General features: G+C 45.2%; 7 protein-coding genes, 3 long non-coding RNA genes and 1 pseudogene across 42 annotated transcripts; 7 read left to right on the top strand and 4 right to left on the bottom strand.

Moving 5' to 3' along the window:
- Positions 1-15530: 15530 nt before the first annotated feature.
- Positions 15531-19988, top strand: TMEM45B (transmembrane protein 45B). The gene is made up of 5 exons (XM_071449472.1): positions 15531-15732; positions 16230-16442; positions 17440-17624; positions 18577-18722; positions 19388-19988. Exons 1-5 carry the CDS (start codon positions 15549-15551, stop codon positions 19503-19505), a joined length of 846 nt encoding a protein of 281 aa, XP_071305573.1. The 5' UTR covers positions 15531-15548; the 3' UTR covers positions 19506-19988.
- A 3899-nt stretch (positions 19989-23887) lies between these two features.
- LOC139600963 (transmembrane protein 45B-like) lies at positions 23888-31129 on the top strand. Of its 2 annotated transcripts, XM_071449582.1 has the most exons (6): positions 23894-27318; positions 28067-28265; positions 28520-28732; positions 29365-29549; positions 30170-30315; positions 30570-31129. In XM_071449582.1, the coding sequence occupies exons 2-6, from the start codon at positions 28076-28078 to the stop codon at positions 30697-30699; spliced, it is 864 nt and encodes a 287-aa protein (XP_071305683.1). In that variant the 5' UTR covers positions 23894-27318; positions 28067-28075; the 3' UTR covers positions 30700-31129. The 2 variants fall into 2 exon arrangements, with proteins under 2 accessions (XP_071305682.1, XP_071305683.1); XM_071449581.1 differs by having other exon boundaries at positions 23888-27318; positions 30170-30708.
- Positions 31130-46103: 14974 nt separating this feature from the next.
- Positions 46104-95388, bottom strand: APLP2 (amyloid beta precursor like protein 2). Of its 7 annotated transcripts, none has more exons than XM_071449778.1 (18): positions 95231-95388; positions 73330-73503; positions 71950-72079; positions 67088-67200; positions 65414-65589; positions 64327-64544; positions 62564-62731; positions 60508-60623; positions 59849-59923; positions 58527-58685; positions 57947-58075; positions 54078-54177; positions 53356-53526; positions 52743-52778; positions 49952-50034; positions 49036-49110; positions 48401-48556; positions 46104-47644 (listed from the first exon to the last, which is right to left on the bottom strand). In XM_071449778.1, exons 1-18 carry the CDS (start codon positions 95309-95311, stop codon positions 47543-47545), a joined length of 2262 nt encoding a protein of 753 aa, XP_071305879.1. In that variant the 5' UTR covers positions 95312-95388; the 3' UTR covers positions 46104-47542. The 7 variants fall into 7 exon arrangements, with proteins under 7 accessions (XP_071305879.1, XP_071305880.1, XP_071305883.1 ...); XM_071449779.1 differs by having other exon boundaries at positions 49955-50034; XM_071449782.1 differs by lacking the exon at positions 49036-49110.
- A 485-nt stretch (positions 95389-95873) lies between these two features.
- Positions 95874-113123, bottom strand: LOC139600921 (uncharacterized). The gene is made up of 4 exons (XR_011682714.1): positions 112998-113123; positions 103274-103328; positions 97438-97567; positions 95874-95975 (listed from the first exon to the last, which is right to left on the bottom strand). It is a non-coding gene; the product is annotated as an uncharacterized lncRNA (long non-coding RNA).
- On the top strand, positions 112752-158725 carry PRDM10 (PR/SET domain 10). 14 transcript variants are annotated; one of them, XM_071449507.1, is made up of 25 exons: positions 113937-117043; positions 119095-119174; positions 121300-121380; positions 122468-122659; positions 124450-124617; positions 126180-126239; positions 128949-129068; positions 130029-130236; positions 130623-130864; positions 131902-132105; positions 134020-134092; positions 134704-134821; positions 135779-135908; positions 138062-138286; positions 143893-144240; positions 146001-146156; positions 146853-147032; positions 147917-148027; positions 149058-149258; positions 149812-149955; positions 151025-151195; positions 153025-153165; positions 153800-153968; positions 154569-154681; positions 155445-158725. In XM_071449507.1, the coding sequence occupies exons 4-25, from the start codon at positions 122567-122569 to the stop codon at positions 155679-155681; spliced, it is 3612 nt and encodes a 1203-aa protein (XP_071305608.1). In that variant the 5' UTR covers positions 113937-117043; positions 119095-119174; positions 121300-121380; positions 122468-122566; the 3' UTR covers positions 155682-158725. The 14 variants fall into 14 exon arrangements, with proteins under 14 accessions (XP_071305609.1, XP_071305617.1, XP_071305610.1 ...); XM_071449504.1 differs by having other exon boundaries at positions 113937-118362; XM_071449514.1 differs by lacking the exons at positions 113937-117043; positions 119095-119174; positions 121300-121380 and adding exons at positions 113139-113257; positions 123132-123196 and having other exon boundaries at positions 122468-122548.
- Positions 158726-158852: 127 nt separating this feature from the next.
- NFRKB (nuclear factor related to kappaB binding protein) lies at positions 158853-177909 on the top strand. Of its 5 annotated transcripts, XM_071449502.1 has the most exons (28): positions 158853-159814; positions 159922-160099; positions 160293-160342; positions 160430-160570; positions 160975-161176; positions 161267-161394; positions 162463-162637; positions 162800-162901; positions 163446-163519; positions 163933-164017; positions 164249-164429; positions 164623-164731; positions 165165-165291; positions 166305-166370; positions 167346-167425; positions 167506-167546; positions 167971-168031; positions 168862-169036; positions 169347-169453; positions 169905-170028; positions 170412-170488; positions 171122-171342; positions 171847-172123; positions 172787-173005; positions 173436-174212; positions 175066-175172; positions 175914-176049; positions 176789-177909. In XM_071449502.1, the coding sequence occupies exons 4-28, from the start codon at positions 160448-160450 to the stop codon at positions 176912-176914; spliced, it is 3900 nt and encodes a 1299-aa protein (XP_071305603.1). In that variant the 5' UTR covers positions 158853-159814; positions 159922-160099; positions 160293-160342; positions 160430-160447; the 3' UTR covers positions 176915-177909. The 5 variants fall into 5 exon arrangements, with proteins under 5 accessions (XP_071305603.1, XP_071305601.1, XP_071305602.1 ...); XM_071449500.1 differs by lacking the exon at positions 160293-160342; XM_071449501.1 differs by lacking the exons at positions 159922-160099; positions 160293-160342.
- A 4955-nt stretch (positions 177910-182864) lies between these two features.
- Positions 182865-204647, top strand: ST14 (ST14 transmembrane serine protease matriptase). Of its 7 annotated transcripts, none has more exons than XM_071449527.1 (19): positions 182865-183156; positions 193146-193305; positions 193528-193655; positions 194206-194276; positions 194691-194851; positions 195288-195323; positions 195599-195836; positions 195966-196105; positions 196500-196597; positions 197066-197175; positions 198518-198648; positions 198899-199003; positions 200023-200130; positions 200520-200633; positions 200817-200945; positions 201325-201511; positions 202158-202432; positions 202736-202872; positions 203403-204647. In XM_071449527.1, exons 1-19 carry the CDS (start codon positions 183070-183072, stop codon positions 203562-203564), a joined length of 2577 nt encoding a protein of 858 aa, XP_071305628.1. In that variant the 5' UTR covers positions 182865-183069; the 3' UTR covers positions 203565-204647. The 7 variants fall into 7 exon arrangements, with proteins under 7 accessions (XP_071305628.1, XP_071305626.1, XP_071305624.1 ...); XM_071449525.1 differs by lacking the exon at positions 182865-183156 and adding an exon at positions 183166-183507 and having other exon boundaries at positions 193146-193229; XM_071449523.1 differs by lacking the exon at positions 182865-183156 and adding an exon at positions 183166-183507.
- On the bottom strand, positions 203870-232521 carry LOC139600927 (uncharacterized). 3 transcript variants are annotated; one of them, XR_011682716.1, is made up of 3 exons: positions 232259-232521; positions 214291-214383; positions 203870-204115 (listed from the first exon to the last, which is right to left on the bottom strand). It is a non-coding gene; the product is annotated as an uncharacterized lncRNA (long non-coding RNA). The 3 variants fall into 3 exon arrangements; XR_011682717.1 differs by lacking the exons at positions 214291-214383; positions 232259-232521 and adding exons at positions 205846-205896; positions 209167-209260; XR_011682718.1 differs by lacking the exon at positions 203870-204115 and adding an exon at positions 210834-211259.
- Positions 232522-237557: 5036 nt separating this feature from the next.
- LOC139600978 (uncharacterized) lies at positions 237558-245302 on the top strand. The gene is made up of 4 exons (XR_011682740.1): positions 237558-237876; positions 239552-239629; positions 241505-241546; positions 242818-245302. It is a non-coding gene; the product is annotated as an uncharacterized lncRNA (long non-coding RNA).
- A 19383-nt stretch (positions 245303-264685) lies between these two features.
- On the top strand, positions 264686-265621 carry LOC139600889 (olfactory receptor 14J1-like). Its single transcript, XM_071449462.1, is given in 3 exon segments — positions 264686-264963; positions 264965-265107; positions 265110-265621. Coding segments are annotated over 3 exon segments (933 nt in total).
- Positions 265622-275733: 10112 nt separating this feature from the next.
- On the bottom strand, positions 275734-277241 carry LOC139600888 (olfactory receptor 14A16-like; annotated as a pseudogene).
- Between the last annotated feature and the right edge of the window lie 7782 nt (positions 277242-285023).

Genomic DNA, 285023 nt, shown 5'->3' with positions numbered 1-285023 from the left:
TAAATGAGGTTTCATCTCATTGCTGTTTGAAAATGAGTTCTTTAATCAAAACTGGTTGTCTTGACTGCAGCAAAGGGAGAGAGAGAGAGAGAGAGAGAGAGGTTAAGCCAGCAGCACATCCTGGGTCTGTGTGGCCATGGTGAGCTCATCCTTGGTGATGCTCTGTGGGTTTCACTCCCCTGGATGTCTGCTGGTGGATTGAGACAGGTTTGTAGTGGATCCAGATGTTTTGAGGTGGTCTTCAGGTGGATTGAGTGTAGGCACAAGGTGTGCTGGAGGCTTTCCCTGGGCAATTCCCAATTGTACAGTGACATCTCTGTCACTTGACCTCTGAGCAGTGCGAGACCTGGCTACTGAAGGCTTCTGACCTGGCAAACTGTGCCTGAAAAATCCATACTCCTGGTCCAAATCAGAACCAGAAGTCTTTCAGACAGGTTTAGGAGGGTCTGGTTCAGAGCCAATGAGGCCTCTGCCTTTGGAGAGGGTAATGTGAGGTACAGTTGGAATGATCTCTCCCAGACATGATCCTTCAGGTTGAGGTTGGAGCACTCCGTGGGACAGGACGTAGAAGCAGTTTCCATAGCTGAGCTGCAACCCACTCCCAACTCCCATTGTGCCTTATCTTCATCTCTCACTGTATCTATTCATATGCAATCAAAAGCAGAGGGGTTAGGGATTAAACCTGCTCTGACTTACCCTGGGGGAAGCAACAGCTGGGTGTAGAGTGTTTGTTTTGGATGTTTGTGCCATGGCAGAGAAAGAGAAGGCTTCAATGTGAAGTGGCTGTGAGGTAAAGCACAACCCAGCTTCATGTCAGGGTTCAGCTTTGTTTGACAAATCATCTCACTTTGCTGGTGGCTGCTATGAACACTGTAAGTGGAAATTCTGGGCAAAAATTATAATGCTACTGCCAGGCTTAAATCAAAATAAAATAGGAAAACCGCATTTAGGAATCAACTACCACTTGTTAATTCATCTCGTTGCCATGGACCCCATATTTCCTGCCTTGTGCTTCAACAACATAAATGTCCTGGTTTGCGGAATAGTTTGGGTAAAAGGGTGGTGGGATGAGGGAAGAAGTTAGTGTAAAAAGTAAGTCAAAGGCTCCAACATGTGTTCTTGGTTGGTTAAATTCAAGATGAGGGTTTTAGGCTTCCCATGGGACCTCTCTTTCACAGCTCCCCCCTAATCCTCTGGAAATCGCCTGTTACCTACAGCTGTTGGGTCACCAGATGAACTATTTGTTCAATTATTCTTGGTCGTGCTGGCCCAGGCTGCCTCAAAGCTGCCGGCTCCGGCCCTCGGCCCACTTCAATCGTGTCCGGAGGAGCCCCAGCCCGTTTGAAGCCCTCGGTCCCGCTCGCAGAGCGGCTCCGCTCCCGCCCCCGCGTCCCTTTTCATCTCGCCCCGCCAGCCCCGGGAGCGGCCGGCGCTGCTCCCGGCCTGCCGCGCTGCACGGGCGGCTCCGCTGTCGGAGCGCCGGAGTGAGAAAATAATTACGAATGAAAAAGAGAAGATTAGCAGAGGCTGTTGCGACAAATGCCGCCGAAATGATTTCTGGAGCGCCGGCGGTCCCTTCTAACAGGAGCGATCGGCGGCAGCTGCCGTCCCTACGGCGATGCGGAGAAACGAGGGTCCCGCTGGGATCCCGGAATGAAAGCCTAAAACCTGGCAAATCGCAGCTCACGGGGATGAGATGACGGACCGGGGCAGCTTCACGTCATACTAATGGACTGGTAATTAACACCATTTCCCCCCCACCTTTGTCTGCCTCCTCTGTCTCCTTCCCCCAGTCAGAAGTGTTCAAACCCACCTTATAAATGGATCACAGCTGCTGAAAGATGGCTCTTGACTGGCTCTGGGAATCCTCAGAGTTCGTATTGCAGAGGATCTGAGTCTTCAGCCTGTCTGAGATGTCATGAAGTTCCTAAGTGGTTTGTCCTGGCTTCAGGAAAAGCCCCATTTCAGTTTGCCAAACTTCTGCCTACTTAACCAGGACAGCTAATCACAGTTATCCAGAAATTCTGGATGTACAGGACATACAGAAAAAAATGGTCTTCAGATGAGACCTGAAATAGTTGATTATTAATAAAAGGACAGGAGATGGCTTTGGGAAGCCATTCCTGGTGGGTACAAGGCTGAAGGCATCCCACACCTTTTCCCCATGCATGGAGTATTTGGAGTTACAAGAAGCACATGGACAAGAAGAGCTGTTCTACATTAGGCTGTTCGACTCCTGGGGTGGCTGACTTGGAGGGTAAATTCACCACAATGGCCAAAGCAGTGGTACCACATAGTAAATAGGAAGGTCACTGGGATGGATATGCTGCTGATGATTTCTGCAAAGCTAAATGTGGGAACCATACAGGCAATGGGCTTTAGTGGCTTGCAGAGAAGTCATGGAAAATAGGGAGCTGGGTGATAGATCTGGAAGACTTGCCCCAGCTGAGCATCACCTTTTTAGCTGGCTGATGCCCCTGGAAGCACCCAAGTTTGGATATGGCCTTGAGCAACCCAGTCTAGTGGAAGGTGTCTCTGTCCAGGGTGGGGAGGGGAATTAGATGATCTTTAAGGCCCCTTCTGAACCAAACCATTCTCTGGTTCTGTGATTGAGGTCTCAGTGACCATCTGACCCTGGGAGGACAGTGCTGCTCACATGAAGGCAGAGCAGCAGAACAAGAAGAGGCCAAGGTGACAACAGAATCCTTGTCTTCACAGCCATAAAGCCCTTCACTAACCAGATGGAATGGCAGGTTGGGCCCTGATAATACTCTAACGATCAGCTCTTACATTTGAGGCAACATCAAAGTTTTATCTCTTCTCCTGGAGCTATGGGGAAGCTCTGCCTGGATGGCCATGGCATGGCTAAAGCTTGGTTGTCACATGGGACTGTGAGTTGTTAATGTTCCTCTCTTCTTCCAGACTCTGAGCTCTGCCCTGGTGAGCAGAGGTGTCACCTGTGTCACTGTCAGAAGTGGTACAGGACAAAAAGAAATATTTTGATGAGATGTGCTTCCCTTTGGGTTCTACAGTAGAATCCATAAAAAAGGAATAGTTTGGGTTGGAAGGGACCTTAGAGATCATGTTCCAACTGCCTCCCCTGGACAGTGACACCTTCCACCAGCAGGGACACCTGCATCCTTCCACCAGCATCCCAGGATGCTCCAAGCCCTGTCCAACCTGGCCTTGGATAATTCCAGGGATGGAGTAGCTCCTCTGGGCAAGCTGTGCCATGGCCTCACCACCCTCATAGGGAAAAATTTCTTCCTAATAGCCAATCTAACCTTCTCTCTTACAATTTGAAACCTGTATTTCTCTGTTTCCCCCATTTGGGACTTGCAGCACCAGAACTCAGGCAACACTCCCTGCTTTGCTTTTTCCCCACCCCAGTTTCTGAAGTCAAAAGAAATGTACAACCTCTCCACGTCTGCACCCCCCTACCCACTCCCCTCTTGCCTCCCCCACCTCCCACCCCTTCTCCCTCCATCATCCCCAGGTCTCTTCCAGCTGCTCCCCACATCTCCCGAACTCCAGCAATTGCTCTTGAAACATGTCAAAACACCATTAGCCAGTCCCGGGCCAGCTTGGCTCCTTTCCCCGGCCGGGTGGCCAGGACAGGCTGGCGCTGACACATCCCGCCTGGCACTTTGAAGTCCCCGCCCGCGCTCGGCGGGGACAGCTGGGCCGTGCCACAATCCCCTCGGCCCTTTGGGCTAAGCCGGGCGTTTTAAAATAGTCCCCCCTCCCCTGCCCGGCTGTGACAACTGCACAATTATTTCAGACGCTGTTTATGGACCCGCGGCGTAACCGGAACCCGCGGAGGAGGAACGGAGGTGAAGGGGGAGAAGGCGGCAGCCCTAAGTGGGTTTCACCCTAATTAACAGCGCCCTTGTTTCTCACCGTGCGCTTGAAAACTCATCTATGCACAGAAAATCTGCAGCTGCAAAGAGATCCGTGGTGAAAACTGGTACTTTGTCACAATCCTTAAATTTTAAAGGATGGTTTGAACCCTTTATGTTTGTTTCAGGGCTCCCCAAAAGGCAATTCTACCTCCCTTCTGGAAAAGAGATGCCGCCGGGTGGGTTGGGAATCGCCTTGGGTAATGCCTCTCCTTTTGCCTCAGTTTTCCCAATGGCAAACCAGGGATGTGATGTCGGGTATAACCCCGGGAAAGAGGGAGAAGGAACTGGGACAGAGCTGGTTTTCCTGAAACCAGGGCAGCTGTCCAGCTGCTGGCCAAGTGCCTTTGGAGAGGGAAGAATGTGACAAAGTGACACAAGGAGCTTCTCACACCTGTGCTCCCAGCCAACCCCCAAATGGGGCTGCAGCCCCTGCCCCCTCCCCCCCAGGCCTTCACCCTCGCACCCCGGAGCATCCGTCTGTGATAGAACGGGATCCTTTCCGTGAGCCCTCAGCTCCACCTAGTGTTCCCAAATATTCCCGGGGTTCCGTTCTGCACATCCGGGACATGTCTGGCCGCCGTGCGGTAGCCGGTCCCCGAGGCTGGGGAGGCATCCCACATCCCTACATCCCTCCATCCTCAAGGAACCCTTCCAGCCCCCAGTTCCCACCTCTCTTCAGCCGTTTAACAATACAAATCCCCAATCCAAGCTCTCGGGTGTGAAGGCTGCTCCCAAAAACTTCAGCAACTGCTTCCCAAAGCATCCTCCTCTATGGGGATGAATTTACAGGGAAGGCTAGATTGCTTTGACATCCAAAGTTGTTTCTGCAGAGAGTGGGGGAGATGCTGGTTTGCACCCTATCAGAGTTGTGTTTCCATTGCTTAAAGGTCAATAAATGCTGGGGTTTGAACTTGCTTTTCCTCCCTGACCCTAGGTATAGTTTTCCATGGTATCTTTTTATGGTAGTTCAACTTTTAAGATTGAAAATTAAATGAAATGTAGCAGAAATGATAAATGTTTACTTGGGAAATATAGTTGGAGCAGGAGTGCTGGAAAGAAGGATAAGAGGGGGAAGATTGTAAAGACGATGACTACAAGAAAGAAAAACAATGAAATATCAGTGTGAATGACACTTCCCAATTCTAATTTCAAAAGCAAAGGGCTCAGTGTTAACATGTCAAAATGATGAACTGATTTTCTCTCTTTTCAGATGAAATTACCTACCACATCTGAACCTTCTGGCTCCTCACAGCTTTATATCCCCAGTAATCTCACTGTCACTCAGAGACATTTCTTCCAGCTCCAGGTGTTGAAGATGAACGAATTCCTCTGCCCAAATTCCTCTTGCTTTATTAGGTGATCTGGCTACGAGTAGCAAGGCCGAGCCTGGCTGGGGAGGTGATATTCCTCCCTCTGCCACCGAGATGTGCCCTTGCTCCATCATTGCTGAATGGCAGCTGGATGGAGGGGGAAAATCCCCAAATCAAACCTCCCAGGATGTGAAGATTTTTGTCTGGCTCCCAGGGACAATGTTGATGGAACAGCCCTGAGGGTTGCCCAGCTCCCCTGCACCTCTCCTAGATGGGTCACTCTCCATCTGAGGTGTTTTAAGGGCACATTTCCTTGTGTTCCCATTTATTTTTTTTAACTGCTCATCAGCTGTGAGTTATTTTTTTATTCTGTTGAAATTTCCCACAGGTTGGCCACTTTGTGCTTCCTTTTAGGTGCCGTTGTTTTCATCTTTAACCTTCACCACCTCTCCCTGAACCTTCCTCACTGTTGCCTGTCACTGTTGTCTCATGCTCGGCCTTCTCTTTCTCATCCTCTTCTTTCAGCTGGCTACACAAATTTCCTTTTCTGTCCCTTATTAATGCTTTTGCCATGTCCAAGCATGCTTCAATTCTGGCATCCAGCTGGGACTGATGCAGTTAGAATCACATCAGGGCTGAGCCCTCTCTGCTTTTATTTCATTCTCACCTGTTCTTTCCTAGCTGGGCTCTCATCACAGGGCTGTAACAGAGTCATTTCTGGGAGTTGTCTTTGCTTACATCACCTTTCCTGCCCCATTCTGCCCCTTTTCCTCCTGGCTGTGCACGGATGCTGTTTGCTCTCCACAGCTGCAGTTGTGCCATATTGGATTTATTCACCTCCTCCTTTTGTCATCTGGAAAACTCCTTCCTCAACCTCCTTGCATGAGAACAGGGCATTTGCAAGAATTAGGTCACATTTTGGGGAGAGTCTGGTGGGTCCCTTGTCATCTCCCAGGGCACTTTACATTCCACATCTTTCTCTACATGTGGACTGAAGTGGCCCATGGAGAGGAATAAATTTAGGTGATGGTACTATGGAGCAGCTGCAGGTCTCTGCCCCTTCCCCTGCTCCAAGGTACTTCAGCACCACTGGAAATCTGGGTTGCACACGATGGGTGAGCACTCAGGTGACAAACAACACTGAGATGGGAGGGTGCTGTGAGGGATCATTCCCTGGGTACCAGGAAGGCTTAGGGAGGTGCCACAAGAGGTGGCTCACTTAGAAATGGGAGCATCTAAGTACAAAACCTTTTGCCTTCATTACACAGGCAAGCTTGGTGGGTGCAGGAGGAGGAGAAGGAAAACGAGACATCATCATTTTGATTGGAAAATACATTGCTGTTCCAGCAAGGGATCAGACAAATATCTGTGTGTGGCCAGCTTTAAGAGGCAGGAAAATGCTTTCCCATTTTCCTGCCTCTTAAAATTGCAGGCAGCCTATGCAGCTCCTCTCTCCGGATATGTGGCCACATGGCAAATGACTCTTTCACCCGACCCCTCTGCCAACACAGGAAAATGCAGTAACTAATTTCCTGGCTCTGACACTCCATCATTTCCCCCATTTCTCTGAGCTGTTAGTTCTGAGCTCTCTCTGAGCATCACTCACACGGCACGCACCAGCCTGAATCCCAAGCTGCATCCACGGAGACTGCAGGTATTGTCTAACGAGACAGCATACTGAGATGACTCCCAAAGAAGCAAACTCCTGTTTTCTTGGTCATTCCTAGCTTTGCATGTTGATGTGAAGAGATGTTCACATCAGGGTGAGCACCAGGGTGTTCTTAGCTGCCATATCTCCTGTGGATATGTTTAGGAGCTGCAGCTCTGTGTGAGATAAGCAGAGAGAAAACAGACATCAGAGGTGGAAAATTAGAGATCGGCAGGACACAGAAGAGCTTTTTTGAGGCCTCAAAAATTCCTAAAATAGGAATTCTGAAATTTTTTCAGGACTGATTTCATGGGAAGGCAAGATTGAGAAAAGTTGCTGATCAGGACTGGTTTTTTTAGGCTGGATGCGCTGTGCTGGCTAGGATGCCCACCTCCAGTGGTAGCCCAGCGCCTGTGGATAGAGAGCCTGAACTGGACACATGTCTGAAGAATTTACAGTGTTTACATGTGGTTTCAAGGCTGTCTAAGGAACTGGGAAGGTTTTAAGAGTGGCTGAGCTCTAGGAAGGAATAAGAATAAAGAATAAAGAATAAAGAATAAAGAATAAAGAATAAAGAATAAAGAATAAAGAATAAAGAATAAAGAATAAAGAATAAAGAATAAAGAATAAAGAATAAAGAATAAGGTGGAGATGACATCAGGTTTTGATGTGTCTTCTCAGGAAATGACTCTTCAGAACCACTTGGAAATGAGACATTCTGCATAACCCCAGATCAGGGAGGGTCTTTTCTACAATAAATGCTCCCAGAGAAGTTATTTGTTTCCTTAGAGTAAGATCCACCCCCCTACACACCCATGATTTTGTTCTGCAAATATTTGAAGGTGCAAATTTCCTGGTAGCCAAGAAACACCAACATGACTCAGCAGAGCTTTGGGTGGGAACAAGCTCCCATTTCAGAATCAAGTTTAACTAAAAGTTTTGTTTTTAGCTAAATTCAGTCTTATGTAACAGCACAGCAACTTCATCACTCATGACTAAGACTTTTCCATGGCATTTTTTTGGGTCTCATTGGCATTTTTGGACATCTCTTGGGGTTTTTTCATGAACTTGTAGCAACTTGAACCACTTGTAGCAATAATTTTTCATTTTTCCCAGGCCCTCCATCTCAACAGTTGTTTTCCTTCCTTTTATTCCTCAGCCTCAGTTTTGGGGGTAGTTTTCTGGGTAAATCTGGTAAATTTCTGGTAAATCCTTCTATGTGCCTGGAGCAGGGTGTAAGCCCCTCAATCAATTCTGATTTATTCCAGGGTTTGTGGGATGCAAAACATCATCAGGCTCCTGGGACATTTGTGAAACAATTTAATGAAGAGATAAAAAATACCTGCAGCTTGGCTTTTGCCTCTAAAAAATTTAAATTCTCCCACCTGAAAAACACAGAGGGTTTGGGCATCCAACCCCATCACTGATAAAGGAGAGGATGACTGTGGGATGCTTCCTCCCTTCCAGCAGCACTTAGCTCTCTGAGTGGTGAGAAAGATGTATTAATTGATAATTATTTATTATTTAAGAACTCATCTGTTTAAACAACACTGTGGGACAAGGAGAGGGAATAGATTTTATGTCAATGAATCAAAATAGTAATATAATAATAAAAGAAAAAGACAGGGTTGGCAGACAGCTCTTCTATACCTCAAGTAATTTATAAATCAGGGTGGATATATTTAAAAAATTAAAATCCAGCTTTCTTACTACAAATTCCCTGTGGCAGGTGTAGTTGCTCTCAGTGCTGTAAGTAGCTGCACTGCTCCCTAAAAGTGAGTAAAACCCAGGGCTGGAGCACAGAAGGCCCTGTCAGAGCTTCCTTTACAAATAGCCATAATAACACTTCTCTCCCTCCCAAGGGTGTCATGAGGGTTAATTATTTAACATTTGTAAAGCACTTGCAGGACTGGAGATGAAAGTGGAAAGTATTATTAAGGATAAACTCAGCTTTATAGGAGGCTTGGTCAGAAAATTGCATTTGGAGTTGAAAGATGGGTTAGGAGGGGGTATCCAGGAGGGGCATCTATCAAACCTGGGAAGCATGGAAAATGAAGTGCTTTGAAGGAGTTAATCCAGTTAATAATTAATGCAGTGTTTTAGGGATGAGGGGTGCAGGCACATGGGAGTGGGGGGGGGGGGGGGGGGGCGGGTAATGCCCCACACAGCTCCCCTGTATCCCATCCTGCATGAGGTGGGTAATGGGGAACTCTGACTGAAGGAAATTTCATCACTGTACAAAATCTGAGAAAATTAAGATCTGGAGAAGAAAGGCCTTGAGACAGCCAGAATTCAGCAAATCATGGATTACCTTTGTGGGAGAAAACTGCAAATTAAAGCACCTGGTGTGCCCAGGAGTGGGGGATCTCTGTGTCCAGGGTCACCTTTCCCTCCCAGCTGGGGTTTGGGAGGCAGGGAGGAGGCAGGTGAGGCGGGTGCCACAGGCAGGGGAGGAGCACAGATCACCTGGGAGCAGGTGCAGCACCAGGATCACCAGGGCAGGTAAGGCTCTGTTGGCAAGGGCTGGCACGGGCAGGGGGGAGGTCACCCCACACCGTGGGATGGGAAGGGATCCCCTGGATCCCCTGCCTGCCCTTTATGGACCCTTTAATTTGGCATCCAAACTCCATGGGGAGGGAAGAGAGGGGTCACGGTGGGTGAACCACTGCTTCCCTTAGGAAAGTAAATTTGGGAGGGATTGAAGTGTTCCCAGCCCACCGGGGAATTGCCCTGCCCTGAGGTCCCCGTGGAGGGGCTCAGAGGGGACTGGCTGCTGTCTCTGCTGGGCTGGGAGGCAATGGGACAGCCCAGCAAACCTGCAGCAACTTTTTCCAAGGAGGAAGTTGAAAAATAAACATGATATGTGAGGCCCCAAAGCAGGCAGAGGTGAGAGCAGGGCAGCCTGGGGCCAGCAGGGCCCCAAAACCCCCTCGCCACTCTGCAAGGAGCCCTTGCTGGCTCCCTGCTCCACTCCCAGCCAAATTAAATGCAAAGCCTCTGCCTCACAGCCAAACTGAAATTGCTGCTGTGTGCACTGAACCAAAAACTCCCTCCTCATTCCCTCCCCACCAAAAACTCCTCTACCCACAGCAATGCCCAGAAAAGTCACTTCCAGTGCCTAAAACCTCACACTTTGGATTTGTAGAGTTCCAGAATGGTTTGGGTTGGAAGGGGTCGTAAAGCTCATCTCATGCCATCTCCCTTGCTATGGGCAGGGCCACCTTTGCTGGAGGGAAAGTTTTTTTCCTTCCTTTTTCCATTCTTCCTACCAGCTTATCATTAAAAAATTACCAACCCTTCACCTTGGCAGGACAGGGTGTGACAGCCGAGGCTCAAGGTGCTTGTGGAGGGGGATGTTGGGGACCACAGCTCTGGGGTAGCCACAGACAAACTGTGGTACTTAGCAGGCTTAGGGTTATGTGTTTTATGGGTATTTTGGGTATTTATTGCAATGGAAATGGTTTTAATCCTTTGTTTTGGATATTTTTCCTTGAGGGATGTTGAAGACACACAATGCTTAACACAGTGCTTAAAAGTGTCACATTCTGGGGCAATTGGAACAATTTGAGGACAAATATTCATCTCCTCTTTGGAAAATGCCCAGAGAAGTTGTGGAGTCCTGCAAAATTGTGGTTCTCCCACCCCTGGCAGAGTTCAAGGCCAGGTTGGATGGAACTTGGAGCAACCTCGGCTAGTAGAAAGTCCCCCTGACCATGGCAGGGGATGGAACTGTATTATCTTGAAACTCCCCCCAACCTAAACTGTTCTGTGATTCTAGGATTCTATAAATACTGATTTTTTGTCGCACTTTTGATGGTGATAATGCTGGGTTTGAGCTTATTTTGGCTTGGTATCTGTGAGGGGTTATTGGAGTCAGGGCTGCCCCATCACACATCATGGAGCAAGGGAGGCAGTTCAGGGCACAGATGGCATCCACTCCTTTAGAAAGCATTTTAATATCTTTACTATCACGTAGAGGCAAAGAAAAATGGCTTTGGAGATGGTAAAGTGCATTTCCCCCAACAGGTAATTTTTAAAGTCAGACCTCACTGTCTTAAAATCACAAATAAACAAATGCAGGTCACAAAGGAATGACAGTGCCTGTTCTGAGCCTCTGTAATTAGGCCTTGACTAATTTATTTTATTTCTCAACTTTCTTTGCTGGGATGTAGCTTCTTTCTGCTTCCCTGATGATGGGGCTCAGAGCAAGGATAGGGGTGGAGAATCCAAACCAGGGGCTTATGAAACAGGAGACAAATGGAGGCAGCATAAGGAAGAGGAAGCAGAGAGCTGTATAACATCTCCATCATCAGTTTTTGTATCTCCCTCCCTCAGCGTCTCTTTCCAGGTGGATCCATTATGTCTAATAAATAGACCTCTAGTCTAACATCCTGAATTTAAAGCTTTCATCCCTGTTTGAACTTTCATGTTGAACTTTCTCATTTCAGGAGGATGGATTATCTCAGTTTGTGTTCTCTGTCTGCAGCCACTGCATAAGCCACTGCAGTACCTGATGGTCCTTCAGATACTTCCTGGCAATTGAGCCTAATAGTGTCCAATGATGATGATGATTTTTTAACCTAAGTCCAAACGCCTTAAGGATCCTTTAGAGGCAGAAATGTTGCTTTCCTGCTTTTCCAGCAGCAGCTGACCTTACCAGTATGAGGAAGATGATTGTTCAGTGTCACTGTTAACACTCCCTGGTGAGGACAGAGGCAGAGGGAAAAGAGAGCCTGACAATAATGAGATGAAATGGTTCAGAGAGGGGTTTTAGCCGGACATTAATGCATTAGAGATCCAGCTCCTGTGGGAGCTAATGGAAGTGCTGCTATGATTATAAGTGCCTCTGCAGACAAATCAGACAGTGCTTGTAATGAGTGAGGCAGCACAGGGTACAGGAGAGCTTATCACAGTCAGTGATGCCTCTCCTGATACCTTTCGGGTGTCTCCTGCCATCTCTCTGTCCTCAGAGGCAGAGATAGCTCACTCCTGAGTCAGAGATAGCTCGCTCACTGCCATCCCCATTAGGTTTGGGCAGTGGGTATGTTGTATTAGGGAGACACACAGAGGACATGCAGGATAGGGAAGGGTCTGACTGAGGATGGTTTTGTGAGCACAGCACCTCAGCTGCTGTCAGTCTGTAGGTCTGGATTTGATGCACTCCTGCAGCTGCAGATTCAACACAAGAGCCCCTCTGGAAGGCTGGAACTAGCTTTATTATTTCCAGATACACATCTCAGTGGCATTCCTCACCTCAGCCTGAGCTCAGCTTGGGTGGTTTTTCCACAAGTCAAGACATTTCTCCTCTTCCCTGAGTCAGCCTTTCCCTGGGGACCATCCCTGTCACCCACAGATGCTCTGACAGCCAAGCACAGGTACAGTGAGCAAACCAGCTCTGGTGTGTTCAAACTGCCTGATTCACACAGGTTGAAGGGCAAAGTTAATTGTAGGGGTGATGGCTGTCAGCTCTGCCCACTGGTGAACTTTAGACTGTGATTTCCTAGCTGGGGAAAATGGAAATGATGCCTTGACTGAGACATTATCAATGGACTAAAAAAAAATACCAAAAAACCAAACCAAACCAAAGCAAAAAAAATCCCTCAGGAAACCAAATGAGATATTTGGAATAGTAAAATGGGCCAGGTTGTGACTAAAAAGAGAGCTTGGGGCTACCAGAGTAGTGTGAGAAGAAGGAGGTGAAAGCCTAATTGGGTTCTCAGACTCCTTACCATCCACCAGATGCCTCTCCTGGTGGTTGGGTGCATTAGCTATAAACCAAGAAAAACCAGCTCCTCTGGGATGTGATAAGAGCAGATGAAACAGTAAATCATTAAGCAGACACAGTGCAGGGCACCATAATAAGCAGGGGGCAAAGAGCACGAATGACAAGCCAGCAAGGACACGGGGGTGTTGCAAAACATGGCTGGCTGATGAGGGAAGGGACAAAGTCACATTCAGCAGGGATGCCCTGGTATGGTGGCTGTGGCCACAAACACCAGCAACCACTGGACCTTCAGCTTGTTCTTTTCCCTGCTGATTGTAAGCATGTCTCACTTCCTTTGGAGATACAGGGATAAACAAGGGCTGTTTGCCTCAGGGTACAACATAACTGTGGTTGGTTTTTCCCCTGTGCTTACCCATTGCATGTTTTTCAGAGGAGGAAGAGAAGCAGGAGAAATAGTTTTGTGGGTCACGTGTCCCAGCTGAGCCATGTGCTCCCTGCTATAAGGCAGGAATGGAGACCAGCAACCACAAAAGAGTCCCCATGACCCCCTGAGCTCAGCCCAGATCACATAAGCACTGTAAGGTGGCTGTGCATACCCCACTTAGCTGATCTTTTAATTGTGATTGATCGGTGTATCCTTCAGGTCATCTCAGTTTGACTGCATTGATCTCAGCTGGAAAACCATCAGGCCCCACATTATATCAGCCTTTAATATGTAACTGCAAGAGCTACATCAGTTAAATATTTGAGTATATATTGCTATGGTCATGTTATAACTGTAGCATTAATACAGCAGGATATGGTAGCAATCCTTCTTGTTGTGGTATTCTGGGATGGGTTTGGTTCTGCTTCCAGGTATTACCCCGTTATTTCACCATCCCTCCTTGTTACTGATCTAAATTTCCCCTCTTTCATTTTAAAGCCATTACCCCCATTTCATGTATATGATGAGATTCTCTACTTACCCAGAAAATACAGATTTTTTCAGCCCTCTCCATGGCTTGGGAATGCTGCTCCCTTAATCACAGGGAAACAGTTGGATGCTCCCATTTCCCAATCGCCCCTTTCAAAGGACTGCAGAAATGATTGTATTAACCCACTGGACTGTGCTAGCCCTGCTGGTAAACAGCATCTTGGTTTGATATTCTGTTTAATTACCCAATGCACCCTTTGTCAATAAATCTTTCCTTTTAAGTAATGAAATAAGGAAGAACCCTGCAGTGCTAATAGTGACCTGCAAAGCTGCCAGCTCATACCATGCTCTTTCCATGCACAGCTTTTCCATTCTTGGATTAAATCCCCCCTAAATTCATCTTCATGAACCCACTGGGGTAGCTCAGAGGTGCTTGGTGAAGACAGGATGGAAACCAGCCTGGTGGCACTGCAGGAACATCAGCCCCATGTGCTGCCCTGTGTGGCTGCATCTACCAGGGTGATGTTTGCACATGGAGCTAATATTTGCTTTGCTCAACCTGTTGGATTAGCTGTTTGGTTAAACCAGCTTGGATCAGGCAAATTGGTTGCAGGGATTTAGGAGATTAGTTTTAACCCTGTGGATTTTCCTGCATGGGGACAGACTCCTCTGGGAGATGGTATCTGCACCAGGCATGGACTTCCAGAGATGAAACAAGGTGTCCCTGGGAGAAAGCAACCTGAAATCAGATAGTAATAAAGCCAAAGAAACAACTCCCTTTCTCCAAGGCTGACTGCAACAACTCATGTTTTACCCCCCACACAAATTATCCCTTGTGCAACAGCAGAATAAGAATATTTTTGGTTTATATTTTCAGCAAGTGGGGGCTGAAGCCCAAAATGCTGCTGGGGAAGGCAGTTTCAGGATAACCAGGATGTCTGGGATGGGGAGGTCAGATCTAGCTCCAAACCATGCAACATCTGCTATGTGGAGGAAGAGCATCCACTCCACAAGGGAGACAGTTTCTGCCCACGGTTAAGTGTGGATTGTTACAGAGAAGCTACTAAACAGAGAAGGAAGTCCTGGGCACCAGCAGCACAGCCTTGTTATCAATTAAAACATTCCTAATTGCCCAGTCTGACACTACCTCACACCAAGGCAGCCCTCAAACATGTGGTTGAGCCCACATGAAAGAGCTGATCATTTCTCAGCCTAATTGAGCAAAGCGCAAACAGGAGCTGGCTGGGTTTAATTGCTGTAATTCTCCCAGGAAATGGGTCCCCCAACATCCTGCAAACCATGTGTGTGCGCACTCTGGCACAGAGGCTCCAGCAGCTTGGTGCAAGTCCTGGTTTAGGGATGCTCAGGAGAGGGAAGAAGGAGTGTGAGAAGGTCAGGATGCAGGGAGCAACTTGATTTGTTTGCCCAAACCCACAATGTTTTGTTTCCAGCAGCTTTTGGGGTATTTTTGAAGGTATATTTATAACAAAGTGCTTCGGTTTGTGGAATAGATGCAGGATTTTTTCATCTCTTCCATGGCCTGAAACAATTCCAGAGATTTAAAAAATTTTGGACTTAGCACACCACTTCTGTGGCTGTTCATGAAGTTAAAGAAAAACTCTGCTGTTTACTCCTAGACATTCCTGTTTTCCCTATGTATTATCTCTCCTACCTGGTCCTGAAAAGCCCTGGTCAGCAGCAGATCCTTACGTTAATACTTTCAGAAGAGCAAGAAAAGCAGGACCTACTGCTGAGAGAGATCCTTGGAATTAAAGGTTCAGGCTGGGATGTGTCAGATATTGCAGAACATTTGGGGCTTTTTTGAAACAACTGTGGCTTTTTTTGACCTTTCCTAATCTTGGGGAAAGGACCTCAGAGAGGTCCCAGGGGTTCCCTGTGCTCCTTCTGATTCCCATGTGGTTAGTCAAGCCTACTCCAGTCCTCCCTGAAAGGGAAATCCTATTTTTTCCCAGTGTTACGCCAAATAACTTGTGTAAATTGAATAATTACATTGTTTTTCTTTGCCTTGTAGTCAGAAGAGGTTGACAGGATGGCAAATTTTAAGGGTCATGCGCTTCCAGGCAGCTTCTTCCTGCTCTTTGGACTCTGGTGGTCTGTGAAATACCCACTGCAGTATCTCAGCCAGAAGGTAAATAAAAAATCCCACAGGGCTTACTGTTTCCAGCGTGTGGATGCCATTGAAGGGGGAATCAAAATCTTCTTTTCTCTAACAGGTAAGGGTTATATTTCACTTGCTATGTCAGTGTTCACCTAGCCTGCACCGATGACTGTACAGGAGCCCTGACTCCATAGAAACTGGTCCAGATCTGGAAGGATCAGAGAGTTTTTAAGGCTGGAAAAGACTTCTTAGATCATTAAGTCCAGCCACTAACCACTGCCACATCCACTATTAAACCATGAACCTGAGCACCCTCTTCACATATTTTTGAATACTTTCAAGTATGGTGATTCCAGCACTCTCCTGGGCAGCCTGGATGCATCCTTGCCATCCATCTTGACGTGATCTCTGGTATAGTTTGATGTGGAAAAGCAATTCTCATACTGCTTCCCAAAGCTGAGCTGCCGTTAAACACAGGCCTGATTTTTCCATCCAGTCTTTTCTCCCTAATGCAAACTCACCAGTTCCTGCTTCAGAACCCCCAGCAGCAAGGAACAGTCTCGACCATTGCAAATGAACCCCCAGAAACTGCATGCTCTTGGTGTCCTGCAGGGATGCTGGCGGAGCAGTTTGTCCCCGATGGTCCCCACTTGTACCTGTACAGCGGGGAGAAGCACGACTGGGTGAAGCTGATGAACTGGCAGCACACCACCATGTACCTCTTCTACGGCCTCTCCGGGGTGGTAGATGTCTTCACCTTCATCTCCCAGGTGGTGCCGCAGGGTCTGGATCGCCTTATGTTGGCCATGGCTGTGTTCGTTGAAGGTTTGTAGAAGGTGGTGCTTAATTAGGGGAAGGATATTGGGCACCAAGTCAGAGAAGAGCTAAAATTTGCCTGACTGAGATATGGTTCCAGATGCCTCTGGAGATAGGACACATTGTAGGGGATATATTATGGCAGGCTGGGATGGAATGAGATGAGAAATACAGCCATGGATAGGTTCTGGTTTGGTATTTCTGAAGCTACTGCAGTGCAAAGCAGCAGAATGAGGTTCCTTGTTATGATAAATGACTGGTGAACTCTGCATTCCTCTGACATCCACAGGCTGTTCCCCTGCCCCATGTTCCCCTGAGAGCCATTAATTGCACTGCAGGCATCATTAGCCTCATCTCCTTACGTGGCACGTGGCAATTTGAACTGATTTATTTCAGCTTCAGCGCATCACAAATATCATTCTGTCCTCAGGCTGCCTTGCAAGTTGTCAGCTGTGATTCCAGACCCCTTTTGGATCATAGAATCATATAAAGACTTGGTTTGGAAGGAAGCTTAAGGATCATCTAGTTCCAACGCTCTCCTATGGGAAAAGAAGGTCTTGTTTATATAGAATCCTCCTTAATGAAGGCACAGCTCCTGTTAATTTTCCTTTCCTGATCACAGCAGTTTTTGAGGCAGCAGCAGCAGGGGCAGCTCCACATGCACAGTTTGGCATGTATGACCAGGAAATCTATCATTTACAGCTCCCAAAAAATGATGAAATTTAGCAATAAGAAGGAAAGACAGAGCAGAAGCCTCATCTGAAGAGGTGACATCTGTGGGAAGAAAACTACCCTGTCCTTGGTCATTGTATTGTTCAGATCCTCCTGCCCCTGGTTGCCCCCAGGATGCTGGGATGCCAGGAGGCCTAGGAGACGGTGCTATGTGGAGTCCCCTCTTTCCATGATGGCCTGTCTCAATTTGCCACCCAGGCAGGTGATTTACTCAGCTCGGTGGCCATGGCTGTTGTTGTTAATGCTGCTTCAAGCAGGGTTCCTGTTTTGGCAGGTTGTCTCTTCTATTACCACGTCCTTCATCGCCCCATGCTGGATCAGCACATCCACTCCCTGCTGCTCATCACCATCTTTGCTGGGGCTGGAAGCATCCTGCTGGAGGTTTTCCTGCGTGACAACATTGTCCTGGAGATGTTCCGAGCCCACATCACCATTGTTCAGGGAACGTGGTTCTGGCAGGTCTGTTCTGCCTTCCCAGAGCAATGAAGCAAAGAGAAAAGAGGGGAACAAGTTATACATCACATATCAATCACACATCTCCCAAGGATTATTTTGCCAGGCTCACTTCATAAATAGCTCATAACCCAGAATGAAAATTTACTTATCACAGGTCATCTCTGATGGCTGCTCCTGCTGCAAGAGCTGTTTGTTTTGGCTTACTGCTTCTCCAGGGGGAAGAGAAAAAGCAAGTGAGCAACATTTTACAGTACCTAACAACCAAGTACTAATTGCTTAATGTGTCTAATGCTCCCTACAGCCCTGCCTCTGGTTTAGTGAAAAGATACAAACCCTGCCAGCAATAAAACAGAGTTAAAATACAGCCAGCTGCTGACTTTGGTAGGAGTTGGAAAAGCAAAGAAATCAGTTGGAGATAATTGCTCTCAAAACTAAGCTATCAAAAAAAACCCCAAACAAATAAAAAAAGAAACAAAACCAAACCAACCAAAAATAAACAAACAAAAAACCAACCAAAATAACCACCCCAAAACCAAACCACTTTCCCTTCTCTTTTTCAAGGCTGTGCTTGCTCAAATCAGCCTTTGTTCAGAGGTAAGAAACTGGGCTGAGCTTGTAAAGTACAAAATCTGGAGTTTTTAAAGGATGGTTTGGAGTTTGGAATGTTGAGGGACAATTGTTCTGGATATTGAACAGAAAAAGAGATATCTTGGGCACAGACTTACTTTGTGTGGCCTCTCATTACAAGGATGAACTTCACTCTCAGCAAAAATGTCTATCCTGGTCAGGGCTCAAGTTCCTCGGTCACCACATGAATAAAGGTAACTCTATGAGGGTGATGAGGCTCTGGCACAGGTTATTTAAGGTCCCTTCCAACCCAAACAATTCTGGCATTCTGGGATTCTATAATTTTTTTCCCAATGTAGTTGTTCCACCCACTTCTTGTTCCACCCAGATCGGTGTTGTGCTGTTCCAGCCATGGGGAGGTCCTGTGTGGGATGAGAATGACCACAGCAACATCATGTTCCTCACGATGTGCTTCTTCTGGCACTGGGCAGCTGCTGTGGCCATCCTGGCTGTGAACTACAGCCTCACTTACTGGTACGGCTGGGACAGGGGCTGGGACAGGGGCTGGGACAGGGGCTGGGACAGGTCTGGGGTAGGCAGGCAGGGCGGCATGTCTGTAGTGAGACAGATGTAACCCAGCCCTTCCTGCAGTACAAAATCACAGCTGAACAAGCAGTCCCAGACTACTGCAGGTTTTAGGGCACGCTATTTGTTGAGTGTACAGAATGCAAAATAGTGTCAGCAAGAGGCATGGGCAGTAAATGGGAAGTCAAACAACTGAGTCCCTAGAGGTGCTCCTGAAAGTCACACTGCTTATTTTCCTCTGCAATGAGTGCTGAGGTTAAACTTTAGTTTGACAGAGGCATCAAAGCATTACCAGGACCCCCTGACACTTCATCCTCTGCCTTGCAAGGACTTCAAAGTGGTTGAAGGTCACTGAATTCTTAGAGGTACAAAAAGTAAGACATTACCAGCCCCCAGTTTGGCTTTTCCAAGGGGATGAGAAGATTATCCCACTTTAAGGGATGCTCTGAGGGATGCTGTGTAAGCTACAGAATGGATACTTCAGTCCATGCCATCAAATAGACTTTATTCAGAACAAAAACCACTCAATCCCCCATCAATAGCAATTTAGGTTCTGGTGAGTGGCATTAGGTTGGAGTTTTTTCTAATAATGATTTATTGCTCCTGTGCTGCAGCTGTCTCCAGAGGCTCCGGAGAGGCAGTGGAGAGCCCTACATCAGCCTGGGGGTCCGGCAGCACAAGTGTGACAGCAGCTCCCAGGCTGCCTTCTTGAATGGCTCCGATGAAGAGTGAAGAGGGTGCAAAACTCCTGCTCCAAATACATGAACAGTCCCTTTTTCAGAAGAAACAAATCAAATTAAATATTTTTGTTTTGGATGAGAGGTACCCCCATGGAGCTTCTGGGAGGAAAGCTGAGCACACAGGGGTGGCTGCCCTCCATCCATACCCAAATATCTCTGGCTCAGACATGGGCAGAGCTTGAAGTGATTTTTAGCAGCAAAACAAAGCATAGAAATTCAGCATGACAAGATTACTTCATCCTGTGGGCTTCCCTGTATGCTCCCATAGGGATGGAAGGCATCTTTTGGCCAGCTAACTTTTCCAAGAGCCTGAAGGCTTTGACCTGCTGTGATTGAAGTCAGGGGAATCTCCAGGCTGAGGTCATGCATCTCTGGAGCAAGGCATCACCCCAAGGAGGATGAGTAAGAGAGTGCTGAATGTGAGATTATGGCAATTTTTGCAACACCAGGGCTTGATTGCACACACTACGAATGTTATTACTGAAGCTTTGAACTAAAGAGGGATTTTGTTAATAATTTTCATGTTCACTTAAAGGCTAAGAGAGTAAATAAATGTGAAATAAAAATCCTCACTGAGCTGATATCCTTAAATTTAAGACTGATAAATTATAGAGTGTATAATAATAGCTTAGAAAAATCCATCTCTCAGACCTGCAAAGCCTAAAGGACTGTAAGATACATGGCCATGCAGCAGGGATTCATGAAATGTCCCAGTTTTCCACTGAAAATAAACCCCCTCAACTTGGAAAGCAAGATGATACAAGCACATGGTTTGTTTTAGGCTGCCTTTACTAGCTAATTTCTTGCAAAAAGTGACTGGAAATGTCATCTCCTAGACAGGAGGAAAATATGCTAGTACAGGGATTTTTAAAAAATTATATATATAAATTTATATATATAAATAAATAAAATAACCACCAGCACAAGGTAAATTACCATTTTTATGTCTCAAACCCCATGGCTGGAAGGATGCTCTGCACTGAGATCTTCTCCCTTCTGTGTAGTGGGGGTTTTGCAAGAGATTTTTGTGCTCATGTTCATGACTACACAGGTCCAAGGGAAGGCAAAGTTTGTCCTTTAACCCTTTTCCCCTTGTGCAAAGAGACTATCACAGACTATAGAGACTGCAGCCTGGATTGTATTGCTTATTAACTATGCCAAAAAGAGTAGCTTTCCTTGAATGCTAACGTTCCTGTATATCCACTTCTAAGCTGGTTTGTTTTGCAGGCCTGGATACTGGGAGGTGCAAATCGACTGGGCATGATGAGACTGAAGAAGCAGAGCTACATCTTCATAAATACATCTCATAAACTCATGAGTCGTAACCACTGAACATGAGGAGCATTTTGTAGATATCTTTTTTTCTGCCAAGGCAGAATATTTTTTCCAAACATCACAAATTCCTCTGGCTGCTATGAGGAGACACAAACCATTCTGCAGTTGCCACCTGCGAATGGCAGAGACCCCCTCACCCCCATGAGGACGGGGACAAACCAAGTTAATGGGAGTGCTGCAGGACAGGCACGTGTTCACTGAAGAGCAGAAAGGCCTGCTGTGATGCTCTGAATTATTTCTGGGTTTTTGTGAATCATTTTCTTTTAGGAAACAGCCCAAGCATTGCTATTCCCATTAAACAGCCAGGGGAGGGCAGCAGCTGCTGTTCGACTAGGAATGGATCCAAGCTGGATGCAGTCATGTTCCTCCTACCCACCCTCGAAAGCCACAGGTTTTTTCCATTCCAGAGCACAATGAAAGCACAGGGCACAAATGAAGGCTGGATTTGGTTTTAAAAGCACTCTTTGCTTTTGGAATTGGGATAGGGTTTATTTAATTCTTCACAGCTCTTAATCAAGTTGTTGTCTCCTTTCCCCCCTCCTTTCTTTGGCCCCTGTCACTGTATGGCAACAAAACACCTTTTTCCTCCACAGCCCCAGTGTCTGGAATAGTTTCTGTTTGCCTCATTAACTCCCTGCTCCCACAAACATCCCAGGACTGTCAGCAAAGCGCTCACTAATTTGTTTTCCAGCTCTGGAGCACATTCTTTTCCAAAGTATGAAGGTCAGGAAAGGAGGAGAGATCCAGCCTATGATTAAGGAAGGAAATACAGTTTGATTTCATTTCTGCATGAGAATTAATGATTTTCATTTCAACTAAAACCAGTTTGTAAATAGTTAAGGTACCCAAACAAAGTATGAAGGTGTCTGGATCAGAGGTACAGAGATGATTTATTATATAGAAGTGCAACCTTAAGCCATCCTCACAATTATTTCATGAGTGATGGATATTTTAGGACAGTTCTAGATGGAGACTTGCTTTTAATACAACATTAATATCAATCAGCTGTTCTGGATCATGTCTTTCAGCATATAATATTTGGACTTGATGATCTTGGGGCTTTTCTCCACCGAAACCGTTCTATGATTCTATAAATTGAGTTAAAGTTTCTCTGTACTGGACCCATTGGCCATACAGCTGGTGTGGGCTGGGAGTGTGCTTGGATCCATATCCACACTGATTTAAAAAAGAGTGGGATCCCGAGGTGGTATCTCAGGGATGTTTTTTTCTTACAATGTAACTGTAGTCTGGTGTTTGATTTTGTCACTCAGGTGTCCTGCTCATCCTTGGCCGGAATAAGCTGCTGATCCTGCCCTTCTCTTACAAAGGAGCCCAGACAACACTCCAACGCAGTCAAAGGTCCTGGCAGCTGTTCTTCCTACAGCTGGAAAGACAAACCCTTCATCAGGAGCCAGAACAGCCCATCCACGAGCCACTCATTCCTGGGGCAGAGATAGGATCTCTTGCTGCCACCCACACAGCCACTTTTATGTGAGGCTGAAATGAAGGTGTAGCAGCAGAACAAGCCCTCCCTCTGCTTTTACCACCTGCTTTACCTCCTGTTGCCTGTTTATGAAAGCTGGTGTTAGCATTCGTCATAATAACAATTATAATACCTTGCACTTCCCAAACAACCATCCATCTGCAGCACTTGAGCTGCTGGCAAACCTTTAATTAGATTGTGCCTCCCACCACCCCCAGGAAGGAGACAAACATTATCACATTTTTTCATTAGCACTGGGGCTGATGATGAACCTTCAGGGAGATGTTGCAGTTACAGCTGAGAGAAAAAGAACAAGAAAAAACCAAAAATACAAAATCAAATTCAATTCAGGGTTTAGCTTGAGGAGCTGGAGGGAGTTGCACACACTTCAGTCTTTTCCTAGGAGTAAGAAGGGGTATATTCCTAAAGAATTGAAATGGAATCACATCCATTTGTGCCCACAGTGATTTTAGCATGCATGGAGTTTCAGTGACCTGCTAGGGGATTTTGGGGGATTTGTTATCTTTTCTCCCAACTACCCGTCAGAGTTAAATCCTCGTTTTTCTCATGGGGATGGTTTAAAAGAAACCTCCTTTCCACAACTGTTTAAGGCACTGAAAACTTCCTTCACTGTCTGCAACTTAACTTGCCCTTTTCAAAGAGGCTTTCTCTTTGGTCTTTACTCTTTACTGGCCCTTTATGGAAAAAGGCACGTTGATCCTCTGTGTAGATACTTTCCAGCTGGGTCTTGTTCTTCCCATCACTCTCCAGCTGCTGAACTCCTACTTCATCTTTCCCCACTTTCTCCAAGGTCTTGACTCCTACTGCTTGGGAAGCAGGTTCTTGCTCTTTGTGGTAATGGTTTGTAAAGGTAGGTGGTTGCAGAAAGGAAAACTGAGCTGAAAGAGGTCCTCTTCAGCAGATGGTGCTGCTGCAAAAAGGTATGGTTCTCATCCTGCATTATTTTCAGAGGCAGGTCTGTAAGGAAGAACTCCCATGAGTGCTGTGTTTCTCCCTATGCTTGGATTTAATATTGTAACAAGTTCCTAAGCTTAGGCTTGGGTGAAACTGCCATTTGTGGAAGCCCCTTTGCTACTGTGAGCTTCCCAGGACCCTTTTGCAGGTGTACTCATCCCTGTTCCACCCATCCTGCTTCTCAGGCACCGCTGGAAGTGAGCAGTGATGGGTGTATGGCACAACCTCTTGTTTTCCTTCCTTCCTTCCTCCCTTCCTCCCTTCCTCCCTTCCTCCCTCTTGATATGAAGATAATGGGAATAAAAGGCTCCTGGCTATGGCTTGGTGGTTTTTCTGGCTGTGCTGGACCACAGCCCATCACCCTGGAGAGGCTGCTTTGCTTCTGTACTGCTCCAGCCTTGGGTTTCTGTGGGTCGCTGGCTCTGGTCAAGGCTGGTTCTGCAAGCTTGCTTGGGGTGGGTTTGGCAACACAAGTGAGAGAAATATACAACTTCCTAGGAGAACTGCTGGTTTGGGAATGTGGCTGTGCCAGGGTCGGGGGCTTGAGCAGGGCTCTGGGGTGATGCTGAATGTTTCTGCACCATCACCTCAATGTTTTGGAAGGACATGTGGCCTGAGGTATTTATTTGCCTGAAGCACTTGCGCTGCTCATCTCTGCAATCATCAGTGGGATGGGCAGCAGCTTCAAGGTGGCTTGTGCCCGTCGTTGCATGGTGAAGGGCAGCGTTATTGTATTAGAGAGGAAAAGGAGTGGAAACAGGCTGCTGTGTCCTGTCTGCCCATCTTTTGGGGGAGAGAGGGCCATGGCCCACATTTCTCAGCTGCTGTGGGCTGGGAGGTGAAGCTCACAAAGGCTCTGCTCTGGTTTGTGAGCTTCTGGCCCAAAATCTCCTGTCCTCAGGCAACTTTTATAAGATTGGACTCCCTAAAAGGTTATCATGTCCCTGGCAGCCCAGTTCACAGACTTCCAGCAGAGCCCTGTCAGACCTTACTGCTGCCTTCTCTCTGCTTGGCTCTTTCCCCGGTCATCCCCAGCCCCATCCTAACAACTGAATACACATGGTTGCCATGGGAACAGGAATTGGCTGCTTATTCTGATTTTTGTGGCAAACTCCAGGAGAGTTGTTGGCTGTTTTTTTAATAGCAGACAGGAGGTGGCCCAGGTTGTGAAAGGTGGTTGACTCAGGGTGCTTTGAACTGGCCCACGGAATGTTCAGCTCCAAACATCCTGTCTGAGGGGCACCTCCCCGTGGTGGCTTCTCCCTTTATCTGCCTCTTCTGAGTAATAACCTCCTTGTGACACATCTGGAGAGGGAGAAGGACAGGCAGGAGTCACAGGTAAACTCTCCCATCTGTACATTGGTGAGCAGCTGTGCCATGGCTGCTGGAACTTGAAAAGAAGGAACATGGGGAGAACATCCATGAGAGACAAGGGTTCATTGTGATGACAGCTGGGGGTGAGGCTGGTGGAAGTGGTGCTGATGGTGCCAGAAATCTCTGGCTTTAGCCATTTTTGGGGGGGATTATTGTGTTTTGGAGCTGCATGATAGCAGAGGATGGAAGTTTGTTCAGCCTGAAGAGGAGACAGCTCTGGGGAGCCCTTAGAGCCCCTTCCAGTGCCTAGAGGAGCCCCAAGAAGCTGGAGAGGGACTCCTGGAGTGTCAGGACAGGGGGAATGGCTTCCCACTGCCAGAGGGCAGGGATAGAGGGGATATTGGGAAGGAATTCTTCCTTGTGAGGAAGGTGAGGCCCTGGCACAGGCTGCCCAGGGAAGCTGTGGCTGCCCCTGGATCCCTGGAAATGTCCAAGGATGGAGGAGGAGTCGCAAAGAGAAGACCCTCCCAAATGTTTGTGGCCAGGTGCTGAGCTTGTCCTCTGCACACAAGCTGGCTGTCCTGAAATGCTGATGGGTGCTTGTAGGGAATGCTGGCGCATCCAGAGGGACAGCAGCAATCCCCTCCACTAGAGCAGGTGGGGTCAAAATCATGGATGGTGATGGATCTGGAGCTGCAATGGCTCCAGGGGAGAGCCTGGAAGCTGGGCAGGAATGCAGTCCTTCCCAAGCCAAGCCTGAGGAGGCTGTGAGCAGTCAGGCATGGCTCTGGAAGGACAGCAGGCAGTTCCCAGGGGCAATTGAGCAGGAGCATCACAGCCTGGAAGCTGTGGAGGAAGAAGGGCAGCTCAGGTAATAACTTCTATCTGCAGTCATATTTCAAGTGCTCTGACAGACAGAGCAGTTTCCAGGAGGAATAAATAACCTGGTGTCTCTGCTCTTTGCTGGCTGCCACTTCCTTGGAGCTAAATGAGCTTTTATGTGAGTGTGGGCTCCAAAGCTGGAGTGGGGAAAGCCACTGGGTCAGGGGTGTCAGGGGTTGGGCTTGTTGGGCTGGTGGAGGGGCTCTGTGAATGTGGGGGTTGTTTTTCTATGCTTCAAATATGTGAGCTGTGCAAGTGGACTGTTGCTTGGAAACGTCTGGTTTTGCTATAGAATAGTGGCTGTTTTATAAAAGGAGGTGGGATTTTTTTTTTTTTTTTTTTTTTTTGGTGAGTGAGTGAGCTACATGCAAACTTCTGCTTGTCTGATGGTGATTTGGGCCATCTCTGCTACAAGAGGGATGCCCCCAAGACATGACTGGATTCTTAGAAGTGTTAGAAGTGTTCAAGGCCAGGTTGGAAGGGGCTTGGAACAACCTGGTCTAGTAGGACATGTCCCTGCCCATGGCAGGGAGTTGTAAAGAGAGGATCTCTGGGATCTTTGGTGGCTGTTGAAGGGCTATTTCCAGTTGCTGGGAAGCAAAGGAGACTCGTGACAACTCCCCAAAGCCTTGCTGGATTGGGCTGCAGAGGGGTTGTGAAACAAGGGGGTCCCTGGTGCTGCAAGGAAGAGCGAGGCTGCTCTGCTGTGGAGAGGGATGGTCAGGGTAGGAGATTCCAGGGACATCTCCGAAACAGCAAGTTGGGTCTGCTGGTAACTCAGACCAAGGGGGACATGGCAGGTGGATGTGGGGTGACAGATGCCCAGGTTAATCCTGGATGCTGGCGTGGCTTGGAGCAGCCTCTGGGGCTGCAGGTGGGACACGTTTGTCATTTCTGGACTCTGGGATGTCTCTGCTCTCCTTCTCTCCTCCACTTCATCATGCCAAATTAATGTTCCTCACATGTCCCTCAATCAAGGTGTGCTCCAATTTCAGGCTGTTGCCCTTGCAGTCACAAGTAGGACAATGGTAAAATTTGGTTATGCATCATGCAGTTGTGCTATGCTTAAATGTGCTTTGTTGTTAGACACTTCAGATGTAGATGTCTGTGCAAGGATGAGAAGTGTCCTGGCTGGAGTGCCCAGGGTATAATCAAGAAAGATGTGGGTTCTCCTGGGGCATCAACCACCTCACCCTAATGCAAGCACCCCAAATAGAGCAGAGAGCCATCTGTGATTTCCAGCTCCTGGATGGGTCATTTCTCACCTACCTGAAAGGCTGTTTAATAATTTCCGCCCTGAAAGGAAACCTTAGCATAGATTTGAGCCTTTCCCAGATTGCCTGTGCCCCAGAGATGCAAAGGATGACGATGGTTTCTACATTCCAATCCTGTGTTTGCCACACAGAGCTGAGCCAGTCTGACCCATGCCAGCTTTGCAGCCATAACCTGACCTGGAACATCTTGCAGAGCTCTCCCTCACCTCAGGCACTTGCCATGCCACATCCTACCCTTGTTTTGCAGTGCCTAATTACTTTCTAGTGTGGGAGGACTCGGAGAACGTGCTGGAGTTGTTCATCCAGCCTTTGTGATTTGCTTTGGTATTTATAAACACAGTGAGGATGTGATCTGTGATGCAAGGGCAGGTCGGTGTGGAAGCATTGGAATGAGTAATGCCTTCCTCTGTGCACATCCGAGCTACAGAAAAGGACCGGAAAGCCCATGAGGAGGAGAAAAGTGAGTCCTCCTTAGGTGGTAGAAGCTTACAGAGAGCAAGGAGCTCGAGAGGTCTTTCTGGAGGGAACAAGACCATCCCCAGGTAAAACAATGCTAGAAACACTTTGATCATTATTTACTCCTTTCTATACTTGCTACACTGGGATTTTTCTAAGGAATCTTGTTATGGCTGAAATACTTTGCAGGATATATATTTGCTGTACCTTTGCTCCTCTCCATCCTACTTGGTTGGTACTCTGGCATTGGTCTGACTTAGTCAAGGCTTTCTTTATGCTTATTCCTATGGAGAGGAAATCTCTTCTGTCAAATCACCACTTGTGTGCCACACAAAGGTTGTGTGGAATATGCATAAGGCTCTTTTTCCAAATGTTAATGGTTCCCGGGTTGCTTCCTCCTGCACAGCCTGGAAAAGCCTTCACTGGCTGGAGCTCCTAATCCAGTACTGGATTCACACCCTGGTAATTGCCTAGTTTGGAGCAAGTTTATGGTCTAAGGAAATAATTGTCATGTTGTTTTTTATTGGTAAAAACTTTGTTGTGCTTCCTCTTCTAATTGCTGTTACGCTTCCTTGGGCACTACTGTATTGTTTTCTGGCATGAAGTTCTGTTGATTTTATATGCAGCCACATAAATACATACATACACACATATACACAGTGGTGCACAGTGGCAGTTTCCCTGTGCTGATATCCCATTTCTGGTATTCCCTGTTTGCACCTGCACCATGTGCACCTGCTCTGTCGTGATGTGGATCCCTGGGGATGCTGAGCAGCCCAACAACTCCCTTGGGGATGCTTTTGGTTGGTCCTCAGGCACTGTTTGTCCTTGCAGGTCCAGAGAATGAGCCCGATGCCAACAACTTTTTTGGGCAGTGCCCTCCGGGGCACTTTCTTCTTCGCCTTTGGCCTGTGGTGGTCGGTGAGGTACCCCCTGAAGTACCTCAGGAGGAAAGGGGGTGCTGAGGGCCAGCCGGGCCGTGGGCACACGGAGGTCTTCGAAGGCGCGGTCAAAGCTTTCTTTGCTCTAGTAGGTAAGAGAGGGTGATGATGAGTCTGTGCCCCAATATCTACTAGCACAGCATCTACTCTTCCACAACACTGGGCCTGTTTTAGTGGGACTTAGGGACATGCTTGTGGCACACCCTGGGACAAGGAGCTTGTTGTCATTCTCCTGGGCAAACACCAGCAAAGGAATTTTACAGCTCCACACCTGCAAAGAAACATTCCCTCAGGCTTGTAATTTCTCCATGTATAAGGAAAAGTGACCTTTTCTGTCTTTGTCCAGGGATACTGGTGGAGCAGTTTGTCCCCACTGGTCCCCACCTGCAGCTGTACAGCCCCAAGACACACAGCTGGACTGACCTCACCCACTGGCACTACTCCACCATCTACCTCTTCTTCCTCCTCTCCGGCATCACAGACGTGGTCTCTCACTCCCCACTCAAGCTACCCCCTGGCTTGGACCGGCTCTCGCTGTCCCTGGCTCTACTTGTGGAAGGTGAATTGTACCTGGTGCTAGGGGAAGACACAGAATAAGGAATTGCTGCAGTGCTCATGGGTCTGACAGCTCCTGGTCAGTCTGGGGCCAAAAAGGCAGACCTGGAGGGGGTGTGGATGGACGATGACACTGGCTTTGTGACAGTCACCCCCCCCTCCCTGCTCCTCCTACATGTGGATCCAATCATAGCTGGATGCCACAGGGGATGCTTGAGGGATCTGTGCTTCTCCTGGTGGCCAGCAGCTCTCTCACTCTGAAGTTACAAAAAGGTGTCATCCCCCCACCTTGTTTGGATGCAGAGGGACAGATACAAAGCTCCCCACCATCTTTTGAGCTCAAGGTGCCCATCCCTGTGCTCCTCCCGCAGCCCTGGCTGGGACATAGGGATCTCCCCAGGTAAAGGGGCTCAGAGACTTCCACAGATACAGGGGTTCCTCAGGAGCAGAACTGAGACAGTGCTGGGGCTGCCTGGTAATAGCAGAGGGAAGGTGGTGACAGCAGCTGGTGGCTCTCTGGTTCTTTTCCCCAAGGTAGATCACGGCAAGGCCTGAAGCCTAAGAGTGAGTTTTCAGATGATTTTTAAGAGAAAAACCCCAGAGTGTCCTTTGCTAAGACAGGGTGGATTTTGGCAGGTTTGCTCTTCTATTTCCGTGACTACAGTGATGCTGTGCTGGACCAGCACCTCCACTCCCTGCTGGCCATGGCTATCTTTGCTGGAGCCCTCTGTGCTCTCCTAGAGGTGTTCCACCGAGACCATATCATCCTGGAGACATTCAGGACCAGCTCCTTCCTTCTCCAGGGCTCTTGGCTTTGGCAGGTCAGTGTCTATCCAGCATTCTCCTCAGATCTTTGCACCCAGGAAGGTGCTTGGAGTGGGGTTGCCCCTGTAGGCACATCTGTTGGGGTTAAACTTCTAGGCTGTTCAAATAGCTTTGTAAATAAGAAGAGGAAATGAGGCTCAGTGCCAGAGCTGCCATCGTGAAGTGCATGTGTAATGTAGCAGCATGGACAGACCTGGAAATGAATGGAAATTGGAGCCCACAGGGGAAGGAAACCACAATCATGGATTTTTATTAATTTTATTAGGTCCATTTTCTTCCTCTGTTTGTTCCAAGTAACTGGAAACATCTGGAAATCTCTCATGCAATCTCCCATCTTTTGGTCCAGGGGGAAATGCACAGACTGGCAATGTCACTTTTTGGATGGCACCCTTTTCCTGGATGCTGGGCTTGCACTGCAAGCCCTAAGGATTATCTGCAGGGAATCCATCCCCTCCTGACACCCTTGTGTCAGTGGTTGGGGAAGCTAAGGGCAGTGTCTCAGGTGTTACTTGGGGTTACAGTGCTAGTCCACAGTCAGCTGCAGCAGGTAGGCTAAAATCAGGAGGAAAACAGGAGGGATGTGCTAAAGTCTGACTTCTCTTTCATCTGTGACCAGATTGGGTTTGTGTTGTCCCCTCCGTGGGGAGGACCAGGCTGGGACCAGAGAGACTCCAGCAACCTCTTGTTCCTCACCATGTGTTTCTGCTGGCACTACTTGGGTGCTCTCGCCATTGTGGCCGCCAACGCTGCTGCATCCCGCTGGTATGAGGGGTCCTGGCACAGTGCATGGGCTGGGTGGCCAAGAGCAGTACCCAGATCCAACAGTGGGCTGGGAAATCCATGCACCAGTGTGTCATGGGATAAGGAGTGTGGGTGTCTATATGTATACAAGCATGGCTTGGCTGGAAAGGGTGGGCTCTGTGCTACCACAGAGCAGCCTTCCCAAGCAGGGTAGGGTGAGCCAGTGGGTCTCACTACTCACAAGTCCTTGACCATTGTCACTGTCTCTCCTGCAGCTGCAATGAGTCCTGCCAGCTGAAATTTGGGGACATTGACGTGGAGTTGGACTGTGGCTTGTGCCTCCACAGAGGGAAGAAGAGCTCCGGTGGTGCCTTGCTGCCAGAGAGCAGCTTGGATGACAAATGAGGCAGTGGTGGGCATGGAAATTTCTTCCCTGATGGTTTAGAGCTCTTGAGATGAAATTTTTAATTAGTCTTGATAAATTACAGCAGCACTTGACAATGGAGCATCAGAAGTAGGAGGCAGGACCCTGAGGCAGAGCATGACAGGAGATGCCAAATCTTTCCTTGTGCATCCCTTTGGTAGCCATGAGTTCTTAACTCTCTGAGCTGCAGCTCAGGCTGCAGACTGCAGGACTAGTTTGCTGTTGGAGTCCAACTGGAGTGGCAAATCAGACTATTTTTCCTAACATTTCCCTTCTGCTTCCTCAGAAGGGAGCCAAGCCAGAATTCAAAGCTCCTGGTGGCTGTCTTTCACTCTGGTGTTAATGGAGAGGGTTTTGTACTAAGTTGAATGTACAGACTATCTGTGATCACCAATAAAGTGCTTTAACACATCTCCTCCATGGATCTCTTGAACACCTTGCTGCAGGCTAAGGCAATGTTGGCTTCAAAATGGTTTAGGCAGTGGAGGAAATATCTGAGGGGTGGGACTGTGTATGATTTAATGTGGATAAATCTGCCCAGGGAAGGAGGGGTGGCCAGTGGATGGAAAGGATGGAGGGTAGCTGCTCTCCTTCTTGTTTATCATCAGAAGCTGAGTTAGGCACATGAGCCAGGGGTTTGGTGTTCCTGGGAGATGGGATGTTTGCTGGGCAGGGGGCTCGGCTGAGAGACCCTTGAAGCAAAATGATGGTTTCAGCTGGCTGGGGGTGGGTGTATGGATGGTCTTGGGAAGTGTCTGAGAGCCCTGCAGTGATTTCAATTTTTCTCCAACACCTTTATTCCATCCTTGGAGCTAGTCACTTCCAAAGAAAATCTTCCAGTTAGGGGGTGTCTGCCTTGCTGTTGGAGTCTCCTTTTGTTTGCAGCAGAACAGTGTGGGGAGATCCTTCCTGAGGGGAGATGGAGAACAAAACTGAATGTAAAAGATATCATTAGGAGGATTAGTGAAAGAACATCACTAATCATCATCTAAAAGTTAATAATCAACATCTAAAATGTTTGTGCCATGGCTGAGGGCTGGGCTGGGTGAACAGGGGAGCACCAGCAGCATTGATTTTATTATCTTCCAACACCTTTACTGTATTCCCCTAAGAAATGCAAGAGCCAGTTTAGTCTGAACACATCCCTGATGTGCTGCACAGTCTGGGAGGAAAGAAAAATTCCTCCTGCCTCAGACCAGTTGCTATTGCCAGCCCCATGGGAACTCCCTGGAAGAGTGAGTACTGCCTATTTAATTTTTAATTTTGCATTTTATTTTTATTTTTGTATTTTATTTTTGGTTTTTTGTTTTGTTTTGGGGTTTTTGGGGTTTTTTTGTATTTTATTCTTATATTTTCTCCTTTTGGAGCAGGGCTGGAAGAAGACCAATGCTTTGTGTCCAGAAAAAAGCCTTGAGGAGCAGAGAAAACCAAGTAAGTGCAGTACTTTGGGCTCCCACGTTTGGCAACCACACACCGAGGATGAAGCAGGCTGCCCTCCTGAGCAATGGTCTCTCCAGAACCTGGTTGCCTTTAAGTTGGACTGGTGTGGATCTCCAGTACTGTAGTGAGAGCTTGCATTGTGCTCCATGGAGGTGATGTGCTCCCATTGTTAATAATCCTCCTGGGACTAGAAGTGGGGTCATTGTGTCAAGTTGTTATAGACTGGCTGCCACTAATGGGAAGCTCATTGCAGAGGTTGCAACCTGGTGTACTGAGCTTGGATTGAAAAGAAGGGGATAAACAATCTCTTTCCCCTTTGATCAACTGATGTTACTTTTTTCCTGGGGTTTTTTTCTGCCCAAATGTTATCTTTGCAGTGCTGAATCTCTTACTGAGTGTTTTGCTGCATAAAATGTTGGGGGTTTTTGGTGATGTTTCTTCTTTCTTTGAATAAATATAAGTAAGAGCAAATAGTAATCATCGTGCTGTCTGTTTTGACGGGTTCAGTGGGATCACACTCCAAGCCCAAGAAGATTTCTTTGAGCAGAGCAGCCAAAATTACCTGTTACCATGTTAGGTGATAGAGCTACCCCATATTTGATACGTGACTAATGTTCATTATGTCAGTAAAGTAGAAAGAAGACATGAGGTTGTTGAGGCTGTGGATGTGTTTGTTGTACAGTTCCCAGCTAGCCTGGGTATGGGATTGATATTTCCTGTAACATCTCTCCCAGTGAAGCCTGAAGGGAATAAAACTCATTGAATAGAGAGCCAGCCCATGGCAGGGGGCTGGAATGAGATGACCTTTCAACCCAAACCATTCTGGAATTCCATGACTAGACAAGATTCAAGTGATCAGTAAAGACCCCATTGTCCACCCAAAGTGTTGCTAGTCATGTGCTGCGGACACAGGCGACCCTGAAATAGGTGGGAGGTGGACACATGTTTCATTGCAGTCCCTGCCTCTCCAAGGCTGGTTAGGATGTGTGCCTATGGGAGTTTAATTACAGGGGATCTCATTATTTATCATACACAGACCTGGCAGATGCTGTTCCTGTTATTTTTCGTCAGAACATTCAATTCCTTGTGTAGCTCCTGGTCTGTCTGCACTGTTAGTCCCCAGGGAGATGTAGAGATGTGGATGATTTTCTTTTTCCATGGTCTGTGGGCTGTGATTTCCTGAAAAATACCTTGGCCAGAAAGCAATGCTGTGTGTCTTTGTTGTTTCACACATTGTTAAGCTTTAAATGATGCTACTCAAACCAGGATTTAAGGTAATTCTCACCTGCATTTTACCCTTTTTTTTGCCTATTGGCACACAGAAGCACCAAGACTGGTGGTTTTGATGACAAATATTCCCTGCTACATAGTTAAATTTGGATAATTTTTTGAGGTATCCAGAACACACATGCTGAAGTGTTTGGAAGGAACAGGGACCTTTGCACTTTCAGATTGAATTCACAAGTTTTCTCACAGCAAGGGTTGGGAGACTGTCATAGTAAGTTTTCCCATTTCCACAAATCCTCTGCTGCTGGTAAATGTCAGGAACAGGATTTTGCACCGGAGGAACTGGCCATAGAAGCCTTTGGGGGATGGCTGGGTGTAATTTGGGTATCCTCTTGCCTCAGCCAGAGAGAAGAGAAACTTCTTGAGACCGTATGGAAAAGTGCTGCTGGATGAGCTGAGGTGCTTTACAAACCCTCAGTACTCAGATCTGTATGCAAAACCTTTTATTGTTATTGCTGAGAGATTTGCTGGAGATTCATGGCTTTAGGAGGAGTTGAAATTAGCTCTTTAAGCGCCACTAAAATCTATTCTTCCAGCTTAATTATTACACTTAGCTTCCAAACTTAATGCAATTGCTGTTCAGAGAACAATCGGATTTTCTAGGTCGCTTATCTCTTCCAGAACTTAAAATTTTCCATTACTTTTGTCCTTTTTTATAAATCTTAATGTGTTTCTTGCCTATTAACTCAAGTGATTTAAGAAACAACAGTCAGCAGTACATGGTTATTTTCCTCTGAGGATGCACAACCTGGATCTCATCCAAGGTTGTGGTGAGGCTGCATCTTGAATAGTGATCAGGTTTGGGTCCCTCCCTACAAGGAAGACATCGTGGTGCTGGAGCTTGGAGAAGGGAACAGAACTGGAGAAGTGCTGCCAAGGAGGGGGAAGTGTTCCAGCTCTGGCTGGAGTAGTTTTCTTGGGAGGCTGGAGGTTCTTGAATGTGTCTGGGTGGTGATCATGAAGTGTTAGGTGGAGAGGAGGCTGCTCCTGCTTCAAGGATGCTCTGGGTTCCAGCAAGAGTTACACAGTGTTACAGGGGTGATAAACCCATTGTTAATTGTTAATGTGTTTCCACTGTACTTCATGAAACTTCAGACCAGCACACAGTTTGATGAATACATGTGTATAAAGAGATGCACAATATAATGAATCTTAAGTGTTAGAGTGGCCTTATTAAAAAATATACAGTTTTCCCCTGGGTGTAACATCTCTGGAGTCTCATAGTGCTCACATCACTCACCTCTTTCCTGACATGTCTATGAATTTCTGGGAGGTGGTTCTTTTCCCAGCACTGCTTTGAAGATAGATACCAGTGACTGTGTTTTGTGGCGGGAAACAAAATTTAAAAATCCAGGTGTACCAATGTGTTTCACCAAAAAAATTGCCCTGTTTATTAACCTTAATAATATTTATTTTCCCTGCAGGCTATGGGAAGGTTCATGAATTGTGTGAGTTCTGAGGCTGGTGGTAGGATGCCTCATTGTGCCCCATTTCTACTGGTTCTGTGAGGTGTTTGGAGTTCACTAGGAGCATCCTTTTCAGTACAGTGGATTCTGGTGAGATGGTTATTACACATCCTACTGATTTTCAGAAAGCAACATGGAAACACCTTTGAGGCAACTATTTAAATCTGGTGAACCTTTTGTCCTCAGGACACCTCAGCAAACCTGAGCTCTTCTCTGGGCTCTTCAACTGCAACAGCAGCCAGGCTTCTCTCTGCCTTCTTGCCTCAGTTAAAGTTTGATCTAAAGATAAAGAAAGGTTTTTCTAATGCTTAATATCATAACCCAATACTTTCCTTTGGTTTGATTGTGTGTGCTGGGTAGAGATACCCACATATGGTGATATTGTGGTGGGGGCGTGAGTAACCTGGATTAAAAGATTAATTACCTGGATTTGAACCATGAACTGCCAGAACTACTTGAAAACCTAGCTGAAGCTATCAGTAGTGCAGCAAAACCTAGAAAAGCTGCTCTCCAGAGCTGATGTTGGGATTCTGAAAGAACAGCAGTTGCCTCTTGGTCACCTTCCCATACTGATTAGTTCAATTGGCCCTTGTTTCTCAGGGTTATGCTGTTGGGAAATAAAGTATGTAGCTCTTGCACTGATGTGTGAGTGTAGTAGAGAGGTGTTATTTGAATCTATCAAATAACATAATTTTTATTTGATTTGCAGCATATTTGTGAATCATCTGTTCTGGTGACCTGATGTGTTTCCCTACAATGTGTTATGAGTGCTCCATCAGTTGCTCCATCACCTGCCGAGTGCTGCCACTGCCATGAAAGGGTGGAAAAAATGTCCTTTCTTGCTGGGTTTAGCTGGCTCTTTTTTTCCCCCTGTGGGCTGCTGGCATCTGATGAACATGGTGCAGCTCTTGTTTCCTCCTTTGTTTCTTCCTCACTAGGAGGCTCTATTGTCACAATGGACAAAACCTAACTAATTCTGCAATTTATCAGAATAAAAATTCTACCTGCTCAAGCTGTGGCACAGCTCCTGTGAGAGCTGGGTCTTAACTATACCTTGGGCCCCAGCAGTGTCACAGAAAGGAGAAATTTTTATTCTTAAACTATATCAGTTTCACATTTACTTATCCTGAAATTCAAAGTATTTGTTTCAGATTGTGTAATGTTCTACACAGGGTCAGGAGTTTGAGTTTGTCTGGCTTTAAAGAGAGTTTTAGTTGGGTTTAAAAGAGGAGATTTGGGGTTTAAAAGAGGGGGCTCGGGGTTTAAAAGAGAGAGTTTTTTAGGTTTAAGAAGTTTTTGTATTGTGCTGTAGTTCTGCTTTAACCTAATCTTGTATCAAACATTTTTGTTACCGAAGCCTTTGGAAGTTGGGACCAGAAAAGAGGAGTTGGCCCAAAATCCTTTTATTTCCTAGGGATCCAATAAAGAATGGAAAATGCTCAGCTGCTGGTTTTAATTACTGACTTAAGGAAAACTAAGTTACTGTGTACAATACTGTGTACAGTCTGAGTTTCCTGATGTTCTGTACCAAATTCCAGGTAAAATTTGGATTTAAATGGCAAAATAAGAACTGGAGATGCAGTTCCCAGCTTCACTCGTGAAGGCAAAGCTGTAGAGTTTAATTAACCAATTGGTTAATTAAATTATCAGTTCAGCACATGGATTACTTGACTGAGCTTCTGCAGAAACCAGTTTCATATTTTAGACCAGCTTTAACAGTAGAGCTGGAGCCGCAGAGCTCAGACAGCACTGGATGTGTAAACATGACTGTAAAGCTGTTTTGTGGGCAAAGAAATTCCTGTTCTTCTTTGGGTAGAGAATGTTTGTTCTGTGTTTTGTGTTTAAATAGAAGAGGAGAAGCTTCACAATAAAAGATGATTTAGACCAAGTGCATGGGATCTTTGTTCAAGCAAAACGCAACACCCTTAAAATAATTTAAAAATTAAATGTAAAACTAAAGTAATTTTTGATTTACTTTTAGTTTTTGTTTTAAGCTTTGCTTACTTTTGTTTTCACTTATTGTTATTGTCCTGGTTTGAAAAGGAAGTGAGTTTTTTGGGATGCCATGGTCAAACCAATAGGTGCTCAGATTCAAATATTGGCACCTGGTGTGGCCACTGAGGACATGGATACACCTCTGAGAACACAGGGGGTTAAAAGCAGAGAACTCCCAGAGGAAGCTCTCTTGGGTTCTGGAGGTGAAAGAGGTCAGAGCTGCCCTGCCCGGCTGCGGGCTGGCAGGGGAGGGGAAGCCATGCGGCCGGGTGAGGTAGGCCGGGCCTTGGACAGAGAGGGGAGGTGAAGGCCCCTGCAGGATCGAAGGGTGGAGGAGCCCTGAGAGGCATCGGGCAGTTCCCTGCCCCCTCCCCCCAGGAGAGACAGAGAGAGAGGGAGAGAGAATGAGAGAGAGAGAGAGTGCCAGTGCCTGTGCCTGTGCTTGTGCACCTTGAAATTTGATAGCACGGCTGGCCAAGAAGGAGAAGGGGTTGGGAGGGCGGGGCGGGGGGGGGGGTGCAGTGAGAAGGTGCCCGGCAGGGCAGCGTGGGAGTTCTGGACAGGCAGAGCCTGAGATTTTTAACCCTTTTCTTGGATGATGGAAACCTTTCAAATACTAATCCTCCTGGAGTTGAATGAGAATAGGGATAGAGATAAGAGGAAATGGGCCACGAGAGAAGTTGAGAAGGATCTTAGGTGGGAGGAGATGATGGAGTGGCCTTTGGCTGGACTTTTCTTGTATAGCCATGGACAGAACCATTTTTCCTGTGACACAGAGACTGCATTTAGGGGGAGGCAATGGCTTGGAGCCAAGAGAGTGCAGTGATGTTATGTGAAGGAGCAGCTTGAACAGAGATGATGGGTGAGGAGGGTGGTGGTGACCTCCGTCTTCAGAGAAGAAGAAGATCTCTGTTCTCGAGACCCGTCGGCTCCAGGGGGTGAATCTGGGGGGCACAGGTGTCCCAAAAGTGAGAGACTGTGCTTTTTTTGGAACTGGGCAAAGCATCCTTAAAATGGGAACTCTAGAAGCAGCCCTGGTCCATGCACAGTGGTGAGAGCAGTGGGCATGGAAGGAAGATGTCATGATGGCAAATGATCTCCGGGCAGTGCCACATGTGATACAGAAACACAACAGGTCTCAACTGTGTTTCCAGGGGGAAACCTATGGTACAAGAGGGACTCCTCTCTTCTTGATGAACTGAGAGTTGATTACCTAAAGGGTGGTGATGAACTGAGAGTCGGTGATCTGAGGGGTGGTAACTGGATTGAGAATCTAAGGTTCTATTTCGTGTGGTGCTGGAAATTGGGAGGAGGAGGAGGAATGTTTTTGGAAAGTTTTCATTCTGAGTTCTGTGTGTTTCTTTTATATATTGTAAGTTAATAAAGTTTTTTTTCCTTTATTTTTAAGTTGGAGCCTGCTTTGCCCTATTTCTGGTCACATCTCACAGCAGACACTAGGGAGAATATATTTTCATGGGGGCACTGGCATTGTGCCAGCGTCAAATCAAGACAGTTATTTACTTTAATTTTCACCTTTTTATTTCTGGGTTTTTTTCAGTTATTTTTGTATTCACTTCTACTTTTTATTTTTAAAATTTTTCATTTAAAAATATATTTAAATATTATTATATTTGTATAATAAATAATAATATATTTATATAATAAATAATAATATTATTATTTAATTAAATAATATTATTTTTATATAATAAATATAAAAATAATAATTATATAATAAATAATAAAAATCTATTTAAATATTAAAGAAAAAAATCCTAACACCACCAGGTCCCCCCCGACTTGTTTCACCCCAGCCAAAATCCAAAGCACTGAGAAAGATTCTGCCCTGGTGTTTACTACTGTAAAAATGAAAATTGCAGCTCCCCCATCCCCTAGAGTTTATACATTCAAAAAAAAGGTCCCCCCCCAGGAGAAGAAGTAACACACCAACTACCTGGAAGTGTGGTCCTCTAGTTTATTAGACATCCAAAAACACAGAATATCAAAAATTCTTTCAAATGAGCCAAAATCTGGGTCCTTAATTGTAGAGATCCTGGGGGGCATTCCCTTGGTTAGGGAGACACAAGAAGCTTCCCTCAAAAATCTGTTAAGACCCCATTGGCTCCTTCCCCTGTTCCTATGTCCCTGAGCCACTCCCTCCCTATTCCTTCATTGTTCCTTGGCTTTGTTCTGCCCCAATGCCGCTGTCCAGCCCCTGCCTCTGGGCAGAGAGAAAGCTGGAGAGCCCCCAGGAGAGTGCCTGGGACCCTGAACATCTTACCAGGTGGCTGAATTAAACATCTGTGGATACCGTGCAAAGGCCCTTTTTGCTTCCTTACCCTGGACTTTATTAGCAGCAATTCAGGCTGCAACACTTAATCAGAAAAAATCACCATGACTTCCATGCTGAAGCTCCTTTTTTCAGCAAGATATTCCAAATATACCAGTAAAGTGTTGTGGTGGATGTATATATATAAACTATATACATCTCAGGCTGTATATAGTTTATATATGTATATATACACATATATGTATAGTCTGTAAAAGTAAAGAACACTTGAACATCGTCAAATACCCAGTGTCTTGAAAAAATATGAACTGACAGCACAGGAATAAATGCACCTCCTAAACCCAGAGTGTAATTCAGAGCACAAACTGGGCTGTTGGAAATTCAAGTGTTCTCTGCTTTTTTAAAAATAAACTTGGGCAAATAGGCCTGGAATTATATTACAAGGGCTTTTCTCATCTGTTGCTTGTAGTTCTTAATGCATCATCCTGAAAAACAAAGGATGCTTCTACCCAAAAAGCTGGTTTTGGTGTTCGCTCTTCAAAGCAAGGAGAAAGCAATTAGCAAAAGGCAATACAGACAACATTCCCAGAACTACGAGCAGAGAAAGGCACTAAACACATGATCTGTACAAAAAGGATTATTAATGAAGTAACTGCAATAGCTGAAGGCTGGATCTGTGACCAAGCCTTGGCATAGTCCCAGTCTAGTTCTTGATTTTCAGTAGCTGGAGTGAGCTCCAGTAGTTTACTTGTGTCACCAGCAAGGGGTAAATCCAAAATTCAGCTCTTAAAAAACCTCAAACCACTGGGAATTCATCCCAGTAGAGAATGGCTGGATCATTACTTTACCTGCAGTTTATTTCTTTTCTAGTATCCAAATACTCACGTGGCCATAAGGAATGTTTCCTTCCTCGTGCCTGCTGAAAACTCATGTACATAATTGCATCTTCACAGGATAACACAAAATCTAAAACAGATGATCCTGTTGCATCCAAAAAAGTGATACCAAAAGGTGCACAGCAAGGGCTGAGCCCCAGATAAAGGTGTAAAGGTGTCATGGTTTGACACTGGCACAATGCCAGTGCCTCCATGAGAATACCCTCTCCCTGGTTTCTGCTGTGAGATGTGACCAGGAATAAGCAAAGCAGGCTCCCACTTAGGAAAAAAAAATATTAACTAAACTATAAGGAAAAGGGAGGAAAAAAAAGAAACACACAAGGAAAATGAAAACTTCACAAATACATCTCCTCCTCCTCCCCACCAAATTCCCAATACAATACATCCCCCAAATCATCGACTCTCGGTCCAGCACCACCCTTCAGAATACTCAATCCTCAGTTCATCAAGAGGACAAGGAGTCCTTCTTGTGCCAATGGTCACCTCTTCCTTTCACGTCCAGCGCTCTCACCACTAACAGGGACCAGAGCTGCTTCTAGGGTCGACTTTTAAGGATGCTTCATCCCACTCCAAAAAGGCACAGTCTCAACTTTGGGACATCTGTCCCCCCCATATTTTTCACCCCCTGGGGCCGAGGGGTACCCACACCGAACCCTCTTGGTCCTGAGGCATTGCCTCCCCCTAGAATGCAGTCTCTGTATCACAAGGAACATGGTTCTGTCCATGGCTGTACAAAGAGTCCAGCAAAAGCCACTCCATCATCTCTTCCCACTAAGATTCTTCTCTATTCTTCCAACATCTCTCACTTGCCCAGACCTCTCTCACACTTGCCCATTTCCTTCTTCATCTTCCAATCTATCTCTCTTCTAGGAAAGGTCAATGTTCTGTAAAGTTCTCATTCTCCGAAAAGGTGTTAGAAGCTCCTGAAGCTCCTACAAGCGGCCAGCTGCACCCCCCGCTTCTCCTTCTCAGCCATGCTGCCGGCACAGGCCCGTGTTTATCAAGTTTCAAGGTTACAGTCTCGGGCACTGGCTCTCTCTCTCTCTCTCTGTCTCCCGGGGGGGGGGAGCGCTTGCCCGATGGCTCCTGGTGTCTCTCTCTCTCTCTCTTCCACCCTTCCAGCCCCGGGCTCAGGCCTACCTCTCCCGGCCACATGGCTTTTCCCCTCCGCCCGCCCAGCCAGCAGCTGGGCCGGGGCAGAGACCCGAACTCTTTCCCGCCGGAAACCCAAGAGAACTTCCCCCGCGAGTGCTCTGCTTTTAACCCCTGTGTTCTCAGAGGCGGATCCAATGTCCCAGTGGCCACATTAGGTGCCAATATTAAAATCTGAGCACTAATTGGCCTGACCACAACATCCCAGAAAACATATTTCCTGTCAAACCAACACAAAAGGGCTGCACACAAATAAGTTTGCCTGGAGTAGGAAAAAAGGATGATATTTCTCTGTGACCTGCTCTCAATGTAAAGATCTCCCTTTAGATTTCCCTGGCCTCAGATAATCACATAGTTTTTCCTGCCCCAAAACCCATGGATACGGGCAGGAGAGCTGCCTCTGAAAAAGGCAGTGTTATATTTGACCACCCAGAGACCTGCTCTGACCCAAGCTGGGAATTCAGTGAGATACCCTCCAGAAGTTCCTTCCAGTTTTCATTTCTGCATGAGCCTGCTCCAGCTGCAGGATTATTCCCTGCTGGAGCACCACACGGAGAAAACAATTACTCCTCACTCTGCATTCGGTGAGGCAGTAGAGAACCAGCCCCACTCTGTTCTCCACTGCAGGAAGCAGAGGTTCTGGTGAGCCCACAGGAGAACGGTCCATCCTCCCCCTTTCACACATGCACCCTGCAAACCCAGGCAGCAACACCAAAAGCCCAATCTGTAGGACCTCTATAAGGTTGCTCTAAGAACAGGTCCTCTGCCAGATGTTTGCAAACACACCCTGGGAGCACCAAGCCCAGCTCCAGGATGGCAGTCCCCAAGTGCCCATTCTAGCAGCCACCCAGGGAGCAGCTGAGGGAGCCAGTCCCTCTGCTCAGAAGCCTTTACACCACTTTCTCCCTGCAGGTGTTTTCTCTGAAGTGCCTGTGCTTTCAGCTAAAAAAATAAATCCACCCTGGCACCATCCAAGAGACCAGAGTTTCCCTCTTTCTTGAGCTTGCCATAGACAGAGTCCTTCCTCTCAGAGACCTTGCAGGAGGATACACCAAACAGCTGCTATGATAGCATCCAGAAGGGATATTAAATCCCAATCAACCATCTGCATCTCCCTTACCCCTCACTGACAACTTTCTAGAGCACCAGAATGGAAGTACCCTCAGCCTCTTCAACATCAGAGCAATATGTTTTACAGGGAGAGTTTCTTCACAGCCACACACACATGGGATGGGATGAGCAGAAAGTTCAAAGCCAGGAGTGAATACATTCTCAGGGATTTCACTTCCTGCTGCACAGTCAGGCAGAGAAAAGCCCCTGGTGTGCAGGCAGGGACACAGAGGAGAGAATTGATGTTCTCCCTGACAGGGAATGTTCCCAGGGAGCAGGTGAGGAGGAGGAAGGAGATCCCTGCTCTCACATGGAACAGGTGAGACACTCCTGAGAAGTTCCTGCCTCCAGAGTGGCCTCCAGCCCAGGTCCAGAGGACCAATGTTGCTGTGGAGACTGTAAGGATATTGAGGATGTCAGGAGGATCATTCGCAGGTAAACTGACTCCCCTTGCTCTTTCTGCTCTCACATTCAGGGCTTATATGGGGGAATCTAAGGTATGGAAACAGAACTTTGGCTAAGGCTCCTACCTTTCCACAGCACAGCCAGGCTGTGGGACCCAGAGCTCCATGAAGCTTTAACATGGGAGGATGAGGGAGCATTCAGAAAACTGTGATATCCCCAAGCTGTTTCACAGCAGACACAGCAATTCATGTATTAAGTTCCACAGACTCTGTCCCATCACCTCGCCCCCTTAAGGGTCTTTACCTCCTCCCACTGACACACATCATGGCAAGGTTTTGGGGAGATGGGACCACTTCCCTCAGGCCCAGTCCCTCCCACCACCTTCAGCCCCACACTCCAAGCACCAGAGTCTGTTCAGATTCTGAACCTCCCTGATGCCATCCAGAGACTGATGGTATTAAACAACCAGCTTGTTCAGCCCACAGCCTGTTCTCAAATTGCTCTCAGGAACCCAGTGCTGCTGGAAATAAATTTTTTTATTAACTCATCCTGGCAGCACACACAGAAAGCCTCCGGTCCAGGGGTTAAGTGCTCCTGCTACAAAGCACAGTCTCCACACAGGTCACTGGTAAACATAGCAAAATGCTCCTGAGTTTAACCCACTCGCTCCTGCGGAACCACACACATATACACGAATTAAACCCTCACCTCTATGAGGTGCTGTGCTCAGCAGAATCTTCTCCCCACCTCTGCAGCAAAGCTACCAGTGCCTGCTGAGATCAAACTGTGAATTTATGGAGAGGCACCCAGAAGGTTAAGAATGCTCTGACTTCTGCACTGGAGAAACAGCTTTTGAGCCTGCTGCTTTCCAATTCCTTGAGACTTCCATCCCACAGTGCTGGTAAGGATCACAGCCAGGTGATCTGCATGTGGTCCCACTGAGACCTGAAAGCAGGAGCAGCTCACTCACCCTTGCTTTCCCTACCTTACTCTACTATGTCCTATAAAAACTGTCTTTTTCTGGCTCATCACTGTTGCCCCTCGCTGTGCATATCTGGCAGCCTTTTTCACCATAACAAAGCCACTGATGCCACTGACTTGAGTTGCACCTGCTCTGGAGACCACCCAAATTCCTGTGTGGTGGCACAACTTTAAGCACCACTCAGGCTGGACCAAAAGGACACCTCACCTTGAGACTTGCAGCTCTCAAACATCTACCTGACACACCCCAGGTCAAAGGATTAGGAGGGTTTATGTGCTCCATCAGATGAACGTCATCTTTTGATGGGGCAACAGGGAAAGGCTCCAGGCACTGCATCACCACCTGCTTGAGCTCATCGTGGGCACCTTTTAATCTCTTCTGTGGGCCAGGGCTGAATGATCAAAACCACACTTCACACAAGTGTTGCACTGCACATCAGAGACAAGTAAGGCTGATAAAATCAATCCACCCACGTTCCATCCACTTGTTCCTATGCACATCACAGTCCCAATGCACTGACGTTCATCACTCTACCCTTGCAGGAATGCTACAAACAGCTTCAGGAGAAGGGAGACAAACTGACCCAGCACTTCCTCTGCTCAGCATTCCCAAAGACCCTTCTCAAACATCCTGTTTCCTCACCAGAGAGTGAGGGGAAAAAAGTGCTTCCTCTTGAAGCACTTTTTCTTTAAAATCAGTTTTTCTATTGAAATGCAGCTCTCCAGATGCTACAAGTCTTCCCCCAGCCAACTGCTCCACTGTGGTCTGAATAATTTAAGCATCTCATTGCCATGAAACTGCTGATATTTTCCCAAACTACCTCATTGCCTCTTTGTTGGGATCAGCCCCTCTTCTTGCACAGCTTATACCAGGAACACTTGGGACATGCCTTAGCACCCATCTTCAAGCAGCTAAGTTTCAGCATGACTTTTCAGAAACTGTGGTCAAAATTCATCCTAAAGAATTGATCCCAAGTGCTTGGCAGTCTGTGCCAAAGCATGGAACTAACAGACTTTGATTCCAGCCTGATGTATTTATTTTGCAGGACTAATAGTATTTATCAAAGGAAAAATCTGATACCCAAATTCAATTCTGGAACTCAGTCTGCAGCCTCTGTAAATTGTTTCACTTGCAGGTCACCCTACCTGAGGGTGCAGTTCAAGAATGGCACTGGGCTGCAGATATGCTTTGGCATCATTTAAATTAAATTTAGTTTAAAATCAAAACTCTTTCCCAAGTAGTTGTGACAAGCCAACAGAAGGCATTTTCTAGGACAGCATCTGCTCTTTCCTCGGTGTCTGAATAATTTAACCAGAATATGGAAGTTTCAGTGGAACCAAGGAGCCCATGTTTAAGGAGAAACAAGACAAGCAAGTGCTTCCTGTTCAAAATCGTTAAAACTTCTTGTTTCCTCCTCTCCCTCTCTTCCTCCAGACCTATTGGCAACTGCATTGATCAATATGGAGGAAAATTAATTCTGTCTATTGACCTCTAAAATGACATTCAGGTGACAGTGACTCTTAGAACATTTCACTGAGATGAGAGAGTAAGAATATGTGCTTGAGGTCACACCTCAAAGGAGAATAGAGAGGAATGACACATGGGACCAGAAATAGCTTTGAGCTTTACAGGCTGTTAGATTTAGGTGTCCTGGAAGAGAGAATTAAATCAAACAGTTATTCCCCCTCATAAAACAGCAGCAGCAATTCAGTAAGTGCTAACCTTAATTAGCTGATTCCTGCCCTGGGCTCTATGACTTCAATTATTTCAGATCTGGCCATCCACCAGAAGCAACCACACAAACAGTGTCACTGTGAGGTCTTTATCCATGCCCTCATATCTAGGAATTCTAAGGTTTCCTGCTGTCCTTCTGCCCAGTCCCATACCTGAGGCCTATGGATGTCACAGGCTTTGAGCACACAGCCAGCACAGAGTCCCTGTGGCTCTCAAGGAAGTGCAGGGGGATGGCCAGGGACAGAACAGCTTGTCACCGCAGAGAGCCTTGGCTCTGCTTGCTCCCACAGAGTGTGCCAGCAGCCACCTGCATCCTGGGAATGGGGAGAACCATCCACAGGATCTTCCAAAAGCAGCCAGAGGAAGCCCCAGCCCAGCTCTCCCCAACCTGCACTCCAGCAGCTGCTTTAACGCTACTCAGGATCCAGCTGTTTGTTTAGCAGCCTGCCTCCTCCACTCCACAAAGGTTATCAGGATCTGGAAATACCACAAAAGACTCCAGGCATGGTTATACATCAGAATCTGTACAGTCTTTCTCCCCGTCAGGGAAAGGTTTTGTGAGTTTGGCAGGACAGGGTGGGAGGACGGGGAATTAGAGCGAGCCCATGAATAAAGAGAAGAAGCAATCTGGAAGTTAAAGTGTTTATTGATGTGTTTAAACTTTGTACATTCCCCACAGACCACACTAAGGAGTTTGCAGGTAAATCTGTGCATAGTGGGAAGAAACACGGGAAGGGGAAGAAAAAATAAAGTCACAGGAAAAATAGAAAAAATACACCACAGGTTACCAGAACCCCCAGATTAAAAAAAGCCGTGAGCATTAACATCAACTATACAAGCATTACAAAGACATGATGATGGTGAGTGGAACAATGCCCCTTTTGTTCTTCTTGGGACCTGTGTATCCTATTTCCCTTAAAGTAGGCAGCATCCCTTTCCCAACATGTCACTCTCTTCCATCCCCAGCTAAGAGACCTCTCTGTGTTTGTCAGCTCCCAAGGTCCCAGTTATTGCAGTGATTTGTCATTTCTGGCCCAACATCACCCAGGGAGATGCAAAGGCTCAAAAACCTGTGGCTCTTAACTACTTACCATGTTGGTGAGGCAGGAGAGCTGGGGAAATTAGAAAGTAGTAGCAAGAGGGGGCTGTTAATGCCAGGTGAGTACTGAAGGAAACTGGCTGAGAACAGAGATTTCAATTCAATACCAGAACTTCCAACTCTAGAGCAGAACTGAATCTCAAAGGAGAATGTGCAGACCCAAGTATGCACAAACCATGTTCTAACATTCTACTGGAATAACTATAAACAGAGATGCCAGAAGCGTTTTAACTCCTTGCCTCCATGGAGTCTTGATTCCTAGAGCCCAAGCTGCTAAGCAGCAGGGTGCACACCACTGGCATATGAAGATGGGGGTTTTTTCCTTTCTTTTTTTCTCTTTTTCTTTTTTTTGTCTCATTATAGGGAATTTTGTTAGTTACTGTTCCCAATTGCTTCTTTGCTTATGCTGTAATAGCTTCTATCCCTAAATTAATCTCTTTGCAAGTCCCAGTGAAATTCACTTAAAAAAAAAAAAGGAAAAGAATAATGCTTTATATACAAAAGCCAAAATGACCAAAGAGCCACAACTGTCTCCTTTTTTGAAGGTGGGCTGGTACAAACGACCCTCAATATACAGGTGGTCTATCAGAAATAAAAATCAACATTTCCCATTTTTATATATATAGAGCTTGTATCAGACAACAGTACAACAGAACTGGTATTTTTCAGATTATTAAAAAAAAAAAAAAGAAAACTACATCTCATTCAAATATCTGCAATAGATCAATTTTTCCCATTTAAGGAGATTTATATATCATATTGTTATATTATCATTTCTTCACCCATTTTAAAGAATGGAAATTGCAACTCTACAGTAGTAATTATAGTCTTAATGATCCAGGAGTTCTGAATGTAAGATGAAGTCCTCTTGAAGCAACTGTTGGTCAGTAGTTGATCCAAAACACTGGACCACTTTGGCCCTTCTCCCCGCACCTTTTCCCATCGGGGCTATTCCATCTTCATCTCTTTTATATCTGCATCTGCTCCAGGTATTTGTAAGTGGGATTCTCATAGCCATGGTTTTGCATCTTGCTCAGATGCCGCTCCTCAGGGGTGAGCATCGGGTCAACCTTTGAAAAAACACATGATACTGGTCAAGGAGACACTTCTAGGATTGATTCCACAAAACAAGAGGCAACAGACAAACACTGAGTGAATACCATGGTGAGCAGTAAATGGAAAAAAAGGTAAACTGCAAAAGGTAATTTGAATAGAATTGCTTGTTCAAGAGCTGACGCCTCCTGCCCACCCAATCCCCTGTGGGGATGTTCTCTCAAATCTGTCATTGCTCAGTCAACACTGCAAATCAGGGACCCACTTCTCTCATTGAAGAGGTTGTTACGATCTCCTGCATGGGTGGGGCAAAGGGAAAAGCAGCTTTCTCTGGGCTCCATTAAGTTGTCATAGAAATGTGCAAGGAAGAAGGAGCTGCTCTTCAACATTTCGCCAATCACAACATCTTAATTGTCAATTAGCCAGGAGGACAAATTGCTGTGGATTGACTGACTGACTACCCTGCTAAAGATATTGCCTGAAAAGCTCATTTACTGATAAATCCTACCCTGAGCCAGCCAGGAAAGCCTAAGTAAATCCTAGTGATAAGCAAATGCAACTCTGGAGTGGCAGGTGTCAGCACAGCATACCTGGGACTGGCACCTGCACACTGAGGAACGAGCAATGATGGTGTCAGCAGGGACAGAGTTAATTCCTACCCAGCCAGAAGCAGAACTCTCCATGGCTTGGCAGCTCCTGCCAATTCTCTACCCCCACACACATGTGATTCAACACTGACTATTTTCATCCTCAGTTATGGAGCTGTTTCTCACCTCCACAATTCCATGGCTGATGGTCCCATACTGCCTCTTCCTCAGCATCACCAAGCTGATGACTATAACAGTAGCTATGGCAACAGCAATCACCAACAGCCCAATAAGGGCACTGCTGCTGAAGCCAAAGTCATCACGGAGGGAGTTGTCATTATCCTGGAGGGAAGAAAACAGAGCAGATTGAGGAAGAGCAATAAGGGAGATGCACTGCTGAACACAAACCTAAACCATGGCCACTAGTAAGGTCTTTGACCATCTGTGGTATCGAGATATGACTGATTATACACTAGACAGTGTATATGTATCACCCCTAAGTATTCCACCCCTACATATTTCACCTCTAAATATTCCATCAAAAGGATAACCAATGCAAAATTCTTTCCCCACTTAGTAGCTCTGGACAGACACTGGCCCACATCACTTCCCTATTCCACAAAACACTTTTGCAGTAGGAGTCAAGTTAATATCTAATGTGTGTTCACTGTTTACGTCCTTATGCAGAAGGGGTGTACTGTGTTTCACTCTGCATGAGCCCCTAGGCATCCAGGCACCAAATCCTGAATTCAGTATAAATGGTCATCAAAATCCAGCATTAGGAATTTGCCAATCCCTGGATTCAGCAGCCACAAACATACCGGCTCATCCACCAGCCCTCCGACACGCTCTGCGTTGAAAATCATCTCCTTCACATCAAGGGTTTCATCAATTACCTAAAAACGGCCACAAAAGTGTTTTATGGAAGGATCCACACAAAACAAGGAGGAGAAGGAAGAGGAAGACAAACAAGAGACCTTTAATGAACACTAGCAAAGGCTCAGGACCACTTACCATCTCCCCTTTGCTCTCAACAGCATGGAATGTTCTCCAACTCTTATACAGCCACCAGAGACAGTATTGAGATAGTATTACAGCTAGTTAGCTCCAGACTATCTCAAACTAAAGCCCCAATGAAAAAAAAGCAACTTTTATTGTTTTTTTAACTTTGGACCTAGCATTTCTGTTATGTAAGATCTAACCTATGGCTTTAAAACAGTATTGAAAGGAAATTCAAAAAGGTGACTTTTAAATATTTTTAAACCCATGGAACTGAGGCAAAGGGCTGTCACTAGAACTTAGAGAATTCTTGACACTATAGAGACAACTCCTGCTGGGTTGCTCAGCTTCAGAGGAAGGTGAGGCCTCCCTTGCCATGAAAAAAAAATGGGAGACACAGATGGAACACACCAGCATTCAGTGTGTTCAGACAGTGAACCTAGTGAAAATAAAGGGACATCAAAAGGTCTCTGCTTGGGAAAAGCATTCCTAAATCAGAGAGTTCTCAGAATCAGACTGCCAAAGATCTGAAGCTCTCTCCTTCCCTTCCCCTCCCACCCTTCTGATACTAATCAGCATTAAGAGCCTACAATAGTCACCAAACTGACTCCCCTTCACCATATGGATAATGAACACACTGACATTCTGTGAGCTGGAACAAGACACTGAAACAAGCCACTGCTATTAATTAGTGTCCACAGCAGGTTTAGCTTCACAAAATAAAGGTGGAGAGCTCACCACGTTTTCATCCACCTTGTTCTTGCTATTAATCACTTTTTCTTCAGCACCAATCAGCCCATCCAGCTCAGTCATGCCAGAACCTGCAGCAAAAGAGCAAGGAGAGCCCATCAGCCCTTAGGAACATTTTGGAAGGGTCACCTACTCTGTATAGAGCTGCCTTGGATCGTGTGTTTAACTGCACAGACTGCTGAGTATTAACCTGTCCTCATGCTGCTGTGTCAGATGGCAGCTCACAAACTACAGTGACAAGTGATTAGGAGGGCTGTTAATGAGGGGAAATGAGGCGGCAATGAGAGGAGCAGACAGGACTCATCACCAAAATCAGGCTGAGGTGTCAATTCAGACAAACCGTACAGTTAAGTGCTTCTGTTAGATAGCTCCAGACAAGACATAACACACAGTAAGTGCACTAACTGCTGCAGGTGTCACCCCAGGTCACCAACATCCCTCTGTGACCCTGAACAGGAGTGGATACACATCCATCTGCCAAGAGCCAGCACACAGGGAATGCTTTCAGCATTGCCCATTCTGCTGGAATCAGGCACATCAGCAAGTGCCTCAGGAATGGGAATTTGAATTCCAAGGTCACCCAGCATGGCTCTGTAATGAGCTGCTGTCCCATACCTGGCACAAGCCCAAAAAAATTAAATCCCAGGACAAGGAAGGAGCAGAGAACTACACCAGCCTTTGTACCAGAACACTACTACCCCATTTCCAGGCTGGAACCAGCACTGGCTCAAGAGAAGAATATCAATTAACAGAAGGCTCTGCATAAACTGTTTTGATCCAAACCATTTATAAATAGATCAGATCAGTAAGAGAGTCTGATGCAAACTGCCCTGACATAACACAGCATGTTAGAACACCAGTGTTCCAGTCGTGGTGGGGACAATGTAATGACCTGTGACGCACTAGTGCAAGAGCAGGACAGTGAAGCCTCAAACCTGCAGTGGATCTTTCCAATGACATGGGGGAAATTCTACTACAGCACTTCAGGCTTTGTTGGTGGCTGCAAACCCCCCACTCTGCACAAATTGCTGAGCTTGCAAGGTGCCCAAGACATGTCAACTGGTGCTGGAATTGGCAACATTTTCTTTGATGAGATGCAAGGACAGGCTACTTGGCTTCAAGGCAAGTTTTTACAGTGACAAGTTTGTATTGCCTGAAAATGCCACAGAAATAACATTTCACTATGAAGTTTTAGTGCATCACGTTTTTCTTTAGAGGCAGTAATCAGATTCCAAGCACGGCCAAGACTGCCAGTCTGACTTCCCTCAACTGTCAAAGCAGGTTATGTTATTATGGAATCAATGATTGGGATTTTCAGGAGAAACCAGCCACAAATAGTTTGTACAGAACTACTGTATCAGCTTTTGGCCTATGCTTGCTTTATTCCAGTTTCAGGAGCCAACCCAGCACAGTCTCCAGGGCTGAGAGTTCAGCTGCTGCAATGAGCTCTGCAATTTGTCTCAGTGTGCAGTACCAAGTAACAGACCCAGTACTATGTAGCTCAAAGGCACAGTTTATATTATATACCTTACAGGGAAAAAAATCCGAAAACACACACCTGCACAAAATCCCCCCCCTACCCCACCAACCCAATACTCCCTCAAAGCCCTTGAGCAATTCAGTGAAAAGGGAAGGGAGAGGAGAAACAAGTGTAGGACTTTGCTGTCCCCAGGTCATCAGAGACTCTTATATTTACCCAGACAGGGAGAACTAGTACAAATTTATCATCCTCAAGGCAACACAGCAATTGTCCAAAAATTTAATAAATAAAATATCTAACTAAAGGCTGTTCCAATTCCTGCCAGAGCAGTCAGCACACTGTACACTGTTCCACACCAGGGATGAAGGTGACTTACATTTGCAGAGAAATGTCAATAATGAGAAGAATTTCAAGCTATTTGGTCTTCACTGAGTTACAAAACCACATGTGCTCACATGAAATGGTTATTAGCAAAATCTTTTGCTCTCCTTTGAGATCTACACAATATATTTGGAACCAAAGGCAGATTAAAACACCGGGTTTACTCCACACAGAGCTCATGCAGCACTACTCTGCAAGAGCCTCCCTTTTCTACTAATCCTTCCCTGACTCCATATCACTAATAGAGACATTATTTAATGCTAATATTTCTATGCTGCTCTTAAACTGCTTTTTAGCCAGGCACTGAGCTACTGCAGAATTAATCCTGAGTTAAGGGAGAAATGTAAAACCACACACAGTTTGCTCGTATGGAGAGATGCTACGTGTGGGAAGGTGATGCCAAGGAAAGCACAAACATGGAGGAGGAATCTCCTGATTTATCTGTCCCATACTAGCTGCACTCCCATAAGGACATTTAGATTGGAAACAGCCTGTGTCCTGAAATGTTTTGTGGTGTCATGGGGCATCAAGGACAGGTTCCACAGGAGGCAGAAGAGCCTCTGGACCTATTCCCCACCAGCACAGCAGGGTTTAATCTGAGAAGTGTCACAAATGGAGGGATGCAAAGCACCACTGCAGACACTGGCTAAGGCCACCTTCCCCAAGGGCTAAGAGCCACTCCAGGCATTCTGAGACCCTTGTGAGCCCATCAGGGAGGATCACACACACAATTGGATGTTCAGACTACTTGGCTTCTTTAACACTAGGCCTAAACAAGCAAAAGTGAACATGACTGATCTAAGTGAAAGCAAGGAAATGAAAATCAAGGTGAATATGGAACTAAAATGAAGCTATCAGACACATGGAGGAGGTAGGAGAGTGATCAAAAGCACTGTGAGGGAGCAGCTTAGAACCAACCTTTTTTCATTGGATGGTACAAATCCGGCTGAGGATCTAGCAGGAGGGAAAACAAAAACAAAAATAGCAGAGAAAGGAGATTAAGAGAGAAAGGAAAAAAGGTTTGTGCATGATTTCTGACTCAGACCCTGGGAAAAGCTTTTAGCCTACAGCTTGATGCTCAGGACTCTGTTCAAGCGTTTTTAAAATAAATACACGCACACACACCAGCTGTCAACATCCAATGATACAAAAAAATAGATATACATATTTAAAAAAAAGAATTCCTTCAGCCCTTCAACAGGTCACAGCACAAAGATTTAACATTACATGAGAACTCTTTTGTTAAAGACTGAAAATTAATTCCAGAGTCAAGTCAAAATGCACTGTAAAAACTTAACATTCACTGCAAAATGAAAAGAGAGGAGACAATTTTGCAAAGAGAAGAATAAGAAAATCATTAGAACAGCTCAGCAGACATGTCTCGCAGCATTGCTTCTCCAGTGAATGAGGGGTCCTGTCAGGGTGACTGCTTTACCCTACATCACCCAAAGAGGTTAGAGCTTTTTCTGTTCCAGCTGAGCCTACTGTCTAAGGAAAACCACCAGTAAACCCAGTGTTCAGTTCCACATACCTTCACTTTCAGGCAAGGCTGGGAAGGTTTTCACCTGGAATGGGTGGAAAGGTTTGCCATCCAGGGGAATTTCTTCACTCTCCTCAGAGCTCACTCTGACATCCACCTGGGACTCAGAAATGGAGGATGTGAACTGATCCATGTCTGCACGCTGCTCCTGAAGCAGCTCATCTGAAAGGAATAAAAGGAATTATTACACAGACTGCATGAAACCTGGCAGTGACAGAGAGAGGCAGATGGTTTGAAGCAGGCTGAGGCAGGACTGCAGGGGAACACTGCTCTCAGGGCTGCCAGGTTATTTTATCTTGTGCATTTCATCTGGAATTCTCAGTAAAGGCATTGGTTAGAAATGCATTCAAATAAGGGCCAAGAGGTTTGATGTGGCAAGAGGATTTGGCAAGATGAGACTAACTAACCTATAAGGGGAGAACGCATTTGGGTTTTTTTAATGGATCTTTTAAATCTCCCTTAGAGAGACAGCTTTGCTATTCTGAACATTGTTGACTTTTTCTTAAACGGACAGTGAAAATTCTTGGAACAAGCTATTCTGCCTGGCTATTTTGTAACATCCAGACAGTATCTTCCCTGAGCCTGAGCCCAGGCTCACCCTGGGCTCGCCCAGGGCACCCCCTCAAAGGAGAGAGCAATCTTTTGGGAGCTCATTGGATATAAAAACTTGGGAGTCTTAACACAGGAGCATAGAGGCTGGCATACACACTCACCAATCTCATCCTGGATTTCTTCAGCCACATATGGCACCTTGTAGAGCAGAGACAAGCTTTGATTCATCCGTTCCTCAATCACATGAAGATGTGTCATCACCTGCAGATGTAAAAGAATGCGTTGGAGTAAGCAAAAACTGTCAGTCACTTCACAGAACCAGTTCTTTCCTTGCTCAATAAAATATCTATTACTGGTGGATCTGCCATGGCAGGCAATAGGGGACACAGATCCATCCAGTCCAATTCTGTGACCAATGCTCTCACACTTCACTGGAACTGGCCATCTGCAGACAGTGCTCTCAGGAGTTTGGCAAATGCTGGGAGTAAGAGAGGATTCAGCTGACTCTCACTGTAACCAACTCTCCACTGCAAACACTAAAATGCCACCGAAGCTGGTATTTCTCATATGCCCAACATAGTCATAATTCATCTCCTGTAGCAGCTTTATTAAATGGATTATCATTCCTGACTGCTAGAAAAGATATAGGCAAAAGGAGCAGACAGGATATTTTATCAGCTCTTGTTTCAGAACAAAGGTGCCTTTCAAACCAACTGTGGCATTACATTTGTCCTACACCCACTCGTTGGCAGCAGTATTCTCCCTTCCTTTGAGCAATACATTCAAGCTCTGGGCAAGCTCAAATCACTCCTCCCAAGCACATTAAATCCAGTGGTGAGGTCAGGCCTGACCTGAAGAGGGTGCTGCATAATCGGGGATCAAGGAGAGCAAGGAAAACATTTATATAGATGGCCAAACATTGCAAAAAGCTAGAGTCAGATGGACCTGTTTCACAGTCTGATGTGTGCCTGACCTTTAAGAGCAAGGATGAAAATTTAATTTTGCATGTAGCAGCTTGTCAATCCAAGAAATCAACCAAGGAGCTTAAAAGTGCATGTGAAAAGTAAAGTGAATGGAAATTGAACTGTACCACCCACATCCCTCGCATGTCGATTTGTTGACACTGCAGCCTTCGGAATGAATTATGAACTGTTTAGGGTTTAGCTTAAGAACACAGTTCACACACTCTCTCCTGGGCTGTGGCGGCAGCAGCAGAATAAAGCGCTGGGCTGGGCTGTGCTTGACATGTCTGAAAATGTGACCATGAATTCCACATGGAGAGCCAAGCACAATCATAACCACCACAGTTGCCACCACTCCTCCTGGATGTGCAGCTTAAGAAGAATCCCATAGGCAGTGGAAGACCAGGAGACACAAGGTGAATGTGCACTGCCAACACCCAGAAAACAAGGTGGAATCCATGGAATCTGCCACCTCCCAGTGTGAGGTTTGCTTCTGGAAAATCATTCTGACACCACTCTGCCCCTCACCAGAAGTGGCAGCAACAAGCTCCAGACTTCCTCCTACCCATAACCCAGGATATTTCCACATCCTGGTTATACAGTTTTTTTTATGCATTTTTTCCTCAGTGCCTACTTCTTCCTCTTGGCAGCACTAAATGTGCTCCATTGTACTGTCTCCCTGCAGCTCTCCATTCTTTCTTCTTGTTTATCTTTTGTGCACTGCAGAATTCAAAGATACTCCAAAGCAGCATACCAGCCACAAACTGAGACTAGGAAAACATTCCTAAAGCTGCAAAAGGACAGTGAGTTCTCTCTGAACCTAAGAAAGGGCACATCCTTCCAAACAGATCTTTCAGGGGTAACAGACCATTCTCGATCTGAATTTTGAACTGGCCTTCCAGCACATCTTTCACTATTTTAAAACAAGTGAAAACAAGTATCAACATAATTCCAAAGACTTATAGAGTATCTGCAAGTATTCGTACAAATACAAAAGCCAGATTTGAAGTAACATATTCACATACACTACCCAGGAGAAGGAAAAGGATTTTCTGGTTGTTCAGAAGTAAAACACAGTGCAGTGGTGTAGTGGGTCTAGTGCAGGTCAAATGCCAGCACACCCACTAGAATTATTCATTTTCTGCTTTGAAAATAGGGATTAGGAGGAGAGCAAAGCAGGCTCAGAACTTTAAAAGAAACTTTATTAACAGAATTAAAAGAAAAAATAATAGAAAAATCAAAATAAACCTTCAGAACACTTCTCTGCCCCCACAACTTTTCTTTTCCCCACTGACAACATAAAGAGGTAAATTTGGTATTTTCAGTCAGTTTACCACTTTTAAAATCATCTTTCTTTAGTCTACTTAGGGAGAAGAGTCTCTCCTGCCATGCCATGGAGACTTTTCCACAAGAAACAGTTTTCTTGTGGTTTTAATTTTCACGATTAGCCCCTTCCCAGAAATCTGCAATCGTGAAGTCTCTACCACATTTTGGTAGTTTTCCCACAACTACCACCATGGGTCATTTCAGCTTGCTGGGGTGCAATTTTAGGCATGAGCTGTTCTAGTACAGAAACAAAAGTTCTCTTCTTTTATCTCTGGGAACAGAGGTTTTCTTCTTCCATCCCTGGGGCGAGGTTTTTCACCTCTCTCATTTCTCTCTGTTCAAGCTCCTCATTGGATCACAGCTACTTCAACATCTGCTTGCTTCAACACAGGTGCCTCTGCTCATAGTCGTGGTTAGAATGCTACCCAGAACGCCCCAGTGCATTCCATGAGTTACAGGGGGGAAAAAAAAACCAAAAAACCTCTGGTGTATCAATTATATCTTCACCATAGCCTTACAAGAGAATTTTAGCCCAAGACTAAGGCATCTCCTCATTCTCCTCCCATCTGGGATTTGACTCTTTCTTCACTGATCTTGGTGTCTCCATGTTGTTTCCTTTACGTGTCTTCACCCTTTCCTTTTCTCTCACTCAAGAGAGGATTGATGTCTGCAAGTTTCACCTGTGCACTAAAAAGAGTTAATATCTCGTCCGGGCCTGTGGATGGCCATGTGATCTCTGTGGGGCAGCGGCCGCTCTGGCTGCACACCTGGTTTCTGGCCCCTACGCGGTCAATTCCAGCCACGGGGCTGCTTTCTGTGCGGGGCTGCAGGGCCGCCTCTGCTCTCAGCCGTGAGATTTTCCGCAGTGCCAGCGGAACGGCTCGGCAGCCCACAGCCGGAGCCAAACGGAGCCAGCCTGGCCCGTCAGCCGTGGCTGAACTCAGCACGGCAGAATCTCAGCTGAGCCTCAGGCTGAGCCACCCAGGCTGCGCAGCAGAGCAAGCCCAGCTAGCGTCTAGTTACCTGTTCAAAAACCAGAAGCAAGAGTGTTTTTTCCAGGGTTTGTTCATTTTTAAGTGTGATTTCACAGAGGTGTGTTTAGTTTTAAACTAAACACAGGTGCCTATATTCAAAATTAGCCAGTTGATTGGTTCTGTTGGGTGTGGAGGAAGCTGTTAACTCCACACAGAGAATCACTTCAATAACTAATGGATTTCCTCTTACAAATGGTACAACATAAACCCATCAAAACCAGACTTTCTGATAAAGCTAACAACATTGATCGAATACTTGGAAAGGGTTATGATTTATGTGTTGGAAACCAGGCAATAATGCTGCAGAGGCATGAGAGAATTCCCACAAACCCTAAACACAGTGAAGATCAAGCCTAAGGAAAGAAACACAGACACTTGGAAGAAGTGAGGAAGCCTGTTCAAGAAAACCAAGTCCCCAGCAAATACATTTCAGGGGCGCTTGATAAAAGGAAATATAAAACTGATACTGACCTAGGTCTAAACCCCTCAACTTGCCACTGTGACCAACAATGTATAAAACAGAGCTTCAATTTTTAACACTATCAGGCACCAAGGAAAACCATGCAGCGAGCACATCTGGTGACAGGAAGTAAGCACAGGAGAGAGGGAGAGCTCCACAAGGATGAAGTTGCAACACACAGCTTCCAGAGCCTCCGACAGCCCCAGGGCTGGACAATAATGGCTCCCTTGACAGAAACCCTCTCATACCTGGGATTTCATCTGCGCAGCCTTCTCCGGATCCACTGCCAGGACATGCTGGTAGTGGCGGATGGTGTGCAGCCTATCCTTGTTCTCAGCACGGACGTAGCGCTTCAGGGCCTGCAGGATGCGGTGGGGCTGCAGGACAGGAGCAGGGAATAGGTCAAACCACTGGTGTCAACTCCAAACCCACAGCTGAAAACAGCACTTCATGTGTGAGCCTACTTTGGTGCTGGACAGACCTATCACCTGCACTCACCCCCCGGATTTTCTATTTTCATTTTAATTAAGCCGGTTTGATTCAGAACACTTAATTTTAAGTCAGTATGATTCAGAGCACCACATCTTATGAACTGTGCTTTATGGACACCAAACAAAGCAGAGGTTTTTCTCCCCAGGCAGGAAGGAGTGGGAGTCAATTACAGACCCACTGCTAAGTCTGCAGCACCAATTTCCACAATGAAGAAGCTTTCCTAGGAACCAATTCCCGGTTTCTGCAAGTCACAGGCAATCTTCTCACCAAGACATTCCCACCTGCCATCCTACCCAATGCTATCCTACTGGAAAAATATGTAGGGAAGAAACTCACACGTGGTGGGTCAGCCTGCAGGGCAGCCAGGTAGTTCTCCAGGGCGATGCGACGGCGATCGTTCAGCATGGCTTCCACACGAGCCAGGTGAGTCTCCACCAGCTGCTGCTTCTCACTCGCTGCTTCTTTCTCCAGAGATTTTACCATGGCCTGGAAGTGCTAGAACAAAGAAAATAATCTGTGTGAAATGCACTGTGTGATCAACACCATCTGAAACTCCTCAGAACTAACAAAGACAGTAAAACTCCACATCCAACCCATTTACAGTTAGGAGAGAAAGGCATGGAAAAATGCTGATGCAGATTTCATCTCTGCAAATACAGTAGTGATAATTTGCCTTCCAAACTTCCTTCACAAGCCATTTCAAAGGTCTGAAGAGTGAAAAGGACCTTGCACATAAAGATTATGCTGGGGATGGGAGATCCAGGCTGTGCTGAAGAACTGACACAATATTAATTCTTTCCCCCAACCCTGCAATACAAAAACAGGATTGATCCCTTCAGCCTGAAGCCATTAATTTGAATTTGCAAAAGTTTACAAAGGTATTGCATAGCAAATTTTCCATCAGCATGCCTTCAGATCAAATCTCTCTGTATTCTTTTAGAAAGGTCATAACCCTCATTTCCAAACCAACCAGAATAGTCCACTAAGTGTTACATTTCAACAGAGATAATGACAAACTTCTGCATTTGCGCATAGTTCCAAATAGTGACTTATATTAAAAATGCAGAGAGAAAACTGTGTTCCAAGATAAAATCCAAAGTGGGCTTAAAAGCTGGAGTCAACCACTTCATTGCATACTGGTTTGAGACAAATTCACGGAGTTGTCACTGCGAGAAGAGCCTTGCCCTAATGATCCCACACTGCAATCTCTCATTAACTTCACAGTCCAACGGAACTCTCCTCGTAAGGCACAAGATTAGCATTTTGGCAGCAAATCAGCTTCATCTGCTGTCTAAGGTGTTTTCACTAAGTCTGGCCGAGCAGGAAATGTGTGCCCAGAGAGCCAGAGCTGATTCTGAACCAGGCTCTGAGGCCAGTGTTAGTGCAAAACAGGCCAAAGGTCTGAAATTACAATTTGGCTCCACTGTTGCTACGCCTGAGGTGCGAGATCACTTTCTACTAGTGTATGTAGGAAGGGACTTGGCATAGTATCAGATCATCTCCAGTTTAACGAACAAAGCAAACAATTGAATCAAACCTCCTCTAAAAGGCAGCTGTTGATAGAGCAGGAAGGCTGTTCTTGCATCTCAGTTGTCTTTTAGCTCTGAATATTGCCCTCTCTCTCAGTAACTTTCCCCTTAGGATCCTTCCACTCTTACCTGGATCAGAGTCTGCCTTTCTGCTTTGGGGAGATTAACAGCCTGGTGCTCTGCTTCCTCCCATTCCTTTTTCACCTGGACAGGAAAAGGACAGAACACATGAACAAGACACAAATTTACATCTTATCTTTATGAGCTGCTTTGCCTTCACAGGCAGAGCTGGGTTTTGAAGGCACAAAAGAGCTGTTGTGGGGTTTAAGCCTAGCACTTAATCCCTCTGAGTAACAAGCCAAGCTTCACAGAATCCTGTGAGGGTTTAGGCTGGAAGGGACATCCAAGATGAGCTGGAAGGCTCATCTTGTTCCACCCCCTGCCATGGGCAGGGACATCTTCTACTAGACTGGATGGCTCCAAGCTCTGTCCAACCTGGCCTTAAACACTTCCAGGTATGGGGAATCCACAACCTCTCCAGGCAACCTGTGCCAGGGCTTCAGCACCATCTGAATAAAGAATTTCTTCCCAGCATCAATGTAATTTCTCTCTCTCTCAACACTGGAGAAATAAAAATCTGACTCCCATGGTGTGGTCATACTGAAAGAAACACACAGAAGGCTGGAAACTGGAAAGCAAGTCACTTCACCACCAATTCTTCCAGTAAAACGGGCAGCAGCCAACACACAAAAAGCCACACAGCACAAAGCCTGAAGGCTGACACTCACCCGGTCCATGCGGTTGTGATGCCTGACCTCCAGCTGCTCCTTGGCCTTCTGGAAGCGGGCATGCTCATTGTCATCAGCAGGGGTTTCAAAATAGACATCCACATCATCAGTTGGCACTGCATGAAGAGGGAAGGGTAAGCACGGTCAAAAACCCGCAATCCTGGATTGTGGAGTGCAAGGAAAGGACTCTCCATGCCTGCCTAATTAATAGTCTGGCAAGCTGAGCCTACTGAACCACCAACTTCCAGAGTCCGTTTTAGAATCTTTACGGTGCCAATTTTCTGTCCAACATCAGCTCAAATGGCAGTGATGACCACAGCTCCCAGCACTGCTTGGCCTGTGCAGTGCTGAGGTGAGCAGCACTCAGCTCCAGAAACACAGTGCCTGGCATGACAGGATAAAGAACTACTTTTCCCTTCACTTCCACATTGGCCTTGGATGGTTTAAGTGACATTCTGTGCATTAGCTGTTCATTGACAAGCTGGCTCCAGATGTCATTAACATGATTAGGGAGTTTGACAATATATCTGCACAAAAACAGTATTTTACACTTCAAACCTACCTTCCCCTACCAGATGCACCATGCAGGACTTACAGGCAACGATATTAGACAAGACAGCAACAGAAGGAGACTCAGTGTGACAAAGTGACTTGTCCAATATACTGGATGGTTTGTAACTTCAAGACATCCAAATTTGACAAGGGGAAAAACAAAGTTTCAGAACTGATAAACTTCAAGCATCTACAGAATCCACACCAGGGGTTCTGTATTTCTTATACTACAGTTCAGGAAGTGCTGAAAGTGCTCCTGTGCTATGGTTTTAGGAACTACACATCCCAGAGCCTTTCTGAAAGATCTATGGCAAACATGATGCACTCTGTTGTTACCCTTCACCTGAGGGAAGGCACAAAGGGACAGTTAAGGCAACCTGTCATCCATATTAGTTATCTGGGTGGAAAAACCTCCAACACGTCATTAAAGACAGCATGCTTCAGAAAAAAATTACCTGGCACTTCAGCATGAGCACTGAATAAGAGTTCAGCATGCACTGCACCCTTCCCTCTAACTAGGGGGAAATAATGACAACATACATCACAGGCACTATTGTTGCGTGCAAGGGACAATGTCATATCTGTCCCATATTCTGGCCCTGCTCCTGGCATTTCTGAACCAGGCTTGGACACAGAGAACTCTCTTCCCAGCCCCAAATCCTTCTGTAACAGGACAATCTTTTGTACAAAAAGCTCCTGACATCTGCATCTCTTCTTTCACTGCCTCAGTTAGATCAGCCCAATCTAAAGCACTTGCATGAAGCACATTTTGTAAACAGGATTATGGCTGTATAGTCAGGCTGCCAAGCCCCAGATAACACAAAAAGCCTTTCAAAAGCTTTAATGGTAGCTGAAGTGGAAGTGCTGGAGTTCAAGAATAAGATTAATAAAGAGGTTAAAATGTTTTTAGTAGTTTTATCATCTGACATAAAAGCCAGTTGAAACTGGTGCCAAAAACCTTAAGCACTCAAAAACACAGGCACTGAGATGTGATTTGTATTTCATACCAAGCTGAAAATGGGAATCTGAATTCTATACTACTGGTCTGATATTTTCCAAAATTAAAGTAGCAAGAAAATGCCTACTACCAGGAGAACAGTAGCCTGCCTTTCAGGACCTACTGTCAAACATATGCACGGTAACACAACTGGGGAAAGCAAGGGCTTCCTTACATATATTTTGATTAAAAAGCCAGTTAAGCAAGAGGTCAGATACAGCCCCTGGTCCCTGTTACAGATCTGGAAGAGGACAGCTGAGCCCTCAGCAAGAGCTGCAAGTCACCAGGGAGCACAGACAGCATATGGTGAGGGGCACTTTCCCGAGGAACAATCACCCTACAGACCTAGGGAAGCAGAGACAGGAGGAGACTGCTGCGAAGGGACAGACACCAGAACCAAAGGAATACGCTACAGACGGGTCCTCTATTGCCCAAGGGAAGGAGGAGACACCACACGCCAGACAGACAGTGGCCAGCTGCAAAAGGCCAGTGGGAGGCAGGACTTACTCATCTTTTTACACACAGCCATACAATACTCCTCTGACTCAAAATTGTTCCTGTTGCCTCCGCAGCCTCCATATATAAAGCGAATGCATTTTCTCTTGTTAGGATCGAAGTACCAACGAGGCATCACAGCCCGGCAGGGCCCTGTCATGGCCTCCTGGGAGCAGACAGCTGTGTGGAGATGGGTGAGAACATGAGCTAGCGAGGAGCACAAGCCTTGCCGAGCGATTTACATGATGCAGAGCTGGCTCTACTTCACCCCTTCCTCTGAGGCACTGGCCTCAACATTGCTGCTGCACCAACCCAAGGGCTTCTGTCAGTTTTGGGGGGCTTAACATTCCAATGGATCCATTACAAGGTGGTCAGGGAGATGCCTGCACGTGGTGCTTTGGAGATAGCCAAGCAGCTCACTCTGTCCCTAAATTGAGCTCTCATCTGTGAGAGATTTCTCCAGAGCCAGGGGCTGGGACAACAGGAATCTGTTCTGCTGATGCCACAGAATTATGCCCCAGCTACCCCAGTAGGAGACCCTCCACTCTATAAGACCAGAAGCATGAAAAGCCAGTCAATTAGGGCTGCTTTAAAGCATCAAAGGATGTTCAGTTCACTGCATTCTGCCGGACAGACACTCTACATCTTACAGGGCAAGTGTAGGAGTAAGTGAAAAAGCAGGCTAAACAAAGGGATTGATCTCCATACCAGCCTCAGACACTGAGGTTTTAAGGTTTGAAACATCTATGCACCAAATATTAAAACTCCATGTAGCCATGGCATGTGGAATGCTTCATGGTGAGCCAGCAATAGCAGCTGGGCTGTTTTGAGGCAAGAGAGCAGATATAGTGTATAAATTAGCAACTGTTCATAGTACTTCAGGGAAAAAAAGACTGCATACCCCCAAAACAGACACCCCAATCATATTCCTCCAAGCCTCTTACAAAACCTGCAGATAGATCTGCAACAGCCCTGTACACATATGAGCTAAGCCTTGTTTCAGCAAGGAAAATTATCTGCAGCATGCTGGCATTTTACCAAAAAGATGCGAGAACTGCTGGCAATGATTCAGTGATCTGTAGCTAATTGAATTTCTTTCCCTCTCCGCTCCTCCCTCCTCTGCAGACACTTCTACATGCAAAGTGTAAGACATCACATAATGCTAAGGCATCACACCATGAGCCCTCTGCAAAGGCACCTACCACTCAACAAAAGCTGCCACCAGCACAGTAGATTATACTATTGCAGAAAGTCTATCTTAACATATAATAAAGTTGGGGCAGTTGTGCTGGCTTTCTTTTGTGGAAGAGAAGTGTTTTGCAAAGGCAGCACCAAGGATGCTCCTCACCCTTAAATGACCAGATGGCACATCTGCAGAGTATGGCCCACAGCTTCCTCATTTTAAGCTGGTATAAACCACCAGATGTTAAATTTACAGTGTACCCCAAATGACCCTTTAAGATTTTCCAAAATTTGCAGATATGGCTTTTCTGACTCAACACTGCACCTTCACAAGGTGCTTGTTCAACATGCCACACACTGGGCTTTCCGCCAGCAGAACTGCTGTTTATCTGGAAACATATGGCCCACGCTCTAGAGAGTTAATTTCAACACTTGAAACAAGCATCATCAGCTTTCCTCTGTTTGCTAACTTATCTGGCAAATAAAACTTCCAAGTGGCACTTATCGACTTGATCAAAACCCCATCACTAACAGACAGCCAACAGGAATGATCTCAAGGGAGCAGGAGGCCTGTGGACTGGAATGTGTCTTACATTTCATGTCACTGCTCACTTCTTTTTCAGACATAGCCTTGTCACTGCTGGGCTCTGTAGCTGTCTCTTCATTGTAGTCATCAACCTTGTAGCTGTCATAGTAGTAATCACGGTCTTCCACCACATCGTCCTCCTCTTCCCCTTCATCATCCTCATCCTCATCTTCCTCCACAGCTGTTCCTGTGAAGTCTTCTACACCTGCCTCTGTAGGGAACTCACTGGAGGGACACAGATAAATTAGGGAGTAAGGTTAAGGCTAATCACTTGGAGGTACCTGAACAATGATTCTTTCCATCTGCTCTAGAAACACTGGAAATGGGAAAAATAAGTGTACTAACTATTAATTAGCCCATCACTCACAGCAAGGGGACATCCCTTATTACGGACACTCCTGCTGCTGCAAGCAGAGATTGTCCATGGCTCTGCCTTCATGTGGCCTCTTTCCATTTTTCAGTAAGTGAAAGTCTAACCTTTTTGAGTCAGGCTCCTACTATAGAATCCCAGAATGGTTTGGGTTGGGAAAGACGTTTAAGCCCATCTTGGTCCACCCTTTCCCCTGGGCAGGGACACCTTTCACTATCCCAGGTTGCTCCAAGACCCATCCAACCTGGCCTTGGACACCTCCAGGGATCCAGGGGCAGCCACAGCATCTCTAGGCAGCCTGTGCAAGGGCATCACCATCCTCACAGGGAAGAATTCCTTTCCAATATCCCATCTAACACTCCCTTCTGGCAGGGTGAACCCACGCCCCTGCAGGCCCTTGTCCAAAGACCCTCTCCAACTCTCTTGGAGATTGTTTAGGCATTGGAAGGGGCTCTAAGGTCTCCCTGGAGCCTTCTCTTCTCTTCTCGAGGCTGAATGACCCCAACTCTCTGCAGGTATGAAGGGAGAGGGGGTATTTAGCTCCTCCCATAAAAGGGGGACTGCAAAGTCATTTGTCCTCTTCAGGCTTAGGACACTTCTTTTGGAAACTCAGAAGCACAGAAATTTGCTCAATCCTCACTACAAGGGAGTTGCTGTGTGAAATATTCCCAAGCAGCAGCTTCATGTGCCAAGCTTTCAATATCTACATCAGTAAGAACTCTACCTCTTGTAGAGGTCATAGTCTTCATCCTCATCCTCATCCTCTTCCTCTTTGGACAGAGCCTCATCCACAACCTTAGTCTGAGGACAGCACACATATTCTGTTCCATGGAACTGGTCCACTCCGCAGGGCAGCAGCATCCCGTAGCTGTGCAGGATCATCCCTTCTGTCAGACAGGCCTGAAAGGAGAGCCCATTCACGTCAGTCCAGCATCATGCTCTTCCTTTGGATAAAGCTCAAGTTTGCCTATCAGAGATCTCAAGAATGGTTTAAGTTTTACAGCAAAAACAACAGCAACACGTGACCTAAATCTGAACATCAAAGGAGAGTGGAAACTTGTAGCGTTAAAAAAAAAAAAAACAACACAAATGTCCCAGATTCAGAAACACCCAGTACTTCCTGGTGCTAACATTTTACACCCTGGCCCCAACAACTGATGGTTTGTCAACCTGGCAAAGTTCAGGAAAAAAAACCTAAACATTTTGCACCAACTCAAGGGAGAACACTTGAAAGAGCCAGAAAGGGTGTTTTCTTTTCTGGGCTGGCCATTTCAGTAAACTTTATCAATTAAACTTTACATTGTAGCAAGTGAATAATTACTCAAATGGACTTTGTGTCAAGATATTTTTACCAACTGTAAGATTAAAATCAATCAGATAATTCAAGAAAAAGTCAACTGTAAAGTACACTTAGACATTATGTCTACATACTTGTCTTAAGCAAAGGAAATACTTGGCTTAGAGGTGCCCAGAAAAGAATGAAGGAAAACTTTATTATGCCCATTAGAACCCTTTTGTGCTTTGCTTTGTTACAACACTGATTTTAAATGTGCCAAGTATTGCTGGAAAAGTTCTCCAATCACATTTAAAGTAAATGATTTTTCAATTTTCTAGACATTAACAAGTTTACCCTCAATTAAAAGACATTTCCTCTAGTACAGCTTTATTTAGACAAATTTTTGCTCACATGATTTTAAAGAACAAGGAATTTTAAGTGGAGCATCCTTAACTGGTCTTTGTGTTGCTGTTTCTACAATTGCTGCTTCTACAAAATGGAAAACAAGCACATACTGTCATGATCTTGTTTTTATTATCCCAGCTTCAAATGGGAGTGCAGAGTTTTTACAACAGTTTAGCTAGCCAGATAGAAAAAACACAAACCCACCCCCCCTCCAAAACCATAGGCTAGATTTATTTTGAGAATATAATCCATCCCTTATGTAAAACCTCTACTAATCAGTCCCAACAAAACTCAGATTGCTCCCAGGCAAGCCCTCCCAACCAAATCCCCAGCAGCAGAAGGTACATTAAAGCAAAATGTTCAAGAAAAATATGAACTATCCTATGCTCACTGTATCTCCCTGGGAGAAAAAAATAAAACTAAAGAGGGATGAACCATTGGTTAAAGCAGTATTGCAGAGAGCTGATTTCAATTCCTACCTCTGTGATATGGATAAGCTATTTAGGAGAGTTTTTAATGAAGAATAACTCAATTGCTAGACAGGTTTTTTAAGTCACTTGAGTACTTTTAAATTTTTATTTCCTTGCTGTCAGCCTCAGTTCATTGACTAGAACACGGGAACAGCGATACAGAGAGAAACACTGCTATGCTCCAACACTGCCAACATCCAAGTGGACAGATCCAGAATAAACACTCCTGTCCCAGTGGCTCCATTACCTCCTTTGCCACAGTGTGCCAGTGCTGGTGGCTTTCGCAGACATCCATGCGCTCCTTGTGGAAGAACCGGCACTTCTCGGGCACCAACAGGACATCACTTACAAACTCACCCACTGAAAAACACAATGGTTACAGTTCACATGCGTCAGCAAATAAAGCCTCCCAGAACTCCCGCAAAGTGCACTCTGTGCATGTGTTAGCAGTTTCAGTTGAATCAGGCAGAAATACCAGTTTAAGTGAAGCCATTTTTGTTCGCCAAGCCGAGTTTCTTGGCCAATGCACCTTTTAATGGGGTCTAGTGCAGGTCAAATGCCAGCACACCCACTAGAATTATTCATTTTCTGCTTTGAAAATAGGGATTAGGAGGAGAGCAAAGCAGGCTCAGAACTTTAAAAGAAACTTTATTAACAGAATTAAAAGAAAAAATAATAGAAAAATCAAAATAAACCTTCAGAACACTTCTCTGCCCCCACAACTTTTCTTTTCCCCACTGACAACATAAAGAGGTAAATTTGGTATTTTCAGTCAGTTTACCACTTTTAAAATCATCTTTCTTTAGTCTACTTAGGGAGAAGAGTCTCTCCTGCCATGCCATGGAGACTTTTCCACAAGAAACAGTTTTCTTGTGGTTTTAATTTTCACGATTAGCCCCTTCCCAGAAATCTGCAATCGTGAAGTCTCTACCACATTTTGGTAGTTTTCCCACAACTACCACCATGGGTCATTTCAGCTTGCTGGGGTGCAATTTTAGGCATGAGCTGTTCTAGTACAGAAACAAAAGTTCTCTTCTTTTATCTCTGGGAACAGAGGTTTTCTTCTTCCATCCCTGGGGCGAGGTTTTTCACCTCTCTCATTTCTCTCTGTTCAAGCTCCTCATTGGATCACAGCTACTTCAACATCTGCTTGCTTCAACACAGGTGCCTCTGCTCATAGTCGTGGTTAGAATGCTACCCAGAACGCCCCAGTGCATTCCATGAGTTACAGGGGGGAAAAAAAAACCAAAAAACCTCTGGTGTATCAATTATATCTTCACCATAGCCTTACAAGAGAATTTTAGCCCAAGACTAAGGCATCTCCTCATTCTCCTCCCATCTGGGATTTGACTCTTTCTTCACTGATCTTGGTGTCTCCATGTTGTTTCCTTTACGTGTCTTCACCCTTTCCTTTTCTCTCACTCAAGAGAGGATTGATGTCTGCAAGTTTCACCTGTGCACTAAAAAGAGTTAATATCTCGTCCGGGCCTGTGGATGGCCATGTGATCTCTGTGGGGCAGCGGCCGCTCTGGCTGCACACCTGGTTTCTGGCCCCTACGCGGTCAATTCCAGCCACGGGGCTGCTTTCTGTGCGGGGCTGCAGGGCCGCCTCTGCTCTCAGCCGTGAGATTTTCCGCAGTGCCAGCGGAACGGCTCGGCAGCCCACAGCCGGAGCCAAACGGAGCCAGCCTGGCCCGTCAGCCGTGGCTGAACTCAGCACGGCAGAATCTCAGCTGAGCCTCAGGCTGAGCCACCCAGGCTGCGCAGCAGAGCAAGCCCAGCCAGCGCTGCAGCGGAGCAGGGTCAAGCCTGGCCCCACGGCGGGGCAGGACCTGGCCTGGTGCAGGTCCAGTTACCTGTTCAAAAGCCAGAAAAAAAGAGTTTTTCCCAGGGTTTTTTCATTTTTAAATGTGATTTCGCAGAGGCACGTTTAGCTCTCTTAAGTGGTTTGACAGGGTGTCAATATTCAAAACCAGCCAGCTGACTGGTTCCGTCAGGTCTGAAGGAAGCTGCCAAGGTCTTTACAGGGAATCACTTCCATAGGTCATGGATTTTTCCTTAACTACGTTAAACCACAACAGTGTGCCTTGAGGGTTTGGTATATTCTTAAAGGAGACAAGTCACACCAGCTGTAAAAATTATTTCTGAGAATTTAAAGAAAAATAAAGCCTCAGAGAATCCAATGTCAAACGATGAGCATGGGGTGATTCTGCTGACCCCGAAAGCTGAATGCAGAGTTTACAGTGCAACTTAATAAATAGTTGTTTTTCCATGAAAGGATTGACTGAAGAGATTTCACTCAAATCTTTGAGAAGACTGTGTCTGCACTAAGAAGTTTCAAACTACTGAATCACCTATTTTCAAATGAGCTGCATCATACCAAAGTTCCTTCATGCTGTCTGCTGCTGTAACAGCCTAGAAATTTTTATATGCTGAGAGTGTTATCTGTGTTTTCAGTATTTGAGCAAGTCTTGTTTGGTTTTCGTTTTTTTTTTCCAGATGGTTTAATTCAAGATCAACCGCAGCACATTCACTGCCCTAACCAAAACACAGAGAGCTGGAAAATAAAAACTATACTGCCTAAATATCAGAGTACAACCAGAGTCAGCAGATACACTGCATTCCAGTATCTAGATAACCTCAACCTCACTAGCACGAGGAAGCTTTGGTACAATCCTTGTGCCAAACCCAGAATTTTGCTTTTGGGGAAGATGGGAGAGAGAGAATCTCTCTGCTGTACAAACTCTACTTTTTGGACTTAAAAGCTATTTAGCCTAAATTTCTATCATTATTCAGCCTGGTACCAACACATATGAATTACGGATCAGAAGCAAATGAGGATCACGTCCAGTTCTTACCCAAGAAGTCCCGGCAAACACTGCCACTGGAATCCAAACATGAAATTTTCTCCAAGCTAAGGTTTTTCTTTCTTGCAGATTCAAATGCTGCGTTCATTAATTTTAAAATAAGGAGAGAGCTAGATACTCTGAGAAGAACAGGAAAAGATCTTCAGCTCAAGTGTTTTAAAGCAGCATTCCCTGCACACGTGACCAGTAGCATTAGGAGCAGCAGCGTTTGTTAAAATTGGAGAAAAGCTTTTAAGTCAAAGACTTTTGCTCACAGGAAAAGACTTTTGGAGAAGACTTTTCCACAAAGCAGAATTCTTTGTCAAACCAATCTTTCACACCATCTTTTCAAAATACATTTTAAATATTGTTTGCATGACCAATTTTTTTGCAGCTTCTTACTGTGGATACTAAATGATCAGGGATACATCTACAAAGTACAGAGAAGTTGAATAGTTTAGAGTTAGATTACCTGATAATTGAAGACAGTGAAATCAAATGACCTTCACCATCCCTTTGCAATTACTTACATTTTAAACTAAAAGAGAGATTGTATTTTCCCCATTTTCTCACCTCAAAACAGGCCAGTTAGATTTTTTTAGTTAATAATCTTTCATCTTACTCTATCAGGAAAAGTTGAATTGCTTCTGGTAAGAAAAGTAAAACTGAGCAAACTTTAAAACCAAGGGACTCTGGTTCTGGGTTCTTCTCTTCACTTTTCAAATACAAAGGAGTTTTCCTTTTTGGGGTAGGGGCAGGGAAGATTAAACAGGGTATGGTGACAGGATCCTACCTCAAGGTCCCCTGTGTATTAATGCATCAAGGAAAACACAACTAAAAGGGAACAAAATCCCACAGTTTGATTATAATTGCAGAGAAATGCATCATCCATTTACAAGAAGCAATTTGTGGAGTGCTGAAGACAGAGATTTTATAGACATATGGCCTCCAGACTTGCAACTCAGATCTGAAAACCAAGGCTGCCTCACAGGCTGGGGCCTGCAAATCATGAACACTGTGAAATATACTAATGAAAAACCTGAATAGTTTAATGCTAATCAAATTTTAGGGCAGTGTCAGTAAAATCAGCTTATTTTTTAGCTGGAGAATAGCCTAGGGGAATGATTATTTCTAAAAGAGATGACTCCTTATAAATCCAGGGATCTTGCTTTCATCCTTATTTCCATCAGAAATTATTCTCCTTATGATCAGGAGATGATCATAAGGAGATCCTCATGATCCAGTTGGGCTTGGTTGTTTCCCAAACCTGAATTTCCACATCTATAAAGGCAAGCACCTTTCTCCCAGGATGTGTCCACAATAAATTTTTTGTTTAATGAAGTGCTTTATGATTGTCTCATGGAAGGCATTACATAAAGGACGAAGCACACACATGGTTCTGCTGCTTTGCTGGTATTATCCCATGTCAAATCACATGGTAACCTGAGATACAGACACAAATGATGAAAACTGGTTCCTACTCAATGCTCCCAGCAATCAGTTGGGAGCATTCAGTAGGAGGTCTCTCCCAAGACCTCTTACAAGTCTTTTCCAGTGGATAACTGAGAAGAAAGCCAGCTGAGCTCACTCCTAAGAACACGCAGTGCAGTGGGGCAGTGCAGTGTCACCCACAACCCACAGGTCAAAAGTCACAAGTTAACCAGTTAAAGTATGCTGCCTGATTCCAGTGGGTGGGAACATTCTGGAAAGCACCATGAAATCCCTCACAGTTTATCTCATATTCTTTCACAGTTCAAAATGGGGAAAGGAGGTACAGCTGTAAGAAAAAGAGCCTCTTTGAAACAGCAAAGTTTAAATATAGCCATTGAAATAAAATAGAGATCTCTTGCCAAGACCAAGCAGGAAGCCTGAGCACACAGAGCATTTAAGTCTCCAAGGCAACAAAATATTAAAGCTTCACAAAAATAGGATCAAAGTATTAAATCCCAGTGTTTTTGTGGTACTCAGATACAACAGTCTTCAGGTTTTTATGGCATTTGCAGAGAGAATGGGGATTTGTTTCTCATGCCAGGCACCATTATTCTACCACAGCTGTTACCAAGCTGTCGATCTGCTCCAAAAAGGCAGAGTTCCATCTTGTGGAAAGAAAAACATGTCAAAGAAAAACAGTGAAAGTTGTCTTGTATCAGGTTGTCATTTCCACAAGTCTAACAAACTGAGCTGCTCTCTCTGTAAGAATCCAGGAGGCAACCCCTTGCTTCTCTCACAGGAACGCACAGCACACCCATAAGCACACACTCACCCAGGCACTTGTACGGCACAACGATGTGAGTATGGTCCTTGCACTGCTTCTTCCCACGCTTGCACCAGCTGTCAATGCTGACGGGCTGGTTGGCTTCTACCACGTTGGTGATCTGAAGGTCTGGGTACATCTGGGGAACAGCACAGACAGAGAGGTTTCTCTCCAGAAAGGACAGAGAATGTGCAGAGCAGCTCCTACCAGAGTAGTAAGGCTGATTCTCTACACAAGAACAACTCCAACTTAGGAACAAGTTGGAGTTTGCACGTGGACACACAACTCTGCTCTGGATCAAGCTCAGGACAGCTAGAGACATAAAAAAGCTCCAGCTGTCTGTCATACAGGGCTTCAGAAATAGATATGCCACTGCCTTGAGGCAGGAGAAAGCCAGGTCAGGGCAAGAGTCCTCACTGGCACTAAGCTGAGAAGTCTGGATTGGCACAGCAGTGGAGGAGGAGCATTTGGGTATTTGGGTTTGGAGGAGATGTAGCTGTTTAATTCTTTCTGGAGCAGTACAATACTCCCGGAACAGCAATCACCAACAAATAAGGTTTAGTACCATCTTCAGACTCTCTCATCACTTGTCAAAATATGCACCCACCTCCTCAGGTTTCCTCATGCCTGGTCCATTTATGATGTATTAATTTGATCCTTACGCCCTGGTCAAGTTCTCAAGTCCAGACACTGACTTATATATAGGCTTCTACCACATGAAAAAAAACGCAGCCCCAGTTATATCAGCCTTGTAAAACAGTTTTAAAAGTTTTCCAGTCCAGACACCATACAGTCTGTTGCTTTCCCATTAAAAAAAAATACATTCCTTGTGGTATTTTATGTGCCTGTCACCTCAGAGGAGCAATTAAAGACACTGGACAAGACCAATATGTTACAGTATATCTGGAACACACTAGATGATGATTACATCTTTTTCAATAAAGTCTAAAGAGCTTAAAAATACTGACAAAATTTGATTAAAATATTTTTCTAACATTCTGCCTGATCTGAGCACGTCACTAAGAACAGCATAGCCGCATTCTAACTAAAATAGGTGTCAGGTTCCATTTTATGCAACAGAGAGCAGATACTGGTTAACAAGCTCAGGGGAAGAACACTAGGGTAAAGCCCTGCAAACACATGAAGATACCTCTGACTGACAGACCAAGGACCTTCTGTGGCAGTAGAAGCTGATGTGAGGTAGCTTCTAAATCCCACTGCAGTGTCCTCCCTGCTCTTCCTGGACAACAACACAGCAGGACAGTGCAGAGAATTGGACTAGCCAAAAGCAAGCACATCTCCTGCAGGGTTAATTTGCTACTGAGCAGCTAAATTGGAATCCAATTCCTTCACAGCAGTGAAGACTCAGGATTATACAGAAAGTCTCACCTCCTGGCAGTATTGCAGGATCTCCTCCTTTCTTCCAAAGCAGCTCTTGGTCCCAGAAGTGTCAGGTTCCCATTTCCCAGTCTGGATGTTCACATGCATATTTAGCTTCCCACAGAACATGGCAATTTGAGGTTCTGCCACTGCAAACCCTGTCCCAGCATTGGCTGCAAGGGCCTGTGAAGACAAACCAAAACAGAACACCTTGATTGCATTATCTGATCAACAACTCAAAGAACCAGAAACCCTCTTGCATCTTCTTAGACAGTTCCTACTTGATCCAGAATATCAGTGGAGTCTTGCAAACTATTTTGTAACAACATTCCTTGAGATGGTGAGTCCATCACAAGTTTTCACAAGCAAAGCCTTTGTTTCCCCAAATCCTGTTTTTTATAATTGAAACAACAACTTACCAAAACAAAGAGTAATTTCCCCAAAAGCCTGCAGCCACATGGACTAAAACAGATGTCTGAAAAACTTACCAAATAACTAATACTAATAACTTCTGGCAGAAGGACCTCTGTGAAGTTACACACAAGCAGGTATTACTACCATTAATAAAATAACTGCGTCTCACTGCAAGAATCCTGCTTTTTTGATTTTTTGCTCAAACATACAAATAAAGATTTTTTCTGATTCAGTAGAAATTAACAGCTGTGACAACCAGCTTCTCAAAGCCTTGTATCCCATTCAGCGCACTTTTATGGGGAGCTGTTTCACATGTGTACTCTGTGCACTTCCCAGACTGCACCAACGGACATGAACCTTACAGTCCAGGCCCACATTTGGGTCAAACTGCAGACTGATAATGAAAACAAGGTCAGACCCCTTTCTCTGAAATCCTGCTGGCTGATTGAAAGAGGAGAAGAAGAGTAAATTAAATTGCAGACTTTTTTTTTTTTTTTCTGAGAAGACCAAGTGGATGCTGGGAGCTGAACATGCTCTCCTTAAATAACTACTAGCTGTTGTAAAACAGAAAGAGGCATAAGGCAAAAAAACAGATGGGAATGGAATCCATTTCAACTTCTCCAGATAGAAACAGCAATGCATAGTCTGCTGGCCTTAAGCTGCTTTTCCTGGCAGGTAACACAACCCCAGGCTACCAGTCCTGCCTTCATATTGAACTTCTTGTGAACAGAAAAATGTATGAATTACTGTGGGCACTGTTCACTCCCTACAGCCTGCAGACCTCCATCAACTCATTTTAATAGCTGTATGTTTAAAAGAAATAAAGGAGTAAAGAGTAGAATTCAACTGGACAACTTCTTTTTGAAGCTCTTAGTTACAGAATATTAGGAAAAAGAATAACTCTTTTTATAACTATTATATTTTTTCACCCTCCCCTTATCTCTCTGCCTAGAGATAAGACAACACTCAGAAAGTCAAGGATTGTTTAGTGCTGAACAGAAGATTAGTGCTTGGGGGAGAAAACCAATCTGAGGCACAAAAGCATAAATTCAAGTATTAACTGAAGAAAAATGACCCCCTGAGTTTTAAGTACTATTCACCCATGCCTCATCTAAGAGAAACAGTCTTATACAAGTGGTTTCTACTTACTCTGACCCTTCCAACCAACAGATGCTCATGACAGCACGTTTTAGCACAGACCACAAAGTAATAAAATACCAAACTACATGTAAGAGATAGCAGCATTGATGTCTCAGTATCAAAATGCTGCCAAATTCACATATATTTTCAAGTTTACTATGGGTACGTTTGTCATACTCTCTGTCCTAAAGAAAAAAGTCACATAGTCCTGTACCTCCAGGTACAGGAGGAACTCTGAGGAATAGACTGAGGTTGGGAATATGGTGCAGCAACTTGGTTCTTGCAGAAATCAAGTCTTTAATAAACATCTTACAAGTGCACACACCAGAACCTGCAACAGGTCTTGCACCATCCTCCTCCCTGATGTCTTTTCAGAAGAAAGAAGCAAATGTAGAACGATCTTTCAGAACTCCCTAAACACACACAAATATTTTAAGAGGCCATTTTTATCTCTCTCCAAATAAACAACACTTTGGTACCAACAATCATTTTCCAGAGACCACAGGACCTAACATGCAGGAAACAATCCCCAAAACAATTTTGTTTGATGGCAACATTGCAAGCACATCCAAGTTCCACCCCTGGAAAAAACTGAAAAGAAATGCAAGATCAAGAACCCAGGAAGCATTAACCCTTGTGAGAATACAGGGCATCAAAAGAGAATAAATGTATGTGCTGTGATGGCACTGCTGATGCCTGAAATCTGACTCCTTCAAAGCAAACTTAACAAGTCTGCAGCAATAAAGGAACTTTGTGAGCAGGAGAGGTGCAAGATCCATTGAGGCAGAAACAGTCCATAAGTAATCCACTCATCACACTTCTTGCATGAGCAAAACTCCTGTTCAAACACATACCAACCTCCTGAAATCGTGACCACCCGCTATTTACATACTGATTCGAGCCAGTGTTTGTTTTTGCTGCCTCTCCAGCTCGCTCCCTGCAAAGGTATCATTACTCCTCCTTGGATTGCTCACATAGCTTGCATATCAGTCGAGTGCTGTTGCCGTAGCTACCAGAACATGCTAAGCCCCAATTCACAGCTGACCAAACTACACTAATTACTTGCTTGATTTCATCACTTTTAATCAACTGGCAGAAATCTTCTCTTGAATTGTGCTGTTGGGTGAGGTAATGAAGTTTGAAATACATGAGTTGATTTTTTAACCCCAGGACTTGCAAGGCAAGATTTTTGAGCAATGGGCTTCAATTTTTCCTCCACTGGCAATCCACTCCAGGCCTCAATCATATAAGTTTTTTAATTTAGTACTTTAATCTCATTTTAGCTGTAATGACAGAATACAGCACCTCCAAGCTTCACGGAGGCCACACCTTTAACACTGACACTTAAATAGGGAAAAAGATCACCTTTTGGAACCAAATAACTTTCTGATGTTTCCCACAATTGCCTTCAGTGTATGAAAACTGGATGCGGATCCCTCAGGTTACACTCAAGCATCACTCTGTAAAAGGAAGGCTGCAAAACATGTAAACAGGCATGGAGCTTGGGATAAAGCCATGTCCTTAGTTAAGCTCTTTAGTACTTCAGAGAATTCACCCATTCCACATTGCAAAGGGATGAACAAACCGACAGCACATTTTTCTCTGGGAATTTCCCAGCCATAAATGGAAGCAGCTGCTTCTTTTAGTGCGGGGAAGCAACTATTCAGTCCCTTAAATAAGCAGCCTGACAGAGCAGGAGGGGCAACACACACATGATGGAAGAAAGTTCACCCGGTTGTATACGTCCTTGCTGAGCATTATTTTAGTAGGTATTATCATATTAATACATATACGTAACATGAGAGCAAGACAAATGTTACTTGGGAAAAGACTGTTCCATAAGCCATTACTTTCCTCACTGGAACTTGCATTTACAAGATGTTTTGGGAGAAATTGGGCTCTGCCTTTTGGCATAATTCTGTAATCCAGTTTGCTTTCCAAGACCAAATACGTTTTTCATTCCATAAACACATAAATCTCTGGCCAGTTAATGTCAGTTAAATTCCTCACCCTGCCAGCCAGTGCCCAATTTATGGCCCTGAAATACTGGAATTCAAGCCACTAAATCTTCCTTTTCTCTGATGGAAGCGTCTGTCTGAGTATCCTGGCTTTTAATTACTAGTGGCCTCTTCAGCTTGTGACAACAGTTTGATGCGTGAGCTTACCCACCTGGAGGCCTGGGCTCCAGGTGCTAAAAAGGGTCATATCTGCTCTTCCTGCAAGTATCCCCCATCCCAAAGGAGGGACACAAGGTTAGAGACTTTAGTAAGATAATTTTACATCTACCCCTGAAACACAAGCAGGACCTGGCAGTTCTGGTTTTTAAAGACAAACATGAAAACAACATCCATGTCCCTTGCCTTTTATTGCCAGGATCTGTTAAACATCATCACAACATAACTTATTTCCTATGCTGTCCATACAGCTGCCTATGGAATACTATTCTGGAAAACCTTCTGGCATGCTGATGGGGACTTGAGGATTGAAGGGTGATTGGAACTTTTCTCGTGTGAAGAGAAGCTGATAATTATAATTCACAGAAATGAGTTCTGGAGAGCTTTCCTGAACAGCACAAAGCTATCTGCAAAATGTCATATTTAACTGAATTCTGCATTTTCAGTGGGGTCAAACATGACCGGAACCTCGTCCATCTGATCAGATTAGCCAGAATGAACCTTTATTCCAACAAAACCACAGTGGATGGGAGATTGAGAAGCATGGAGAGCCTGTGAGGAGAACCCACACCACACATGCTTTCCATCAGGCTACCTCTGCAGCAACACAAGAGTAGCTCTCTGCGTAAAACTGTGCAAGATTAAGCTGTTTTAAGACTGAAATTCCAGCTGCTAGAACTTATGAGCTGCTGAAGAAAGCTCCAATAGAGAATTGCATTGACTTGGTGGGTAGAGAACAGATTACTGGCTGCTGAGGGCATACCCTGCCTTAACTGACAAGGCAGGCCCTTTGTAGGATTCTCTACAGGTCAGATCAGAATTCCTGCTCCTGAGAGTTACATGTATTCCACAACCAGTTGTTGCTACACTGACAAAAAAAAAAAAAAAGCAGGGCAGCACTTGGAAAGATTACTTGCGCTGTTTATTTTTAATTAAGCTAAGGCCCTCAAAAGCAACACTGGTTATTAAATCATGGTCCACATGAACCACAACCCGAGGGACTTTGGAACACGAACACGGTGCTCAGCACTGTCCTTATTCAGATAAATCACACTGCCCACCTTAAATTGAAGAAAGAGTTCTTTCTGTTGTTTTTTTTTAATTTACATTTCCTACGTTATCTGAGCAACTCTGCAAATCTCCCTATATCAGTGCAATACTCACAGATATTGAGTATCTAAATTGAACACTTTCAAGACCACTGAGGAATTCTAACGGTTCCTTTGACACAAAAATGAGCCCTGTTACCTTACCAGCCTTCCTGTGAACAAAACCCTCCACAGCTGCTGCTTTTGAATGTGTGATTCTAACGTTTTGCCTGACTGAAAAATTGGTGTGAATGTTTGTGCAGGGACTCAAACTGCTTCAATTGCTTCCCCCATATTAGTGTTGCCTCCAGCTGATGTCCATAGGCCTTTTACTTTCCACAAGAAGAGGCCAGCCCTTGAAAATGAATTAAGAAGAGCCACAGTCACAAACTGAAGCCACTGGAAGAACAGCTGGGCTGGCATTGTAAAGCCCAGCCCTCCTGGATTACAACGTGCCACAGAGCCCTTAAATCTAACATTCATTGCCATGAATCTCACCTGGGAATTAATGGTAAGTCAGTATTCAGGAAACCAACACTTCAACTAAAAAGCGAGGGAAGTTGGCAGAAGAACTTTACACACCAGAATTTCTGGACAGAATACTTAAAATTCCCCTGGTTTTGGATTCATAACTTGTAAATGCAAGCAGAGCTCTCAATTCATGCTTCAAATGGTGTTTCATGCATTGTTTTCCTCAGCTCCTCTTCCTGCTTTTATTCAGCAGATAGGTGGCTTGAACCCAGGAAAGCTAATGAATGCCTGACACAGCAGGCAGTAAATCTACAGACTAGCAGCTCATCCTAGCTTTATTGCTTTATTTTTTTTTAAATTGCTGATAATTACAATAATGCACATGGGCAGGGGTCCAAGACAGGAAGAATTACTGTCTGCAGGCAGATCTGGTGTGAGCTGATAATACCAGCCTGGGTTTGCTTTTGAATTTAAATGGCAGAAATCTCACTAAAGCAGTCTTTGGCTTGCTTTAACTTGCTGGAAAGGGTGGAGTTCTCATCTGCTTGTCCTTTATTGACACTTGGGGTGGAGGAGTCTGCACCAGCAGAGAACTGGGAGCCAAGGCAGGAGCTGCAGTGGTAGCTGGGGTGCAGTTTATATTTAGATGCCTGTGTTTAAGGCCGACATGAAGTTCAGTGACAATAATCCATGTACTTCCATGTGTGCCGACAGCAACTATAGGATTAAAAACCTACTGCAGCCTGAAGCATTCCTTACTGCTTTGCACATTTCACTGCCTTTCCACAAGGAAAATGGGAGATTTCCATGTACCTTTAACTCATGGGCAGCCATTTTGCCCTTGGAATTTGTGATTAGGAGGTATCAGGTTATTTCCCCCTCCCCCTCTGGTTTATCATGCTCCATAAGGGCCTATATGAGTCAAAGAGCACATAATCTGCATGTGAGACATTTGCACTGTGAACCACTGTATTCAATAGGGAGTGCCACACTGCAGGCAGTGCTAGCTGGGGAAGAGGTGACCAAATCCAGGAAAGCCACAACTCAGCACTGCCTCAGCTTCCTGAAGTTACTTGTGTAACACAGTTGCCTTTGGCATCCTCTTTTCTATCCCTGGAGAGACAAAGTTCATAACAACTGCACTGGAACATTTCCTGAACAAATGTTACTGTACCCAGAACTGTGTCCTTTGAAAAGGATCAATTTCAGGGCCTCAAGCTTGAAAAGTGCAGCTTGGGAGTAATGGCTGGGCCTAGAACAGTTTAACACAAAGCCTCCTTAAAAATAAGGGCAAGAGAACAGGAAAGCACAAACACTGATAATCCTCACACTGTTCACAGGTAGGTCCAAATAGGTTTAATCAGCCTAGGTCATCTTCCACGTGTCACAAGGATGTCAGGGACAATTTCCAAGCTGTGTCACACAGACACACTCATGGCCATTTCCCTCCCCTCACAGCAGAACACTGCCACAGCACTATTTTGAAGTCCCCTTTTTACAGCACCACCCCAAGTCCTATCCCAGCACAGAGAGCCAGGCCTATTTATCACTGGGCTAAACTGAGGCACAAAGTCAAGTGACTTGCCTAAGGTCACCCAGCAGCAGGCTCAGCTCGGTTTAATGCTGTCTCCTAGCTCCAATCTGTGTCATCACTCTGTTTTGCATGGCCCGACTAATTACTGCTTTCCCACATTAATTATTTGGGCATCTGAGGCACAGAGATTCAAGATGTCTTGTTTGTTAGTCAGTCAGCAAGCGAAAACTTGAGTGCAAGTTAATGTTTTCACATTCACTAATATTCTAGCAAAAAAATGGCCACAGGGCAGTTTTGCCTTCCTGGACTATCAGAACAGAGATCCAAACTGAAGCCTAAGGACAGCAGCTATGGCTTAATAGTGTTTGAAAAGTTTAACTCTCAGGTCTTTCATTTCTGAACTGATTATTAATATGAACCATACTGCTGATACCACAAAGGCATCACTGAGAGCAGCACATGTGGAGGAGTACTGAGAGATGCTTTTTTGTAACTTCTCCATGATTTGATAGGACAGTTTGAGCCATCTTAAGGCACTTGAACTACGCAAGAGTTAGGGAATATAATCACTGTAGTTACCAGGATACAGATTCCATAATACACACAAAAGTACATTCAGAAAATCTTTCATCACTTCAAAGCAATTTGTTCAAGGCAAAAGTAACTCCTGGACTAAAACTCATCATAAGTCACACACCCACATGAGTTCTCCACTAACTTCCCTAGCGGCCAAATCTGGCAGAAAGGAGACAGAATAATTTGTTAACATCAGGCAGAGAAAAACCCTTTATTACTGACTCAAAGTGATTTAGCATTCCAGGAGGGAACAAACCAAAATTCCTTCCTCAAAACAGCACAAACATTTGTTTTACAGATCTTGTGAAGCTCACTGGGAGTTGTGCAAAAGAGCCACTGCATGAACCTGTGGCTTCTCATTCCATCTACTTATCTAACCACTCGGCTGACTCCAGATAAAAAGGCTGCACAGATTGCATTTCTGTCTAAAACACAATGATCCAAAAGGCAAGCAGGAAACTGAAGGGTGTATTTTAACAGAGAATTTGAAGTGGCAAGGAAAAATTCCTGAGGGAAAAAAAAAAGCAAGATAAAAGAAGGAATGCAGTTTGCAGTGCAGTCTGAGTTTGGTTCAAGTATCCACCCCCTAACAGATGTTTTTCAGCATCACAGATTGATTATTTATGTGCACAGACTGCATGTGGTTTTGAACATGATAAAATACTTCGAATTTTCAAGTCCTGCAATTAGGCTACAAAGCAACTTCCCAACAGCACACAGGAATGATTCAACAGGCCCTGCTCTGACCGCGCTGGAGCTCCGCGGGTCATGCCTATTGCTTTCCACTTCTAAATTCACAATCTTCTGTTAAAAAAACCCAGAACTCAACACAATTAATTGGTAATTCTGTCCTCCAAACAATTCAGATGAAACTTCAAATCTGTAGAGGAAACCATGAGGTTTTTAAGTCTTGGCTTTCCAAACCATGCTAATGACCATCTTTCGAAAACTGGAAACCACTAAAATATACGGCTGCTTTTATCCTTGCTGCTGCTCCTTGAGCTCTGCCAAGCTTATGCTGATCCCGAACAAAATTAAGTTAGCAAAAAATTATGGAATACCCTTGTTGTTTCCAGAATAAAAACTTAGGATACTTTAAACTTTAAGTCCACCCAAAAGCACAGGTTACTTCTACAAATTTCAAGCCTATGAAAACAGTCAGTAGTAAGTATCTGTTACTGAGAACAGGTAGCAACTCTGGCTCTTAGTAAATCTATTTAAAAATATTGGAAATCGGAATTTTAAACCAAAACCATTTTCCCATACACCTCCTCCTATTATTTATTCAGAGTTGTTATGGAGCATCTTTCAGGCAGCAGCTTACATGACTGCTCACATACAAAACAAAATATTTTAAGAACCTTTAATGTCTAGGTATGCAGAAATCAGTGCTTTAAAGAGATTCCTATATTGGTTCTGTAAGTTTGTTCAGGTCTGGTAAACAACATCTTTTTCCTTAAAGAAAACTTCAATGTGAACACTGTGCCAAGAAAGTTTAGTTTACAGTTAGCTGCTGATTAGGAACAGTTCCTAACACTCCACTAAAAAATATTAAAAAAAAAAAAGGCAAGAGAATTAATTTAGCAAAACCATCTCAAATTGTCACCAAAAGAGTCTTTCATTTTCCTCACTGCAGCTATTTCTTATCCCAGCAATAAGAGTGGTGAAAGGCTGCCAGCTGCCTTCCACTACTGCCAGCAAACTGAAGGTGAGGGAGCAAGCCCTCAAGCAAGGCTAGAATGAAGAATGGCAAGCACCACCCTGGTTAAGTATGGAAGAGGCTGGAGTGCTGGAAGAAGGCTCAGAGCAACACTTCTTACTTCCAAGAGTCTGAGAGGAAAAGCTTTATTTGCTCATTTTTAAGCTTACACACACAGCCAACCAGTCCTCAAAAGATCCTGTGACTATCAGCAGAATTCAGGCTTGAATCTTCCAATTCACCTTCTTCCAAAGCAGAGGATGAAAAGTAGACTTCCATCCCTTCTCTAGAACTCAGACACCTGGATTGAGCAGTCTGACAGATGAGAAGTCAAATGACAAAAAGCTTTTTGAAGTACCCCCAAAATTTGTCAGGAGCAGGGTCACAGAAAGTAAAGGACCTCAGCAATGGCTTAATGTATTTCCATTTTTTCCACTCTTTAAAAGCAATCCTTAGTAATTTAGCAGCATTTTATTTCTAAAGCATTAATTCATCAGCCGGGGTTTAACAGTCACAGCACCACCCCACAGCTAACCTTGCACATAAGCTCTAATGGACATATTAACCAGCTCCTTCACAGGAAGCAGCAGAGCTCTACTTACAACAGCTGCCTAATGCTATTAGAAAATTAAGTGGTAATTTATAGAACAGACTCAAGCTGGCTGAAATGCCCATTACTGATTTTGCTGATCCAGAAAGTAAAACTAACTCCACAGAAGCAAGCCTAGAAGCTCTAATATTTCACGGCTATCACTGCAGAATATTTACCTGGCTTTGCATGTTGAACACCTGAATTTCTTATGCTGAATTTTATACCTCTTCACCCTATTGAGCTGTATCAGATTGTATAGCATTGCATGGAAATAAACAAAATGGGAAAGGTGATTTTTATCTTTGATAAAATGAGATTTTAACTTATTAATAATCTCTCCCAGGTTTCTGTGGGAAGCATGAACTCTCTGTACACTGATAATTATTTCCTTGACGTTTCTTTATTCATTTTTTGAAAAATTTCAAGGTAGGGAAGAGAACACTATTCTTTTCTGTCGGCTTAGCTGAAATACAATTGACCATAAGATTAGTCAAAGAATTCACATGCTGCAGCTGCACCCACCTGATGGGCAGGTTCTTGATGAGTTTTAAGTAATTTGACACTTCACTGAGGGCTTCTAAGCACAAAACAATCAGGTGCTCAAAGCTTTACTCCAAAGGTGAAAGCAAAAACTGCCTGTTCTGCAACAGCAAGGGAAATCACTCCCTGAAAAAGAGCAGGCAGAACAGTTTTAGACCATCTTGTTAAAGAGGCACTATCCACCGAGAATTTCCATTACTTCAACTGATATTCCTCTGCAGGGTCTCTGAATGTACTAGTATTTTCCCAGGCTGTCCATCCCAGCAGCTTTTTTTTTTTTTTTTGGTATAAAGACCAGCTGGAGGAACTGTAAAGAAAACTGTCAAGATATTTTATTTTGAACAGATGCATTCCAAACAATTCTTTATCTTCCTGCTTGGAAAAGGCTATTAGGCAGGGAAAGAAGTGACTATTGACTTAGAGATGCTTTTCTTTCCCCTGCTCAGATGCTCTTGGAAGACACGCTTGAATGAGAAAGAAATAAATGGTCAGCCTTCTAAACAAGTTTTGCTTTCCTTGACCCCACAAGCAGATAAGGACAGTGATGGAAATGTTGACTTAGCATGCAAATCTGATCACGGTGGTTGGAGGGTAGATTGATCTGCCTATTGATGCAATTGGCCACTCACCATTTTCCTAGCCATGGGCGGAGTCATTTCAATTGCACTTTCTCAAAGTCAAAGGATGAAAATGTTGCATACAGTTCTAACCCTGGGGAATGGTGGTTTTATGTTTCACTGGTAGACTTCAGACATGGCCCACTAAGGTGCTTTTTAAATTCAGAAACCCAACTATGCACACATCTCAGCTGCAAATATTAACTCTGCCAGAATCTGGCAAATCCCTGATGTTGATTAGCCCCACAGAATCTACTCAGATGTCTCAAATCGTAAGAGAGCAGCACACAAGAAAGCTATACTAAAATTATAGCCTGATATGCAATAGCATGAGACAGCCAGAAGCATACCTCATTCTAATATTATTACTTTGGATATCTTACCAAAAAAAAAAAATCATTGAGAGCCCAAATGAGTTCCATGCTTTAATTATCTTGGAGGCTGCCTCTCCCTGCACAATTCCCAGCCAGCCTGGACAGCAGTGGGACCAGTACTACATTGATTTGTGTTATGAGGCTGGGAACATTCTGAGAATATTGCACTGAGAACTTTTGTATGTCACTGTAGTACCTGTTAGAGGGGGAAAACAGGTTTGGTAACCAGCACAAAATGAATTTGTGGGTGCCAAGGCTGCATTGGAAACTCTACAGCCTGGACAACAAAGGCAAATAGATCAACTATTCAGTCACAGTCATACAATTGTGTTAGAGGCTGTCTGTATTTTCAAAGTTATACCTGTCAATTAAAGGCTCTGAATATTAACCCAGAGAGGTGGAAATAAATAAGAACAGTCCTCTGCTTTGGGTTGTTCCCAAAGTTAATTCACTGCAGGAAGCATCCTAACAATAGTGCCAAGCACACCATTTTAAGTGGCACTCAGGAGTCAAGGTGGGGCAGACAGGACCAACTATCCACTTAAACACAGCAGAGAAAAATGAGAGCAAGAAAGTGTCTCTACAGAGAGCACTAGGCCAAGAGTTTCCATATGCAAACTAAGCCCTGGTTTCATCTTTCTGTGATATAAGCATTTCAAGTCTGGCTCAAGTTAAAGATGTTCCCATCCTGATGCATTCCAACAGACTGTATCACTCCAGCATGTTCACTATCTTTATTTTGTACTTAACAGGACATTTGGTGTATTCAGCAGCTTAATGACTATTTTAATCCCCTTCACCAGTGAAGAGCATCATCCTGGACATGTTGTAGGTAGAGACTGAGATGGATGCTGCTCAGAGGCCTATCTGAAGAGCGACTTCAAGGCAGAGCAGTCATTCCAAGGCAAATACTATAAACCAAAAAGAAATCTCTGCTTTGCTTGATCTGGTGTATCTAAAGCTTGCTGTTATAAACAGCAAAAATCAGCCCTCTTTTATGAGCTGAGAAACAGCTTAGAGCAGGTCAGCAGCATCCTCTTAAAAAAAGACAAAGGACTTTCAGAGGCAATGCATCTCCAAGTCAACACCAGGGGAAGAGCTGCTGAAAGTTTAGCACATTAAACCTATCTTAGTTAATGTTGCTGCCAGCTGTGGCTAAATGTTTGTTATGCCCCCAGTTATAAGAAAAAAATAAATGTAAGAATCATAGCCTAATAAATAAAACAACAGAAGATTATGAGTAATGCTATCAGCCACTTAGATAATGAGGAATAATGATTCAGATTTTTTGCAAAAATCTTTAAAGACAATGGCAAAAAGTTCAAAAAGCCAAATTGAAATCAAGGACAGCAAAGCAAATGAAGTAAAATCATCTTTGCTTTTGCCTGGAGCAAAAAGCCATTTAGGGTCTTGGAAAACAGTGCTCCTCATGTCTCTGCTACACAGGAAGCATGCAGCCCAAAATTTTCCTGGGTGTCTCCATAATATTCTTCCTTGGAGTACCAGTTTTGCAGTTTGCACACACACCACTAAAAGTATGACAGTGGCCATTTTAGAACAGCACCGCTCCTGAAATCCATCAGCATCTATTACAAAAGGACTACAATGCTGCATTCTACTCAGGGCCCTGCAGTGAAAGAGGGAATTAACATGCTGTAGATGCTCTGTGGAAAGCCTCTCATAGTTATATTTTGAAAAATATTCTCCTCATCACACTAAGTCCCATGCAAAGCAAGTTGCAAAAGCTTGCTCAGTAGAATTGAGCGCAACAAATCTATCCAAACCCAGAAATTTCAGTCTCAACTGCAAAATCCCTTTTGTCTGTACTGTGGATTTTACATTTTAGCAAATTTGAAAAAAGATTTCCTGCCATTTAAAAGCCCTGCTATGTGAGGAATCCAGCTCTTCTAGTTCCTCTTCCTGGCAGCCAGGATGCAAAGGGAAGGACCTGTTGTGCAGGGAGAGATCAGCTGGTTTATGTTTATTTCTTGGTCTCCTAACCTGAGAAACAAAGATATACTCTGCAGCAAGACACAAGGATTTAAAATTAAGGATAATTTAAAAACACTACGCATAAAACATAGCACTATGGATTCAAACACAGGTAATAGGTTTCAGCTCTTGTGATTAGTGCAAGTTCTTATTCACAAACTCAAATGTGTATACCATGAAAAAAAGACAAAAAGTGCATAAGCACATAGGCAGGAGGAGAGGGACAGAACAGGTGACAAGCTGTGATCCAGCCCACAAAGACAAGGCGGGCATAAAGCAGTGCAAATCCTTCCACCCCATCTAGCCTTTGCTCTGGGAGGTCATCCATCTCTGCCTCAGCTATTGGAAAATTGCTTCCGAGAAAGTGGTTATACCCTTAACAGGACATCCACATACTGACTGGCTTTGTTGCAGGGCAAGTATTGATGCAATTTGAACAAGACAGCATTTATCAGGAGTGACAGGGGCAGGAACATGTTTTTGTCCCCCCTTCTTTCCCCAGTGTCTCTTGCAGTGACACAATGCTCTGTCTCAAGCCCAAACTTCACACACTCAAAGGAGCACCACAGCTTCATTTGTGACCCCCTCAAGAATTCCCTCAGCAACTCCTGGGATCTGGGTCTTGCCCAGATAAGCCACAGCATCATGTCCATCCATGCCCAAAGGCTGAGTTCTAATACATCAATACACTGCAAATGCAAAATCTCCATTTTTTTGGCAGGTTACCAAGGGAAAACCTTCTCCACTGCCTGACATTTCCAGCACTGAGGCTTTACTTAAAGCCTCTGGAAATGAAGTGGTTATTGAAACCCTGCAACTCAAACTACTCGGAGGCACTTAAATCTTATCCCAAGTCCAAATGGGAGTTGAGAGCATCCTGCTCCATTCAAGAGTAATAACTGGTTTCCACAATAACATGCACCCTCAACAATTTCTCAGTTTCCTTTTTTCCTGGCAGGCAGCACATTTCAGTTCATGCACAAGCACTGCTGTACCCTGCGTTTCAGAATTCATCTTTGACCAAGGCTGCTAAGGCAGGCTCCGTGCTCTGCTTGGATCCTGACACCATTTCATACTTCTTTAGCCTTTCTAAACATGTTTGTGATCTTGCAGCATAAAATAAAACACCTATCAAATTCAATTTCTTCAGTGAGGGCTTTGATAAATGATGCAGGGAAAGACACATGCAAATGCCAATACACTCTCGGGGAGCACTAACCACAGGTTTGAATCAACATTCTGCATTTAATCTTTGAGAAGAATACTTATGAGATTAAAGCAAATCTGCCCCTCTCTATTTCAGGCCACAAGTACTGTAAGATGACCACTGTAAGAAGTCAACCAATGCTTGGTATTAGTGAATTATCCTAATTCATGCAGATTCCTCTAGGACCATTTCTGGCAAGTTACTAGGCCTGATATGAATGACAGAAGATTAAACACTGATAAAAAAACCAACTAAACTTAGACCTGGCAATGTGTCATGTCAAATCCAAAACCATATAGAGAATTTGGTGATTAAAGGCTTTATGCTAGAGGGTACCATACATCTAAGCAGAGACCAGCTTCTCTTGTAAATATGCAGTCCAAATCCGCTTGGAATCAAATGGGACTGCATAATATTTACTGTAACAGATGGTATGGGTTAAGATTTTTCTTTTTGTTGCTGTCATTTCACACCATGCAATGACATCATAACTAGTGGGATTCATCAACACAAAATCTAAAATAAAAGGAACAAAGCTTTTGGCAGGAAGCTGGAGCTAAAAATAACATAAGAGCCTTTAAAGAAACCCCCAAAGATCAAAAATGCAAATGTTTGGCTTTTGATTTAAGCATCTCAGTACTGAAGTTAGCATAAGGCAACTCCTGGAAAATACCAAGTAGTTTGCTAAACCTCTGTTTCATCTCTGCAACATCATCACCAGATGAAGATTTTTGAGTTCACCTCACTGGCTCCATTTAGAGGTTTGTAGTGATGGGTTCAAGAACCCAAACACAACATCTTCATGAGAAAACACAAGCTCTACTATAGTAGAGCATGAATAAAATAATAAAATTCTCACTAATGCAAGAATTGAAAGAAGCCAACCCCCTGACCCTCACCTCAGAACAGCTCACACGTTTGAAAACATAACATAACCAGAAAACATTTGTTGGAGGAAAAGAGACCTAAATGAGAACAGGAACTTTCAACGTTAAGCACTGCATTTATTTAAACATGAAGTTATCCGTAAGGAGATGACAATTAGCTACTTTTAAATGGAAATTTCATTGAATATCAACCTGCTGTTATAGTCAAGTAAAGCATGGCCTCAGCCAGCTCGGTGTGCCTGTGAGTGTCTGCCTGTCCCCGTCCTTGACCTGGATCAAAATACACTTTGCACTGCTATAATTTTGTTAGAGAGAAGCTTACTGTATGAAATTACCTAAATGCATCCCTGTCACAGAGCCAGAGCCTGGGATCTGACTGTTGAGGCACGTTTATCATCTGCTGCACCTCGGCATGATACCACAGGTCAGTGACACTGCCAACAGCTGTAACACACCAATGACTCAGTGCCTTACCCCAAAGCTTCTCCAGCACAACTGGGAACCAAGGCACAGCTCCCACCTTCTGTGGATTTCGTTGGGGTTTTTTTCAGGCTGCATCTAAGTTATACTGACAATTTTAATACCCTTCGTACTTGATAGTTTGAAAAACTTGAGCTCAAAGACATCATTTGATAATGATCTTCCGTTAGTCTCAAAGCACAGTGAAGCCATCCAAGCCAAACAATTATTGACTTGTCTCTTCCATAAGCTTCTCTTCCATAAGCTTCACATACTGCATGGAAAAACTTCAGACCCTGCTTCATCAACTGAAGGCCTTGTCTAGCCACAGCATTCTACCCCACAGCTCACCTGTGCAGGAAATCCTAGCACTAGAAATAACTGGTGAGACTTTTGAAGGTCCAGAGGAGGAACCCCCCAAGAAAGCACCGGCAAAGAAGATTAGACTGAACTCTCTAAGCAGCCACTGATCTGCAGGTTGAGAACTAAGAATTCCCTCAAACCACTGCCAACAGATGTTACTGCACAGCCCAACAGAGTCATTTTGAGAAACAAATCATCAGGAAAAAACCAGCTCAAGCGGTTTCAAAACCACTATCCTTGCAGTAAACACTCCAACATCATGATAGTCTAGCTGCACCAGTCCTCACAGACTACTGGAGACTACTGGGCCAGTCTCGCCAAGAGAAACCTCTAAATCAGATGAAATGCACATGAACCAGGCTTGCCTATAGTCCAGAAAGCCTTTTGTTCTCTACTATGCCTCACCCAGCAGTGAATTTCCCTCAGGAAACAGAGTGCCAACATGTGATTTGACTTACCATTATCACCAGCGAAAATGGAAAGCGAAATAAATCACCAAATGCCACAGAGATCAGCAGCATTTGACTGTGCACACTAGTTAAGAGTGACTAGGAGGCTATTGAAAAAATAAACTAAAATGAAGATCTGCAATACATTCATTTGTACAAGAGCATTACCACAGCAGGCAAACACGACAACATGGAGTTAGAACTCAATTTAGTACATCTACAGGTTGATCTTTCAAGAATAAGGAGTACATCCTTTTCCCTGCTGGCTGTATACAAAACATCCCTGTAATACCTCCAAATGAAAAGCTGGTAAGCAGCTTAGCCACATGTGCTCCTGATCAGGTGGACACCTGATTACATAAAGCCAAGCAGGCTAGGTTTGGCTGCCAGGGAGATTAATTTAACATCATTTGCAGAACATTGGTGTTTTGATCATTCATCTTAGGTTGTAACTTAAAGCTCCTACAAATGCACATAAAGACAGAATTTTGCATTTTAAACATCAATCCTTCAGAGCAAGCATTAGAACCAATGGACACTTAAAAGCCAGGCTAAAAGGTGGATTGTACTTCTGTATTCTTTGGTACATAGGTTTTCCATGCCCTCCCATAAGATAGAATAGCTTAGAGAACACTCAATCACAAATATATATTTAACTCCAACTGAGAAACTGAGAAGACAGATGGAGGTGGAAGTAGTAAATCTAGTGCTGAACAAGTTAAAAAAAAAAAGACTGTCATTCACAAGCTAGATCTCCATGTGAAATGTGTGTGCATGCATGTATATATATCTCCCTGCTTACAGCTGCAGAAATTCATAAATTAAAAAAAGTCAAATCTCATGTTAAGAAACTAGTCTCAAAGAAAACCCCAGCCAAATTATGCGTCCCAAAATGCACTTTTCCCTGTGCACTGCCCCTCAGGAGCTAGAGCGCTGCTCCTACAGCACCAGCCACTTGCCCTATACAAGTAACAGTATTAACAGGCTAAAGTTACTTCTATCCTATTGTATCTGAGGAGGAGCCATCAACCCTTCCAAACCAGAAAAAACATGTCATTTTGGATAATTCACAATAAAAAGAACCTGACAATTTACTGACATCTTTCTTCTTACTACTTTGTAACTCACACTAGTAAGCACATAATAAGTATATATCTACATATGGAAAAATCGTAAATTTTTATGCACAATGTTGTCAACCCATTTCTCCCTATAAACCTGAGACTTATTGGCACCTATAGGAAAAATCCTTTTCCAAAAAAAGGAAAATATCCAAAAGCAAATGATAACATTAATATACTTAATGCATAGTCACAAAGCCCTAAATACTCCATTTAAGATACCCAGCAAGTAAAACCTGCAGTAGGAGATGCCATTTCACTGTGATAAACACACTCTAAGTAGAGAAAGCAGAACATGCCCATAATGGGTGCAGACAACAGTTTGGAGGGGAAAAAAAAAAAAAAGGGGGTCAATCTTGCAATTTCAAGTACAATTCTGAATTAAGAGCCTCACCAGAAGGGTTTCTAGGCCATTGTGAATATTGAAAGGCTTCCAATTAAGAGCAAGTATCATCTTAAATTAACACCGTGTTTCAGAGGTGCTGACTGCCTGAACTTAAAAACAATGACACCAAATTTTACTGCACAGAAGAAGCACAAGAGCAAGAGCCCGAGGGATTGCATCAATTTTGAAAGCCTGAGGAGTTAAAGAGCAGAGTGCAAAATGCCAAAGTGTAAAAAAAGAAAGGGAAAGGCTTTGCCTTCTAACAAGAAATAGATGGGGATGGTGTAATTCTCTTGAATTTTCAGCTGAAGAACAAGGCTTTGGTTTAAGTACATGTGTAGAAGCAGAGGCTGCAATCAAGTGGCTTATTCTTCCAAGATTGAGCCCATACACCTCCAAGACACACACAGGGAAAAGCAATGGCAGAAGTTTTACAAGGCACATCTAGAGAGAAGCACAACTGGAGCAGAGCACAGGGAACTGCACTAATCCTTCCCTGGACTCCCAGGAGCTGGAGGAGAAGCAGTGCGTAATTATAATACAGCTAAAGCCACCTACAGAACAGTTTTTGAGTTACCGGCAGGTGATGACACGACCACTTTAACAAAAAAGTCATTCAATCCCTGGTAGAGCTATTAATGCCTAAATAACATTTAATAGAGGTGATAATTATTTCACAGGTGAAACAAGGAGAGCTGAAGGCATCCTCCAAAAAGAAGCACTTATCATCATGTGCCATCCTACAATGCAGCAGAAAATCCAGAGCCTCCCCGCAGTATCAGATTTGCTTTATTTCCATATCTTTGTTTCAGAGGAGCTTTTACTGAAGCTTAGAAGAAGCATTGCATATTATCACCTTCATAGGAAGCTGTATTTCCTAACACCAGGAAGCAAAGTTTTAGGAACTGAGAGCAAACTAAAGGCCACAGGCTCAAGACTGGAATTTTCCTGAGCTGTTTCTGCTCAGAACTCAAACACCGAAGTGGAAATTTCCCTAGGTGGAGTTCTTTGTTCGATGCCGCAGGCAATTAGAAGTCCCCAAGGTCTGCAGAAATGGCACAAGGCTGATATTTTTGTCAGGGAGAATTTAAGCAATACGAGACAAAAATAATAGCATGAAATTCTGCTGCAAAACACACCCTTTTTTTCCCCTCTCCCCCAAATCCTGGTGACTTGAGCAGGCAGTAAGAGATGCGAGCATACAAGAGAGCTTTGGAAAAATATCAAACATTATTAAAAATAAAGCCGTATCAAGTCTGCATTGCCTTCAATTTGATTACACAAAAAGGTCAAGTAATAAAAAAAATCTTTGCACCTTCAAAGGTCTTGAGGGCACAGCAGAAGTAGTTTATCATTGGAATACAGATCTAATTAGCATAGATTTATTTTCTTTTTCCAGTTGGCATCAGTGTCCTGTTTGAATTTCTTGGGGACTTCACAATCAAAACAAGCAAAATTTAGACACATACGGCTATGGAAAGAAACACATTAATTGCTGGGATCCATGATTTCTCTAAACTCTTCTATTCATATTCATTTGGAAGAGAGACTGTCAGAGGTTATCAGCCATCCCCACACTGTGATCTGAAAGGGAGAACGACTGTCACCAGCACCAACCCTTGGGAACGCCCTAGTCAAGAGTTCAGATACAATAATTTAAGAGAAAAAAATAAACTGCCACTCCCCTTGCTCTGTCCTGCACAGAAAGAAAAACAGATTGTAGTTCATAAGAAGATTACTGGGTGTTCCAGGGACAGGGAATGGGAGCTAAGATAATCAAGAGACAGAAAATCCACCTAATGGGACCATGCCAATCTAGCTGAACTAATAACTGCAGACATTGTTACATGTTCTCCATAACTTTCAAATGACATCTTGATTATTTAAAAAAACCAATTGCTTGCATATTTTTCATCACATTAGCTGGTAAAATCCAGTAATGACCTCAGTGTAAACCCAGAACAAAACCATTTACTTCCTAAAGTAGGAAGTAAATCTCCACTCTCTCTGCATCAAGAGTGGTTCTTGAGCAAATCTGACAGCAATAAAGACTTGAGAGCTGCAGTCCCCCACCGACAAGACAATGGGAAAGAATGCAGCAAAAATAAGGATTAAAATGCCACAGTTGACATTTTATGCCAGCAGACGAAGGCGGCTATCATGCCTTCAGAGGAAGCAAATTGAATTGCAGGAAGATTTTCATTTTAATCCTTCTCTAAAAGGTCAGTGAGACCCCCTCTCTGGGGCCGCTGGCCCCTCCTGGCGTGTCAACACGTGACACAGCCACTCTCCCTCTCTGCCAGTCCTGGGACGGGCAAAACTTGGGATCTGTTTCATCACACAGACACCACCAGGCCTCGGAATAAAGTGACAGCTAGATTTGTTTTCCAAGCAGATTTTTCATGGCACATGTTCCTAAGCAGCAGATTCCAGAAGGGATATGCATAGCAGCCAAATTTGTCTCGGATGTAAGAGAGGAAGTGACCTACAGCTGGAGGAGTTGCCAAACAGGTGCAAGAGATTGGATGTAGCATCAGACAGTCCCCTGCCACCAAGGCAATGCCAAGGAACCTGATCTGGGCATTAGCTCCATGCCCTCAGAGCAGCTCCACCATCCTTCCTGCAAGATAACCTCCCCACGAGTTGTTCCACAAATAGTTATCAACCATGTCCCATTGATTTACAGAAATTTAACAGAAAGATTGGTACGAAGTATGTGGAATAGTATTCCTCAATAGCAACCAAACAAGCAGAAATCACGGACCAGACCAATTTCATACAACATATATTAAAAATATCCAAGTTCACTGCCAGTTAGGAATTGCCACCAGCTTAGAGCAATAGATTTTTGCATCACCCTAAGGTAGATATTCTGCTTAACCAAGCTTGCTAAAATTTACTGTAAACTCTCAAATCAAGCCATTAACAAACAGCCACCAGCCTTTTCTTTATCCAGCCCTAAATAACCCAGAACCTCCACAAGACTGATGCAGCTGTTTTGCATTTCCAAACAACATTCAGGCGTAGATTATTAAACTCTGTTTACGTGCCATTTCTCAAACTCAGCACATACTTAGATCCTTGTTTTGCTCCTTCCCTCTAATAAGACAAGTTATAGTAACAAGTTTTTAAACTCACAAGATTTTCTCCTACTCATCTTGTTGTCTGGAGAGCTAGATTACACTGAGCTTTTAGATTTAGGAAAAAGCTGGAATTTCCTCTGTCCAGTTATTTTCATATATGCAAATACAATACGCGTTTCGTACATACAAAAGTAATATATACTCGTTTATGTGTGCGCACGTGTGTATTTATGTATACACACACATACAAACACAGACTCCTATGGGCATCTAAGCCATTTCTATTTGAAATGCATAGCCTTTACACTTGGCTGAAGCATCTTCCCCGAATGCCGAGGTACCAGTTCCAACGCAAAGATTTATTTTGGATCCATCATCAACCAAATGGATTCGTTCAATCGAGATTCTTCTCTAGGGAATAGCCTTCTAACAGTCTTCAATGCTTCTGGACCCATCTGAAGCTGGCCGCTCCTGTTCCCGTGCCAAGAATGCCGAGGTCACGTCCCCAAAAAAACAGCCCCAAGCATCCCGGTGAGACGGAGCTTCCCGTCCAGATGAGCGGCCTGAGGGATACGGCTTTCGCGAAAACACCGGTATAATACGAACTCACCACCCCGGGAAGGTCTCAAAGACGCTGGACAATCTCCAGGCGGCTCCACACCAGCCGAGACACCCCGAATCCCGATTACCTCCCGCCTATGCGTCGGGTACCCCGGGGGAGCCCTCCCCCGCACCCCTCACACACCTCGATGTATCCGGCGAGCGCGGCCGCGGGCCCGAGAAGCGCCAGGAGGGGCAACATCGCGGAGCCCATCGCCGCCGCCATCACCCGCCGCCGCCCGAGCGCAACTGCGGCCGCAGCGCCCCTGCGGGGACCCGCCTCGCCAGGCCACGCCTCCGCCTAGAGTGACAGCCGCACGCGCCAATCGAGAGGCGGCAGCTAGCCTCACCTCCGCAACGCTAGCAGCCAATGGGACGAGGGGCACGGCGGGTGGAGCTGCCCCCCGGCGGAAAATGGCTGCCGGGGCTGACGGGAACCGTGGGGGGACAGTCAGGGTTGGGTGTGGCGTGGTCGGGCCTTGCTACATCAGGCTGCTACAGAAGCCAGGCCCGAGGAAAAACTCCGTATAGCGAGCACCGGAAAAGGCCGTGGCTTGTATGGCCATTTGTACGCTAAACGCTTCACCTCACCACTGCGGTGAGCAGGAACATTCTGGGGTAATAAAAGCCTAATGAGGCGTTTTCCTCATCTAAAAATAAAACAATGATGTTTCCCACTCAAAAAACCGTCTCTACATCTATCCCCAATTTCTCAAAGCTCTCGACCCATGTGCAAGCATCAAGTTCCCAGCCATTTGGGTTTCATAATAAAACTCAATACATAGGTCCTTCTTTATTTTTTTTTCTTAAAATACAGCTGTTGAACGATAAGAACGATAATCTTGATGGCTTCATCCTGCTGCCAACACCAGGTGCTCACCAGACACTACCTGGAAGACATCACATGTGTTGCTACACAAGCTGCTCAGTAAACACAGCACAGCTCTCCATAAACTTTAAATAACATGCATGTGTTTAAGTAAAAAACAGACACATCACCATCACCACCTTCAGTTTGTGTTTCTTTTGAATCAGAGCACAGCAGCAGTTTCTTCCAGTGCAGATGTTCTGCCACTGCTAGTGCTGCTATTTCAGGACATATTTCTGGCTTTAAAACCAGGTTTTTGTGCCAAATTGCATCAAGGGTATTTTAATTTCACCATGTTACTTTAAAAATGCAAATTTAAAATAATTAGAATTTTCAAATAAGCAAAACCTTCAGGAAAAAAGCAGATCTACCAAGTGTAGTTGCTGATACCACAGACCTTCCATATGTGTGCAGAGCATTTATTAGCCTCTTTTTAGTACTTTCCTTGGTTTTCCCAATGGAAATGTGGGTCAGTCAGCTCAGGGATGACAAATGACCACATTGAAGATGCAACCGCTAAAGATCCCACTTGTTTCAAGAACATGAGATCTTTAAAAATACCAATATATTTTAGACTTGATGGATTTTTTTTCACACTGATGTGCAGTCAACCCATTGGCATTAAGTTAGAAAAGCAGTATCATGGAATCACAGAATGGTTTGGGTTGGAAAAGCTCATCTCGTTCCTGGCCCCTGCCATGGGCAGGGACACCTTCCACTAGACGAGGATAGACTATCGTATAGATTCCATATATTTGCTTTCATTTTTGTGTGAAGATATGCAAGGTGCTTAAATGGGATGGAAAAAGATCTTCGCACAGAATGTCCCAGTTACAAAACATTTCCATTCTTAACTTCCATATTCTTTACTGGCTCTTACAAGTGCTGTTTTCTGAAATAGGAACATTGCTGAAATGTTGCAGATGGGGTAAATCTGTATGACAGATCAATAAGCAGTCCTGTTTTAATTAAAATTGCTGACTGTTCCACTGGTCACTTACTACAGTCTCTTTCTTACACTATTTGAAAACCCTTAAATCTCTTTTACTGCAGTCCTCTGGCATATATAATTTTCCTTTTAGTCTGGCCAAGTTCAGTTGAAAAACAGAGTAACAAGTTGCTTTTGAAAACTGATACATTTTATGTAAGTATTTTAATGTGCAATATGAATACAGAAGTAAATAACAAGACAATTCTGAGTTAGGCTTTTCCCTTTACTTAAAAAGGAGGGATGGTTTTTTTCCCCAGTCTAAAATGTACAAGTTCTTTATAAATCTTTGGGATGGGACTTTCATTCAAGGTTGAATTTATATAGTATTTAAAGTGCTATATAAAATTATTTACTTTTAATATTTACATAGTGCTTGGTGAGAATTTATGTTCACAGCACTGACTCCAACAGTGTGATCCTTGTTTTTCTGAAAAACTTTAAATCTGGTGACTCTTGGAGAAGTCTCTCTGATAAGTATGAGGTACAAACTTACCTGCATCCTCACCTGCTCCTAGTCCTGAACTGTAGATACACCAGGGTGTTAGAGCTGAAGTCCTGCGGTGAGGCTGCAACACAGGATATTCCTCTTCAAGAGCCAAGGCCATCAGTGCTCAGTTCACTGCCTAAAAAGCAAGTGAGAAATGAAAGTTTGAAGAATAACACATTTCCTTTCATACAGAGAGATCAGTCCTACCAGGACAAAAAGTCCCCAGAAAAAAAGGTTTTATCTCCAAGACCTTGGTCATTCCTTGGTGATGATCAGGAGCTCTACATGCAACTAAATTCATATGACTGCAGGATGGCAGGGAGAGAGATTGAGATAAGAGCCTCCAGCGAGATGCAAATGGAATTCCATCAGTTGGAAAAAACACAAAGGCTTTTAGCATGGAAAGGATTTGGAGATGGCTTTTTTCAGCCACCTGTCCACACAGGTCACTGCAGGCATAGTGACATGATGGCCGTGTTTAATTCAGTGCAGAGGTCTGTTTCACATGAGCACTGGTACTTGTCTGTTGCCTGTGACAACAGCACCAATTTGAATCAATGCTCCAAGGCTGCAGCATTCCCTAAGACACCTCTGCTGCTGTTAAACCTGTTAGGTAGGCGACAGCTTACATTTACTTCCAAGAATCCTGTTTTACCCAAGTTCTGGAGCTCTTAGTGCCTTTTCCAGGACATCTGGGCTAATGAAGCACTGAGAATCTCATCCTCACCTTTGGCTGCCAATGTTTATTCTGTAAGAAATGTTTCAAGTGATCATCTCTGCCCCTTTTCACTTGCAAGACCATGATTGTGTAAACAAAAAGAGCATATTTGTGATTGCAAAAATGTGCTCTGAAAGAGTAATGTTAAATTCATGATAAAAAGAGCAAACAGAAGTCATCAAGGAATGCACCTGGTACCATTAAATTCTCTCATTAAAGCAGCAACTTTACAAAACTTACGAATTGAGATCCTTTCAGTACCTGGAGAATGAGTTCAGGAGAAGTGAGGAAATCTTTGAAGATTCCCACCATTCTCTTGAATTCCTGAAATTAAAGTGTAATATTAGTCTAACCAGTGAATTGTAATCCTATACAGCTAAATTTGATTGAAGATTTAAAAGGGGGATCGCATCATTCGTACTAGTTCTGTGTGACAGGTATGTGCAAGGTAGAGCTTGCAGAGGTAGAATTGAGTCAATCTGCATTTTAGGAGGTAGAATGCAAACTGAAGTTAGAAACAACTTAAGAATGTGGTGGGATTAAGTAAAGAACTCCCTATTGCTTATTACTGGGGTATCATAATCATACTCCAATTGTACTACCGCTGAATACAATTCAGCAATATAAGAAATACTAAGCAGTGCTTCTAGGAAAAATATAGTGCACAAATGATGCCCACCTAACTGCCCCAACTCATCTGGAGCCATCCTGCCCTTCAGGCAAGACCTCTACCTATCATCAAGGCTGTGTAACGGGCAGAAAGCAATGCAAAACTGTTACTAGCCAACTCAAACTTGATCCAACATCCAGCTATTTAAGTGCCTGTGGGACATAAATTTTCTCCAGACTCAAAAATAACATTAGAAGGTTGCCAGCCTCGTCTGGGATTGGACATCTGTATTTGGCTACAGCACTTCTGTATGGAAGTCCAGGGTTCTTGCAGCCTTGCAGCTCAGCCTTCCATTTGTGACTCAAAATGACACAGTGGGGACAAGATGTAGGAAGTCCAGCAGCAGTGAGATGAAGGAAACTGCTGAAGAAACTGGGCTTAAGATATACAGTGAGAACAAAGATGCTCCATAGAAAGATGGTAACAAAAAATGCAGAAACATTGAGAGGCAGACAGGAGCTTAAAAACAAAAAGGTGATTTCTAGAGGAATACAGTGAGGTTTAGAAGAGTGAAAGGATGGAGAATAACTAAGAACAGATGCATAGCAAGTGGGGTCATACCATAAAAACAGGGATAAATGGAAAAACTGCAGACGTGAGAAAACCAGCACAGAAATCTGTGAAAAGAAGTTACACAGTAAATGGTGGTGGACAGTAAGCCTTTGTTTCTGCTCAGAGACTTCTTTAAAAGGGATTGGCAAGGAAGGGAGAAAATCTACCCTTCATTATACCAATAAACCCTTAACTCTTGCTAGCCATTTTCCCACTGCTCTGGTCCATGCCTGAAACAGTGTCATTCATCTGGCTTCCACTGACATATCTGAAGTGGGCAGATCTGCACAGCAGTGTGTGCTGTATTCACCTCAAACAGCACAGTCCTTGCCTACAGCATATAACAGACTGTTGAGGAAACAAGCCTGGCATTAATACTCCTGTAACTGAAAACTTCAAAATAACCCTTCTGTTAGGTTTGGAGATATTACAGCTTTGCTGAAGCACCAGCACAGAAAGGTTCAATTGCATTGGAAAATGAAAAATGCTGCCCTTAAGCATTAATCCAGGATGCTTAAGGGCAGCACAAGAGAGTGGCTGCTAAGGAAAGCTGCTGCTCCTTCAACACTCTGCATATGAATCTCAGCATCCAGAAAATGTGCTAAATCTATGATCTCCTGTCATTTCTAGATGGGGGGCAAAACCATTGGTGAACTTAATCGGACAATTTGTTTTTCTGAAAACTATCCAAGGCAAAAGCAACATCTGAGAGACAGGAGGAATCCGTTTTGGAATAGATTTGCACGTATGTAGGATTCACTTCCAGGAAAAGAAATTACTTCTGATATATAATTCAATAGAGTAATGAGCCCACATTCAGACTGAGGATCCCAAAAACAAAAATAGCAGACACTAGCCACCTTTTTAGCTAATATACAAACTGGGAATTTATGCTGCTCATTTTCTCTCTACAGATGGATCCGAGGCTTTGAGCACTGGCAGGATCTCAAGGCAGAGCAATGCCTGATGTTTCTCCAAGGAACTGAACCCAAACATTGAACGTGACACTTCAAGAGAGAACTCAAAAAATTGAGGTTCTAGAGGTCTACAAGTAAAGGCGCAGAGAAGACGCGGTGGGGAGAGAGGAAGGAGAGGCTGCTTTGCAGAAAATATTTAGTGAACTCTCATCCTCTTGCTTGATGAGACATATCATCCTGCAATGGCATCCTGTCTCCTTTATCTCTTCTAGTCCACCTGTGAAGACTGAAGCAATGTTTAACCTCTGAAGATGGCAGAGTCAGTCGTTCATGAATCAAAGCAACCAAACCATTCCAGCCTAAATAAGCTGAGTCCCACAGCTGTGGTAGAGAAGACGTCTGAAAGAGAAAAAGCCCACAATTAAAAAGAATCTATCAACAACTGATATTGGCTCATTACGGTGCTGAGATTTCTCCTGTTGTCCTTGGATGTTTCTTCCCTCGCCCCTCCTCTGCTTTCCTGTCTCAGTCATTTCAGCAGTGTGAAAGGTTGTTCATTTTACAGAGGTCTTTAATGAAAGATGAAAATTCAAATATGTTATAATTAGCTGCAGTTCCACATAAGTCAGTATTATTGCAGCTTTTATATTAGATCCTCATTTGTCCCACAAATGATTGTGTCAAATATTACAGTAGAATGATTAATGACATCAGACATAATGGAAGGATTAAGCATTGATACAGGAGACTTGCTTGAGAAGAATAATTTTAACTTCTTTTCACTCATAATTTATTTCTGTCCTCTACTGTAAAAGAAACCTGAAATTGAAAATAAAAATGGCTTGTGTTACTGGCAAGTAACAGAAGAGATCTGATTCATGATTTAATTCTTCATTCAGTATTCATTGGTAGATTAAAAGCCAAATCATCATAACAAATGGCACAGCAATGAACAACATGGAATATAAAAACCTCAGGACTTGTCCTGCTGAATAAATGTGGAATCATTTGCATCTTTGAAGATAAGTGTAATTCAACAGCAAAAAATTGATTCCTCCCTCTGCAATCAGGTCTGATTCAGCATCTGTTCCATCAGGCCTCATGGAATTGCCTGTGCTAACAAGCTGTTTCACGGCACACCAAAGTCACCTTTTATTTCACCCCCAATCACTTGTTTGAGCAGTTACTCAGTTTGCAAGAACAAGGTGTATGAGGAATTTATGACACAGGAACAGGCAATAAGGAATTTAAAATGTCTAGGAGACACATCATGTCTGATAATACAAATTACTGGGAACTGTAGTTTTCCATCAGCTGCATGGTACCTTTAAGTGTTTTTTTTTTTTCCCTGTTGCACTTAAAAGCAGAATAGCTTCAAAAATCCCCTCCTTACTTTAATTTGGTATCAGCACAGAAGGCTGCAGTTTGAATCATTCTATTTAAACAAATATTAAGACATTTCCTGTTACAATCATTGGGGCCTCACAGTTCTCAAACACCGAGTCATCCTTCTTATTTCAACACATGAATATTGATTTTAGGTGCTCGAAATGCACACCTGGAGACACAGGACCTGCAGCTTTGCCTCCAGCACTATTACCAGACCCGACATTGGGAAGGAGCTGTAGGGTCTTTTCTGAGCAGCAACCTGGTCTTCCACTGATAGTCGGAGGAAAATCAGTAGGATACAGGAATTCCCAGTCACAGGAATTCATATTTGCAGACCTTGCTCTACAAGTTCTTTATTTCAATGCTCCAAATACACCCAGGGCTCTATTGACTTACAAACTCATTCAAGAGAAATGCTTCATATTGGCTCCAGGGTTTTTATAACCTTTGAAACAGAGTTCTTTGGAGGGCCACAAGAAGTGAGATGCAGCAGTGCTTTGGCAGGTTTTAAACTCCCAAAGCAGCAAGAAGTTTGAATATAGGTTCTCTTGGTGATAAGAAATACAGAAATACATGTATTTGAAGTCAGTGTCAGTTGAATAAAGGCAAAGAGCAGGACACAGCTGAAAAGAACTAGGACATGTAAGTAGAAGTGAATCCCAGTGTCTCCAAGGGGGTGGAGAGGGCCGCCTACACCTTTCACCCCAAACACTTGGCCTGAGGGGGAAAACAGCCTCTTTCTGAATCACATTTTCACAGAAGTTGAGTCAGCTCCTGAGAGATCTTTAACTAAGTCTCTGTTCTGCAACTTTCCAATAGTCTTTTCCCATATCTTGCAAAAGGCTGAATTTGAACTTGCTCCTTTTATTTTACCATGACTTTCCCTCATAGGAAGAGAGAACAGCCTGCATCTTTCGCCACTCAAAGCTTGCCAGGGCTTGAAGATCCCTTTTCTCCCCCAAAATTAAAGACACTTTGCCCCACAATAATGAAAAACACCATTTTGAAGGAGAGCTTCACACTGATATCAGTGTATTCAGTGTTTTTGGAAGCAAATTACTAGGCTTCCTCCAACTCTAGGCATTCCTGCCTTGTCCCAGTCACTTGGTTGACTCCCCAAGATCTCCACCAAAATGTAGCTCATTGGCTAAGTTATAGAAAAGGAGTCTTAAGTAGAGCACTCTATTGAGGTTTGAGTTTTCACTTTAAAATGCAAACGGATGGTAGTTAATTCCCCTTTGGGATTTAAGAACTTAATTTAAAATGGGAAATGATGATACAAAAATATCTATCAGAAAGCATTGCAGTGTGAGAATGAATCCTTTGCCACATGAATGCAGATTCTTAGGGTCAGCAGATATCTTCATTTACCTGTATTTTAATAGTTTCCCTCAAAACTCCTTTTGGCTAAATTCTTCCTCAGTGTACTACTTGGTACAGTCTCAGTGGACAACAATAAAGGCAAACTTTGACCATGTTTTCTATTTTCTAAAATCTTATAGCTCAGCATATTTAAACACATCAATATTTTGCTGGGTATATAAATAACACCCTCATTTCTGTTAAGATGTCTAACAAGACCTTTTCCATACTTACTGAAAATACAGCTGGATGGCAAGCCCATTTGCCAATTCTTTGTCAACTGAGAAGGCTAAAAAGCAATCAAAAAAAAAAAGCTGCTTAGCAAAGATGTTAAATCAATGTTCACTAATCAATTGCACAAGTCTTCCATCTCCCTTTCTTTTTCACAGCTACTATTTTACTTCTAACAGGGGAGAAAATAAGTATATATAATTATGTCTTTAGATCAATTTATGCTTAAACACATATACACACAGATACACCTCTGCAACCTTACAGGGACCTGGTGATGCAAGTACTCTAATCTGTAGTTAAAATTCAGAGTGCTCCAATCCTTGCATGATCAGAACTTAAGTAACTCAACCAGATTCCTTCCATTTGTTCTGTCTTCTAGAACATATATCTGTACATAACCCTTCAAAAGAATCACTTGTATGCACACAGACACTGGCAAAAACACATCCACCAGTTTTCATAAACCTTATCCCAGCAAAGGATGGAAGTGCATCAGCATGAGATAAAAAATACAGATCACAGCAGGCAACTGCAAAGTTCCTTGTCTATATTTAGAAAGGTGTAAACCTGGGATCAGGGTGATAATTTGTAGAAATAGAATAGAAATAGAAATTAGAAATAGAAATAGACTAGAATAGAATAGAAAATAGAAATAGAATAGAAATTATTTGTATTTGGATACACTTCCTTTGGCACATGGGTGCAGAGCTCTGGCCAGGAAGCACATGTGAGGTGGTAAAATGGGAGCAGCCCCCAAGCCAGGTGTTCCCCTGGCCAGCACCATGTACTGATCCAGCATCAGCTGGATCATCTAGAAAAAGCACATGGGTAGATCTCTTGGCAGGGTCAGTAATTAAATATTTGTACCACCTCAAAACCTAAAAAACAATGACTTACACAAGACTTATTTCAAGCTTTCCCTCTGTCAGTACAAGAATGTATCAATGAGTCAAACTTTTTGGTTTTGCCCTTCTTTTTGTTTCCATGTTTTTCTTGCATATTGCAAACTGTCCAATTTCTCCAGGCTCTGTTCTCTCTTGTTGTTGTTGTTGTTGTTGTTGTTGTTGTTGTTGTTGTTGTTGTTAGACTGACTTCAGTCAAACCCTAGATCTGAAAGTCCCCAAACAATCAACAAAGAACATATTTCAGTGTGGTAAGTTTGAGAAGTCACAATAAGGACTGTGGTATGGTACTATGATATCACTCACAGAGGACTGTTACTTCATTGTGAATGGAAACAGCATCTGGCATGGGGCAGGAAATAATTTACCAAAGGAGAATCCAAGAAGTACAGCAATGAAAAATAAGATTCAAATGAGTTTATGGCTAGGTAAGTTGTTGTCTTTGTTGGGAAGATGTTTCTTTAAAGTCAGGGAAGGAAAAATATGGCACATTATGTCTTTTTGCCACCTTCAACTCCAATGTTTGTCAATAGCTTTTTAACAATTGCATGATTCACTATTGAGTGTTCCACGCCAAGAGAAGTCAGTATTCTGTACAGCAGAGGGCTCTTTCATTCCTTTTTATTTCATATTTCTGTTATCAACCAACATGTCAGCTGTGAAATAAAACCTGGAGAAAAACTTTGAAAGGAGATAAATTCCCAGCAGGTGTCACAAAAATATTGAATTGACATTTAGTCTTCATTACACCTTCTGTGTGGTTTTGCTATGTTACAGTTGCTCTATACTAAATTAAATAAGAGTTTTTAAATACTTTTTTCTACACTAAAAGAGGAAGTGAGCAGGTAAAAATAAAACTAGGTAAGTGATGGGAAAAAAAGAGAAACAGCATCACCAGCACAGTTCCTAAAAGTTCTGCAGGGAATTAATGAGGAAAGAGCAGAAAAGGGGAGCCAGGATGTGGAATTCAGTGCAAAGAAGAATACAGGAAATCACAGAATCCCAGAATGTTTTGGATTGAAAGGGGACCTCAAAGCCCATCTCATTCCACCCCTTCCATGGGCAGGGGAGACCTTCCACTAGACCAGGTTGCTCCAACATGGAGCATCCAACATGGCCATAAACACTTCCAGGGATGGGGCAGCCACAGCTTCTCTGTGCATTTACAACCTTTTGAGGTTGAGGAGAACCACTAAGATGTGAAGCAGCTCATTCAACTTTTAGGGTATTCTTGAGTGAAACAGAACTTGCCAGAGAGATTGATTCAGCCCATATTAAACTGATCCAAGTAGTGAAAAATGACCTTGTCATCTTAGGCCTATTCCTGTTCTTTGCCTTCCTGAATACCTCAGCAATTATAAGAATAACTTTCAAGATAATCTTACTACAGTGGCAACAACATTTCAGTGTAAAAATCAGCTTCTGAGGGACTGGGCCTGCAGCTGCCAAGTTTCTTGATTAAAAATACTCAACATTTGCCTTGAGAAGTGCCATTGCTATTACCATGCTCTATTATTCAGGCAAATGTACTAAGCAGCACATTTTGGAAATTAGGGATCAATGTCTGGGCTCTTTTGATAAACTTGAAGAGTCCAGATCCTGCCTGAGCTCCCAGTGGGGTATACTGGCTTTAGAGACAGTCTTCCCAAGTAAACAGATTTAAGAGCCCTGTGAAATACCAGTTGTATTCTAACAGCAAAACTCTGGAAACAAGTCTCCAGGGGGATCCCTGCAAAATGAAGGCAGAGCAGGCAGAGCAAACCCAACATGATGCAGGACACACCGCGCTATCAGCTGGAACTGCAGCAAATCTTCTATTGTGAACTGCAGCCTCATGCTCAGGCAAGCAAATCTGGAATTTTTCCACTATGTGCAGGCTGGAGTTACAGGAATTCAAAGCAACAGTTTAACAATTCCATAATAACAGAGAAATGCAAAGTCCTGTCCTAACTTAACCATGTAAATCTGCTGCTTTGAAAAAAAGCACTTTTGTTTTGGGTCAGGCTTGCCAGGTGCCTGGGCACACCTGGAATACATAACATTTGGGTGCACCTGGATAACATCACCTGAACTTTGACAATGAAGATTATTTCCTGAAAAAAGACTAGCTCAAAAGGTTATGTTCTGTTCACTAAAAGATTTTGGGGAAGCAAATTTGTTATTTCTTCCCAGGCTACGGTATCTGCATCCTTCCTCCAGTGTTTGACTGAAGCACAGCAGAAGCCCTGACAGCATTCCCTGCTCTGGGCAGGTCTGTGCTTTCCCCCTGAACAGCATAATCTTATGTTTTTCCTGTCTGTGTGACTACAGAAGTTTCTTATTTGTAGCCATCTTCACCGAGGCAGAGGCCGCAGCTTCAATCTTAATGGCTGTCTGGAATGATATCATTTGGTTTTTATCAGCTTCAGAGATAAGGCAGCCTTAACTCCCTGGCAAAATCCTGGCACTTGCTCCATTTGATTCCTCCTGTTCTCCTAAACCAGGTGTTTTCAAAGGTATTCATATACCTGTCTACAGTGTGGGTGGAATATACTTAACTTCCAACTCAGTTAAGTTGGAAAACATTCCCTCCTTTTAAGCTAATCACTCACTAAACAAACATTTCTCTTCTACCCAGACAACTACCCTCTTGAAGGACACATCCGACTGCAAAGAACCATGCTGCAAAAATACTTTGAATGTAGTCCAAAATGACACCAGTCCTAGGGTCTGCTCAGACAGCACCTGCTGCACGGTCAGAACTCACACAGGAAACCCCAGTCCCCAAGTGGTGACAACACAACCCCACCCACAGGCCGCCCATAAGGGGGGTTTCTTAAAATCTCAGAATGCTGTAAGATAATGTCAGCAGTGTTTTTCTTTCCAAAGACCTAATTTTTAAAATGTTATGATAAAAAATTAAAGAATAACCTAAGACCATGGTAAGTAAAGGCTTGAAATTAAGGGAAAAAAAATCCAACCACAACTGTATTTTCTTTTTTGTGCACCAGTCCTATAAGCTGTTAACAAATAGGGTAATAATACAAATATTAGATTTAAGACCGACTCGATTTATACCTTTATGAAAAAAAAGCCAAAACCAACTTCTCCAAGAACCCATGGCTAAATCAGGCCTAAGATCTACCTTTAACACCTGAGCAGCAGTACACCACTAAGTAAGACTTCAGAGGCCACTAATAAATCCTCCTGATCCTAAACAGCTTCACTTGGGACTATCCCCCCTGACCCAAGCCCAGGAGTCCTACTTAAGCCAAGTTTAGGGCCATTGCTTCTTGTCTGAGTAATTCTAGAGGAGTCTTGGGTTTTAGCTTAGTATCAACTGCAACTGGCTATGGATCTTGAATCTGTGCTATTGCTGTAGATTAGGTAAGTTACTAATGGATTTTGTCTTACTTTCATTACCAGCCTCCATCATGACATGCAAATTTGATTCTAATTTTGGACTCAGGTCTGCCTTGTCCTCTTGAACTTGCCTGCTGATCTGTATTTTTGAATGCTCTCTGGATGTCATCTCTAGATGAACCTTAGTTATCTTCTATAGGTGCTGAAGGATGGAATGGGAACTGGTGAGTATTTCCACAAGCTTGGACATCCAGACATTTAGATAAGAGCTGGAGCTATCCCAGGGGATGTTTTTTGCCCTTAAAAATCAATCACTTTCTAGAACTGCATCATCTGTAATGAAATCTTCTCTGTAAAAGCCCTGTTGCCCCACTAGAGCAGAAGGGCTCGGTAGACAGCTGGGAATGAGGAATGTGCTAGACAGCAGGAAACAAAAGAAACATGGTTTGTGTAGTCTGACAAAACAAACCTCAGTGAGGATGTGATTGCTGTCTATAAACACATCAGGAGAGTAAACACTGTGGGTAAGGATAAAGACCCTACTTAAAAGGCATGAAATAAGTAGAAATAGACTTTAGAAAAAAGAAGCAACTTGTCTTCAATGATGTTTTTAGTTTCTTGTTCAAAACTGCAAGAATAAACATCTCAGTTTCTCACCAGGGAAAGCCTGCCCAAGTTATGTACTGAGGTGTCTGTGACAGAGAGGATTTGGTAGCTTGGAAACCCTCTGCGAGCTCCTACATCCATCAGGTCAGACTTCTAATTTCTAACTTCTGCAGAAGGAGAAAGACTGACCATCTGACAGAAAAATATTTTTATCTTTATACATCCTGAAAAAGGATACAGAGTTTTCCCAGCTAGGAGACTTACTTTTAGCTCTTCTATAAAAAGCCAAGATAAACAAGAGTCTAGAGTTAGTACATGTACTAAATTAAATCTCAAAATACAATTTTTTAAAAGAAAATGTGGCTGTTGTCTAAACATCTACCATAAGTTATCACTGAATGTGGTTTTATGTTGCCCCTTTTATTCATCTACCAAATGTATGCAGAAGCAGGAGGAAGATCTCTGAAGGTCCCTTCTTTCCTGACAGAGGTGGAGGAAAGCTGACTGTCATCACCACATTTTGAAAAAGGCTGTCAAAAGCTGAATCAAATCCTTTCCCAGTGCTGGAGACAAATCTTCTGGAAAAATTAGAAATCTTGTATAATGCGCTATAATTTTAATAATTTTATAATTTTAAATAGAGTAATAATTTTAATAGAGACTATTAAACCTTTATTTAGCTTTCTAGTGAACTCATAAATATCAAAAAGCGTGGAGAGTTTCCTGAGTCATTCTGGCCTGATTAATGGAAAGGAAACCCAAACACCCTCTGTGTTTACTTTGCAGTTGATGCACAAATCATTTCCTACTAATGACAATGCTTCTACACAACCAGGGCTGGGTCATGGAGACATCTGAACTCCAGTGGGAAATCAGCCGGTAGTGTTGGGTGCTGGCAGTTTAGGGCTGTCAGGATCATGGTAGCTGAGATCCTTCCCAGAGAAGAAATGTGTGCACTAAATTAACAGTAATCCAGCTAAAGAAGTAGCTGACCTGGATTTGAAAGTGAACTACATCTGTCCAGCACAGATTTCTGGGAAATGCTCCAAGAATGAACAAGTCTGGCAATGCAGAGAAGAACTGGGTTGCACTGGAGTTACTGTTCTTGCCTAAACTGGACTGACTGGAACCACGACATGCTGCCTGAGGACAGGCTGGGGCTCCACAGGAGCAGCTGAGCACAAGAAGGAAAAATCCCTTTCTAACCCTGCAGAATCTTGCAAAGAGACAGTTTTCAGCAAAAGCTATGATATGCCAAGCTCCCAGTTGATTTGTCTCCTTAAAACCATGGGATGTCAAGGCATCATCAGGAGCAGCAGCTGCCTTTATAAATATTGTTCTAATGGAGTCAGGGAGATGTTGGTGTGTGAGGGGCAAAATATTTTCTCTGCAGGCATTTTGGCATCAGGACTTACTTTTCCTATCCCAACACCCCAGCAGAGCTTTGCTAAATAGATTTTCAGTGAACTGAAAAGCTGCCTTTTCCTAAAACTTGCTGTATCTTTTACCAAATGACCAGTGAATATTAGGGGGATTGGGGGGCGGGGTGATTATGCAAGTTGTTTCCTGACTTATTTTTGTGCCTCTTTGGAGGCACAATTTCTCATTGGAAGAGAAATGCCACTTGGTTGGGTACAAACCAGGCAAAAAGAGAGCCAATAGTGAATGCATGAGGTGAATGCTTCAGCTATGGTATGTTTTTCATTTAAAATAAAATTTAAATTTGTGAGTTGATGTAGATACTATTACAACACCCTCAAACTTGTTTTAGTCATTTTTTTTCTTGCAGTTAAAGGGGTTAATTCAGCATGTTTAAAAAAAACAGACTAATTTTTGGGGGGAGGAGTGATCCTGAGAACCAAAATAAAATAACTTTATTGTACTTGTATGTGTTTTACATGAGGCCATTTTAATTAAATTTATTGTGGCTTACTCTAAACTAGTGAATTTATATTTTGTATTCTCTGTGCGGGATGGAAAAGTAATTACATTTCAGTTGCATTATAATTTAGCAGGTTGTAACAGACACAGGGACAGAGCTAAAGTTCTTCCATCTTCTCAATTGGAGTTTTAAATCACAGCCAGCTGCTGACTTGCATGAGGGTGGGAAGTGGGCGCCACAAAGCACAGCCCAATTCCATGTGCAGTTTAATTTAGGAATCTAGACCTAAGTACCTACTTGTCATGCACAGAATGAGACTGGAAGGTCACCAGGACCAGGAAGGCAGTGGCTGCTTCTATAACTCAAATGAGTTTAGAGCACTTGAGCATTTTTCTTTGTCATATTTAATCTATATGTTCCTCAAAATGGGATTATGTCATGGAGAAAAACCCAATAACCCAAACAAAACCTGAAATGTCCATATGGATGGGAAAAACCAGAAAATCTGTCTAGGGGTCTGAGAGAGGCTTGGGGAGCAGCTTTAGGGAGTAGGGTCCAGGTATGGGAGGCTTCTTTTTATGGCAGAGACTTAGGAGTGGTTTTTCTGGGTGAAAGGAAGGGGTGAGGAGGTCCAAGGAAAAGAGGGCAGAAAGATATTCATGAGTAAATTAAATGGGGTGGAGTTCCAGTGTGCTTTTCTACCTGGAATCTGAAAAGGGGGGAGAAGCCAGTCAGTACACTTGCTTCCATCTGGGAACTAGTGGAGAAATTAACGTTCGAGTCACCAGAGGGAAGAGGCAGAACTGGTTTCTGTCAGATGAGAGAAATTGCTGCAGCAGCAGCATCCAAATGAGATGATGCAGGGATGGAGACATGGATCTGATGGCCTGGGAGCTGAGCAGGGAAAGGAGGATTTTCAGGAGGGTTACAGCACCTTCCAGACTGGAGGTGAAGAGGGGTATTTCATGCAGTACCCTTGAACTATGCAGATTAGAAATAAATAAATTAACCTCACGTGAAGGCCTCTCTCTCTGCCAGCACAAGGCTGTGGGGGAAACGAAGCCTGTGCTGGAACATCAGAAACAACACATCAAATGTGGGAATTACAATAGGCATTACATCAGATGCCGGATACTGCAGGGTATGAATCAGACCAGCATCTGGCAGCTTTGGTGCATCCACAGCAAACTTGCACTAATTTGACTACAAAGGGAAAAAAAATTACCTGTGGAATGACTTTCAATGTGAGCCCTGTTTCAGGAAAGGGCACTGTTCTGTATTCCACCATGGGGCTACAGCTCTTGTGGTAGAGCCACCAAGTCTTCAAAAATGTTAGGGAGACTTTTGGAAAACGTAAATAAAAATACACTTTGATTTTTTTAAAAAAAGTAACACATGCAGGTTTTAAAATTTATAAGAAATAAAGCAGTTTTGATTGCTTTTATGTGTTTCCTTGCTGTCCTGAAGTTTCAGTACAGTATAATGAAATTGAAGCTGGTTCTATGGGACAGAGAAATAAACTGGCTCCATGACTCCCACAATTTAAATTAAGATAACTGCCCAGAGATGTAAAGAAGTATAGTTAGGGGGAAAAAAATGAACAAACTTCTAAATTAAACTATTTCTGCTGACTTGAGGTTTAAAACCCATATCTAACATTTTAATATCAAGTTCATAAACACAATTTAGAAAATTTGTATCTCTGGGCTGTTTTTGAAATTTTGATTGCTCTTGGAAGGGGGTCATTACAACAGGGGATGATTTCAATTTACAACAGCAGCTCTTAATTTAAAAGACTAGTCCAGGTTTTAAAAAGACAGACCTAATGGAGAGTTACATTTAATGGCACCAAGATCTGACCCTCTCACTGGTCTCCCAGCACAGAGACTGAGCAAAACCAGTTCTGTAAAAGTAATGATTAATATTTAACCCAAATTTCCCCTATCTGTCCTCCTGGGCTTTGGTCAGTTGGCCACAATGGCCCATTGAGGGATCTGTAGCTGCCCACACTGCAGTGAACAGTGGTTTACACACAGTCCATGAAGCCATTTAGAATAAAACGAAAAGGCCCTAAACACAGGGATTGTCTGGCTTAAGTATCTACTGTGCTACTTGATTAAAGAGCTACCCGAGTGTGCGCTAATGGCAAATGAGTGATAAGAAAGGGATGTTTTTCCTTGCCACCATAATACAAATAGATAAATACTAAACACAAATATGGCAGTAACCACACTGGAATGACCAATTAGTTACATTTTTGAACAAGAGTATTATCCTTCTTTGAGCAGACATTTAGGACTCACACACATGTACCATGAAAAAAATTGTTAGAGCACTATTTAGGGACGTTTTAGGCAGAAGGAGCCCTTTAGTGGGCATTTTCTCATGGGTTGACCTTCAACAGATATTAATAGCTCACATTTCAGCTTTAAGTAAAATTCCAGTGGAATCCACTGGTTTTGACACAATTTTAGGTAACTATGCTCCAAGGGCCTGCCAGATAGCGCTGAAGGGGCTGCAGAGCATTGCGGATGGGATTTCACGAGAAGTTTGGGAGTCACCTCCTTATCCAGAAGGGAGCGGGGAATGGGCCCGGTCCTATCTGTCCGGGAAAATTCGGAGTGTGGGACGTCGCAGGTGTCGCCGCCCTGCCCCTTCCTGCCACCAGGGGGCGCGCGGCGCCCCCCTCCCCCCCCCCCCCCCCGCCACCCCACAGCAGGGGGCACTGCTGGCGGCGCCCACACCCTCAGTGCGGGGGCGGAGCGCCGCGATGAAAAGCGCGCTCTGATTGGCGAGGATATCCCTGGCGGGGATGAGAGAGGGGCTCTGATTGGCGGCCAGCAGCCGAAGGTGAGAGTAAAAACCTGGGCAGAAGACATTCCCCCCCCCCCCCCCCCCCCCGCTCCCCTCCCCTCCCCTCCCCTCCCCTCCTGCGGATCGGGGTGTGTGTCGTCCCAGCCCCCCCCTCCCCCCGGCGCCTCAGCCCCCTGACCTGGGCGCTCTAAGCCTTTCCTTGGGGAATTCTGTGCCCCACCGTGGCTGGCGGAGGAGTTTCAGCCAATCAGCACGCGACGCCGCGGCCTGTTGCCAGGCAGATTATGGTAATGAGGCCTGGGCCACCACCCACACCCCCCCCCCCCCCCTCCCGCTCTGCAGCTACCATTGTGAGGTGAGGACAGGTGGGGGGGTTCGAGGCCGCCGCAGGGCCGGCGGCAGCGGCCGGGGCTCGGCGCCCACACGGGACCCCCTCAGGTAACGCGATGGGACGGTCCGGGAGGGCAGCGCGGCCCGGGGACGCCGCGGGGACCCGCCGGGGGTTTTAGACTTGTTGTTTTAGTCGCATCCAAGATGGCGCCCAGAGCTGGCGGTGCAGGGCCGGGATAAACCGTTCGCTCCCGCCAGTGGGGGGGGGAAGAGGAAGTAGGGCGTACTCATTCCCTTCCCCCCACACCCCGCGGGAGAGGTACAGTCCGCTTTCCCCCCACCCTAGCCGGGATCCCCCACCCGCCCCGGACACGGGAAGAAGGGGGTGTCCCCACCCTTGTTCCCCCCTCCCTACGTAGTACGGTCCGGACCCCGGCACCTGAGCGGCGGGGGGGGGAGGGTGCCGGAGCCATGTTTTGCCTCCCCAGCACTGCCGGGGGGAGGGGGGTCTCATCTCTCCACCATAATTCTGGGCCGCTCGCACCGCGCTCTGCCCAGCTCCCCCTCCTTCGGCGACTGGCCCGGCCCGTCCCGTCCACTCAGCGACTGCCCTGGCGGCCCGCCCGTGTCCCTCGTCGGCGCTCAGTGGTTGGGACCGGCTGGCCGCCGGGCGCTCTCACACGAGGGGCTGATGGCACCGCTGCCCTTAGGCGGGGGAGGATGGGGGGGGCGCGGCGGCGGGAAGCGGGCGGTATGAGGGAGGGGGGGGCACTCACGCCTGCCGATTGGCCCCATGCCTCGCGCCCCTGCCTCCTATTGGCCTAGTTAGGGGAGGGGGCGTCTCACCCCGTCTTCGGATTGGGTGTTGGTGGCCGTGGCGACTGTATCAGAGGGTGTGGGTGCAGGTACTCCAGTGTACCCTGTAAGGCGCAGTGGTGCGCTGTGTTCTGCGCGTTCCACCCTCATAAGGGTCCCTTGCCCCAGGGGGCCTGTTGGGCATTTGTGTGGCCCCAATAGGGCAAGGCTCCTGGCTGGGTAGCCCTGAGGCTTGGTGGCCCTGAGGCTTCGTGTTGAGGGAAGTTAGGCCCTTCCCCACTGCCCTGAGGTAGTTTCATTCATGAAGGTCCTGGTGCGAATAGCAGCAGTTGCGGCAGGTGGAAGCTGTGGGGTTCAAGGGTCTCCTGACAGTGGTCTTGGTGCCAAAAACCCTGTTCCTGTGGTCTTGGTATGGTTGTAGCAAGTGGATGCTTGATCTCGAGGCTCTCTTGTTTTGTGGGTGTTGGTGTTGAGTTGTCCTGTTTCCCCTCCTGTGCGCCAGTTCCATTAAAAGTGAGTTTATGTGAGTTTGTTAAATAGTTGAGTTGGAATGGAAGAACGAGGTCCTGATGCTGTGCATTTCAGAATTACTCATCCTAAAGGGATAATTCACATTTTTTAGGGTTATTTCCCTGTACAAGAGCTATGTGTGGTCACCTTTTACCTCTCAGCTGGACATTGCAGAGCCTCAGGAGAGCTCTTACAGGATCCCTAAATTATAATTTAAACTTGCTTTAGGCTACTGACAGTAGTCATAATCCTGACAGTGAAATGAAGGGTCAGTATTTGTGATGCACTTTTTGGTACCTCAGCATCCTGTCTAGTGTATCGCTATATGGTTATATATTTATGGTTCTTACAGGCCTTTAAAGAATGATCAAGTGCAAAGCTGGGTATGTGAAATGCCTATCAATGTTTCCCCGTGAGTTTCAATGGGAATAGAGACTATACTGAACTTTTGCTTTCTTCTGTCAGATTTTTAATAATTTAGGTTTTTTTTTTCTTATAGTTCAGTTAGAAGATGAGATGCTAATGAATCACCAACTGATTTTACAAGAGGATTCTTTGATCTTTTGTGGACACAATAAAATAATTGGCAGTCTTGAGCCTTCTAATGCCTTCATGTATAGGAGAAGTGTGTATTGCTCTAGTCCGTCCTTAAATGGAAAACTTCTCTCTGAAATTGTGATGGCTTTTGACGTTTTGCTTCATGGATACTTCTCTTGTGCAAAAAGAGACAGCTTTATTATCTTTTTTATAAGATAAAATATCGGAGTAGTTGTTATTATTGTTATCTGATAGAATAATTGACAATTTGATTTTAGAGAGAAATGGGTCTGTAGTATTGTCTGCTTTCCTCTGGCACCCTTAGTCCTATCCTTTGCAGAAAATCTTTGGATGAGCACTCCTGGGGTGAATTGCTCTGCAGTGAGCAGCCGTTTCCAGTGTGTTCCTGGCCACCTGCAGCTGCTGGCAGCTGTGTACACTGAATTCTAATGGACTTCTAAGTGTATCTGATTAAGTGGGTTGGTTTTGTATGCTGAATTTTGTTTGAACCTGACTGTGAGATTGGGTCTGTTTGTCACTTTTATCTCCTGCTAGTAAAACATGCAGTTGTTGTATTGTAGCCCTGAAATGGCTCTATATGTCAGTGCTCACCTGTTTGAAGGTGCAGATAGTCCATAGGTTCTCTAGGGTAGTGCAGAGCAGCAGCTATTCTGAAGGAGCTATCTCAGGTATGTGTTTTTATGTACAGAAACAAGGTAGTTTTATTTTTTTGAATTTTATGACAGGTGATTTAAATTTAGAGGAGAGGTGCAGGGGGGCGGGAGAAGGAGAGAGGAAGCAGCACCCACTTGTAGGAAGGGAAAGAATCCCCTTCAACTGACAGCTCTTTTGGAAAGAGTTTACTGGAGGAGGAGAAGGGATGGGAGACAAAAAATTGTCAGGAAGAAGCTGGTAGGGAATGGTTTATTTTCTTTCAGTAACCCCTAATAGAGCCATCTTGAAGGTTGTGTGGGCAGAACTATAGAAGACACTGATACAGACATTTGTCTTCCTTTTGTGTCGTCCTATACTTTAAATGTATGTATTCCCTGTTTCCTTGCTTTATCAGACTTCTCTCTTTGTGATTTATAATCCAAATCCTTTAGGAAGGCACAGTCATTGTCTCGAGCAGTTGGAGCCCAAAAACTGTAGTATGTGATTCAACAGCCATGATATCACAGGGACCTCAGAGGATGAAACATTGGGAAGACAAGAACATGAGGAACATGGCCAGAGATTCAGGAAGCTGAGGGTGGGAGGAAGAAATCGGTTGCTGGAGTGGCTATGTAGATGTTGAGCAAGTGGGAAGAGAGGTGACTAAAGAAGAGATTTGCATATGTAGAAGGTAATGAAGTTGAGTCTTTGCCCACTGAGAGAGAGGACAGTGTGAGAAATACTTTATTATACAAAAATTAGGACTCAGGAGAGATGTCCTTGGAGCATCTCTGAGTAGGTTTCTAAACACAGCCTAGGTAGTTCCCAGGAGGATATTAACCTGTGCTCAGACTGGATTCTCTCCTGTATTCTCTGTTAGAAATGGATCTTCAGCTACTTACCTGATAAGTTGTGAGAGAATAGTTACATCAGGCTGTTGTGCTGTCACCTTCAATGCCTGGGCACTGTCCCTTTAGGAAAAGGACTGTAACGTGTGATGTCTAGCAGAGGACTGGCCTTGGTCTAAGAGATCTTTTCCAGCTCATTGTTGCTTTGATGATGGATGTGCCATAAGGAGATAGATTCATTATGTACAATGGCAGCAAAGAGTAAGTTGGTGTTTGGCTGAGCTCTTCTATTTATTATATGACAAAATAAATTTAAGCCAGTTTTCCCTTTGTGGAGATAAATAATTCTTGCCGTCCCGGCCCTAGTATGATTTCCATTTTTAACTCACCAGTAAAACATAAATAATGTAGTTTTACGTGACCTGATTGATACCATTTACACAAAATGCACCAGGACCAGAGCTCCTTGAAACAGTATGTGCCTGTGATGGATGGGAATGCAGAAGAGGTGACAGCAGTCCTCAATGAGGTTAGAAACCTTCTTGCAGCAGTGAAAGCATGTTCCTGCTAAAGAATCTCAGGAAATGCACTGGCTCTGCCTTCTAGGCAAACTAGGATAATTAAGTGTGGTAAAGCTTTTTGCTGGCAAATGTGATGTTCCTTTTTAGCATAATAAATCATTTTCATATTAAAAGCTGGAGGAAGACTCAGAATCCTAAAGCTCCTTTTGTACCGATCTTGGTGCCCTTGCATATGGCTGGGGTGAGCTCACAGTTGTCAGTGAGCTCAGTCATGGGAGGATTAAGGCAATAGTTCCTGCTGTTATTGCTGCAGGGAACCTCAGGCTATGGCAAGGCTCTTTTACACTGGGGAGTAAATCACATTGGCTGGTTTATGCACCATTATTGTAAAGTGGATTCTCATTTGAGATACTGAGTGGCTTTATTCCTCCCTGAGCAGGGAGGTGGTCTTTTCCCCTTGCTCTGCTTTAATATTCCCCCTTTCTCATCCCAGAGAAAGGCAAAAATGAGTGTTTGGCAGCCACTGGCTTGGATTTTTCAGTAGAATGCCCTTAGTGAACTTCACAGAGGTTGCTGCAGATGAAGTCCCCAGAAATTTTGTCTCTGTATATTCTTGTGTAGTCATAGCATTGAAAGAAATTGTCATTCTTTAATAGCAAGTTTCCCAAGAAAATACGGTTATTGTTGATTCTAATTTTTTTTTGTGGTGTTTTTTTCTGGCTTTCAGAGCTTACATTTGAAGCCCTAGATGAGTTCACTGAGCTTAACTTGTGTTTAAAACACTTGGATACCAAACACAAACCAGCAGTGACTTTGGTGTTAGTGGTTTTCTCTTACAGCACTATTCACTCTTGAGTGTTTGTAGGGGGATCGTGCATGCACCTGTAAGGGGACACGTGGGGCTGTGGTGGCTCAGGGTGTCTAATGCTGAGGCAGCAAAGCTAACAAAGACATTGCTGTTGGATAGGCAAATGAGGTGCTTTGCCCCTCTGAGCAATGCTTTCCCATCCTCTGGAACTGAATGCAGTTCACAGGGAAGCTGCTGATTTAATAATACAGTACCAGAGAAAACACCGTCCCACAGGAGCAGGGGGAGGAGTTGGAGAGTGTTGCCAAGGTCAAAAGGAGGTTTTAAGCATGATTTCCAAAAAAAATGAAGAACTGTCAGACAATGACACCAAGATGCTTTTGAGGCATCAGGAGCAGCAGAGGAGAAATTTTGTCATTAATGACATTTTCTGGATTGGATGTAAAGTGCAACACCTAAAGAGAGATGGCTGTAGGTCTGTGACAGCAACAGGTCCCAGAAGGTGTTGAGAAAAGAAAGGTAAATGTGAATGGTGTTCTGAGACAAACCTGTGTTGTCCTGAAGGGATGGTTAATTTACTTGAACACTCAGAATGAGCTAATGTTCCACTAGAGGAGATATTTCAAAGTCACAGGAGCTGTGCTGGTTCTTCAATTGTGTTGTGTCGTGATTCACACAATATATAGTGACACAGGACTGTCACTGCCTCACCACTGCCATACTGGAGTGGTACTGGACTATATTTGTACCCTTTAGTTATGCCTGTTACTGTTTCTGCTTGTGTCATCCCCTCGCACAGACAGGGTGAGGCATGCCTGTTATTTGGGGAGGAAAATGCTGCATCTGCAGTTACTGCAAACGCTTTAACAGCTCCCACTGGCATTGCTTCTTGCTCATGTTTGTGATGCTCACTGGATTGTATGAAAACATTGGGGTGCTGGTGGAATTTTGAGTGATTATTGGGTGATGTTTCATAATTGACTAATCTTTCTACTTCCAGAAAAGTAAGAACTTACAAAAAAAAATTGAATTGTATTTGAGCCAGGCCTCTTACAGTGGAGAGAATATAGTTGTGACATACATAACATGTAAATTTAACATGAATTTAAGCAAGCTGTTTGGATTACTGTTTTACTGAACTTCTATATGGATTTTAATTACAAAATGTAGCCTACTTTCTGAATACTGAGAAAAAACTGAGTTTATCCTATTACAATGCCTTTTATCTTTAATTATCTTTTTTTCTTTTAGGATTTCTGCAATTGAGTTTCAATTTCTGTTACACAGATTCTTATGGTTATCCCTTTGACGCAGCAGAGCTTCCCATTGAGGTGCATGTCTTGGTGTTTATTTAGCTTGTCCGAAAATGTCTGATGTGTGAAAAATCAACAATTGCAAAAGATAATCCATGGGCGAACAGTGTGGAGAGCAAGCAGAGAGCGCTCCCTGCATGCCAGTGATTTGGCAATGCTTATGTCCAAAGTTTCACATTTATTTCTGCTAAAAAACTACCAAAGCTGAGAGAAGACCACAGGGAAATGGTTAACATTTCAAGACACTGTGGGCTATCAGTGTCAGGGCTGTAATGGGTATTGAGGGAGTGTATCTAGGGTAGGAAATAAGATTGTGCAGGATTCATGAGGAGGAGCATCCTATGAAAGATCAGTGAGCAAAGTTAGTTTGGTCTCTTCTTGTCATCGGTGTCAGAAAACTTGCTCAGGTGTTGGTGTTTTGTGGCAGTTCTATTGTCAGTGACTTTGGGTAAGATTTTCCCAGCTCCTGGCCTTGACTGCAGGGCTTGTTTTGCAGCTGAATTTCAACACTTGCTCCTGCCCCTCTGGGTCCCTGTGACCTCTCTGGGACACAGCCTGTCTCTTCCTGCATTTTCTTCTTTCTCAGCACATCCATGTTTCCAGGGAAATGTGCTTTTCAGTGTGTTTTCATGATTACAGACATACTGAGGGAACGCATACCAGAGGTCAATCCTAGGATGTATTTGGAAGTACAGAAGTTGAAAGCATCAGCAAATCCTGCAGTTCCTACTATTGTTCTTTATTGCTGCACAATTGGCTGGGCTGAGCTGTTTATTATTTTCATTTCTGTCAAGAACAGCAATAACTGGACTGTTTATAGAATCTGCAGCACTGGGGCACTGAATTTGGTTCAGCCTTGCTTTATTTTCCCCCAAGATTATAAGTTAGTGCTAACTTTCAGAACCATGAAATGACTGTCTTCTGCTTTCCTTTGCAACTTTTTGGGTACTTCTTTCTTCAGAGATGATTCTTAATTCCCAGTTTTGTCTTTTAAAGACCCTGCCTGAGCCCTTCAGTCTCCTTTGTACTCAAGTTGTAAGTTATCTGTGCCAAAATGACTCTGCAGGAGTGAGTCAGCATCTTCCTTCAGACCTTCATTGTCTGCTGGTGGGGAAGGTCAGCCAAAAATTCTGCTACAGGTTGCACCATGTGGAATTAACCAGAACTGAGCCTTTCTCTTAATTCAATTAGTAGGTGATGCAATTGCTTTCTTTTTAACAGGATAATTATATTTGTTTTAAAAAGTCAAACTACTCCGAATTGAAACCTCTAATGTTTGTTTTTTATTTTTAGTTTTCTAAGCAGTTAGGTAATTGATTAAACTACCGACTACTGTTAGTGCAATTACCTGAATTGGCTCTTGATTAATATTGGCCGTCTAGGAAAAGAGCTGTTGTGGATAAACCAGCTGAAAAATATCAACAGCATAGGTGTTAAATTTTGCAAAGAAGTTGTTCACAGTGTGTTACTGACATAAATGCTGTCAGGTTTCGCATGGGTGGAGGCCATCATATACCTGATATATGTATATATTTATATATTCTGAATAAAGAACCTATACCTGATAAAATGAGTGAAGGAGATCAGTGAATGAGGTAGGATTAGACATGGGAAATTCCCAACTTTAATCCTTAATAACATAACAAGTAGCTAGGAGAAAGGTTCTGTGTAGGGATGGATGGTATTTATTTATAGATCAGAGCATGTGTGCACTTGGATATATAAATAAGTAATATTTATCTGTAAATTGCCCTGACCTGCCACACTTTGAAGACAAGGCTGGTCTTTATCACTCATGTTTGCTGCAGTTAATTGAATGCTGGTACGTAGATTTTATTTGAATTTTTCTCCTAAGTACTTTTTGGTGATGTTTTGTATCAAGCAATATTAATGGAGATGAAGTTTCTGTCCCTGTATTCCCATAACTGGAGATGTTCAGATATAAGAGAAAGTCAGAACATTTCCTCACTGTCTGCTTTTGTGGGGCTCACATGTGCTGGGTTGCTCAGCATGAGACAGCAAGTGTTAACTCCAGTCACCAGTAACAGCAAGACTTGGTGTCTAGCAGTGCCCAGAAATGTCTTTCCCACTGTTTTTCTTTGTGTATATGTAAGTAATATGATTTTTTTGCTCCACCGCACAGTTCAGTGACATTAGCCTGAGATTTCCCTGCCGTGATGATTTATCCATGCTGGCCAGGCCCAGTGGAACAGTCAGTGCTCAGGTCTGTACAGCTTAATCCTTGCTGGCAGAATTAGGAGGATTTATAAAGTGCCTGCTGCTTTTTTTACCTCTCCTTATCTATTTTTCAGTTTGTCAATGACAAGCCGAATGCTAGCATTTATGGGGATAAATTATGACTAAAATAATTTGCATTTAAAATGCAAATGAATGAAAGCATCAGCAAGGAGCCTTCTGCTTCCTTCCTGGTGCACAGATGGGTACTGGCGTTGGATCAGCCCAGCGAGGCACTGGATATAAAATAAAGTTAATTGGAGTAGCTGAGAAATGAAATGGGCTCAGCCTCATGCTAATTCCTGGCCTATGATTTAATACAACATTAGAGACGAAGGATTGGGAAGGTGCTGAACCACTGACTCAAACAATCACAAGAGCTGTAAACTACCCTTCTGGGATCACAATGGCAGATTGGAAGGCCCCAGTAAAATTGCAAGAAATGAATAAAACCAAGCTTGGAAGCAGTTTGTCGGGATCTTTGAGAGTTTAAGTTTCATTGTTCCCTTTTAGTAGTTGGCTATTGTAACACTCTGCTAACCTGGGACTGGGATTTTGTCCAAGGTCAAATCTGTCTGTACATGGAAAACCAGTTGGTGATCAAACAAAACCTCATTCAGGCAAACTGAGGAACTGGTGATGCATCTCTGAACATAGTGTTTTCTTGTTGGAAGCCTCAGGTCCATTTTTTGCGTTATTTATTGATTTCTAGGCCTGTAGGTGCCAGAAGGACAATGAGGAGAAGGTGGTGTGGATGGCCTGTGGCCAAGGAAAGAAATGAAGAAAGAATTCAGTGTAATCTTTCAGTGCAATTGGTGCAATGGTTGATTTGTTTCCTCCTTAATGGGATATGGAAAGCGGCAAACAGTAGGACTTGACCATGCTCAGTGAGATCAGATTTCTGTTCCTTTGTTCTCATAACTTAAGGTATTTGGGTCTTATAGGAGGTGTTTATAAAGCCAAAAATGCTTTACTCTGTGTTACTGAAGTGTGGTAGTGGATAATAATAAATCCCTCATAGCTCCATGCCTTGTGTCATGCTGGTTTTAATGTCTCTGTTCTCTGGTTTTTTACAGCCATGTTGCTGAAGATCACCCTGTCTTCTGGAAGCAGAAGCACAATGAACAGATGAATCCCTTCAGCCAGATATTACTCCAGTAGGTCTCCTTCTCCTCATGGAGCACACAGCCAGGGAGGAGATGGACTTGAAAGAGGAAAGTCCTCAGGTGTGGACTGAGTCTGTAGGACAGGAACAGAACACTGCTCAGGTGATTAGCCAGAGCTCCACCTCTGCTTGGGCTGGATTGGGATTAGTGGGGAGGGTTAGTTCCCATTCAGCCCTGATTTAGAGTCTAGAAGCTCAGCTTTCATTTGAGCAGAAATACAAACATTTCTGTGGTGATTTAGGGTTAAAGCTTCAGAAACTGAACTGTGTAAACCGCAGCAGTGAAGACACAGAGCTTTGAAATGAGCTGAACAGAACTAAGCAGTGGCTATAGAAGTTTGTGTCCAAATACATTTATTACCATGTGGGAGAGTAAAGGGTGTTCAGAGTAATGAGCAAAATCTATGGCAGCCGCTTTTGGTGGCATCATTTGAATCAGATGGAACTGTGGGTGGACCCTGGGGAAAGTAATATGAGTAATTTTTTCCAGACAGACATCTGGGTAGTGAGGAAGGGAGAAATATTAATTGTAAGTGACTAATGCAGTTTTAATTCTGCAGTTTTAATTTTTTCAGGTTCTGCGGTATACAGCTTGTCCCTCTGCCTCTGAGACAACACAGCTGGGAATTTCTAGAATTCTGTAAATTGATTTACTCTTTTAAGTATGGTAGGAAAAGGGTGCTGCATGGTATTTGACCCACAAGCTGAGAAATTTGGCCTCTCAGTAATTTCCAGCTTTGAAATTTGCAAAGAAAGGCAGTTTTCAATGGCCTGTGTTCCCTTCTCTCTGCAATGGGATAACCATGCTGCTGTTTGCACATGGCAGTTTTAAGGCTTAATGAGTATTTGCAGAGGGCTTTCCAAATGTGAAATTACAGTGTTTGTGAGAAGATCTATTGTACACAATCCGCACTGAGCATCCACGGAGGAGTACTAGGTGTCTTCTGAAGCATAAGCTAAAAACTGAAACAAAATAAAATATGTAACTGTGGTATCATTTTATGTGAAAGAATTTTATGTGACTATGAATACCTGTATTCAAACTAGATTTCCTGCTCACTGTCCTGTTTTTCCCATGCACTGAAAATGCTTTTCAGCATGTAAATGATGGCAAGAGCCTGTTTTCACTGGAATACAGTATTCTGGCTCATTTTATATATATATATATATATATATATATATATATATATAATTTTATATGATCATCAGTTAGGATCATAATGTTCTGGTAAAATTGACTTGTTTAGATTTAAAGTTCAGCCCCAGACATAACTTGTTCTAGTAGTCCTTGGAATCTGTGCTTAATGTTTTTAGGTATAGGTTTGTCTGTTTAAATAGTTGAATTTTCTACTGATGCTACACATACATACTACAGAGAAGCAGTTTAATATGCCCTACTGCTGACTCTGAGAACTGCAATACTATATCTTGAGGAGTATCAGAGTTAATAAATTCCGTTAGCCTCTCATCAGACAGCAAAAATTACCTCCAGCTACAGAACTAGCTGAATGAAATAATTATCATAAATCCTGAAAGGGATATGAGCATAAAGGGAAACAATAGCCCAATACATTTAATAGATACATCAGTTCAAATATGAACTAGTTTCCTTACAAATTTCTGAAGCATCATGCAAGAACTAAGTATGGGTGGGTGCCCTTTGTAGCAGTTATGTCTTGAGTTGCAATGTAAAGTAAAACTAGACACTGATGGGAGTTGTGTCCAGATTTCTACTGATAGAATAATTGAGTGAGATTTGAAATATGTGTTTTTCACTGCATTCAGATTAGTTGGGACACAAGTTCTCTCTGCTTTCCAAGGCACCCCGTGACTCTGGTGCTGTGTCCCAGCTGGCCTGTGTTGGTGCGAGTCCAGGATCTGTTTGTTCCCCAGGTGCACTTTGTCCCCGAGGGGGGGGCAGTGGCCCAGATCATGTACAGTGACGAGCAGGAGCGCGGCCCTGCACAGCAGGTGGTTTACACGGCTGATGGCACCTCCTACACCTCTGTGGACACCTCGGAGCACACCCTCGTTTACATCCACCCCGTGGAAGCTACGCAGGCACGTGTGGTTCTGAGCCCACCCTGGTTTTGGCACCTAGAAAACACAACAATCTTGTTTGGGATGAAGGCCAGTTACCAGCCAAGTGGTATGACTGGAAAATAGCAGGCAGTCACTCCCAGCAGTTTTCTCTGCCCACTGCTGAGCAGGGACTTCATGCTGTTCATTTGTCTGATGTGCAAATCTGCTTATCAAAGGATGGTGAGGCTATGAATAATGAAATGCTTCACTGAAGGTGGATGAGATTATAATTTACTCAAAGGTGTTTTCCAGAACAGAATCTCACCAGAAGTTCTGCCTCTTGTATCCAGTAAAAAGCTAAGAGCCATCTATATTCCTTCTGGAAGAGTCTTTGTTTTGTGTAGTACGGTTGTCATAATTGATAGTTACAATAACAGTCATGTCTTTTTGCAGAGCATCTCTGTTTATTCAACGTAATTTTGTGGTCTCTGCAGAGTTGCTGATTTTATAGACCTTTTATATTAATTTTCTTCTGCATAATCATATCAAATAGCCTTTATTCCTTGCAGCACATGTTTATATGGGGTCAATATGCTGTGCATCTCTGCCTCTGTATGGACAGATTAAAAAGGAACAGGCTCGCTTTGTCCAGAGTGTTTTATAATATCTTTGCTGACAGGGCAGATTAGCTGTGCTGCAAATGCATGTCCCTGGCACCCCTGTTGTGCTGGCAGGGCCTCATGTGGCACATTGTGTCTTGTGCACCTGTCAGCTGTCCCAGAAAACCAGCTTCTGTGTGAAGGGATGTCCTGAGAGGATATCTACCAGGAAGTTACTGGCCAACTAACTCCAAAACTCTAAATACAGCCATTGTCTCAAAAGATGTGTAGTATTCAGACACTCTTCTGCATCTATGATGAAATTATCACAATGCTAAAGGAATTTGTTTATTTTATTGCTGCTTTATTTTATTGTAGCCAGGCTGCTGCAAGCTCAGATATTTCAAGTTTTGGCTAAGTAAGGCTGGCCTCAGTCAATCCTTAGTCTTGCTTTTCCTGGGATTCTGTCAGGGCTGTTCTTGCAGAATACTGAAGTTGGCATGGCTTCTCTGAAATTAAACCTGGCCATATCAAATTCCTATATAGGATGTGCATGATAGTTCCTCAAAAGAAAGCATGCAGCAGTCTTGTAAATTTTCAGGAAGAAAAAGCTGACAGTTACCTTCTATCCTGCTTTTAAGTGTTACACATTAAGGGCATAGATAGAGCTATTGAATTTCATCCTACGGATTTTATCAAATCAACAACTGACAAAGTGATTTTGGTAAATAAAAAAAATAAAATCCGTGAAACACTTTAGCTGTACAGATGCAAAGTGCCACATAAATATATTAACTCTTTATGGAGCATTACCTAATTTTTAATTTCCATGTATATAGGTCTACTTGGATAAGTTGAAGTAGTTTGCGGTGGTAACAGGCAGGTTAGAAGCTGTTGACAAAGGCTCAAATGTGGGTTGTTTCATAAGGACAGGGTAACTTGTGTGAGTTGGGAGTAAAAACCCCCATGGCAGGTTTGATAAGCCTTTTTCACTCTGTCTAGACTCTGTTTACAGATCCGTCCCAAGTGGCTTACGTCCAACAGGATGCTACCACCCAGCAGGTAAGGAAGAGATATTATTCATTTTGGGCCTAAAATTGTGAGGGAACAGTTAGGGAAGGTAAAGGGACATTCATGTGATGCAGTAGGGTAATGAGCTGTTTTTGAAGTTGTCCAGTGACAATCTTAGTCTTGTGCTGTTATCCTAATCAAGGCCAATGACCACCTTGAGCATGAATGACAGTAAAAGTTAAGAATTATTTTGAGTTTTTTCTCTTTAATTCATATTCAGCAAAAATTCTAATTTACTGCCCCAGATAGCATGAAAAAATCTTTCAGCAGTGTCCCTGCAGCAGATGTGACTGATGTCATCTGAATGAGCCATTTTGGAAAGACGGGGTTTTCAGTTGTTCTCATACAGGTTCTGATCCAAATGCCTTGGAGTCCGCAGAAGGCTTTTGAGGGATAGAAAAATTAGATTAAATTCTAGATTTACTAGAAATGTCACAGGAAATTAAGTGTGAAACCTGAAGAAGTTCAGTGACTGGCTCCCCTATCAGGTGTGCTGGGCTTGCCAGTGTCAGGTGGGCTGAGAAAAAAATAAAACTGCAGCCTGTGTTTGTAAGGTTATGATGATTTTTCTTATTCTTTTTACATCCATCATGGATGAGGAAGTTGCTATTGACTCTTACTGGTATCTTTGGGGACTGTGCTGTGATAATCAGCTGTAGACAGGTGCTTTCAGATCTCTGGTTGGAATTCTCTGCTTGTCATAGACTTAAAATCATTACTGGTTGGTGGGTCTTTATTGACGTGTGTGAATGGATGTACTAGTTCTGAATCATCACCAAAGCCATCATTAAAATGTGTGTTTATTGACAGTCTTGGGGCAGAGTGAGGGATTGAATCTGTGCTGAAAACAAATTTTCTTGCTAAAAAACCTTCTAAATGGTTGAGGCACAGATGGGAAGCAATGACTAACACAATAAAGGTGTTGCCTGTCTTCTCATTCTTCTTATTCTCTGGAGTTTTGTTCTTGAATTTTTCACTCCATCAATTTCCCTGCATTAAAAAGCCAGAAGTTCTTATTTAATTGTCTTAAAGCTCATTTAACAAATATATGATTAATTAGAGATTATTCGTACACAGTGCAGATGGGAGTTCCAACAGAGGTGATCTGCTGTTACTATTCCAGAAGCACTTGCCTTGTCCTCAGCCTGTCCTCCATTCCAACACAGTCTGATAGCAGTCCTAACATAGATATTAATTTTTTGGTGTATGGTTAATCCCTCATTATATCACCTCCTGCCTGTGCAGCTGTTTTTACATCAGCATTTCATGTGGGACATCCCTGAACTGACAACTAATGATAAAGTAATAATTAAAGCTCCTCTTGTCTTTCAGAAGAAACTTTATTGTAGAAAGAAAGTGAGAGGTTTATAAAAATAATGCCCATAATCCATGCAGTGCCTGACATGGAAGTGCAAATAAGGGTATGTTTGGTGTGATTAGTAGTAGGCAATGCTAATAGGGGGTACAAATAGATCCAGATCTGTATGACCCTATCCTTGCTGGCACACTGGAGGAATAATGCCTCTTTGTTGCCACTTGGCTTCAGAAGTGTCAATACCAGACTGTCGTGGTGGTTTCGTCCTCACCATTGCACCATTCCCTGAAGTCTTTTTGCTGTTGTTTTTCAGGAGTTTTATAAATTACTCTTAATACCTCTTTAAACAAAGCAACTAGTTTGGAGTACTAGGACTGAGTGCTTACATTATGGATTTTGTTGTCTGCTCCCTTGCTACTGGCCCAATGCACTGTTCTCAGTTTTATCTGATATTTATTAAGCACTCTACAGAGAGCCAAGAGCTTGGATTTTAGCAAAAAAGCTGCTTAACAGTCAGAGACACAGACTAGAAGCCACATGATATCAGCTGTAGAGAAGGATGAAAAGTCACGTGAAATAATGGTGCAAATTCCTGTATAGATAAGCAGGAAACAAAAGGCAGGAAAAGTGATTCCTAGGGGTTCAGCAATAAAACAAAGCACAACTAAGGTGATTCCTTAGTTGTGCTTTGTTTTATTGCTGAATGGATGAGAACAATGTAATATGCATTAATTTGGTTGTTACAGCACCAAAAAAAAGTATGTAAACAAAAATATATAGTGTGACCAAATGTAAAGAAAAATAATTGTTGGGTACCTCTTTTTTGAGAGGTTGGTCTTCTCATGAGGTCAATACACCATCTTGGTTTTTATGGATCCTGGATCATAGAATCACCGAATGATTTGGATTGGAAGGGATCTTAAAGCTTATCTACTTCTAAACCCCTCAGCCATTAGCAAGGTTTGGTTGAGGAAAGAAAAAGTCAAAAAATGAGGAAATGTTTTTTAGTCCTTCTTTACCTTTTCCCTTGAAAATGAAAGTAAATTTGGGTATAGAGGAAAAGAGACCCCAAATCACTGGTTTTACCAAGAGCTAAAGAGCTCCTAACATCTGTTTTTAGTGCAGTTGAACCCAGGACCTTAAAAATATGTAATAGGTAATTCAGAATTTGCAAAGTCTATAGATTTTAAGTCTTTCCCTTTGTCCCAGGAGCTACAGGTTCTGTCCAAGCCCATTATCCCTATTTGAACCCCAAAAATCATGGGAATGCAGCAGTTTTTGAGTAGAGTGCAGGGCTCAAGGGAGCTGTGCATGCCGGGCCCTGCCCACATGTTAAGTGACTGATGGAAATGCTGCAGTGCTAAAATGAGTGCCTGTGATTTTAGGTAACGGTGCTCTTGCCTGCTGCTGCTCAGAGCATGAATCCCACCAACCTGTCTGTGCTCGGCAGCGTTGCTGACCCCCCCCAGCCAGTGGCTCTGGAGCAGGGGCCGCAAGCAGATAGAGTAAGTTGCCAGGCACCCTTTCCTTTTCATGTATGAGCGCACGGATTCCATTGCTCCATCATCTCTGGGGATGAAATGCGGCTAAGTGATATGGGAGGAGATTTGAGAAAGGTGTAGTACAGATTTTACTGTCTTCCCTAGTCTCACCATGGAATGCATGGGGGTTTAGGATATCATATATTTAATATACAGAGAAACCTGTTTCAATGATGGTTCTGTGAGCAGCCACTCTAAAAGTCTGTCAGTGCTGAAAAGTGAACTTAACAGAAGGTGTAGTGCTGACTGTCACAGTAACATCCACTGGGTTTCCTTGCCAGTGTTTTCAGGCAGCTCTGCTGCCTGTACTATTTCTTGTTCTCTACCTGAGAAGCCGGTGTGGGTGATGAAATATGCGCCAAACTTCAAATGTTGCAGTTCTTTTAAGGAAGGAAAGGGCTAAACTTGAAAATTAGTGGAAGTCTGCAATGGCCTCAACTGTTCTTCATGTCCTGTGCTTTATATCCAGTCTCCACATTACCTCACCCTTTCTTGACCTCTACCTTTGTACTCTGGAGATTGGTTTTGTTGGATTGTCAAGAGAAGATTGTGTGCCAAAGTGCAGGATTCTCTCACTTGTACAGAAGAAATTAAAATACAGCTTTAGGCTCTAGGTAATATCCACAGAGCCTGGACTTGGTTTTAAACTTTCTGCAAGGATCAAGAACTTCTCTGAGTTCTGTTTCTTCTGAGAACTGAGTCCTTGGCAGGGTATAGCCAGGGAGTAATACAGGTGTTTTCAGTGAGGCCATCAGCAGCAGCCAGCCATGCAAAACATCCCTTGGCAGTCATTTAGCACCTTCCCTTGTCCTCCTCTCCATTGCCATAGGCAGCAGGAAGGGTAGGCTAGCAAGGACCTTCATTACTTGTCCTTGTGGTTTGTTTATTGAATCAGCTTGAATTGTTTGTGAATTCTCTCCTCAGGCATCATTACCGGTGCATAACCAAGTGTTACCTCCTATGGAGGCTGTGGATGGTTCTGATTCTTTAGCACCTCTGCAGAATCAAATGGAAAGGATAGAAACAAAAGAGGAAGATGATGAGGATGAAGATGAGGATGAAGATGGGGAAGACACTGACATGGATGAGTGGGATCCAGATCCACCTCGACCCTTTGATCCCAATGATTTGTGTAAGCATGTGCAGTCATATGTAGTGTACTTCCTGCCCCCCCCCCCTTTTCTTCCCTCTCCATTAGACCTTTAGTAAAGAGAGGCAAAAACCATTCAGATTTTAGCGGTAATGAGTAAATGTGAGTCTTGATTCACAGAGAAATGTGAATTCAAATTGGGCTGCTTGACTGAAAAGGCCAAATTCTGTCTCTAGTCAAGTCTCTGAGCTGATCTGTTCCTATTTTGCTGGACACTGGCCTGTCTAATATTTTGAAATATAGACAGATTATTGGCATAAGTGTTCCCACAGCTGAGCCAAAGAAGTTTAGAGAGAGATAAGGCTGTCTCTGAGCTGGTATGTGAGTGTCTGCCTAAAAGTCATGTCCTCTCTGCCTTTGTGTTGCAGGGTGTGAAGAGTGTAATAACGCACATCCCTCAGTGTGTCCAAAACATGGACCTTTGCATCCCATCCCAAACCGGCCTGTGCTGACCAGGGCGAGGGCGAGCCTTCCCCTGGTGCTCTACATAGACAGGTTTTTGGGAGGTGTGTTCTCCAAAAGGCGCATCCCAAAGCGTACACAGTTTGGGCCTGTGGAAGGGCCTCTGGTCAGACAGACTGAGCTCAAAGACTGCTATATCCATTTGAAGGTAAGGGTGAGAAAAGGGGAAATCAATTTGTGCCTAAGCTTTGATTTTCATTAATTTGTCACTCTACTTTCATCAATTCACTACAGATATTTTTTACTTCCATCTCTGAATGTAACTAAGAAATACCCAGATTGTTTTGGTTTCAAAATTGCTCTGTTATTCAGGGTGACACACTAATCCCTGTGAATGTTCTGGCATTATGGTGATAGGCTATATATATGTGTATATAGGGTGCATAACATGGAAGGCTGTGAATCACTCTCACGTGAGCTGAAGCAGCATCTGGACATAAAAATAGCAGCCCCTTCTGAGGAAATTCTGCAGCCATTCTTTTATGTCATGTTGTAACCTCAGTTCAAAATATGTTTCTTACCTTTCTATTCATAAGATGTAGGGGTGAGGAGATATTTTTATGCCTTTCCTCTTGCCAAGTAATTGGTATGGGGTAAAATGTATTTGAGTGACTTTTATCCATTTATCCATACTGGTTTCACTAGGAAAAATTGGTCCTTTATTTGTTGGAGTTTAGATCCACAGTCTTAGGAGGGCTCTGATGGTCAGTGTCTGACAAGCATAGGCAGATTCAGCAACCAAGAGAAGTTGGTTGCTGAATCAGAAGTTCAGCTAAAAAAATGCTGTTTCCTGCTTGAGGCAGTGTCATGACTCAAGAAATGAAAGGAAAAGTGGGTGTGCCAGTTCGAAACTTCTGACTGATGTTTCTGGAGCCTACTAAAGCTACAGCTACCTGTGTGTCATTTGTTATAGTCACTTGTTCATACTATGCCTGACCCCTTTAATGAATGATTCTTGTCCCTGAAAACCTTGGAAGGATCCATTTTGCCTCCCTAGTTAATCTTTACCTGTTGCTAAGTATGTCTCTGCTTGTTTCTGGGTCTCTGTTGGTAAAGAGAAAATGAGCTATGTCTTCATTGCTCCCCTAATGTAACAGTTGCATGGGCGCTGTAGTTTTCTTAGTCAAATTCTTTTGAATGTGCTGCTAGGCAGTTACAGTCACATGTGATTGGATTTTGCTACAGGTTTCTCTTGATAAGGGTGACAGAAAAGACAGAGACTTGCAAGAGGACTTGTGGTTTGAGCTGTCCAGTGAGGCTTTGTGTAACTGGATGATGTTTGTGCGTCCAGCTCAAAATCACCTGGAGCAGAACCTAGTGGCCTATCAGTACGGCCACCACATTTATTACACCACCATTAAAAATGTGGAACCCAAGCAGGAACTCAAGGTATGGCATTGTTGTGTGTCAGGATTCTCTTTTTCTACTGGTTAAATAGTACTTTAAAAGTTGATGCCTATTAAGTGCCAAAAACTACTACTGATGTGAATAGTTTTAGAACTTTTTTCCTCTGAAAGAAGCCTGGCCTGAATTGAATATCACTGAAGTCAATAAGTAGTTAGTCACCAACATATGCATTTTAATGAGCTTTGGTTCATGAGGAAGTTTAAAATAAAAATAGGTAAATTATTTGTCTCTCCCTGTCATGCTTTACACAGCATATATTTTGCTGATACAATCTAATTTTTATTGCAGCAATTGTATTTTTTTAATTCTGGATGCCCTTTCAGTTAGCCCTGTGTGTTCCTGGCTTGTTTTCTGGTGCCTTAAGTGAATGTGGTCTCTCCTTCTACCTGGCTTTCCTGAAGTTTTTGAAACTTTGCATGTGAAAAATGATAAAGGATATTGTGATTTTCCAGTAGTTTGCTTTTTGTTCCCTCTGAAAATTTATTGATTATGTTGAGCTCAAAGTAGTGTAGCTGGCTGAGATGGCCTTAATTTTCAACATTTTTTGGGCACTGGGGGGGAGACCAAAAAAATTTGCTATCAGGAAATTTTGTTGTTCTTCAAATCTCTTCTTGAATGTAGAATTCAACAATTTGTGAAAAAACAATTGTTTAGTAAGTGCACTTAGTGAATCAGGGCAAACGCCTACTTATACCCTTTAAGAGCAGGACTATCTGAAATCAGTCCTTAATGTTTTAAGCTGAATTACTAGAAATCTTACAAATCCATTTTAGGTGTATTCAAATACCATTTTCTCAACAGTTTTTTAAAACAATTTGAAATAAGACTTTAAATCTGTACAGACCTCCATGTGGGAGCATCATTTTTCTTACTTTATGTGTTAGTAGTGTCTTTTGGGGTAAAATGGCTTGCTAACTGAAAGGCTTGGTGACCTGATTTCTTCCCCAAGTGGATGTAGGGCATTCATTCACATTTTGTTCAGAGATTAAAGTAGTTGAAGCTGGGAAGTTTTGATTTGCCTGCCAGGTGTGTAGTCCAGGAGCTCCAGGTTTTTGTCTTTGTCCAGCTAGTGAGATTCCTGCAGAGTGACGCACCTGCTGGAGAGTCCTTGAAATCCTACTCACCTCTGCCTGTGGCCCACTGCAAGTTCAAACTTGTTTGAGTTTTTCCTGATGAAAATCTGTTGATGCCTTCTTTGAGAAATCTTTTCTAAAATCCACTCTTTTTCATCAAACAAATGAAATGATGGAAGAATTCTCATCTAAATGTGAGCATCTGCTTTTAGGCTTTTGTAAACTTTATCTTCCTGCCTCTTGTGGTTGCCTTTGCTGAAGGCTGAAATTCCTTGTATGACAAAAGTGGGTCCATCATGCTAGCCTGGCAGATCTTTGTTTTGGGAAGCAGGACCATATTGTTCCAATCCTTCAGAAGCTCAGAAGCATTTTAAATGAGTCTATGTGGATGTTGCTGCCTATTGTCTAAGTAAGGAGAGCAGGAAAGAAATGGGAAATCCCCCAAGTTAATAATATTTCCATTCCTCTTGGTACAAGTATCAGTACTCTGATGACATCCATCCTTTACAGTCATATAGCTGGGTTTGAAGAGATATTAATCTTACTTCCTTAAGAACAACTGGAAGCCATGTGCGAGATAAACATTCGTGTTAGGAAGCTAGACCTTAAAATTAAATGGATGTACTTCCTGAGCAAAGCTCTAACATTCCTCAGTGGGGCCGCATTGATCTTACCAGACTTTATTATTGAGGGTGGAAGGAGAAAGAAGAGTTAGTGGTTGAGGCAAGTGAAGTAAATGTGTTGCTTAAAACCCATTTTAAAATAAATTTCCATTAGTTTTGGCTCCACTTCAGTGTCCTGTTACCTTGTGCTCCTGCTGCAGGTGTGGTATGCTGCCTCCTATGCCGAGTTTGTGAACCAGAAGATCCATGACATAACTCAGGAGGAAAGGAAGGGTAACTTGAGATCTTCTTCTGCTTTCAGTGTGGTGGTGGTTGAGAGTTGCACTCCTTACTTTCAAGTATATGGCCTGTATAGTGCTCCCAAATTTCTGCTAGGTTAGGAAAAGTTAAGCCAGATCTTGATTGTGTTTTGGGGCTTGTTTCCAATAACTATTCTCATGAGAATATTACTTTAATTTAAGCCTTTGCTTCAGTTTCTGGGAAGCTTTAGGTTACTTCCTCCGAGGAAGAGGTCTGTTTCTGTACTCCCTGTCTGCTGTGCAACTGCTTTAGATTTAGAAATTTCCCTTGATCTCCCTTAACTTACACCAGAGGCACAATCCTGTAGATGCTCTTCCACACAAGCATGAATTTCAGAATCCCGCTGAATATCTAACAGTGTTGATACGCCATGAGAATTGTCCCCAGTGATCTTTGTGTCTCTGTAATGAGCTATGGTCTTGGCACAGTGCAGAGGATATAAAAGCAAAGACCAGCAGAGCAGGGCTGGGTATTCTGCAGCCTGTCTAACCTTCAGGGGAGAAATCTGACCCACAGAGGATAGAGAGGCTGGGGGCAAAAAAATTAGGTGATGAGTGAAATGGTGTTACTGACATTTCTGACAGTGCTCAGGGAGCAGGAAAAGAACTGGCCATGTTACGAGTGCAATCGGCGTTTCGTGAGCTCGGAGCAGCTCCAGCAGCACCTCAATTCCCACGACGAGAAGCTGGACTTCTTCAGCAGGTACTGACAGCCTTAGCTTTGCTTGTGGATCACTGTGGTGCTTCCCCAAACATGCAGAAAGGAGGAGCTTTGTCCTGCAAAGCTTAGTGACCAACTCAGGAGAGATCAGCTCAGCACCAGAATGGAAAATCATGGCAGCAGGAGGCTGACTGGTCTAAGACTCGGTGAAACAAGTACCTTGAGAGAAATAAGCTACTGTTGAAATTAGTAAAGTTTTTTTGGTTTGTTTTTCTTTTGACAATGACTTTAAATATTTGTAATGTTTCATTATCACAGTATTGAAAAACTATGTTTCTCAGAGATACAGAAATAACAGAGCTTGGAAAACAAGGCTTCTGTAGTGTCTCATTGTGCCACTGGCAAGATAGTTTATCCTGACTTATTAAAAACTGAATCTACAAACACCTGTCACAGAGCAGAAGATATTGGTGCCTTCTTTCTCCTGAAATGTAGCAAGTGACTCTGTTTTGTTTAGTTTTTTTGACGCAAAATTGTTCCCTTCTGTTTAGTGCCTGACATCAACAGCTGAGTGCTTTTTGGGGAGGAATGTTATGGCTTCAGATTTTAAATGGGTGTCCTTGTGAACTTGTTCCAGCATGCTGAAAATGCTTCTCAGCACAACATAAACTGGGGTGTTAGAAGAAGTCTGCCATGGCAGAGGGCTGGATGGAAGCAAGTAGTCCTCTTGGTCCCATGATTCCTGATAGAAATTTTAATGTGTTCTGAACATTGGCTTCTCATAAAGCACAAAAGAAATAGATACCAGGCAGAAACCCATTGTTTTTGCTGCCAGAATTTATTCTGTTTTTATTATTTACTGTATTTTATTATTTACTGCATCATTGTTGCTGAGTTGAATGGGTGAGTAGGAATGCTGAAAAAGAAAGCATAAAATCAGTGGAGAATCCAAATTAGTCTTTTTTTGTATCTAACCTGGAGCACTCCTGTATTCTGCAGAACCAGAGGCCGAGGTCGTGGGCGAGGAAAGAGGAGATTCGGACCAGGCAGACGCCCTGGGCGCCCTCCCAAATTTATGCGCATAGAAGTAACCAGTGAAAATGGTGAAAAGTGTGAAGAAGGAACACAGGTATATTTTTGGAAATGGAGGGAAAAAAATAGACTAAATAGACTCTTGACTAAAAGAATTTGGGGCATCAGTGCAAACTGAAGGTGTGCTTTGGACTTACACATGAGTAATTCTTGGTTTCTAGCTGGAATTCTCTGCCAGGAGAGCCCACTACTTCCCTACTATAAAACCTGTAAAATCACTTGGATTTCTGCAGCAAGTTTCACTCCAAAGCACTCAGCAGTGAGGTTGGGTTATTGTGACAGTTTAGCAGCCTCGCAGAAGTAATTTAGACAGTAAAACTGTAATAGGAGTTTAGGCTCCTATTTGTCCTTTCTGGAATGTGAGATCAGCCTGCTCTTAAAACTGTTGCTGGTAGAATTAAATCAGTTTGAGATATGATTCTCCATGATGTTTTAATAATAACAGAAGGGCCTCCTGTAGGCAGGCTTATTGCAAAATGTTCTTTTGCTTGTAGCTGTTGGTTATATTCTGCAGAGATGTAATATGATGCATTTAAGTAAAAAACTAAATTCTCTGATGGTGACCATGCTTAGGTTACCACTAAGTCCTTTTATGAGCAGTGACAGAAGGGATCAGTGCTCTGGTTTATCACTTAGCTGAAAGCTGATATTTGGAGTGGTAATTTTCCTCTGGCTCCTCACTGGGTCACGGCTCTGTGCTGACTCAGATGGAGGAATGTATACTCTGCCTGTGAATTCTGCTGCAATGCCCTAAATGCTGCATTAGGTGAAGGCAGTTATGAGCTCACCCTCTCTACAGGCTGACATGACACATGCCAGCCTCATTTAGACAAATAAACCTAATGCTGGTTCCAAACCCTTCACTCTGGGGAGATGGCACTTGCTGGGCACAGTCCAGTGTGTGGGTGGCCTCTGGACTGGAGGTAGCTTGTGTCCTGCCAGCTTGGAGCATGGCGCAGAGCTGGCTCACACATGTCTGTGCAGTGGGATAGGATGATGCCCTAAGCCCTTGGAGGTCTGCTCACCTCGCTAAAGCTGGGCACGAGTTCTGCCTGGGAACTGGAGAGTCAGGATGCTGAGAACACAGCTGAGTGTCAGCAAGGTGGAAACTTGCCACCCAAGTTGGGCTGGACACTGAGATTGTGTATTGTTTACTAAGGGTCTCTTTCTGGTAAGCACTCACAGTCTTTAAGGGCCTCATTCCTTGGTTTTCTTCTCCCACACCCGCTTTTGTGTTTTGACAACACCAGCCTTCAACTGACAAAATTCAAAATTAATTCTGGTGTTCTGTTTCTTAGCTTGTGCTTTTAAGTTTCTTCAGTTGCATTATGTGGTGTCAAATAAGGATCTGTGTGGTTTTTTTTATGTAATAGAAGATAATTCCACTCCAGAAGAGTTATTGGAACTCACAGGGAAAGAATGTAGACTTTGGGCATGTGCTTCCTGCTCACAACACCTCCCTATTATGCTAATGCAAAAGGGGAGGAAAAACCGCTTTGTGTGATATATGGAAGTGATGCGTGCAGAGCTTGAAACTGGATAAAAAAAACACATAGTGCCCAGCGTGATCACCTTGTTTGTCACTCTCCAGTTTCGCACTCCAGATAGTTCTTTAGAAAGGAGAAGACAGTGCAAAATGACACACCGTGTTTCAAAGTGACAACAGTTTCCATGAGACAGAAATTCTTTCCTGGGTCTGCACTAGTCGCCTTGGTTAAAGCAGAAATAGTCCTGAGTGCAGAACAGCCTTGTTGGCTATTATCCGGCTAATCAGCCAGATAATGCTGATTGGTTTTGCTGCCAGAATTTATTCTGTTTTTATTATTTATTGCATTTTATTATTTACTGCATCATTGTTGCTGAGTTGAATGGGTGAGTAGGAATGCTGAGAAAGAAAGCATAGTGACCGTGGCTGGTCAGGGAGAGGGATGGCCCATGGAGAGTCACCCACCTGCAGCACTGCCTCCCTGGTGCTCTGGGTGACACTGCTGTAGGTGAAAGTGATTATGCCAAAAGCAGCAGTGGACACAGTAGGAGAACTGTAGGAGTTAGTGTAGACACTACACTATGCTGTTTTGTTTATAGTTTCTGATTAAATATGTACAAATCTTGTTGTCTGCTGAGTACTATCAAAAGTGTTTTTCAGTGGGTGGGGGGAATAATCACTGGTTGTATGATTTGCGATTTCAGGACTTGCTGCATTTTTCCAGCAAGGGACAGTTTGATGAGGCCGGACAAGCCCCACTGAATGGGCTGGAGCAGCAGGAACAGACTCCAGTGCCAACAGAGCCACAGGGAGCACTGGAGCAGCAGGAAAACCACGTGCTCCATGTACAGCCACAGCATGAGGGGAACACGGTGTCCACACAGAGCTCCGTGACAGCAGATGACATGAGGCGAGCAAAGCGCATCAGGGTAAGCACAGAGGATGAGGGATCATGTCCACTGTAACCCAGGGAATGCCAGGCCTGCCTGCCAGGGCCAGCTGGTCCTCCTTTCACTGTCAGATCCATTTCCAAATCCCAAATAAAGCATCTCATTCATAGCAGTTTTCTTTGCACTGAGAGGAAGACAAAATAAAGGACCAGTATCTCATAGGTGTTAATGAGAACTGGTCAGGAGCTGGAGCTGATTGAATTCTATCACAGTAATTCTTGCATGGAAACACAGTCCATCCAAACTGGCAGGCAGGGGTGCTTCAAACTGACAGAATCCTGGTGCTGTGGCACATACTAATGACTTGCTCACAGCACCATCTGTGTCTCTCAGAACTCTCTTGCAAATAGTTGCCGAAGAGGAACCACAACCTCAGTTTGGATCCACTTAGATGATGATGATACTTAGTGATAAACTCCTTTTTTGGGGTAGAAAACCCTGCCTTTGAGAGCAAAACCTGTGTTAAAAGCAAACACTTTGAGCCTGAGCTCTATGTCAACTGGCTGAGCTGGTTTTTCTCTACTCTGTGTGGGTGGGAAATGATTCAAGCACAAATTCAAATCCTTGAATATTTGTAACTAGGAGATCAGTTTATTTAGCTTAAAATCTTTTTCTTCCATGTGTTAGCTTTGGATTAAGGAAAGAAACAGCTGCAGTGGGGCAAGGGTTCATTTTTAGGGGATGAGGAAGGATTAGAAAAATGTTGAGTATTCTGTGTAGGAAGATGTTGAACCAAATTTTGCTTGCAGTTTACAGTAATACATATATATGCAAGACTGATGGTGGTGTTACCCCAAAAATGTTGTGGCATGTCTTGAAGGAAGAGTTCGGCTTGGGCACATTAAGACTGCACAGTCTTTAACCACACAAAATGCTTGCAGTCTCTGAATGACAAGTTTCTACCAGTGATTTCATTTTCATATGTTAAAATCTTGTGGGATTTTTTTATTGAATGTATTTTGAAGGGTGTATAATAGAGTACAGAGAGAGATGCTGAAGTTTTGACAGAGCATGGGGATGTACTCCTTATAGTGTGCTACAGCATCCTCAAGAAAGAAAAGAAAGCATTGCCCATTTCCCTGAACTTTTGAACCCAAGATGTGAACTTAGGATCCTCTCAAATAATTAATGTAGGAAGAAAAGGACAGAAATTCTGAAGTTACTTCTTTGTCTTGTGACTTTGCTTTTGTTCTCTGTAAATTCATCACAAATGGATGAAAGCTTAGAGGAGTGCAGTGGTGGTTCAGTGATATGTTTGTATCTCAAGTCTTCCGAACTTTCCCTTTATCTGGCAGCTCATGTTCAGCAGAGTCCTGGAGATGTTTCAAGCCAGTAGCACTGGCAGAATGGCAGATGGATGATTGCACAGATCTTTCCATATTGCATCAGACTGTGAGCAATGAGCACTTGAGATAAGACTAAACCAGCAAGTATAATAAAGCCTCGATCTTGGCCTTATCATCGAGCAATGCAAGGTAGTCTGGACAGCTCAATCCCTCTGGGGACAGAGTGCCCGAATACCCAGTCAGCTCGCAGCCGCTGCAGGCTACGCTAAGCAAGCTTGGTGATTGCCAGCTCTTTAGTGATTATCAGCTCTCTTAAGATTTCAGCTCTTTGCTTGCTCACTGGGGCACCTTTGGCTGAGGCAGAAGCAGACGCGAGAGCAGAGAAGGAGAGGTCCTGGTGTTCCACAGCGATGGTTTATTGGGGAGTCTGTGAAGGGTTCCAGCGACAGCTCTTCTTCTGTCGAATGGGCTAAAACAGCCCCTTTTTATAGGGCATAGGGGGATCCAAACTTGTCCAATAGTAAGGGTCAGGGAGAATGACCTATGAGGTTATAGAGATAAGGCTATGGGGCGGAGGGTCAGAGACAGGAGCTTATTTTGCTGTGTCATCATGACTCAGCAGCTCCTACTGTTAAGTCTCAATCCTCCGTGGAGCTCTTGCCAGCTGCATGGAGTCTGCTACAAGCAAGCATCATGTTTTAAAAAATCATCCTTTGAACATTCACACAGCACCTGCCTACAATAACATGCACTTCATAATAAAAGCAAGCAAACATTTGGTTTTTAGATATGTGGTACATTATTCACTTCCAAAGAACAAGTAAAAAGTCCTGACTTCTGATTATGATTCTGAAACCTGTGCATCTCTTATTCTTCCTTATTAATTAGATAGGATTTAGTTTTCAAAACCAGTCATTCTTTGTGAATTACTTCAGCTTTTCTAAGGCTTAAGACAGTGGTGCTCTGAGAGTGTTTTCATGCTAGGTGGAAGCACTGATTTGTCCTGCCCCAGGGTTCAAGTCCTGATAGGATCAGTTCACTTTTTAGCGTCTGCTTTAGAGTCTGTGGGGTTTCCTTGGAGATCAGACCTTAACTATGGCAGTTGGGGGGTTCCCTAGTATTGAAAAGAGATACACGCATCCTTGAAGAACTCTTGTAGAAAATTAGAAGAACACTGTAGTCCACAGTCAAAATGAATCTTTGTTTTTAGTTCAATTCTGGGCAGTATGTAGGGTGTCTGTGTGCTAATGCCAGAAACAGGAGGGATAGGAATACGATTTGGAAAGCACAGTCACTTCCTTCATGGTGAATGAAATGCAAGTAGTTGTGTAAAATGGAGCACAGCCAGTAAAATGAGGTTAGAAAAAGTCCCTTCTCCTTAACTTTTTTACTCTCCTTCTCCCTATCCTGTTGTCATCCTGACCTAATTATTCCCTTCTGCTGAAAGCATTCTGTTCTCACTATGGTTCTACAGTGCACATTGCATCCCTGTTATTGAGCCCTAGGAAAACAGGAAAGGTCACAAAACATCTTCAAGATTAACTGTGGTTTTTATCTTTGCCCTTTTAACTCCCCTTGAGCAGTTACTAACTACAGACTAAACCTGGAAGATCGGTTTAGTGTTCCCTGAGGCAAAAACCTCAAAGCAGTAAACTCTATTTGGAAGAGCCCTTGTAGTCACCTGCAGAAGTCAAGGCTTCTGTTTTCTCAAGTCCATTGCATAACATAAGTATTTTTTTCTCTCTCAATGCTGCCTGCTCAGCTGGAGCTGCAGGTAGGTTTGGGTTTTTGTTTCATTGGGTTTCTCCTGTATCTAATCCAATGGTACGTATCAGCACTGCCTTCCATGTTGTTTGGTCCAACTCCTGTTTAGTGTTTCCCTGATTGACCCTGCACCATAAATCGTCACATTCATTCTTCTTTAGGTAACCAGTGTCCAGAACTAAGTGTTACCTGAATAACAATTTGCATTTTTCCAGTTCTTTTCATGCCAGTTCTTTGTAGATTTAAGGTGGATTTTATAGGAGTAAATTACTTGGATGAAGAGCCATAATATCAGTGTTAAAGTTTTGGAAGATTTGTTTGCACAATTGTTTGTGCCAGATCAATACTACAAGTTAATGAGACAACACTTAGTTCTTTGGTTCTGTTTTAATAGTTGATAGATTATCTAGGCAAAAAGCAGTAAAACACTTCACATTCTGTAGCCCTTGAGATAACAACAGGGCTATGTTGAGTCTGGCCTGCTGTATTAGCAGTCAGCTCCCTGCTAAGGTACCAGTGATCAAAATTCAATAGTGCAATTCAGGACTTGAAATATACATCTTTTCACCTATGTTTTATTAGCATCTCCCTGTGGTTAAGGGGACAATTATATCTTTTGAACTCCAAGCAGCACATCAGATTTTGCACAGTGCATGGCTGTCTTTCCAATTCCCAGTATGACTTAGAGCAGATCCCCGTTTCCCATTGTCTCCACTTGTAAAATGGAGAATCGTGATGATGACAACTCCTGGGAAGCCCTATTTGGAGCTCCTGTATTAAAGTGTTAATATTTTTTTTGGTAGCAAAACATTTGCTCTCTTGTTCTTTTCTGGAATGAAAGTCTAGGTTTCCCTCTGCATTTCAGATGGTGAAAAAGGATCTTTGAGGTTCATAAATTTAATTCTTAGCACAGCATTCACAGTATTCCCAAGTTGTTCCCTCATTCCAGCAGAAGAGCTCATACCTTTACTTAATCAGTGTCAGCTGTTGGTGTGTACTTAAGAGACACAGCAAATGTCAGTTGTGTCACCTGCCACATTCCCACAAGCAAAGGAGACAGGAAACCAAGGAAATTTGTTTGCAGAAGTCATGAATGGGTCTCATGGAGAAGTGGGTCATATGGAACACCTGTGTGCAGAAGTGTCAGCAATATTCTAGTGGAATCTGAGTGGTTTGGGCTGGGAGGAACCTTAAAACTCATCCAGTCCCACCCCCCCTGCTATAGGCAGGGACACCTTCCACTATGACAGGTTGCTCCAAGCCCCATCCAATCTGGCCTTGTGTGCTTCCAGGGATGGGGCATCCACAGCTCCTCTGGGCAGCCAGTGAGAGGGCCTCGACACCCTCACAGCTGAAAATTTCTTCCTAATATGCAACTTAAACTTATGCTCTTCCACATTATTTCTCTAACTATCATGATGTAGATTCTGTGTTTAATGTGAAAAAAGACATCAATAAATAATGGTTTATAGAAGTATTTGAGAGAAGAGTGGATATTGCTTAGACTTCTTGCAGAGGAATGGAGCATTGCAGTATACTTGGAGTGCAGTATGGGTGACAATGTGCTGGGGGATTTCATAGGACTCAATTCCAGCTTTGCAACTATCCAACATGAAAGTTCTCATCCAATATTGAAATGCAGGTGCAGGACCTCCTTCCCTCTTTCTATAGGCAGTGCATCCAGCAGCATCTGTTCCTCCAGCAGAGAGTACTGGGTCAGGACTGGGATGGCTCTATAACATTTATCTGAAGGGTAAGGAGAGAAAACAGAGAACAATCATGAAATGTTACAGAAAAGGCAGAGTGAAGGCAAACACACACCAAAAAAATAGGGGCTGAGAAGAGACATTGTGCACAGTAGAAGCGGAGAATTGCTCACAAGGTCTTATGTGCTGCTGATAAGGCTGCCATTCTGCCTTTGTCATCATATTTTGAAACTCTGTTCTTCTTTGTGGCAATAGTAAAAAAGTTCAGACCAGCATTTCTTGAATGTATGTTCCACTGGAAGTTCTCCAGACAATGCTAAACCACTGCTGCACATCTCTGTGGTGATCTTTGATGCAAAAGGTGATCTTGTAATGGGCTGTGGAATTTCATAAGCCCTGCTTCTGAGGGAAACACACAGTGCTGGCTCACCATTCCTTTGTGTGGTGGCTGAACTTATGATGTGATGCCAAATAATCAGCTGGAATTGCAGCTTTTCTCAGGCTCGGGTCTGTGCTTCAGAGAGGACTTAGTTTTATTTTACAGAAAAATTGCATGCTTAAAGAAAGTCAGCTAAATCAGAAGAAATCAGGGATGTAGAGGAAACTCCTGTACTGTGTTCCACTAACTCAGGGTGTAGCTGCAGAGGTTTCCCCTGGCTTCTGCCTGTCACAGCCTCCCCTGCTGTAAATTGGAGGCCAAATATGATGGAAAATAATTTCTTGAAGTTTAGGTTCACTAATTATCTGGTATATTTAATCCTGAATATATATGGATGTGGAATCTATACATGGTAATGAAAGCTAATGGTCTCTTGGATGCTTCTTTCAGAATGCAGCTCTGCAACACCTGTTCATCCGGAAATCATTCCGCCCGTTCAAATGCCTGCAGTGTGGGAAGGCCTTCCGGGAGAAGGACAAGCTGGACCAGCACTTGCGGTTCCATGGGCGGGAAGGGAACTGCCCTTTGACCTGTGACATCTGCAACAAGGGCTTCATCAACAGCGGTGCCCTTGAGAGCCACATGAAGTTCCACATGGACCAGAAAACATACTCCTGCATTTTCTGCCCTGAGTCCTTTGACCGCTTGGATCTCCTTAAGGATCACGTGGCCATCCATGTCAATGATGGCTATTTCACCTGCCCCACCTGCAAGAAACGCTTCCCAGATTTTATCCAGGTGAGATGCTGTACTGATCTGAAGCACTACTTTGGGGGTCTCTCAGAAAGGCTGTGGGTTTCTCAGTGCTCTCCATGTGTAACTGCACAGCAGTTCATTCTCACAAGGTGCAGGGGTCCACCTCAGAAATTGAAAAGGAAGAGTGACACACCACTGCTAGACACTGTCTTATGACACTGAAGTGCTCTGTCCACTAAGTCATCAGATGTGACGCTTCAATCTGTCATTAGAAGGCACTGTACTGCAGAAGGGTGGGTGCCTTATTCCTAAGAAATTCCTGAAGCAGAGGTCCTGACTACTACATCTCCGTGGCACAAAAAGGAATTGTCTTTTGTTGTATTCAGCTTGTACTTGAACAGACCTTGCCCTTCTTCATTAAAACTCTGAACAAAAAATTGAGGGGTTTTACATCTTTAATGCCTTGCCTGCTTTCTGTCAGGATAATTCATTTGAACAGCTCGAAGAAAGGCCAGAACACATCAGGATACTCTGCTTCCTGACTTCCCCCCTGAGCTTCAGCTGGGCACTTTATTCTCCTTCCCTGCACACTGCACTGGAGCAGTGAGTAATGCAGCTACTCTGCACTATGCTGAGCACTTGGACAAGGTCATTAGTAGAATTTAAAGATTCTATTTCCATGTTCAGTAAGAAAAAACTGAGATGGACCGTGCACATATTCATTATCCTTCCTAGGGACAAAGAAATTGATGTGTCTTACTGAGCTGCCTGAGTGAAACTGAAATGTAGATATCCAGTTTAGATCAGGAATAAGAACAGATAGACTACCCACTAGACTAAAGAGGAAAGGATGGGGGAAAGTGATTTCACTAAAATAATTCCATCCTGGAAGAAGTCCTTTATCTTCTGTAAATCTTCAGCAAGGAAGAATGTCGATGATTCAGAAATGCTGTACTGCAACTTAATTCCCTGTAAACTTTCCCAATGCAAATGACTGAAAGTCCCATGGCTTTTTTTCCAGCTATTCGGTTGTATTTTTGACATTTAACAATAATTTTTTTCTCTTCTTGCTGTGTGGATAATTAAGACTAGTCAGCTGCTGCCTACTGAAATCCTTCTATGTGGAACAGGTAGAGATGCCAAGTTGTTCTGTGTATGATCAGTATTAGAAGATGATAAGGATTTAATTAATGATCCATTTCTTGAACAGTGCTTTCATTTCAGATGTCAAACTTCATTAGTTCCTTTATTGGGGGGAGGAAAAAAATACCCCTCTAGATGTCTGAAGAGGTGAAGGATAGTCCCAGAGTATGGAGAAGTAATTGCCATTCAGTAATGGTGTGCAAATGCTGTTCTGAATATTTTTTTTTTTCTTTGCCAATTATAATTACAAGCTCATTGTGTCTGATTGAAAGGAATTATTCCCTATGTTTTGGTTTCTTATAAATAAAAGGAAGATAATGAACCTCAGATGAATTTATTTACTCAAGGGCGATTCTGTGCAAATGGTACATTTTGGACTTTCACTGCCCATTAAGTTCAACTGTGCAATAGCTGATGCCTTCAAGATTCAGTCTTGAGGAAATCAAATCACTCACCCAGATGAGTAATAAAGATGTTACAGCTTCATAGAAACTATTGCTGAGATATCAACTGTTCTGATCAAATACTTTTTAAACCAAAGTATATTACATACCTTCAAAACCTTTTCCTTCTCTTTCATATTGCGAAGAGTTTCCTAGTGTGTTACAACTCGCTTCTCTCTTGAGTAAACTTCATTTTTCTGTGATCTGCCATTTTAGGTCAAGAAACATGTGCGCAGTTTCCATTCTGAGAAGATTTACCAGTGTACAGAGTGTGACAAGGCTTTCTGCCGCCCCGACAAGCTGCGACTCCACATGCTGCGGCACTCAGACCGCAAAGACTTCCTGTGCTCCACCTGTGGCAAGCAGTTTAAGGTGAGGTGGCTCTTGGCTGGATCATTACTAGTATAAAAAAAATTATTGCTTATCCTCCTTCAAGGGAATAAGTTCACGTTCTCAAAGGTGAAAGAAAATAGCACGTGTAAACACACTAGACTTGCCTGTGAGTTGCATGCGTTGCTTGGTGTCCTGTGTGAGCTATGACATCCATTTCTGAAGGTCAAGGGGCAAAGTCACCTCAGCATCTTATTTCAAACAGATCTTATTCCTAATAATTTAATAGCAAAGGAACTTTCTATCTGCTCATTAAGAACTGGGACATCATACATCTCCATTGACAGGTGTTTGGGTTACATTGTTTGTAACAGTTGAGTTAACTTGCTGGTGCCAGTGGATTAATAATGTTCCTGGCCAAGATGCCTGTGTCTATGGCATCCATCTTGTCAGCACATGTCATCCAGATGCCTTTTCAAATCCCATTGGAACAGATAGAGCAGACTGTGAGCCAGGTAAACTGTGGTGGCAGCAGCCTGCTTCCTGTCACTGAGTTTGTGATGGGACACTGAGAGGCTAGATACTTCTGGGTGAAGGAACACATTTTTCTGAGAGGAAAATTTTCCTCTCTGGAGAGAGATCCCTGAACAACTCAAACTGTGGCTCTTATGCATAACAGGTAGTATGGTAGTTTCTGTGATGTTGCTGACATTTTTCTCCTCAATTTCACCTTCCCAGAGGAAGGACAAGCTGCGAGAGCACATGCAGAGGATGCACAACCCAGAGAGGGAGGCCAAGAAGGCTGATCGGATCAGCCGCTCCAAAACCTTCAAGCCCCGGATCGCGTCCACTGACTATGAGAGCTTCATGTTCAAGTGCCGCCTCTGTATGATGGGCTTCCGCCGCAGGGGCATGTTGGTGAGTGCCTGGGTGCTGTTACAGCCTCTCTACTCTATTCTGATGAATAGGTAAGGAATAAAGATGGAATTCCAGTGTTGGAACACAAGAATCATAAAATGGTTTGGGCTGGAAGGGACCTTAAAGCTCATCTCATTCCACCTACTGGCCATGGGCACGGACACTTTCCACTAGACCAGGATGCTCCAAGCCCCGTCCAATCTGGTCTTATCCAGCCAGGATGCTATGAAACAAATTTTGGCAAATTTTGTAGCTGAGTTGAGGTGATCAATCTTTTTTTAAACCTGTGTGTTTTACCTCTTCAGCAAATTTGCACATGTTTACTGCCTGCAGTGTACATCAGGTTGTCAGTACCATATTTCAACACTAAGTAATGCTGTCTGATGTGTACTGTATTTAACAGGACATGAGCTGAAAATACTGCCTTGTTCAGCCTTACTGCCTCTGTTTTCCTGGCGGTCTTTCTCGTTTTTTGTTTCTCCCCCTTCTCCAGGTCCTCTTCTGGCCATGTCTTGGCACTGCCTCTGGATAAAGGCTGTTCTGCAGCAAGAGATTGTTTGCTAAGGTTTCATGAGGGTTCTGATTTGGGCAGAGGCCCTTCACACTAGCTCACTCTCAGATATCACCTACAAGACAGTTCTGGCAAACTATTTCACCCCTTCCTATTTAATTTTGGTTAGAGAAACTGTAAATGAGACCTAGCAAGACCGCATTTACCTTCAGCAGTTAAATATGAGTGCACAATAACCCTTGCAGCAGCAAATGCTTCCAGTGCTGCTGGCTTGCATTGTTCAGTTTTGGTTTGGCTGTTACCCATGTCTGGAAGAAGCACCAATCGTTTGGCTTTCAGCTGTAATATGTTCTTGTCCTCTGTTTCTCCTAAGGTGAATCATTTATCAAAGAGACATCCAGACATGAAAATAGAAGAGGTGCCAGAGCTCACGTTGCCCATCATAAAACCCAACAGAGATTACTTCTGTCAATACTGCGATAAGGTGTGTGGGAAGTCACCCGTCGGAGGATAGCTCAGTCCCAGTCCTGGATGCAACCAATTTGTCTCTGCGTAGAAATCTCTGGCGGGGTTTGTAGCTTTTCTGAGGTGCTTGCCAGCAACATTCCTGCAGTACTGTAAAAAGAAAAAGACAATAAAATGCACTTAGGTCAAGGCAGTGGAATGCTAATTGAAAGCTGTAGTTTTCCCCTTTCTGCTGTGCTTGGCATTGGAAAACTTGAGTACTGTTATCCAGTAGACAGTCACTGACTCTTAGGCTTGTGTTAGCACAGGACTAAGTATGCTTCTGCGTATAATTCCTGGCCAGTAAGTACTCTTGCATTTCTAAAAGTTAGTCTTTAGCATCTTTTATTGTAGCTGCTTACTAGGTCATGTTCCAGTGGTCAGTGGAGCCTGAAGCTGCTTCTGCAGTACCTTTGGGTTCTTGCTCTTATTCTCCTTTGCCTTTTATGCCTGGGGACCTTTATTTACTAGGGAGTGTATTTTTGACTGTCTTTATCCTCAGTATGTCTTTCTGTGATGCCTCTTTTCCTTTTGTTTGAGGGGAGAAAAAATAGTTTTAATTATCAGATAGTATTTGTTTGTTGATGTGCCTAAAAAGAACTAAATCAAAAAAAGAACTATATCAACTATGTTGATCACTAAACTAAAACAGTTTGATGCTCTGTGTCAAGTAGAGATATCAACTGTCATAACAAATTAACATTGGGCATATGATCTTCAAATATGGCAAGAAGAATTTTCTCTTACCTCCTTGTCCTGCTTTGGTGTTTGGTTATGGCATACAATACGTTCTCAAAAGGCTTCTCTGCTACACAAGGAGTCAGTTGCTTTTACAGGTTGGTGAAACACTGGAAGGTGTATGTTCATGCCTTTTTTTGTAATTGTTTGGGAATTTAACTAAATGCATTTTCTAAAGCAACATGCAGACCTTCCAGATCAAGATAACTGGGATCTGTTTCCTGTGCAGACACCAGGGTTGCACCATTTTAATCCAAATCTTTGCCCTGCAGGTGTACAAGAGTGCCAGCAAACGCAAAGCACACATCCTGAAAAACCATCCTGGTGCTGAGCTACCTCCAAGCATCCGGAAACTGCGTCCTGCAGGACCGGGAGAGCCAGATCCTATGCTAAGCACCCACACACAGCTGACAGGCACAATTGCCACCCCTCCAGTGTGCTGCCCTCACTGTTCCAAGCAATACAGCAGTAAGGTATGGGGGTTTCCGGCCTCAGACAGCCTCTCCCTGGGGATGCTGTTTCACCATGGTCTCCGTCACCTGTCTGTCCGCAAGCAGACCTCTCTTCTTCTCAGTCAAGGTGCTGTTTTGTCTGTGTGCTGACAGTGCAGGCACAGTCTGGTTGTTTTAGGGCCAAAAGATTCCATGAATAGAGGGTTTGTGCTGAAAAGCTACCAGAGCATGAGCATGAATGGAAAGGCTTGAAAACTGCTCTCTGATAGTTACAGGGGAGATGAGCAGGGAAACAAAACACAGAAAAGATGACCTTTGGAAAAAGTCATAAAACATTTGGCAATATTGGGGTAAAAACCTGCTGAGGACAATACTTCAGTGTCACCTCTAATCAGCAGTAGGTTTGTGTTCCTTGCTTTCAACTTTGTTGACCAGAGGATCTCATAGTATGAATCTTGAGGCTGTTTTGCTGAGAGAAACATAAAAGCTATGTTTGGCCAGGCTGTTGTATTTCACGTGGCCCTGAGCAGAGTTATTGACTGTCCTTCCAACGCTCCTTTGCTTCTCTCTGCAGACGAAGATGGTGCAGCACATCCGCAAGAAGCACCCAGAGTTTGCTCAGCTCCCAAACACGATCCATGCGCCACTGGCGACGGCTGTCATCAGTTCCACGCCAGCTGTTCTCACCGCTGACAACACAACTGGAGAAACTGTTGTGGTAAGGACTGGAGGCACACAAGGGCAGTGCAGGGAAACGCACAGAACAGGAGCCTTCTGGTATTAGTAACCCTGGTTTATTTGGCAGACACCACTTTTAAACCCGTATTAGGACATTATTTGAGATCACTTCTGGTTTTAAGCCTGTGTGGTCCAGTTTTGCACTGTCAGGAGCTGTTCATTTCATTCTGGAGCTTTAGGGATTTGTCTTTTATCCCCAAATCCATTTTCTTCTTTCATTCAGACTTACTAACTCCACATAATGAACTCAGGGATACACATCTCCTGGATTTTCACTGGGAATTTTCTCCTGAAGTGAGAGATGCAGTTCCTGGCATCAAGAGGACAAGCTTAACAGTGACTGAGGACTGGATCAAACTGTGTTCAGGGAGTCAGATCTTTTTGTAATCCTTTGGATAGCACAGCTCTGAGCACGATGAATCTCCAGTGGCTGATCTCTCCACTGTTAATACATCAGCTGCCACTGAAGTGAAGCTGAGACTAGAAAATGTGCCCTTCAGTGCTGTGGGATACTATGTAGTTTTAAAAGTCCTATTGATCACGGTTTAAAACTTCTTATCTAAAGACTGACTGGGTAAAAGACTGTTTTGCTTGAAAATTGAGAGATTTAATCAGGATGCTGTTGGCTTCATAAACCTGATTAAGTTATGTACTAAATTACTTTCACATTAGAAATACAGTTGTGACTCTGACAGGGGAGGAAGAAAGGTGGAATATATCAGCAAATTACTTTTTGACTTGGAAACCAAGTCGGCTCTTCACAAATACAGGACTTCCATTGTTTAACAGAACACTGGTATGTCACAAGATGAAAAGAATTATTTTTATTATGACATGTTAAGTTAGCCATTACTGGTCCGGAGTAGGATTTAGACAGAAGACAGCAATTCTAGTTGATGATCCCTGGTGACTACTTATGACCCCAACCTCTGGACATGAAGCTCTTGTGAAAAAATGACCAGATCTACCATAAGTGTAGATAAAAGAGCTACAGCCCTGAAGAAGTACATCAGTATGATGATGATCTGTATCTCTCTCTCCCTGCTCAGACAACAGATTTACTGACTCAAGCAATGACAGAGATATCGCAGACCCTCACTACGGATTACCGGACTCCCCAGGGAGATTACCAGCGCATCCAGTATATCCCTGTGTCTCAATCCACAACTGGCTTGCAGCAGCCTCAGCACATACAGCTGCAGGTTGTTCAAGTGGCCCAGGTGAGTAACCTGGTGGGGATCTTGCTGTGCTTTTGATCTCTTCTCTTTTGATCTCTTCCCAAGCCTGTGTGTTCCTGGGGCTCTAGCACACAAAAGTGTGGTAAGGAGTAGTTACAAAAAGTGCTGTAGCTACTTTTTACAGATAAATCCACTGATAAGGCATAGAGTTCCCTTCATAAGCACTTGCAATGGGCATAAATAGTCCTGCCAGCCTTGGTCAGCTTGCTGGAGACACATCAACACTGTCCAGACATAGTTCTACCTATCTGAGCAGCTTTGCTCAAGTCTGCTCTAGGAATGTTTTCCAGCTACTGGAAAGGTGGGTCAGTGGGTGACCCATTTTCTGCAGTTCAAGAGTGATTTGTACTTCCTTGTCCTCAGTGAGTCAGAGCCAAAATTTGGGAGTACAGAGAGTGGTTGCTTGTTCCCTTCATAGCATCTATTAGCATATTCATTCTGTTAATGCTCATCAACCTCCTAAAAATGAAACCAGAGTGTAACTAGAGTAACTGGTGTCCTGGTTTAGGGCAAATTTGGTAGAGAATCTCCAAACCCACATGGCCCCTCCCCCCAACCGGTTCGGGAAGGATTCCTCAGAGAGAAGTGGAAAGAACCTGTTTATTTAATAGGCACAGCACCACCCAGCACACAGAATGAACAACACCAGATGACACCACTCTGAAAAAGATGACAAATTCAGAAAGTCTCTCTCAGGGGTGGTCGTTCTGTTCTCAGTCCCTCCAGTGCTGGGGCAGCTGCTGCAGGCCACAAGGTGCAAACTCTCGGTGTTCCAAGGTCCCAGTCTGGAGCAGGTTCGAGTTGGTCGAAAAAAAGGAAAGGAGAAACAGTCCAGGAAGAAATTTGGACTGTTTAGCTAAACTAACTAATGAGCAGAAGCAAAAGCAAGCAGAAGCAAGAGCCAGAGAGCAAAGTGAAAAGCAAAAGCAAAAGCCGCACTAGCTATGCCCTGTCTCTGTGTCTTGCCAGGCTGATAAGAGAACCCAAACAAAACTTTCACTCTTCAGAGCCAGTCTTAAAGGCACAGAACATAATATCCAGCATAAACCGAACACATGAATGGGGATACAAGCATCATAACGTCACCTTAGGACAACTGGTCTGAGGAACATATCTCAGGCAGTTGTAAGAAATCTGTTACCCACTGGAGGAAGCTGAAACTACCATGTGTTTATATTTTAATCTGAAATTCCATATTATCAAATCAGATTATGAATTTGGTTAATAAAGGCCTAAACAATGGCCCCAGTTGATAGTGACTGTGGCTGTTGTAACAATACAAGAGCATGACCACTGATTCCTGCAGGTAATATTAGCAAGATCTTAATTTTATAAATATCCAAAATTTGTAATTCAATTACTGCAATTGGTATCATTAGCAAGTGTTGTTCAGAAAAACCTTTAAAAACCTCTGAGCACTTGTCTTGATGCAGAGCTGTGTCAAACTACAGAATTGGATATGCAAATCTCGAGTAGGTATACGTTGTACAGAGAGGTGATTACAGAGAAGGGGTTAATACTAATCCTGGCTTTTGAGCCCTTTGGTTTGGTCCAGCCACTGCCACAAACAGCTTGAATGATGTTAGGCAAGTCTTTTCCATTAGTATCACTGAGATAGAACATCTCTGTGCCATTACATCTATTAAATGTACCTTATCTCCCGGGGTGCAAAGAAACTCAACAAGGCTCAACAGGTGTGCTCCACTAAGGCTCCTACTTCATTATTCCAGACTTTGTGTCCCAGAAGAGGTTTACGTGGCTGCTTTTGTAAAGAATTTGAGGTAAAGAACTCTGCTTAATTTTTTCCCCAGGCTACCTCACCTCACCAGTCCCAGCACTCCACAGTGGATGTTGGGCAGCTCCATGACCCCCAGACATACACCCAACATGCCATCCAGGTGCAGCACATCCAGGTCACAGAGCCATCACCAGCAACTCAGTCATCATCACAGGTATTTCCCTCTTCTCATCAGAAAATGCTTTCCCTACCAGCCTACTCAGCTGGCATATTGCATGTGCTGATGCAGGGCATAGTGTTTTCTTTTTCATTTAAAGGACCACACATGAAATTACTCTTGCATTGAGATCATCAAGCAGTGCCCAGATGTCTCAAGGTGTATGGGGGTGTTTTGTTGTGGGTTTGTTTTGGTATTTGTTGTATGGGTTTTTTGGTGTGGGGTGTTTTTTCCTCTCAACAATATGTACAAAGGAGAGATAAATGATTGGAAACAGACATATTTGCAGCTAAATGAAGTTTGTCAGTTGGAAGATGTAAGTGGAAACTGGCATTCCTCAAAGATTTGAAGTGCAGCTCTTCATGCTCTTGGGTAGAATTTAGCCTCTAATCTCAGGTCTCTGCCACAGACTCACTTTGGCAAGCAACAATATCACTATTTCAGTTTCCTGGTCTGGGCTTATTTACCATAGAGTGAAGAAAGTTGGAGGAGAGAGAGTTCAGTTCTTGTGTTTGATATGCTCTGGAACCCATCCTGTGTTTTCCTTTAATGAGAAGGCCGTGTTTGTGACAGCATAGAGCTGTGCAATCCTCACTACAGCAAGAACACTTGCACTCCTTTTTCCCTGTAGGCTGGGGGTCAGCCTTTGAGTCCCTCCTCGCAACAACCTCAGCAGGAGCTCAGCCCCTCACAGATACAGACAACTACATCGACACCAAACCAAGCCCTCCAGCAGCAGCAAGGCTCCTCAGTCCAGCACACGTATCTTCCCAGCAACTGGAACTCATTTCGGAGCTACTGTAAGTGTCAGCAGTCGCTCTAACTACTTGTCTGGCAAGTGTGTCTGACTAACAAGTGCCCCATGTCTCCAGCTACCAAATGGGACAGTGTTTTCAGAGTTCATTCAGCTTTGTGGTTAATATTCATAGATATCAAGAAGATGATAACGCTTCAGACAAATGTAAATGGTTGTACCAGCTCTTCCACTATCATCCATACTGATCCAGTACATACTTTGGGCAGGCACACTGGGTTCCTTTATTCCAAGAAACTTGCATACAGCAAGAATCCATGTGTTGGATAGCTACTTGTTCAAATTTGGATGCATGCTTGAAAGAATTGTGTGGAAAAGGAGCGTGACATGAAGATGATTTCTCATGCTCATGCAGTTCTGGATGGTAATTCTGTGATGATTTGAGTAGTGAGAACAGGATGTGTTTTCTCTGCATGAATTGCCAAATCTCTATCTGGTATTAACTGGCAAAATTCTACTGAGGCCCATCACCTGAATTCTATTCAATACCCACAGACTTTAAATCTTTCTGACATAAGACATGATCTTTGAAGGTTGTCTTTGAGTTTGACTAAAGGTCTTGATTATCCAATTTGCAACTTTTTAGCATCAGAGATTCAGATGATGACCATCCCCCAAGGGCAGTATGTGATCACAGAGACTGCTGTGGGCACCCCAGTCACCACTGTCAACACAGGGCAAGTAAAAGCAGTTACTCAGGTAAGGAAAATCATCATGGCCTTTTTTTCATCCAGAATATTACCAAGCATAAAGCTCTTCAGCTTGAAGGTTTAAAGAATGCCAAAATCATGACTGGGACACAGAGTGGAGGTACCTAAAGAGATGCAGACTGCACAGTATAGTCTGCATTGTAACCATTTACAAGGCTCATGCTATCTGGTTCTTGTATGTGTGACTCCTTTCAGTTTAACATCTTTACTTAATCACATTTGCAGAACAAAATTATTTAGTGGTACTGCTTAGTCTTAAAATTATTTATGATTAAGCTGTATCCATTAAACCAAATTTGAGAACAGCTTCTGGAAACACTTCAGTAGCTTTCTGTTATATGTAAGATTAGAAAATAAGAAGAGTTCCTGCTATTCCTTGTAAGCAATCCAGCATAAGGAGACAGGTCATTGGCTTGTGTTGATCTTAGTCACTGGGAATGCAACCTCTGCTAGAACATGTGGAATACAGGAAAAAAACCTTTCAGAATAGTGCAATTGAAAATTGCTATTATATTCTATAGTGACTGTCTAATTGGTAATGAGTTTAACCATTTGTAAATTACCCAAAAGCCAAGTAAGTCCAATGTCCTTAGAATCAAAAGACAGGCGTTATGTTGCTGTCAAATACATTTAAATGAAATAGAGCTTATTAAGTAAGTTCCTTGCTCACACCAAAATGTCTGGCAGCAGACCATTAGAGAAGTTACAAAAGATACGGTGTTTATTAGTTATTTTCTGTATTCCCCATGCAGACTCACTACGTGATATCTGAAGGTCAGCCTGATCTGGATGGTAAACAAAGCTCTTCACTCTCCAGTGAGGTTCAGGTGGGCATTTCCCAGCCCACAGCCCATACAGATCCCTTGGAATCCCAGACGAGCAACCAGCAGCAAACCACCCAGTACATCATCACAACCACCACCAACGGGAGTGGCGGGAGTGAAGTGCACATCTCCAAACCCAGGACTTTCTCAGCAGAGCATGAGTGAAAGAGCCTCATGGTGCCATTTGCTTGTCCTTGTCACCTCCCTGACAGCCCAGATGCGGGGGTACCCTGGGGCTCTATATGTTTTAATGTATATGCTCACTTACCTTCTACTAAAACCTTGGAGCTCTTGTTAATGCTTTAAGAGGGTTTACTTCACAGTGACCACGAAATACCCTCAGAATCCTTCTGGGATGCTTTTGATGCAGCTTTTAAGAAAAAGGACAAGAGAAGTGAAACCTCTGCTGGCCCTGGACTTTATTTTTGGCATGTCTGCTGACCCTTATTTTTCCTTTTTGGAAGTGTGTCCAGCAAACAATATTATTTCAGCTGTATGGCAAAAAGCCTGCCTAACTGAAGGCTTCCTGGCAGATTGTTGTATGTATATTTTAACAGGAGCCATTAAACAGGAGAGCATCATGTAAGTTGTTAGAATATGGCAGAACTGCTTCCTGTGGCTTCTAGCAGCCAAGGTGATGGGGAATGTCCCTGGGCCACATGAGCAGACTGCCTGCAGAAAGGAGCAGCAGCAGCCAAGCAGTGGTTCGTGGTGTCCCTTTATGGGGACGGATTGAACAATGAAGCTGTGAAGATGTGCCGAAGCAGTCCATTAAATTATTATTTTTCCAGCCCTCCCAGAACTGTTCACGTGCTGTCTGCCCTGCCCTGTTTTACCCAGCAGTTTCAGAAAGCAAGAAAAGCACAGTCTTAAACCCATGTTGTTTGGAACAAACTGACTGAAGTCCTAGGAGCACCTAAGGGTAGTACAGAGCCACTGTTACTTCTTTTCCCTCCAGTGTTTGCAGGGAAAATTGCTTTTTTGCCTATAAACAAAACAAAACAAAAAAAGCAGCTCAGCTAAACCTGCACAGTAGCTTCTGCTGTGATCTAAGATAGTTGTACAAGGAGAAAATGAGGATACAGAGCACTCCTCTGAAGGCACAGGGTTGCTATCTCTGTGGCCACCTCAAAGTAAATATATTTCTCCTCTTCAAGACTGGATGGAGAGTTGGTTGTTTTTTTTTTTTTTTTTCCAAATAACCTTGTTAACAATGTACTGTAATTCCTTTCGACAGTTCCAGAATACAACCAACCATGGACTCGGGAAACATACAAGAAACATGCTAGTGGACCACTATTTATGGGACATGGAAAGCCATCCATGAGGGTTGCCAGATGTGATGCGCCTGGTCTTACATACAGAATTCATGTTGCATTTAGGGACCAGGAGAAAGGGAAAGAGGTTTATCTTTAAGGCCATGTAATGTGTTTTTCCTTACCTAGTTCTTCACAGGTTGTCTTGGTTGTTTAAGGCATTCTGGTGGTTGCAAAAACATGACTAGAACTCCATTGACTCCTGGTGGGATATGCTGTGTATGTCTGAATTTCCATTCAATGCTGGAAAACTCATCTGTGCATATCAGGATACATTTATTTATAAAACAGACACAAAGAAGGATGCTGTGTCTTAGAGGTCCTTGAGACAGAAGAACTTGAGAAGTTTTTTTGATTTGTTTTCTCTTGTACTGCACTGAGTGTGATTATGGGACTCTTCCATAGATATTCCCATGGATTCAGATGTGCATTACCCATGTCAGTAAGCACTACACATTGTGGTATCAGGTTTTATGGAGGTAAAGCTCTTTGACATGAGGGAACTCCACACTCAGGCTGCACAAGAGCAAATCTGGTTCCTTGTAGGCAAAGCCTTGTAGCAGGCATGGCTTTGGTAATTAATATATCTGTTAATGTGGCATGGAAATAGTATTGAGATAAATCAGTTGGCCAATACTGGCCAGCTGAGAAGTGTTCTGAGGTAACTCTGAAGTGACCAAAATGTGGATTACTTTTTTTCCTAGGATTTATCTTCTCTTGCTGTACCACCATACTGAGGCACTAATGAGCCGGGTAGAATTAACATGAACCAGAGCTCCCGTTTGGTCAAGTGCAGTGATGAGTGAGTGACCTTACGTTCTGTGGATTTGGCAGCCCAGCCACTGTGGCAATGTGGAGAAACAACCACAATGCCCAGTAACTTGAATTCGTGTTGCTGAGGACTTTGGAATTACAATGTTGAGCCTTGCAATGTTGTTTATGTGGGAAGAGAGTAGGGAGAATTTCAGGCTGCTGCTAAATTATTAACAAGCCAGAAATGCTACAAGTAGTAGGAAAATAGCAGACTTGGAAATGGAAGACTGGGATACTAGAGGATTGCAGGAGCAATTTTAAGAATCTTAAAAGTTTGACAATAGATGAACATCAGGTATGTTCCCATTATTGATCTTGCACATGTGGGGTTTAAAAACTACTTTGCTCTATTCACCTTTGTTGGAACGGTCCATGAATGAGGACAGTTTTACCAGTTATTTAAAAGTGAAAACTATTTAAAACAGAAAACCATTTTAAAACGGCCTTTTTGAACTCAAATCTTTCCTCATCAAAGTTTCTCTGCCCTGCAGCAGCAGCAGCACCCTCGGGCTATTGGCCTGACTCCAGGTGAAGTAATTCCTAGTGTCACGAGTTGAATGAATTGCCTGTGAAAGAAGCAAGTCTGAAAATGGAAGTACCACAGAATTTCCTTCCAAAATAAGGAACTGCAGTGATTGCACAGATGGCAAAGGTTGCACGGATTTTTTTCTCCATTTCTGCAGTGCAGAAGGAATGGGATGTATTATTATTGTTTGTAAACCAGAGCAACCCAAAGATCTCTCTAAGTTGTATCCCACAGAAGTGTAAATCCAGAGTCCTCTCAGTTGCCTGGAAGGTCTGTGTTTTGTTTGGAGATGCTGTCCCTTGGAGGCATTCTGGGTCAGATTCTATATTTTCCTGGAGGAAAAAGAAAACAATCCCAGCCTGCGCACCCTGATCTTGCACCTCTTGGACTGCTCAGGCCCCATCTCTTATTTAACTGTGTATGTTTATTGTACATTTGGTGACTGTTGTTGTGTTCAGAGTCTTGTGCAGCCTGGCAGGTGTAAAAAAAAAAAAAAAACCAAACCAACCTGAAAATAATAAATCTGTTTGTTTCTCTTTTTTTTTTTTTTTTAATTACTCACGATGGCTAATCTGTTCATTGGGCTAAGGTGTTCAGTGGAGGGTGAGTGAGGTGGAATGTGGATAGATGGGATGATAACAGTATAGCGGTTACAGGGAAAAATACATTTGCTGCTCTCTGGATGGATCACAGAATTTCTGACCTCCCACAACACAGTCCAAGGGAGGATAAGTGGAGAGTGGACTGGAGTGGAGCCCCTGTGTCTCCATTGAAACCCTTGCAAAGTATGGAATTTTAAAAACTATTTTTAAATTTAAAAGGTAAAGTTTAAAAGTTCTTTCTAGCTGATCAGCTGCATAGCCTTTGAAAACTGAGGGAGTTGAGAATGATGTCCATTGAATCAGCAAACCATGACAAAATCCCTCTAGGAGCAACTCCTGTCCCCATCCCAGGGTGATTTCAGGTACTATCCTGATATATCCACTCCAATCACTCACTAAGATGTGACTCGAGTCACTCAAGCTCCACCTAAATGTAAAGAAAGAACAAGTTAAAAACAGGGAGAAGTTAGGGAAGAGTCCATTGTAACTTCTGCACTGAATCTGTCTTTTGCTCATTGGGTAAGACCTGCACTCTGATTTCTCGTGTGCCAAGTTGTGGCACAGATTAGAGCTTGTCAGCACATTGCCTTACTGTCACGTGCAATCCTGCGCCTTAACCAGTCGAGATTTTATTAAATGAGTGTTATTCTGGAAACTGTTAATGTGCGTCCTTGGAGGGGGCTGGCAGTGGGTAAAGGCGCGGAGAGACAGGAAGAACCTCCGTTTGCTGTATGAAAATTGGCATTAAAATTCAAAATATTCAGCCTTTCAACACTTCATTGTAATATTACCACAGCATCTCAATGACTAATCCACTGCACAGGACTGCAGCCAAGCCGTATAACTCTGCCACTGATAGGTGGCTTCAGCATTCCACCGTATTTTTAGGGGAACTTACACATTTGTCCTCTTGTAGGCCACTGCACTATCGCCGCCTGTCGTGACTCCGGGGCCGCGCGCATGCGCACTTCGGCAGGGCGGGGCGTTTGCGCAGGCGCGGCAGCGCCGCCGCCTTCCGCCTTCAGCCGGGCCGCGTGAGGGGTATGAAATAAACCTGTTTTCCTGTTTTCTTCGCTGTCCCACCCGGTTTATTGCGTGTTTTTATTGCCCTTTTCTTTATTTCGCGTGTTTTATGCGTTTCTTCGCAGCTCAGAGCGGTCCGGCTGTGTCGCGCCGGAGGGGACGGGGCTCCTGGCCCTGTCACACCTTCAACCTGAGACAAACCCCACCTTAGACCTGACCTTCGCTTCTGCACCCTAAAACCGCCTTTTGGGTTTAAATGTAGTCTGTCCTGGTGTTTAACAGTGTTGAAAAGAGTTCCTGCAGGTGGGAAGGAAAGTGTGATGGGTCAGCTGTACTTCCCAACCTACCTGTCTAAAAGCACTTCTCCATTGGCATGGCCATGCTTCTCCATGTGTATTTTTTATATATATGTGTGTGTGTATGTATGGGTTTGATATGTATACATATATATGTGTGTGTATACATAATACACACACATATATATGTACACATACAGATATTGAAGGCCCACTCCATAGCTACCATTTAAACAACCACCCGTCAAAGGTGGGTCCTCCATCATTCCTCACATCAGGATGGATGTATCTGGGTTTGGGATTTTTGTTTTTTGAGGGTTTTGCTGTCGTTTTCCAGGAGCAGGAGGGCTTGAGGATGGATTCCCTGGATCACATGCTCACAGACCCCCTGGAGCTGGAGGGCAGTTGCACACGGATTATGGAGGACTGCATGCTGGGCACCACCCGGGTCAGTCTGCCTGAGGACCTCCTGGAGGATGTGAGTAGTGCTGAGACACTTCACCTTATCATAGTCTCTATATAAACAATGTGTTTAACTCCCTCTTTGGAGCTTACAGAGCAAACTGGAAAGGGAAGGTGTTTTTGACTGCCTTGGGAAAAGTGTCAAGTGTTTGATTAATCTCAGGACAATATCTTTTAAATCAATTCTGTTATGTTCTTATTATTTTAAAATTGCCTTTAAGAAGATTGTTGCAAGCTTTGAATTTGTTTTTTTCTTGTTAGTAGTATCAATTTCTTGACCTTTCATTTTTATGCTCTATTGTTTCCTGTGTCTTATAAAACAGTGTCTCATGACTGGTGTTACTTGAAAAGCATCAAGGGCTAGAAAATTGTCAAAAACACGGCTGCATTTTCTTCACTGTTGTTTCTTGCTTTCTTTAGCCTGAGATCTTCTTTGAGGTTGTCAGCTTGTCAACATGGCAGGAGGTCCTGACAGATGAGCAGCAAGAGCACCTAAAAAAATTCCTGCCTCACTTCCCTGAGAACAACCGAGAGCATCAGAACAAACTCATCTCAGCGCTGTTCAGTGGGGAGAACTTTCGGTTTGGGAATCCACTGCACATCGCCCAGAAACTCTTCCGGGGTCAGTCAGCCTCGTGAGCCTCCCTGCAGGTTTGGGGCAAGATCTCAGCTAGCAGTTGAAAACCCAGTTTGTGTTTTGTCTTTGTTACAGATGGACACTTCAATCCCGAGGTGGTGAAGTACCGGCAGCTCTGTTACAAGTCGCAGTACAAGCGCTACTTGAGTGCCCAGCAGCAGTACTTCTACAGGCTGCTCAAGCAGATCCTCGCTTCCCGCAATGTGAGTGTGTTCTGGGATGAATAACTTGTCTTTATTAAAAGTGTCTTGGTGCAGTCACAGTTCTCTGAGGCCTTTCCTCTGATGAACTGAATGAGTAATGCTCCTGGATTTTCTAGTGGGCCAGATAGACCCGTTGCTATATTTCAGGCTGTGTAACTCTCATAGCTCTCACTTGTGTGACCTGTCTTCTTTTCATGCCCACCTTGTTCCCACTTCCTGCATTTGCACCTTTGCAACTTATTATTTTCTTAGCAAGTCATTCTACCTTTGTTTGTTTACCATTTCTGAAGCAACTACAGTTAGAAAATATGTGGATCTAAACCTCTGATTCTCATTCCTCCAAATCCCTGGTAAAGTCTTCCTCTGTGGATACTTCTGTGAGCAAATTTTTACCAACTGAAATGTGTTTATTGCTCATTTATTTTCATTACACTTAGACATTGAAACATTTGGTATGTAGGGATGAAGAAGAAAATCTGTCTTTGTAAAATGGCCTACAATGTTGTGAGAAATAGAGAATCCCAGAATGATTTGGGTTGGAAGAAACCTTAAAGCTCATCTCATTCCTATCCCCTGCCATGGGCAAGGACACCTTTCATTAGACCAGGTTGCTCCTGGCCTTGAACACTTCCAGGGATGGGGCATCCACAACTTAATTGGGCAACAATATAGAATACATGGGAAGTTATTTCCTCTGTAGCCATGAGAAGTAAAATGTTTTTTTCAAAGGACACGTTACATATTTGTGTGGAAACAACACCTCACACCAATGATTTTAGTTCTTCTCAACAGTTCACATAAAATGGCACATAGTGTTACGTGTGGAGAAGAAGGTGCAGAAATTTCACCTGTTTTTTTCCTCCCCTTTAAACGATGGTCTAAAATGCTAGGTTTAAAATCCTGTGTGTGGCAGATACTGAGTCTTCCTAAGGTTCCCCTTGTACAGATCTGAGACGCTGATGGCACCTCATGGTAACCTTGCTGGAAGTTATCTGAGCTGGGCTTACCTGTCCTGGCTTACAGCACTGTAGCTGCCATAGCTAATGTCACATGAATCTCTCCTTTCAGCACTTGCTGGAATTAGCTAGGAAAGGAGGCCCTGACATGACCGTAAGGAGAAAGCACTTCCCACCAACATACGACTCAGAAGAACGAGACAGACGGACACATCGGCGCTACTTGAAGATCCTGAGGGAAGTGAAAGAAGAGTGTGGAGACACTGCCTTGTCTTCTGATGAAGAAGGTAATGCCCTGTGCTGAACTGAAGACTCCATGTGTGAATGGAAAAAGACACATTTTTGATTCTGGGCTCTACTTCCACTGGCTGGGATCTAATGAACACATGGTAATAGTTAAGCAGATTGGTGATGGGTCTTGCAGAAGTAAATCTATACCTCTGTTTTAGATCTAATCTCTTGGCCTCCACGTTCTCCAGCACGTTGTTCAAGTCCACCAGTTCCCCTGAGAGTGATCCCCACGTTGTCAACCTTGGACATGAAAACTGCAGGTGAGAACCAAACAAAGGGTCAGTATGGCTAGAGGGGGGAGAACTACCTTGAGACCTTGCAGGAAATCATCTGTAATATCTATTGCTTGATGGGAAATCATGTGATGCTTCATTTTTGCAGTCTTCAAAATAGTTGACTCTTTTCCCAGTTTAATCTTTTTCTTCTTGCAATGCCAGTATTTGAACACAAGAATCATAGTTCTGTAATATTACTGATTCCTCTGTTATATTTTAGTGGTTGAAGCATTAGCATAGTCCAGGTTCAAAATACTTGAGAATTCCTCCTATGGTGACTGTAATAAATTTTGCAAACTCTTTAAGCTGGTTCTGGCTTCTTTTCCATGCTTGCATCAGCAGTGAAGTCTGATGACTGAATGAAGCACTGAAATGAATGGATGAATGAATGAAGGAAATTCATATATGGAGAAATTTGTTACTGAAATTTGGAGATTGCTGGAAGTGTAAATGGATAGAAAATGGCATTCTAAGAAGTGTGGAAGGTAACAATAGAGGAAAAATCTGCAAATAATTATTTTCATTGCAGACAAGATAGAACTTGGAGAAAGTGATTTAAAGATGATGTTGAAGAAGCACCACGAGAAACGAAAACGTCAGCCTGTAAGATGTCAAAAAGTCTTGGGGGGTGGGATCACATTTTAACTTCCATGTTTTTATCTCTTAGCCATAAAGATCAGGGTACTTCTGTGTGACTAAATGATTGCTATTTTTTGTGTGCACTTACCCATTAGCTCATTATTGTAAGTTGGGTTCAATTGTCAGTGTATAGATGCAGCTTCTGGCCATGTTCATCTCGATAGAAGGATTTTATAATTTTAGTTATGTGTTTTGGAGGGACAAAATTTTGGCTTTCAGGGTTAGAAGACTTCCCAACTTTTATTGCAGTAAATAATTTAATAAGCTGATCCTGGCTGAGTTTGGTGCATTTTAGTACTTGGGTACTTCTTCACTTTGTGGCTGTCTTAAAACCTTGTCCTTTCTCAGTTTAATTTCTCTACTATTTTCCTGTGTAGGATCACCCAGATCTGGTCACGACAGACCTGACCCTTGAGGACATCATGACTCGAGTGAATGCTGGCAGGAAAGGTTCCTTAGCAAGTCAGTGGATCCTTTGCTTTTTTATTTCATATATGTTGATTTAAAAACTAGAGGTTTTCTGTTGAGGGGAAAAGTGAAGATTTATGACAGCAGCTGGGAAGGTGGAATGGTTGATGTGTGAACGAGTGCACACAACATACATTTCTAGATACAGACTTAAATAGTTTATGACTTTCATTAAGGTATAGTAAGAAGCTAAGTATTCTTTTTAACTTTTTATCATATCTGAAGCCTTATTTGACCTCGCAACCCTCAAGAAAAAGGTGAAGGACAAGGAAGATAAGAAAAAAAAGAAGCCAAAGATTATTAAATCTGAGGTGGAAGATTTGGCTGACTCTCTTGGCAATGCAGATGGACTCCCGTCAATGTCTCAGGATTTTTCCCCCCTCCCTCTGTCATCTGTCAAAGAGGAGTAAGTGTTCCAGAGGGCCCTGAACACCTAACATGGATGGAAAAAGCAACATGTTTCAGCTCACGTTTTTGTGGGACTGTTGCAGGCTGCGTTTTCATGCAGTTTGGGATGTGTGAAATACGTGATGTTCATCTTTGAATATGGAGGTGATATTTACTCAGTGGATTTACTCTGCATTCTCTTTCTTTTGAAGACCTCTTGAAGATATGAAGCCATGCCTTGAAGTAAATGAAATATCATCCAGCTTCTTTTTCCTTCTTTTGGAGATACTGTTTCTGGAAGGACCTGCTATTCTCTCTGTGGTAAGGAACCACCCACTTACTAGGAAGCAAAGAATACAGGAGCCTACAGCTTTGTATAGTGACTTTTCTCCAGACTTACTTTGCTGTAAATTATAATAAGATTTAGATTACATATTAAAGAAATTAAACCTTGTGGGAGTGCTACCACATTCTGGTTTTAACATGTTTCATGAGTTTAGTCAATTGAATCTGGGAGTTTTTCTATACCCATGCTATAGAACATGGTTAGATATATTTTCTATATTAAGGGCAGAGATCGGGAAGTGTTTTCCCCTTCTTTGGTGCTGTGTTACTTGAAAAAGTCAGGTGATTATTTCACGTACATAAAAACCTTTTTGTCCCCTGCATATGTTCAGCTGGTTTGTTTTCTGTGAAGACAGTCATAGTTTAAACTTGTGAGATCATTACTAAAATAATTATCTTTCCTTTTCAGCTTGAAGATAAAGTTCTCGATTGGCAATCTTCTCATGCCAGTGCACTAAATAACTGGTTCTCCTTTGCCCCTAATTGGTCTGAATTGGTTTTACCTGCCTTGCAGTATTTGGCAGGTGATAGCAGAGGTAAGAAGAGATGTTAAAAATACTAATTGTGCTTGCTCCTCTGTTCTAGTCAGTCCTGCTTTGCATTATAGCTCTAATCAACTTCTCATTCATCACTACAAGAAATCCTTGTATTGCTTGCAGTATTTCTGTGATAGGCTGTTTGGTTGACATGCCTTGGTTGTGGTCGACTTATTTTGCATGTGGATAGTAGATAAGACCCAGCATGATTCCCAAGTATGTGAAAATGTCTGTGAAATTGCCTCTAGACAGACAGTTTCTCATGTTCTGATCATGGCTTCAGGCAGGGTATTTGAAGCAGGAAGGAATTAGTCTCTTCCCCCACAGTGTGAAGTTGTAGTTGTGTTTGGAGATAATAAAAATTAAACTAGATGATGCCCTGAGCAATCCACTGAAACATGAGGTTGGCCTATCTTGGGCTTGGGCCAGTTGAGTTTCAGCCATTCCTTTCAAACTGAATTATTCTGTGGTTCTGATTTGCTTAGTGAGAAGTTTTAAAGGCAGAGACAGAGTAGATTGTGGTGGCATTGCAGCATATTGTCCATAATGCTGGTGAATACTGTAAATCTCAAGTTCTCTTCCCATGAGCCCATGAATTTTCACTGTACAATAACAGTCCCTGGGGCCTCATATTTCTTTTTCCTCTTCAGCTTGAAGATAAAGTTCTCAGCTGGCATTTTCTCATCCCAGTGCACTAAATAACTGGTCTGAACATGGTGAACAGCAGGAAGAGGCTCTTAGCTGACAGCCTGTTGTTGGAAGGCTCATTATCCTGTTCTGTTCTTTCCTTGTGCTTGCCCTTATACTCTTGAGATGCTCACCTTCCCAAGGTGATAAAGGGATCCTATACCCTTCCCAAGGGCAAGGATGAATTTAGAGATGCACTTACATAATCATTTAAAATGCTCTGTCTGTTAGTGTGAGTCTTTAACTTGACAGTTTGCATAACCACAGTATGATTTTGAGGTTGGATAATGGTATAATGTCCCTGACATGTACATTTGTCATTGTAGATGCTCCTTCCAGCTTCTCACCTTTTGTTGAATTCAAGGAGAAAACTCAGCAGTGGAAATTGGTTGGTGAGTACCTTGTGTTCTTCTATGATATGTACTATAGTAAAGGTTTGTTGTTTTCCCCAGGACTTTACTTTTCATCTTTCTGCAGCCTGGAGAGAAACACAAACAGAGCTGTTAATTTCATGGTTAGGCATTTTCTTTTCTTTTAGCTGAGCTAATACATGTTTTGGTTTTGAGGTGTTCACAAGACGTCAGTATCAGCAGCAGACAGAGCATAAATGAACAAAGGCACTGGGCTGTATTTCTTTCTGTTGCTGACTTAACCATGTTTGTCAGCCTTCAAATTTGTCTGAACACCTTCCTATTTTCCCTTCTGTAGAACATACCTTCTGATGATTCAGAGTAATTAGTAATTATCACAACTGCAAAGGAATTAAGCTTCTCTGTAGAGCAAACTGATACTATTCTCATTTTTAAAATTCGGAACCAAAGAGCAACTTAATGATCAGTGTGCTCAGACTCATACTGATTGAATTACAGATGTTCTGTGTTTATGTTCATTCCTGTAGTTACTACACAGAATTTTTCATTCTTAACTATGGTGATTCTAGTGATCACATTTGCAGGCTTAAACTGGCAGAGATTTGGAGTCAGGAAGCTTTTCCTCTGATCCCTTTCGCAGTTTTTGGTGGAGGTTATGTAGGCCAGTGTTTCTGCTCATGGATTCAGTAACTGGGATTACTTTGGAGAGTGGGAACAGGGGACTGTGTCCCAAACAGCATCTTGCCTTCTGTGCTAGGAGTTGAAGCACCATCTTTTTTTGTACCAGCAGAATCACTGGGGACTTAGCATTTCCTGGGAATCACTGGGATTTAGCATTTCCTAAGCCTGGAGGTGTTCAAATATTGCACTTTGAACATCTGTGACTGGTGATGCATTGAGGAGAGAAGGGAACAGGAGAGGACTGGGAATTACAAGCATCTGGCTTCCTAACAATTACAAGAGTTCTATTTTTACATTTTCATTATTTCTTACTAGGCAGTTACCAAGATCATGAGAAGGAACTGGCAGCACTGTTTCATCTCTGGTTGGAGACCAAAGACCAGACTTTTTTCAAAGTGAGTGAGACAAAAATCACCTTCTAGGAGCATAAAACCTGACTGTGTTCTACCCAACACTGACATTTCTTTCTCAATAGGAAAATGAAGAAAGCTCAGATGCCATGCCACTGCCCAGAGTGTAAGTGTGCAATACTGCTTGAAAGCCTTTGTAGTGCTGCTGAATCTGTGAGATTTGGGCCTTGTGCCTCTGGATCTTAAAATAAAACAATTTTACATCATGGGGCAGGAGAAAATTTGATAGTTTGATTTTATAATTGCAGTAACTGGACTTCATGAAATCAACTGATTTTATCCAAGTTCACATATATTATCAGAGCAAAGCTGCAGTCTAGCTTAGGTTCTGCTAATGAGATAATTTATAGTCCTTGCTTGCCTTCAGGTACTGCACATAGCATACTTTAAGATTTCTGCAGGGCTTGCTTTTGTTACCATAAATATTTTCAGGATTTGTTCAGAAGAATTTGCAGAAGGATGAGGGAATTCATCGTTTGGGACTGTTGTGGGCTTCTTGTGCTCAGAACTGATGGTGCCCTTTGTTTCAGAAGGACTGACTATGTAGTCCGGCCTAGCACTGGAGAGGAGAAACGGGTGTTTCAAGAGCAAGTAAGAAGAGACTCTTTATTTTAAAGGCACTTGTTAAAACAGTTGGCCACTAAATCAGGAGAATTTGTGTAGGATCACAGTTTTATACTCTACACAAATGTAGTTAATGTGAAGAATTGATATGTTGCTTCTGCCTTGAAGTCAGTATCTTGGCCTTGCATAAAACTTGCTAATGACATAGCCTTGTTTCAAAACCGTCAGTATTTCCAGTGGAAAAAATTAATTTTGTAAAAACTAATTGGATAAAATTAACGGAATTGATAGTGTCAGTTGGTTGTGCCAACCCTGCTGTCTCCTTTGCCATCCCCCACCATCCCCCACTTACCTCTTTATTTTTTGGCCATGTGTGTGTGCAAGCAAAAAATAAGTGTCAGTGAGTGCAACCATCCACTTAGTTATCTTATCTGTAGTAGATGCAAGTGGGAATTAGAGGGCAAACACATGATAGGGATTCTTCTCCCTTCTCTCCGTGTGCTGTCTACAGGATAGAATTTATAAGTTAAATTTTGGAAATCTCTCTTTAGCCAGATAAAGGGAGGAAGGGGAAGGGGACAGAAGGTGTATCTCTTGTATTTCTGGCACCTCTCTAGTCTGTGCAGCTGCTTGACAGTGAATGCGTTGCACCTCCACACCTTGCTGAGGTGGAGCATTGTAGTTTGCATGGAATAGTTTGTGATTTTCTTGATCCAAAATATGTCTATATAGCAGTATTTGAGCCTTTCGTTTAAAAAGGCTTTCTCTAGAGAATGATAACAACTCACTTGGTAATATGACGTGAGGCTTTGCTGTATATTTCCTGGTAAAGTCAGTGCTCTTGTGTTCACCTCCAGGAGCGTTACCGTTACAGCCAGCCCCACAAAGCCTTCACCTTCCGGATGCATGGCTTTGAGTCGGTTGTTGGTCCTGTGAAGGGAGTGTTTGACAAGGAAACTTCCTTAAACAAAGCCCGGGAACATTCTCTCCTGCGCTCAGACAGACCAGCATATGTCACCATTTTATCTCTTGGTAAGGTCATGGCCAGAAAAACTTCTGTAAAGAAGAAAAACATTCCTCTGACCCCTAAAACAACGATTTCAGGAACCTACATTAGGGTTGAATGCTGGTACCCAAGTTCATCGCTATTAGCACAAAGTTGGCACAGTTGATGTACTTTAAAATGATCCTTTATAATCTCGTATTTTTGAGGGATTTTTGGGGCTAGATTTTAGTAAGCAAGTAGACACTGTGAGAGCAGTCCCAAAATTTATCTCATGGAGTACCTGAGTACTGCTGTCCAGTTACAGCTGGAAGTTTAAGCTCTGGTATTTTGTTTCAGTTCGTGATGCTGCTGCTCGCCTTCCTAATGGAGAGGGAACTCGAGCTGAAATCTGTGAGCTGCTCAAAGATTCCCAGTTCCTAGCCCCAGATGTTACAAGTGCTCAGGTAAGTTGGATGTCTTGTCTGGCCTCAGATTCTCATAAAAATACACTGCATGTTGCCAGGCAGTATTCAGTGGCAAAGGCCCAATAGTTTTTATGCTGCTGTGATGAGCAAAAGGGAGCTGTGTACTACTATGATGAGCTGCTGCAAATCTGCACCAACTTTGGATGATGAAAAACCAGCTAGAAAAGCCACAGAGTTAACACTGTGATGGAGCTGGTCACATTTTAGATTGAGGAACAGTCAATTTTCAGAGCTTTGGTGGAAGCTCCATGTAACCCAAGGTGGCAAATACCATCCTGTGATGCCATATCTGCCCTCAGTCACTTCTCCCTCAGATGGAGATTGCTTGCAGCTAACTCAGGTTTTATACCAAATAGTATCATATTGCTATTAATCAGTTTTGGCTAGTCCAGCAAAGGATATCTTGTAATCTCTGAATTCTGAACTTCAGGTTAACACGGTTGTTAGTGGTGCTCTGGACCGACTGCATTATGAGAAAGATCCCTGTGTGAAATACGATATTGGGCGGAAGTTGTGGATCTACCTGCACCGGGACAGGACTGAGGAAGAGTTTGGTAAGCCTGAATTGGTGATCTTAAGAATTAAAAATGTTTACAAAGATGGATAATGAACATTGATTTGTCAGTCTAGCTTTTTTCCCTAGTCAAATTGCTTATGTTAGTCCTTCAGCACTTAATCCCAGTCTTAGAGAGCAGTGTGTCACTTTGAAGCATTTGTTTGAAAAATACCATCCCATGTGCAATAACTGCAGATACATGTTTTTGTGTGTCTTATTTTTAACCTTTTTGGCTAATTTTCTAGATGTTTTTCTCTGCACCGTTACATGACTGTGTGTTAAATTCCTTGTCTGAAGAAGAATCTGCACCTCTTACTTAGCCCCTTCCTTAAATCAGTCTGCTTGTGTTCAGGAGCTCTAACCATTAATTTGTCCTTGCAGAACGGATCCATCATGCTCAAGCTGCTGCAGCAAAGGCCAAGAAAGCTCTTCAGAAGCCAAAACCTCCAGCTAAAATGGTAGATTTCTTTGCTCAGGGTTGCACAGCTGCTTTTGGGATTGAGAAGGAGATTAGTCTTAATTTAATCCATAAATTCTGCATCCATAGCAGGTGATGAAAATTACCATGTTTGAGTTAGTAATTCATGATGTATATGAATGTCAGTGCACAAAATGAACAGGGAGAGAGGGAACTTTTCCTCCACACAGCTTCCACTGTTATCCTCTCATTTGTGCTCCCTATCAAAGGGATGGTCTTTCAGATCTAGTTTTGAGGTTAATTTTTAACAGAGTGCGTGGAACATGTCTGTTCTCCCCCTTGCTCTGCTGAAGCCCTCAGGGTTTGGATGTCTGATATTAAATATTTCTGAAGTACTTGTCTATTGGCACATTAACCAAGGTGGAAATCTGCATGTTCTGAACGTTTGTCACAACTGAGGTGCACTTTTCCTTGAGAGCAGGAGCAGCCAAACACACCAATTCATCCAAGGTTACAGCTGGGGAAAGGCAGACAGTCAGTCACGTTGGATTTCAGGATTTAACAGCAGAGTGTCATTCACCACCGTATAGAAATCAGGTTGAAGTGCTCAGCCTACTGTAAGGTGCAGCAATTAACCCTAGATTTTGTGATGCTGAATGTGGTTTCTTTGTAGAAGTCGAGTAGTAAGGAGGGTACTGTGAAAGCCCTCCCCACCAGCACAGCAGATCCTAGTCAGCTGAGCCTCAGTGACTCCAGCATGCCACCAACTCCTGTGACTCCCGTGACACCAACTGCCCCTGCATTGCCAGCAACACCCATCTCACCCCCACCGGTGTCTGCAGTCAGCAAGAGTGTATCTGGTGCTGGGTCAGAGCCACCAAAACCCAGCCAGAGGTACTGCTTCTGTCCCCTATGTCACTTGGGAATGCTGCTGGCTGTTTTTCAATAATTTGTATAACTCAGTAGTGAGGGAGTTGGGGTTATTTAGCCTGGAGAAGAGGAGGCTCAGGGGTGACCTTACCACTCTCTGCAACTCCCTGAAAGGGGGTTGGAGGCTGGTGAGAGTTGGACTCTTCACCCAGGAAACAGCAGCATGGCAAGAGGGCATAGTCTCAAGCTGTGCCAGGGGAAGTTCAGGTTGGGCATCAGGAGGAATTTCTTCACAAAGCATAATTAGACATTGAAAGAGGTTGCTCAGGGAGGTGGTAGAGTCTCCATCTCTGGAGGAGACCAAGGAACAAGTGGACATGGCACTCAGTGTTCTGGGCTTGGTGACAAGGTGGGGATCAGTCACAGGTTGGACTCGATGATCTCAGAGGTCTTTTCCAACCTCAGTGATTCTGTGATTGTGTGAATTTCCTACATCTTTGCTGACCTATTGGCTCTGTCTTTCCGTAGTGTTCTCCTGGTGTCTTCTCCCACCACGCCCCAGCTGGGGACGTTGCTGTCCCCAGCTCAGAGCTCACAGGCACAGCCAGGGCCAGCGCCCACCCCACGTGTGGTCAGTCACAGCAGCTCCTCAGGCCTGCCACAGGTCCGTGTGGTCACTGCCCAATCCAGCCTCCCAGCTATGTCCCAGCAAGCCCCAGTGGTCACCCAGCAGCAGCAGCAGCCCACGTCAGTGCCTCAAATCCGTGTTCCAGCTACAGCCACGCAAACCAAAGTGCTCCCTCAGGTGAGTTGGAAGGGGTAGAGTATCTGACATCTGATCTGACTTGCAGTGTTTTTGTGTGATGCACAGGCATTCTGTGCTCATTTGAAGCATGCGCTAACTGCAGTCAAGAGCACAGAAACAGTTTTACGTATGCAATACTGTTCAGTGCTCTGTTTTTCACATATTTACCTGGCATCATTAAATTGTGCATTACATAAAAAGTCCATAGAACTTAGAATCACAGAATCATTAAGCTTAGAAAACGCTGTCAAGATCATCAATTCCAGCCAAGAACACAGCAGCAACACTGCCATGTTCACTACTAAACCATATCCTTAAGTGCATCATCCACACATTTTTTTGAATGCTTCCAGGGATATTGACTCCACCACTGCCCTGGGCAGTCCATTCTCATGCTTTACAACCCTTTCTGGGAAAAGAAATTTCCTAATATTCAACTTAACCTCCCTGGTGCAACTCTGGGCCAATTCCTCTTGTTCTGTCATTTGTTACCTGGAAAAAGAGACCGACACCCATGTCACTACAATTCCAAGCAGTTGGAATCCTTGCAAGGGAATTCTTGTGAACTTCCCTGAACTCGCAAGCTAACACAATACAAAGAAGAATCACTAGACCGTTCCTACTGTGGTAGTCTGCTCATAGTCTTCCTCCTCTCTTCTGTAGGCTGTGATGACTCTGCCTGTAAAAGCTCAGAGTAGCCCTGTGCAGGTGCCAAGAGCAGGAAGCTCCATGGCCAGCCAGGCAGGTATCACTGTGACAGGGCTGCCTGCAGTGCCCAGCCCTGCTGTGAAGCCAGTGACCAGCTCTCCAGGCAGTTCTGCTGCCAGCACCTCCTCCACCACTATCATTCAGAACGTGGCTGGCCAGAACATCATCAAGCAGGTGAGAGGGAGGGAGAGACTTGGAACTGGGCTCCACAACCTGATTGTTCCCTGTTGTGCAGATGTAAACATCTGAGAGCTGTAATGCTGTGTAAGTTGATGGACTGTGCAGGCTGACACAGTTGCTAGTTTTGTGTGTTTGAGCCCTGTTTTCATGTACAGGTGAAAGATGTGTTTGTGCAGGTTCTTTAGTGATCTCTCCTTCATTTTGTTTGGAAAAGAAACTAACCCCACAAGTATTTCCTATTTCAGATGGGATTGGGAATGCCATCTGATAAACAACCAGAACTATTTCAGTAGTGTACTGAGTGCTAGTCTTATTCCACTTGCATTCTAGTGGGAGCAAACATCATCCTGTTGGGAAGTTCTGCTTTGAGTGTGCTTTGGACCTTGTCCCAGTTTGACAGAACCATTTCTCTGATCTCTCCCAGGTGGCTATTACAGGACAGCTCGGCGTGAAGACCCAGGCTGGAAGTGGCATTCCACTCACAGCAACCAATTTTCGGATCCAAGGGAAGGATGTGTTGCGCCTGCCCCCATCCTCCATCACCACAGACGCGAAGGGACAAACAGTGCTGCGCATCACTCCAGATATGATGGCCACCCTGGCCAAGTCTCAAGTCACTACTGTCAAACTGACTCAGGACCTCTTCACAGCAGCTGCGGGAAGCAGTGCTGGTGGGAAAGGCATCTCTGCGACTTTGCACGTGACATCCAACCCTGTCCAGACTGCTGAGTCTCCAGCCAAGACAAGCACGGTGTCTCCTGCCTCTTCCAGCCCAGCCGGAGGCACCGTGGTTAAAGTGACTCCTGACTTAAAGACTGCAGAGCCAACAAGTTCTGCTTTCCGCCTGATGCCTGCTCTGGGCATGACTGTGGCAGATCAGAAGAGCAAAGCCATAACCACAGTGGCATCCACGGAGGCCAAGCCAGCTGCCACTATCAGAATTGTGCAGGGGCTGGGGGTGATACCCCCCAAAGCTGGGCAGACCATAACGGTAGCCACTCATGCTAAGCAGGTGCCCTCGTCCTCGGCGGTGAGCATTGCTGGCACAGGCCACACCTCCCTACCCACCATGAGTGCCACAGTGTCCAAAGCAGTTGCTGTGGCCTCAGGAACTGCTGGAACCCCCATAACCATTGGTACAGGAGCCACAGCTGTGCGGCAGGTGCCCGTCAGCACCACAGTGGTATCAACATCCCAGGCAGTGAGTAATGCTGAGCTCTCACTGGGGGTGGGGAAAGAAGCGGGGTGCCAAATACACTGATGTTTTATGGCTGAAAACTGCTCTTTGCATCCACAGAGACTCAAATTACTGTGGCAGTCATGCAATGGTTGTATTTAGGTTCTAAATTTTAGGTTGTAAAGGACATTAAAGTTCATTCAGTCCCATCCCCTGCCATGGGCAGGGTCACCTTCCACTAGATCAGGTTGCTCCAAGCCTCATCCAACCTGGCCTTAAACAGTTCCAAGGATGAGGAAGCCACAATGTATGCTGGGTATGGGTCTGCAACTCATTTCATGGTGTTCCAATTGCAGATAAATGCCCCCAAAAAGTCAGATACTTCCCTTATGTCCTTTTGCAAGTGAATGAAATAAACTTTGCATATCTGAAGTCCTGCCTTATGCAGCTCTGTCTTGCCCCACACCTTGGCAATAATTTCCCTTGGAATGGTGTCATAGAACATTCAGAACTAGAAGTGCTTATTACTTGTACTAACTTTTTTACTGATTTCATCCTTGAATGCTATTTTAATGCCCTCCTCTGAAGGCACCATCAACTGTATTGTGGTTACGTAAGCTAAATGACACTATGGTTGTTTCCTAAGGATAAAAATCATGGATCCTGTGGTGCAAAGATGATGTGGATTTTCAGGGTTCAGACAGTTGTGTAGTGAATGAGAGGGATGTGAATTTTAAGGAGCCTGAACTGGAGCACAAATTTCATCAGCAAAGCTGCTGCTGGTTTCTGCTCACAGGACTCTCACAAAGCAGATGTTGTCAACCAGTTTCTCTGCTGAGCTCCCCATGGCTCCTCATGTGTTCTTCCCATTCCCCAGGGCAAACTTCCAGCACGGATCACAGTACCCCTGTCAGTGATCAGCCAGCCAGTGAAGGGCAAGAGCGTGGTCAGTGCCCCCATCATCAAGGGCAACATTGGCGCCAAGTGAGTGCTTTGCATCTCATAGTTCTGCTTTAGAAATTGGCTGAGGAAGGTCTGTGTTCGGTGGGTTTCTGGGGAGCAAGCAGACAGAGACTGGAATAGGATTGCAGTCTGTTAACAGGTCCATCAGCTGCAAGAAACTGAGTGGATATGGTGTCTGCAATGAGATTGTAACTTTTAGTTATTTATTTTGAGATGCAGGTTCTAGCAAATACACCAAAGAAAAAACATTCTGTGCCTTGAAACCAGCTGTTCAATTAGTTCTGTGTGTTTGAGCAAGAATTAACACACTGAAAAAATATCTGTAATCTGAGGCTATCTCTCCATTCAAGAGTAGATAACTGCCTTAGTGAGAATTCTTCTGGCATTCAGATATTGAAGGCTTTTTGTTTATTCTTCCATAAATTCTCATAGTGTCTCCCTTAGTTAATATTTCAAGTGCTCAGCTGTTTTCTGCATTGTGAAGTGTTCAGGTCTGATCAGGCTAACCCAGTGTGTGCATGGTCCAGAGTTAATGGTGTGATTTGTGTGTTAAATTAATTCTCTGTCATATTTATAAATACTGGCATAAACTTGTCACTAGTATATTTGCCTGTTCTATGGAGGGGAAAAAACCCCACTACTTAAAATGGTTAGTCCATGTGGTAGAACTATTGTCTACTAGCAATTGAAGAATGGTTTGGAGTTGGAAAGATTGAACCTGCTGTGCTGTTTACTAACCTTTCAACAATTATTATTCCTTAGCATCAGTGGATTAGGCAGAAATATCATTCTGACTACAATGCCAGCAGGGACTAAACTGATTGCTGGGAACAAGCCTGTGAGTTTTCTGACTGCACAGCAACTACAGCAGCTGCAGCAGCAAGGCCAAGCCACACAGGTGAGGGCACCTGGAATGATCATTCTATTTGCTTTTTAATGACTTAACATCTCCATTAGGACATTACACTGGATACATGGGATTGCGGAAAAAAAAACAGGCACACAGCTTGGTTGTAGTGTCTGCATTAAGCACATGGAATCCATCATCACCTTTATGTTCTCTCCATCCAAATAAAGTTTTTAAATGTTTTTGAAGCACTGCCAGTATAATGAATGTAAAACCAAAGGTCCTGTCAGGATTTTTCTATACATGCAGCAGTCTTTGTAGTGCTTTGTACTTTAGCTTTTGTGGGTCATTTTTTCTTGAAGAAATCACATAACTGATTTGCATATCCATCTTTCTGTCTGGAAATTTAGTGTTCCATAATTCCAAATCATTAATCTGCATCGACAGCTGATGTTAACAAGTCTGTAGAAATGAGGTATCCAATGGATCCAAGTCCTTCTTCTGAAAATGTGTAAAAGCAGCTGACATACAGGTTTTTATTCAAACTAGTTTTCAGGCCTTCTTCTCTCATCTGGAAATCTCCTGTCACCATCTCTCATGGGCAGTAGATGGAATGATCTTCTTATGACATATTCTGTTCTGGCAGTGTTTTTGGTGCTTGGTGTTGTTCTAATCACTGAGTTTTTGTTGGCAGCAGAAGCAGGTACTTCACCAGAGCACAGTGCAGGTGCAGTCATTGTGTCACCAGGTTGTTCTTGAGATGAGTTTTATTTCTTTCCATTTCACACAGGTGCGAATTCAAACAGTTCCAGCCTCCCATCTCCAGCAGGGAACAGTCTCTGGCTCAACTAAAGCAGTGTCCACTGTGGTTGTGACAACAGCTCCATCTCCAAAGCAGACTCAGGATCAGCTGTGACCACTGGTTTTAACATGGATCACTTTCTAAGAACTTCCCTGAGCCTGTTGTCATCCTCCATCCAACCAAACACCTGAGGCTGCCTAACGCCAGCCATGGCTTGGAATTGGACTGGGTTCTGCCCTTGCTTTTCCAGGGTCAGCACTGCCATGTCTGGCTAGAAATTCCACAGAAAAAAACATGCTGTACTGCAAAACAAAATGTTTCAATTCAGACGTGAAAATCCGGGTTCTGTGAAATTGTTGTTTTAAGAAACGTCTTGCTGTTTTTTGTTCTTTTTTCATCCAAAGGATTTTTTGCAAATACAGTTCCTGTGCATTTTCAGTTGTAGACAAAGCAGTTATCCTGGATCTTCATTAAGCAGGGAAGGTTGCTTGGAAAGGGTTATTGAGTGGCTTTTCAAAGTCATGGAGAAGATGTCTGCTTTTACTGGAGTCTGGCTGTCACTACTGTTACCTAGTGACTCAGGATGGTGTCTTTGACACCAGAGTTACTGTAACTTACATCCATGTCATGTTACTGTCAAAGACAGGGTGAGAGTCAAAGTGGTTTTTTTGCTGTAACAGAGTGAGCATGGGGGAGAGGGAGATGAGATACAGAGATACTTGTTCACTGTGTGAACAAGTCTGTCAGCAAATTGGACTGTAGTGGAAAGGAAAAAGTTGGTGTTCACAAGAACAATCCTCTTTTAGTTTTCTTCAACATAGAAACCTTTTTATCAGTGGAAACAAACTGTACCTTGATTTAAAAGGTTGGAATATGTTTTCAACTACACCCAAACTGTTGTCTCTTGGGTTCTGAAGAAATACTTTAACCCGTGACCCTGGCCATTAGTTTTGGTTTTACTTTTGTAGTTTTATCTGTCTATGTAAATATTTTTGAATTTTGCACATACTGGAGATGAATTTGTGACTGTTCTGACATGACCTTGAAGCTGAATGAGGTCAAAAGATGTGCTGGACCAGGAGAAGAATAAAAGTGTAGAAAGCCTTATAGATCTCTGCCATATCCTTTTGGTTCTCTACAGTGTGTTTTGTGTACAGTCATTGTCCAGGGCTAATATCCTGGTCTTCTTGATAGGATGGTTCTTTTTAACCTGGTCTTTTTTTGTAGGCTTTTTTTTTTAAGATGTGGTTTGCTCCAAGTTATATATTATAGAATATAATATGCTTAAAGAACCAAATTGTACAGTTCAGGACTGTTGTGGTTGGAGCTCTGTGTGTGTTACTGTTTTGCTGGGCTTCAGGCTGGGGCTGTGGATCTTTCACAACATCTGCTTTGTGAGAGTCCTGTAAGCAGAAACCAGTTAGTGCATCTAACCCACTTCCCACTTTGAAGGAAAACAGCTATTTCAGTAAGAAAAGAAGTAACTGGATATAAATGCTGAGTTAGCAGGACACATCAGTTCAGCATTTTAAAGCAAGTGCTTTAATTACAGTCTATATGCTTCACAGTTTGGAGTGATAAAGGTTTTCTGTCCTGCTTTGCCATGTTTGGTACATGTTTTGCACATTTATCAATCAGGAGCATGTTTTGCACATTTATCAATCAGGAGCCAGCAGAAAGACTGTGGTGTGGGAGGGAGGTGAGACATTCCAAAGTCCTTTTAGTTGTGAAGTTAAAAGACTAAGCAGGCAACGAGCAAGTTCCTGCTATTGCTTATGTGAAAGAGCCTTTAAATTCAAAACATAATCAAGATAATCCTGCTATGTTCTGTTCATAATTAATAAATTATTAAATAACCTACAATCAAGTGCTGAAAGACAGTTACATTGTGAAGACCCTTTAATTTCTGTCAGTCCTCATGACTTTCTTGCTGGACATAGGAAGCTTTGGCAGTATTAAGCTTAAGAAAACAAGAAACCTTCATCTAATCCCAGAAGTTTAGTGTGTCTCAGGTGGTTGCTGCTGGTTTTAAGCGTCTTGCTGTTAAACACCGTCCTACTTTTGAGCAACCTTTGCATCCCTGTTATTTCTCTCAGATTCATGCTCTTTTATTTTGAAGTCTGGTTTTGGGGGAAAAGAGCATCAGACACTGAATGAGCTTCTGATTTTGAATGGCCATGTGCTGGCTTGGGTAGGAAGTGTTTATCCTAGCTTTCACAAACAAAGTACAGCCTGTTGTGATTCAGCTACCACCTGTCTGATGAGTTGCTCCACTGTGGTTGAAAATTAACCCCTAAGCTACTGCAAGTCAAGAGCCCTTGTTTTTAATAAATAACTTTGAACTAGATGAGGCAGAAGGGCTCCTGTGGTTTTGTGGGGCATGCTGGGACTGGGGGAGGGTATCTATAAACTAGACTGTGTTCCAGGTGGTGTATGCTCCCACATCCTCTTGCTCTGCAGCCTGAAAGCTGTTCTGGGTGAGTCCTGCAGTAAGAGCTGCAAGGGCAGCATGTAGGGGAAGAGGGCCTAGAGAAAGTATTTATACTGACATTACCCATTTTCCACCTGTCCTGCCTGGAACTAAAGGGCCATTCAGCCTGATGAATCTTTATCAATACCTTTTCTAGTTTAAAAACTAAGTTCAGCCTGTTTTTGTCACAGTGAGATGCTCACTAGTTATCAAAGAGCCTTGTTTATCTCCTAAAAGCTGTGGATTAGGAGTTTATTTCCACAAAGAGAATATTGTGTAAAACCTGCTTTAAAAAACTGAGCAGGCTACACAAACAGCCACTAGCCATTTAAAACCTTTCTAAACTTTATTTTAATGACTGTTTTGTTTTATTTAAATCATGGGGGAAATCTGTATTTATATAACTCAGTAGGATGCCCTCATAACCCTGTGAGCTCACCTCAGGTGTTCCTTTTAAAAGAGTCATTAACTGGACATGTTTTAACAGTTGATCTTCATTTTGCCAATACCTTGGAAATCCTAGCATTGTTTTTAGTAAATGCAAAAACCTTGTTACTTGTTTGTCACATGGCAAACCTGAACCACCTCACAATAGACCCAATTCTTGTGCGTGCCACAAGTTGGGGACGTGGTGCCCGAACTCAGGACCTTTCTGACTGGGTGCTGTTCATCCTGTAGGACGGCATTCTGGAATTCAGACTTTGCCCCATAGCCTAAACACTAAACACAGCAGTTTCAGAGCTGTGGGGAAGGGAGAATGTGCTGCTGGGTCCATGCTGGAAACATGCTTTGAGAGAAAAATTGTTTAATCCTGTACTTAACCCCTTTGCAACTGACTCATCTCAATCTGAGATTTATTGGACCCTAGTTATGTGGATAGACCAGATGTGTGTAGATCCAGAGGTGGAAGGCTGGAATCATCTTTCTTATGTTTTGAATTTCTCAATAAATAAATCTGAATTTCTCACCACAAGACTGCATTTGCAGCTGCTGATCCCTCCAGAGGGACAATTTATTTGACCTCTCTCCTGTTCCTGTACAGTGAATTACCCTCTGGATAGAGCCATTTGGTTTTGTGGGCTATTAAAGAAATTCTGCATGAGTAGTGCAAATTTGAGCTATTGATGATTTAATTTAGGGATGACACAAGTGATGACACAGGTTATGCCAAGTGACCCATTCAATGTGGATTAGTTCATTCGGGCCTGGATTAATCTTGTACACGGCATCCTGCATTGAGGCCTGAATACTGAAACTCAATCAGAGGTCAGTATTTTAAGAAGCAATTTGTTTCTTTATGTCTGGAAGTGTTCACCAAGCCAATTTGGTGAGCCTTGCACCCATACCTCCTAATGTTACTTTTTCTCACTGTCCTCCAGTTTGCACCTGGAGCAGAATAAGTCACCTGCCAAATGCAAGATCCTTGAAGCAGAAACAGGCTGGTCCTTCAGAGCTCCAGAACCACGTGGTTTTGCAATGACACTTAGAGAAGGTGCCAGCCAAATCCCAGAGGAGCATCAGTAAGTGGCTGTGCTGACCCACAGCAAGGCCGTCAGGGCCTGGAAAGTAGAGAGCAAAGAAAGAAAAGAAGAGCAAACCTGCTGCAGGTCAGGGTGCTCTCCCTGCATGCTGACACTGCTTGAAGAGTTAACAGGGACCTGCAAGGTGCTGGCATTTTTTGGAATGTGGTAAGTGGCTTTAATGTTTCTATTTGTTATTCTGAAGCAATTTATGGAAACAATGGAAAATTTTTTGGTTTGTGCTTGGGGAAGCAATGGCTGCTTGATATTTACAAGACATGCATACAAAAATATGCTTCTATATATACAAAAATATGCTTTATTACTCAAAAAAAAAACCCAAAAAACCAAAACAAAACCAAAAAGGAATTTGCACTGAGGGCTTTTAAAATGCCTAAGCAAAGTGCTTGTAAGTCAGCCTGTGGTGAGAATTATTCTTGTGTACTCAGTTACACAGTGAAATTATGGATATGAGACAGTCACAAGCCTTCTAGTCACTGCGGCTTTATGAATGACTGACCTCCCTTTGCACTCCCTTTGTTTGTGTAAGGAAGTAAGTTCTGTTTCACTGGCTAGGAATGTCCTGAGTACCTTAATGACAATCAGTAACTTGGTAAGCTGAGCTTTTGGGTCTGTCAGTGCTCCTGTACTGAGAGTGTCTTCCAAGTGCCTTCCAACTTAGGATGGCCCCTGAAATGGCTGTGAAGGTGCTGGTGCAAAGGTTGTTATCTGTCCTGTCACTTTTATAATTGCAATGTCATATGCAGCCTCTGTACTTTACCAAAAATCCTAAACTTAGCTGGTCTGTTGTTCCAGCCTCTGCTAGGACAGCTGAGAGTAGGGAACGTGTTAATGTGCAAAGCTGAGTATTTCCCAAAAAGCCCCAAGTACTTTTTTGGCAGAAAATTAGCACCCTGTTCCTTTGAAGGGCAAGGGGAAAGTTTAGCCTGTTTTCAGGCAGTTGTGACCAGGAGAGCCCCCAGTCAGAGGGATGAGTCCTTTGTAATTATAATTACAAAGCTGAATTAGGCTGGTTGACAGGATTTATTGTATTCTTATTTTTCAACTTGTGTTGAGGTGAGTCAAAGAGATCTGGGGAGGGTGAAAGGGCACCTCTCTGCTTTAAGCTAAGTCGTCAAGGCCTCAGTTTACACATTTGCAGCTCGTTAGAAGACAAACTTTACCTGACTTGGAGCCTTGGGCGTGCCCAGTGGTTTCAAAACACACGGTGCCAGAAACCAGGCGGTCAGGCCTGTCCACTCTTGCATTTACAGTTTGGCTGGCAAACACTGCTGCTGCTGATTCAGAGCTCACAAAAGAGGTTCTCTGCTTTCTAGCGTTGAAGAGCTCAAGAAGGAGACCTGGCTCTCTTTATAGTCCCGGCAGCAAGGTTACATCCTAGTGTTTCCTAGTGCTCTGTATTCCTTTGGGAGCCCCATGATTGACAGGTGGCTGGCACCAGAAGCAGAGGCACGGGATCCTCCAGGATCCTCCTGGATTTTGGAAGCGATTCTAGGAGCTGTCTGGGGTGTGTTGGAGGCTGCCCTTATGCCCATGACATCCCTGAGATGGAGCAGGGCACTAGACCCCTTAGTTCTGGCCAGCTTTCACGATCTCAGGAGGGCAAAGCTACTTCTGATCTCTGCCAAAATCATGTTTTGGGAGCAGGGCTCTCATTCCCGAGCTCGTGAGAGAAGCATTTGAGATCAAAGGAGAAGTTCCCATCCGAATGACACAGTAATCCTTGAACAGCTTTGGGAAGGGGAGTGCCACCTCCCTGTTCTGCCCCAGAGCAGTATGTAGCTAGTTGAGGGCAACTCACTACACTTTTCCAGCTCCCATTCTCCACAGTCAGTAATTATTCTCTTGCGTTGCAGATAGAGAGGCTGGATTAGCCCAAGGTGGCTGTGCCCATCCCCAGCGGTCCCCAGCCTTTGCTCTGGGGGCTGCCTGTTCAGCTGGAAAGCACAGCGCTGCTGGATGACGTTCTCCTCTCCTCCCACTGAATCAGCCTTTTATTTACTCTTTGGAATGCAAAGTAACAGGACACCCTGTGAGTTTTATCTCTCTCCCAGTCTTTTGTAATGCTTTAGAAGTTGCCGGACCGGATTGAGCTGTGAGATGGGGTGGTTTCAGGGTTGCCTGGCAGGAATCTGGGTGGGAGGGCACTGTCGCTGAAATTTGAATTTTGGAGTCGCGCTGAGAGTACAATCCTTGAGCCATACTACGGGAAGGAAAAGCCTTTGTCCCTGACTGAATCCGGCCCGTCGCTGGTGTGGATGGATGGTGCTCCTTTGCTAGAATTCCTGGCAACTGCCTTCACCAGAAGACTCCTCCCCCGCAGGCAGCCGGCCTTCATTCCTTCTGTAAGCAGTTCTTCCCTTCTTTCACGTGCATGGTGTTCCCAGGGCTGGGAGCTGATGCAGAAGGATCCTGCCTGCCCCGACAGTGTTTGCTGCTCCTGCAGCTGATCCTTATCTGGGGTTCGAGCTCAGGGTGATTTAGCTCCTGCAACTCGCACAGATTCTGACCAAGCCGGACTTGGTTCTCAGATTTCAGGGCTCGCCTTCCTCCCAAAACTCGGCTCTGTTCTCAAGATGCTGTTGTGGCTACACTGAGACAACGCGAGGAGGAGGAGGTGACAGCTTTTATTGGATAAACTGGTTCTAGCGGGAGCAAACAGAAGCTTTGCGGGTGGCTGCTGCCACTGCATGCAGGTGAGTGCCTTGAACTTTATGCTTTATTGCGTTTTCACCGTGCTTCGGCTGGGCTCAGCATCTTTCAGTCCGACATGGAAGTCTCTCACCAAAAAAAGCACGTGGCAGACAGGTTGGGAATTGTTATTGTATGTTTTGGGGCTGTACACTGCCCAGGAGGGGACCTGCTCCCTCCACGGTGACTCGGTAATGGCTGCAGCACAGCCACGACGGAAATCCCTGTGCTCCAGCAGCAGAAAAACGGGAATCCTGGTATTGAGGCCTCGAACTAGCCACCTCCCAGCTATATAATATTTACATTTTGCACATATATTGCTTGCTGGCTTTCCCCACGGTGACTGTGTCCCCTTGTTCAAAGAGGGCTCGTGAATTAGTTTGTAAAATGTCAGTGGCTTGAATGGCAGGAAACAGTGAGCATTCACAGCTCTGTGTCGAACCAGGGATTGCGGATCTCCACATTTTGCCCTCATCATCTACATCCCTGATGCACGGGTGTTTGCCTGCCATCAGCCTGGAGGAGATCAGTGGATGCGCCAAACAGGAAGAATGTGTAGAATGTAGGAGCAGTAGTTCAGCTGGGAGCAGCTGCTTTGTACCCAAAATATGCTGTTTCACGGGGGTGTTAAGACAGGCTGCAGCCGGGCAGGTAAGGGAGTGGCTGTAAAAACAGGGCTGGGCAGGGCTGGGCATCAGCGGGAGCGCTGAGAGCTCCTGACATCAGCAGCCTGACTAACACGGCACCTTTTCAAAAGGAGTACCTTAAATTCGGGGATGCTGCCTCCTGTGCCGTGTTCTGCGGTGGGTGGAATTCTGGCAGCTGCTGAGGGGGCAGGGAAGGCAGTGGTTTATGTGTTTCTACATCATAGCAGGCTCAGAGACCTCACTCCGTCTCTATTTTTTCCCAAAAAAAAAAACCATCTGCAAAAAGCCTGCAAAACTTCTCCTCCGCAGGTGACCATGTAGAGCAAGGGGAAACAAAGGAGACTCAGCAAGGTATTTTCTGCGTGTGATCAGCAACTCTTGTTGTACCAGAACAAGAGTTCTGGGCAGTTTTAAGTGTTCAAGTGTTTAAAAAATTCAGTTTCAGGGCAGGATGCAATTGGTGTAAAAAGGTGTGGCTCAGCGGTGGGGTGGCCAGTTCAACTTCGAATGGGCATATTGCATATTCATACGGATTGGCACAAGTAAGATGGAGAAAGGAAGAACTTTTATGTGAAAGAGTGAGTTTGATCTAGCTGTTTTAATCCTGACTTGCTGTTGAATGTGAGAAACCTAAATATTGGAATGTGTGTGTATGAATCATCGTTTCAAGAAAGGGTAAATGGTGAAGTAAGACTGAATGCAGCTTTCAGTGTTACAAATTCTTTTAAACCTGCATTAGAGTGTTCTCAGAACCCCAGTTCCTCCCTTCTCTCTCTGTTTAATATTAAACCACACAGGCCCCAAGGGCTGTTGCTATGTGAGCATCCCCTGAGTACCACATTTGGGTGCACATGCAGTTTCTGCAGCACTGCTGTGTTGTTCCCGTTGCATCTGGTCTCTGTTAGCCAAGAGAAAGCTCATTCCTACAGTGATGTAGTCTTGCTGAGGGCAGATTTCAGGCTGAGGAAAGGTAATATTTTGCTTATGAGTGTACCAAATGTTTTTGGGAGCATGAGGCTTGTCCCTGGGGTAAACTGTCTGTTCGTGCTGAGTGCCCTCTTTGCAGCAGGGTTTCATAGCATGATAATGTTGTCACCTGAGGAGGGATGAGACCCTGGATACACAAAGCTTTTCTTTAGAAACTGTGCATCTCTGCATGCCAGCCAGCCCTCCTACCGAGTGCAGGGCAGCTTCTCTTAGAAGACAAGATTTTTCTGGTTTCATTTGCTAAAGCAAAGCTTGTAGCTGAAGGATCTCTTGGATGTTGCAGAGCTGACGGGGCTTTTGGGCACGGTGTTTTCCCGTATTTCTGTGGAGAGGAGAGGCGGGAGCGGCACAGCACCTGCGGGGTGTTTCCGGCTGCCCGCACCTGCCAGGAGCGCAGGGAGGAGGAGCTGGGCGCGGTGCCCAGGCCGGAGCCACCGCGCCGTGGCGGCCTGAGCCGCGCGGCACTGCCCTGGCCATGGAGCGAGGCCCCCCGGCCAACGGTGCCGGCGTGCGGTACAGCACCCAGCTGCAGGTGAGGGCACACCTGGGCAGGGGAGCTCCCAGAACACCTGCCAGCCTTTGGCCGAGATGCCTCGTCCTCTGCTCGTCTGGTTCCTTCGAGCCTGGTGGGTTCAGGGCTGCTCTGGATCCCTCAGGAAGGGGGGATTCCAGCTCACCCTTGGGTAAGGTCAGGAGTATTTGTTTGGGGAACGTTGCTGAGCTCAGCTGAGCAGAAAAAAACCAGCTTTGGGGGAGTGGAGATCACCTGTCAGTGCCGGCTTTGGATCTCCTCGGTGTTGGTGCTGCCGTTGCTCCAGGGGTTTTGGTTTCAGCTTAAGCTAAGGGCAGTGGGGTTGTGAGTAAAGGTAAAGTCCATGCTAGCAAGCTATGTGCAGAGCCTGGCTCTGGGTTGTTTAGCAACAGATCCAACTAAACCTGTTCAAGCGTCGTAAAGGGAGGGCTGTGGGGCTTCATTAATTAACCACTGCATAATCCGTGTGTTCTGAGACCTGAGTGAGCTTCTTTTGTAGATCTTCCTGGCTGAGGGTCGGGCAGGGATGGCTGAGTTTGGGTTGCACCTCCAGAGCCTGTTCTGTGACACAGAGCTGTTCCAAACCCAGGGCTTTGGGTTAAAGCAGGACAGCAGCATTTCCCACCCTACCTGCAGGCTGTGTGGTGTCTGTCTCTGAGGCCTGGTTTTAGTAGTTATTATCTCACAGCAACATAGGAGCTGCTGGTTCTGGCACTGATCAAAAAGCTGGCCTGCAGCAAGAAATTTTCCCTTGCCTCCTATCCCACTGTCTGGTTGTGTGCCATGACTGGGAGTGGGAAGGAGATGCTCTCACTGAAGCAGTTCAGCTCAAGCTCCTTGTCCCTGGCCAGGCTGGGGTGGCACCTGTGGGACACGATCTTCCCTGCCTGTCTTGTTCTCCTGGCAGAAGGTAGCTTTGTGCTCTGATTTGTCTTTATGCAGGACTGAGGGCTCAAGCGGGTCCCTTCCCTGGTTCTGGATCAGTTTTCCCCCTGTGTCAGTTTAAGAGGGACTGATCTGATCCAGAGCAGCTTCCCTGAAGACAGTACTTGCCCTCCTGGCAGGAAACAACCCAAGGATTTTGTCACACATGGACTGTTGTTGGACTTGGCCCCTTATAAACATGAGAGTGGAGGAAATTAGTGGTTTTGCAACATCTTGTGTCTCCTCCTGTGCTGGTAAAGGAGCTGCTGTAGTTCTTGGGCTGAGGAGAAGCTGCTGCTCTTCCTTGGAAAGGTGCAGAGTGTTTCCTTGGGGTAGTGGCTGGCAGGTGAGCTGCTGCTTGGGCCAGTTTGGCTGCTGTTGGTGCCAAAAGCAAACAGGGATAAGGAAGACACAGTGAGAAAAGGGCTGAGGCCAGACCTTTGCTCAGCAAACGAAAGATCACTCTGTAAAACCCTTGAGGGAGCGGCGAGAGTGTTTTTAGGGCCTGGCTGTGGGGAAGGTATCAGGACAAAGGTTCTCCCCTTGCCCAGGGTAGAATGTATCATTTCCATCCAAAGGCCGCTGGGGACAGACTGGGAAATAATATGCCCTGCAATATCTGGGTCATGGGCTGGGATGGGGAGGGAGCAGCCAACAGGGATGGGTTTGGCAGACAGAGGATTTCCTGGTTGGAGGTGCTCATGTTTTCCTTGCTGTTGGCTTCAAACATCGGAGACCCATGATCCTGATCCACCTCAGAACTTCAGGAATGAGTAAAGTGTCACAAGGATTGTGGAGGTTAAGGTCTGGGGCTCAGCTGCTTTGGTTAAGCTGCTGGAGGCAGTTCTGTTTTCCAGACAGTTCTGTCTGTACCAGGAAAGACATACAAGTGATTTAAATGAGCTGTTTGCATCTGTGGCATGTTTCTCTGCTGCTCTTGGGACATCAGTGTGTTGCAAGGAGGAATTTCATGGCCCCTAGGTACACAGATCAGGGCTGTAGAGTACCTTTATTTCCAGCTTCTCCCCAACAGTTGCTAAGATTTAAGTGTAAAACCACAGAAAAACAGAAGCATGGTAGTTTTTTCTGAGCTGCTGTGATGCAGGACAGAGCTGCACCGATCAGCCTGGATGGCACAGCAAGCCAAGCCTTTGCTATCTCTGCAAACATTAACATTAGTTTCTTCTATAATAAACCTAAAGGAATTTGTTTTCTCATATGACTCAGGGTGGTGAGAAGACAATCTGCTGTAGAGGGTTAAGCTCAAACTTGGTATGTGAAATAGGTGTGTGTGACTTGTATCTTTCACTATTGCACCTGCCCTCTGCGCCTGGAAGGTGCACAGTCTGGAGGACTCTGTCCTTGAGCTCTTGCCCCATATTCCCTTTCTAGTTTTGATGTCATAATTTTATAGCTTCATTGCCCTTAATACAGAACTGAAGACAAAAACTAATGCACTGGCAAAGTTTCTTCAGTGCTTTGCTGCCTGTGGTGGGGCAGCACAGCATGAATACACCTCATGTAAACTTCACTTCCCATGTGTGCTGTTTCTATATATTTCTTATCAAGAGTGAGAAGTGAGAAGATGATTCTTATCAGATCTTTTTCCAGAGGAGTTATTTGGGTTTGCAGCAAGAGTTGGTGCGGGAGTTGATTTAAGGATGGTGTAGCTGTACTTGAGCTACTTGGGAGAAGTGAGTTGCACATGCTGTTTACATTTGTTTTACTTTTTCCGATGGGTAACAGGCTGTTTTCCCTCATACCAGCCCCACAAAGCTGGTGTGAGCTTTCAACATGATCCAGGAATTCTCAGCTTTTGAAAATACAACTTTTCTGGCTCTTTTTGCTGCACAAGCCCACCGTGTTGGTCTCCTGAGCTCTGAACTGGCTTGCTGGCTATGTCCTGAGACTGTGGCCCAGTCGACAGGTTTCATTCCTCTGGTTTCTCATGTGGTATTTGTTTTAGTTTTTATTGAACACCATCCGAGGCAGGTGTGGCTAAAAAAGGGGAGGTGGGAATTGCCTCTTGGATACACAGGCTGGGATCTGCAAGTTGTAATTACCCTCAAGAGTCTAACCATGCTGTCCAATGACTCTGCTTCATCTCTGACCTCCCTATGCCTCCTCCAGCCTGGCATTTTATGGGTTCCTTTTCTTGGTTGTGTACATGGTGTCAGACAGTGATCTTTTTTTGCTGTGAGATTTTATTTGGTTGCACACCTGCTCTTCTTACCTTCTATGATCTGGGCAGATTTGGCCCTGAGCAGTCCTGTGGCAGACCTGCAGAGTCTGGAGTTGGGAAAGTTGAGAGAAGTAGGTAAATCTCATGTCTGGTGCTGGATGAACAAATTATCTGGTGTTCATAAAGGACGGGTGAAACTAATGGCCAGGAGCCCAGTCCTTCTGTGGGTCAGAATCCTGTAAACAGATGCAGAAACTCAGGGAGAGATTGAACAGCTGTTTATGAGGAGAGAGGAACAGTAAGGGGTTTGGTGCCTGGGACACATCACCATCTGGGAGTGCCAAAAAGGCAGAAACCAGCCTCTATGGGGGATGCTGATTCCAGTGGGACCCCTGCTTTGCACACATCATGCTGGAGAGCCATATTCCATGGCATATCCCAGCCTTTCCATGATCCCCCACTGCAGGAGAATCTCTCTGCTTTCCCGTAAGATGTCCAGTGCAGAGCTGGTTCCCACCACCCCCTTGTGCCTGCTGAATTTCCTGCTGACAGAATTAGTCACTTCTGCATCTGGTTTGTCCAGTTGGACAGAGCACAGTCACTGTCTAAAAATACATTGTGTGGCTTAGAGAAGGAGGAGTGGGAGGTCTGCTCTCCCCAGGACTGAGCTCAAATGCTGTGCAGAGGAGCAGGAGCCCTCCAAGCGCTCTATAAATTCATCTATGTGCACTTCTTTTTGAAGTTTCTTCGTGGAGTTGGTACTCCAGGGGAAACTGAGTCATAAGAGAGCTGGGGCAGTGCCTGTCTGAACTTTTCCCTGGATTGGTTTTGCTGCCACAGCTGATGCTGTGACCAGTGTGGGTCACACTCCCTGTGTGGGGAGCCTGGCCATACTGGCAAGGACTGAGTGAGGAGGAGCAGAAGGAAGTAACTGCTGCAGTGACTAAGGCAGAGAGAATATCAAGGGAGGTTTTCTGTTAATAATGTTTATTGGAGCAGTTTCCTTGAGAAGGGTGAGACAGTGAGACAGTCAGACCTTGAGTCACTTGGGGCTAGAGATGGTTTCTGGAGGAACCATGGACAAGGTGAGGCCAGTACATGTTCAGCTCCTCTCTAGCCTCCTATCTGCTTGTAGTCGCGGCATAACTTCTGGCAAGTAACAGTGTCAGTGGCTGCTTGTGCACCTTGTACTGGAGGAAAAACAAAAGTAACCTTCCCAGAAGTCCCTGCACTCCTATCACTTCTCCTGTGTTGCTGCTGGCTCAGCTTTGGCGCAAGAAAAAACGGACGAGGGCACACTGTAAACTCACAGGTTTAGCTTTTTCATACTATTTTTTTTCCAAGGAAAGCAGAGAAATTGCCTAAAGAAAGAGCGCATGGTGAGTTTTCCTGTCTAATTTCCTTGCTCCCAGGAGCAGTGCATTTGCCTGTATGTGCTGGAGGCAGAGGAGGGCTCTGTTTGCCTTCTGATTTAATCACAGCAATGATTTTCTCACTGAGAGAGTTTTCTGTCTGCAAGGACACAATCTTTAGCTTAAAGGGGATGTTAAAATGCATCAGCCACATTGTTGTGCAGTGTCATACAGCAGGAGCTTCTGCTTGCTGCTGATTCTTATTTTTTCCCGGCAGTTTGGTGAAACGGAAGTATATGAATTCTGCAGAGGGCTGAAGGTCCCCGCAGCTGAAGAGTTTTCTTGTGGAAAATTGGTTTTCTTTGCAGTTCTTCCTCGCTGGCTCCAGGAAGTCTGCGGAAACTGATAGATCATTTAAGTGCCTGAGAATGTCTTCTTGCCATAGACTCCTGCAGATGTTAATAAAGAGTGAAATGCTTTGTTTCCTGCCAACAGCAGCAATGTTTTGAAGTCCTGAGAAGGCTCTGCATCGTGAGCAGCCCTGTGGAGGGAGAGAGGATGTGTTTGCAAGTTTTGTGGCCAGTTTCTTCTCTTTACCAGGTTTTGGGGGGATTTATTTCATGATTGGAAAACTGGTAGGAGCTAGTTTGGAAGACAGTGTGTCAAATTCCAGGCAGTCTTGACTTTGAAGAATTTCTTGATTTAGGATGTCTCTATGTGTTTAAGCTTTATTTTGTGTGCCATCATCTGTTTCAAAGTTTCCTTGGGTTATATTTTCAAGCTTTTCCTGTATGATCAGAAGCCAAACAGAATTCAGAGCATTCCCCATGGGATTGTCCTCTGCAGCCCTGCTAGGTCTCTTTATTTTGGAGATGGGTGGATTTTGGGGATGGAAACAGTTCTTTCTGTCTAGCCTTAGGCAGTAAAACTCAAAAATGAACGAAGGCTCCTTCCCTGAACCGCCAAATGATAAACTGAGAGGATTCTGAGAGCAGGTGATATGAAAACTGGTGAGTTGCTCGGTCTTGGTGGTCTTCTGGTGTTTGCAGAGGATTAAACTTACAGAGTCCTTGACAAAAACTCGGAGTAAGGTGCCTGCCACTTCCCTTTCTGTTCTGAAGGGCCCTGGGCAAATACCGCAAGGAGGAGAGGCTGCAGTGGGGTGTGGAGGGTGGGAGGAGAGCACAGGCATTGGGTGAAGAAAAGGGCAAAAGAAGTGGGGGAATGGTTCAAGTGGGAGCTGGGCTTTCCTGTCAGGCAAGGCTGAGGAAAGATAAGATGAAGTACCTACTGGAAGTTCAGTGAGGAAATGCAGTAAAGATGGCTTTTTCCTTTTGTCTGTACAGCAGGCTCAGAGATCCCTATGTTAGCAGGATCCCCTTTGCTAGCTGTTTTTCATAGAATCCCAGAGTGGTTTGGATTGGAAGGGACCTTAAAGCCCATCCAGACCCACCCCCCTGCCATGGGCAGGGACACCTTCCACTAGACCAGGCTGCTCCAAGCCCTGTCCAGTCTGGCCTTGGACATTGCCAGGGATGAGGCAGCCACAGGTTCTCTGGGCAACCTATGCCAAGGCCTCACCACTCTCAGAGGGAAGAATTTTTTTTCCGTATCTTGTCAAACCCTGCTATCTTTTCATTTCAAAGCCATTCCCTTGTGTTCTATCAAGCTATATCCCCCTTGTACATATTTTTCCTTAATTTAGGGGCTTGTGACATTTGCTTCATATTAACCCAAGCTGTTGGAGTAGGTTTGTGTGAGCCCTGGGCTGAGAGAGGACAGGCAGAGTCTGACCCTGTGTTTGTGGAGACAGCTTTACCCTTCTGGAGCACGGGGCACGTGGAAATGCCGCGGATTTGTGTGAGTCGGCACTTTGTGCCGTGGTGTCCATGCTGAGGTTCCAGAGCCCAGGAAGCTGCTGAATGCCTACTAAGGAGAAAATGGGAAGGTGGTGAGCAGAAAGGTGAAGGATCCTCCTGTTTTGGGCCATTGCAGCACGTGCAGAGCCCTTCCTTCCCAAGGGAGGCACAGATCGGAAGCAGATGTGGTGAGCTCTGGCCACACCACTGCCAGTGCTGGCAGGAGAGGAGGTGCCAGGGTAGGCGTGGATCTGGGTCCCCATGATGTCCAACAGTACCAAGGATGCTGTGTGGGATCCTTGGAAAACATCTGAGTCTGCAGCCCCCTCCCCCCCACGTGAGAGGTACAGAAGCAGGGCAAGGATGGAGGAACAGAACAGAAGGTGTGAGAAACTGAAACCTTAGGATACCAATGGTTTTACAGCTGATATAGAGCTTGATGCTTCAACACATCTTCCACTTCCTCACTCAGCCCATTATGATGACAGCAAGAGCTGTGTCATTCCTCGTTCCTCTCTTCCACTCTCTTCCGCTCCTCTTGTCCCAGGAGCATGGCTGCTTGTGGGTTGTGGGGATGTTTTGTGTGTTCTTTCAATTTTTTGGTTTATTTCTTTTAACAAGTATTTGTGCTGGATGAGAGATTCTAAGCAGAAACACAGGAGTGCTGCTGGCTCAGGAGGCGTGACAGAGAGCTGTGAAAAAGCTGTAAAGGAAGGAAGCAGCTTGATTTCTTCTATTAGGGAAATGCTATTTATAGCATGCTGTGCCCCATGAGCTCTGGGTGACACACCTGCACACAGCGAGCACTTTGTGGGGGTGAATTTTTCTCTGCAGTTTCATCTGCTGAGGCAGATCTTGGAGCTTGTGGGCTTGTGACCTGCCATGGTCACAGGAGGGTGTGTGGATTTGCCCCTAAGTGTGCTTGAAGTCATGACCTTATATTAGGCGCAGAAAGGAATTAGGTGTGTGCAGAAAAGCAAAGAAAAAACCTTCAGGGTTTGTCCTTGCCATGGCTGTGGAGCTGCCAGCACTGAGGTTTGCCCTCAGTGCTGCTGCATTCCTTGTCTCCAAACCTGCTTCAGGCTGCTCTGTGGCTGAACCTCCCCAAGCCAGGCTTTGAGAACAGCTTTCTCACTGTCCTGCCTTCCCTCCTCTCCCAGGACATGAACAACCTGGATGAAGGGGTGGAGTTCCTCCCTGCCATGAACTCCAAGAAGATGGAAAAGCGCGGCCCAAGGCGGCAGGTGGTCATCACTGTCCTGATCATTGTTTTTCTGCTTGTCTCCCTCACCACTGGCCTCCTGTTTTGGCACTTCAAATGTGAGTGTGACGTCTGGTGGGTGGTGACATGTAGGGTAACACCCTGGGAACGTATCCGTCCGCATGGAAAAGCTTTGTTACCTGGTGTTGCTCACATGTGCCCTCTCAAGCTCTGGAGACACCATTTCCACCTCCCTGCCCCAATTGCTGTCACTGGGGATCTGCTGTGACACCAGTCCCAGCTCTGACTGCCCTTCCTGACCCTGAGCTGTTCTCTTCCAGATAGGAACACACCTGTCCAGAAGGTTTTCAATGGCCACTTGCGGGTTCTGAACTGGGAATTCCTGGATGCCTATGAGAACTCCAGCTCTCCAGAGTTCAGTATGCTGGCCAAGAAGGTGAAGAGCACGGTAAGAGATTTCTTGCCTCCCTCCTTCTACAAGCAAGGAATTTTCCTCTTGCCCCATGGCCATGGGGATATGCCATGTAAGATTCCTTGGAGCTTTACCTGCTCACTGTGTCACACTGGCTGGGAGCGGGGACCTTCTTTGGAGCTGGATCTTGACATCCCAGCTCCAGCCCAGTGCCATGGCATCTCCCAGTGCCATAGGAGCTGCCAGGGCACGTCCCAGAATCACTGGATGAGTCAGGGCCAGGACCTGAGGTAAAAGGGTGTCTAAAAGAGGCTGAAGCTGTGCCTCTTCCCTCAGACTTGGGGATTCATTTTCCCCAGGGAAGAGTGGGTGAGCTGAGTCAGAACAGGCTGTGATGGGCAGCTCTGTGCTCTTCTGGGGCTCTCAACTCTCCTTCTTTCTTTCTTTGGCTCTGCAGATTCCTGCACACAGGGATGCCAGGTATGTGCCCTGGTTTTCCTTTGCAGGCTTGAAGCTCTGTCTATCTTCAGCCTTTCCCTTTTCCTCACTTCTAGACATGCTGAACACCTCTTTTTAACCCTTTCAGGTGGAGGAGATCTACAAGAATCATGCTGATATTGGTCCTTACCACAAGGAGACAGTAATCACTGCCTTCAGGTGAGTGTTAGGCACTGCCTGAGCCCCATCTAGGATGCCAGGATATCACATCAGCCATTTACCATCCTTCCCAGGATGCTGGGATAGAAGTACCCCAGTAATCACCCTGAATGACACAGGAAAGGGTGAGCAGTAAAAAGTGACCTGAAAATGCATTTTGTTTTCTGCCAGATGTCTTGGGAAAAATCAAGGTGTGGTGCAGTGAACTGTAGTGGGTGGTGCCTGGCAGCATTGAGAGAGACTGCTCAGGCTGGCAGGAGCCTTTGCTGTTTGCTTAACTTGTCATAGAACTCTCCCTTCCCTGTGGCCAGGCTCCAAAACTGGCTAATCAAGTAGTCTGGCCCCTTCTTCTAGTGGTATTTGAGTCCTCCTATGTCTGTCCTTGCCCTTATCCCACAATTACCCTTTCCACAGTGAAGGCAGTGTCATTGCCTACTACTGGTCAGAATTCCTTGTGCCCAAATACCGGGAAGAGAGCCTGGACAGGGCGATGGCTGACAAGCAGAGCCTGGTGCAGAGGTGGAACCCCCGCCTGAGAAACCCCATGCTGAAGGTGGAGTCAGTCATTGCTTTCCGTGAGTATTGGTCTCGCTGTCCCTGGGCCTCTGCATGGGATCAGGTGGGATATTTCTCTGGAAGGAGAAGGTGCTGGTCACAGCCCTCTCATGAGAAAGCCAGCCCTGAGGGTGGTGTAAGGACCTGGATGTCACAGCACAGCTTAATGGGATGTACAGCCTAAAGGGGGCTGCACGGACCTGTATCCCCTTTGCTGAAATGCTCTGTGTTCTCCTCTGAGCCCAGGGAAGAGAGACAAGGATGAGTTCTCCCTCTGCAGAGGGAAAGTTTGCTCCCTCAGCTCCCAGAGGCCAGGAAAGAGCTCTCCTGCCAGTTTGCAGGGAGAGGTTCCACAAGTGAGGCCAGATCAATGACAGTCTGAGGAACAACCTCGGCTTTGTGACCAGGGATTTCCCATAGCCCAAAGGGTGATGTCAGCTCTGTTTTTTCCTGCAGCTGTGGACCCCAGCATAGCTCACTCTGCCCGAGACAGTAAGTACAGTTCTTCCATCTAAGTGGTCTCTTTAGGGTGGTGTTTCTCTTGCAGGATGGGGAAGGGTCTGGAGAGAGGTTCTCTGCATGCAAGGCAGACCCCAGTGTGATTCTTAGAGCTGGTTTGGGGTTGGACAGACTGTGGCATAGGCCTTGCTGTTATCCAGGAAGAGCCATCTGCCCTGGGATAGCCTGCCGGAATTATTCTGTGCATCCCAGGGAAAGGCAGGGCAAGGCTTCTTTGCCTTGTTAACTGTTCTCTACTCTCTGGGCAGACAGCTGCATGTTCTCCCTTCATGCCAAGGAAGGGGAGGTCACCAGTTTTACCACGCCAGGCTTCCCCAACAGCCCATACCCTAACAATGCCCTCTGCTACTGGGCATTGAGGGCAGATGCCAGTTCCAGCATCAGTCTCACCTTCAAGACCTTGGAGCTGGAGCCATGTAGAGATGACAGTGACTACATCAAGGTGTACGACTCTCTGAGCCCCGTGGAGCCTCACGCCTTGGTCAGGTGGGTGTTCCTGTATGGCACCAAGTCCAGGGTGATCCTGAGATCTCCTGCTCCTGCTCAGAGCTGAGATGTGCTGCTTGAGGCTCCCTGTGCAGTAGTGCCTTACGAATTCTGTCCTTTGCTTCCTAGGCTTTGTGGGAATTATGCCCCATCCTACAACCTGACCTTCCTCTCCTCCCAGAACGTCATGCTAGTCACATTGGTTACCAACAAGGAGGGACGATTCCCTGGCTTTAAGGCTGAGTTCTTCCAGCTCCCAAAGATGAAAGGTGAGCAGAGGCCTTGGCCTGTTTCCCCATGTCTCCCTGCCATGGGCAGCTGAACAGGGAGGTGGCTGTGGCTGGGGTCAGTTTGTCAGGGATGTTTCCAGGGCTGGAGCACCTGGAAGCAGGTGCTTGCCTTGCCTACGGTGTTCTTGACTGCAGTAAGGATGTTCCCCAAGGAGGCAAAAATGAGAATTATATTGGATTAGATGTGCAGATTGATGGAAGCACCTAATTGATCTCCTGGGTTCTCTCAAGCCTTGGAGCAAAGCTGCTCTCTCCAGAGAGTGACTTAACCATGTTAGAGACTGTTGCCACTGCCTCCAATAACAGCCAGCTGAGGCTTGGAAAAGCCACATCTAAATCTCTAATTTGTTATTACCTTCCTGTTTGTTTTTAGCCTGTGGTGAGACCCTGAAGGGAGACAGTGGCACCTTCACAACTCCCTATTACCCAGCACACTACCCCCCAGACATGGACTGTGTCTGGAACATTGAGGTGAGATGGGCCCTCTCTTTCCCTTAACAAGTCTGTCAAATGACCCTGGTCATACAGGACATGGTGCAAGGGAGCTCACAGCATCTGGGGCCCAGAGGCTCCAGGTCTGGCATGACTGAGGGAGCCTTTAGGAACTGGAGGCAAAGGCAGAAGAAGGTTGCAAGAGGCCTGAACCCCACAGAAGACCATGAAAAATCCTGTAACTTCACACAAGAAGTATGAGAATGTGGGCTTTGGGACATGCCAGTTACTGGCTGTTGACCACCCCTCTGTATGCCTGTTCCACTGGGGATTCTGGAGCCAGGGTGACTCTGACTTTTATGAAGCTGTTTCTTATCCTGCTGGAAAACTGATTTCCCCTTTTTAGTTATCTTCTGTCCTCCCCCAAGCGCAACCTTCTTCCTGTGAAACTATTCCTTTTTTCTTGCTCTAGAAAGGAACAGCCCAGTGATGTGCATACTTTTGTAGGTTCCCTCTATAAAGAATGTGAAGGTGCGTTTCAACATGTTCTTTGTGCTGGAGCCTGGGATCCCAGTCACCTCCTGCACCAAAGACTATGTGCAGATCAACGGCACAAGGTGGGTGTTGGGTGGCTGAACCCATGGAGTGGCTTCATTTAGTTACACACTAACTTGTGCTTTCCTTAATCTGCTGTGGAAACAAGTGTGCTGGTGCTCTGAGGGCTGGGAGGAGGCAGGAGGGTGCCCAGTGTAGCAGGCACAGGACCTGCAAGGCCTCCCTGGCGGTCAGCAGCCTAAGATAGGAAATGCCTAGTCATGATGAGTGGACCAAAAGAAGCCCCTCTTCCTCCTTCAGACCCTTGTTATCTCTCTGTAAGACTATAGGTCACTTTTGCCTCAACCCTTACTATTGGACTGTTTCCTAAAACTCCTGTACCCTATATAAACCCCTACTTTTGCCCAATTCGGCAGAAGAGCTGTCACTGAGACCCTTTGCAGAAGATGCCAACAAAGACATCTCTGTGGAATCTCACACAGAGCTTCTTCTCTCTCTCCCTGCATCTGCCAAAGGCACTTAGCAAGCAAAAGAGCTGAAAATCACTAATGAGCTGAAAATCACTAAAGAGCTGATCTCACTTAAGAGCTGAGCTTGCTAAGATTGCCTGCAGCCCTGGAGCCTGCCTGAGGGGCCCGGACAGGTTGTGCTTAACTGGACTTCTCTGTTTGGGACACCCACGGCAGTCATTTTCGGGGGAAACCCTGAAAACCCCACAGCTGCGTCAGCCCAGGACTGCCCCATGATGAGTGGGGAGTCCCACACTTGGTTCTGTGGTGTGCTGCAGCTGAACCACCCCTCAGATGCTGTGGAGCATCACAGCACATAGCTCATGTGTGGGAAGGCAGGAACATCTGGGGTGGGTTTGCTTGAACGAGCAGCTCTCCATTCTCAGGGCACTCATATCCTGTGATGCATTTCTAGATGCATTCCCCAGCCTGATATAAGCTGGGCCAGAGAGAAAACTTAGGATCTCAGAGGCAGGTGATTAATCTTGTTTCACAGTGTTTTGGACAAGAGAGCTGACCCTGCCTCGGAGAGAGGGTTTCAAAGTCAGCACTTGCCTCTGCAGTGCTGTTCACGTACGTGATCCATGGTGAGATGGGATCCTGCATGAGTCCAGTGTATCGAGATCAGACACATCATGGGGCAAGCAAGGATGTGGAAGAACTTGTTCCCAGTCATTCCTAAAGTCATAAGTTGGTGTTTACAACTGGCCCAAACCTTCTGCCAGCAGCAGCAGAATTTGGATCCTGAGTCCCAGCAGTCTGTGCTGGGATCAGACCTGCTCCCTGCTCTCCTGCCCTCTCAGCTTCCCGAGTGTGGAGGGAGACCAGGCATAGAAGAAGGTTTCCTTGGTGCTGACCTCCACCCCTTTGACTCCTCTTTGCTCTCTCCCCGCAGATACTGTGGGGAGCGCTCCCAGTTCGTGGTGGCCAGTACCACCAACAAAATCGAGCTCCGGTTCCACTCAGACCAATCCTACACAGACACAGGCTTCTCTGCAGAGTTCCTGTCCTACGACTCCAGTGACCGTGAGTTGAAACCCTGGGGCTCGGGGGGGGAAGTGATTTGCCTGAGATGCAGAGCTGTCCCTCCTCTGTGTTTACACTGCCCTGTAAACTGGGAAGCAGCCTTTTCCAGGGGCATAGCAGCATGCCTTGCTTTCCTGAAAATCTCCTGGTCTTCCTGTTGTGTTCTGCAGGCATAGGAAACTCTGCAGAAGGGATGTAGAGGGGACACCAAGAGGGCTCATGTGTGGTTTTGTCCCTTTCTCCCTCTCAGCCTGCCCTGGCAAGTTCACTTGCAATACTGGCCGCTGCATCGACAGGAGCATGCGCTGCGATGGGTGGCTCGACTGCGTGGATGGCAGTGATGAGAGGTCCTGCAGTAAGTCCAGCCTTTGGTTTCTCTTTGGCACAGCATGGAAAGGCCATGGTGCCCTGGGGTGGTTAGGCTTGTTCTGGGTAATGTGACTCAGTGCTGGCTGGAACCAGCACTGCCGCCCTCCTCCAGACCGGAGTGAGACTCGGTGCACAATTTGGGATTCCTTCTCAGCCTAAGAGCTGTGGGCTCCTGCTTAATTCAGCCCTCTCCCAGTGGCATCGCCCTCTCTTTCCAGTTCCTTCCAGCTGGGAATGTGTTTTTCTCTGTAATCCTGCTGGTTGTGGGTTTGGCTGAGCTGAGTGGAGGGACACATTTCATTACCCAACCATGCAGGCTTTGCAGAGCTCATCTGGAAAACCCATGGGACACACAGGAGTTGCTTTATGTAACAGGTTTTCCTTTTGGATTAGCAGAGCTGTCCTATAGTTAATGTTATTGTCCTGGGTCTGCAGTATATTAGAGAGGATGGGGTGCCCTGGTTTGGGAGGGGCAGTTTTGTGGGGAAGGATGTGCTGCTGGCCCATGATCCTGGTTTCTCAGGTGCTTTCCCACTGCTTGCAGCAATTTCTTTCCTTCAGTATTGCCTCTGGCTGTCCTGCTGTTGTGATGTCAGCTTCAGCCTCCACTACCTCAGACACAACAGCTCCAAATGGCTTTGTTCTTCAGAGAAGTGGAAATACTGTGATGTACTGAGTGTATAGTGTATTTATGTACACATGCACGGTCCCGAGCTGGTTTCTGGGGTTCCCAAGTGCTTGCACACCCACTGGGAGAGCTGCCACGGTGGGTGGGTTGCTGGTGACTCCGCAGGTGCCTTTGCAGGCCTCTCCCCTAATTTCTAGCATTAGAACAGCCTTCCCAGGGGAGTCCCCATCCCTAGAGGTGTCCAGGGAATGACTGAACATGGCACTCAGTGCTCTGGTCTGGTTGACAAGGTGGTGATTGGTCTCAGGTAGGACTTGATGGTCTTGGAGGTCTTTTCCAACCTAAATGATCATGTGATTCTTACTCTGCTCTTCCAGCCTGTACCGAGCAGCAGTTCAAGTGCCAGAATGGCTGGTGCAAGCCCAGGTTCTGGGTCTGTGACAATGTGAACGACTGTGGCGACAACAGCGATGAGCTACAGTGCAGTGAGTGACTCACCCTGCAGGCTGTTCCTGCAGGCACAAAGGGCTGAGGGCTGAAGCAGGCACAAAGGGGGTGACTAGGGTAATGGAGGCTCGTGGGGTGGAGGGAAGTGCCGTGCTGGAAATTAGCAGGCAAAAAAGCCCAGGCATGATGAGTGCTCACCTGATAAAGATGAATGAGAGCTTAGAGGAAAGAAGGATGAGCAGAGGTGTAGGAATAGAAAGGGCTGAATAACTGAGTGGTGGTGTGCAGTTTGGAGAAGAGATTGGAGACACAGTATTTTGGAGCTGCAGAGGCTTTACTTGTCTCGGGGAGGGGAGCTGGGCACAGCCGTGTGCTGAGGTGCTGCAGGATTCATGCCCAGCCCTCAGGAGCTGCTCTCTGTCCCCAGGCTGTTCAGCTGACAGCTTCAAGTGTGACAACGGGAAGTGTGTCCCCAGCACACAGAAATGTGATGGCAAGGACAACTGTGGGGACGGGAGCGATGAGGGCAGCTGCAGCACAGGTGAGGGTCGGCTGGAGGGTGACTGCCAGCAAACGCAGCCTCTGATGGAATTCCTTGGGGCTGGACACCCTCATGTGTGTGTTTGCATAGGGTGTAAATGCTCTGGGGTTGATCAGAAGAGGTGGACTTGATGTGACCTCCCCAGAACTGGGGCTAACCCCTGTGCCTCCATCCTGCCTGCAGCAGGCCAGACCACTGTCCCCTGCAAGGAGTACACGTACAAGTGCCGCAGTGGACACTGCATCAGCAAACAGAACCCCGAGTGCGACGGGGAGCAGGACTGTGAGGACCATTCTGATGAGGACAACTGCAGTGAGTGCCTCAGGAATGGGGGAGACATGGGACTCTGGGCTGGCTCTCTCAGAGAAACACGCCAGTGTGGCAGAGAGAGCCCCTGTGTGTTTCTGTGCAGGAGCTTGATCTGGAAATATCCAAGCCACATTCTTTAACGGCCTGTGGGGTGTCTGTATTATTCAGGAAGGCTTAGATGGGTAATACAGGGGCTTATCTCCCCTTTACATAGTTAGCCAGTAAAGGTTGTAGCTAATTTAGCATCTGTGCAGAGAACATCAGCCCTTCCTGACATGTGTAAACAGGGTATTTGTGCTGTCAGATGTCCTGGAGGGAACAGAGGGGAAGCGTTGGATGGGAACAGGAGAAACCAAGAACCCGTTCTCCTTCTCTGCCCTAGACTGTGGTCTCCGCTCCTATGTCAGGAAGTCGCGGATCGTTGGTGGGCAGAACTCGGACGTGGGAGAGTGGCCGTGGCAGGTCAGCCTGCACGTCAAGAGCCAGGGCCACATCTGTGGGGCCTCGCTGGTGTCAGCAAGCTGGCTGGTGTCAGCAGCACACTGCTTCCTGCCACTGCAAGGCATCAGGTACCGGCCTTATATCCCTGTGCTTCCAGGTATTTCACAGAATCACAGAATAAGCTGAGTTAGAAGAAACCCTCAAGGATCACCGAGTCCAGCTCCTGTCCCTGCACAGCACCATCCCCAAGAGTCACACCATGTGCCCGAGAGTATCATCCAAATGCTTCTTGAGCTCAGTCAGTCTTCATGCTGTGGCCACTGCTCTGGGGAGTCTGTTCCAGTACCTGACCACTCTCTAGAGAAAAAAGCCTTTTCCTGATACCCAACTTAAACCTCCCCTGACACAGTTTCAGGCTGTTCCCTCTGGTACTGTCACTGGGCACCACAGAACAGATATCAGAGTTTACCCCTCTTCTCTCCCTCACACAGGAAGTTTTAACTGCAATGACATCTCCCCTCAGTCTCCTCCAGGCTGAACAGACCAAGTGCTCTCAGCTGCTCCTTATACGGCTTCCCCTCAAGGCCCTTCACCATCTTCGTTGCCCTTCTTTGGAAACTCTCTAATAGTTTAATATTCTTATATTGTGGCGACCAAATTCACAATATTCCAACATTGGCTCTGAGAGGCATTCCTCAAGGAAATTGTTTAAGGTAGTGAGCAGTGCTGTCTCCAAGATGAGGTCTCACCCTGTGTTTCATGGCCCCCATGCAGGTATTCAGACCCCAGCCTATGGACAGCCTACCTGGGGCTGACTGACCAAGGTGACCGGAGTGGCCCCAATGTGCAAACCCGCAAAATCAAGCGCATCATCTCCCACCCCTTCTTCAATGACTACACCTATGACTATGACATTGCTGTGCTGGAGCTGCAGAGCCCTGTCACCTTCACGGCTGTCGTCCAGCCCATTTGCCTGCCCGATGCCACCCACAACTTCCCTGTGGGCAAGGACCTGTGGGTGACTGGATGGGGAGCAACTGCAGAAGGAGGTGAGCACTGGCATGTGATTTGGTGCTGCACTGATGTATTTTAAACAGGTTGCCAGGAGAAGCTGTGGCTGCCACATCCCTGGAAGCATTCCGGGCCATATTGGACAGGGCTTGGAGCAACCTGGTGTAGTGGAAAGTGTCCCTACCTGTGGCACAGGATGGAACAAGACAGGCTTTAGTTCTCTTCAAATTCAAACCATTCTGAGATTCTACAAGTCTATGATTTCTGTGTTTCTTGAGGGAAAAACGGGGAGCTGTTTAAAAATGTGTATTTTTACTTAGGATGCTCTTCCATCTTGGCAGGCACAGGAGCCTCCATCCTGCAGAAGGCAGAGATCCGGCTCATCAACCAGACTGTGTGTAACCAGCTCCTGACAGACCAGCTGACACCACGCATGATGTGCGTAGGGATCCTGACCGGTGGTGTGGATGCCTGCCAGGTAAGGCAGCACCTGGATTTAATGCCGGTTATTGGTTATTAGGCAGGGAGACAGTCCTTTGCTCAGCCTCGCTCATCTGCTTCCACTTATATTTACATTTTTAACATAAAACAAATCTGTGGGAATTCTCCTGGATTCAGAAAATGAACAGATTACAATGGGCACCAGCAGCAAGTTATGTCGATGCATGACTTACAACTCAAAAACTACAGCCCAAAACCACAGGATTTGGACTTCTTCTCACCAGATACGATATACAGCCATACTCCAACTTCTGGCTTTTATTCAGAGTCTTAGTTAGCAAGCCAGGCTGCTTGACTGGTATTTTATAGCTCTTTGTTCTGGCACTGTGGCTCTTACTGCCATGCTTAAATATTTGTTTCAGGGAATGGCCAAAAAGTTGTAATGACAGCTGACTTAGACAGGGATTTACTGATCATTTCTTGCTCAGTTTTTGTGAGTGACTTTACCACTGTGCACGAGAGTGATCTATGGGGTTGGTGCTTATGCTCCTGTGTGGTTCTGTGCAGGGAGACTCTGGGGGGCCCCTGGTCAGTGTGGAGCCCAGTAGTCGGATGTTCCTGGCTGGCGTGGTGAGCTGGGGCGACGGCTGTGCCCAGAGGAACAAACCTGGGGTGTACAGCCGGCTCACGAGCCTGCGAGACTGGATCCAGGAGCACACAGGCCTCTAAGGATGGATCCATGCCTGGACACCTCTTGGACAGCGCTGGCTGAAGACACTTGGCAGTGCCAGCCATGCACGGCCTCTACTGTGAACTTCAACCCTCCCTCTACCTCGCTGTGAGCGCCTGGGACTCCATGTGCAACCAGAGCTGATGGTTGGGTTTAGCCCTTAGTCTGAGAAATCTGTGTTTGGAGAAGTTTCCCTTGAGGGGGTAAGCTAGTTCAGCTCCCATGAACAATCTGAATGAGCCATCATTCAAGATTGCATATAGTACTAAATTTTTAAAAAATCTAATTCAAAAAAGACAAACAGTTTGTGTTTAGAGGCAAACTTTATTGGACAAGTTCAAAAACAAGGTTTCAGCATATATTCTAAGTCGTGCATTTGTTTTCAAACAGCCATCCATATCCTTTCTCTGGTGTTCAGCCATAATGGATGTCTTACCATAGTTTTGGGGAGATTCCCTTTGGAATCCCTCCCTTGTCCCACACCATGGTCTCCTCCTTCTGTCCTCTGTCCAGCTCTGCTTCTGGCTTGGCCAAGTCCAGGATTGGGGGCCTGAAAGACAGATGTTGGGCTGAAACACCACTGCTCACCCTGAGGGAAGCCACAGGCAGAGCTCAAAGCCATCACTCATCCCAAAGAAATCCATGGGCAGGGCTCAAACACTATCACTTGCTATGAGAGAAGCCACAGGCAGAGCTGCTGGCACATGTGGAGACCCAGAGTGATTGGCATCACTGCATTGTGCCTTAACATCATACTGAGCTGAGCTGATACAGCTTCTGCTGAGCCCCAGGTGCCTCTGGAATCACTGTGAAGAGCACAAGGGCTGCACTGAATTCTTCTTGGAGTGCTCCCTACAAGGACAACACCAGTCAGCTGTGCACACCAGCCTTACACCTATCTTACTTTTGTAAAGAAAAATGTGACTCGTGAATGTGCTGATTTTCTTTCTTTTTCCTCTGTAGTCTGTTCCTGCCCCAGCAAAGCACACTCCAGCTGAGTTAGTCCCTTCCTTACCTGTAAATACATTATTTTGTAAAACTCTCAGAACTGAGATGCTGCAATAAACTGGGATATTTTCTAATACTGTGGCTGTGTGGTTCTTCCTGAGCTTCTGTGCAAGTGTTCCTGAAACAGAAACCTACAGCACAGACCCCTAGCACTAAGGGGGAAGCTGAGCCTCTCCCAGTAAAACACTTCACTACTGTTCTGCACAGCAGCGCCACTGTGTGGAGAGAGATGCGGAGTCTGGGGAGAAATCTTAAGAAACAGCTGTGAGGGCTCATAGGAGGATGGTTTGTGCCTCAGCCCTCCCTGCAGAGTTAAGGAACATTCTGAGATCTGTGCTTACACAATGCTACAGCAACACAAAAGGAAGCATTTATTGTGGTCATTCTCTTGCCCAGGGAGCATCAGCAGCACTTTTGCAGCACTGAGCAAATAAAAGTACAAATGTTTGCATTTCAGTGTCCCACAGTTTGCAGTTAAGCTCCCCAGACACATGGCCCACTAAAAGCTTCCCTAAACAGGAGTTGTTATGGATGATGGTCCCCAGAAGATGCCTGGAATTACAGGATGCTAAAGGATGAAACAGTTAATGAGAAGAGCCCAGCAGCTGGGCCCCAGCACCTGCACCCACAGGAACTGCAGTGGGCTGTTCCATCACTTGAACACCAGATCCAGTGTCTACTCTCTCTCCCTTGTGCCCACATGCAGTCTGGGGCTCCTGCCACAACCAGCAGGATCATGGCCAAGCAAGAAGAGAGCAGAAGATGATTTTCCAAGTCAAAGTTGGAACCTTGTGCAACCAAATCCACCGAGAAGCGTGTTCAGACAGGTTTTGTTTTACTGAGCACAGTGACACCTACCACAGCACCTTTCTTCCCATAAAAGCCCCATTCCACAGTCACTTCCCTATGTGCAAGTAAGAAGAGAGAAACAGCCCATGAACTGGCCACCAAAGGTCCACCGTGCCAGCATGCCACCAGGACCATGTAAAACCTCAGTTCCTGCTCCTTCATAATGATTACAAATTAATAAATAAAAATGCAAGAAATATTGACAAACCCCAGGTCCCTGAGCTCCAACCCCACTAGATGTCCCTCTTGGCTAAAGCACAAGGACTCCTGAAACAGCACTGCCAGGAAGGAGGTATGGGAAGTGGGAAGGGACAGGCTGCAAATCCCAGATCCCTCTGCTGAAGTCCAGAGGAAATGGAGCCAACGGGAGAAAGCAAGAATGAGAGGGAAGGGAAACAAGTGTAGGCAAGATGGAGAACTTACCCAGGCAGCTCAGAGCAACTGGCCTTGCCTGCGAGGTGCCCAAGAGGGGTTCTGTGGGGGAAGAGCAGTTTTGAATCACCCTGAAAACTTCTATCCCTTAGGAAAAGGTTCACGAGTTTGCTGAGAGCCACCAGTCCACTTGAGTTTTATTCCCTCATCAGTCTATCAGCAACTCCCTGGATTTCCCCCCTGTGCCTCAACATTCAGGCATCAGAGAAAACTTCTTGTTTCATGTGAAAAAAAAAACCCTTAGACTCCAAAAACTGGATTTCATGTTGATGCAGCACATTTCTGACAGTTCAGGATTCTGGAAAAACAAACCAGCCCCAATTTGTGCTCAGTTCTGGTCAGGGCAAAATACCACTGAACTGGGAATGGGAAACTCAAGAGTCCCATCAAATGATGGCAATGCCAGAGGTTTGTGTAGTCCAGCAACAGCTCAGGCTTATCCCCCTGCACAAAATACAAGGGGTTGACATTTTCATCTCATTGTACCCATCTCCTTAGAAACTGTGAGAAAAGTAAAGAGATCAGGGAGCCAAATAAATTCATCAGGGGAAACCTCAGCCTGGGAACACAAAGAACAGGGTCAGGGAAGAGAGAGCCCAGAGTGTTATGTGCACTGGAATACTTGGGTGAAAGGAAAGGCTGCATTCCTTGAAAAGGAACCCAGGCAAGGCTGCCCAGAGTTCAGCTCCTGAGTGGGAACAGCTGACTTACAGGAGGCAAGCCATGAGAAAAGCATGTCTCCAGAAGGAATTACAGATGATGAATCAAAGGAAAACATTTCACATGATTGCTTGGAGAGCCCTTCACAACCCCTAGCTGGGGCAGCCCAGATGCTTCCATGGGTGTGGGCAGTGACAAGTCCAGGTTTGGGGGTTGCCCCTGCACCCTGAGCTGCACAGACTGTCCTGCTTCACCCTTCTCTTTTGGATGTCACAGGCTACTCCTGGCAGCTCCACACCCACAGCAATCTTGGGTGCTTAAAAGGTCCTCTTGGCATCAAAGAGGATTGGCTCTCTTCCTGCTTGTTTAATTCCCATTTCCCTGCCTCCTGGCATTTTTGGCTGACCCCAAGCATTGATTCTCACTGTGAGTCCCTAGTTCCTCCATTCTCTTGCAGCCCTTACACCAGCAGATCTCCTTAGTGCTCCCAAGACCAGCACTCACTACCATCCTGGATTGTGTTATCCTCACATCCATCAGCAGGTCTTGCTCACTCATGCAGCTGAGCACAGCAAGGTTTAGGGGAGCTTTCACTTCCTTATCCAGCACAGGCCTCCAGCCAGTCCAGTGGGGATGGGGAGCCTCCATGTTGCCTGAGAAATGCTAAAGAGGGGGGAAAACCTCTACAGGCATTTTGGGACCTGTATTATCTGGGAGACCAGAGCCCTTTACACAGACACCTGTGCCTGCTCACGAGTACGGCAGCAGGTCACACCAGTAACAGCAGCCTGTCCCCTCTACTCATGAGTTCTGAAGAAATCAAGTACATAAAACCCAAACCAGCTGTACAGTATCCAACATCCCTCACAAACCAGCTGGCTCAGGTTCTCACCTCCTTCCTCCAAACCGTTTTAGGGCTTGCAAGCAAGAAAGCAACACATTACCTTTGGACTTTAAATCACCACAGGTGTTATTGCCCACAGTCCCACTCATGCCAGCAGAAGAATCACTTCACATGCTACTATCTGCTGCTGATTTGTTTTCCATGCATATTCCCCAGCTTGTTGGTGGGGAGATGAGCAGGGGAAAAAAAAGGAAATGTTAAATCCAGAACAGCAGCCAGAACTCCAGAACTGTAAGTAAGTGGACTGTCTCCATGACATCCTTCAATAGCAATCACTAGGCAGACTCTGCCTCTCAGTTACTCAGATTCTTACCAGGGCTAAAGGCTCACTAATTGCTAAATGACTCAGCCCCGCTTCATTTTTCTGCCCAATGACTCCAGTCTGCTTCTAAACTGGGGCTACACAGCCTGCAAGGGCAGGTCCCCCTAGGCCCAGATCCTGGAGTCACAGGGCAAACCTGCTGCCACCTCTCAAGTGCTACAGCATCACCCCAATAGTCAGTGGGAAACACATTTTCTCCCCTGCAGCCCTTGGGAAACATCAGCTAGCCACTATTTACAGCCATGGCAGCTGCCAGAGTTCCTGTAAAGCACCTGATCCAATACATGCCAGCAATTATCTGGTGCAGTTGACAGATAACTTGGCAGAAACCCAAGCCAGAGGGAGCAGAGGGGAGAGTCTACCCAGGTTTGGGAGCACAGACAAAATTGCAGCAAGAGAACTCCAGGGGAGCAAGTTTGCAGAAGCTTCCACTCAATGTGGAGCAGACAAACAAACCATTTCCATGATGAAGCTGAGTTTGCACCTAATACAGCACTTTCCCTCACAGGGCTCACAGCAAGGGATAGGTGCGACTGTAGCAACTCCTATAAATCAGCAGCACACTGTTACCCACAGGGTGTTGTGTTGTGAGGTTCCCAGGATGAGGTGAGAGATGAGAATTTGACTCCAAGTTCTCAGAAGGCTGATTTATTATATTATGATATTATACTAAAAGAAAATGATATACTAAAACTCTCTTAAAGAAAGAGAAAGGATACAGACAAAAGGCTGGAAAAAGAATGAATAATAAAACCCTGTGACTGACCAGAGTCCTGACACAGCTGGACTGGGATTGGTCATTAATTAAAAACAATTCACATGGAACCAATCAAAGATGCACCTGTTGGTAAGCAACCTCCAGACCACATTCCAAGCAATCAGATAATTATTGTTTACATTTCTTTTCTGAGGCTTCTCAGGAGAAAAATCCTGGTGAAGGGATTTTTCAGAAAATATCATGGCGACAACAGGGAACATTAAATGCTTGGGCTGAGACAGCTCTTACTATCACTCCAGCTGTCAGATGGCTCAGCTGTGCCAGAAGAGCAATTCTGGCTTTCTTCCAGGTGATGGGAGTCCCTCACTGTACATCAGTGACCCCACAATCAGGAATGTTCAGTAAATTCCTGTTTTCAAGCACACTTGTGTTCAAGTACACAAACCCTGTTAGGTTTTACCTGGTCTTAGGTCCAGGTAAAACCTAACGGGGGGTTCTTCTACATAAACAGCATAAAGAGTTTTCCTCTGACATTGCCCCAAAATACAACCACATTAGCAAGAAAATGCCAACTGCTCAAGAGAAGCCCACAGAAACATCTCTGGGGCACTGCTAAATTGTTTGCTTACTGTGAGCATTTTAGTGCTACAAAGTGCTTCAGGGCTGGCAAGTACCTCCTCTGGAATTAATTCTTCCTGAATACCTCACCTCAGCAGAGATCTCCAGTGATCCCCCTGGCAGAACAGCTGGCTACAGATGCGGCACACAGGGATAGGAACAAGCAGGAGATGCTTTGTGACATGAGGAATGGACTGGCAGCATATCTTCAGCAGGAAATCCAAGGAGCAGGCAGCACTGCTCCTTGGAGCAGCAGCCACCCAATCTAGAGCTCGTTAGCACAGATAAAGCCTTTCACACCTGCTGCATTTACATCAAGAAGGACGACAGCTTCTTTAGGAACACACAGAGCTTCCAAAGAGCAAGGAGAAATTGTTGCCTTGGAGACTATAAGTGGGCGCAATGGTGCCAGATGTCTGGTCTCACACCACAGCAGACACTTGCCAGAAGGGTGATCTCAGCTGCGTGTGCTGCATTATTAAACATTCTTGGAAGACAGAGGGAAGCTGTGCAGGGATGGCGTGAGTCAGGCTGCAGAGGCTGGTTCTCTGTTACCCTTTGTTGCGCTCTTGGGCTTTTCTCGCCCCCTGCCACAGCCAGTCAGAGCACTGAAAACTTCTCCCCAAGGAAGTAGCAGTTCCTCCTTGTGCACACAGCAGTTGGCAGAACAGGTGTGTGGTGTGAGGTTGTGAGGAAGCATCAAGTAACCTCCCTCCACTCCCCTGGCAGAGGTGCAAGGGCAACACCCTTCCCTGTGCCTGCTCAGTCCTTGTTCTCTACCCAAGTTTGAAGAGCCCACTGCTCATTTCATATAGTCCATGAACCAGCTTACCAAGCAATTAAAAAAAAAAAACACCAGAGTTTCCCATCCCACGATGTATCACTGTTGGGGGTTGAGTTTTTTGGGGTTTTTTTCCTTTTCTTTCCTTGTTGTATTTTTTTTTCCCTCTGAGTTGCTAAGTGCTGATGGCTGGGTGCTGAGAGGGAGGGCGAACTCCTCTAGTTTTTTGGGAGTTTCTCTCAGGGGAGGACAGAGATACCATGAGAATGGGAGGCAGGTAAAAAAGACGGGGTTGGGGGGGCAGCCTCGCTGTCTCTTGCTCTTTGGCATCGGAGGAGGACAGCCAGGCTGTCACATACTGTGAAGAGATTTCATCAGCACTGCTGGAGCTCAGCCCTGAGGGACTGATCACCATCTGCTCATGTGCCCTGGGAATCCTGAACTTTGCCTCTCCCTGCCCTGCTCAGAGCCAGGCCCCCGCTGCCCCACCCCTGCTGTTTTGTTTGGTACTGCTCTGGCTTTCTCCGTGCTGTAACCCGCAGCCGGCTGCTTTGCTGGCATGTCCCCACAGTTCCAGCTGCCGTGAAACTTCTGATACACCTTGCCCATGAGCCCGGGATTTTTGCTTATTCCTGCCAGCTGTGATGGTAACTGCACCAAAGGGGGAAGTGCCTGCAATCAAGAAGACTGTTACCGGGTCCCTGGTTCTGTTTGTTGTTAATGCCATAGTTGTTGTTTCGTTTGCCTTGTTATACATACTAGTAAAGAACTGTAATTCCTATTCCATATCTTTGCCTGAGAGCCCCTTAATTTCAAACTTACAGTAATTTGGAGGGAGGGGATTTACATTCTCCATTCCAAGGGAGTCTTCTACCTTCCTTAGCAGACACCTGTCTTTCAAATTGAGACAATTACCCTACCACATACTTCTTAACCTCTACCACCTTTCCATCCTGTCCTAAATATTTCCAGAATTCTCAGTGGTGTACATTGGATTTGCTTCTAGTTTTGTCCCCTGCATGGACACACTTTGGAATTTAATTCTCCCTTCTTGTCTTGAGTCATTAAAGCCAAAGATCATGGACAAAGATTATCTAACTAGTCTAAGTTAGAAAGTTTATTAACACCAGTGGGTGGCAGGGGAGTCATCCCAAAAGGCGTGACCACACTGTACAAGGTTCTTTGTCCTCTATTTATTTCCCAAGATCTTACATACAATACATACGCTTAACCCCAGCACCTCCCATCCTCTGTATTAAAATGATGTTATTAGTCCTTCACGCATGTGCAATTCTTCTCTTGAATTGGGTCAGTGGTCTTGAATTGGGTTAGTGGTCCCAGGGATGAAGTCAACAACATCTTCGTCAGATCTCTGTGACCCTCTGGCATGATCCAAGGTCCCCTGCTGAAATTGAGGTTTTGGGGGTTCACTTAAGTTAGCAATATGAATTAAGCATTTAAATTTTAGCTTGTAGAATTGTGTGTTGAATTTTAACCTTTTACTTAAGAAACCTCTGCCATGGTACAAAGGGCATAGGAAAATGCAAATTTCTGAAGCTTCCTGTGATAAAGAACAATACCGGGAGAAGACCAAGGAATGCAAGAAACCCAGATAAAGGGGCTCCTCTGGCTCCAAGCTGATCAAAATCGACAGACATACTCAGATAAGCACCAAGGGACCAAAGCATATGCACAAAGGAGAAGAGTTCAAAAGTTCAGTCATGAGGAAGACCACAGCCTTCAGCCTCAGAGACCACTGAAAGACCCCCGTGCGACCACCACAGCACACAATGCATGTTCAGAAGGGCATGGATCTAATTACCATGCGAGGCGAGGACAGGAGGGGCCAGGGGTTGAATATGCATGGAAAGGTTGTGCTATGTAATGTATATGGAACACCTTTGTGAATAAAGATGTGGCTCAGACCAGGGCTGTCGGGTCCGGCTGTCTGTCTCTGCCCCGACACGGGTAGAGTGGTTCTTGGGTGGCACGCGATTCAAAGGACGAGTCTGGACTCTTCAGCTTTTCGGTCTTCAGATTGTTTATTATTTCTTATCTACAAAATTTTCTGTCTGCCCAACAGAGGTCTGATCTGCAAGCAGTCACAGGCACTCTCTGACCACCCACGGGGCGGTCATGTCTTTTTATACTAAAATCTACGTACATAATATTTACCTTTATTTCCCAATACTTTTCACCCATGTTGGCAAGTGCACCTTCACCATAAACCAATCCCCAAGTGCCAACATCACCACAGGAGATGGAGGACAAGAAGAAGAAAGAAGAAGGATGAGACACGCCCTGATCCCTCCATCTTGTCTCCATAACCCCCCTGTACCAAAAACCTTAAAGTCTATATTTCACCCTCTAAATGTGTCTCTTTTACACCTCTCACTCTAAAGTGATTCTCATGTCCTCAAACTCTTGTTACTTCTGTGGATGGGTCAAAATCAAGCCACCAAACACTCTTGGCAACATTCCAGGATTTCCGAGACCCCCAAGGGTTCTCCTGGCATCTCTGGACATCGGGAACGATGTGCTGAGATCCCACACAGGGCTCAGGGCACAAGTTTTCATGAGAGCTATCCGCTTGTGCTGGGCGCTGACATACATACCCACTTCATAACTACATCAAGTTGTGGAGTCCATTTATTCTGCATATCACTTCACTGCTTCATGATTGATTGACATCAAGCCCAGGTGCTAACTATTGTTCTCCTGGTTTCAATATGTTCTTATAACAGTTCGCTTACTCCACTTCCTTCTACAAACAAGTTCATAATAGCAAACAATATAACAATCAGCTCTAGCTTAAGCATCTAATAATCATTAACCTATCGTCTACCTATCTAACTTACCTCCTGATCAGTATGAATTGCTTCTAACCCTCAGCTGAAATCTTAACTTTTTGAAATCATGCTTCAGTGCGGGATACATTTGAGAGTATCCAGGGTCTGATCCCACTCATCTTTCATGGAAAATGGCTTTATCCTGTCATGACTGATCTATTTTTCAGATGATATTTTAATAATTACTTCAGCATTACAGTCAAGCTACTGGTTATGCAGCATTGGCAGCACAGACAGGATAACAGAGAAAGCAATCCTTGGGAAAATCTTCAGCTTTTTAAGAAAAATCAAGCTTCTTGACTCAGTTCTAGGCACAAGCAAAACCTAAAATAAAACCAGCAATTGCCACATCTAGTTGCCCATGTAGTGAACCATTTCAGCTGAAAAGGTCATCACTGAAGGAATGTTTATATTCTACAGGTTAAAACCTTCCCCTGTCCTTTAAGTCCTAGGACCTCAGTGCTCACACTTGTCAGCCTTCAAGTGACTATGACATTCTCCTTTCAAGCCTTTTTATTCAGAACATGAACCAAAGTAACCCAGAAAGGGTTAACCAGTACTCAAGTACTTCATTTGATTAGCATTAACCCCCTGCAGCTTTTTGCTGACCATTCTTCCAGGTCTGTCTCTGTCTCTCTGGGAGCCCCTCAGGAACCCCGGCCAGTCCTGACTCGGCAGACAGTGGGGAGACAGTCTCCCATGCCCCGAGGGTACTGAGGGCACCTAGGCTGGTCGCCTTTGCAGCAGAAGAGACACCAGAGACGTCGGTAGAGGATAAAGGGCCGACTCTTAGCAGGGGTTAATCCAAGGTTTTATTCAGGGGCTCTGGGGAGCTCCTGCACCTTAGGGGGCATCCTGCTGGAGCAGAACACATCAGGCAGAGGCTTAGGAAAGCATCTCATGGTGAGCAGTCTGACAGTCTCCCAAGAGAAACAATGAAAACCCTGTGCTTGAGTCACTGAATACTGGAGCCAGTATAGGAAAATTTAGTGAAGGGAGCAAGCTTTCCCCCAAAGGAGGGAAATGGAGAATTGGAAAGAGCTGAGGTCATCCCATCTCCAAATTTTGTTGTTCCAGAAGTTTGCAGAGCTGATGGCTTATGCAGCACAGAACAGGTAAGACAGACAACTAACAGTTGCTATCAAACATGCCAGAGTGAGTCAACCCCACCAACACAGCTCATATAACAGCCTTTGGGCCCTGGGCTGCTAGGTCTGCACTGAGGTGAAGTGAGAAACAGCTTCCAACAAGAAAAGCATTATGAGTATCTTCAGGAAAACTCACAGCCCATGGAGCAGCCAGGTCAGCACAGGACCACAAGGTTGCAACAGCCACCTTGGTGGCCTTTAGCCTTGGCTTGTTAAATCTCCAAGCTCAAACACTTCAGACAGAAGTTATATGACAAGAAATTTACACTTCACATAATGAAAGTGTGATGTTTATGTGTTCTCAGGCAAGCTCTTCCAGTTATTTACTAAGTCTGAAACCTCAAAACCTCCTAATAGTATAGGAAACTGCCCCAGTACGTCTGTACTGGTGGTCTGGTTGTTGTTTGGGAGCCACTTTCTTTAGAAACACCCTTACCTGAGCTGGGATGAGGAAGAAAAGTTACAAAAACTCATTCCTTGAGTAATGTCAGCCTTGGTGCTTTCTTTAGGAGACAACCGCTGCTAATGCCTGTAAGAAGTCAGACAGATCATTAGTTTCCTCACAAATCCCAGTACACACAAGATAACTTGAACACACGGTTCATCCATTAGAGACCCACCCTGGCTGCTGCATTCTCCAGCATGCTGGAAGATAAATACAAAGCAAAACCAACCTTCTGAGCCCTTCTGGATGTCTGGAAGGCAGCAACTGTCCATGCATGGACACCTAGCCTGAATAGAGGCTTGGTAGATAAGACAGGAGGTCTGTTACTCTTGTCAGAAGAGAAGAGAGCCCACTTGCCTGTTAAAACAAGCTATTGGCATAATGAAGAATTCTCATTTCAAGAAAATTTACATCCTTTCTGGGGGTTTAAGATGTGGTTTAGGGGTGTGTATTCTATTTCCCATCTATTAGAGGTGGGGCATTTATCTTCTTTTAATTGGGCAGTTTACCTCTTCCACAACCAATTCTCCCTCTGGGGAGATATCTTCTTTTAGTGGGCCATTGAGTCTCACTGCATGACTGATAAAATTACAGCATCATATTGTGAAATGCTTCGCCCAGGGGGAGGAGCCAAGTATTCCTACCTGGATACACTCTGAGATTTGGAACACCAGAAGCAGCCTTTTCCCACTAGATTCCCAGAGGAAGACCAGGCCCATCTACACCACCACTGGATCTCCAGAGGAAAACTACACCCTTTTACAGGATCAATGCTTCAACAGAACCACATCTGTCACTCCAGAAGGACTGCAGCCACCATTTAATGGGACTGCTACCAACACCCTGACTCACAGGGTGTCAGGTCATATTCTGACTCTGTCGGTCTTTTGTATTACTGCATTTTTTAAATATTTTTATTTTCTTCCCTAATTAGGAACTGTTATCCCTACTCCCATACCTTTGCCTGAAAGCCCCTTAATTTCAAAATTATAATAATTTGTAGGGAGGGAGTTTACATTTCCCATTTCAGGGGACACTTCTGCCTTCCCTAACAGACACCTGTCTTTTCAAACCAAGACACTGCCTTAGTAAATAAACAGGCTTAGGGCTGTTTGAACAGTCAAATATGACAGCTCTGTGTGGGAATCCATAAAATCAGAGGGTTTTGGGAAAGCTGCAAAAGGCTGGCCCTAGAGACAGCAGAACTGTGATTAGAGCTAAGCACTAGCCATAAAATAAGTCAGCAGAAAAATTATCTAAGAAGTAGAAAAGTAAGGACAACTAGAACAATGGTCTGTGTATTAATGCTTGGCTAGAATAACTCCCTAAGCTGCAGAAAAGTTTATCTAGCAAGATATTAGTAAGTTTTAAGCTTAATAATGGAGCTCTGTGCATTGTGTTTTAAGGCTTACAAGCAGATATTGTATTCAAAATAAGGAAGCATTGTTTAAACTGAAGGTACATGTGCTTATAGTGGCTGGATGCAACTACTGTCAATGTGCTTTTGCTTTGTGTGATTGGTCAAAAAACTTATAAAGTAAGGTGTAACATTAAGTTCTTGGTCTGCTGCCTGGGATGTGAGCTGATGGCATCTTCCCATCGTTGTAACCATGTAATGAGACTGATGCTGGAAAATAAAACAGCTCAAGGCACATTCCTAGCAGTCCTGTCCCGTTTGTTATTTGTACAGAGACCCCAGACCCCCCTGGGCAAGCACATCCAATCCCACAGAGGAGTGGGAACAGATAGCAGAAGACATCAAATACAATTCAAAAAACTTTCCATCAGTAATGGAGAAGTTCTTCTATGGGAAGAGATAGGATGGAGTTGAGCTGCAGGCTATGGCATGACCAGAACGACCTTTTCTCACCTGCTTAGTGGGGGTACCCTTGAATGGCACACAAAGTATACACAAAGAAACACAAAATGTTGTCAAAATGCAACACTCTTCCCAGAACAATTGTAATACCACAACCCGTATGGAACCATGGGATCTTTGAAATGATAATTTACCTGTTGCTTTCTTTGAACCCCAAGACAGAGATTTTAGGGACATTATCAGCAGAAGGATGCGTCTTTTTTAATTATACACTGGGACATGATATGTGGGGCTGAATTGGAACAGGAAAGCAAAATGTTACCCCCTGATAGTTTCTGAATTAAATAGATTGGCTTGCTTTGTAGTAAAAAGAGTAAATAACATTTCCCTAATTTTGAGTGCTTTAGCTATAGTTGTAGATAGTGTGCGGCATGCTACCTTGCAAAATCCTGCTGCCATTGATTTTCTTTTGTTAGCTCATGGACATCTTTGTGAAGAGTTTGATGGCATGTGTTGTATGGTGGATTTTCTGGGATAGATCACTGGCTGGAAGGGTTAGGTTTATCAAGCTGGGAGAAGAGCCTCATTCAAACTGGGCTTATTATTTTTTGTATTATAATTATTTCACTCATTGTACCATGTTTTTTATCCTATCTGCAAGGGGCCCTGCAGAGGAGGATAAAGATTGCCTTTGTAGTTGAAAAACAAAAAAGTGCATCTGTGACGGCTAACAGCTGACCTGAAGGCATCACAGACACAAGTAACTTTGACCTTGACTTAATCAGCCTGTACCCATGAGGAAAGGAAGTAAACCTCTTTAAGGAAGAAAGCTTTGAGGAGCGGAAAGGCTTAACTGCAAGGAACAGATGCTGGCCAATTTTTGGCAAACATGTACACAGGCAGCTATTGGACAGTGAACTGGGTGGCAACAAGTTACTAGCCAATTGGGATCAAACATGTGACTTTTGAAAACCACATAAATATGAGCTGTGAACAATAAAGATTGCTATTACACCTCATTCCAATCCCCCAAACAAAGCTCTCATTCACCCTTCTACCCACATATCCATGCCAGAAATCCAGGACTTTGATATGAAAGGGTTATCACATCACCTTTCACCTCTCAATCCAACTTTCTGCAGATGAGTTCACTCCAATTTCACACCAATCTCACCCCAATTGTTAAAGTAAAAACTAATCAAGCCAGCTCTGGACCCAGAAGGACAGGAGAACAAACAGCAAATCCACTGCAGGTAAAGCTGCAATGGAACCAGAGAGTCTAAAATGAGGGGCACTAAATGGCTTATTTGTATGCATTTTCAGAACAATGTTTCCAGTATTGCAACATGGTTATTTGTGCCTAGATTTGTCAACCAGCACAGCAAGACCTTGCTACTAAGAGTCATAACAACAAGTATAGCTACAAGCGCCCAAGGGGTGAGTGGGCAAGAAGGGAAAGAGAGTGATGTCCTAACTGCCAGTGAGATGACACCCTTTGATATTAAACAGATAGCGAAGCTGCTTTGTACCCCAGTTCAATATATGATGTTCGAGTCCACCTGGTGGCAATATGCAGATGATCAAGGGCTACGCCACCTAGAAGTACTGCGGCAAGATCCATGCTTTGGGGCTGGGGTTTTTCATCTTATGGGACTGCATCCCACTGACAACCCACAGTTGCAGGCACATTTGCATCCTTTAATTTTAAGGCAAGCAAGACACTTGGGAATGCAGGCCCTCCTTAAAGTGGCAGACATGGTAACACCAACCCAGAGATATTCCACAATCAAACAGGGTCCCAATGAGCCGTACCTCCAGTTTATAGAACGATTATGAGATGCCATGGAAAAACAAATAGTAAACAATGATCCAAGAAATCAATATTGCAATTAGCTTGAGATAATACAAATGAGGACTGCAAAAGGGCTATAGATTTGTTACCAAAAGAAAATCCATCCTTAAATGAACTAATTGATGCGTGTGCTAAAGTTAGGACCGAATCATATAGTATAGCTTTGTTAGCTGATTCTTTTAAGTTAATGCTCTGGTGTTATTGCTGTGGGCAACAAGGTCATGTGAAAGCAAACTGTCCCCATATGTCTAACCACAGAGGACATATCAAAAGCAGAGAATTGGAACTATAATGGGAAGCTGTAACCAATGTGGGAAGCCTGGTCATCTGGCCAAGCAGTGCAGGTCCAAGTTTCATCTTCATGGACAGCTTCTTGATGAGCAGGAAAACGGGAGCAGGAGAGCAATGGGGAAGCGCACGCAGACACAAGCATCTTCCCATCCCCCTATCCCCTAGTGCAAGCCTATGCAGCCAGTTCACAGGAAGAACGAGAAAGGCAGCAGGTACGGATGTTTCCATCACCATCACAATAATCATAAGCTCATTGCAGGTGCATAAAGTTCCTCTCGAGACCTGTGGACCTATAGGGAGGGGATTAAGTACTCTGTTATTAGGAAGATCAAGTGCAACATTACAAGGTGTTTTTGTTCACCTCTGTGTTATAGACACTGATTACACAGGACAGATATGTGCTATGGTAATAACCTCTCATTATGGCGTTATTATAAAGCAGAGCAATAGGGCTCAGGAGCTCAGTCCCTGGGCAGGGACCAGGTGCCCGAAGCTAGCTCGCTCATGCCAAGGCCGCATGCATCTAGCAAGCATGGTGATTATCAGCTCTATAGTGATTAGCAAGCTCTCAGGATTTCAGCTCTGCTTGCTTGGTAGTGGTGCCCTGGGCTGGAGGCTGCAGCAGACGGAGAGAGAGGAGAAGGAGAAGGCGCAGGCTGTTCCACAAAGATGGCTTTATTTGGGGAGGTCCGTGAAGGGTCTCTGCTCTTCTTCTTTCTCCCCTAATGGGGTACAGTATGCTTCTTTTATAGGGTTGGAAAGGATCCAAGCTTGACCAATGGGTAAGGGGTTAACATGACATTGCCTTATAGGGTTACAGAGATAGGTTAAGGGGTGGAGGACAGGAAAACAGGAATTTTCTTTTGCTGTTTCAGCATTCCTGTTGTTCATATCCTCCATGGTGCTTTTCCTAAATCTATGGAGTTTACTACAACTCCACTTTCTGTTTTTACAAAAAAGGCGTTCATTATAGTTCTTTTGAAACAGCGAACAAGGCACGAGAACATAGCTAACACAATAACAACTACAAGGAGAATCAACAACATTCCCTTAACCAAGGATACAGCCCATCCTGTTAATCCCCATTGCCCAAAAAGTTCATTGACCCAGTCTGGGATTCTTTCTACTTTCAAGTCCTTCATGAGATCTTTCAGTTTCTGGATGTTCACATGGATGGATTCCGAGTGTGAAGAGAGGTTGAAGCAGCACATCCCTTCGAAGTCTTCACAGCCATGTCCATGGGCAAGCAGCAGGAAGTCCATTGCTGCTCGATTTTGGAGAGAAGCCTGTCTTGTGGTTTCTTCTTCCTTTAAGAGATCACTCAAGGCTGCAGATGTAGCATTAGCTTGTTTACTGAGCCAGCACCCAAGGTGATTGATTTCACCGAGGGCTTTAGCTGCAGATACCCAGGGTAAGAAGAGGGAGACAGCAATCTTTTTTGGTTTGTTCCAATTGTATAATTTAGGATCACAATTTTCATCAAATTCAGTGTAGGACCTTTTTTGTCGTTTTGATTCACTTTCTTTTTTCCAATTATGTAACAGAGTGATGTTTGGTGTAAGGGTAGAAAGTTTTCCAAGGGTACAGGGACCTCCCTGGAGTCGGGAGGGGATCCCAGCCCATACTCTGTCACCACAGATGAGAAACATTCCCTTGGGTAATACTTTGGGATGGAGAGAGGACACAGAAATCACAGGAGCCGTGTAATTGCACCAATCGTGAGAGTTATAGGCTTTGTTAATTGGTGATATCTCTTTTCGATATGTGTTTTTCTTCTGGTCAATTTCTGGCCAATTGTTTTTTGGACGTCTAAAGTAAAATTTGACACAGTATGTGGCCTTGGAAGACCCCAACACATCTAATTCTTGGGGTTCCTCTCGAGCATCTGGCAGAATTTTTGTCCACTCGTCCCAAGTATCAGCCGCATTGGGTCTCTTACCTGTCGTGCGGAGAAGCTCTGAGTTATAGACAGGCCAGTCAAGGGAATTCCCTGCTACAAAGGGAATTCCTACTAGACATGTGGAAAGTGGATTATCAATACTTCCCATGGACAAGCACATGTTGTCCTGTTTTAATGTTTTTGCTAAGGTTACCCAAACATTATGGCTAGGCTGTGGGCTAATCCAGCCGAAGGCACGTGGTACGGTGAAGAACATCCAGGCAGCAATGAGGACAGCAGCAACGGAGATATTTTTCATCTTTGGGCAGGAACAGGGCTTCTGATAGGGAATATAAGCAGAATTTGTTATCTTTATGATGAGAGGGTTTTCTGCCTTGTTCTTTTCTGTGTTCCCCTCCTCCCCCCACTTTTTCTTTTAATTTCTAAGCTACACTAAGGGAGGAGGAGTGGGTAGAAGGTTAAGGGGTTTTAAAGGTTAGGGAGAGGGAATAACTCTTTGGTTTTTTTTTTTTCTTTCTTTAAATACAAAAAAACAGTGTAACAACATATAGTTCAGAGAACACTTTTGTGGTAAGGCTATCTATAGCCTGATGCAGCAGACTGTTGTTTAGCTTTTCAGTTTTGTCTGCTGTCTTGTAATGGGGTGGTCTGTTCTTGCGTTTGTGGGTATTCGGCGACGTCTTCGTCTCCAGGCAGAGCTGGTTTGGTTTTGAGGTGGTCTTGTGTTTTCCTCAGGAGTGTTCTTGTCCCCGTTTGCAGGAGTAGTGTTTGCAGTGCCTAAGTATGGCTTTATGTTTTTTCCTGGGTACCACCTCGGACCGGATGGTATAGTAGCACGCACGCATATCCTCTACCCCAGGTAATCAACTGGTGAGGCCCAGAAATTTGGTGTGTTTCAGGGTCCTTCACGAGCACAGGTGGTTTCTCAGTGAGCTTTGCTTGGGTGGTATTTGCAAAGTGGCGAAGTATTGGTGGGTCAGGCTCTGATGCTGTACCGTTCAGGAAGTTGATGACGTAGAGAGCCTTGCAAAGTCTTTCCACTGGAGATGCGATTCTTGTGTCTCTGTTCTGTTGATCGAGGACTCTTTTGAGGGTTTGATGTGTCCTTTCCACGGCGGATTGTCCTGTGGGGTTTACAGGTATGCCAGTCTTGTGTGCTATTCCTCATTCATTGAAGAACTCCTTTAACTTGCGGGAAGTGTAGGCTGGTCCATTATCTGTTTTAATCTCTTTTGGTACACCCAGGGCAGCAAAAGCGAGGAGAAAGTGTTTTATTGTGTGCATCGTATTTTCTCCTGCATGTGATGATGCAAATACTGCTCCTGAAAACGTGTCGACCGATACATGCACATATTTTGACCTTCCAAAAGGTGCGAAGTGAGTTACATCTGTCTGCCACAGCTGGCAGCTATTCAGACCTTGGGGATTGACTCCCATACCCATAGATGGTATCTGATAATTCTGACAGTTCGGACACGTAGCCACGATAGCCTTTGCCTGATCCTTTGAGAGCTTAAACATTCTCATAAGGGCAGGTATATTTTGATGAAAAAACGCGTGTGACAACTTTGCCTGGGCAAAGATGTTAGGAACATTAGCAGTTTCTGCTGCCATTGCTAATGCATCTGCTTTTCTGTTGCCTTCTGCAACAAAACCTGGGAGGTCTGTGTGTGACCTCACATGCATTATATGGTAAGGTTGCTTTCTGTGGGAGATTAGGTATATTAATTTAGAGAGCAGTTGGTACAACTTTGGATTAGAGACCTCTTTGAGAAGAGCATGTTCTGCTCTCATCGCTATCCCAGCGACATAAGCTGAATCTGTAACCAGATTGAAAGGCTCGTTTTTAAATTTTTCAAAGGCTCTGACAACAGCTGCTAATTCTGCGATCTGTGGAGATCCCTCCACAATCTGTATGTCAGAGTGCCAATCTTGTGTTTGGGGGTCTCTCCATGTAACCACCAACTTGTGGGAAGACCCTGAGCCATCTGTAAAGAGGGTTAGAGCCTTGAGAGGTTTTCTACTTTGGATTTGTTTTGGAATCAAATGGAAGGTTACATCAAGGTTAAAAAGTTTGTGTTTTGGGATCTTAACTGAAGTTTGGCCCGTGTAGCTATCCAGGGCAAACTGGAGGCTTTCATTGGTCTGGATCAAATCCTCAAAGTCTGTAAGAGTTATTGGTAAGTATATGCATTCGAACTCACAACCTGAAAGAGAGTGAAGGCAAGTCCTTGCCTTTTTTATTAAATGTGCTATGACCTCCTGGTAGGTGGTGAGTGTCTTTGTGGGCTGGCTATTTGTAAAGACCCATTCCAGTATCAACAAAGGGTCTCGAAGTTGGGAGTCCCATTGGAAAATCAGTCCATGGAATCGAGGTGCTTTTCCCAGGATGATGAACTGGAAAGGCAGACTGGGCTCAAAGCAATGGGTTTTGCGTGAAGACAGGGCTTCCTGGACTTTAGTGATGGCACCTCTGGCTTCTTCTGTGAGACTGCAGGGAGAGTCCAGGTCCTTAGGTCCGCGAAGAAGGTTGAACAAGGGAGCAAGGTCCTCTGTTGTAATTCCTAGCAGTGGATGTACCCAGTTGATGGATCCGCAAAGGCTGTGTAAGTCCCTGAGGGTTTTTGGGTCGTCATTTATGGTGAGCTGCTGAGGTACGATGGTCCTTTCCCGGATCTGGACTCCAAGGTAAGTCCATGGTTTGGTGTACTGGATTTTATCCTCACAAATCTCCATTCCTGCCTTTTCTATGGCTTCATAGTCTTTTTAACTGTATTGTCCAAGTAAGCTTTGTCTGAAGCACACACCAGGATGTCATCCATATAATGATGGATGATAGCATCGGGGAATGATTTCCGAATGGGAGACAGGTTGTGAGCCATGTACCACTGGCAAATAGTGGGGCTGTTTTTTAGTCCTTGAGGAAGGTAACGCCAATAATATCTTTTGAGCGGGGCCTCCTTGTTAAGAGAGGGAATGGAAAAAGCAAACCGTGGAACATCCTCAGGGTGCAGAGGAATGCTGAAGAAACAGTCCTTAATGTCTGTGATAGCAAGTGTCCAGTCTCTAGGCAGCATCGATGGGGACGGCAGGCCAGGCTGGAGGGGGCCCATGTCCTCGATGACCTCGTTGATTCTGCGAAGGTCGTGGAGGAGCCTCCACCTGTTTGTCCCAGGCTTTGGTAGAATGAAGACTGGAGAGTTCCAAGGGCTGTTGGACTCCACTATGTGGCCTTTTGCGAGCTGTTCTTCCACGAGGGTGTTTAGGGCATGCAGCTTGGCTTTATTGAGGGGCCACTGTTCAATCCAGAGTGGCTTGTGACTTTTCCAGGTGAGATGAGGTGTTTCTGGCAGGGTGCTTAGCTCAGTGGCCCCGATTAGAAATCCTGAGTGGGAATATGTAGGGAAGCTCCCCACTGGGATAGAACGTCTCTGCCCCAAAGGGTGATGGGGGCCCTTACCACAAATGGTTGAATAGTTGCCAGCTTGCCTTCAGGCCTTCCACAAGGATGTTGTTCTTGCTTCTCATGGACACTGTAGCTCCGCCAATCCCTGAAATCATGCCTGCAACAGGTTGTAGCTCCCAGCATGCTGGCCATTCTGAGCGGGCGATGATGGTCACATCAGCACCGGTGTCCAGCATCCCTGGTAGGTGGGTCTTCTCGCCTTTGCAGGTGAGGCCGCACTCGATGGTAGGCTTGGATGGTCCCACGACTTGTGCCCACATAGCTGTAGGGTTGAGAGGAATCTGTTCCCTGTGATCCTTTGGGAGTAAAAAGGCTTGTGCTATTGGAGTTCCCTTTGAAAGAAAAAATGGTGAGTCTATGCAGTATACCTGGATGAGAATCTCTTGTATGCACTGTCAGCACTTCTGGAACAACAAAGATCTCCTTTGGGCTATTAAGAGAGTCACCTATAATTAAAATGTGCAAAGGACCACCTTTTGGCCCATGTTTGCCTGTGGGAACACGGTGAACATTCTCATTATTAAAGTCAATGGACAAAGCAGTTACCAGTTGATGACGGGTTCCCATCTGGGTTGCCCCGTGGGTTGGATCCTCTTCTTGTGGTCCAGAACGACCTGGGATGGTGCGGGGTTGGGTCTGGGTGGCCTTTGATTTATTGTCAGCGCCCAGGGCTCGACTGGGCTGCGCAAGAAGTTTCCCGCATGCTGCTGGTAGCGCTGCTGATTCTGGGGTCTTTGGTAATTGTTACGGTGGTATCGGGGGTGTGATCTCTCTGGGCAGTCCTTTATGTAATGTCCAAGATCCCCACAGTGATAGCATTTAGCTTGGTCTTTAGAAGCTATTACTGCATATGCCCCAGAAACTCCTTCAGCAATACCCTTAGCAACTGCTTGGGCCACTGTATTTTCAGTGCACATGTGATGTGTACAGCATTCCAGCATTTGCTCTATGGTGGGGTCTGTATCCATGGGTAGAGACCTCAAAATGGCTTTGCATTTTTCATTAGAGTTACTCAAGGCAAGTTTACATAAGGGTTCCTTCTTTGCCTCTGTGCTCTCTGTCTGTTTCTCCAGAGCATCTCTAAGTCTGTCCACAAATTTGATAAAACTTTCATCAGTCCCTTGTTTAATAGTAGAAAAATGCATTGTTGGCATTGACTCATCATGCACGAGAAGTAAAGAGGTTTTTGCTGCGAGAGCAATGTCCTGCAGTGCCTCTTTATTCAAGGTTTCCAGTTGGTCTGCTGGTTTCTGTAAGTCACCTTCACCAGCTAGTTGGACTACCGTAAAATTCGTCTTATTAGCATCCGCAGAATATGAATCTGATAATGTTTTTAAATGTCTTTTCCAATGCCTGTCCCATAACATATATTCTGCTGGGGACAGGAGGCAGTGTGAAATATTTTTTATATCGTGGGGAAGTAAGACATGGAAGACAAGGAAGCTGAGAACATGGCTTCTAAGAAATTTCTAAAAATATGTGTGCTTCGCCCATGTTCCTTGGCTATATTTCTTAATTGCACTAGTTCCTTATTCGAGTTAGCCTTCCATGTCTTTATAGTGGACTCACCACCGTTCCGTCCTTGCTTATATTCTACTGGGAAATCATTAATTTTCTGTGCCAGCTCCCAGTCCCCAACTTTTGTCACTTCTATTTTAATAAGAGTCCATGGATCCGTGTGGATCGTATCAGAATCAGATTCTCTGCAAGAGCTCTGGTCCTATGAGGAGGACTAAGGGGGGGTTGCTATCCGTGACTTACGCTTTTTTCGTTTAGAAGCGTTTTTCAAAGGTTTCAATGGCTGGGGGGGGAGACATGGCTTGACCTGGCTAGGGGGAGGTGCCAATGGAGCTGGGATCGCAGCACAGCATGCACAGGACTGGGTGGGGGGGATAGCACCGTGGGGGGTGTCTGGGATTCCGTTCGGGTGGCACTGAGGGTGGGCGGGGGTTTGGGGCGACGCGTGGTGGGGGCAGGGGGGCTGGGCGGGGTGGGGGTGTGGGCATGGGGGGAATGAGGGGAGGCAGGCAGTGGGACCGGTCTGGGGTGCTGCAGTGACGGGGTGGGTTGGTGGGACTGCGCTTGTGTGAGGTCCCCTTGCTGTGGCAGGCAGGGAGCAGGGGGAGGGGGCGGGGATGGACACGGGCTCGGAAGCGGAGGGGGTGTGGCTCAGGGAGCCGTCGGGAGGGGCTGGGCCGGTCAGAGCCGGGGCGGGGGGAGCGGGGGCGGCGGGCGTGGCAACGGGAGGGATGGTGGGGGACACCAGCGCGGGGGTGGGGGGGGGGGCGCAGTGGAGGTGGGCAGAGCCGACGCAGGGGTGGAGGGGGCGGCAGAGGCAGGAAAAGGGACCCCCGGGACTGGAAGCAAGGAGGAAGCCGAGCCGGGGGTAGGGGGGATGTGATGTGTGGAGTTACAGATAAGACAGGATCCGTGGAGTTAGGCAGCGCAGGTCCCGCAGGGGTGGAGGATGTGGGGAGGGGAACCGTGGTGGGCAGCGTAACCTCTGCTTTAGGAGTAACGGAGGGGAGAGGGACTTTAGGACCTAAGGGGTGATGTGAGGTATGCAAGTGACATTCCTCTGAGTCCTTATCAATCTTGTTAGTATTTGAAGAGGAAGTGTCTGTTACTGACTGCAAAATCTTTTCTCTGTTAAATCTTTCAACGGTTTTAGTTATTATATGGAATAACGGCAAATAATTAGTTACAGAGAAATCCTGGTTTGTTTGGGAGATATATATTGTGTTCCTGATCATATCCCAAAACGAATTTTCAATGACTGCTTTCTTATCAGTATCAGGGTATTGCAAAATAATCCAAGTTACAAATTTTTTAAGGTTAGTTTTTGAGAGCTTGCCTTTAGAAAGGAAAAGTTGTTAGCAGATAAGATTTCTAAAATAGTTAAATATATCTCTCTCTTGGTTTTACTTAGTTTTAATGTACTAAAAATTGTACCCATGTTAATGGTTAGCCCTTCCAGCAGAAAAAACGCGAAAAAAAAGGAAAAAAACCGAAAAAAAAAGTTTTGGAGCCCCGAAGTTATGCGCGCAATATTAGCTAATACTTATAGTTCCTGGGGTCCAAGATCTGTGGAAGGGGTCTGCTGATGTCAGTTCTTCTCGGAACTTTCTCCCGTTCAGATGTAAGTTTTGAGTGTCGAACTGACCCTCCTGGGGAAAGGATTTTCTAAAACGAAAAGTCCTTTCACAGAAGGAGCGGCTTCCCGAACAGGCAATCACAGAAAACCCCGGGGGGGCTTCCTTGCTCAACCGACGGATATCGCCTCTGGGGGGTCCGAAGTCATTGGGATGCCACTTTAATAAAGCCTCAATGGTGTGGTTGTTTTTTTTTTTTTATTATAAAGCAGAGCAATAGGGCTCAGGAGCTCAGTCCCTGGGCAGGGACTGGGTGCCCGAAGCTAGCTCGCTCATGCCAAGGCTGCGGGGCTACCATCTAGCAAGCATGGTGATTATCAGCTCTATAGTGATTGCAAGCTCTTAGGATTTCAGCTCTGCTTGCTAGGTAGTGGTGCCCCAGGCTTGAGGCCACAGCAGACGGAGAGAGAGGAGAAGGAGAAGGCGCAGGCTGTTCCACAAAGATGGCTTTATTTGGGGAGGTCCGTGAAGGGTCTCTGCTCTTCTTCTTTCTCCCCTAATGGGGTACAGTATGCTTCTTTTATAGGGTTGGAAAGGATCCAAGCTTGACCAATGGGTAAGGGGTTAACATGACATTGCCTTATAGGGTTACAGAGATAGGTTAAGGGGTGGAGGACAGGAAAACAGGAATTTTCTTTTGCTGTTTCAGCATTCCTGTTGTTCATATCCTCCATGGTGCTTTTCCTAAATCTATGGGGTTTACTACACAGTGTGACACTGCAGGGCCTTGTGGGACCAAGGAAACATGGAACAGGTCTAGCTGGCTTTACCTCCTGGGGGCCACCTCTCATCTGCCTTTGAAACCCTGGGGCTCTGTGCTTTTCTTCCTATGGAAAAAACTGTCTTTCACATCCAGGCACCCATAGCTGAAATTGAGAGTCTGTCTCTGGAACTCCCTATGTCCAAGGATACTCCCAGAGAGAAGCTGCCGTGACTGCAAAGCTTTGGCTGCTCTTGGCTTCCCAAGGGCTGGCTCTCATCTGCCTTTGAAACACTGGGGCTCCATGCTTTTCTGACTATGGAACTGTTGTTCTTGTTCAGATACCCATGGCAGAAATTGGGATTCCAGTGCCAAAATTCCATCTATCCAAGGGTTGCTTCCAGACAAAAGCTTCCAGGATAGGCAGGTTGGGCTGGCTGTGGCCTCATGGCAATCTCTCTTCTTCCCCTTAAACACTAGGATGTTTTGCTTTTCTTTCCCATGGAAAAGAACTGTCATTCTCCTCCCGGTGTCCATGGCCAAAACTGGGATTCTAGATCCAAAGTTTTGTATATCCGAAGATTGCTTCCTGATGAATGCTGACATAAAGACAAGTCTGGCTGGCTTTGGTCCTTTGAGGGCCACCACTCATCTGCCCCTGAAACACTGGGGCTCTGTGCTTTCCTTCCTGTGGACAAGACTTGTCCTTCTCATCCAGGCATCCTTGGCTGTAATTGGAACCCCACTTTCAAAATTCCATACATGCAAGGGTTCTTCCAAGATGAATGCTGCCAGGATGGATGGGTCCTGCTGTCCTTGGTCACCTGTGATTCAGTGACATAAATCTTTAAAAATGAGGAAACCTGCTAGAGTGGGGCAGGAGGACTAAGCCAGGGCCTCTCTGATTCTCACAGTGAGTCCACCATGGTCCCTTCTTTCCCATAACCTATGCTATGAGCACCCTGCTGGGACTGCCAAAACCATTTCAGGCCTCCATACCCAGTATCATTCTACAGCAGTTCTCTTGCCACCCATAAAACTGAATGAACTCCAGAAGGACAAAACAGGGCTACAGGAATGATCGGATGGTGGAACACATCTTCTATGAGGGACAGCTGAGGGAGCTGGGCTTGTTCAGTGTGAGAAGGCTCCAGGGAGAGCTTATTGCAATCTGTAAACACTTCAAGGGGGCTTCTCAGAAACTTGGGCACAAAGCTTTTGTAACAGGTCCTGTTGCAATGGGACAAGGGGAAATGGCTTTAAACTCAAAAAGGGGAGATTCACACTGGGTCTAAGGAAGAGACTGTTTACAAGGGGACTGGGGAAATATGGGTACTTCCCCAAGACATGGTGAATGCCCCATCCCTGGACACATCTGAACTCAGGTCGGAAGAAGCTCGGAGTAACCAGATCTACTTGAAGATTTTCCTGCTCACTGTGGGGCTGTTGGTCTAGATGACCTTTAGAGGTCCCTTCCTGTTCCTGTTCTAGGAATTCTACTTAGTGTTTATCTGAAAAGAACCAGGACTGGAGATTCATAAGAGGGGGGCACCCAATGAATTCAACTGAGAAGACACTCAGGTGCATTAATCACAGCCCCATCATCCTGCAAACATCCTACAAACTGCCAGGCAAGAAATGGGATGTTTGGATTGCTGAAAGCTCAAGCTTGGTGACATGGAGAAAGTGGCTTGGACTAGGAAAGAAATGTGTTTGACCACGTGGACTTTAGAAAATAATTTTCATGATTTGGACAAGTTTCCCAATTAGAAGAATTGGGAGGTTCATGACACCTGTTTTCAAAACTCTTTCAGAAATGTTGTTGGGTTTAGGTGTTGATTTAGGGGTTGGGTTTTTTGCAAGATTGGATTAGATCTGATATGCTGGCTTCATGTTTTCAGGTTGTCCCCACAGACAGAAGAGCTGCAACAACTTAAAACCCAAAGCAAATGGTTGCTGGAGAATGGGAAGTATTAATCTGTGTCAAGGCCTGAGTCTTTGGGGATTCCCTTCAATGATGTGCATAAACATCCAGCTGCTCGTCTCAAGGCACAATCCCTCTGTGCACTCGGGCCTATGCAAACACTCTGAAATTTTCTTCTTGTTGTGGCCCGAGTTCCCTTAAAGTAAGGAGGTTCTCCTCTACCTTCTATACTGCCACCATCCCAAGTGACCAGATGTCCACCTTGGGGCTATGAGTACCACTCCTCCCAGCTGGGGCCATCCTGTGAGCAGTCCCCACCATCGAGTTCTGTTCATCCTGCTCAGGGCTGAGCTGGGCACAGAGGCCAAAATCAGCTGAGGAGAAAATCAAATCCTGCTAAAGGCAGCTGGAATGAGGAAACCAAGCACAAGAATTCCTCACTCTCAGGCTGACAATGTGCTGTGGAATGCTGCTGGAAAAGTGGCTGTGCTCTCTTTCCTCACAGCTGTAGCCAAGGAAAGATGGAAGTGGGAAGTGGCCCCTTAAAGAAACCCTCAAGTTTCATGCAGTGGCTTTCATTTATTCACTGGAAGTTTTCAATTAGAACTCTGTCCCCCTGGAAGGGACACACACAAACCAAAGTCCCTCCTGACATCCTGTTCCTCTCTGGCCCTCTCAACATGGGGCAAATGCTCTCAGCCCTCAGCAGGGCTCCGTGCACTCCCACAAGCACCACTCCTCGGGAACTGGCACCATGCAGCAGCAGCCCCAGACCCCAGAGCCCAGGAAAGCTGCCCCCGACCAAAACCACCCACCCAACCTGACAGATCCATCCATGCCCAGAAGGATGCTGGAGCTTTTGACATCCCTGTGGATGACCTGGGAAGTCCAGGGCCTGCAGGCTCTAATAGAGGAACAAGAAATATGAGGGTGAAAACGAAGGATCTGAATTCATCACACAAAGAAAGGAAATGGCTCCAAGAGATTTCCTGTCTTGGGGAATGGTAAGTATAACAGAACATGGTGTGGCCAAGAGGAAGAGGTGCTAATCTAAAACAATTAGAGCAGCATCTTTCTACATGTTAAGGCAGATTAGGTTTTTGGGTTTTTTTTTGTTCTTATCACGTGTTTAACAGGACCACTTTGTCCAGGGCATGGGAAGCACCAGAGGGATCCCTCACCACCCGACTGACAGCTGCCATCTCTCCTTCATCCACAACATTCTCTAAAAGTGCCTCCGTCCATGTGTTCCATAACCAGCTACAGTTCCTCAAGGACAAGGTAGCTCAAAGAAGAAAACAGTGGCATGGAGATCAGTGTGCACAGCTAAATCACCTCATTGAAAAGACTACAGCTGAGTCTTGCTCCCAGGTTACTTGTAAATGAAAACAGAATCAAATGGAGAGACATTCCTTCGAGGTCAAACAGTCCTTGGAATCTACACAGTTTGAACAAGAAATGCACATCGCTGAAAAAGGAGATGTCTTATATGGAAAGCAAGGGAAAAAGGCAGTTTAGCAACAGCAGAGATAAATCTGGAAGCAGGACACAGCCCATCAGCTGATTCACCATTCTAACTCATCAATCCCATGTGGGAACTCCAGGAACAAGGCACCACAACTTTCACAGTTATCCATGGGAGGGAGTGAGGGGCAGGCAAGGCCAAGGCAAGGCATGGTGAGGGAGGGGCAGGCAAGGCATGGTGAGGGAGGAGCAGGCAAGGCAAGGAAAAGTGAGCAAGGGGCAGGCAGGGCCAGGCAAAGAAATCAAGGCAAGAGAGGGGTAGGCAAGGCAAGGCAAGGGAGGTGTGTACAAAGCACAACAAGGCAGGGGAGAGGAAGGCAAGGCCAGGCCAAGTATGGGTAGACCAGGCAAGGAGAGAAAGGGGTAGGCTGTTGGCAATGGAGAGAGACGGGGATACTGACTCGGTGATCAGAATCTGATTTCATTGTGGGATACAAACACTTATATACTATTTCAGGGAGACTAGTAATGTGTACTACAATGATTAGGTTAAAATCACATACACAACTTTGTGCATATAACAACATCTCTTGCTTGCAGAGATTATTGAGATTTTCTTTTTCCGGTAAACCTGTCTGATTTAATCTTCTTGCAATCTAGGTCTAATTTTCAAAGTTCTTTTTGCTTTTGCCAAGGCATCCTGTTATCAAATTTCTTATGTTAACCAGGTCCAAAGTCCATAGTCTGTCTTGAATCTCCCAACATCCTAAAAATAGGCAAGACGAGAAAGTCAGTGGGGATAAAGCAAGTGAGGTAGGCATGGCAGGGGAGGGGAGTGGAAGGGATAGGCAAGGCAATGGATGGGTCTGCAAGGTGAAGTAAGGGGGAGGGGAGGTGGGCAGTGAAAGGCAACGCAGAGCAAGGTGGGTGTAACATCTCAAGGGATAGGATGGGATGGGATGGGATGGGATGGGATGGGATGGGATGACAAGGAAATGCAGGGGTTGCAGTACATGGTGCAGGGGAGGAGCTCTGGGAATTCCCACTGACACACCAGCTATCCTGGGTGACATGAAAATTCCTGGAACCACAAAGGAGCTCCAGCTTGCTTTAGGATTATTGGTGTTTTGAAGGAGGCACACTACTGATTTTTCCATCATAGCCCAACCCTTATATGGCTTAACCAAGAAAAGAGCTTCTTGGGACTAGACATTGGTCCCTGAAGAGGCCCTAAATCTGTTGGGTTTTGAGGCAGGAGTGTATCAAGCTCTTGGTCCCATTCATCCACAGGACCCTGTCACAGTGAATAGAGTTTTGCTATCCATGGACTGTCAATTCATGGGTGGCACTGGGACCAGAAGACCCCACTCATCCAACCCAAATTCACTCACCCAGCTTTAAGGATGCTGAAAAGCCATATGCTGTATGGAAAAGGGTTTGTTCATGCTGTGTTCAAAAGCTCTTAAACAGAAAAGGAGAAAACAGCCAGGGATCCCTTTGCTTCTACTGCTGCAATGACACTGACAGAACTTTCTCTCAGCCTCTCAGGCAGGCCCTCTGCTGCAACAGGCCAAGCTCAAAACTTGCTGCACAACTCTGAACACCAAAGGTTCCTTTCCTGCTCACTGAAGAAGGAGCTTCTCAGTATCCATGCGGGAGGGAGAGAGAGGGAACATGAATCAGATGCTGTTAGGAAAAAAACTTGCCTGTGGTGGAAAATCCGATAGAACAAGTCAACATGAAGAGAGAGCATTTTGCTTTCACAATATCCCTCCTGGAGCCACAGTCCTTTTTGATCACACCACAAGCAAGAGAACAGCACAAAACACTAGGCTGTGTCCAGTTTTTGGTTGGACCAGCAAACGGAGGGAGTTCCAGGCTCCACTACCACTCGCTGCTTGGGGAACAGAACCTCTCCAGGCTACATTCCAAATGCTGCGCACACCCTGCTGGCTAGAAACAACCCCTTGTTTAAGAAGCTGTTGGCAGGAGCTCTACCGAAAGAGCGGCATCTTAATGGCAACTTTGTTTCAAAATCAACTTCATTCCAAAGGAAGAACAGAAAGCACCCAGCAACTCCAAACCCAGGTATGGTGCACCTGGGGAAAACTTCGACTTAGGTGCCAAGTGGGTTAAAAAATACCCATAAGAAGCCACAGAATGCAGAGTGCAAACTGCAGCAACCACTTGCTGTATAATTTTGGCTGTGCTGAACATGTCTTCAGACTGTACCCTTGCAAGGACACCCATCAGGGCTGGGCTGGCTGCTGAAAATGCCTCGGGCAGGTGGATCCTCTGGCAATGAGCAGGTGCCCCAGAGCCACTCTGGATACTGAGGCTTCTGTGCCCCACAGCCATGGGAACCCAACAAGGACACGCCAATGTTCCCATGACATCACAGCAGCAGCTCACCCAAAAACTGCCTGGAAGCTTCCCCTGTCTCACCAAGGAGCACAAAGAATCCTCAGAGGGCATAATCTATTGCTCAAAGGCTCCAAGAGGAACTCAGAAAATGCAGCAAACGAGGACACCCCACAACCCAGCCTGAACACTGAGAAGAAAAAAAGATGTGACCAAACCAAAGGAAACATTACCTCTGGTCATTGATGTTTCTGACTAAAACCAGCAAGACTTGTTCCATCTGGGATCTTTGTTCTAGTTCTAAAATCAAGCAAGGTTCTCTACTGTAAATGTACAGAAAGCAGGAACTTGGGGAAAAGTAGGCTAAGAGTGCCAAAGCCAATGGACTCACAAGGGGATCCCTGCCCTCCTGACACTCAACTGCCATCTCTCATTTAGCCCCACAACCTCCTGCGAAGGGCCTCCATCCACACATTCCATCACCAGACAGAGCTCCTCATTGACTAGGTTATCCAGCATCACTAAGGCTACAGCAGGGAGTGCTGCCGGGATATGGTAGAGCACTGTGGGTTTCCTGGGATCCTTTTAGTATCTGGCTGAGAGGAATGGCATGGATGGAATCAGGACAGTACACAGATCACCAGCCCCGCTCTGAGCAATGCTTTCTCCTGCTGTGTGGGAACCATGTGATGACTGATACTGGGACTCCTCTGGGTTTGGCTCCCACAGTGAGTTAGACACTGGGCTGAGGGAAGGGGTCCCATGTAACCCAGCACAGGCATTTCTCTTTGAAGAGGGGGTTCTGAAGGGAGAAAGGAGAAGAAGAGACTTTCCTGTCTCCCGAGATTCCCCCTCCTCATTCAGCAGGCATACCCCAATCAATCAGTACAAGAGTTCATATGATTGCTTACATGCCAGGGAGCACAAGCCACTTAAAACTGAAGCCTCCCAGAGCCCAGCCCTACCTGCCCATTTTGAAGGTGTGGGGTAATGGAATTTCAGTAGGAGTTGACCCAGAATGATACTTTGCCCCTTCTGGATTTCTCACAGCCTTAGAATTTGTGTGAGATCTCTGTCCCCAACACCCACTCACCCTTCAAATGCACACACATGCCTGGCAACAATTGAGGTTCACTGGAGTGGTAGCTGTTACCCTTTGAAACAGGAGCTGTTGCCTTTTGCTGAGTGCTTAACTCCCTTCTAACTATTAGAAAGTGAGTGAGTAAAGGAAATTACCCTGGAGGAAGAGGACCAGAACCTTGGAAAAGGATGAAATACATCTGGATTACAAATGAAATCTATTTAATTTATTTATTTATTTAGTACTAATCTATTATTATAAACAAAAACATGTTTCTGAACTGAAGCTGCTCACAATACTGGAAAGATTTTTCAGTTGCTGTATTATTTAAAGGATGTCCACAGCCTGTGGAGCAGCTCAGCTCTCTGCCCACAGGGGTGCAGCACCCCGAGCTCCCCCAGAAGCCACAAGAGGACTAGGGAGAAGGGCAGACATCCTCAGTAGTGACACCATCACTCCACTATTCTCCCTCCTCTGCTCCTGTGGAGACTTGGGATGGCCAAATTCCCTCCGGTTGTGTGTTTCTTAGCAGGGCCACAATTCCCCTCCGGAGCAACCTATGCCCAGTTTGGCTGGGGGATGGGGTGATGAGTCCTGTCCCAGGAAGAGGCACCAAGGCCGGGCTGCCACTTCTTGCTCCAAGTGCCTCCTTTCTGCCAGGCTCTGTGGGTGTTGAGGCTGCTCTGGGCTCTGCCAGGGCTCTGTTGGGGCTCAGCTCTCGGCCAGGCTGGGACCGCTCCCCCTCACATTGCTCCAGGCATCTGAATCACACCAGGAGAAAAGGGAAACTTGCAAGGGAGTTGAGGTTTAATAGAGTTTTTATTCAAAAAGTCCTAACTAGCACAACAAAAAGCTGTCCTCAAGTGCTGCATCTCCTCTGCACCCACGTGTCCTGCCTCCTCCATGCCAGCTCTTGCTCTTCAGTTGCTGCTTGCAGGCCACGAGGAGCTGGCAAAGACCCATGGCAGGCACCATGGACAGGTTTTAAATGCCAAGTTCAATATATCTTCAACTACTTAATTTGGTAGTAGAATTAACCTTTCTTCTGTGGATACTGACAGCCTGGTCAGAGAGAGAAAGCCAGATAAACTTTCCCAGGAATTGTTCTGGGGAGTTTTGAGAAGGCTGAGAGTAAGGATTGAAACAATCTTGCAGCTGGTGTTTTAAACAACAGTTGTTTCTCATAAAATGGCTTACCAAAGGGTGGTTCCGAATTAACCAATGGGTGACAGGTATTATTAAGAACCAATCAGGTTCTGGGTGAATGATGATGGTTATAAATATAGGGAGGTTGTAATAAAGTAAGCTTTTATGCCTTCTGAAAATGCATGGAGTGTGTCACTTATTTTTCCATTCCTGACTCAAGTGACATTCCTCAAAAAATAACCCCTGCTTGCCATTTTTAAAACACTAACATAGTGTGAATTTGCCATATCTTATACATGTTATGTTTACCTGAAAAATATTTTCAAGAGAAAAACACATTTACTATTTATTATGTCTTTCAGTTTTCATAAGGAAAACTGGTTGGCTTTGTTTTGCTCTGTTACTGCAGGCTTCAGACCCACTACTTGCAGATGTGTTCCATTGCACAGAATAGAAGAATCTACCGCAGAGAATGAAGGGTAACAGTTTAAAATTAATCCTATTTGTATTATTACTTGTGTCCCTTATTAAAACCCTCTCAAAGGGCTGGGTTTGCAAGCTGGAGGATGTTGAGAGTTTTTTGCAGATTGAGGAGTTCTTGCTAGACAATGGCCATATTCAGACGATGCACAATCCAGCCTGCTTGTAATAATGGACATACTCAGAAATGCGGTCGGTATATCCTTGAAAAAGATACAAGAAGAAGAGTCATCAGGACTCAGCAAGTTTGTCAGCAAGCTTGGGAAAGTAAGAAAAAAGTGAGTCATGGGTGGGCCAGACGACCACAGCAAGACGCGTGAAAAATTAGGTGATCCAATCAGCTAGGATTAACCTAGCTAGATGTATTAGCTAGAGACGTGTGGACAGTAGAGATTTATTATAAATACAGTCTTTTTAGGGATAATAAATTTGGCTTCACTGGATCATATTGGTCATGGTGTGATGCCCCTGAACCTCCGCACCCCGCATTTCTGGTGGAGAACACAGGCAGGCCCAATGTCGTAGCACTAAAGGGACTTGAGGTCAGCAATTTGGCTGCTGTGCAGAGGATCGGAGCAAACCCTCGAGGACCACAGAAGCCGGTCGAAAGTATCCTCACTGCCCCAGGGAGAGGAAAAGGTTACTGGAGCTCCAGTTGTAGATGACTTGAATCTCGGCCTGATCAAGGTGAGCAGCCAGGGAGGAGATGAGGTCTGAACATGAAAGGGAATGTGTTCAGAAACTCCTCCAACATGTCCTCTATAAGAGAAAACAAAAGTATAATGCTTCCAATTCGAAGGGACTATTACACTGGGTTTGGGACCATAATCTCATAGCAGGAGCACAGGTTGCTTTTGAGATTTCGACATGGGAAGCTGTGGGGCGGATGTTGTGGGCCTGTATTGCATCTGGCAGGAGTGAGGCAAAAGAGGCGTCTAAATATGCTACTTTGTGGAAAACTGTCATAGAGGTGTTGCAAGCCTTAAAGGCAGAGAGGAAAGCTGCTGCTGCAGCTGGTGCAGCCATTGCCTCTGAATCAGAACAGCCTCAGGCACTTCTGGCAACTTCAGTTCAGCAACTGTTTTCTATCACCTTAGATATTCCCACACGCAGCCCACAACCCCTCAGCTCAGAACTGAGCATTACACTGACTCCTCCTCCAGCTCAGAGTGAGAATGAGGAAGCCGCTGCTTCTTCGGGGGGGGGGGGGTTAGTCTGCAGAGCAAAGGACAGTTGTACTCGGAGTGAAGAAACTGTTGATAACAGTAACTTAGAAACTAAACATGATGTAAGTGAAAAGGATAAGGAAAGAGATGTTTTTATGAATAATACTTCTATTGAAGAGGATTTAAAATCTTTAGTGGACAATTTGCAAAAGTTGGTAATTCAACGAAAGGATTCAGTTGTCCCCAAAAGAGACTATTCTTTTGAGAAAATGGACTTGCCAATGATAGTAGGTTCAGACAGACAACCAGGAAAGCAGTTACCACCCTCTCAGTTTGTCTCTGAGCCAGCATTCAAGCCGGTTAAATGAAATCCTCCCTCTCATGCTGTAAAAAATGTGGAATTAGAGTTGGAATGTGACCCTGAAATAGAAGCAGCTCAGAAACGAAAGTGGAAGGGAGTTATTACAGAAGCTATTGTAGAAGGGACTTTTCTCTCAAATGATGTAGAGGCTTTTCCTGTAGTAACTAAAGCTGCAGGTAGAGTTTCGGAGCCTGCGGCTGCGCGGCTAGAGAGGAGGAGGGTCGACCTCCTCAAACGCCCAGGCTAGCAGGCCAGCACCACCAGCAGATCAGGGGGCACTACCCCTTGAAGCTGTGCTTCAGGGCAGCACCTAAGGAGAGCACCCTGTGCCGTAGCAGCTGTGCCTCCTTGTGATTGGACGTGGCCGCTTCTAGCTGTGTCCGGCAGGAAATAAAGAGAGGACTCTTCAGTTGGGTAAGTCCGGGTTTAATGTGGATCGCAGTGAATCAAGCAACAGAAGAGCCCCGAGGTCGGGGCAACAGTAACTTATAAAGGGAAGGGGGTGTGGAGGAGGAGCAAATCCTTGGACAAATGGGGTTACAACAGGGAGTGGGATGATACAGACTGACATAAGAAACAAACCTATAGGAACAAGTCAACGGAGGGGCCCTGGCCCCAAGGCCAGTGACCCTGCGCCCTGACTAGAAGGTTCTGGAGAAAGAGGTGGGGGCGCAGAGTGACTGGCAGGGCACCAAGGAGACGTTCAAAGAAAAGATACATTGGTTGTTGCGGCAACCGGGGAGGGAACTAGAAAGAGATACAATGGTTACTAAGCAACTAGGGATAATGGGCAGCATGAGGGAGGGGAGAAGAACCAGGGCAGAACCATTAAAACTTAGGGGGAACAGAGCAAACACCTTTCGATTGGAAGATTTTAGAAAGGTTAAGAGCTGCAATTTCACAATTTGGTTTAAAATCCCAACTTGCACAGTCACTTCTACAGTATATTTTTACATCTAACACATTTATTCCAGCTGATGTGTATACCCCAGTAAGACTTATAATGCCACTCCATCAGCAGGTGATGTTTCATAAAATCTGGGAGAAAAAGTGTGCTCAGGAAGCAGCAAGACCTAGAGTTCAGGGTGATCCTCTGTATGGTTTAACAGCACAACAGCTACTTGGCCAAGGGCCCTGGGCTACTGCCACTGCCCAGGCTAGGAGCATTGATCAAGTCTTACAGATGAGCCAACAACTAGCATATAATGCTATCCTTGCACTTCCAGATGGGTTATGTACTGAGTCTTTTACACAGATTTGCCAAGTAATTAATGAGGACTTTGATAAATTTGTAGACAGATCGCATGAAGCTATCTATGATCATCCTGATTTGGATTCAGACACAAAGATAAAATTGTTTAATATGTTTGTTTTTGACAATGCTAAAGATAAAACTTGGCAGATTTTGGGAACATTAAGGAAGGGAGCTGCTGTTACAGAAATGCTGGAACTAATGGCTAGAACTACAGAGAGAGAAAAAGCAGCCTGTGGAGCTGCTGCAGTACAGGATGCAGTAAAACCATTACTTTCTAAACTGCAAAAGAGCGCCAGAGGAAAGAACATTAAGTGCTTTGGATGTGGTAAAATCGGACATGTTAGGAGTCAGTGTCACTCTGCAACTATGAAAAAAAAAATTGTTCTATCTGCAAAAAAGATAACCACAATACTAAAGAATGTCGGTTCCAGGGAAATGGGTCTCAGAAAGCCTTCTCTCCAGGCGTCACAAAAAATGTATGGATAGCTCAGCCTCCCATGGAGGAGGAGGAGGACTTTACTCACTCAGATTGTCAACTACTGGAAGCACCAGAGTGGATGTGGAAACTGCAGTAGACGTCACCATCACAGACTCTGCTGTACACCTGATAGATACTAATGTAAAAGGACTCTTGGGGGATGGGCTTAGTGCCTTTCTGTTAGGGAGATCATCTGCCAGTAAAAAGGGATTGGATGTAATTCCTGGGGTTATTGATGCAGACTATCAAGGGGTTGTTAAAATTATGGTTTGAACATTTTTCCATCCTGTATCTATTCCCAAAAGGTTCACAAATTGCTCAGCTTGTTCCTTTTAAGTCTTGTGTCCCCTGTACAGGCTACAAGGAACAGAGAACAGGAAGCTTTGGTTCCACAGGTAAACCAGAAGTATATTGGGCCATGGGCATCACAAGAGGTAAACCAGACAAACAGTTAACCCTGACACATCCTAATGGTGATTTTATTACTAAGAAACTCATAATTGACACTGGAGCAGATGCAACCATCATTTCAAACACAATATGGCCAAAAAATTGGGCATTTGTAGATCCTAATTTAGGCATTGCAGGTATTGGAGGGACTCAGGCAACTCAGATGAGCAGGGAAGTAATTACTTTTACTTTCCCAGATGGAGTGAATGTGTCTACAAGGCCTTATGTCATGCAAACTCCTGGTACTTTACTAGGTTTGCTTGGTAGGGATCTGTTAAGTCTACTAAATTGTTACGCAGCCTTTTTAGCAGCAGCCACTGAGGGGCAGCTGATCCTCAAAATTAGCTGGACCACTGATACACCTGTGTGGATTGATCAGTGGCCGCTGTCAAAGGAAAAGCTGCTCATAATCCAACAATTAGTGCAAGAACAGCTTGAGGAAGGGCACATAAAGCCATCCACTAGCCCTCGGAACACTCCAATTTTTGCCATCCCGAAAAAGAGTGGGAAATAGAGGTTGCTACATGACTTACGTGCTGTTAATGCAGTAATGCTAAGTATGGGTGCCTTGCAACCTGGTCTTCCATCTCCTACTATGATACCTGAGTCATGGAATCTATTGATCTCAAAGATTGTTGTTTCACCATTCCCTTGCATCCACATGACATGAGTCATTTTGCCTTTTCTGTTCCATCTATCAATAAGGCAGAACTCTACAGAAGGTATGAAGGGGTTTGTTTGCCACAAGGCAAGAAAAACTCCCCTATGATGTGTCAAATTTATGTCGCTTGGGCATGAGAACCTGTTCAGCAGCAATTTCCTGAGTATATCATCTATCACTACATGGATGATATATTAGTTTCTGAAAAACAATTAGACTCTGTAACTGTTCTAAAAACCATGACAGTTTTGCTAGAGGAAAGGGGTTTGAAAATTGCTCCTGATAAGGTGCCATCTTCTGCTCCTTGGAAATATCTTGGGTGGCAGATCAGTCTGTAGTGAAACCACAGAAACTCACCATTACCACTGAGATTAAAACTGTACATGATGTCCAGAAGTTAGTGGGGGATATTCAATGGATTAGAACTATTTGTGGGATAACTAACGAAGAACTTGAACCATTAATACAGTTACTAGGTACCTCAACTCGGGCAGATGAATGCCGGACCCTGGATAAAAAACAACAGCAGGCCTTGGATCACATTGCCACAAAGGTTGCACATCGTCTGATCAAGGATGTTCCAGTTCAATTGATGATCATCAATCAGAGCAAGGAGGATGACAATTATGCCAAGCATCCTCTCGCCTTGATTTGTCAATGGGTTAAAACTTGGGCTAATCCTTTCGTTATTTTGGAATGGGTATTTTTACCTGTAAAACAATTTAGAACTATTACCACTCGACTGGAACTTTTTGCTCATTTGATTATGAAAGGCAGAGGGAGAATATTGGAAATCTGGGGACATGAACCATATGCAATTGTAGTACCATTGGCTAACTGGTATCTTGAATGGGGAATTAGGCATTCTGTTTCTTTACAGATAGCTTTGGCTGGATATGATGGTAAAGTTCACAATACTTATCCACGGCACCGGGTATTATCTTTATTGGAGCATCAGCGTCTGGAGGACAGACCCTGGAGATCTGTCCGATGTCTGGGCAGACAGTATTTACAGATGCAAGTAAAAAGTCAAAAAAGGCTGCCTGCGCTTGGCAGCAAGACAAAGTGTGGAAAAAGCATGCCATTTTTGGAGAGGTAAAAGATACGTTGCAGACACTAGAATTGAAAGCTGTGATTTGGGCTTTTGAAAATTGGAATAATGAGGCCATTAACATTGTTTCTGATTCACTTTATGTAGTTAGCTGTGTCCAACGCCTTGAAAGAGCAGTACTTAAAGGAGGTGAGTAATGAGCATTTGTATTCCCTTTTAAGCCAATTGCTTAAAAACCTAAATCAATGAGGGCAGGAATACTTTATTACTCATGTTCGTAGTCATCAAGCTCTCCCTGGTCTGTCTGAAAGTAACACTCGAGCTGATCAGTTAGTAGCCACTGTCTGGCCAATGTCAAACTGATAAATTTCAGCAAGCTAAAACTTCCCATGCATTTATTTATCAATCTGCAAAAATGTTGGTTAAACAATTTGGTATTCTGTCGTGAACGGCGGGAGAAATGCGACACACCATATGCGATGAATAGCAAATCCCGAAGTTTATTGAAACCCCACACATATTTATATTGGTGTTAATGAAGCTTATACATATTGCAAAAGCTGAGCTCATTATTGGTTAAAGCACACTTAGATCAACTACACCTACTTCTATCTTCTAACAATTATTTTGCTTCTATATTTGCATTCTTCTAACTTTTCTACCTAAGATAACTACATTTTCTGGCAAGCGATTTTCTCCCCCGTCTTCTCTTTTCAGGGAAGGTCACTGTGACCTTCGTCAGTAATTGGGCACTGGTTGCTCAGTTCCCAGCTTGTTTCCCCTATCCTTATCCATTGGTATCACATCGAAATGTCCTTTCTCAGCTAACCAATTATCCAAAAAGCTCTCTACAGTATTCCCCTTACTGATGCTTCTGGTATTGTGCGATCTTGTCCTGATGTCCTGATTGTCAATGAGATGGCATTGGTTTAGGCACTGGTGTTAACCCTAGGGGTACTCAACCCTTGCAATTATGGCAAATGGATGTAACTCCTGTAGCAGAATTTGGTCAGAAAAAGTTTGTACATGTTTGTATTGATACCTATTTCCCTTAGCAATTAATACTGATAATGGTCCTGCTTACTGTTCCTTAAGATTCAAATGTTTCTGTAATTTATGGGGCATTCGACATGACACTGGGATTCCTCACAATCCTACTGGTCAGGCAATTATTAAGTGTGCCCATCAGACATTCACGGGCATGCTGCAAAAACAAAAAGGGAGAACTACAGGGTTATCCCCTGAGGAAAAAACAGCTAAAGCCATTTTTGTGCTTAATTACCTTAGAACAGGAGATAGGGAAGATGCACCTATTCTTGTGCATCATGCCCTCACACATAATCCAAGTGAGGAATTGCCTGATGGTATTCAGGTCATGTTCAAAAGTCCAGAAACAGAGGTATGGGAAGGACCAGCTACAGTAAAATTAATAGGAAGAGGTTATATGTGCTTACTTACAGATAAAGGCATTCATTGGATTCCAGCCAAGTGGGTGAAGCCCTATCTGAAACCACCATCATCAACCCATGCCGTGTCCAGAGGCGGAGAATCGGCAAAAGCACTGATTCCAGACAGCCCTGAATCCGATTCTTCAGCACCTAACAGCTGAACAACAGTCGGAATATCTATCAAGTTTGCTGTATGCTGAGGGAGTACCAGCAACTCCACATAGGCTTAATACACACGGGTTAGATATACACAGACTTCTTTTACCTTCATTTTCATCACAAGTTGTAAATCAGATAGAAAATGCTTGTTATCTGCATGGTTGTGCATGTAAACCGTGGCTTAAGGCTCATTGTGTAAAGTGTAACTTAAAAACCTGGCGACAAGTTCATCAAGAACATAATTTAGCAGTAGTTCGAGGGAAAAAGCAAAAATTTAGGCCTATTAACCTAATATGCAATAACTGCTTTCACATACTTAACATTATTACCCCAAAAGTAGCATTAGCTAAATTTTTAGGGCATAACTCAGGAGGATATCAGAGTTTTCTCCAGGATGTATCTTTGATAGAAGTATATGAGCAAAGATTGTTACTGTGGGTGCAGTTTAACCTTGCTTTAATTGCTATAGTAAACCAAATTGTACTAGAGAACAAGATAATTGCTACTGAATATGGAGCAGGAATAGCAATACCACAAATACATCACTTTAGAGATTTTGAGTGGGAACAGGCTAAAGCAATTTGGGCAAAGCACAGGCGTGATGGACAACAGCAACAATGGCAGCAGTCTGGCAAATATTGACAATGTTGCTCAGTGTAGTGATTAAGGAAATGCAGGGAGTATACAATATAGATCAGTGAGCTAACATGTGGGTTACATGGGCTAACAGAACAGGGCAAGAATCTTTCTGCTTATCACTAGCTATGCTAGCTTCCATTTCACACCTGTTTAATTGGAATTCTCTTAGACTCAATGGAAGAATTCAGAAATTGGACCAGAGCTCAAATTTATGGCAACTTAAGTAAGGCCTGGTCAAATTCGCGTACTAATCAAAATAAGATTATCACAGAAAATTGGTGTGAAAAACAAAAAATCCCTAGAAATCCTTTAGGAGCTCAGGCATTTACAATCACTCAAGGTTTAAATACTGCAAGTCAGGAACGACAGGAACTGGATATTCTGGGATCAGTGCCAGGAAATTATTGTTTGTTCTTTGAGTACTACAAAGGTAAAGGGCTGATTAGGGAGAAGTCAGGAAAACCTGGAGATGATAGCACTTGGATATCTCCTGTTTCTTTGTGGTATTACAATACCACAGCATACTGTGCCAATTGGGCATGGTCTGTATCCTTAAAACAAAAATCAGCAAGCATGTTACCTCCTGGAATTTTTCTCATTTGTGGAGATAGAGCTTGGCCTGCAATTCCTCAGAAAGCATTAGGAAGACTGTGCTATTTTGGGAAATTGACACTGTTTGCCTCTAGCATTCAACAGATGCTTGATATCAGGCACAAATTCCAACATCCAAAACGTAGTGTGCATTTATTAGGCTCAGACTGTAAGGATAATGTAGAATTGTGGAATAGGTCTTCGGTTATACTCGCATCACTTTTTACACCAGGAATAGCTTCATCACAGGCCCTTACACAATTAAAACGATTGGCTTGTTGGAGAGGAAAACAAATTAACATTACATCTGAAATGAATACTGAATGAGCTTACTACTGATGTAGGTAGCATACGCCAGGCTGTGTTACAGGATAGGGCTGCTATAGATTTTTTGTTGCTAGCACAAGGACATGGGTGTGAAGATTTTGAAGGGATGTGTTGCATGAATCTCTCTGACCAGTCTGAATCTATTCACAAAAAACTGTCATTGCTTAAGGAGAATATGAAAAAGCTCACAGTTGTTGAGAATTCTTTTGATGAGTGGCTAAAATCCTGGGGAATAACAGGCTGGCTGAAGGACTTAGTACGCTTTGGCATTATGATACTTCATATTGTTTTTTCAGTTCTGCTTATAGTGCCTTGCTTATTACGCTGTGTGCAAAAAATAATTGACCGTGCTTTTAAATCAGTCTGGCTTGTGCAAAAACAAAACCGGGGAATTGTTGAAAGTTTTTTGCAGATTGAGGAGTTCTTGCTAGACAATGGCCATATTCAGACGATACACAATCCAGCCTGCTTGTAATAATGGACAATGGACATGTTCAAAACAATGAATAATGGACATATTCAGAAATGGGGTCAGTATATCCTTGAAAAAGATACAAGAAGAAGAGTCATCAGGACTCAGCAAGTTTGTCAGCAAGCTTGGGAAAGTAAGAAAAAAGTGAGTCATGGGTGGGCCAGACGACCACAGCAAGACGCGTGAAAAATTAGGTGATCCAATCAGCTAGGATTAACCTAGCTAGATGTATTAGCTAGAGACGTGTGGACAGTAGAGATTTATTATAAATACAGTCTTTTTAGGGATAATAAATTTGGCTTCACTGGATCATATTGGTCATGGTGTGATGTCCCTGAACCTCCGCACCCTGCAGGAGGATGAAGTACAGTGAATTTCTCTGTACTTCAATGCTGTAGCCCCATCTCACCAGATGCAGAAAGAGGCCAGAATCCAGCATTTTGCCTGTGAATTTGGGGTCCTGGCCTTGCCCCAAAGGAAAGACAGGATGTTTCCTGCAATGTCTGCATGGAACGGGCAAAACAGATAGGGAAGTGTTTGCAGGGCGGGAATATTGGGGTTTCTGTCAGCAGGATCCTTGTTTAGCTTCAGGCTGGGCTGGGCAGCAGTTCCATCTGCAGCTTCCATGTGCTGTTCTAGCAGCTGCTGCTGGGGACTCTGAGGGAAGAGGCCATGGGAGGGATGGAAATGCTGCATGGACAGCACCAGTCCACGCGGCCAGGAATAAGGAATAAGCTTTGCCTTCCTGGCTGGTGAAATGAGGCTCCTTTAGTGCAAGAGGAGGCAAAGAAAAAGTTCAACAGTTCAAGGAAAAATGTAGAAAATTGGAAGCCTCTCGAAATGCCACACACATTAATCTGTTAGCTCTTCACTGTCAGTCCTTGTAAAAAGCCTTTCCAGTTTTCCGTTGAATTCCAGGGCCCACAGCTGGGCTTCAGAGTTCAATTGATTTTTATTTTCCAGGTTTTTAAACACAGCTCTGGATTGGGTATCTCTTGTCCTTTGTTCTGCTCTCCTGAGATTGAAAAAGGTTCTGTGCTCCTTTGAGCCACATCTTGAGGGGTGGTTAGCAACCATGGAATCCTCTGGGAAAGCACTTGATTGATTTCAGGGCCTGGCTGAAAAGCTCAGCCTGAAGAAAGAACTGTTCCAGATGCCTCTGTCCATGTCCAGCTCCTCACAGCTGAGTCCCTAAACACACAGGGTGGTTTATAGGGATTTATTTTCCCCTCCTGTTCACTTGGAGGTGTATTGGCGCTACGATGCCCAACGTCTGGGAAGAATGATGTGCAGAACTCCATGATATCAGAAGGCTAATTAATTACTTTATTACACTATATTATACTATAACTATATTACACTAATGAGAACTATCACAAACTAACTAACTGGAAAACCCGTGACTCCTGCACAAGAGTCCTGCCCGAGAGTCCCAATACACACATGTGGATCCAATTGGTCAATGAATCCAAAACACCATCACCAGAATCTAATCAAGCAATCACCTCGGGTAAACAATCTCCAGAACACATTCCACATGGGCACAAATACAGGAGCAGCAAATGAGATAAGAATTGTTTTGATCATTCTTTTCTCTGCTTCTCTCAGGAGAATCCTGAGAAGCTAAGTCTCTCTTAGGGCATGTGAATACCACAGAGGTGATTTTGTGATCCTTTAAAGAAACATCTGACCAGCCCCTGCCCCCATTTCATTTTATTCTCTGTACTTTGGAGTTGGCCTGCTGGGTTTGACATAGAAATTGGTAGTGTCTACCCTTTCTTTCCCCCAGCCCTCAATTGCAACTTGTATTAAATACTGCAAATGGCCTTATTTATCTGGAAGGGAAGATGTGAGGTGGAGAAAGTTAACAGGATTTGTTTTCATGAACCTTGTGATAGCAAAGAAAAATTATGATTTTGGTGTGGTGCTGCATGTTGGAATTTGGGGGTTGTTTCTTCTTATTATTATTTATGAGTATTACTTTTCATTGTTAAGACTTTTAAATCTTAGACATTATTAACAATGGCTGGATGTAACTCATTAGGAAAATTCCCTTGCTTTTCCCACCGGAATTAAACTGTACAGTCAACTCCAAATTGCCAGTGGATTCTGAAGATGGAAAATCCTGTTAATGGTGGGTTTGGTGTGGTTTGGAGCTGGAGAAGGATCTCATCCCCTCCCAGAGGTGTCCCAAGCCTGCTCTGCTACTATATCTGCGCTCACAGCCCCTCATGGCTGCCTTGCCCGGGGGACATGGTGGGACCCCTCTCCTGCCAGGCCTGCCTCATGGCCCCATAGAATCTCTCATGGCCCTTCATGGCTCTTCATTTCCCCTCACATCTCCTCATGGCTTATCACAGCCCTCATGGCCCCTCACTTTCCCTCACAACCCCCACACTCCGTCATGGTCCCTCAGCTCATGGCTTCTCATAGCCCCTCCCAACTTCCACAGTCCCTCGTGGCCCTTCATGGCCTCTCACAGCCCCTCACAGCCTGTCAGGGCCTTCACAGGACCTCAGGGCCCCTCACAGCCCCTCATGGCCTTCATAGCAGCTCAGGGCCACTCACAGCCCCTTATGGCCTTCAGAGCATCTCAGAGCCACTTACAGCCCCTCATGACCCCTCACGGCCCTGATCACCCCTCACAACACCTCATGGCCCCTTCACAGCCCCTCACGGCCCCTCACAGCCCCTCGCAGCCCAGGCACAGGGCTCCTCCCAAAGGGAGAGGAATTGGGCCCTGCTTGTTCTTCTTTAATTTCACAGCGACAAGTAAAGAAAGGCTGAAATGGAACCTTTCCCCAGCATTAATTGCAGGCTGAAGCTCTGTGCTGGCGCTGGCCTGAGCGCCACCATCCCTGCAGCCACCAGGCCTTTGCTGTCCCCCCGTGTCCGTTCCCTGTCCCCGAGTAGTCCCGCCCGGCTCTGGCAGCAGCAGCAGCCGCAGCGCAGGGGGCGCCGGCCCGGCGCAGCCGGGGCTCCCGGCCAGGAGCAGCAGCAGCGCCAGCCCCTTCCCACCTGCTTCTGCCTCGGCTCCCAGGGGCTTTTTCCAGCTGAATTCTGGAGTACAGCAACAAGCGCCCACACACAGCCCTGACTCCTCAGGGCCCACCTGTGCTGCCCTGACCCAGCCCTCAGAGAAAGAAAGGATCAGGTTCCAGCACTGTTTTCAGCACTGTTTTACTCACCCGGAGGTGACAGCAGAAGGCTGTTGTTGTCTTTGCCTTGAGAATAGTAGATCATGGCTGCTCTTGTCCTTCTTCTGGTTGCCACCTGAATTTTATCAGCACAACTGCAATTGCCTCTTTCAATCCATGCTACCCACTGTGCTTTTGTGATGGTGAACTTGGTGTTTTTGTCACAGGCATCATGATTAGCAGATCTTGAAATGCTCACAAGTCTCTGAGCACTAAGTCGAGGGAATTAAAGCCACACCAGCCACATTCGGAGTGCTCAAACACAGCCCTGTCACTGGTGCTGTTGAAATAGAATCAATGTACAGAGGCCATCACAGAACCTGAGCCCAGCCCAGGATGATCCAGTGTCCTGGAGATCCTGGAGATCCTTTCTCTGCATTCAGTCAGGGTTGCATTACCCAGCAAGTCCTGGTACCATCTCCTATTTTCTTGTGTTAGAACAGTTATAATGAAAACTTCACCAATAGCACAACTGCCCAGCCCACAAGGAAAAGAAAGGAAAAGTTGTCAAGTAATCCAAACATTTGTCCTGCTTTGCTGCAGAAGTTGTGCTGCACTCACAGTGTGGAAAGCCAAGAGGAGCTGCAGTTGGTGGCACATCTTGTGACAGAAGCTCAACTTTGTTCTCCAGGAAAGGTTCTTGAAAAGAGCAGACAGGACTGTGGAGAAGAAACTGGGAAACTGAAACAGCTTTCCAGAAGTGAAATGAAAATGGAAAGAAACAAACTGAGATGTTTTCCTCTATTTATTTATATGCTCCCCTTTTCCATGTTACACTACTTCTCCATCCCATTAATTACAAATGGATCTCACCTATAAGATCTATGACTTAGCACGTTTTAGACACACTAAAATACCATGAGCTACACACAGTTTTCCTTCCCCTGTTTTTCTTGGAAAGCAATGCTGGATACACAAGTGCAGTGCTTGGGTTGGGCACAAATCCTACAGCCAGGGAATGTGCCCCGACAGTGTCTGAGCCTCAGCAGGGACAATGCACAGAAGAGTTGCTATGCTCAGTTTCCATGGAACCATCCCAGGAGCAGTTGCTGAGGTCAGAAGCAATCCCAGCCACCACCCTGCTACAAAGCCCCTTGGGCAGGAGCCAGCCCTGGCTCTGTGTGCCAGGAGCCATCAGCACTGGCTGCAGGGAGCCCAGGGAGGGCACAGAAATGCTGGGTGAGAAATGCTGGGGGGGACAGCAAGATGGGCGTGGGCAGCTGACCAGGGCAGAGTAGCAGCACGCACAGGGTGGCACAGCCTGCAGGACAGATGGCCATGTGCTGGGCAGGGCGGGCAGGGCTGGAGGGCCAGAGGCACCCAGGGCCTTTGTCCCCTGAGCTCGGGCAGTGCCTCTGGAGGTCCCACAGAAGGAACTTTCTTTTGAGGGGCTGCACTTTTGTCCTTCCTCACCCCTCTCTGAGGAGGCTGGCAGGGGTTGCAGTTTTTGGACATTTGTCCTTCTTGCCCCTCACATTTCACTGCCCCACAAACAGCCTCGAGCCACTCATGAGGGACAGGCCCCGCTGTCCCAAGCCTGGGCTCAAGGCTTGTCCTTTCTGCTTCCTCCAATCAAGCCAGGGCTCAGCATTGCAGTTCCCTGCTCAGAGCCTTTGGCTCCCTGCAACCCTGGCCTCAAGCACCTGCTCTCACCACTCCCTGGGGAGGCTTTGGCAGTCCTTGCCCTCAGTGGGGCTCATTGATGCTCCACAGGACTTGGAGTTTTGCTGCTGACTCGTTGAGCAGCTTCTTCAACCTTCTCTCAGTGCCTGAGGATCCTGGACTCAGCCCCTAATCCACCACGGGGCTTATGAAAATACAGAAAGCCCTTGGGGGCTCTTTGTCTTCCTTCAATTGTCTTCAAGTCTCCAGGGCTTGTGCAGCTGATTGGAATCAGTTTGGAGTTCTTGTAAGGAGGAAGATTTCAAATTGCACATCATTACTTTTTTCTTTAATCAAGTGAGTATTTCTTTACTTTCCAGTTCAGAGAAGAGGGGATAGGAGCATTCCCCAGGTGATCTTGATGCTGAAGAGGTCTTGGCATGTAGAAGAATGAGCCCCTTGTGGGCTGACCCTGTTTGGACAACCTGCTCCTCACCTCCAGCCTCACCATGACATTGTCCACCTGGGACTGACATCCCTGTGGGGAGCTCTGCAGTTCTGTGTCCCAGCCCACTGCTCTCCTCAGGGCTGTGCCTGCACACAGTCCTGGGAGAAGTTTTCCTGTTTGTAAGGAAGGAATGGAAAAGCCTGAGCAAGTTTCCTAAACCACAAACCCCACTCAGGAACCACATGCTCAGTACGAGGTGCCTGGAATGATGTCATCTCTCTACAAGCAACAGTGTGACCAGAAATGATCTCTGTAAGCAGAATTCTCTGAGTCTTTCAGCTGAATTCTCTGTCCCTGTCCTTTTCCCTGGATCTCTGTTGCAGATGGGAGCTGCTGGTGCCATCCTCACCTTTAACCTCTCTTTTGAATGCAAACAGATGTTCCCAGGTGTGTTAAGCAGGTGTTGCTCAATGTTTCTACAAAACTTTTGTGTTCCTCATGGAATGAAGAGGCCATTTTGGCACTGAGGGTCACGTGGAAGCAAGGAGTCAGTTGTGATACTGGGGTTCCATGGAACCAAGGGGCCATTTGTAACACATCAGGGCCATGTGGATTCAGTGGTCCATTGTGACACTGTGGATCCAAGGAGACCATGGCGACACCACTGGAACCTCATGGAGCTCAGAAGTCCATTGTGACACAGTGGGTCTGCATGAAGCCAATGGTCCATTGTGACACTGCCCATCCAAGGAGTCCATTTTGACACTGTGGAAGCTCATGGAGCGAGATAGGCTATTGTGACACTGAAGAACTTCATGACACTAAATATCCATGGTGACACAGCAGGGCATCGTTGGAACCAAGGAACCAAGTATAGAAAGTCATGGAACCAGGGGCCATTGAGGCACCGCAGAACCAACAGAGCTGGTGGACCTTGTCCCTGGCCCCTGCACAGCTTCCTTGGGAGGCACGGCAGGACCACAGTTGATTCCCTGGGAGCCTTGGGAATAACCCTCTGGGATCTGTGACACACTCCCGCAGAGTCTGGAATTCCAATTCCCAGCAAGGAAAAGATGTTCCTGCCCTTGAAGGCAAAGCTCTTAAGAAGGAGCCAAAAGCCAAGTGGAGCAAGATCTTACAATGACATTTCACTGCCAGCCTTCATAACTCCACCCATGGTGTTTTTAGCATGGATTAGGAATTAAATCAGGGGAGGGTGTTTGGTAGGAGCTGCCCTGGGTCAAGAAAGACTCTGTGAGAGAAACAGAGTGGCAAAGAAAGGCAGGAAAGAAAGGAGGACACAAACAAAATCATCTGAGAAGGTGGCACTCTGAAAAACAAACTGTAAGTGATAGAAAATTATTGGGACAGAAATCAATAATTCTGAAAGTTTTCTATACTATCAAAATACATCCCACCCACCCAGACCCACACAATCCTGATTCCACATCCTCAAATTTGGATACCACTTCTCCCAATCTCCTTCCAACCCCCTCTCACCCAGGTGGCTATGGAATTGAGTAATTTTGGGAGGGGACTGAGATTTTTTGAGGTGGGAACAAGGCATTTTGAGGTGGGATTGAGCCCTTTTGGGGTAAGATTGAGTTGTTTTCAGTGGGATTGAGTAGTTTTTAGGTGACAGATCAAGCCATCTTGGCTTTTGGAATGCAAAGAGATGAAGACCACCACCTGAAATCCCCCAAGAACCCACAAATCCTCCAGAATAGGTCCCAAACCCCTAAATTCCCCCTCAAATACCTGTGAAATGGTGGGACGTTAGACTGCTTTGATGAATTATTTTTAGTCCTGTTTCAGGTGTTTTTAAGGAATGAAGATAAATCAGAAGAAAATTAGGGCCAAACCAAAAGGATAACCAGACAGGTATCTTCCCGACAGGGAATGTGGCTCACCAGGGCTCTGACCAACATGGGTCCTCCTATGGGGAATGAAGTTGCAGCAGTCCATGAAGCTATTCCCACAGTCAGGGAACTTGCAGGGCTTCCCTTACCAGTGGATCCGTTGGTGTCTGGTCAAGTGAGAACTCCTGGAGAAGCTATTCCCACACCGGGGATACTTGTAGGCCTGTTCCCTGGTGTGGATCCTCTGGTGGTGGATCAGGTTGGATCTCCAGCTGAAGCTCATCCTACCTTCTTCACACTCATAGGGCCTCTCCGTGGTGTGGATGCGCCAGTGGGTGATGACTTGGGAGTTGTGCTTGAAGCCCTTCCCACAGTCAGGGCAGCGGAAAGACTTCTCCTATATATGAATCCTCTGCTGCAGGAGGAGATGGGAGCTGCTCCAAAACCTCTTCCCACACTGAGGACACTCACAGGACCTTTCCCCAGTATGGATCTGCTAGTGACGGATGAGGTGGGAACTGCAGCTGAAGCCCTTCTCACATTCCCTGTCTCTGTCCCCCAGTATCCCCCCAGTCCACCTGGAGCTACAGCCTCTACCAAAGGATGTTACACAAGATCAACCCCATAACCTCTCGCAGGGAAAAGGGGCCAGGGCTGTCACCAGTGATGCCTGAAAAGTAGGCAAGAAAACAGTAGTCCATAGTATAAGGCCTATAAAGCAGGTATTAGTTTATTCAGCGCCAGGAGTGAGAGGGATAGCTCCACCACAAGCTCACTCAGCCATTCTTCACACAGTGTAGAGTTAGCATTAATCAAATTATATTAAACAGCTCCATGTTATATATCTATAATATATATTATAATAAGCAGCTCCATGAACCAGCCTCTGGGCTGACTGACAGAAGCTCACAGCCAATGGGAACTCTCCTAAAATACAAGCATTTGACTGGTTAGGAGTCTGTGGGGCATAGAGTTTAGACCAATGACCGTGAGTTTTGAAGCACCAGGAGTTTTGAATAGTCTATAAAAGGGTGTTGGAGACAATAAATGAGGCTGTTTGTCTGAGGAAACACAAGTGAGTCTGTCTTATGTTATGTCTCAAGCATAGGAAGACCATGTCACAGGTGGTGCCACAATGTGAGGATTTAACAGTCCAAGGACCCCGTGGAATTGCGAAGAGAGACAGAGCGAAAAGCTGAAAGAGGCTGGAAAGAGCTCAAAATTAGGCAGCAAAGGCTGCAGGTGCTAATTTTGCAACAAAGGTTGTGTAAAATCACAGTCAAAGGGTTGTGTAGAAAGGAAACTGGAGAAGTTGAAAATAGGAGAAAAACCCCATGGGAGATATGGGAAACCTTATCTTTAAGCAGGAAAATCCCATCTTAAAGGTATGGAAGGCTTCCTTTGTGGCATGGGATATAGATTGTGCACTAATTAACTGGTTGGAATGCTACAGACTTAAATTAACTAAAAAGACTGCTTTTGACTCTAATATCTGGTAACATACGGGTATAATTATCCTGCAAGGAGCATCCAAAGGTGATGAAAACGCAGTAATAGTTATAAAACCATGGAGGCAGGTTTTAGATTTAATAAGACTAATAAATATTGAAAAATATGGAGAAGAAAACACACCGGAGGAGTTTTCAGGGGGAATGCGGACCTTTCAAAGCCCGAAGAGCACGTGGCGTAATACAACGGCCGGCCATGCTGCCTCACATGCCGGGCTGCACTGAATAACCCCCCCACATCGGCATTGCTCCTGGGAGAACCGTCCTCCGCAGCCCCCCTGCACACAGATGGGCACCGCCGCGCAGAGAGATGGAGAGGGCGTCCCGAGCAGCAGCGGGGATAGGCCCAGGCTAAAGTGCCATGTGGAGCTGGGGCGTCCCACACCAGTCCCTCGAAAATATTTCCCGACCCCCAGAGCTGCTGCAGGGGCTCAGACTTCGCCGCCGCCGCAGGGACGCAGCCTGTGACCATGACTCAGCCTGAGAGGGTATCTCCCACCGAGTAGACGTGCAAGGCCAGCCCACACTGGGACGTGCTGCCGGCGGGGCACCCTCCCCGTGACTGTAGAACACGGCATGACCCTGGGGGGTGGGGAAATCCCAAGAAGCAGAGATCATCCCGAGCCTGTCTGCGCCGTGACTGCTGGCAATGCTCAGGAAGGCGGCGGGATGACGATCACCATGGTTCCAGCGGGCTGTGCAGCCCCAACAGCCCTGAAATATCATCCGGTCACCGGGACCGCCCCCCCACCATCCTCGCTGGGGCTGCCTGCACCCCCCATCCAGCCTGCGTCAGGGGGCGGGGGCCCGCACCCAAGCCGAACCCCAGAGAACACAGCCGTGCCTCCAGCAGGCGAAGTCCTACCCCAGTCCTGCCTCCATGGGCGGGTCTGATGACGTCACCACTAAGGACTGCAAACGTAGAACCCGGAAGTAGCGCATGGGAAAAACCTTTGCGAGGACGTTGCCAACCTAAAAGCAGTGGAAAAACGCGTGCAAAGATTTGGAGCTGTGGGAGCAGAAACAGTCGAGTCTGCCCGCAGAAATGGGTCGGACATATGGGATAACCGTCTCAAAGCAACTAAAACCAACACACTCTTTCATCCAGCCCGGTGAGGGAAAGCCAGCTTTTCTCTACAAATGGATGATGAACAAAATAGACACAAAGTTTCCACCTCTCAAGAGCCTCACAACCACTTTAACCCCTGATAAATCAGAGTTGTCATGTTCCAAAACCTAATGGAAGAACTGAGGGGTTACCATACAAAACTTACAAAAATGTGCAACTGTTTGTGAGATATGCCTTGGAGCTCATAGTACAATATTCATTGTGGATTTTTGGGATTGTTAGGACCAAAATCAATAACCCTATAGTTAGTAAAGTGTTGCATTTCTGTCTCAGACAATTATTGCTGTTCATAGAGGAAAAATTTAGTGTGTTATTATGTATCTTTTTAATACTCCAAGTAATTATTATTATGTGTTATGTATCTTTTTAATACTCCTAGTAATTATTATTGCACTGTTTCAAGAAGGGTGGGTAAGATCCAGGGGATATCCGCTATGATACTCATAACAAAATCAATTTATCATAGGCAAATTTCAGTTACAAAGTTCTTTAACTGAATTTCTACCACTTTTCATAATTTTAAAAGTTAAAATTCATCTATTCTGGGTGTTGGGCTTTTCTTTAAGTGATAAATGGGTTGCACTATTATTCTTGTTAAAATTCTTCTTGAATTAGATATTAATAAAGGTTTGTTTAAAAAAAGGGGGGGGGAAGGGGGTTGGGGTGAGGGTACATCCCCTTCTTTGAGTCTTAGGTAAATAATATAATAGTAAATAACCCTATGATATTCAGCTACCAAAACCAACGGACATTACAAAGCCATGTAACCATAGCAATAAGTAACTACCTCATAGAAATCTGGGACTCTGGAAATAACAGTTCATATAAGGACTCTGCTCATTTAGTAATTGCCTTATTTGTTAAGCTTGTACCAAAGTTGAATGTTTCTAGGTTTTCTAATTTCAGTTCAGAATTAAGGTATAACTTACAGCCTTGTTTACAAACTATTTTTCATGTTTACTGACTGTTTTCTGTTTACAAATTGTTTTCTCTAGTAGTTAGACTTTCTTCAACAGTTTTAGGAGTTAAGTGGCTTCTTGTTGTTGTTAAAATAAGCTATAATTTGTTACCTAAACATTAAGAAATTCTTACCTATGGACTCTAAACCAGTATACTGCACCTTCACTAATATGTAAGTCACAAAAATTAAAACCCTGCTGTTTCTGTCACCCTGTTTGCTAGGGACTCCTACAAATAGATGACAGAGAACAGATCACAATTTTTAGTAAAGAAACAGGGTGAGATGTAGCATTAGCATTAATCAAGTTATAATAAGCAGCCCAGCTCAGCTCCATGAACCAGCCTCTGGGCTGACTGACAGAAGCTCACAGCCAATGGGAACTCTCCTAAAATACAAGCATTTGACTGGTTAGGAGTCTGTGGGGCATAGAGTTTAGACCAATGTCCGTGAAGCACCAGGAGTTTTGAATATAAAAGGGTGTTGGAGACAATAAATGAGGCTGTTTGTCTGAGGAAACACAAGTGAGTCTGTCTTATGTTATGTCTCAAGCATAGGAAGACCATGTCACAGAACAGTATTAGCTTTTTTACTTAATGTGCACATCTCCTAACCTTCATATTGTAACATATTTTCTGATTACACGATTATGTAAGCACATGCATGGTTTCTGCACAAGATGGTTGTCTGCTTCCTGGTGGTCGTTTTGATGAGGGTTCATAAATCTTCCTCGGGCTTGAACTTTTCACCTCTATTTTCTGTACATGCTCAATAAGATTATCTGCTCAAATAGTTTGTTCTGCTAAATTTGCTGATTTCTAAAGAGGCTTCATTCACATACCCTGTTAACAAATAACTACTTCTTTAGCATAGCTTTTTGCATAGCTCAAGCATTATCTCGTTGCCTAGGCATCAAAAGGAAGGAGGGAGGAGGGGGGGCTGAACCGAAAGATGATGGGACAACATTATCTTGTTGCCTCAGCATCATTTGTAGAATCACGTGCCCACATAAGGGTAGGAGTTACCCCCTGTTGGACCTCAGGCCTGAATAAATTATGTGCTCTTTAACACAGAATTAGTGTTAAGGAGTCTCATTCTGATAATTCGGAGATTTACTTGCAGTGGGGCCTCATGGAACAAAGAAGTCAACTGTGACACTGTGGAACCTCATGGACAAAGGCTCCATTGTGATGCAGCAGAACCTCATGGAACCAGGGACATCATTGTGACACAATGGAGCATCATGGAACCATGAGCCATTGTGACATAGTGGGGCTACATGCAGCCATGGGGCCATTGTGACACTGCAGATCCAAGGAGACCGTTGTGACACTGAGATAGCTCATGGAACCAAAAGTACATTGTGATGCAGAATGGCTTCATGGAACTAAGGGTCCGTTGTGACACAGCAAGGCCTCGTGGAACCAAAGAGACCATTGTGTCACAATGGAGCCTCATGGAAGGAGGGGTCCATTGTGACAATGTGGATCCAAGGAGACCATGGTGAAACTGTGGAACCTCATGGAATCAAAGGACCATTGCGAGACTGCGGGGCCTCATGAAGCCAAGGAGACCATTGTGACACAACCAATGGTCTATTGTTATACTGCAGATCCAAGGAGACCATGGTGACACTATGGAACTTCCTGGAACCAAGGAGTCCATTGTTACATGGCAGAACCTCATGGAATCAATGTGACCATGTTATGCAATGGAGCCTCATGAAACAAAGGGTCCATGGTGACACTGCAGAACCAAAGGGACTGTTTTGACAGTATGAAACTTCATAGAACCAGAAGTCCATTGTGGACCAGCAAGGCCTGAGGCGACCAAGGGACCATTGTGACACTGTGCAGCCTGATGGAACCACATTCCACTGAGACACAGTGGGGCCACATGGAGCCAAGAGGCCATTGTGACACTGAAAATCCAAGGAGATCATTGTGACATTGTGGGACCTCATGGAACAACAGAAACTATTATGACACAGAATCACCGAATTAATGAGGTTGGAAAAGACCTTTGAGATCATCAAGTCCAACCTATGACCTAACATCACCTCATCAACTAAACCATGACACTGAATGGCATGTCCAGTCTTTTTTTATATGCCGCCTGGGACGGTGACTCCACCACCTCCCTGGGCAGAACATTTCAGTGCCCAATCACTCTTTGGGTGAAGCATTTTTTCCTGAAGTCTAACCTAAACTCCCCCTGGTGCAGCTTAAGACTGTGTCCTCTAGTTCTGTTCGCGGCTGCCTGGGAGAAGAGACCAACCCCCACCTGACTACAACCTCCTTTCAGGTAGCTATAGAGAGTGATAAGGTCTCTTATCACTGGAGTAATAACCTCACAATGGCGTTATTATAAAGCAGAGCAATAGGGCTCAGGAGCTCAGTCCCTGGGTAGGGACTGGGTGCCCGAAGCTAGCTCGCTCATGCCAACACTGTGGGGCTACCATCTAGCAAGCATGGTGATTATCAGCTCTATAGTGATTGCAAACTCTTAGGATTTCAGCTCTGCTTGCTAGGTAGTGGTGCCCTGGGCTGGAGGCCGCAGCAGACGGAGAGAGAGGAGAAGGAGAAGGCGCAGGCTGTTCCACGAAGATGGCTTTATTTGGGGAGGTCCGTGAAGGGTCTCTGCTCTTCTTCTTTCTCCCCTAATGGGGTACAGTATGCTTCTTTTATAGGGTTGGAAAGGATCCAAGCTTGACCAATGGGTAAGGGGTTAACATGACATTGCCTTATAGGGTTACAGAGATAGGTTAAGGGTGGAGGACAGGAAAACAGGAATTTTCTTTTGCTGTTTCAGCATTCCTGTTGTTCATATCCTCCATGGTGCTTTTCCTAAATCTATGGGGTTTACTACACTGGAGACCATTGTAGCCGTTGGGGCCATTGTAGCATGGCAAGGCCTCATGGAGTCAAGGGGACCACATTGACAGTGTGGGACTCTGTGGGACAAAGGGGCCATTCTGACACCATGCGACCAAGGAGACCTTTGTTACACTACAGGACATCATGGAACCATGGAGGCCATTGTGACACAGCAGGGCTTCATGGAACCATGGAGACTGAGGCCTTGTGGAACCAAAGGACTGTTGTGCCACTGCAGGGCCTCATAGAACCAAGGGCATAATAGTGACACTGTGACATTCCAAGGGACCAAGGGGGCATTCTTACACTGCAGAACCAAGGAGACCATTGTTACCCTATGGGGCATCATGGAGCTGAGGATCCATTGTGACACAGCATGGCCTCATGAAACAATGGAGGCCATTTTACAGTTCGAGGCTTTGTGAAACCAAAGGGCCATTGTGGCATTTCAGGGCATTTTGGAACCAAAGGGAACCTAGTAACACCATGGGGCTCAGTGGAACCAAGGGGCCATTGTGACACTGTGGGGTCTCATGGAATCAGTGGTCTATTTTGACACTGCATGGCCTTATGGAATCATGGAGACTATTCTGACACTACAGGTAGTAGTCTCCATTGCGAGGCCTGTTGGAATCCTGGAGGCCATTATGACAGTTTGAGGCCTTGTTGAAGGGGCTCTGCAGGAACTCATGGAAGCAAGGAGACTCTTCTGACATTGTGAGTCCCTATGGAACCAAGGGTCCATTCTGATACTGTGGTACCAAGGAGACCCCTGTGACACTGCTGGGCTCCGTGGATTCAAGGGAACAGGTAACAGGTCTGGTTGGTTTGACCTGACTGGTCCAACTGCCCTTGGCATTTCAAGGGTTTCTTCTCATGTGCCCCTGAAACAATGGGGCTCTGGGCTTTCCTTCAAATGGAAAAGAACTGCCCTTCTCATTCAAGCATCCATGGATGAAACCGGATTCTGCCTCCAAAATTCCCTATATCCAAAGATTGCTCCCTGACAAAAGCCGCCAGTACCAACAAGCCTGGCTGCCCTTGGCTTTCTGAGAGCTGGGTCTCACCTGCCTTCAAAAACTGGTGCTCAGTGCTTTCCTTCCTATGGAAAAGAGCCGTCCCTCCTGCCCAGGTACCCGTGGCCAAAATTGGTACTTCTCCAAAATTCCGTATATGCAAGGGTTTTCTCCAGACAAAAGCTGCCAGGACAAATAGATCTAACAGGCATTGGCCTCTGGTGATCACTTCTAACCTGCTCTGAGACATTGGGGCTCCATGTTTTCCTTCCTATATGAAAGAACCATCCTTCTCCAGGTGCTCATGGCTGAAATTGGGATTCTGCCTCCAAAATTCCATATAACCAAGGATTTCTTCCAGGCAAAAGTTACCAGGACAGATGTGTCTGGCTGGTCTTGGCCTCTGGTAGCTACTGCTCATCTGCCCCTGAAATACTGGGCCTCTATTCTTTCCTTCCAGTGGAAAAGAACCATCCTTCTTCTCCAGGTGCCCATGGCCAAAATTGGAATTCCACATTCAAAAGCCCTTTACCCAATGATTGCTCCTGGGTGAAAGCTGCCATTACAGACAGGTCTGGCTGACCTTGGCCTCCTGAGGGCCAGCTCTCACCTTCCTTCCAAACACTGGGGCTCTGTGCTTTCCTTTCTATGGAAAGAACTATCCTTCTCCTCCAGGCACAAATGGCTGAAATTGAGATTCAACATTCAAAATTCCGTAGATTCAAGGGTTGCTCCCAGACAAACCTGCCAGGACAGACAGGTCTGGCTGGCCTTGGCCTCTGGTGGCTGCCTTTCATCAGTCCCTGAAACACTGGAGCTCTGCGGTTTCTTTCCTATGAAAACCGCTGTGACACTAGCCTTGTGAAATGAAGGAGCAATTGTGGCACTTGTGGGGCCTTGTGGAACCATGGAGACCATTGTGACACTTAGTTGCCTTGTGAAATAAAGGGACTATTGTGACACTGCAGGGTACCATGAATGCAAGGGACCATTGGGACACTGTGAGGCCTTGTGGAACCAAGGGGATCTGTTGGGGTGCATGGTACCAAAGGACCAATGTGAAGCAGCAGGGCTTTGTGGAACCAAGAGGCCATTGTTGGTCATTGTGGAACCAAGAGGCCATTACAAGGCCTCATGGAGCCAAAGGGCCATTGTGATCCTGTGGGGCACTGTGGATCCACAGACACCATTGTGGCATTGCAAGGCCCCATGAAATCCTGGAGACCATTGTGACACTGTGGGGCCCCACAGAACCAAAGGGCCATTGTGACCCTGCAGGGCCTCTTGGAAGCAAGAGGTCATTGTGACAATTGAGAAGCAAGGAAAACAGTGCGACACTGTAGGGCCTCACGGAACCAAGGGGATGTGGAACAGGTCTGGCTGGCTTAGCCTCCTAGGGGCCACCTGAAAGGTCTGGCTGGTCCTGGCATGTCAAGGGCTGATGCTCATCAGCCTCTGGAGCACTGGGGCTCTATGCTTTCCTTCCTATAGAAAAGAACTGTCATACTCCTCCTGGTGCACATGGTAAAAATTGGTACTCCCCCTACAAAAATGCCTATATGCAAGGGTTTCCCCCAGGCAAAAGCTGCCAGCACAGAGAGGCCTGGCTGGCCGTGGCCTCTGGTGGCCACCCCTCATCTAACCCTGAAACACTAGGGCTCTGTTCCTTCCTTCATATGAAAAACAACAGGCCTTCTCATCCAGGGGCTGTGGCAAGAATTGGGATTTGGTGCCCAGAAATCCATATAACCAAGGATTACTCCCAGCCAAAAGCTGCCAGGGGAGACAAGTCTGGCTGGCTTGGCCTTCTGAGGGCTGTCTCTCATCTATCACCAAGCACTGAGGTGTGACGGTGTTCACAGGGGTTTCTTGGATGAGGGAAGAGATGAGAATGTTGACTCCATGTTTCAGAAGGCTTGATTTATTATTTTATGATATCTATTACATTAAAACTATACTAAAAGAATAGAAGAAAAGGTTTCATCTCAGAAGGCTACCTAAGAATAGAAAGCAAAGAATGATAACAAAGCTTCTCTCTCGGACAGAGAGTCCGAGCCAGCTGACTGTGTTTGGCCATTAACTACAAACAAACCAACATGAGCCAATCACAGATCCACCTGCTGCATTCCACAGCAGCAGATAACCATTGTTTAAATTTTGTTCCTGAGGCCTCTCAGCTTCTCAGGAGGAAAAATCCTAAGGAAAGGATTTTTCATGAAAAGATGTCTGTGACACTGAGGCTACATGTTTGCCTTCCCATGAAAAAGAACTCCTGGTCTTGTCCATGGATCCTTGGACAAAATTAGGATTTACCTCCCAAATTGTCTCTCCAAGTGTTGCTCCCAGGTAAAAGCCGTCAGGACAGACCAGTCTGCCAGGCCTTCACCTCCAGTGGCTGTTGCTTATGTGCCTCTGAATCACTGGGGCTCTGCTTTTCCTCAGATGGAAAAGAACTTCCATTCTTTTAAAGGCATCCATAGCCAAATTTGGAATTTGACCTCCCAAATTCCATCTATCCAAGGATAACTCCCAGACAACAGTATCCAGGACAGACAGGTCTGTCTGCCTTGGCCTCTGGTGATTTTCTTAAACTATGAGCACAATGTTTTCATCTGCCAACACCTTGGAGATGGCCCAGAGATCTCCCAAGGTGAGGTTTTGAGGCCTCAAGCACATGACCCCTATATAGGGACAAAGGAGCTCTGTGCTCAGTGAAGTGGAGACTGAGGACAGCAGAAGAGAGTCCTGGGAGTACTTGAAGGGTGGTTTCAGAGATGGTGGATCCCTTTGATATAGTAGAGAACAGCCAGAGAAAGAAATGATTAATGCCAAGTGGAGCTGGGGGAGGTCCAGACTAGACACAAGGAGAAGGGAATTTCTCTCCCAGGGCAGTGATGTGGAGCAACACATTCCTCAGAAGGGGCCTGGAGCAGCCCAAAGGCAGAGCCAGACAGGATGCAGAGCTGTCAGCAAAGGAAGGGGTCAGCAAGGTGGGGCAGCCAGGGGATGACAACAGTCTGCAGGGACAGAGGCGCAGGGCAAGGGACACCGTAGGACAGCCTGGGCTGCACAGGGCACAGGGATGGGCAGCAGCTGCAAGGCCCTGACAGAGCCAACTTGGGCAGCACTTTGGCCATGGCTGCTGGCCCTGGGCCTGAGCCAGGAGCAGGAGACAAGTGACCCTTGCAGCCCTGGGGCCTCATTGGCTCCTTGTCCGTGTTCAGCAGCCTGGCAGGGGCCACCCCATGGTCCTGCCCTTGGCATTGCACATCCCCACATCCCAGTGCCCCGGTTAGAGCCCCAAGCAAGAAGAGGATCTGCCTTCCCATGGCCTGGGGCTGAAGCCTGGGCCGTTGGATTAATGAAACACATCCAGGTTTGCTCAGCATCAGAGATACCTTTCCCTTGTTTGTCCCCACCTGTCATCACTGCCTCTAGTGTTCTGCTTCAACTGGGGAAATCTCTCTCAGTCGTGTCCCTCAGTGGGACCCATTAAAACTTTGAGAAACTTTAGCGTTCCAATCTCACTTTGAGTTCTTGAAGTTTTTTAAACACTCTCAGGGACTAAGACCATTGTAAATAATGCTAAATCCCAGAGAGGGTCATTAAAGTCCTGGTGCTGTGTCTGTGCTGCTGAGCTGGCCGGGCTCCTGGCACAGAAGGGGCTCTCGGCAACCAAGAAGAGTTTCAAAAAGAAATTTTCCCTGATGAGCATCTTTTCTCCCAGCCCAGCTGGGATAAGGACACTGCCTGCAGGTACCTGAGAGGAGTGAAGCAGAGAGAGGCTTAAAGTAACTGGAAAGACAATTCTGAGATTATTCATGGAGAAATCTTCACAGCTTCTGACACAGTAAGTGTCTGGCTGCAGGGATCTTCTAAAGCTGACCCATGGCAAGACTGACATGACTGTAAGGATGGCTCTCCTGCCATTTCTGGTTTGGGGAAGGATGTGCTGCAGAGCGGGGCTGCCCTGGGCACTGTCAGAGGGATAGGGCAGGACAGCTCCTGCTGCCAGGGACAGCTTCAGGGGGTGGAGGTGAGGGTGCAGCCAGGGCTGCCCAAGGCTGTCCTGCAGAGCAGGTCCTGCAGCCCTGAGGGCTCTTTGCCAGGCCACGGGATCTGCTACCTACCAGGGAGGCTCTCAGGTAGGGATCTGCTACCTACCAGGCAGGCTCTCAGCCTGCCTGGGAGCTCCCAATGGACTGTGGGGAGAAGTTGGAGGTGGAAGGAGTGAGCCCCATCAGGGCAGATTCCTCCTGATGTGGAGATGGTGCTGCATGGCCAGGGCTGCTCTCAGGTTTCTCCTAAAGGGAAGGGAAAGGGGCTGTCAGATTTGTCTGTGTCACTGAGACTCCTGTACTGTCACCCTGGGGATCAGCAGATCTGCCTCAGATCTCCCTCAGAAAGTGCCTCCTCACACTCCTCTACCTACAGACAGCACCAGCAGCACCTTGGCTTGTAGCATCTCTGTTGGTCTGATCTACCCTTAAGTCCCTGCTGCCAGGGAGATGGCCCTGGGCAGTGCCCTGTGCTGGGAGGGGTCTGCAGGGCAGAGCCAAGCTGCCAGGGCTGGGCTCTGGGAGCACTGGCAGAGAAAAGCCATAGATACAGAGGAACAGCTCCCAATAGGAAGACCTCCAGGCAGCAGAGAGCCAGACCAGTCCTTGGTAACCCTCCCTATTCAGCTGCATAGCAAAAGAGAGAAGGGTTTGGAGAAAATTATTTTTAAACTGGAGTCTTCAAAAATGTGCATTTTCAAGCACATTTTAAGTGTGATCACTCTGAAACAGAGGGAGGTGTAATGAACAAAGGGCACCTGTGTGGGACCAGCAGGCCTGACTGCACTGGGTCACAGGGAGCCCTGTTTTTCCCTCTTGGCTCCCCAGTGTCTAGGCTGAGAGCAATGCTGAAGATGTGGCAGTAACTCAGCAGCACAAACCAAACTCAAAAATAAAAGAAAAGTGAAGTGAAATTGCCCCAAAGAAAGAGAAGTAATTTTCAGTGAATGTGTAAGAAAATAGCATCGTATTGATTCAAGGAAATCTGTCCCTGCTTGTCAATGTCTTCTTTCAACAGTCAACGACATCCAGAGAGAAGAAATGTCCAGACGCAGCAATTCCATGACCCAGTTCCTCCTCCTGGCACTGGCAGACACTCAGCAGCTGCAGCTCCTGCACTTTTGCCTTTTCCTGAGCATCTCCCTGGCTGCCCTCCTGGGCAACGGCCTCATCATCTGCGCCGTTGCCTGTGGCCACCACCTGCACACGCCCATGTTCTTCTTCCTGCTCAACCTGGCCCTCAGCAACCTGGGCTCTATCTGCACCACTGTCCCCAAAGCCATGCACAACTCCCTCTGGGACACCAGGCACATCTCCTACACAAGTATTTCTGTTTGTATTTTTCATTTCAGCAGAGTATTACCTCCTCGCTGTCATGTGCTACGACTGGTACGTGTCCATCTGCAAACCCCTGCACTACAGAACCTTCCTGGGCAGCAGAGCTTGTGCCCACATGGCAGCAGCTGGTGGGCCAGTGGCTTCCTTGCTGCTTTGCTGCACACAGCCAATACATTTTCTCTGCCCCTGTGCCAAGGCAATGTCCTGGGCCAGTTCTTCTGTGAAATCCCACAGATCTTCAAGTTCTCCTGCTCACACTCCTACCACAGAAAAAACAGAATTTCTGTGGTTGGTGTCTGTTTATCTTTTGGGTGTTTTGTTTTCATTGTTTTCTCCTATGTGCCGATCTTCAGGGCAGTGCTGAGGATCCCTGCTGAGCAGGGACAGCAAAAAGCCTTTTTCACATGCCTCCCTCACCTGGCCATTGTTTCCCTGTTCCTCAGCACTGCAGCATTTGCCTACCTGAAGCCCCAGTCCAACTCCTTCCCATCCCTGGATCTGGTGGTGTCAATTCTGTACTCAGCAGTGCCTCCAGCATTGAAGCCCCTCATTTACAGCCTGAGGAACCAGGAGCTCAAGGATGCCCTGGAAAAACTGATGAATGTATCTTCAGAAGCAATAAACTCTCTTTTCTGCTAGAAAGCCTTCAGAATGTAACTCTTTACAACCTCAGCCTTTCCCCCACTATTTGTCCATTTTTTTCTATTGTAACTTTTTCTACTTTTTTAATGTTTCTTACAAAATACTGTAGTATTACTCTTTGCATTTCTACATGGATATCTACCTTTCTTTTGAAATACAAAGACTTTTAGGAGGCTTGTTCCCTGTGCATTTAAATTAAAAAGTGCCTGCCCTAACCTGTGTGTCCAGGATTCTTCTTCAGCCCTTCTCTGTCTTTGCAGGGGCAGCAACTGTGTGGAGAGGTGAAGGGAAGAGACTCCCAGCACAGCAGCACAGCCAGGGACAATGACCCTGGTTTTTACCACAGCTGCTCTTCCCAACTCCACTCTCTCCTTCTCAGCCCTTCTGTGGGTTTAAGGCCAGAGTGCTCTGGCAGCTTGGTCACTGTCCTATGCATGACCATGCTGTGACTACAGGCAGAGACAGGCCATAGGCACTGCTGGGACACTGCTGGGCTCCACCCCAGCAGTTCCATCAGCAAAGGGCATCTCCTGAGCACAGGGCAGGAAGGCTTTGCTCTCCCTCCAGAGCGGCTGGCAGGAATGTGCTTCAGGAATGCCCTGACAAAGCAAAGCCCAGTGCCTGGGGCAGGGGGGGAGTGTGCAGAGGGGGCTCACAGCAGTGTCCTGGCACAGCCAGAGCTCCTGGGACGGACCTGAGGGAGCAGCAGAGCAGGGTCTGGGCTGTGTCTTTGTTCTAGGGACAGCCTGGGAAGGTGCCCCAGGGTAATTGTCCCATACCAGTCCCTGCAAACACCATTCCCAGCACTGGCATCTCCCCCCACCTGCAGGAGGTTGTTTGTCCCTGCATGGAGGGACACCAAGTGACCAGGCCAGCGGGCCATGTTTGCTTTGTACTGAGGAGGTTTCAGCATTGCATCGGGGTGTGTGTGTGTGTGTGTGTGTGTGTGTGTGTGTGTTTGTGGGGAGATGAACCTGAGTGAGCACAAACACCATCATCAGCACTAGGGGGTGGCACATTTCTAGTGGCACAAACTGTCTTGAGGCCGCTTCACTCTGAGAGTAATGTCCTCTGGGAAACCACCTTCATTCTTTGCTGGGCTGTGCTAAGGACTGCATGAAGAGAAGCATTCAGGGAAGGGTGGCTCCAGAGAAAGTGCTCAGGTTTCCTGGGGTGCCTTTATAATGCTGAATTGTATCCCCATGGATCTGTTTAGCCCAGAAATAAGTTCTGCACCTTTAAGACTGGTTCCGAGAGTGAAGCATAGGAAGGCACAGCATGCAGTTTGTGCATGCAGAAGCTTCATTTTCACTCCCCCAGTATTCTTTCACTCTCTTGGTGCATGTTGTTCTGCATCTCAGACAGCGATCGGGAGAGCTCTCCTTTGCTTTCAGTTGTGGTTTTTTTTAGCTAACTGAGGCAGAGAAATTCCCTGGACTGTGGCTTTTCCTTTCCTTGGAACTGTTCAGCCCTTCTCTGGACCAGAAACCCAGAAGAACACCGAGAGCTCGCACCTGTGGCCCGCTGGGGTCCAAGATGTGGCATTCCAGTGCCAGAAGAACTGATAGAGATTGACTGACCCAAGCCACACCCCACAAAAGGACTGTCTGCGAACCACAGAAGGACTTTCGGAATTTGACATCTTTTCAGAGCAGAGGTTTCATTGTTTAATATTACTAATTTTCTCATGTTTGTGAATACTTTGCTTGTTAAATAAACAGGTTTTTCCACTTTTCTCAAAGGAGATTTTTGTCTCCTGAACAGGTGGGGAGAGGGGCCACTTGAATTTTCTTTCTAGAGGGACCCCTTCAGAGATTTCCTTCATAAATTTGCCCTAAACCAGGACATCAAGGCAGCCAAGGACTGCGCAGAGAGACCATTGGAGTGGGGGTCTGTGGGGAGAAATCAGAGCTGCCTCCCTTCTTAACCACCCCCAGGACCTGGACAGAGCTGTGTTGTGTTCTGGGCACTGACCTGGAACTGAGGGATGTGGAAAAGGCTTTTGGTGTCAGGGATGTTGAGAAGCCTGGGCAGTGTCAGTAATTTTGATACCTCTCTCAAACCCCTTGGAAAGGCCAGAGATATCCCAGAGGTCTGGGATACCTCCTGAGTGCATGGGAGGGGCAGACATGGAACCAGCCTGCAAACAGGGCAGGGAGGAAGACTGGAAGAATCACAGACTGGTCAGGTTCAGCAGAGAAGGGGATGTGGAAAATCCTCCTGCAGCCATTCCAGGCACTGGCAGGACAAGGCAGGGATTGCAGAACCCTGGTGGGAAGGACAAGAAGGGGATGTTTGTAAGTCCAGACTTTAGCCAGGCCTGTGCCATTGTCTGCTGTGGTCTCCTCAGAGCCAGATTGGAAAGAGCTGGGCTGAAAAAGTGTAACATTGTGGTGGTAACAACTGGCCTGAAGGCCTCACAGTTATAAATAATCCTAAGTTTATTACTGAAATATAACTAATTATATTACTGCCTTAATTATATAATATAACTACCTTAATTACATAACCAGTCTGGACAGCTGGGGAGCAGTCTAGGCCGTTGGGGATGTGGGCAGCTATTGTCTGGATGGCCAGGTGGCAGCTGGTTCAGCCAATAAGCTGGACTAACCACGCAGACCTTCAAAATTATATAAGGAGAATAGCACTCAATAAAATTGGCTGTTGTTGCATGAACCTCAGTGTGTTCTGTCATGTGCCTGTCTCCAACATCAGTGACAAGCCAACATAATGAAACAAGCTGCCACAGGTATGGCAGGGTGACAGAGTGCAGCAGGGATTGCTTCCTGCAGCCTGTAGGGCTGTGGAGAGCAGTGGGGAAAGCTGTGGTAGTCCTGGCGGAGGAGCGGATATAACTGCAAGCAGCAGAGAGAGCTCCAGAAGGTGGCAGAGAGAGCCACATTGGTCTGGTCTTTTTGTGAATAGCAGACACTATTGGGAAATATGAGAGTGGGGGCTTCTGTGCAGGAAGACCCTATTGTCAAGTTATGGACTCTTTTTTTGAAGAAATGGGGGATAAAATATGATGAGTGGGCTTTGCTAGCCTTGCTAATGTGGTTGGAGAACCACAGATTGGACGTGACTGAAGGAGATGCTCTTGACATAAGAACATGGAAGTGGCCTGGAAGATTTATAATTGAGGCAGCCTCCATAGGTGATGAGACTGCCATTAATGTAATGAAGCCCTGGAGACTTATTGTGGACTAATTAAGGCAATTAAAGACCGACTTTGATGTGAGGACGGTGGAGGGGATGCTGCAGGTGCTGCCCGCCAAGGCAAGCAGTGAAAACAGGACACAGGGGGTCATGGATCCTGCACCAGGCATGCAGGAGAGGAGGATGGGCAATACAGTTGCATCAAGCTGCAAAGCCGCACAGAGCCACACTGCTGGCCCATGCTGGGATGTCTCACCTAAGGAATGTCCTGCAGCTATGTGGAGCCATGCTGCTGGCCTGTGCTGGGATGTGTGGCCAGCAGAGCATGCTGATCGCACTGCAGCTGAGTCAATCTGCTGCCATGTCATGCCTCATTGCTGCAAAGCTGTGTCAAGCTGTGGAGCCACAGATGATGCTGAGCCATGCCATGCTGCTGTGTCAGGTGAGCACTTTTGAAACGTGGTAGATCATGCTAGCCCTGCAGCTGCACAGCAGCACATGGATCTTTTAGAAGTGGAGCACCCTTTAGCTGCACTGAGTGTGCCTACATGGCCATTTGAACTGCACGTGCCAGAGCTGCACATGCCCTTTGTCTCCATGGACATGCTCAGACTGCCTCCTCCCAGAGCTGATTACATTGGCTCCAAGATGCGCCTACTACACAGATGCCGTTGGGCATGCCCACTCACTGCTGCAATTAGTGGGCAGACCCTGGAGACATGTGATCACAAATGCCTGGATGCCAAGCCAACATCATACCTGGAAGTAGTGGCAGGATGGAAGACCCCCAAGTTGCAGTGACACAAGCGTTGTCACCACCACTACTGGAGTCAGAGCAGCCCCTGGGATATATACCAATTAGGGATTCGAAAGACACCCATGGAGAGAACCAGAACCATTGCCCTTCTGTGGAACCCCGAAAGAGCTCTGCTGTTGCTGTGCTGTCGATGGCTACACCCGACCCGACCAGCATCTGGCAACAGGTAAAGCAAGCCGCAGTCAGAAGGAGGGATTTCACAGGAACAGACAAAATTGACATGCCCCTATCGGGTGACTGAGAGCCTGGAGCCGAAACACTTGAAGTAAACCCAGTACTAAGAGGCAGTGGACCTGTGCTTGATAAATATACACCAATCCAGTGGCCAGTTCTTTCCAAACTACAACAGCTTGTTGCCAAACATGGTCTGGGGTCTCCTGTCATTGCTAACGTGCTGCAATTTTTAACCACTGAGGAAGTAATACCTTTTGATATCAAGCAGCTGGCAAAATTGATCTATACCCCAGTTCAATATACATTTTTTGAATCAACATGGCAATGCAGTGCTGAACAGCAGGAGCTAAAAAACCTAAAGGTCTCACCACAAGACCCATTGTTGTTTTGCACAAAATAGTTTATTTAGTTGTTGTTTTGCACTGGGTTTTGTATTTTGTACTGAGTAGTATGTTTGTATCCTCTCTTATCACATGGTCTTCTCCCCCCCTGCCCTAAGCCCCAGTGGTAGTGGTTTGTCCCAGGTTTACTCCTCCCCTTGTCCCCCTCCTCACTTGTATCCCATTGGCTGTGGTTCTTTTCCTCCACCCCCATCCCCTGGGTTTAAAATCTCCCATTATCACACAGTCTATTTTTCCTCTGTTCCTCTTGGCCTCACTTGCACCCCCTGGTTTGACTTACTGATTCCACAATAAAGCTGTGGGATTTTTGGTCCCGAAGAGAAGAGCACCTCGAGTCTTTTACTTTTGTTCTTGTAAGGCTGTGAGGGGCCAAGAGTCCAAAGCTAGCCAGATCGGGCTTGAACAGCCTCAGAGATCAGCCTTTACAACCCATGCTTTGGGGTAGGGGCTCCTCAACTCCTAGGACTACGACCATTGGGGGACCACAACTTCAAGCCTGGTTACACTCATTAGTGCCAGAACAGGTAAAAGATTTGGGGATGCAGACATTATTTAAGGTAGCAAACATGGCTAACCCAACCCAAAGATATTCAAAGATCAGACAGGGGTTTGAAGAACTATACCTGCAATTCATAGAGAGACTGCAGGATGCCAGGAAAAGGAAATTGTGAATATTGAGGCCAGATACCAATTAATTTTACACTTGGCGAAGGACAATGCAAATGAAGATTGCAGGGAAATCATAGAACTGCTGCCAAATGAAAATCTGATCATCATTAGACAAGATGACAAATGCCTGTGCCAAGGTTGGATCTGATTCCCACAACATGTCCTTATTAGCAGATTCCATTGCAGCTGCTGCAAAATTGATGTCCCAATGTTACAGATGTGGACAACAAGGCCACCTGAGAGTGAACTGTCCCCGCAAGCCTACTCTAATAGGGACATTTCAAGGACAGAGGAATGTAAACATTAACTGGTGTGGGAAACCCAGTCATAGAACCAGATAATGCAAATATGAAGTCTATACTAACAGACAATCTTTTAAGGACTAGGGAAACAGAAGACCGAGCACAAGGGGGAGATGCACAATGCCACAATCATCTTCTCACCTTCCTGTGCAAGCCTATGTGACCAGTTCACAGAAGGACTGGAGGATCAGCTGGAATAGACGTTTCCACCTCCATCTCTATGGGGAAGCAAATGGGCAGTGGCGCAGAGAGTACTGGGGAGATGACAGGTGTGGACAGGTATGTTTCTGGTAGGTCAGAAACCATGGGAAATTCAAACAGAAATCTGAGGGAGGTAGGAAAAGCAATCTTGTGCTTTGTTTTAAGCTAGCCATGGAAGACTGTACCTGCCAGACAGTCATCAGCAAATATGGTCAAGAAAATGGATAATGTGGTTATTGCTTGGCAGTGGAAAATTCTATTTCAAAGCTGTAAGACTATATAAACTAAGCTCTGTAATCAAATCAAATTTGGCATCAGCATCCTCTGGAGCTCCATCTCTCAATTGCCAACAATTGGTGTCCTGTGTGAAGACAGAGGATCTGCCTAGCTGAGCAACTGTTGGTGAGTCCTGCAGAACCTGAAGCACTGCTATGAGGCAGCAGGAAGCCGGCTGGCAACCATTCCCTCTGAGATAAAAGGAAGTGAGCTGCAGGGAACATGTGTCAGGGTATGTCTGGCCAGGAGAGAGACGTTTTTGAACTAATGACTAGCTGCCACAACAGCCTGGCACATCCTTGCCTTCACATGACTTCAAAATCATATTGAAATGGACAGCTGCCGGGAGTTACTGAGTCCACAATCTTTACGAAAGATTTGTGCGAAGATCTGAGAGTTAAACTGTGGCATTGTGTGATGAAGGGAGATAAAGTGGCTGCAGAAATGCTTCCCTCTTGGAGGGTGATTTTTGAGGTCCTAAAGGCCCAAGAAAAATCCCATGCTAAAGGGGATGCCTCTTGCCCTCCCTCTGTGGCACAGCCTCAGTCTGAAGAGATTGTGTTCCCATTGTGTGGGAAGTGGATTTGTAGAGTTCTCAGGGTCTGACAGAAGGCCCACACAGTATGCATCCATATGCAAACTTTGAGACAAGAAATTCTGACTTAGAAATGCCATGGAATAGGACAGATATTATTGAGAGAGAAATGGATCTAGAAAAAAGTTTCAAAAGATGGCCCTGCAAATAAGACTAGATACTTTGGAGAAATCGAACTATGAAAGATGCATTGTATTGGGACCCACAAGGGGTGGTTTTAGATGATTGGCCTTAACACATTTACAGCATGGCATGGCAAAAAGCTGATAGGCCAAGAAACGCTTATTATTGTAATTAAGAAATAGTTGGCTTCTGATTGTGATGGTGTGAATTATAACATCTGTATTGTCTCACCCTTCTCGTGAGACTGAAAATGGAATAAAAGTTTTTAAAACACCTCTCAGTTGCCCAATTTCTGGGTCAGGAAAAGGGGCTTGTCCCACACTCTTGGAACGGCCCATGGCTTCCCCCCTCTTATGAGCAAGAGGGAGAGCGACCTCTTGCAATCCATAGGGGACATTTGCTGCTGGCTACTGCCTGGATGACAGCAAGGATGATAGAGGGGACAACAATTATGTATGAATCTATTGTGAAATTGCATGCATATGTATTTGAAAAAGAGATAAAAAGATATCTGGAGTTCCCAGAGGTACGCGTGTCATTTTAGGGGAATGATTCCCACATGCGTCCAGCACTATAATAAACATACCAGCTTTACAACTTTCACAAAAGTTATGGAGTTTTGTTTCTCTCTGCAAAACAGGTGCATTAAGATCCAATCTATTTCTCCTCAGCCTTTACAAATTCAATCAGACATATTGGTTTTTTTTTTTTTTCTTTTTCTGCTGATGAATGCTTTGCCTGTTAAATAAACATTTTTTCCCACTTTTCTCCAAGGATATATTTTCCTGAATCAGTTGAGGGAGGGGGCCGCTTGAATCTGCTTTTTAGAGGAACCCTTTTAACCCAAATTTGCCCTAAACCAGGACGCTGGCAGACACTTTCTCTGGATGGCTGGAAGCTTTCCCATGCAGAACAAATAAATCTAGAGAAGTTACTAAAGTACTTTTACATTAAATTATACCTCACTTTTGGGTATCAGCTCCTGTGACAGTGGTGCACATTTCTGTGCACAAATAGTCCAACAAGTCAGTAAGGCCCTAGGATAGACTAGCAACTACATACCTGATCATCCAATGGCAGTAGACAAGTAGAGAAAATGAATAATTTAATCAAACAGCAATTAGCACAGATCTGTCAAGAAACAAATTTGCATTGGAATCAGGCACTTCCACTTGCCCTACTCAGAATTAGTGTCAAACCACAGCTTAAGGAAGGCCTAAGCCCATTTGAAATGTTATATAAGAGGCCTTATCAGACTCAATATAACAGAGAAGACATCAGCCAAATAGGAGAAGAATACTGGCAATGGCATATAATAACTCTGGAAAAACAAATGAACGAAATTAATGAGAGGGTTTTTGAAACCAGGGCTTGGATCAAGCAATTAATTGCTTTAAACCTGGAGACTGGGTATTTGTTAAGGCTTTTTCAGGTCAGTGTCTGGAAAACAAGTGGAATGGATCCCACCAGGTGCTTCTGACAACCTTCATGCCAATCAAGATCAAAGAAAAACCTGCCTGGATTCACTATTCATGAGTGAAGAAGGCATCCAAAGGAGCATAGACATCAGAGCCAGTAGGACAAATGATCTTCAAGTTCTCCTGATGCTGACCCTTAGGGTTCTGATAAGTATCACAATTCTGACTCAAGTATTTACTTTAGATTGGCCATAGTCTCCACGCTCACATTAGATATTCCAGTATGGCTACAGAAAATCTCTCAAATTTTAATTTGGCCACTGTGGTTGTGCACAGAAATGAAACCTCCTGGAAACATAATGGGAAGAACAAAAAATGGGACTAGTAGTCTAATTGAATAATTGGGGAAGAAATACAAATAAGGTGTAGAGGAATCAGTACATCCACCCATGGAAAAGTAATTCCTTTAACTCAAATTACTGTAAGGGATTTTACAGAACACAATAAAGGGAAAATACTTGGTCAATCTGTTTGTGCATCCGATCAATGCTGGCACAACTTTACCTTCAATAAACCAGTTTAATTGTATGTCTTTGGGCTACAGTGCCTTTGTGACACTGTGGGGCCTATGGAACCAAGGGGCCAGTGTGACATTGTGAGGTGTCATGGAACCATGGAGACCATTCTGAAACTCTGGGGACTTGTAAAACCAAGGGGCAATGGTTTTCCTCTCCTTGGCACTGTCCTGTTCAGCCTCTCCCTGCCCCACCCCAGCAGAGTCAGGTCTGACCCTGCAGCAGTGTTGTCAGCTGATTGCAAAGCTCCTATACCTTCTTGGTGATTTCTCATGGGCATCTCCTCACAGCACTGACTCCTCCACCTCCTTCTTCACAGCACAGCCAACAAACTCCAGCTCCCTTCTCAACTAGCTAACCCACTCTTTTATAGCACTCATCTTCATTGGACACAGATGTGGCTGTTAAGGGCAGGCCTGTTCCTAATCTTTGGTAATTAGTACAGCTGCAACTCCTCAGGGGTGAGATTACCTTCTGCATTATCTTTATTTTCTTACATTCTATCCCCCACACAGTAGGAACTGGAGGCCCTGGAGGTCAGGGACAGTGACTCTGTGTCTGGAATGCTCAGGACATCCTCCGTTTGGCCAGCTCCTGCAGCCCTGAGGCCAGCCCCACTGCCCAGTGCAGCAGCAAAGATTTGGCCCTGGGGCTCCTCAGGGCAGCTCCTGCTGGCCCAGGGACAGGGAAGCCTCTTGCTAGCGCTCCTTTCCACACCCACGGGCTCCTGCTCTTCTCCTGGCACAGGCTAGCTGCCCACAGAACCTTTCCCAGGGGAACATGTTTTTGCTGGCTGGAGCAGCCCCCCCCCCAAGCTGGGGCTGCTGCTCTGCAGAGCATGGGGGCTGTGCTCTGCTGGGCTCTGCTGCTCAAGGTAGGTGACAGAGGCTGCTAATGGTGCTCTCTGCATTGACCTCCTCCCACACAGGGTCTGTGGGGCCATGGAGGGTGCTCAGAGGTGCCTGCCTTGTTCTAGGGCTGCCAGATGGGCTTGGGGCTGCCCTGGATCCTCCTGGGGAAGTTCCCTGAGAGTCAGAGGAGTCAGTGCCCAGACTCCTTTCCCTGTGCCTCCTGTGTCCCCTGGGGCTGCAGAGCTCTCCTGGCTCACAGCAGACATTCAGTCCTTGATCTCTGGATGACCCAGCCCTGGACAGGCCTGTGCCCAGTGAGCTCCACTCCCTGCTGATCTCTGGCACACACAGTTCCTGCAGGTCCCCTGTTTTCTCCTGGCAGCTCCCAAGACCTTCCAGACGAACATTCCTCTGCCATCAGCCCTGGCACAAGCTGCACGGCCCCAGGAAGGTTCAGCACAGACCATTCACCATGTGATGGGCACTGGCCCCCAACAACCAAAAGCTGACCCAGACCTGAGTCCCATGAAGGCCACCCTGGGACCCTGATCTCATTCTACTGAGCCCTGGGAGAACAAGGAACACAAGGAGTCTTTTCAGAGTCTGCTTCTTCGGTCTGTTCCTGAGAGTGACTCTGGAGGAGAGCAAAGCCTTCCTGCCCTGCCCTCAAGAGATGCCCTTTGCTGATGGAACTGCTGTACTGGAGCCCAGCAGTGCTCATGGCCTGTCCCTGCCTGTGGTCACAGCATGGACAAGGAGGAGCACAGTGACCAAGCTGCCAGAGCACTCCGGCCTTACAACCACAGCAGGGCTGGGAAGAAGGGAGTGGAGTGGGGAAGCGCCAGGGCAATTGTCCCTGGCCATGCTGCTGTGCTGGGAATCTCTTCCCTCCATCTCTACACAAAAATAATTATTTTATTCCGGTGAACAGGGAACAATCTTTTTCAAAGTTATTGAGATACAGAATAATAGCAGATATTCATGTGGAAATACTGTGAGTAATATCCCTTTCTGGAAAACATTACAGTAGGAATATATTCAGACAATGCAAACATGGGAAAAAAGAACAAAAAGGCTGAGATGGTAATGAGTGACAAAGAGTTAGGGCTATGGACAGGGTAGGGGTTTGGTTTAGGGTTCTGTAGAAGAAGAGAGGCAGTTCATGGCTTCTGAAATCCACCACTTTCCTCATGAACTCCATGAGTTCCTGGTTCCTCAGGCTGTAGAAAAGGGGGCTCAGGTCTGGAAGCACCACTGAGTACAGAACTGACACCAGCAGATCAAGGGATGGGGAGGAGATCGAGAGGGGCTTCAGATAGAACAATGTGCCAGTGCTGATAAACAGAAAGACCATGGCCAGGTGAGGAGGGCACATGGAAATGGCTTTGTGCTGCCCTTGATCAGAGGGGATCCTCAGCATGGCCATGAAGATCTGCACATAGGAGAAAAATATAAACACAAAATAACCAAATGATAAACAGGAACTAATGACAAGAATCCCAATTTCCCTTGGGTGGGAGTGTGAGCAGGAGAGCTTGAGGATGTGTAGGATTTTTCAGAAGAACTGGCCCAGGGCATTGCCCTGCACAGAGGCAGGGAAAATGTATTGGCTATGAGCAGCAGAGCAGTGAAAAAGCCACCAGCCCAGGCTCTGATGTCCATGAGGGCCCCATAGTGCAGGGATTTGCAGATAGACACATAGCAGTCATAGCACATGATGATCAGGAGATATAACTCTGCTGACATAAAGAAGAGAAAGAAAATTTCCTGTGCAGGATATCTGTGTAGGAGATGGTCTGGTGTCCCAGAGGAAATTGTGCATGGCTTTGGGGACAGTGGTGCAGATGGAGCCCAGGTTGCTGAGGGCCAGGTTGAGCAGGAAGAAGAACATGGGCGTGTGCAGGTGGTGGCCACAGGCAACGGCGCAGATGATGAGGCCATTGCCCAGGAGGGCAGCCAGGGAGATGCCCAGCAAGAGGCAAAAGTGCAGGAGCTGCAGCTGCTGAGTGTCTGCCAGTGCCAGGAGGAGGAAGTGGCTGATGGAGCTGCTGTTGGACATTTGCTGTGTCTGGCCATGGGGAGCTGTTTGTGGAGAAAAAAGAGTGGCAGGTTAGGGAAAATTTCCCTCAGCAAAATCAAAGCCTTTTCTGTTAGACTCTTCTCCTGTAACACAGGGACACCCTTTTGATTTTCTAAAAGATTTTCCTTCATGTCCAAGGCACCTGGTTGGTGCTTGCTGAGTGGGACTTCTGGTTCAGGGCAACTATACACAGGGTTTTATAATTCAGCCTTGCTTTGCAGAAGAGGGAGGGGACAGGGACCTGTCCTTGTGTTCCACTTTGAAACCCCAGCTAACACAGAAGGCCTTGTCAGCACTCCGAGTGTAAATAATAGCAATGTTAAAGGCTCTTCAAAGTGTTCTGGAGTTTTTACAGCTCCTCTTCCACTTCTCCTGCTGACTATTTTGGATGTCAGAAGCTCTCAGCATTTCTGCTGCTCTCAGGGACAAAGTGAGTTCTGTGAGGCAAGGTGGTGAAGGAGAGTGAAGGCAGGTAGTCTGTCACTCTGTCCTGTTTCAAGATTCTGTGGACTTTCGCCTTTCTCAAACAGAGGATCATCTTCTCACTCCCATGTTTCCCTTAAAAACCATCCCAACACTGCTGAGAGCAGATGGATCCACCACAGTCCACCAAATGTCCATCCCCTTCTCAAGGTCTCAGCCCCACATTTGTACCCAAGGTCACACAAGGCTCATTTCACCAACCCAACAGGATTTTCTCCATCATAGAACTTCTGTGTCTCACTGAGGGGCTTTCAGATAACACAAGGATGCTATGAACAGGTTTGCATCCTGGATTGAAACTCCAGCTTGGACTGAAATCTCAGAGGAACTTCCAAGTTTCCTAATGATGGCATTGGATGTAGGAAGATACAGCTCCTTCCCTGGCTGCCCTGACAGCATTGCCCAGAGGCGGGCACTGGGGACAGCGTCACCCTGAGCCAGCTGTGCCCCCTGCCAGAGCCCCCAGGGCCGGGCAGCTGCTCCCAGCCCTGTGCTCTGCAGAGGGAACTGGGCCCTGGGCTGCAGAGCTGCCCCACGGCTCTGCTGCAGCTCTGCCTGCACAGGAGGGGCTGCACGCCTTGGAGTCCCGGCCCTGAGAGCAGAGGCTTGGCTGGGAGACAGGAGGGAGGGTGTAGAGAGCTTTTTGGATAATTGGTTAGCTGAGAAAGGACATTTCGATGTGATACCGATGGATAAGGATAGGGGAAACAAGCTGGGAACCGAGCAACCAGTGTCCAATCACTGACAAAGGTCACAGTGACCTTCTCTGAAACGGGAAGACGGGGGAGAAAATCGCTTGCCAGAAAATGTAGATATCGCAGGTAGAGAAGTTAGAAGAATGTAAACATAGAAGCAAAATAATTGTTAGAAGATAGAAGTAGGTGTGGTTGATCTAAGTGTGCTTTAACCAATAATGAGCTCAGCTTTTGCAATATGTATAAGCTTCATTAACACCAATATAAATATGTGTGGGGCTTCAATAAACTTTGGGATTTGCTATTCACGCATAAGGTGTGTCGCATTTCTCCCGCCGTTCACGACAAATGGTGACCCCGGACGTTTTTCTTCGGGACTAGCCACGGTCGGCGGCGTGAGCGGGGTCGGGTCCTATCGCGGCTGAGGACGGCAAAAGCACCACTGAAAAAGGGAAGGTGCCGTGCCCTGGGCGACCCCAGAGGGGGGCCCGGCCGAGACGTGCTGCCGGAGCCTGAAAAGAGCTGCAAGAAGCGCGCTGTTATTGGTTAACATGGATAAGGAAAGGCAAGCAGCATATGATTTATTTACTGACTTTTTATGAGGCCGTCAGGTTAAGGGGATAGATTTACAGAAAGAGCTTCCTGGGTTGTTAGCTTATGGGTGTGCACAGGGACTTTTTCGTAATCCGCACACGGTGCATGAATTGTCGGAGTGGCGTATATTCGGGGATAAGCTCTGGCAGGCAGTCATAGATGATGATAAGACCGCGAGAAAGTGGGGGAAGTTATGGCGAGTCGTTCATGATGAATTGCTAAAATACCAGGCAGAGGAAAGAGCTGCCCGGCAGGCCAGCGCAGCTCATGAAAGGAACAGGAGTTATGGGGACTGGTTTGGTTCCCCACTGCCTCCTGTTACGCCCACTGTAAATCTGCCACTGGCATCGCCTTCTACTTTAAACGGCAGTTCCCCACCCCCATCGGCGCCTGCTCTAAGCAGCACGGCCCCGCCAGCTTCGGTGCCTGTTTTAAGTAGCACCCCCTCACCGATTTCGGTTCCTGCCCCATATGGCGGTCTGCTGCCGGCACCGGCATCTGCATTAAGCAGCGGCTCCCTGCCAACCCTAGCCCCCGCTCCAGACAATGGCTCCCCGCCACTATCAGTTCCTGCTTCAGGCAGCAGCCGCCCCCCCCCCCCCCCCCCCCCCCCCCGCCGCCCCCCGCGTGTCCTCCAGCCGTGCCGTCCGTCCCGGTGTCAAGCCCTACACCTCCTCCGCTTAATGGTTCGCTCGTCCCTGGGTCGGAGAGTGACCTTGCAAGGGCTGTTGCTCAGCAGCGAAGGGAGGCTTGGGCGGCGGTAGCTAAAGAATTTATGGACACGGGGGATGAGGAGGCGAGATCGACTGCTATGGAAATGGCTTGCCCGGTGGTTTATTCTCCCATGGCGGGGGGAGGGTTTCAAGCCACAATAACTGCCTTGGATTGGAAACTGTTATCGCAGTTACGATCCACGGTTAGTCAATTTGGAGTAACTAGTGAACCCACAAAACAAATGCTGGATTACATCTGGGGCACTCAGGTTTTGCTGCCGGCAGATTGCAGGACGGTAATACGGCTCATTTTTACTCAACACCAACAGCTTTTGTTTAATGCCCATTGGCATGCGATTTGTCAGCAATGTGTCGCAGTGGTACGGCAACCAGGGGATCCGTTATATGGGGTGACCCTGGAGGAGTTAATGGGGTTCGGGCCTTTTCTTAGAACGGAGGCACAAGCATTGATTGGTCCCAAGAAGTGCAGAGAGGCTATGCGGTTAGCACGTTTAGCTATCGATAGAATTAAAGATCCGGGAGGAATTCCTTCTTACATGGGGATGAAGCAAGGTACGGAAGAGTCATTCGGAGCTTTTATAGATAGGGTAGCCAACGCTATTGAACGGGCAGGAGTCCCTGAATTCATGAAAGGGACCTTGTTAAAGCAGTGCGCACTTCAAAACTGCAATCAGCTTACCAAGAATGTGATAAATACCCTGGGAGCTAATTGGTCTATAGAGGAAGCTTTAGAACGATTAGCTAATGTCCCGCTGGGATCACAGGCAATGTTAGTAGATGCTATTAAAGAGCTAGGGGTCGGGTTACAGAAGCAGGCAGAGTCTTCTCAAAACCAAGTGCTGGCGGACACAAGTAGTAGCTGTCACAACTTCGGCTCAACCTGCCTCCAGCCCGCCACCGCCAGGAGCCTTGGATTAGACCTCGAAGCAGCAGCAACCGTGACTTTGATGACTACTCACCCAGAAAAGGTTCCAACTGGGGTAAAAGGACCACTTATTATTGATGGATTACCTATGGGAGCTCTGCTTTTAGGGCGTTCCTCGGCTACAATGATGGGACTATTTGTTTTATCTGGAGTAATAGACGCTGATTATACAGGGGAGATTTCCATTATGGTGCATACTCTTTTTCCACCGATGCGGATCGAAAAAGGACAAAGGATAGCTCAATTAATTCCTTTGCAACAGTTGGCTAAAACTGTGCCCCCTCGTCAGGCACAGTCCAGAGGAGAGCATGGATTCGGATCCACTGGAGGCCTTGCTCTTTTGACAATGAACTTAAATGAACGGCCAAAGAGCACTGTAATTTTGGATTATCGGGGCGAAAAGCAAACCTTGGTAGGACTGTTAGATACTGGCGCAGACTCCAGCATTGTGAGTCCGGATTTCTGGCCCCACAATTGGCCATTGCAGTCAACCACGATGCCAGTAACCGGAGTCGGAGGCCTGACACTTGCAAGGAAAACACCCATGCTATCTGTGACTATTGAGGATAAAACTGTACGGGGTGTTTTGTCAGTTGTACCTTTGCCTCCTACTGTGCAGTGCCTTATTGGTCGGGACATTTTGGCTCAGATGGGTGTAGTACTGACAAATGAACACCCTTTAGGCTAAAGGCCATTGCATGGACTTTCCCAATCCCATTAACCTGGACCACGGACGTTCCGGTATGGGTTAAGCAGTGGCCTTTAAAAAGGGAAAGTCTCGAACAGGTTCACATGCTGGTATACGAACAATATAAACAAGGACATTTACAGCTGTCAACAAGTCCATGGAACACGCCCATCTTTGTGATTAAAAAGAAATCGGGAAAGTATCGCTTAATACATGATTTGCGAGCTGTGAATGAACAGATGGAGCCAATGGGAGCCTTACAACCTGGTTTACCTAACCCGGCTATGCTACCAAGGGACTGGCCACTTTTGATTATTGATCTGAAGGACTGCTTCTTTACTATTGCTCTGCATCCTCGAGACACTCGGAGGTTTGCATTCACTCTGCCGGCTTTAAACAGGGGAGAGCCGGACAAGAGGTTTGAATGGGTATCTCTTCCCCAGGGCATGCGCAACAGCGCATGTCGATGCAGCTTTACAACCCTTACGACATGCCTGGCCTGGCACAATCATTTACCATTATATGGATGACATTTTATTTGCACAACCAGAACCTTTTGCACGTCAACAAATTCAGGCAATACACGATGCTTTGAAGCTCCATGGACTGACTGTAGCTTCTGAGAAAATTCAGTTATCTGCACCGTGGAAATATTTGGGGTGGACACTTACTGATCAAATTGTTACCCCTCAGAAATTGCAATTAAACATTAAATTACGTACATTGCATGATGTTCAGAAATTACTGGGGGACCTCCAGTGGCTACGCCCCATTATTGGTATCCCTAATGAACTCTTAGATGAGCTTCGACCTTTACTGAAGGGGACTGATCCGGCACAGCCTGTTCGTATAACCCCTGAACAGGTTAAGACACTGCAGCAGATATTGGACTGTGTCACACAAGGCAGTGTTCGGAGACGTGATCTCGATCTTCCTATACAGCTGATGGTTTGGTGTGGACCAAAATTTTTGCTGGGTGCACTTACTCAGCATAACAGAAAAACGGGGGAGACATGGGCCTTGGAATGGATATCTCCTCCACTTCAACAACATAAAACCCTTCTTCAGAAAATTGAAAGTTTAGCTGATCTGCTCAAAAAGGGTCGGGAACGGACAATACAGATTATGGGAAAGGAACCTGATCAGATACAGATACCAATGAAAAAGGATACATGGTATCTGGCAAACAGTATGGAGTTACAAGAGGCCCTGTTGGGAGCCGGTAGCGTGACCGCCACTGATGATACTCCCAATGGACCATTGAATTGGGTAGGACAGTGGGGTTGGATTCAATGCCCAAAAAGATCAGTAAAGCCCTTATCGGATGCTATAACTGTCTACACAGATGCAGGAAGAAAATCCAAAACTGCTGCAGTGACCTGGCGAGAAAAGGGACAATGGCATCATCCCATACTCCGAGCTACTGAGGTGGACACTTTACAAATGATGGAGCTATTGGCTGTTGTATGGGCCATGATGCATTTCTCTGGACCTCTTAACATTGTAACAGATTCTTTGTATGTTGCAGGCGTGTGTGAGCGGATAGAGGATGCCTCTATAAAAGAGGTTCAGAACAGGAGGTTACATGAGCTGTTTATGCAACTGCAGAGAGCAATTAAGCTAAGAAAGCATTCCTTTTGTGCTATCCATATCAGAAGTCACAAATGGGATATTGGTCTGGGAGAAGGTAACATGCGAGCAGATAAATTAGTCTCAATCACACAAGCAACTCCGATTCCCAAACAAACCATAGCCAGAGAGGCACACTCCATGTTCCACCAGAATGCAAAGGGCCTCCATAGAGAATTTCAGATATCTATGGAGGAGGCTCAGGCAATAGTCAAAGCCTGTCCTATATGTAGTCATCATAATGGAGGCTGTGGTTTAGGACTGGGAGTTAACCCGAGAGGGCTGAGCACAAATGAGACCTGGCAGATGGATGTCACACATGTGGCAGAGTTTGGGAGGTTGAAGTATGTACATGTTACCATAGACACTTACAGTCATTTTATATGGGCCACAGCACAGACTGGTGAAAAAGCAGGGCAGGTAGAGAGACATCTCAGCAGTTGTTTTGCAGTAATGGGAGTGCCACAGCGCATCAAGACAGATAACAGGCCTGCTTACTGTAGCAAAAGAATAAAGCAGTTTCTGCAAATGTGGGGGATAGAGCACATAACAGGCATCCCCAATTCTCCTACAGGACAAGCGATTGTTGAGAGAGCAAATGGTACCTTGAAATGATATCTGAGTAAATATATGGATACCAGAGAGCCACAAGAGAGATTGTTAAAGTGCTTGTTTGTCTTGAAACACCTGTGTGTTTTTGGGGAAAATAAGGTTCCTGCTGTGATTCGCCACTATGTACATGAAACAGATGGTGTAAAGAAAGATGTATGGGTGAGATACAGGGATCCCAAAACAGGACAATGGCAAGGTCCTGCTAAGGTGTTATACTGGGGCCGCGGATATCTTTGTGTTTCTACTCCTACAGGACCTTTGTGGGTACCTGCTAAATGGACCCGAGCAGCCGTGTTTGATGGAACACCTCGACTGGCTGAGCGAAGGGGATTGTCAGCGGGTGGAGACGAAGCTGTTGATCATCCTTTGACCGATACTTCTCAAACTGAAAGGACAGTGTGATGCCGCCATCGATCGAGCAGTTGATCGGTGCAAATCTCTTGATAACATATTAAGCTTGTATTCGATGCTTTCTGAGTTTGAATCAGAAGGGCCTTGGAATTTAGCTTGTATTAAGTGTCAAGATAGATGTTGTACTGCATGGGTACTGCTTTTTTCTGGAGGTTGTCAGGAGACTAAGTGGGTACACCAAACTCGATTACCTGAGTTGTGGTGTGAAAGGTGTGGTTTCTATTGGCGGTTTAACTCTTGGCAGAGAGATCTTACATCGTTCACAGGACTACCTGGCTGCCAAGGGTTACAATTGTATGAGTCCCCAGAACAGAAAATCCTTGCATGGTTTAGGTGGGAAATACAGCATTTAGTCAGACGTGTTCTGGGGATATCTCGGTCCTGTATTTTGCAGACTAAGTGTGGTAGAAATATTCCTCTGGCACAGGCGAACGTGATAGGTCCTATTTTGGGAGGTCAGGATCCCAACCAAGTGTGGGAGGATTGTCTGGAGAACTTAAAGAAGCTGAAGCTGAGGAGAAAGAGATGTTCTTAAGCGCTTGTGACAGATGTGATGGCCGAGTGGCCCAAAAGGGTGCCTGGGAAAATCAAGATGGGATGGAAACTTTATGTTGTTGCTTTATTAATTTTTGCTTCTTTTGGGGACAGTGTAGACCATCAGGCATGGGCCCCACCTCAGCCCAAAACTAACATATGGGTCACCCTGGCAAACTTAACCAAACAAGAGACTATTTGCCTGTCACTGTCTTCTCCTGGCAATCCTTTCACAACTTGTTTGGTTGGATTACCAGCAGATCCCTGGCCGTGCCCTTTACATGTGCCAACTTGTAAGGTCAGCAATGCTAGGATGAGTGTGGACAATTGGGATCAGTGGATTTCCCGCTTTCCTATAGCACCACAGGAGCCCCAAGAGTTAGAGTTGTTAGGGTCAGTGATGGCAGATGCATGCATTCATTTTAACCATAGAAGCCTGCTGTCAGTCAAGAACCA

Source organism: Agelaius tricolor, unplaced genomic scaffold, assembly GCF_023055355.1.
Source record: "Agelaius tricolor isolate 1412-34295 unplaced genomic scaffold, bAgeTri1.0.p SCAF_29, whole genome shotgun sequence".
Taxonomy (NCBI): Eukaryota; Metazoa; Chordata; class Aves; order Passeriformes; family Icteridae; genus Agelaius; species Agelaius tricolor.
The sequence above is the reverse complement of the archived record's forward strand: the minus strand, read 5'-3'. Positions and strand labels throughout refer to the sequence as shown.

Bases quoted from the DNA above. Each gene is read 5' to 3' on its own strand.
- APLP2 (XM_071449778.1), bottom strand. From the start codon at position 95,311: ATGGCGGCGGCGATGGGCTCCGCGATGTTGCCCCTCCTGGCGCTTCTC. The intron at 50,035-52,742 runs GTTGGTTCTAAG...CTTTTGCTGCAG, and splicing joins GTACCATCCAATGAAAAAAG to GTTCTGGCATGACTGAGCTG. The intron at 47,645-48,400 runs GTGAGAAACAGC...GTTTTTTCAAAG, and splicing joins TCAGCCATGGAATTGTGGAG to GTTGACCCGATGCTCACCCC.
- TMEM45B (XM_071449472.1), top strand. From the start codon at position 15,549: ATGGCAAATTTTAAGGGTCATGCGCTTCCAGGCAGCTTCTTCCTGCTC. The intron at 17,625-18,576 runs GTCTGTTCTGCC...TGTTCCACCCAG, and splicing joins AGGGAACGTGGTTCTGGCAG to ATCGGTGTTGTGCTGTTCCA. The intron at 18,723-19,387 runs GTACGGCTGGGA...CCTGTGCTGCAG, and splicing joins AACTACAGCCTCACTTACTG to CTGTCTCCAGAGGCTCCGGA.
- PRDM10 (XM_071449508.1), top strand. From the start codon at position 122,567: ATGGAGCACACAGCCAGGGAGGAGATGGACTTGAAAGAGGAAAGTCCT. The intron at 132,106-134,019 runs GTATGGCATTGT...CTCCTGCTGCAG, and splicing joins AACCCAAGCAGGAACTCAAG to GTGTGGTATGCTGCCTCCTA. The intron at 151,196-153,024 runs GTGAGTAACCTG...TTTTTTCCCCAG, and splicing joins AGGTTGTTCAAGTGGCCCAG to GCTACCTCACCTCACCAGTC.
- NFRKB (XM_071449498.1), top strand. From the start codon at position 160,205: ATGTGTGTGTGTATGTATGGGTTTGATATGTATACATATATATGTGTG. The intron at 161,395-162,462 runs GTGAGTGTGTTC...CTCTCCTTTCAG, and splicing joins AGATCCTCGCTTCCCGCAAT to CACTTGCTGGAATTAGCTAG. The intron at 171,343-171,846 runs GTACTGCTTCTG...GTCTTTCCGTAG, and splicing joins CCACCAAAACCCAGCCAGAG to TGTTCTCCTGGTGTCTTCTC.
- LOC139600963 (XM_071449581.1), top strand. From the start codon at position 28,076: ATGAGCCCGATGCCAACAACTTTTTTGGGCAGTGCCCTCCGGGGCACT. The intron at 28,266-28,519 runs GTAAGAGAGGGT...GTCTTTGTCCAG, and splicing joins AGCTTTCTTTGCTCTAGTAG to GGATACTGGTGGAGCAGTTT. The intron at 28,733-29,364 runs GTGAATTGTACC...GGATTTTGGCAG, and splicing joins CCTGGCTCTACTTGTGGAAG to GTTTGCTCTTCTATTTCCGT.
- ST14 (XM_071449527.1), top strand. From the start codon at position 183,070: ATGGATGGTGCTCCTTTGCTAGAATTCCTGGCAACTGCCTTCACCAGA. The intron at 193,306-193,527 runs GTGAGTGTGACG...GTTCTCTTCCAG, and splicing joins CCTGTTTTGGCACTTCAAAT to ATAGGAACACACCTGTCCAG. The intron at 200,131-200,519 runs GTGAGTGACTCA...CTCTGTCCCCAG, and splicing joins CAGCGATGAGCTACAGTGCA to GCTGTTCAGCTGACAGCTTC.